Consider the following 288358-nt stretch of genomic DNA (forward strand, 5'->3'; position numbering starts at 1 on the left):
TGGACTACTTAAAATTTCTACTTATAATTTTAAAATAAAAATTCAGATTACAAAGAAAACTTTTTTTCTTCAGTTGTGTTTGACTCTGTGACACCATTTGAGATTTTCTTGGCAAACATACTGCCATTTCTTTCTCCAGCTCATTTTATGAGAAGAACCCTAGGCAAACAGGGGCAAGTGACTTGCCCAACATCACACAACTAGTTTAAATTCAAGGTTGAGTTCTGACTCCAGGCCCAGTGCTCTATCTGTTTCACCACCTACTCTACAAAGGAAGCTAATTACATTCAAAAAAGTTACCAAAATAACAAAACAAGTTCACTGGTCCCAGGGAATTCCTTGAGATAAGGGGCTTTTCCATTGCCTGGCACACAATAGACACTTAACTAAATGCCAGATGATTTATCTTTAAGGTCCTTTCTTCATTTAAGCATGTGAGAGATAGGTGTGGGAAAAGAAACCCAGTTTCTCTTGCTCTCAAGAGGGTGCCAGCCCGGGGGCAATCCTATACTCTCCAGCAAGAGCCTAGATTAACGGGCTCCCATCGTAGGCTAGTCCATGGTCTCATTCAGGGCCGCAAACAACTCCCCTTCTGCTCCAACCTCGCGCCCTTCGGTCTAGCCACTCTTCGGGTTAACTTTTCATTTCCCCGGTCTGGGCCAATCGCAGACTCGCTCTCTGAAGGACAAGGAGGGGGTGACTGCGTGAGTGTGGAGGGAAGTCAGGGGGGCTGTGAGTGGCTGTAGAGTAAGGGAGGGGAGCAAGGAGAGAAGTGGGAGGTGTGGGGAGTGGTGGTGGTGGTGGTAGTAGCCGCGAGTCAGTGGTATTCTCAGAGCCTTCTTGCGCCGCTGTCGCAGGTCGAGCGCTGGGAGCTGCAGGAAGTCGGGTGCAACCGCTGCGCTGTCTCCGCAAGTGCGGCGGGGAGGGGCGGCGGCGGCGGCGGCGGTGGCGGCGGCCGGAGGCTGATCCAGGCCCAGGTGAATGGAGTAACCTGACAGCCGGGGGAAGAGGCGGCGGCGGCGACTAGTGAGGGAGCGAGTGAGAGCAAATGGCGGCGGCAGCAGTGGCGGTGGCGGCGTCGGCGGGCAGCGGCACAATGAGGCTCGGGCTGTAGCGGCCCACGGGAGGGGGGGAGTCAGGAAATCGGGGTCCGATGCTTCCCGGAGCTCTTCTGCGCCCCATCCTGCAGGTAAGGCCGGCTCCGGATGAGCCGCGATGGCGGGGCGAGAGCGCCGCGCTGCTGGGCCTGCCTGCCAGCGTAGAAGCAGCCTATCCTCCCGCTCCCTCGGCTGCCCGCCGCCGGCTGGACCAGACCAGGCCAGGTCGGGTCGGGCCGCGCCAGGCCGCGAGAGGCCGCTGCCCGCGGGCTCTCTGCCTACGGCGCCAGGGGCCCGCTCCAGGCCTCCCACGGGCTGGCCACGACCTCGCGGGCCGGCTTGAGCTGGTTTTCGTTTCTTGGGCTACCCTTTTCTCTGGGCTTGTCCTTCCCGCTTCATCCCATCCCCACCCCACCCCCTGGAAGTGAAGGGAAACAAAAACCCACCGGGGATGGAGCCTACGGCCTTCTTGCAAAATGTCTGTGCATTTTATGTGGGGGGAGGGGGGAAAACCAAAAAACAAACAAACACTCAAACCACGCTTCCAGCTTTCTTTGAAATCTTCCCCTTCTTCTCCTCCCTGATAGATACTGTTAAAGCATTTAAAACCATAAAGGCAGCTATAAATAATAGGAAAAAAAATTTAGGGTGGAAGGAGCTAAACATTGCCCCGAACCCTGTACCCTGTCGCCTGCTGCTGTGAGTTCCAGTCCCCCCCCCCCCTCCCCGCCATTATTATCCCCCTATTATTCGTCTCAATTTTATGCCTTTTTCCTCAACTTGGGCTGGAGTAATCTTGAGAAATGGCAGGACTGGAAGGAAAGCTTAAGGCTATGATATCATTTAGAGTGAAAAGCTTTCTTGTATTTGTTGGCAGATGACCAGAGGAGAGTCCTGAGTGGCAGGTGGGAAGAGGCCATCTTTTTGCCCCTCCTCCTATCGGTTTTTATGCATTGCTTGTTCTGCCCTGGATCTGAAATGCTTTGAATCCCAGAGGGCCTTTTTTGGGAGTTGGGATGTGTGTGTGTGTGAGTGAAGGCTAGTGGGAAATGGATGCTTTTAAGTAATGAAGAGACTTAAATTTTGGTTTGTATTTTTTTCAGAAAAGCTGGTTTCCACTATTGATCGGTTTATTCATGTTGCCGGGCCAATTAGTGCAACTTTAATGTTCTGGAAATTTAAAAAATACCGTGCTGTGTACGTACTAGGTTCTCAATAAATACTTCACTGAATAAGTTCCAGTATATTGTATTTGAGAACATTCATTTAATTAGTTGAATCAGTGTGCTAATAGATAATTAACCTTTATGGAAAAGCCATGCCTTGAGGAAATATGTAGACATGTTATATGTATAATTCCTTATGTTGGTAATAGAACTCATATCTACCTAGCCCTTTAGTTTTACAAATTACTTCCTTGGAACAACTCTATGAAGAGGTATTTCCATTTTACAGATGATGAAACTGAGGTTCTGGGAGGAAAATTAAGTGACTTAACCAGTCATTTAGCAAGTACTAGGCAGAGCTAGACTCAAACCTAGGTTTTACACTTTCCATTGAACATCAATGAATGACACTGAAAAAATTTATACTTAGTTGATTAACCAGATATTTATTACCTTTAGAACCAATACATTAAACATTTAGGACATACTTTGTACAATGCCTTATTCTCTAATTTTAGTCACCTTGGCTTTTAAATTTTAATTGGATTTTCTTAGCATTTAAAATTGCTCCTTTACAGTATTAGTCTTTATTTTTGAATAGATTACAGAGGAAATAAAAGTTCCTAAATAGACTGGAACTAAGTAAGTTCAAAAGAGAAAAAGAATATATGTTGACAGTGCTGTAGTAAACATTACTTGTTAACTAATTTTTAAAAGGAACTAAGCTCTGACTACTTATTAAAAGAATTTTAATAATCTGAAGAATGAACTCATTTATGGTGAAGGGATTATTAATATTTGTGGAGCTTGATATCAAAACTGAAATCATCTGTTTTGCAGTATGAGTTTTTTATGCTAGTAAACTTTTTTATGGTATACAGTTAATGATCTTTATCACATGATTGTATTGTGAAGATCAATAATAATAAAACATTTTAGTTTAAAAGATGAAATCATAAAAATTATAGTCTTACAAAATATTAGATTATTTTATTAATTATAGCAGAGTTTACCTTGCCCTTAAAACCAAATCATTCTTTAATCATTCAGAGTTTGGGAAAAAATGAAACAGTTAAGAGAGAAGAATCTTTTTCATTCCTTTTTTTTACAAATGTCTTGTACAGATTAGGGTTTTTTTTCTTCATACTAATAGCATCTGCAAATTCAAGAAGTAGTGGTTCTTTGGTACCCTCCAAGATATTAAAAAAAAAAAGTTCTCCAGTGAGTTGGGGTAGATCCTCTGCTGGAGTATCTATGGAAAGACATGGATAAGAATCATAGGATGAAAAGGAATGGAGGGTTTTGATCTGCTTTGGTGGAGGGAAGACTGATGAATGTCACAGATCCATCAAAGTAAGAAAGATACTTTTAAAAATTGCTCTAATTCTGAAATTCTAAGAGTATAATATACATCGTTGAAAATTAACTTGATTGACTGGAGTACTATGTTGATAAAGGTGATTATTAGTATAGTGCATACATTCTTTAGTTGCATTATTTTTGGTAACAGTTGAGCCTCATTGGTTTTGGTTGTAGAAGACATTTTTATTTTTGAATCCTTCGGAGTAGTTCTATAGCAAGTTTAAGAGATTGATAGTTTTTATGTTGTAGTGTTTGGTTCAATTCAGTAAGCATTTAAATGTCTCCCATGTGATAGGCACTGTGCTAGCCATTGCATATACAAAGATTGAAAAAGTGAATCACATTGCTTGCTCTCAAGGCACTCCCAAGATGAATGACTGTACTTCTATAATTATAGATAGTAATTTCTTGTTGCTTTTTTATGCTTAAAATTAAGCTCCCCCCCATGTAATCTTCCATCTATGACTATTTCCATTTATTTGTAGTAAAGAAAGTGTTTTTTAGGAGTGAATCTTGTCTTACAGTTCAGACAGGCAAGTTATGACCCCAAATACTGTTTGATCCCTAGTGCTTTGAAACCTTTGGATCACTTAATTGAAGTAAGTCTTACCTTGATTCTTGTCTGTGCTGACTGACCTTGACCAAGTCATTTCAGCTCCTAGAGCTCTGCTTCTTCATCTGTTAAGTGAAGGGCTTAGACTATGTGATACCCTATGTGATGTCCAAGGGCTTTTTCAATTGGAATATATGATTTATAATCGAATTTTTCTTGGACTTTCCTACAAAATACATGACAGTGGAGTTTCATAACTTCACAATAGAGTTTGGTTATAATGTTTAATGGGTTTCTTATAAACTAATATTGGCAAGGGTCAGTGGTTCTATATTGCAGCATTGTTTATCACTGGGCTAAATGTGGCAATGGATTAATTTGATTTCAACTGCTAATACTAATAAACTTATTAAAAGAAAACTTTAACTATCTGAAATGCTTTGGAAATCTACTTTTTCTGTTTAGCTGATAGTTGATCAATTTAAGCAGCAGTGTTTTTGTTTTATGGTAATACTTCACTGCATCCTTAAAAAGTATATTAAATATTTGACTCAAGTCAAGATCATTATGGATAGCTGTTGTTTCTTATTGTATGTCTCGTTCTTTGCTTATATTGTTTCTTGAATCTTTCCGTTTTGTCCGTGTGTATATCCCACTTCCATATTTCCTTGTAATTTGTTTTTTTGTTCTTTAGTCAGCATGTTTCAAGAAGCAGTCACATGTGGGAAAGAACCGGAACCAGAGGGACCCAGACTTAATTCTCAAGTCTTTCCTAGCCACAGCACCATGGGCAGATCACTTCCTTTCTTTGAACCCAGCTTTCTGAACTGTAAAGAGGGGATGCTAATACCTGTACTGGAGGATTAGGAAGGTTTACCAATATCATATATACTGGCTCTAGGATATCTTTGATGGTATTGTATGTATGTTGAAACAAAATTCTTTACATATACTTGTTTCCTTTTGATTTCTTTTTTCTAGAAACCTTGGACTGGGACTGGGGGTATAAGGGAGATTAGATGAAGATTTAGATAGTTTAATTGAGGTGTATTTTAGTCAAGATTCTGTTTAGGTAGTATGTTTCGAGATAGTTTATCCAGAAAACGTTCCTAGAATCTAAGATGAAATCTATTTTTCTCTATAAGATTAATGCTCTAATTGTTCAATCCTGTCTGACTCTTCATGACTCTTTTTGGGGTTTTCTTGGCAAAGATACTGGTGGAGTCTGCTGATTCCTTTTCCAACTCATTTTACAGATGAGGAAACTGAGGCAAAGAGTGTTAAGCAATTTGCCCAGGGTCACACAATTAGTAAGTATCTGAGGCTAGATTTGAACTCAGGGAGATGAGTTTTCCTGATTTCCAAGCACAGAGTTATAATCAGTGCATCATTTTACTCCTCAGTATTCTAGCCTTTAATGCAATTAAAAGGTGCTGGGATTTCAAACAGAGTGAATGTCAATTAACTAATTAAACTTAAGCTTTAGGAATAAATAATTTCCAAAATATAAAGTTTGTTACCGAAATGCTATTTTGGATTTAAAACCAGGTTTCTTAGGGTTTTTTGGAAACTGATGCTTATTTTTTTTAAAAAATAAAACCAGGAGTAATATGGAAAAGTCACTTTAACTACTGCAGAGTGGCACAGTAGATAGAATGCTGGCCCTGTGTAACCTTGGGCAAATCACTTGCCCCTATTTGCCTTAGTTTCTTCATCTGTAAAATGAGCTAGAGAAAGAAATGGCAAACCACTCCAGTATCTTTGCAAAGAAAACCCCAAATGGAGTCATGAACAGTTGGACTGAACAGCAACAAAAGATTAATTGCATGGATTTTTCTTCTTCAGTTTTTAATAGATAGACTTGGAATTAACAGGTAGATAGTAATTTTCTCTATCAAAACAATCAGATAAAACTTTTCCATTTAAAAAATGTTCATTTTAAAGGTGGTTAAAGATAAAGTTTTTTTTGTTGTTGTTGTTACATAATATGTGTAATAAGTAGTAAATGGAATTTTGTACCTTTAAACTTTTGGTGTAAGAATGATTAATACAGTTAAAATTAATTTATAAAACCAAGGAAACTGAAACAATAATGTAATTTTATTTGGATTTGAAATAGTACTACTTTGGTTAGAATAAATTATCCTTTGAAACAAATTAATCCCAAAAAGTAACACTGATGTTTCTTTTGAAGGATGAAATGTTTCTTTTGAGAGGACTTATTTTCAATGTGTCTTACTGTGAATCATCTTTTTTTTTTTAAACCCTTACCTTCCATTTTCGAATTAATACTGTGCAAGGCAGAAGATCGGTAAGGGCTAGGCAATGGGGGGTTATGTGACTTGCCCAGGGTCACACAGCTGGGAAGTGTCTGAGGCCAGATTTGGACCTAGGACCTCCCATCTCTAGGCCTGGCTCTCAATCCACTGAGCCACCCAACTGCCCCCTGTGAATCATCTTATTGAAAATCTTATTCATATTCACTTTTTTGGGATAGTCTTTTTCTGGTCCATGTCAGAATAGACTTTTCAGACTAATCTCTTAGCACTGATGACTTTTTTCCAGGGCAGGCAGATAATGCTGAAACTAGTGTTAAGTCAGCATAGGCTATTTATTTTTAATACTGAGAGTTAACTAGACCCTTAGCCTCCATTTGGACTCTGTCGTTGCTTTGGCCCTTGATTTCTTCAGGGCTAATGCTTACTATTGGTTCTTTGCAGGGAAAGCTGGTTTATATCTCATATCCAATGGCATATATTTACTTAGAACCCCTTATATTAACATTCTTTATAACCAGGAATGATTATTACATGTTCTACTCACTTCTGAACCACTTGTTATCTAGTTTCCCTCCTTACCATTCAACATAAACTGGTCTCTTAAAGGTCAGCAATGACCTTTTTATTGCTAACTCCAGTGGTTTTTTCCAAGTCCTCAAACTTCATCACTTCTCTTCAGCATTTGATACTGTTGATCACCTTTCCTTCACCTGGGTACTCTCTTCCCTAGACTTTCTTGTCCCTTCTGGGTTGTGGTTCCCTTCCTGCCCATTGTAATGATCCTTCTGGGTCTCCTTTGCAGGAGCATCATCCATGTTTTATTTCCTGTAGATACCTCAGGGTTTTCCCCTAAGTTTTCTTATCTCTGCATACTGTGTTGCCACTGTCATGGATCCAGATACCATCTCTATGTCCATAATTCCCAAATTTACATATCTAGAGCACACATCTCTCTTCTAAGGTCCAGGCCTGTGTCTCCAACCGCCATCCAAACATCTCTTTTTGATTGTACCATAGGCAACTCAAAACTTGACACTTCTAAAATTATCTTTCTGCCTAAATATAATCCTATCTTTTGGTTAACATCTTTCTTATATGCTCCCTTCTGTCCTTTGACAGTGCCTTCTCCCTTCCCCTCCCCCTTACAGACTTTTATCATCTTACTCCTGGACTTTTGCAGTGGTCTTCTGGTTGGGCTCCCTTCCACAATGCTTTCTCCACTACAGTCCATTCTCAACTCAGCTGTCAAAATGAGCTTCCTAAAGTGCAGGGCTAATTTTATCATTTTCTTCCCCCAAACTCCAATTAAAAAACCTCTAGTAACTTCCTTTTACATCCAGGATCAAAAATAAAATCCTTTCTTTAGCTTTTAAAGCCCTTCATAGCCAGCTCCCTTCCTACCTTTCCCCTGTCCAGGTACTCAGTAATCTAAGGATACTGACCTCTTGACTATTCTTCTGACAAGACATTCTCCTGACCTTGGGCCTTTTGATGACTCCTTTATTTAGAGAATTCTGTTCCTCCTTATCCCTATCTCTCCTTTAAGCCTCAACTAAAATCCTATCTTTGGCAAGAAGCCTTTCCTGGGCTCTTTATTGCTATTACTTTCCTTCTGTGATTATCTCCAGTGTATTCTAGTGTGTATCTTACTGTACATATATAATTGTTTAGGTGTTGTCTTCTCTATTAGATTGTGAGCCTTGCAAGGACTGGCACTTAGGACAGTGCTTAATACATCATAGATGTTTAATATATGCTCCATGACTTGACTTGAAGAGCACCAGCATTCTTCCAATCACCCATGTTCACAACTAGTAGTCATCCTGCATTTTTTTCTTTTCTCTTCCCTCCCCCACCCTGTATTGAATCAGTTGTGCCAAATGTTATAGATTTCACTATTTTATATCTGTCTAATTCCCTATTCTAACATCACAACCACCGTTAGTTCAAATTCTAATGACTCTTGATCAGACTGTTGCAATGGTTTTTATGCATCCAGCCCTATCCTCCCTCTGAGTTGTACTTTATCAGGCTGCCAAATTGAGTTTTAAAGAACATATCTTGCTCAACTTTAGCAAAAGCAACTTTAGGGGCTCCCTTCTGTGATCTTGGGAATAAGAGATCCCTGTTTTGTATTTGAAGCCTTTCACAATCTGATTCCATCCCATTTTTCCAGCCTTATTATACATTATTCTCTGGTACACATTCTGGTCCATTCAAAATGATTTACTTTCTGTTCCCTATAATATACCATCTCTTCTTCTTGACTTTTGCATGGACTATCCTCATTACTAGAATGCTGTCCTTCCTCATCTCTGTCTCTTGGATCGATCTCCTGGCTGCCTTCAAGTGGGAGAACCACTTTCAAGAACCCCTCTTAACTCTTCCCTCCTCTTTAAGGTGCTCCCCCTCCCCAATCACTATGTATTTATCTTATATTTACTTGACTGTGAACAGGTTTACTACCAGGAGAATGTAAGCTTTTTGGGGAGAGGAAGTCTTACTTTTTCTTTTGTGTCCAGTGCCTAGGACATAGTAATTGATTTGGTTTTCAATACAAAATCCACTAGATTGCCTTTGTCTGTCCCTGTAGTTCTCCCACTTCCCATGGAGGTACATATCCTGCAGTAGGTGCTTGATTAGTATTCATTGAATGTATGAAATCTGCATAGCCCCTAGAGTGTCCTATTGAAAACAAACAAAAGAAAAAGACCAACCCTTTGCCAGGAAGGCAGCTGCTGAAGTAGAAAGTTCTTAAATGGTTTTAACTGCCATTTCAGGAACCAGGTCCTTTTTCCTGTCTGTTGGATTCAGATTAGTGCTATAGAGGAAATTAACATATATACTTATACATTTTATATAAAAGCTTTTTATATATTTTTATCATAAAAGCTTACAAAATACTGTAACTGCCAATTTTTGCTTCTCAGTTTATTGTAGTGGTTTTTTTCTTTCATTTCCTTAGGTTGGTAGCAAAAGTAGAGGCAAGGTAGATGGATAGATCAGAGCCTGTCAGCTTTGTCTTGAGATAGTAATCCTTATTCTTATGAACTTTTTACTTTTTACCTTAATACTCTATAGTTCTTTCACTAGTTCCCTAGACTATCCTCCATACCTCAAATTAAACTTAAAGCTGAGATGTTTTCTAGTCATGTGATTGTTGGTAATTCATTTAACTTTTAAGCCTCAGCTTTCCTCATCTGTAAAGTGGTAGTGGTAATACCTACTTTATGGAATTGATATTTAGATCTTAAAATGCTGTATGTGTTGACTATGATTATTCCTTTATTTTAAACAATGTTGATCTGATAGGAAAAAGAGAAAGAGAATATACCCATGTATATTTTTGAGATTTTTTTTCTCTGTAGGCAGGAATATTGTGTAATAAGAACTTGATTTCCATTACAGGGAAACTCCATATGTCCTTTAAGAATTATAAATCCTAAAAGCCTGGTGACCACAGAAATTATTTTTACTTTAATCTCTACTACCCTGCCTTCTAAATATAGAGACATCTAAATATTGAGACATAAATATAGAAGGGATTTTAGAGATCAAATACCATATCTGGAATGAATCCCCTCTATAGTATATTTGACAAGAGTTTTCCTAAAAGACTGGTAATATAGAACTTACTTCCTGTTAAGTGAAAATCAGCTTCCCTCTAACTTTGATCCATTGGCCCTAGTTCTACACACCATGTAGATATATTTTAGATATATTCCATTACTATAGTTTGTAAAAATTTTTTAATATTATGTTCTTTCACATATTTAACAACAATCTGTATACAAATCAAAGAGATACAAAATACCATTACCTCTGTCCCTTTCCCAGTATTCCCAAGTCTGGTTGAAGATGTAAAACAAACACATGAAAAGTTAATGAACAATATAAGAAAGTATATGATTGTGTTGAGTGAATGGTAAGCTTACTAATAAGTGCTTTGGTAGTTCAAAGGAGGAGAGGGATCAAAGGAGCTAGAGTGGTTATGGAAGGGTGTGTATATATGTGTGTGTATGTGTGTGGGATGGGAGGTGTGTTGAAGCCTGGCTTTACTAGTCCTCACTGATTGTTGCATTTATACCTCAGAAATGGGCAAACACCCCAAAGCAGGGCTTGATTTATTGTTTTTGTTCATTGTCTAGATTGAGGAAAGTAATGGAGAAAAAGTTAATAATGCATAGTAACTTAAAAGTTTGTCATGGATACCTCCTCCCTCCCTTCTTCCAAACAGCTGTTAAGCATGTATTGGCATAGCCTTGGATAGGATAAAGGAGGAGTGAGGAATTTTGGTGGATTTTGAAGAATGATTAGGCTTTTATGGGGGAAAAGATGAAGATTATTACAGTTGGGAAGGTATGTCAATTTGAGCCAAAGGCATGCTAGTGAAATTTAAGTAGGCCTGTATCTGAGACAATGTACATAGAGAGAGTATAATGAAACTAGGATTTAGAAAGATTAGTCTGCTAGTTGTTTATAGGTTGGATTTAAAAGGGAAAAAGACGAGACAAGTTGTAAGTGGATGGAAGTAGGCAAGAGACTTTTTATAAGTAGAAGAAATAGAATAGCTTGAAGAGATGACCAGGATAAACAAAGGGTTTATAAAAAACAAGAGAAATAGGCAGGTTTCTTTTATATGATCTGAGTGATGTCCCCTAACCATTTTGATTTGTCCAGTAAATGTTTTAAGTGCTTAATTCTTGGCAAACTACTTTACCTGAGTACAGAGTAATTTGGAGCAATGACAAAAGCTGAGATCAGAGAAGTCTTCACAGAGGAGGTAGCAGCATTTTAGCTGAGACTTGAAGAAAGGTCTTATGTTTTGGAGGAAATGCATTTCAGCCATGGGGATGGCTGGTGAATATAACACATGGAAAAAGGAGGTAGAATGTCAAGTTTGGAGAAGGGTTAGTAGTTCTATCTGGGGTGGAATACTTAAGTATAAAGTGAAATAAAGCTAGAAAGGTAGATTTGTATTATATTGTCAAAGACCTTTCTAGCAGACTGGAGTTTGTAGTTTATCTTGTAGGCAGAAAGGAGCTATTGAAACCTATTTGGGTAAGGGAATGAAATGGTCAGAGATAGGAAGAGATTATTAAAATACTATTTAGCGCATCAATGGGGAGAAGAGGAGACAAAATATAAAGACTAATTAGAAGGCTGTTAAGGGTCTGAGAAATAGTGATTGAGAACTTGAGAGAAATACTGTGGAATTAAGATTGAGAAAATTTAGCAAATTGGGTGTGGGAGATGAGAGAGTGAAAGAAATCAAGGATTCTCAGAAGTTACAAACTGGGTAATGGAGTGTTTGGGAGTTCTTTTAACAAGCAGGAAAATTTAGAAGAAGGACCTAGTTTAGTGGAGAGGTGATGAGTTGTGTTTTGGACATTTTGAATTTGAAGTAAACCTGCTTAGTGATATAGGATTTTTATATCAAGAGAGATTAGGATTATATGTGAGCAAAATAGATCACCAGGTGAGAAGGGAGAGTATGAATTGATAAGATTCAGTACTGAGGCTCTGGGATCAGATACTCTTAAATGGGACGAGGTGGATAAATGGGCAAAGGATACTGAGAAAAGGAAGTCAGCAAAGAACTCTTATGGAGTACATTCTTAATTCTTTCAGTTTTTGGTCTTTTGTTCACCCCCTCAATCACTGTGTATTTTGTTTATATTATATATCTTATATCAACTTATCTGTGACCATATTATGACACCTTAGTAGACTATAAACTCCTTGAGAACAAGAATGGTCTCACTTTTGTATTTGTATCTTCATAGTACAATTTTTAGTATGATGCCTAGCATATAGTAAGCAAATTAAATGGTTGTTGAATGTTTGAAAGGAGCAGAGAGTGTCCAGGGGATTTATGTGATCCTTCGTGTGAGAAGTTATAGAGAAGTTTGGGGGGATAAAGACTGGAAAGGATGTTGTATTTAGCAGTTAAGAGATCATTGGAAATATTATGTTCAGTAGAGTAGGATTGCCAACTAGATTGCAAGGGATTGAGAAATGAATGGTAAGGAAATATAGGCAATTGGTATGGATCAGGGGTTAACTTTAATTGTGTCATGGACTCTGTGGGCAGTCTGTAAAAGCCTGTGGATCTCTTTTCAGAAAAATGTTTCTAAATGCATAAAAAATACATAGGATTACAAAGGAATCCACTTATTTTGGAATGTAGTTAAAATAGAAATTTTTTCAAAATTGCTGGGTCCCAAGTTAAGAATTATGATTGATGATTGATTCTTTTAGCAACTTAGTGGTAAAAGGAAGCAGAGCTATAGAATCATCATTTCAGGGGATATCAGAGTCAAATAAAACATTTTCTTAATGCAGTAGAGACTTGAGCATGTATTTAGCTGGTGAGGAAGGAGCCACTAGGTAATTTTGAAGTATATGTAGAGGCTTTGGAAAGAAGAATTACCTTTCCTTAAAAGACTAGAACAAAGGAAGAGAGAGGTGATGATGTATAGGTATTTTGAAGTGCAGAATAGAATGTCTGGAGAACTCAGAAAGGATGATGACCTCCATTTCCTCAGTGATATAGGAGGAAAGTTTATCTGCTGAAAAGGGAGTGTGAGACTAAGCAGTAAGTTTTATTTTTTTCCAGATTTCATGTTAGTACAATTTTCAGTAATCGTTTTCTGACATTTTCCTTTCTATCTTCTTTCCCTCCCTCCCACCTCTCCCCCTTCCCAAGGTAAAATGATATAGACTGCACATGAGTCATTTATACAATACACATTTTCATATTCATCATGTTGTGAAAGAAGATGTATGTTGCTTACACTAGAGAAAATTTTATGGAGGAAATAAAGTGAAAAATAGCATGCTTCAGTCTTTATTCAGACCTCCCAAGTTCCTTCTATAACAGTAGATAGTCTTTTTAATCACAGGTCCCTTGGAGTTGTCTTGGATCCTTGCATTGTTGATAATAGTTGTCTTTGTACTTTATTGTTGTTACTAGGTACACCTTCCTCCTGGATCTGTTCCTTTCACTTTGTATTACTTCATATAAGTCTTTCCAGGTTTTTTTGTGATTATCTTGTTTGTCATTTCTTTTGATGCAGTTATATTTCATTGCAATTAGTCTGAGATTCTAATTGCTACTCTTGCTTTTTTAACTTTGACTGAAGTATATATACTCTGTTCCAGCCTTTTATACTTTATTATGTCTCCCTGCTTTTAAGTGTGTTTATTGTACACAGCATATTGTAGGATTCTAGCTTCTAATCTACTCTGCCGTCCTCTTCTGTTTTATGGGTGAATCCATCCTGTTCACATCGACAGTCATGATTACTGTGTTTCCCTCCATCTTATTTTCCCTATTTTTTTCTTCCTCCCTTTTCAGCCTTTCCCTGTTCACAAATATTTTTGTTTTTGACTATTGCCTCCTTGAATTCACCCTCCTTTTTATCTATTCCTTCCCCCCTCCCTGCTTTTTCCCCTCCCCTCCTAACTTCTCTATAAAGTAAGTTAGGTTTCTATAGCTAACTTCATAGAGACATAAATTCCTGCTTTGTACTAGTTTTGGTGAGAGTAAGGTTCAAGGATTGCCTTTCCCCTCTGACTCTGCCATCTTCCCCTTTACTGTAGTAATTCTTACTATCCTCATCACATGAGATAATTTTGCCCCAATTTTCTCTCCTTCTCTGTTTATCTCAGTATATTCCTTTTATCCTTGATTTTGTTTTGCTTTTTTTTTGGTTGTCATCCCATCATATTCAACTTACTCTCTGCTCTCTGTTTATGCTCCATTTCACTACTCTAATAGTGATAAAATTCTTAAGTATCTTACATACTTTAAGTATATCCTAAATAATTTAGGTACTTCAAGTATCACAGCTATCTTATCTTAGTTATCAACTTATATAATAATGCAATCAGTTAAACTATTGTTTCCTGAAATTATCTAAAGAACCTTAAGTATCTCCTATATCAGAGACTTCTTAAATATCCATGTAGGAATTTGATGAGTTTAATCCCATTGAGACCCTTGAATTTTTTGTTTTTTACTTTTTTATGCTTCTCTTGAGTGTTAAATTTGATCATTAGATTTTTTTTCCAGGTCAGTTGTTTTCCCATAAGCTATTTCAAATTTTCAATTTTTTTTGTACTTTTGAATTTGTTTTATTGTATCCTATTATTTAACTTCCATTTGTCCAGTTTTAATTTTTAGGGAGCCATTTTCTTTTTTAAGGTTTTGTACTTTGTTTTTTAGAGAGCTATTTTCCTGTGTGAGATCTTGTATTTCCTTTTTTAGGAATCTATTTTCTTTAGTGAATTTTTTCCCTAAGCTTATTACTTTTTCTATTTTTTCTTTTCTAAATTTTCTTCTGAGTCTCTTATTTTTTTTTTATCCTGTTTTTCTTCAAGGATTTCATTTTGGGCCTGACATCCTTTCTCATTTGTCTTTGAGAGTTCACACACTTCCATTTTGGCATTGGTGTCTTTTTTTTTTTACCTTGCATTTTGGTCTCCCTATTTGCTGAAATAGCTTTCCAGGGTCAGACCTTTTCTTTGTCTTTTATTTATTTTGGGGATCTTTTCCCATGGTCTTGCTTTTGTGTTGAGACTCGGTTACCTTCTGGGGAGGAGAGAATGCTGTCCATGGGTTCCTTTGGGTGCCACAAGCAGTGGATTTAGCTGTATCCTGCTTCTCAGTTGTCAGCTCCCCCTGGGGTTGTGAGTGCCAATGTTGTTTCTTGTGCTGAATGTTCCTCTGAGGGTATTTGCACTGGATCAGTCCTCAAACTCCTCCTCATGTGCTTACCCTGGGCTGTTCTTCATATTGCTGATTCCATTGCTCTCACCTCTTACCCCAGGGAGATGGGTCCTTCCTGCTTCCTCTCTATATTTATTTTGTCTGAAACCCTGCTTAACTCTATCTTCTGTTAACTCTGTCCCTCCAAAATTTGTTTTGAGGCTTTTTTTTCCTTTTGTGGTTGTTTTAGTTGTTGTTCAGTTGTGTCTGATTCTTTGTGACCCCATTTGGAGTTTTTGGTAATGATAGTGGAGTGGTTTATCATTTCCTCCTCCATCTCATTTTACAGATAAGCCAAACAGGGTTAAGTGAAATGCCCAATATAACACAGCTAGTAAATATCTGAGGTAGGATTGGAACTCATGAAGATGAGCCTTCCTGGTTCTTAGCCCAATGCTCTCTCCACTGCACCACCAAGCTGCATTTATTAAGTACTTACTGTGTCCCACATGAAGCTCGGGGATATAAAGTTCAAAATAGGCCTTGTCCTCTGGGAACTTTCATTCTAATGGGGAGACATAAAAATAAATAAGGAGGTACATATTAGATATAGGCAAGTATATGGAAGGTAAGTAATTTCAGATGGGAAGGTACTAGCAGTTAAGGAAGTTAGGAAAATGCAACCTGTAGTAGATGAGAGTTGATCTGAGTCTTAAGGAAGTCATGGAAGCTAAGGGGCAGAGTCAGGCATTTAGCAGAGATATGAAATGGATTGTAGTGCTTGAGGTTTAGAAAATAGGCCAGTGTTGCTGGATTTTATGGGGACAAGTAAAGGATAAGAAGGGACCAGGTTATGAAGAGCTTTACATGTCAAACAGAAGACTTTATAGTCCTGGAGGTAATAGGGAGCCATTGCAGCTACTGAGTGGGTAAGTTACTTGGTCCCATTACTTTGGCAGCTAATTGGAGGGTAGATTCCAATGGAGGGAGATTTGAGCTAGAGAGACAAGTTATTAAGATGTAATAAGGGCCTGAAATAGTGTTAGGGGTAAAATTAGGGTTGTTGACGGAATATATTATTTTAGTGGTCGCCAGGGATTTTTAAATTTAATCCCAATAAAATACTCAAGTCAGTTTGGGATTTTTATGGTGGCTTAATTACAATAGAAGGAAGAAATTAAGAAGAAGAGAAAGAGGAAAGGGTATAAGATTTCTCTGGCCTAGACTAAGCCAAGGGAAGTTCAGAGGCCTCAGCCAAGGGGCCTTCTCAGAAGATTAATTCTAGCTCGGCTTCCAGCCACGAGGTCTCCTCCAAGATGAGGGGCTTCCTCAGAGGATAGTGCTTTTTTAGGAGGTCAAGGAAAGGAGGAATCAGCCTAACCACTCACCAAGGTTGCTCAGGGAAGACACCTCACCTAAACCACGCTACAGAACCAAACTCCTCAAGCATACCAAAATGCCACCCAAAGCTCCCAAGGCTGAAAGAGCGCCCAACCTCATTGAGCAAGAGCCAGAGGACATGACGCGAATTATATAGACAGTTCTTTACATCACTTCCTGTGTCTCACATGTACCAATGGTAGCTTAAGCTTGGCTTAGGACAGCTCAGGGAGTCAGTCAGTTGTTTCTGATTTGTCACTTGCTGGCACATGTTGGTCATAGGCCTTCCTCCCCAATACTTAATTCTTAAGTGGGCGTGTATACATTCCTGGTTGCTAAAATTCTAAAGACTAAGCAGTGTGGAGTAAATCTAAAATTCACAATAGGGATAGTAGCAGTGTGAGTCGTGTGATGAGGAGGCAAATAGATGTTGTGAAGGTAGAAATGATAACATATGGCAATTATTTACATGTTTGAGGCAAATAAGAGGGAGAACTCAGTGGGCAGCGAGGTTGAAAGTTTGGGTGGCTGAGAGGATAGTGATGCTTTTTAGGAAATTTTGAAAGAGGGTTTGTGGGGAAAGATAATGAATTTGTTTTAGACATATTGAGTTTAACATACTTATGGAATATCCTGTTCAAATTGTCCAAAAGTCAGTTGATGGACCTAGCCAAGATTGTAGAGTAGGGGGAAGCAGTATTGTTAAACTTTTCTCACAACTACTTTAGCAATAATATGAGAGTACCACTAGGTTTAGTATTGAATGAGAAATTAAAGGAAAAAGTATAATGATTCATATTTCTAGACTAAGCTTATAAATTTAGTGGTGACTAGGATAGTAATTGTGAAATGGCCTGAAATGATGGAGTTAGACTCAAACTCAGATCTCTGGTAGCAGTGTGGGGACAACACCAATAGCTGATCACTGACCCAAGTCCAACCAACAACAAGGGATTTCCCAAAGGGGTTGCCTGGTCTCTGAGTTGGGACAGCCTAAAGTATTTAGTGGATTTAGTACACTATTCCTCCTGAGCCAACAGCTAGCTTCTCAGTGTTCAGAGTTCTGACCCAAACCTTGTAGCTCTTGACTGGAGCTTGGACTCAATACAAACTCAGTACCCAGTGGCTTCCAGCACAAAATCACCTTGAACAGGCCATAGATTTAATCCATTGTAGAAGGGTCTCCCAGAGTTGTAAAAGAATGCTGTTCACATTGAGAGAACCATGGGAATAGAAATGCAGAAGCAAAACTTATGACATCATTTATCACATGTATATATGAGTGTATGATTTGGGGGTTGGGCTTTAAAAATTGCTCTATAGCAAAAAGGAATAATATGGAAATAGGTATCAAGTGATAACATTTGTACAACCCAGAGTAATTGCTTGACAGCTCTGGGAGCAGTGAGGGAAGCAAGGAGGGAAAGAAAATTAATCATGTAAACATAAAGAAATAATTCTAGGAAAAAAAACAATTGGACTCCGTGAAAGTTATAATTACAAAAAAAAGAGCTTGAATGCCATATTTCAAGAATAAAAGTTACCACAATCTTTTAGAACCAGAGGGAAATTTTTATTAATATTTATCTTTTTTTGGTTTTTCCTTATTACCATGTTTGTATTCAGGGGTTCCACTAAGCTCTGGTCTAAACATTAAGAATGCTTAGAACTTTTTTTCATTAAAAATCCATTCCTTCTTCTCCTCACCCCATCCTAACTTCTTTCAGGAAAATACTCAACTTTGCTAGATAAGTTATTCTTGGTTTTAAGCCTGTATCATTTATCTTCTGAAATACCATAGTCTATCTACTTCTTTTTTTTTTTTTAGAATTTTAAGCATATGATGTTATTTTTTTTTTTTTTAAGTTTTAATATTATTTTATTTGGTCGTTTTCATACATTATTCACTGGAAACAAAGATCGTTTTCTTTTCCTCCCCCCCCCCCCCCCCCCGCCTTTCCCTCTCCCATAGCCGACGCATGATTCCACTGGTTATCACATGTGTTCTTGACTCGAACCCTTTTCCCTGTTGTTGGAGTTTGCATTATAGTGTTCATTTAGAGTCTCTCCTCAGTCTTATCTCCTCCAACCCTGTGGTCGAGCAGTTGCTTTTCAGCGGTGTTTTTACTCCCACAGTTTATCCTCTGCTTGTGGGTAGTATTTTTTTTTTTAGATCCCTGCAGATTGTTCAGGGAAATTGCATTGATACTTATGGAGAAGTCCATCACCTTCGATTGTACCACAATGTATCAGTCTCTGTGTATAATGTTTTCCTGGTTCTGCTCCTTTTGCTCTGCATCACTTCCTGGAGGTTGTTCCAGTCTCCATGGAATTCCTCCACTTTATTATTCCTTTTAGCACAATAATATTCCATCACCAACATATACCACAATTTGTTTAGCCATTCCCCAATTGAGGGGCATCCCCTCATTTTCCACTTTTTGGCCACCACAAAGAGCGCAGCTATGAATATTTTTGTACAAGTCTTTTTGTCCATTATCTCTTTGGGGTACAAGCCCAGCAGTGCTATGGCTGGATCAAAGGGCAGACAGTCTTTTATCGCCCTTTGGGCATAGTTCCAAATTGCCCTCCAGAATGGTTGGATCAATTCACAACTCCACCAGCAATGAATTAATGTCCCCACTTTGCCACATCCCCTCCAGCATTCATTACTTTGCATAGCTGTCATGTTAGCCAATCTGCTAGGTGTGAGATGATACCTCAGAGTTGTTTTGATTTGCATCTCTCTGATTATAAGAGATGTAGAGCACTTTTTCATGTGCTTGTTAATAGTTTTGATTTCTTTGGCTGAGAATTGCCTGTTCATGTCCCTTGCCCATTTGTCAATTGGAGAATGGCTTGATTTTTTGTACAATTGATTTAGTTCTTTATAAATTTTAGTAATTAAACCCTTGTCAGAGGTTTTTATGAAGATTGTTTCCCAATTTGTTGCTACCCTTCTGATTTTGGTTACATTGGTTTTGTTTGTACAAAAACTTTTTAATTTGATGTAATTCAGATTATTTATTTTGCATTTTGTAATTCTTTCTAATTCTTGCTTGGTTTTGAAGTATTTCCCTTCCCAAAGGTCTGACATGTATACTATTCTGTGTTCGCCTAATTTTCTTATAGTTTCTTTCTTTATGTTCAAGTCATTCATCCATTTTGAATTTATCTTGGTGTAGGGTGTGAGGTGTTGATCTAAGCCTAATCTTTCCCACACTGTCCTCCAATTTTCCCAACAGTTTTTATGAAATAGTGGGTTTTTGTCCCAAAAGCTGGGATCTTTGGGTTTGTCATATACTGTCTTGCTGAGGTTGCTTGCCCCCAGTCTATTCCACTGATCCTCCTTTCTGTCTCTTAGCCAGTACCAAATTGTTTTGATGACCGCTGCTTTATAATATAGTCTGAGATCTGGGACTGCAAGACCCCCTTCCTTTGTATTTTTTTTCATTAATTCCCTGGGTATCCTTGATCTTTTGTTTTTCCAAATGAACTTTGTTATGTTTTTTTCTAAATCAGTAAAAAAAATTTTTGGGAGTTCCATGGGTATGGCACTAAATAGATAGATGAGTTTGGGTAGGATGGTCATTTTTATTATATTGGCTCGTCCTACCCATGAGCAGTTAATGTTCTTCCAATTGTTCAAGTCTAGTTTTAGTTGTGTGGAAAGTGTTTTGTAGTTGTGTTCATATAGATCCTGTGTTTGTCTCGGGAGATAGATTCCTAAGTATTTTATTTTGTCTTGGGTAATTTTGAATGGGATTTCTCTTTCTAGTTCTTGCTGCTGAGCTGTGTTGGAATTATATAGAAATGCTGATGACTTATGTGGGTTTATTTTGTATCCTGCAACTTTGCTAAAGTTGTTGATTATTTCAATTAGCTTTTTGGTTGAATCTCTAGGATTCTTTAAGTAGACCATCATGTCATCTGCAAAGAGTGATAATTTGGTCTCCTCCTTGCCCATTTTGATGCCTTCAATTTCTTTTTCTTCTCTAATTGCTACTGCTAGTGTTTCTAATACAATGTCAAATAATAGAGGTGATAATGGGCATCCTTGTTTCACTCCTGATCTTAATGGGAATGGATTTAGTTTATCCCCATTGCAGATGATATTAGCTGATGGTTTTAGATATATACTGTTTATTATTTTTAGGAATGACCCTTCTATTCCTATGCTTTCTAGTGTTTTTAGTAGGAATGGGTGTTGTATTTTATCAAAGGCTTTTTCTGCATCTATTGAGATAATCATGTGATTCTTGTTGGTTTGCTTGTTGATGTGGTCAATTATGTGGATAGTTTTCCTAATGTTGAACCAGCCCTGCATCCCTGGTATGAATCCTACTTGATCATGGTGGATGACCCTTCTAATCACTTGCTGGAGTCTTTTTGCTAGTATCCTATTTAAGATTTTTGCATCTATATTCATTAGGGAGATTGGCCTATAGTTTTCTTTCTCTGTTTTTGGCCTGCCTGGCTTTGGAATTAGTACCATGCTTGTGTCATAAAAGGAGTTTGGTAGGACTCCCTCTTTGCTTATTATGTCGAATAGTTTGTGTAATATTGGGGTTAACTGTTCTCTGAATGTTTGATAGAATTCACTGGTGAATCCATCAGGCCCTGGGGATTTTTTCTTAGGCAGTTCTTTGATGGCTTGATGGATTTCAATTTCTGATATGGGATTATTTAAGAAAACTATTTCTTCTTCTGTTAGTCTAGGCAATTTATATTTTTGTAAATATTCATCCATATCACCTAGATTGGTAAATTTATTGCCATGTAGTTGGGCAAAGTAGTTTTTAATGATTGCCTTAATTTCCTCTTCATTTGAGGTGAGATCCCCCTTTTCATCCTTGATGCTATTAATTTGCCTTTCTTCTTTCCTTTTTTTAATTAAATTAACCAGTACTTTGTCTATTTTGTCTGTTTTTTCAAAGTACCAGCTTCTAGTCTTGTTTATTAGCTCAATAGTTCTGTCACTTTCTATTTTATTAATTTCTCCCTTAATTTTTAGGATCTCTAGTATGGTTTTCTTCTGGGGGTTTTTAATTTGTTCATTCTCAAGTTTTTTGATTTGCATTTCCAATTCCTTGGTCTCTGTCCTCCCTAATTTGTTAATATATGCACTCAGGGATATGAATTTTCCTCTAAGTACTGCCTTGGCTGCATCCCATAAGGTTTGAAAGGATGTTTCGCCGTTGTCATTTTCTTCAACGAAATTGTTAATTGTTTCTATGATTTCTTCTCTAACTAAATGATTTTGGAGTATCATGTTATTTAATTTCCAATTAATTTTTGATTTGGGTCTCCATGTACCCTTGCCGATCAATATTTTAATTGCCTTGTGATCTGAAAAGGCTGCAGTTAATATTTCTGCTTTTCTGCATTTAAGTGCCATGTTTCTATGACCTAGTGTATGATCTATTTTTGTGAATGTGCCATGTGGTGCTGAAAAGAAGGTGTATTCTTTTTTGTCCCTATTTATTTTTCTCCATATGTCTATTAATTCTAATTTTTCTAAGATTTCATTCACCTCTTTTACCTCTTTCTTATTTATTTTTTGATTTGATTTATCTAAATTTGATAGTGGTTGGTTCAAGTCTCCCACTAATATGGTTTTACTGTCTAATTCCTCCTTCAATTCTCCTAGTTTCTCTATTAAAAATTTGGATGCTATACCATTTGGTGCATACATGTTGATTAGTGATATTTCCTCATTGTCTATACTTCCTTTTAGCAGAATATATTTACCTTCCCTGTCCCTTTTGATCAGGTCTATTTGTACTTTGGCTTTGTCAGATATCATGATTGCAACTCCTGCCTTCTTTCTATCGGTTGAGGCCCAAAAGGTCTTACTCCAACCTTTAATTCTAACCTTGTGAGTGTCAACCCGTCTCATATGTGTTTCTTGAAGACAACATATGGTAGGGTTTTGTGTTCTAATCCAGTCTGCTATTTGTCTGCGTTTTATGGGTGAGTTCATCCCATTCACGTTCAAAGTTATGATTGTTATTTGTGGATTCGCTGGCATTTTGATGTCTTCCCCTAGTTCTGACCTTTCTTCTTTAGCTTTCTCCTTTTGAACCAGTGATTTACTTTAGGTCGGTCCCCCTAGTCCCCTCCCTTGAGATGCTTCCCTTTCTAGCCCGTCCCTTTTTATGCTCCCTTCCCCTCCCCCCTCTCCTTCCCTCCCTTTTTGTGCTCCCTCCCCCCTCCCCCTCCTTAATTTTCCTTTCTTTCTTGCCCTAATGGATAAGATAGAAATCAGGATCCCACTGGATCTAGATGTTCTTCCCTCTCAGATTTGATTTCACTGAGAGTAAGGTTTAAGTACTTCCACTTCACGCTCTCTTCCTCTCCTTCTCATATGAGAGTTCTTCCCCTCCCCTTCCCATGTGTATCTTTATATGGGAAAGTTTATTCTATTGATTCCCCCCCTATTTCTTGAAGTTAATCTTAGTATTATCACGGTTCCCCCCTCCCTTTTCCTTTTTTTGCCCCAACTTTCCCCAAATCTTCTTGATTCCCCAATCTTTCCCTATGCATGTTTCTTCTAACTACTCTTATGATGATACAATTTATGAGAGTTACACAAAACATTTTCCCCACATATTAATATATATAATTAGATGTAAATGTAGTCCTTATAGAAGAGAGTTTGACTTAAAGAGAAAGATAAGATTTATCTCCTTTTCCCTTTCTTTCATATTTACCTTTTCATGTTTCTCTTGCTTTCTGTGCTTGGATATCGAACTTTCCACAGAGCTCTGGTCTTTTCTTAGCAAATGCTTGGAAATCTTCTATTTTGTTGAATGCCCATACTTTCCCCTGGAAGTATATAGTCAGTTTTGCTGGGTAGTTGATTCTTGGTTGGAGACCCAGCTCTCTTGCCTTTCTAAATATCGTGTTCCATGCTTTGCGGTCTCTTAGTGTGTTAGCCGCTAAGTTATGTGTGATCCTTATGGGAGCCCCCTTATATCTGAAGCTCTTCTTCTTGGCTTCTTGTAGGATTTTCTCCTTTACTTGGAAACTCTTGAATTTGGCAATTACATTCCTAGGCGTTGTCTTTTGGGGATTTAGTATAGAAGGTGTTCTATGAATCCTTTCTATTTCTATTTTGCCCCCTTGCTCCAGAACGTGGGGGCAATTTTCTTTTATAATCTCCTCTAGAATAAAATCCAATTTGTTGTTTACCTCTGGTTTTTCTGGGAGACCGATGATACGGAGATTTTCTCGTCTTCCTCTGTTCTCCAGGTCCGTGACCTTCTCAGTGAGATATTTTCTGTTTTCTTCCAATTCATTAATTGTTTGGGTTTGCTTTATTGATTCTTGCTGTTTTATCATCTCACTTTCTTCGAGGTCCTTAATTCTGGTCATTAGGGACTGGATTTGCTTTTCAGCCTTGTCTGCCCTTGTATTGGCTGCTTCGAGTTCTTTTTCCAATTGAGCAGTCTTATCTGTCAGACAGCTGATCTCTTTCTCCCATTTTTCTTTCCAGAAGGTTTCCATCTTTTGGATAAGTTCCAGTTTGAGATCTTCCAGAGCTTGTTGATAGTTTCCATTTTGGGAGGCGTGTTCTGAATTTTTTTGGATTTCCTCTTCATTCTCCTCTTTCCCTTGGGTACTTCCACCATAAAAGTTTTCAATAGTCACTTTTTTCCCTTTCTTCCTGGAGGCTTGATTTTGGGCCATGTGAGCCATCCCTTTGGTGGTTTTATTTCCCTTTCCTTTTTGGTCTGGGGTCTGGGTTATAAGAGTGGTTTTTCTGTGAATTTAGGTTGCTTCAGACTAGTTCTTCCCAGCCTCCGAGCCCAGGTATTCAGCTCCGCCCAGATAATCCGTGCGCCTTGTTCAGCGCAGCCCGCCCCAAGTCCAGGTCCGCTGGATTCTCCAGTGAAAGCGCCCTGAGACGTTTTTTCCTGGCAGTCCCCAGATCCCAAGGACCCTGGAGTGCCCCCCCAGACAGAGACGCTCCCCACTCACTCGCTGTCCCGGTGAGCGCTCAGGTAGCTCACTCTGGTTTAGTGGGGGAGGTGGGGTGGGGGAAGGGCGGCTCAGTTCACTTTTCTGTGCAAGCTTTTCCTTCTTATTTTAGTGTGGAAATGTTCAAGCCCCACGTACCTTTGCCTCTGTGGGGTACTGGGGAGTCCTTCTGTTCCTCCAAAGGTGATTTTATGCTCCTTTGATGTAGTCTATTTCGTTCGGTGCTGGGGAGAGGAAACGTGCCGCGTCTAGATTGCAGCCATGATTACCCGGAAGTCGTCTATCTACTTCTTTAGGGTGGTGTTTGCTAAATCTTGACTATAGATCTATGCTACAGACTTCTTTCCTTCTAGCTGCTAGTGATATTCTTTCTTTGACTTCTTAAGTTCTCAGTTTTGGCTATAACATTTCTAGGTTTTCATTTTGTGGTTTCTCTTAGGCATTGACCGGTAGACCAGAGCTTAGTGGAAACCCCTGAACTACAAACATTGGAATAAGGAGAAATTGAAAAAAAGATAAATACTGCTGAGTGGTTAGAAGAGACTTATAAGGAAAAAGTGTTTTAATTCTAATGAAGATTGATAAAAGTGTTCTGTAAAAACTGTCAGCTGTACTTTCAGGGGTCATAGAGGACATCAAATAAGATGGAAGACCTGGAGGTATCTCTTAGGTTTTGATAACCTCAAAGGAAAAATGAAAATGAGAGGGAAATGGATACAGTAGTGAAGAAAAGGAGTGGAGGAATCAGGGAGGGAGCTTTTCTTACATAATAGCAAGAATGCAAATAAAAGTATATACAAATAAGGAAGAGAGAAAAAAAGTGGCACACAATGCTTGAACATCACTTTGCACTAATGCACAGTGAAATGAGAGCCAGAAAAATGGGGATACATTACAATTTTGAAACACTTGAGAACTGATAAATGCAATGTTCAATCCTAGCTTCAGAGGACCTATGCTATAAATGATCACCCCTTCCTCACAGAAAGATGGAACACTAGATATACATATATTGAGACACAAAATTTTAGACATGGCCAGTGTGGGAATACATTTTTGCTTGACTCTGTATTTGTGGCAGGAGTTTTTTTCTTTTTTCCTGGGGGAAGGGAAGAGGTAGAAAGTACAGAAAGCTAATGCTTGTCAAATGAAAAATAGAATTTAAATTAAAAAAGATAATTTTGAAGCATTTAAAAAGCAGTCTATAGCTCAGGAGAGAGTCTGGTGCTGAATTATAGATTTGTAATAAAAGAGTTTGAGGAGCATAGAAGTTTGGATCAAAGATTTGTTAGAAATAAAAGTATTTTTGTTTTATCAGTGAGGACTCATTTGAGATTAGATAGTTCATGTAGACCCTAGACCAGTAATAAGCAAGTAAAATAGATCCTGTCCTTAAACAGCTACTATCTTAAGAGGGTGGATAGCGCATATAGGAGAATGGTAGCTAGGGGATAGTATTTTGGTGAGGGAAGTCAGAGAAGGGTGATACAAATAAAACAAATGATTGAATTGCCTTTGTCATTAATGACAGTTTTGACAATGGTTTCTTTTCTTAGAGCCAGAGTTGGAAAAGAGGAAGGCAAGAAAGTATATTCAAGATGGTATGGCATGGACAGCAAGAAGCTGACTTGGTAGAAGTCATGACAGTCTTGAGACTGGGCAAGATTACATGAAATAGGTGAAATAAAATTCAAAGGGTAAGAAGTTACAAAGTGTGGTATAAGCAGAGAAAGGTCTAGAAGTGACAGGAAGTGGGCAGATTCTCTGCTTGGAAGTGTGTGTGTTTCTGATGCATATAGATTGGAAGTGGAGGCAGGGCAGGAGATGAGAAGACTGTGCCAGAAGCTAGAAAGGATAAGAGGTACTACGTAGGGAAATTTATGTTTTTATGAGACCCACAAACTAGAAAGAGAAAGGGAGTTTGTAGATTTTTACTTTGTTTCAGTATAAGTCTAGGATAGAGGAAAATGAAGAAAGGAGGTGGAATTTTGGTAGCTATAAGACAGTGAAAGAAGCAGGTGATTAGGTATTTAAGGGACCTGTGGGTCTGGATTAAGATAGTCAGGAAGGTAATCTGTGAACAGATGACACTAATGCCAAGAAGCATGTGACAGGGTAGATTTGTCTGAGAGTACCTAAGGATAGGTATGGACACAATGACAGGCAGCAGGGAGTAACCATAGATTGTCACTAGCATAGGGAAGAGTGGAATATATATGAATGTTTTTGGTAATGGAACTATTATTGACACTGGGAAATATCCTGAAATCTTTGGGTCTTGTTTATTGATTTTCTAACTGATATTCCCTTTTTCAAAGTAAAATCTTCTGATGTACTGTGACCATTGTCCTTGCAAACAGGATATTGTATAAATCTCTCAAATGTAACCTGAATTCTTTATGGTCTAATGCAATGATGGCAAACCATTTAGAGGGATGGGTAATGTAGGAAATGTCCTCAGGCATGCATGGAGAGGGGGAGGGGTGCAGTCTGGCCCCCTTGGTGAACTCTGTGTTGGAGTGACAGTGTGTGTGCCCACAGAGAGGGCTCTGAGTGCCCCCCTCTGGCATGCATGCCATAGGTTTGCTACCATGGCTCTTGTGGAATTGTTATGCTTGTATCTTGTCACAAAATGAGTAATTCAAATATTTCCTTGTTTATTATGATTTTCCAAACAACAAATGCCCTTTGGGAGTCATTGATTATTGGTTTTGAATGGTTACTAGAGGTTTTAAAGGGAAAGGGTCTTGGACTGGCATTATAAGACCTGGGTTTGAATTCTGGATCTGCCACTGGTTGTGAACCAGAAGAGGCCATTCAACTGGACCTCAATTCTTATCTGAAAAGTGAGGGAATTGATCTAGGTGACCTCTGAAATCTCATGTCTAAATCTAGGATTGCATGAAAGTATCTAAAATGATGAATAGGTTTTGGGGTCTTATTAGGCATAGTCATTTGTGTGACAATATACTATTTTTTTCTTCAATAAAAATTGATATTTAATTTTTTTCTAATTACAAGTAAAACATTTTAAAATATTCTTTCTTAAAATAATGAACTCCATATTCTTTCTCTTCCTCCTCTACCTACTCCTTGAGAAGGCAAGCAATTTAATACAGATTATCCATGTGCAGTCATGCAAAACATTTCCATATTAAGCATGTTTTCAAAAGAAACGAGAACAAAAAAATTCAAGAAAATAAAGTTGAAAAAAGTATGCTTTGATCTGCAAGATTTTTCTTTTTCTAAAAAGTTTTATTGAGTTATTAGAAACAAGACTAAATATAATTGTGTATACATATATATTTACTTGGAGTTGGCGCAGTTGTAAATTTCAGGGTTAATGAAAAGTAATTTGTATAGCCAGATATTGCTTGAAATGTGAGAGTGAATGAGATGGCTAGAGATGGCAAGTTGTAAAAACAGAACCTGGGAGATGTCTTTCCAAAGTTAGGAGGAGGATAAAGATTCACCAAAATAGAAGAGTTGAGAGACATGGAGATTCAGGCTGTTTCTTGGATGTTAGGAGAGGGGAATATATCTATGACTGGGGGACGGTCAGTCATGTTAAGATGACTATAGTCGCTGGACACAGCTATACTGTGTTATACAGCCAGTGTACATTTTGATTTTCATCCCATTCTTTCTTATTTTTTTCCCATTTGAATAAGTTTATTTAGTCAATTTAGAATATTATTCCTTGGATATAATAATCACATTATTTCCCTCCTTCCTCTCCACCCACTCTTCCTGCAGCCAACACGCAATTTCATTGGGTATTACATATGTTCTTGATCAGAACCCATTTCCATGTTGTTGTTTACACTAGGATGTTCATTGAGAGTCTACATCCCCAACAATATGCCTTTAACCCATGTATTCAAGCAGTTGTTTTTCTTTGGTGTTTTTACTCCCACACGGTTTCCTCTGGATGTGGATAGTGGTTTTTCTCGTAGGTTCCTCAGAGTTGTTCAGGGTCATTGCATTGCCACTAATGGAGAAGTCCGTAACATTCTATTGTACCACAGTGTATCAGTCTCTGTGTACAATGTTTTCCTGGTTCTGCTCTCACTCTGCATCAATTCCTGGAGGTTGTTCCAGTTCCCATGGAATTCCTCCACTTTATTATTCCTTTGAGCAAAATAGTAATCCATCACCAATATATACTACAATTTATTCAGCCATTCCCCAATTGAAGGGCATCCCCTCATTTTCCAATTTTTGGCCACCACAAAGAGCGCAGCTATGAATATTTTTGTACATGTCTTTTTCCTTATTATCTCTTTGGGGTACAAACTCAGCAGTGCTATGGCTGGATTAAAGGGCAGTCTTTTAGTTCCCTGTGGGCATAGTTCCAAATTTCTCTCCAGAATGGTTGGATCAATTCACAACTCCACCAGCAATGCATTAATGTCCAGACTTTGCCACATCCCTCCAACATTCATTACTTACCTTTGCTGTCATGTTAGCCAATCTGCTAGGTGTGAGGTGATACCTCAGAGTTGTTTTGATTTGCATTTCTCTGATTATAAGAGATTTAGAGCACTTTTTCATGTGCTTATTAATAGTTTTGATTTCTTTAACTGAAAATTGCCTATTCATGTCCCTTGCCCATTTTTCTATTGGAGAATGGCTTGATTTTTTGTACAACTGGTTTAGCTCTATAAATTTGAGTGATTAGACCTTTGTCAGAGGTTTTTGTAATGAAGATTGTTTCACAATTTGCTGCTTCCATTCTAATTTTGGATGCATTCTTTTTGTTTGTACAAAACCTTTTTAATTTGATGTAATCAAAATTGTTGATTTTACATTTTGTGATTTTTTTCTAGCTCTTGCTTGGTTTTAAAATTTTTCCTTTCCCAAATATCTGAAAAGTATACTATTCTGTGTTTGCCTGATTTGCTTATAGTTTCCTTCTTTATATTCAGGTCATTCACCCATTCTGAAGTTATCTTGGTGTAGGGTGTGAGATGTTGATCCAAACCTAATCTCTCACATACTGTCTTCCAATTTTCCCAGCACTTTTTATCCAAAAGTGGTTTTGGTCCCCAAAACTGGGGTCTTTGGGGTTATCATAAACTGTCTTGCTGAAGTCATTTACCCCAAGTCTATTCTACTGATCCTCTTTTCTGTCTTTTAGCCAGTACCAAATTGTTTTGGTAACTACTGCTTTATAGTATAGTTTGAGATATGGGACTGCAAGTCCTCCTTCCTTCGCATTTTTTTCCCTGATTTCCCTGGATATCCTTGATCTTTTGTTCTTCCAAATGAACTTTATGTTTTTTTTTTCTAATTCCGTAAAGAAGTTTTTTGGTAGTTCAATGGGTATGGCACTAAATAAGTAAATTAATTTGGGTAGGATTGTCATTTTTATTATGTTAGCTCGTCCTACCCATGAGCAATTAATGTTTTTCCAATTGTTTAGATCTAGTTTTAATTGTGTGGAGAGTGTTTTGTAGTTGTGTTCATATAGTTCCTGGGTTTGTCTCGGTAGATCGATTCCTAAGTATTTTATATTGTCTATGGTGATTTTAAATGGAGTATCTCTTTCTAATTCTTGCTGCTGAGATGTATTGGAGATATATAGAAATGCTGATTACTTATACGGGTTTATTTTGTATCCTGCAACTATAATAAAGTTGTTGATTATTTTGACTAGCTTTTTGGTTGATTCTCTAGGATTCTTCAAGTATACCATCATATCATCCGCAAAGAGTGATAGCTTGGTTTCCTCATTGCCAATTTTAATACCTTCAATTTCTTTTCCTTCTCTAATTGCTACTGCTAGTGTTTCTAGTACAATGTTAAATAATAGGGGTGATAATGGGCATCTTTGTTTCACTCCTGATCTTATAGGGAAGGCTTCAAGTTTATCCCCATTGCAGATGATGTTTGCTGATGGTTTCAGATATATATTGTTTATTATTTTTGGGAAATATACTTTCTAGTGTTTTCAATAGGAATGGGTGTTGTATTTTATCAAAGGCTTTTTCTGCATCTATTGAGATAATCATGTGGGTTTTGTTGGTTTGCTTGTTAATATGGTCAATTATTCGGATAGTTTTCCTAATGTTGAACCATCCTTGCATTCCTGGTATGAATCCTACCTGCTCATAGTGAATAACCCTTGTGATCACTTGCTGGAGTCTTTTTGCTACTATCCTATTTAAGATTTTCCCATCTATATTCATTAGGGAGATTGGTCTATAGTTTTCTTTCTCTGTTTTTTGATATGCCTGGCTTTGGGATCAGTACCATATTTGTGTTGTAAAATGAATTTGGTAGAACTCCTTCTTTGCTTATTCTGTCAAATAGTTTGTATAATATTGGGATTAGTTGTTCTTTGAATGTTTGATAGAATTTATTTTTGAGTCCATCTGGACCTGGGGATTTTTTCTTAGGGAGTTCTTTGATGGCTTGTTCAATTTCTTTTTCTGATATGGGGTTGTTTAGGTCATTTATTTCTTCCCCTGCTAGTCTAGGCAATTTATATTTTTGAAAGTATTCATCCATTTCACCTAGATTGCCGTATTTGTTGCCATATAATTAGTCATGGTAGTTTTAATGATTGCCTTAATTTCTCTTCATTAGAGGTGAGGTCTCCCTTTTCATCTTGGATACTGTCAATTTGTTTTTTTTTCTTTCCTTTTTAAAATTAGACTGACTAGTACTTTGTCTATTTTATTTGTTTTTTCAAAGTACCAGCTTCTAGTCTTATTTATTAAATCAATAGTTCTTTGACTTTCAATTTTATTGATTTCTCCTTTGATTTTTAGGATCTCTAATTTAGTCATCATTTGAGGATTTTTAATTTGTTCTAGTTTTTTAATTTGCATGCCCAATTCATGGACCTCTGCCCTTCTTAATTTGTTAATATATGAAGTTAAGGATATAAATTTGTCCCTGAGTACTGCTTTGGCTGCATCCCATAGGTTTTGAAAGAATGTCTCATCATTATCATTTTCTTCAATGAAGTTATTGTATCTATAATTTGTTCTTTAACCGGTTTTGGAGAATCGTATTGTTAAATTTCCAATTGATTTTTGATTTACCTCTCAATGTACCCTTACTAATTATTATTTTCATTGCATTGTGATCTGAGAAGGTTGCATTTATTATTTCTACCCTTTTGCCCTTGTTTGCAATGTTTTTATGCCCTAATACAAGGTCAATTTTTGTGACTCTAATTTTTCTAAGCTTTCATTCACTTCTCTTACCTCTTTCTTATTTATTTTTTGGTGTGATTTATCTAGTTTAGATAGAGGAAGGTTCAGGTCTCCCACTAGTATAGTTTTTCTGTCTGTTTTATCCTTGAGCTCAACTAGTTTCTCCTTTAGAAATCTGGATGCTATGCCATTTGGTACATATATATTGAGTACAGATATTTCCTCATTGTCTATACTGCCTTTTATCAGGATGTAATTACCTTCCCTATCTCTTTTAACTAGTTTTATTTTTACTTTGGCTTTGTCAGATATCATGATTGCGTCTCTTGCTTTCTTTTTATCAGTTTATGCCCAATTGATTTGGCTCCATCCTCTTACTTTCACCCTATGCGTATCTATCTTCCTCATGTGTGTTTCTTGTAAACAGCATATGGTAGGGTTTTGGATTCTAATCCACTCTGCTATTCGCTTGTATTTTATGTGGGAGTTCATTCCATTCACATTCGGAGTTATGATTTCTAGCTGTGTATGTCCCAGCATTTTGATTTCTTCTCCTGGTCCTGCCTTTTCTTCTTTCACTATTTCCTTCTACACCAATGTTTGTTTATTTATTAGGCGCCGTAGTTCCCACCCTTATTTTACTTCCCTTTCTATCCCCTTCACTTCCCCCTCCCCCATTTATTTTCCCTGTAGTCTTTCTAAAATTGCCCCTCCATCTTTTCCCTCCCTTGTACTGCTTCCCTCCCACCCGTCTGTTTGTTACTCTTCTACTCCTCTATATTGTGCAAATCTATTCTCTGCCCCAATGGATTGGATTTTCCTTCCCTCTTTAGGTCAATTTCAAAGCACATAAAAGTTGAGTATTTCCTATCTCCATCCTCTACCATCCCAGTGTATTGATGTTCTCCCCCCTCCCGCCATGAGCTTCTTTGTGACATTTGTTTCTTTCCCATTTTTAGTATTCACCTCTTTTTTTAGCTTTAGTTGCATGTATATGTATTTATGCATGCATATATCTATATACCTATTTATGTCTTCTCCTTTCATCCTATACAATTTGTCATTGTTCCCTCTAAATGTAATTCTTCTAGCTGCCCAGGTGATAGCAACAATTTTTAAGAGTTACCAATGACCTCTTTTCTTATAGGGATACATATCATTTTAACTTATTGAGTCTCTTAAAATTTTTTTTTGTTGTTTTGTTTTTTTCCCTCTTTTTTAATTACCTTTTGATGATTCTCTTGAGTTCTGTGCTTGGGCACCAAATTTTCTGTTCAGGTCTGGTCTTTTCTTTACAAATGCTTGGAATTCTTCTATTTTGTTGAATGACCATACTTTCCCCTTTAAGAATATAGTCAGTTTTGCTGGGTAGTTGATTCTTGAGTGTAGATCTAGTTCCCTTGCTTTCCGGAATATCATATTCCATGCCTTTCAGTCCTTCAGTGTGGATACAGTCAGATCCTGCATTATCCTCACTGTGGTTCCATGGTTTCTGAATGACTTCTTCTTGGCAGCTTGTAGTATGTTTTCTTTGGTCTGATAGCTCTTGAATTTGGCTATAACATTCCTGGGTGTTGTCAGTTGGGGATTAAGTACAGGAGGTGATCTGTGATTCTTTCAATCTCCACTTTTCCCTCTTGTTCTAGGACATCAGGGCAGTTTTCCTGAATAATTTCCTGTAGTATTATGTCCAGGATTTTTCTTTTGTCATGGTCTTCTGGTAGACCAATGATTCTTAAATTGTCTCTTTTCGAACTACTTTCTAAAAGTCTGTTTTGTGAATGAGATGCTTCATATTTTCCTCAATTTTTTAATTCTTTTCATTTTGTTTTATAGTGTCCTGCTGCCTTGTGAGGTCACTTAGTTCCAGTTGTTGTATTCTGGTTCTTAAAGCCTGAATTTCTTCTCTGGCTTTTTGGTCATCCTTTTCATTCTGGTCTGATTTTCTTTGAAGGTCATCTTTCATCCTCTTTACCTCATCTTTCATCTCCTTTGCCTCATTTTCCAGCTGGCTGATTTTGACTTTCAAGACACTATTTTCTCGCTTTTATTCTTCAAGTGCCTCTGTTTCCAGATGACTCATCTTAATTTTGAAGTTCTTTCCCCAATTGTGTTCAGCCTCTCTTAATTGTGTTTTGAGTTCTTCCACAGCCTGTATCCAATTCACTGGGATTTCTGATTTATCGTTTGCTGATCTCTCCCCCTCTGTTCCGTTTGCTGAATAGAAGCTGTCTATTTTAATGTCTTTCTTCTTTTTCTGTTGTTTGCTCATATTCACCCCTTCTTTACTCTCCGTATTTGTCTGTGCTCTTGATCTTTTCCATTTTTTTTTTGGTTTTGGGAGCTTCTGTCAGTCTCCCCTCTTGGTGCTTTAACAGAAGATCTCTTGGTGTAGTCTCTGGGGGAGGGTTGTTGGGGCTTTGAACTTCCCTGTCATCTGGATGCTTTTGATTGGATTAAAGTTCAGCAGTCAATGAGGATGGGTGGGGAGCCTGGGTTTCCCTCAGTTTTGGAGACTTTTGATGGGATTCAGTTCAGCTCAGTTAGGCTGGGTGTGTTTTGAGTTCAAAACCTCCTGGAAGGCTGGAGCAAATATGGAGCAAATATCCACAGCTCTGGCTTGGCTGCCAGGTCTTTGCTCCCTCTCTAGCTCCTTCACCACCCTCTGTGTTGGAAGCTCTGAACTTGGCACAGCCCTGCCCGCAAGGTACACCCTCCAGACCAGCACCTTTGCCCTCCCAGAAGTTCCCGCTGCCGCTGGAGTCTCAGCCTTCTAGGTGGGAGGAGGAATGGGTCCTGGTACCTTAAACCCAAGTGTTGTTGGATTCTGGCTTTTTGGGGTGTGTACCTTTTGAATTAAGTCCAGCAGGAGGGTTCCTTGGCTCTGTCTTGTTGTTCAGTCTGATTTTCAGTCCCCCAGGAGCGTTCAGTTTGTGATCAGTAAGGAAGGGTATTCAGAGGTCTGTACTTCTGCTCCTTCTAGGCTGCCATCTTGACTCCTCCTCCTCACATGAATTTTCTGAGAAAATGATGAACTATTTTTGAAAACTATAGATTTATTCTGAAAATAGAACAAAAAGTATGTTTATAAAAGGTATGCTTCATATGGAAAATCTCATAAATTTTGTCCCCTGGTAAAAGAGTAAAGAAAAAAGGGAACATCATTTGATCATCTTTGTTCAAATGTGTCTGCTTTTATCTAATGCAGTATTAGTAAGCAAAATGTTTCCTCATATGACTTTTCATTGGCAGTTCACCTTTATTTCATTACTTCAATAGATTTTATTTCAATAGATTCATTAATGTGGTATAGATGTCGACCATGCCTTAATTTTTTTAATGAAGAACTTTCCAATTAAGAAGACATTATTTTCTTAACCTCCTATTTCTTTCATCCCTCAATAATTGAGCAACATCAATAAAGAAAAAAATCTTTCTGACATATGCATAATCAAGTAATGCTAATTCTCTTTGCCTTAAGTGTCTTAAAATGTATTTATCATTCTGCATTTTATTTTATTTTTTTTTACTGAGATGCTTATTCTGTCTTTATTAATGATCAGTAGTCCTTTTATTTAGTTGTACATATGTGGCTTGTTTGTGTATTGCAGATTTACAAAAATAGATCCAAGTATTGTGTTAGTGCTAGAGTATTTGGTATTCACATGGAAAGCTCTTCTCTAAAACATGCCACTGACACAATACTATGAATGGACCAATATAAAACATGCTATTTTTTTAGGGGGATCATTTAAGTCTGTTATGGACTGTCCATCCTTGAATCCATTGAGATCTGTACTAAGAACTAAAAATCACCTTCAAGTTAAAAGGGAGTTAAACCAAAACATCTTATTACTTACTTGACGTCAGTGAATGATACCAAGCTATATGGTTTTACCAAAAAGCATGTTAACACATCTTTCAGTATGTATAATGCTCCAGTGAGATAGCAACATGACTATTGGTTGACCTCAATAAGTGTACAATTATTTTTAGTTTATCATGGCATTCTTATTTGTTTTTGAGGAAGTTCAGATAGAGACAGTCTGGAACAAGTTGGTATCCTGCTATTTTTCTTTTCTATTTGCTGTTTTACAGACTACTTCACAGATATACAAAATAACTTCTAATTACAGTTGAATAAAAGTATTAGGAGGTAGGCTCATCTTCTATAGGGTCTCTGAAAGCATCCTTGGTAGAACTCTTATAGCACATGGAGATGGCCTCAGATCATTTGTTTCTCATCCTGTCCCTGCATTATTTTAATCTCCTTTGCTATAGGCTTTTATGTTGTGAAAAGTTTTATTTCATGGAGTTTGGAGATTATGAACATTTGGGGTAGCTAACACTAAAAATACTGTTCTTAAATGATTGTTAAGTCTAGTGTAATACCTAGACAATTGTGGGCAACAGATTTGTTCATAATGATTTATTTCTAATATGTTTTATTAGTTGAGTTTTCCAATATATTTGAAGTCTGTAATAGTGGAATGGACTAGTATCTAGGCATGTGTATTATTGCTATTATTATTGTTGTTCCATAACATATTAGTGTAAAAAAAACTAGTTATCAATATTCTACTCATAAATTGTGTCCACTTGTCTTCACTGCAGAAGTGCTAGAGAGGACTTTGGTCCAGATCTTCCTCTGGATTGGTTGTTGTCATTTTTTCCTAATTTAAATCTTTATTCTTTCTCCTTTTTGGGCTTTTCTAGGCTTGAAAACCTTCTTTGACAATCATTTCTCTGATGAAAACTCCATTTCAAATAGGTCAGTGTATAATAATGCCTTCCAACTCTAGCCCAGGGCAGATAGCACCACAGCTTCTGAAGACCTCCAGTGAACCTCACATTCTTTCCTTTCCCAGAACTCTAATTTGTTGAAGACACGATATAGGCTATAGTAATGTACTTCTTGCCATTTCCATAGGCCACCTTGTTCCAGGTATAGATTTGGATAGCCAGGGGGTACCCACCTAGGCTCAAATGACACACACCACCAGGCCTGCTGATGAAGCACAAGGAATAGAGAGCAAACTCAAACTCCGGACTATTGCCAGTGAAAGCCAATCCCACTTCTTTGAAGTAGCCATTCCACTTGAATTGCATTCCTAGCAGATCAGGATACGAGTCCCACGGCCCGTCATAGTTGTGGCTATAATAGTCAATCAGACCCTCCTTCTCCTGTAGAAACAGATCCAGTTATGGAATCCTGACACTTTTGCCTTTTTTACTTCACCGGAGAAAACATGTTCAAAGCCATTGGAGTCACCCTCATCATGGCCCTGGGAATACAACTCAAACCACATCTTCTTCAGGTCACTGACAAATTCTTGCTCTGAGCTGTATCTTTTTTGATGGAGGAAGCCATAGAGTTCCTTCATGACAGCTGTCTTCATTATCTCTCGAAGAAAAGTGTCCTGTTCCTGAAGTTCCTGAGAATTGAAGTGTTCTCCCTGACCTGTTACCTGGTGGTAGTTATTGAGTAGACTGATGAATGCAGCGTAGGTTGGTTTGGAGAAGAGTTCTTCATTAAATAGCTGTAGAGCGGCTCAGGGCATCCATCCTCTTGGTCATTTGTTTCAGAGGGGGAGACACAGTTCTGGCTATTGAGAATAATATCTTCCTTTCTGATTTTGTTGGTGTCTGCCTTGTAGATCTTTTCTGAGATCTCATTCTGCATTTTAAATGTGTAACCTCACAGAAAATATGTGGTGTGTTTCTTCCTCATTAGTTCTCTGGAATTGTGGTTTGTCTATAGTCTTTGAAAGTTTTCTTTTTAATGTTGCTATCATTGTATAAATTGTTCTCCTGGTTATACTCACTTCATTTTGCATCAGTTCAACCTTTTTTTTTAGTCCTTTTTTTCTTGGCACAATAATATTTCATTTCATTTATATACCATAATTTGTTTAGCTATTCCTTCTAGGTGGGTATTCATTCCCTTAGTTTCTAGTTATTTTGCTACTGCAAAATGTGGAACTATAAATATTTTTGTTCATATGGATATTTTACTCCTTTCTTTGGTCTCTGTGTTACAGGCTTTGTCTGGGTCAAAGGACCATGATTTATTGACTTTTGGAGCCTAGTTTCAAAATACTTTCTAGAATGGCCAAATTCACAGCTCCATGAACATTATGTTCATGTTTTTGTTTTCCAGAAGTTCCTTCAGCAGCTGTAATTTTTCTCTTTTGTCATTGCCAGTATGATCAGTGCAAGGTGATTTAATTTTTATTTCTCTAATTAGTAGTTCTGAGTTATATCCATTTGATGTATGATTAATTTACCTCCATTTATAGTCACTTTGGAGCCCAAGCAATGGTGACACTGGCTCAGCTCTTGTTTGTGGGTTGGTTGGTGACTCTGCATAGGTCACTTAACTTTTTAGTGCCTCAGGCAGTTTTTTTTTTAACCTTTACCTTCTGTCTTAGAACCAATGCAGAAGAGTGATAAGGGCTAGGCAGTAGGGGTTAAGTGACTTGTCCAGGGTCACACAGCTAGGAAGTATCTGAGGCCAGATTTGAACCTAGGACCTCTCATCTCTAGGCCTGGCTCTCAACCCACTGACCCACCTAGCTTCCCCCTAGGCAGTTATTTAAAACTAGAAGTAGGGAATAAATACTTCTTATGTACTTATTATTCTTATGCCAGGCACTATGCTAAGCATTTTATAAGCATTCTTTTATTTGATCCTCATCACATCCCTACTGGGTAGGTGATATTAATATCTCTAATTTACAGTTGAGAAAACTGAGGCAAACAGAGGTTAAATGACTTGCCCAGAGTCACAGCTAGTAAGAGTCTTGAGACTGAATTTGAGTTCAGATCTTCCTGATGCCAGGCCCAATGTTATGGCACTATTATGGAAGCAGATAGCTAGGTTAAGATTTTTAAAAACCACAGTCAATGGAGGCATCTCCTTTACTGTTCATCTTAAAAAGAGCTTAATAAAATTTCTTCTTAAAATTTAAAAAAAAAAGGGGGGGGGCAGCTGGGTAGCTCAGTGGATTGAGAGCCAGTCCTAGAGACGGGAGGTCCTAGGTTCAAATTTGGCCTCAGACACTTTCCAGCTGTGTGACCCTGAGCAAGTCACTTGACCCCCATTGCCTAGCCCTTACCACTCTTCTGCCTTGGAGCCAATATACAGTATTGACTCCAAGACGGAAGGTAAGGGTTTAAAAAAAAAAATATATATATATATATATATATATATATATATATATATGACAGGCCCACCAGGTGCTTGATGTTCATTGATAAAGGGAATTTCTAAATAGATAAAATGTAGGCCATACCCCCCCCCCAAAAAAAAAGAGTTGAACTTAATGTGCTACAAACTATTTATGACCCTTATGTGCCTTTCTGTGATATTTAAGTCACTTTGGGAGGTTGTATCTTTGTTTGAAGGTATATAGTATGATTTGCTGACAGGCTGTTTTTTTAAAAAATGGATTTGTTGCAGGCACTTGAAAGTGCTTCACAGTCTTCCTAATAAAATCTACCTCGCCCTTTTTCTTTTATTCAATTTTGGACCTAGCTCTTTATCTATCTTAATTGCCTAACTAAGATACCCTTGCTGATGGAAAACCCCAAAGTGTCTCCATCAGACTTATCCTTTAAATTCTAATCTAAATGTTCATAATTATAATATCTCCCAGATAATTACACCTTGGAAAATGAGAATGGGGCCTAGTACATGCAAAGTTATGTAATTTTGAATAACTTCTGATGTGTAAGCATTCCAGATGCAATTTGTGTACTCTATAACTATATAAAAAGTATTTTCGATAAAAACAAAAAAATTCTAACTTCAATATCACCTACAAATTATTTTTTTAATTTTTATTGTAAATTTAGACATCCGCCATTATGATCATTTTAGTAAATAAGCAAAAGGGATGAAATATGAAATAATTTGTATTCCATACAGTTTGGTTTTTAAAATTCAGCAAGACAGTATTAAAAATGTCTTACTTCTCTGTCACCTTCTGAACTGTTCTATGCATTAAAAACAGTTTCATTGATGTTCTTTTTTCTTCTTTTTTCATTACCCATCTGTTCTATCTCCTTGTCCCCTCAGAAAACCCTTCCTATTCAAACAAAACATATTCACATGTTAGCCACACATGAAAATGTATGTCTTATCCATCACATCTTAATTAAAAGATGGGAAACATGCTTCGTCATCACTCATCTGGAGTCCTCAGATGGTGATTGCATTGATTTGAATTATGTCTTTTGAATTTTTTTCCCTTTACATTTTTTTCATTCATCATATCAGTTATTCTTAGTTCTGTTTACCTGGCCAGTTCATGCAAATCTTCCAGATTTTGGAATATAATGTTTCTTATGATACAATATTACCCATAATTATTTAGTTATTTTTTAATTAATGGGCATTAACTTCCTTTTTTACTGCAACAAAAAGTGCTCCCATAAATTCTTTTGTTTGTATGAGTTCTTTTCCTTTTCTTTGACCTACTGAAGAATATCATAGTAACTTTTGGGATTTAGGTCCAAATTGTTTTCCAGTTTGGTTGGACCAATTCACAACTCCACCAACAGTGTATTAATAGTGCCCATTCTCTCATAGCTCCATATGGCAGTTGTCATTTTCTTTTTATAAATTTTTATCCTATATTTCCCTCATTTTTTTTCATGTGATTGTAAATAGCTTGTAAATTACTTCTTTCAAAAACTGTTCATAATATTTGACTATAGGGGAATGGCTCTTTTAGGAATAATTTCTCTATTGCTTTATGGTTTATGTAGCATTTTGCTTATAAAAATCCTTTTTGGTAGTGTTAAATATTTTATCCCTGTTTTATAGCCAAGGAAACAATTTCAGAGAAGTGAGATTATTTGCCCAAGGACACACAGCTGAAGAGTAGGAAATTTGAAATTTGAACCCCAGGCTCCTGGATTCAAGTCCAGTACTCTTTTTTACTACATTTCCCACTTCTTCACTCAGTGTGATTTGATAGTTATTTTAAAATATCTCTGATGTTTAAGTATCAAGAAATATTATAATCTAGACTTCAACTTTAGTTGAGAATCAAATTGTCAGATGTCAATTATGAACTTTCCAGGACTTTTTTCACCCTAATCATCAGGCTCTTTTCTTCCCCTTCATTAACTCCTTTCCCCTTCCCCATTTCTTATTAGGGATAGGGACTGTACTTGTCATTTTGGAATGAGCATTGCACCCCCAAATTATAGAAATGTTTCAGGCAAACTGTAAGCAGGGAAATTTCTTTGCTCCCTTCTATCTTTGTGACTCCCAACCCAAAACATCTGATAACTCCTATAAGACCCTGAGAGAATTATCCTTCTTGGATTGTCCTTTATATTTGAGATAGACAGAGAGATGCACCTCCATGATACCATTATGTTGTATCTCAGACATCCATCTGTCCTCTAAACTATGAGGGTCACCCCCATGACTTCAGGCAACCCTCCCCACCTCCTCATTGCATACCACTCTGGAGTAGTGTCTTTGCTGTTGTAAAAGGTGTAAAGGACCCCAGACCTGATGTCGACTGAAGGACAGCTTTCCATCTATGCTGTCCCCCTAGGAGACAGTTTTCCACTTATGCTGTCCTCTTGGTCAGATTCAACATTACCTTATAAATTAAAAATTTATCTTTTCTATTTTTAAGCTAAGTTTCTGAGTCTTGCATCCTTGCAAAAGGTACCCTTCCCTAACCTGGGAATTCACCTCAAGTCCCACCACAGTAATTTCATATTGCCCTCTATAACTTAATAGTTTTAGAGATTTGTCTAACATACTGAAAGATTGTGCCTTGCCCAATGTCACATTGCCCATAGATGTCAGAGGTCTACCTGGTCATTTCTCTAGACACTAAGCCATTACTACTTTTCTTGTAATAATAACTGTAATCATAGCCACACTATCACTGTTTCTGGAAAGAACACTGACAATCAACTGCCTTTTTGTTCTACTTATCATCATATTCTGCTCCTATTATTTGAATGTAAGCTTCTTGAAGGCAGGGGCAGTCCTGCTTTTTTTATATCTATATATATTTGTATTCCAAGTGTTTAGTTAATACTGTTGCTGGTACATGGTAAGTGTTTTTAATAAATGCTTTTACATTTATCAAAACCTTCCTTTCTAAACCTTAGCTATAAATTTCTCCAAGGTAATTAGTTGTCTCGAATTTAAAATGAAAACTTAAATCTCTGCAGCATTTTCTGCTTTAGAAGTCAAAAGAGCTTGAAAATTCTTTTAGTTTCCTTAAATTATTAGGCAGAAATAATTCTTATGGTCTTTTAACAGTCATGATCCTAATATTGTGTTTGTCTCCTTGTGCACTGTTGGGATTGTGTGTGAGTTTGCCATTTTTTTTGCTTTTAGGAGAGAGGGAAAGAAATCTTGACACTTGTTTGTGAAGTTAATGGTATTTGAATGTGACATTGATAAAATGGATGAATTAGAAGTTTGTTGGAGCCATTCACTATTGACTTATTGTTCAGAAAATCTCATTGGGAAGCTTCAGATACCTTTAGCTTTCTATTAGGAGGGGTTGACTGCTACAAGTCTTTGTCTGGAAAATTGCAACAAAGCTACAGTATTTAAATGCTAATGTAGGTTAAGCATGCTGGTTTGTACTAGAACTTGACTGAGTCCCTGGTACATCAGGAGTTAGGGTTATCTTCAGCTTTTTAAAAGGGTCTATTTGGCAGAAATGGGCTGATTTTAATTTTATCTATACTAATCAATTAAAATTAGAATTTTGGGTCTATTGCTTTGTCACATCAAAACAAAAGAGACTATCAATAGATTGTACTTGCTGTCTTTTTGTCACCATTAGAATTAGAGAATTATTAAGACCAACTGTTTTATTTTTTAATTTGATATAATAGCACTGTGACTTTTTTTAATAGGTTGTTTGTAGATTGGTGATTAATTTTAACTAGGAAAGCAAAATGTAAACATCAGGCAGTGTTGTCTTTGAAACTTAAATGGTATGCTTTAGAAATTAAATACTTAGTACATTTTAAGGCCCAGTTTTTTCTTGATTTTTTAAGTACTCTTTTTAAATACATAAAATATGATCATATATGTTAAGTGCTTTAAAACTTGCCATATTAAATTTGGTGCCATAAAAAGTCATTTAAATACAGTTGGTCTGTTAACTACTTTTTAAGGTATACCAGGAAATATTAGCTTCTCAGAGGCCTTTAAAAAAAAACAAAACAGCCCTTCTAGAAGTGTCCTTTTTATTGGTGGGAAAAGTGCAACTTTTTAAAGACCTCTTCATTGATTCCTACTGATATAAAATTTAAAATTCAATCAAACATGTTGCCACATTAGAAAAAATGTTCTTTCTTTTTATATTACCTTTTAGGTTACCTAGGGTGAAACAAATTTACAAATTTTGGAACTCTGGAAGCGCTCAATCAGCATTTCGAGGTAAACATAGATATCAAAAGTATATTTACATGTAATTTTAACATCTGAAATTATAACTGTTAATAACATCAATTATAAAGGTATGGCATGAGCAGTGAATAAGGGAGAATTAAAAAGTAAATGTGTAGGGATTGGTATCCACACTTTATGTTCTTTTTATTTTAACATATCTTTTTACCTTTCACTGACTGACCTTATCTATGCTTTTTTTTAAAGTGGTTATACTTTTTTACCTAAACTTAGATACCTTTAAAAGAACTCATTCCTGAAAGTTGTAACAATTGTTTTTACACATTATATGAAGTAAAATGTAAACTCCAATCTTTAAAACTGAGACTCTTTCCCTATAACTTGCCACCCACCAATTTTTTTGGAATTTTATATTGAATGTTCTCATTTTTTCAAGTTTCTGTTAATTAGCTTTTTATTATAACTAGCCTTTTAAAGAACCCTGAAATGGAGTTAAAAACAATAGATTGTTTTGTTTGGTTTTTGATGCATAGAATGTTCTTTTATTAATTCTTTTTTCTCCTCTTTCTGATTTGTTTGTTTTTCATATTCATGGAAGTCTCAAACACCACTATTTCTTTATTTTTAGAGCAGAAGCTTGGGCATGGTGTGACTTTTCCTTAGAAACTACTATCAGTGTCAAAATGCAGTTCATCCGACAGCAACACAGAGTTCTCAGAAATTAAAACGGTAAATCTAAAATTCACAAAAATAAACCACTGTATGAAGTAGGTAGTGTAAGTTTTGCCCCTCATTTTGTAGACACATTGTGATATAGTGGGGAAAAACACTGACTCTTGAATCAAAGGATATGATTTCAGTTCAGATATGAGATCACTGTTTTTCTACCTTTTAAGACTGTGCAAGTAATAATGTCCTTCAGTTTCTTAATATGACATGATGGAGCAGGCCTAGCTGACCTCTAGGGTCCCTTCCAGCTTGAGTTCCATGATCTATGGCCAAGGTGAGCAAACAGATGAAGACATGAGAGATTGTGATTTGTCCACAATCTCCCATGGCTTATAAAATGAAGAAAGAGAATGAAGCCAGAAGAGTGTGGAGCTAATATTTTTAGCTAAATAATTTTCACTTAAGCCTCAGAATTTAACTTCAGGTATACTACATATTACCATTGTTGTGTTCTCATATTAAATTTTTTAATAAGAAGTTAAAATTTTGTTGGGGAAACAGCAAAATAACATGATAACATCTGCTGTCTCTGCCAAAACAATGCCATTTACATTCAGTTCAACTTTACACTTTAATGATTATGTATACTATTAATTTGTTTTATATTTTTAAAGATTCATGAAATTAAAAATTAATATTTTTAAGCATATTCTAATTTGTATTTTTGAGAATTCATGCAGTTAGGTTCAGTTTCACCATTCATCTCTGTCAAATTAAAGCTATAGTTTGGGAATAAATTCTCTCTTAACCCACAAGAATGCTAAAACTCTATCCCTTTCTCTAAATATACATATATAAAGTATGTGTTGTCATTTGAGATGTGCATGTCACATGGAGAGAGCATAGGTTGTCCAAATTCAGCTGATGTGTGGGCATGGATAGATATCTCCCCTTCCAAAGTGAGACTTTGATTCCTACCTGGAAGGAAGCAAGAAAAGAGACCATGGAATTGGCCATTCAATTCTCCTCTTAAACAGGGTACTGGACTGGATTTTTATTTCTTTGTACCTGAGGCCTCACTCAATCTCTCTCCTGAAATATTTCTGGTCTGAGAATATGCTTTTTTTAAGGTTCAAAAATAGCAAAGTCACTCACTTCCCTAGGTTATCTCTTAAAGGAGAAAGGTAACCTAAGCTTACACCAACAAACTTGACTCCTTCTTACCATATGCTAGTTGCTCAAAAGATTATCTCAAACAGTAAATCAGTGTATCATTGAAATTGGAGTTTTACAGATTAGTATTCAAGAAAATATGAGAAAAAGATGAACTCATGATCAACCAAAAGAGAAGGTACCTAAAGAGAAATTCCCCTAAAATCTTTATGGAGACAAATAAAAATCAGGAGATGGAATTATAAGGACACCCAGCTTTCCCTTCCCTTAAATGTCTTTAAAGGGAATGTTTCTCTTTTTTTTTCCCCTTGGACTTGGTTCCTTGAAAATCCGGAGTCACATATTAATCTTTTAAAGTTGGAATGAAGAATAATATATTTTTTAGAATCTAAAGTTCTCATGGCTACTCTGTATCATATGTAGACATATAGTCTTCATTCTCTCTAGCATTTAGGGAGAATTTTAAGCATAACATAATTTCCTGAAAGTTATCACATCAGAGATTATTTCCTGAGATTTAAAAAATTTAAAGCTTGTATCTTTGTGTCAAAAAAACATGCTCCTAGGCCCAACCATTATGTGCTAGAATGTGAATTAATATGAATATTATTAGTCTTAAGAAAAATTATATAGGCAGAACAAAACTATTGCCTCTAATCTCTCCCTTCTTCCCCTAGAAAAATCCCCCCCCAAATTAAAATATTTTTAGATAATATATGCTTTATAGTCCTTTACTTTAGTGTAGATGATCATGAGTTTCTAATCATATTAAAAATAAGAAATTCAAATGAATTATCAGACTAGGAATCCTTCTAAAATTATAAAAAAATACTTTTTCTAATGTTGGTATTGAGTGGGTAGAATTTACAGACTTATGAGAAAGCAACATAATACTAAAATATAATTTTTTGTTGTTACACTTGAAGATATTGATTGACCCATGGCCTGACATTAATATATTTAACATGGCTGGTTGCAGTGTAGCTCTAAAAATTTGTCTTTGTAATGCAATCTTATCTTCTAAAGACAGAAAGAATGCTAGGTTGTTTTTTTTTTTGCTAGTCTTCAATTTTGTACAGAGGTGACCATAGCTTTTAATTTTGTTTTAATGTTTTATTTATACCTTTTGTTTTTACTTCATAGTCATTTATGGTTTTTGTTGTTGCTTAGAGTTTGGCTTTCTTTTTAGTATCTTTTTTTTTTAAAACCCTTACCTTTCGTCTTGGAGTCAATACCATGTATTGGCTCCAAGGCAGAAGAGTGGTAAGGGTAGGCAGTGGGGGTCAAGTGACTTGCCCAGGGTCACACAGCTGAGAAGTGTCTGAGGCCAGATTTGAACCTAGGACCTCACGTCTCTAGGCCTGGCTCTCAATCCACTGAGCTACACAGCTGCCCCCTCTTTTTAGTATCTTTTTATTAAAAAACAAAAATTCTTTTGGATTTGCTTATTTCACTCTGGATCTGTTCATACTAAAGTTCTCATGTTTCTCTAAATTCTTCCTACATAGTGGTCATTTCTTATGCACAATAATATTTCATGACATTTAAATACCACATTTTTTCATCTATTACCCAATCAGTGAGCACTTTCTTTGTTTTCAGTCCTTTGGTGCCACAAAAAACAAGTGCTATGAATGTTTTGTTCTTTTTTGAACTTCTCTTTAAAATAACAAAACTCCTTATAGAATATATTCACAAATGGAGGTTTTTGAGTCAAAGAGAATGAAGTTACTCACTTTTCTTACATAATTCCAAACTGAAATAAAAAATGGTTGTATGAGTCCCAGTAAGTATTAATTTGCTTTTTTATTTTTATTTTTTAATTTATTTTTTAAATTAAATTAATTTAATCAATTTAGAACATTATTCCTTGGTTACAATAATCACATTATTTCCCTCCCTCCTCTATTAACCATCCGTCCTGCAGCTGATGCGCAATTTCATTGGGTATTACATGTGTCCTTGATCAGAATTTACTTCCATGTTGTTGGTGTTTGCATTAGGATGTTCATTTAGAGTCTACCTTCCCAGTCATATCCCCCCGACCCATGTATTCAAGCAGTTGTTTTTCTTCTGTGTTTCTACTCCCACAATTTTTCCTCTGAATGTGGATAGTGGTTTTTCTCATAGATTCCTCCAAGTTGTTCAGGATCACTGCATTGCCACTAATGGAGAGAAGTCCATTACATTCGATTGTACTACAGTGTATCAGACTCTGTGTACAATGTTCTCCTGCTTCTGCTCCTCTCACTCTGCATCGATTCCTGGAGGTTGTTCCAGTTCCTATGGAATCCCTCCAGTTCATTATTCCTTTGAGCGCAATGGTAATCCATCACCAACAGATACCACAATTTATTCAGCATTTCCCATTCAAAGGGCATTCCCTCATTTTCCAATATTTTGCCACCACAAAGAAAGCAGCTATGAATATTTTTGTACATGAATTTTTCCTTATTATCTCTTTGGGGTACAAACCCAGCAAGTGCTATGGCTGGATCAAAGGGCAGACAGTCTTTTAGTGCCCTTTGGGCATAGTTCTAAATTGCCCTCCGGAACGGTTGGATCAATTCACAACTCCATCAGCAATGCATTAATGTCCCAACTTTGCCACATCCCCTCCCAGCATTCATTACTTTCCTTTGCTGTCATGTTAGGCAATCTGCTAGGTGTGGTGTGATACCTCAGAGTTGTTTTGAATTGCACCTCTCTGATTATAAGAGATTTAGAACATTTTTTCATGTGCTTATTCATAGTTTTGATTTCTTTAGCTGAAAATTGCCTATTCATGTCCCTTGCCCATTTTTCAATTGGAGAATGGCTTGAATTTTTTGTACAATAGGTTTAGCTCTTTATAAATTTGAGTAGTTAGACTTTTGTCAGAGGTTTTTGTTCTGAAGATTGTTTTCCAATCTGTTACTTCCCTTCTAATTTTGGTTGCATTGGTTTTGTTTGTACAAACTTTTTTTAATTTGATGTAATCAAAATTATTGATTTTATATTTTGTGATTTTTTTCTAGCTCTTGCTTGCTTTTAAAGTCTTTCCTTTTCCAAAGATCTGACATGTATACTATTCTGTATTCACCTAATTTACTTATATTTTCCTTCTTTATATTCAAGTCATTCATCCATTCTGAGTTCATCTTGGTGTAGGGTGTGAGATGTTGATCCAAACCTAATCTCTCCCATTCTGTCTTCTAATTTTCCCAGCAGTTTTTATAAGATAATGGATTTTGGTCCCAAAAGCTGGGATCTTTGGGCTTATCACAGACTGTCTTGCTCTGAGGTCACTTACCCCTAGTCTATTCGACTGATCCTCCTTTCTGTCTTTTGGCCAGTATCAAATTATTTTGATGACCACTGCTTTATAGTATAGTTTGAGATCTGGGACTGCAAGGCTTCCTTCCTTTGCATTTTTTAAAATGATTTCCCTGGATATACTTGATCTTTTGTTTTTCCAAATAACCTTTGTTATTTTTTTTCTAATTCATTAAAAAATTTTTTTGGTAGTTCAATGGGTATGGCACTAAATAAGTAAATTAATTTGTGTAGGATTGTCATTTTTATTATGTTAGCTCATCCTACCCATGAGCAATCGATGTTTTTCTAATTGTTTAGATCTAGTTTTAATTGTGTGGAGAGTGTTTTGTAGTTGTGTTCATATAGTTCCTGTGTTTGTCTTGGCAGATAGATTCCTAAGTATTTTATATTGTCTTAGGGTGATTTTTCAATGGAATTTCTCTTTCCAAATCTTGCTGCTGAGATGTGTTGGAAATATATGGAAATGTTGATGGCTTATGTGAGTTTATTTGGTATACTGCAACTTTGCTAAAGTTGTTGATTGTTTTGACTAGCTTTTTAGTTGATTCTCTAGGATTTTTTGTCTCATTGCCTGTTTTAATACCTTCAATTTCTTTTTCTTCTCTAATTGCTACTGCTATTGTTTCTAGTAAGATGTTCAATAATAGAGGTAATAATGGGCATCCTTGTTTCACTCCTGATCTTATTGGGAAGGCTTCTAGTTTGTCCCCATTGCAGATGATGTTTGCTGATGGTTTTGGATATATACTATTTATTCTTTTTAGGAAAGGCCCTTCTATTCCTATACTTTCTAGTGTTTTCATTAGGAATGAGTGTTGTCTCTTGTCAAAGACTTTTTGTGCATCTGTTGAGATAATCATGTGATTTTTGTTGATTTGGTTGTTAATATAGTCAATTATGGGGATGGTTTTCCTAATATTGAATCATCCTTGCACTCCTGGTATAAATCCTACCTGGTCATAGTGAATAACCCTTGTTATCACTTGCTGGATTTTTTTTGCTAATATCCTGTTTAAAATTTATGCATCTATATTCATTAAGGTGAGTGGTCTATCGTTTTCTTTCTCTTGTTTTTGATCTGCCTGGCTTTAGAATCAGTACCACATTTTTGTCATAAAATGAATTTGGTAGAACTCCTTCTTGGCTTATTCTGTCAAATAGTTTGTATAATATTGGGATTAGTTGTTCTTTAAATGTTTGATAGAATTCATTTGTGAATCCATCTGGACCTGGGGATTTTTTCTTAGGGAGTTCTTTGATAGCTTGTTCAATTTCTTTTTCTAATATGGGTTGTTTAGGTAGTCTATTTCTTCTTCTGTTAGTCTAGGCAATTTATTTTTTTGTAAACATTCATCCATATCACCTAGATTGCCATATTTATTGCCATATAATTGAGCATAATAATTTTTAATGATTGCCTTAATTTCTTCTTCATTAGATGTGAGGTTTCCCTTTTCATCTTGGATACTGTCAATTTGGTTTTCTTCTTTCCTTTTTAAAATTAGATTGACCAGGACTTTGACTATTTTATTTGTTTTTTCAAAGTACCAGCTTCTAGTCTTATTTATTAAATCAATAGTTCTTTGACTTTCAATTTTATTAATTTCTCCTTTGATTTTTAGAATCTCTAATTTAATCTTCTTAATTTGCTTTTTTAACAAACCCTTTCAATATTGCCTGATTTCTGTTTTTTGTCATTTTCGTCAATGTCTTTGGTGGTAGGTGAAACTACATGGTTATTCTAATTAATAATTCTCATATTATTGGTGTAGATTGAGAGAGAACCTCATATTCTGGAAGCTGTTGTTTCAGGTCCTGACTGATTCATGTGGACTGTTTGATAATTGGAGCAAGTTCAAGTTCCTTTTAATACTTCTAGATAGTTCTTTAAGATTATTAAATTCAGAAATAAGTGCTGAAATTCTTGCCATTGTTTTCATAATGAGTGAATGAAATTTCCCAAAATGGAATCTAAGGTCTAGATCAGCCAATTTTTAAAGTATTAATTATTTGAAACATTCTTTCATATGATCATTGATTATAATTCATTGGAAGATTATTTACTCAATATCCTTTGACCATTTGCCTGTTGGGGAATGATTCTTTTCCTCTGGCTTTTTGAGTGGAATACAACCTGGACGAGGCCCTGTGAAGTTAGCATGGCTTTAGACTCTAACCCAGCAACAAATCTGATCAATACATTTGTTGTTCAAGGATAAGCATAGCAATATGTGCACTGAATTTTTTTTTTTTTAGAATATTTTTCCTTGGTTACAAGTCATGTTCTTTCCCTCCCTTCCTCCTAACCCCTCCCGTAGCTGACGCGCAGTTCCACAGGGTTTTACATGTTGGACTGAATTTTTTTAGTCATATCAAGAATACTTAATAGTGGACAAGTTCTAGTTTATGTATTTGGAGAATATGATAACACCAGTAAAACCATGAATTACTGAATATGCAGGTTGGCAAATTCTTAATATAAATGACTAACAAAAACATTTAGAGAGAGAGAGAGAGAGAGAGAGAGAGAGAGAGAGAGAGAGAGAGAGTGTGTGTGTGTGTGTGTGTGTGTGTGTGTGTGTGTGTGTGTGTGTGTGTACACAGATGTACCCACACAGATTTACACACACTACAGTGTGGTAGTGACCCTTGATTCTTTTTTTTTTTTAAACCCTTACCTTCTGTCTTGGAGTCAATACTGTGTATTGGATCCAAGGCAGAAGAGTGGTAAGGGCTAGGCAATGGGGGTTAAGTGACTTGCCCAGGGTCACACAGCTGGGAAGTGTCTGAGGCGAGATTTGAACTTAGGACCTCTCATCTCTAGGCCTGGCTCTCAATTAAGCTACCCAGCTGCCCCCGTGACCTTTGATTCTTAAAGGCTATGATAGTGAACTACAAACTCTATCAGAACTTGGTCATATGATTTTTACTTTTTAATCAACATTTTATTTATTATATTAAAAAAAAACAACATTCTTAGCTCCTGACTCTAGAGGCAGGTCAATTTTGCTTTTGATTGTAGTTTGCTGGCCTCTTGCTTTAGAAGATACTATCTATATAACAAATTAAATGGAAATAAATAATAATTTATATGTTAACTGTGAAATTCTAGTCAAAATTACCTGTAACCGTCATTGCTGCTCTTCTGGAATACAATACTACTATCAGTCTTTAAAATATTTTCTTTGTAGTGTTCCTGTCAAAGAACACTATAAACAATTCTTTCAGTAAAGAAATTCTCTTTATCATTCTCTTGGTACCTCAGTCTTTCCTCAGCCATGCATGTAACAAGTCATTTCATAGATGAGATTTAAAACTGTCCATTTTGCAAATAATTAAAACTCTGTCTCTTCACAAATGGTGATTAGAAGTCTCCACATCCTTATAGGTTAAAGTTGAAGTATTCACACAGACCCTTGATTTCTCCCAGAGTGGTAGTTTAAACTGTCAGAGTGCAGATTTTTAAGTAGACAATATTGAAAAGGCAGTTGAAACTGGTGTTACATAAAAAAAAAAAGAATCTGGCCACATCTTTGTGAAATAATGCAAAATGAAAACAACTAAAATAATAGAGTAAATACATAAAAGAATATGGGGGAGCTTGGCTTCGGGATAGCATGCTTGGCCAGAAGTCAGAAAGTTCCAAGTTCATTTTCTGACACTTCTTAGATGTATGACCATGGGCAATTCACTTAAACTTTTCTTAGCCTCCTTTTCCTTATCTCTAAAATGGGCATAAATATAGCATGTACCTTACTGAATCTGATAAGGAGTTGTTTGTAAGCCTTTCACAAAACCTTAAAGTACAATATAAATGTTGGTTATTACTTTCTAAGCACAAATCCTCCAACAACGACTTTTCCCATATTTTGTCATCTTTGCAAATTTTTACTCTTAATAGTAATAATAAATATTAGCTATTATTATTAGCTTCTAGAGCATATATACTCATTACAGGCATATGAAAGAGAAAATGAATGAGAATGAAAGAACAAATCCTGATTAGAACTTTGGAATGAGTCACTGCAAAGTTATACTTAAAAAAATATTGGAACTATGATTTCATTGTTATTGGTAATTTCTTGGCAAAGGAAATTAACACCTATCATTACAGGTTGGTGTCTATTCTGCAGGAGTTTTTGATAGGTTTCTGGGGCATAATAATACTTATTCTGCCTACTTCACACCGTTATTTTAAGGAAAGCACTTTTATGTCTTTTTAACTGTAAGCCTGTGATTAGATTTGATTAATCATGATGCTAGCCATAGAAATATAGAAATAAAAGAAGTTCCTATGCCATTCTTTCTACTTCTGCTCCCATTCTTTATATGGAAGTTTCCTTATTATTTGAATTTAAGATTTCTGTATGACATCCATTTAGAAAGGCCTAATAGGTGTAATGGGTAATCTGAAGTTTGGAGGAAAGAATATGGTTAGAAATATAGCTCTGGGATTCATCTGCCTGGAGATAATAGTTAAATTATAGTATCTGATCAATTTTCCAAGAGACAGAGTATGGAGGGAGATTGAAGAGGGCCCGGAACAGAACTTTGGTGTACAGCCATAGTTAGGGAGCATAATATGGGTAATAAGACAGCAAAGAAGATAGAGAAAAGCATCCACATGGTAGGAGATGACTCAGAAGAAAGTAGTATCACCAAAACCAAACAAAAAAGTGTATTATCAAAACTGTATCCAGGAGGAAAAGTTGGCCATTAGTTTCAAATGTACAGTGAAGTCACGAAGGAGTAGGATTGAGAAAAAACTCCGTTAGGTTTGTCAATAAAGAAATCATTGGTAACTTAAAAGAGAGGAACTTTGGTTAGGTGATCAGGTTAAAAGCTATATTGCAAAGGATCAAGGTGTGAAAGAGAGGAGAAGATGGGAAGTTAGGGAGTTCAGGCAAAATTTTCAAGGCATTTGGCTGAGAAATGGAGGAGGGAAAAAAACAGGCTCTTTTTTTTTTAAAGGGTTTCATTTCCCAAAATGAAGCTAAGCTGGGTTTTTAATCAAAGAGAGGCTGAGGGTTCTGAGGTAAAAAGAAAATATAAAGGAAGAAAGAAGAGATGGCATGAGGATTGAGGGTATGGGAAGGAAATTCTTCAGGGTTTTACTTTCCTTTTTTTTCATTGCTTCCCATCACAGCTACTTTTTCTGCTTTGAGGATCTGAGGTACTCTTATTATTGGGGCACATTGAAGACCAGGAGGAAAACCTCCAGGTTGTGAACAGAAAGAATTGAAATTTTTGAGCATTATCTGTCTTAGATTGCTCTTTTTGTACAAGAAATGTATCAAAGTCTGTATAGTGTTATTGAACTATTGTTTGGGCACTCTTGAGATGATGATTATGGGGCATACTTTATGCCCAAGTGACATAAATAATAAAATCTAGGCCTGAGGGAAGCTAAAGATCATTTGGATTGTATCTCAGGGAATAATGGACAGATTATGTTTCATGTAGGACACTTGTTTATTCTTATAGAGACAAAAGAAGTACTTGGTCATTTTCAAGAACATAGAACAGATGCCCTTTGTAAAGCTTTGCTATTTTACCACAGTCTGAAAAATGTTCTAGAATAAACATACTGAAGTAATCATGACCCACAGTTCTAATCACTTTGGACATCCATTCAACTCCCCATGATGATGCTTTTATATCATCTACCTTCAGAAGAATGATTTAGAGGCTAGATAAACTAAATTTTCTTCCCTTTTTGAATCTGTTTCTGAACACATTGGGTTATGCATCTATGGATTATTGTAAAGGGACCCTTTATAAAAAGATGATGTTATAATATTTGGATTATAGGTCAAATTAAGTAGAAAAAATCAAGTCAATATACTAAACTAATATTATAGATTTAACATCAGGATATGTAACAGTTGCCATATTGTCATGGAACAAAGACATTATTTTGTCTTTCTAAGTTTTAGGGGAGGTTTAACAATAGTGAAATTGAGAAAAGTTTTCTTCTGACCTCTCATTATGAAGAATGATGGAAGAGATGAATTCTCCCACATTTAATAGACAGCTTCTTTGTGTGTCTATAAAGGAAATGGTACTTAGTTCCTGTCCTTGGGTTGGAAAATCAGAATGAATAACTTATTCATATTGAATGATTTTAAGTAGTCAAGCTCATGGAAAAGAATATGTGGACTATAAAGTAGTTCATGAGTACCAGCATGTTTATTACTGGTAACTAGGTTTCTAGACTCACTGAAGTATAATTTGTCAGTCTAGTTTTGTTATGCAGTTAAAAATGTTTTTTATTCATGTATTTTTTCATCACCTTTTTATATCATTTCAATTTGGAAATGATTGCTCACTGCCTTTCTACATAATTAAATTCTGCTTGTATTGGAATAAAAAAGAAAGTGGGAAAAGTTCACTAAAATCAACCAAACTTGGTCATCTATCTAGTGATTCACACCCAGTTTGCAAAGAAGAGGGAGATGTTTTTTTCTCATCTCTTCAGGGATCAAACTTTGTTACTGTAATTATACACAGTTCACTTCCTTTTCTTTAAAAAAAATTATATTGATGTATATTATATTGTATGATATAAATATTGTATATGTTATTCTGGTTCTGCTCTGCATTAGTTCATAAGTTTTTCCATTTCTTTTTGTTTCTAAAAGATGTAAAAACATAGATATGTGTATATGTACATATATTTTATATGTATATATGTGTATTGTAAGGGGGAAAGGGATTATTTTTAAAAGGGTTGGACTGTATTATTTAAGAGTATGGTCACTAGAAATTTATATTTATTCCAAAGAGATTTATTTACAGTTTGTTTATAAAATGTAGAAAGAGTGAAGTAAGAAAATCAGAAAGGGGTAGGCTAAGATATCTAGCTTAAGTACTAAGTAATTTACTCAGGGCCCTGGCTCAACCTGGGCAGGGAGAGTTAGTCCTTAGACCTTGGCAAAGCCAAGGACTTAGGGAAGTCTCTCTCAAGAGGTAAGTCTCTCTTGAGTTTGTTTTTTTTTCCCCAGAAAATCCAGCAGTTAAGAGTCAGCTTTTCACTCACCATTTGTCAGTTCAAAGGAAGAAATTTTAGAACAGCCTCACCAGTAATAGGGTTTTGGGTCCAGTCAGCAGATGCTCTTCAGCCTCCACTCCAAGTAGAACTCCTTCAGGAAGTTGTAACTCCCTTTTAAAGACACTTTCTCTTCCGTCACTCCCTGTGCCTTCCCCTAATTCTACGTTTACCAATCACAGTTGAAGTCCTGCTTTAGACTGCCGGGGGCAGTCAGTTTAATTCTGATTCATCACCCACTTTTGCAAACGTGGGTCACAGACCTCCCCCACTCAAGTGTGAATGTGTTGTTTACACTACTTTGGTGATTAAATCTAAAAATGGACAGATCTCCTTATATACACATACATGTATGTAGGCATTCATCCATTTTATTGAAATAAATGGTTAATCAGCTTGAAGGCTCCCTCCCAACAAGGTGAAATGGTAATCTGTTTTGGTTTGAGGATGATCTGGCACTTAAAAAAGATTTTTTTCTAGTGTATTGATAGGAGTATTAGCAATACTTTAGATATTTAGAAATTTAGATAGACTATTGTACTTGACTTTGGATATGTTTATGGAATATGAATATGGAAAAAAATGCTACATTGATTAAAGAGTGAAAATGATCCTTAGATAAGCTATTCTGAAATTCTCTTTATTTCTCTGCCTTTTTTATGTTTTATAACAATGCATGGTTCTATAATGGTATTTTTTTCTTCTTTATAGTAAGCTGTGCTAGAACAAAAATGCAATGAAAGAAACACTGGATGAATGAAAAGCCCTGCTTTGCAATCCCTCAGCATGGCAGGACTGCAGCTCATGACCCCTGCTTCCTCACCAATGGGTCCTTTTTTTGGACTACCATGGCAACAAGAAGCAATTCACGATAACATTTACACCCCAAGAAAATATCAGGTACTAATGCTAACACTAATAATTCAGCATTTTTCACTAACATGGAGTAAACTAATTTGTAAATGACATAAGTTACATACATCTAGTTTTAATGGTATCAAGCAATCTGATTCATTCTTATTCAAAATCCTTCTTTTCAGAATTCCATTTTACGATAACATTTGTGTTTATTTTTGATTTGATATTATTTCCCAAGTTCTTCATTTTTCGTTAGTCAGTTTAAAGATCTCACTGTACCTGGACATCCATTTCTTAGGCAGTTTGGCTGGGCTCCTTACTTTTGTCCTAATGGCCCAGGAATCTTTAAAATTACTTGCATTAAAGTGGCAGAACAAAGTTTCCCATAAACTTTAGATGTCCTTCTCTACAAGTGAGTGTTTTTAGTATTAGAGTAAAATTTCTTAAAGAAATTTTGGTAAACTATAGATTTTACATGAAATATAAAAATATCTTATCAGATAATTCTTGAAAGCATCCTAGCAAGTCTAGCTGTCATTCTTTTAAACCATTCCAGAATCTGTTTTTGTGAATTTATTTCGTGAATTCTTTAGGAAACAATTATAAATTTCTTTCATTCTTTACTGTTGTTGCATTTTACGTTTAGCAGGTAAAAAGTTTTATTTTTTTTCCCAATATATTTCTAGGTTGAACTGCTTGAAGCAGCTCTGGATCATAATACAATAGTCTGTTTAAACACTGGCTCAGGGAAGACATTTATTGCAGTACTACTCACTAAAGAGCTGTCCTATCAGATCAGGGGAAATTTCAACAGAAATGGAAAAAGGACGGTGTTCTTGGTCAACTCTGGTAATTTTTAAAGATATTGTTTTGTCCCAAAAAGTGTTGTGATTAAAGCCATTTTTTATTGTGTTTATTTTTAAAAGGAGTTTGGTTAATGATAGGCTTCAATTCTTAAAAATGGTCATATTACTTTTTGCTTTCCTCTCGAGTTTACTTGTATTTTATTTGAAATTTTTTGTTTTGCAAGTTGAAATGATTGGGTTTGGTGATTTTGATTTATGTAATTTTTTCCTGATAAAAAATTTACAAAAAGGAAAAAAGTAAAATAATCCCTAAGATTTTGAACTTGGATAATGTAGGTGACATTTGTTTTAACATTTAACAGTCAATTAATGCATTTTAAAAGTTTTTCAAACAAAATTCTTCATTTGACCTTTTCAAATTCTACCACATACTTGACTGACTCTTTGAGTCTAACAAGTAAATATGCAATGTTTAAAGTGCTTAAAAGTTTAAATCTTTGATGAATGATCAAATGATCTGAAAATAGGTCTAGTAGCTATTTAATAACTGTCATTTCTGCCCAGGATAATTTCCCTTTCCCTTAGCCTAGAACATGTTAATCTTTGGTAACTTGTAATTATGGGAAGTAGAATTTGTAGAAGTTGACAAGAAAAGATTTCTCCAGAGGCTTCGACCAAGTGAACGAGGATGGGTAGAAGAGTGACACTAGTTAGTACTTTGGAAGAGTTCATTAAAACTCTTGTTTGATTGATTATATATCCTTCTTTAAACTTAGCATGTGGATGGCAAATAGGAATAGTATTAGAGTCATGAGAACCTCACTGGAAACTTCCATTGTTAATAAAATCACATAGTTCCAGTCCAGAAAATAAATATCATCAAGAAGCCACTTGATGTAGTGGATAAGAGGATTGGTCTTGCAACCAGGAAGACCTGAATTTCAAGTCCTGTTTGTAAAACATTAGCTATAGGGCCATGGACAAGTCACTTACCCCCATCTGTGCCTCTAACCAACTCTCTAAGACTCTTAAATGATAGGCTAGTTGGTTGTCTGCGTGGGTGAATAGAGCTTTGGCTTTGGGAGGTTCCTCATTCGGATAAAATGATAGTTATGGGCCCTGAAGTACAAATACACACACATATACACATGTATATGTGTATATATTTTATTAGGTAATAGGATCTGGTAGGAAGTTTTTAGTTTATATCACATGAAATTGTATGTTTGTATTCAGCAAACCAAGTTGCTCAGCAAGCATCAGCTGTCAGAACACATTCAGATCTCAAGGTTGGAGAATATTCAAGCTTAGAAATAAGTGCATCCTGGACAAAGGAGAAATGGAACCAAGAGTTTATTAAACATCAGGTGAGATGTAGAGAGATTTTTATAATAATATGAATCATTAAATATTTTTCAAATTTGATTTATACAAGAAACTGAGCCTTAATTATCTGTTAGAAATGAAAAGAATAAATCTATAGGTAAAAGTTATTCTGTTTTGATCAGAATAGTAAATCAATATTTTGATGAGATAATGAATTATATTAGTGCAGGAATGATATTTAACTGAAATATTTTTTATCCTACACACAATAGGAACTTAATGATTGTTGAATTAAAATATCTGTCCTGAAGTCAAATGTCACTAGTTATTTAGAGTGGTAATATGATTTTAGTCTATAAAGTATTAGATTTTGAGTCAGGAAAGCTTAGGTTCCAATCTTGCCTCTGATCCTTAATAGCTTAATGCAAATCTTTAAGCCTCAAATAACTTATTTCTAAAATAAGGAGAATATTACCTATAGTACCTAATTCACAGGTTGTTGAGTCTAAAATGGGATACATAATGTAAAACTCTTTGAAAACCTTGATGTAGTATTTAAATGCCAGTTGTCTTGAGAGAAAAATTAGAGTTTAAACTTATAGGGTGACACCTATCTACTTGACTCTTAACTGCTGGATTCTTAGCTAGTAATTCTAGGCATTTTGGGACCACTTGGAGAAATATGAATTATTACCGTACCTCTTCTCCGTAGCTTACAAATGACAACTAATTTTGTGTGACAAAAAGTGAAACTACTTTCAAAATACTACTTGAATGTCTGTAATCCAGGAAATACTGGATAGCGCACTGGACCCAGAGTCAGGAAAACCTGAGTTCAAATCTAGCCTTAGATACTAACTGGGCAAGTTACTTTACCTTTATGTGCCTTAATTTCCTCATATGTAAGTAAAATGAGGATAATAATAGCATCTGTCTCAGGACTGTTATGAGGATAAAATGAAATAATATTTACAAAGTACCTTGCAAATCTTAAAGAACTATAAAAATGCTATTTTATTATTGTTGTTTGTTTACTTAAAACCTTTACTTTCCATTTTAGAGTCAATATTCTATATTAGTTTCAAGGCAGAAGAGTTGTAAGGGCTAGGCAATGGGAGTTAAGTGACTTGCCCAGGATCACACAGCTAGAAAGAGTGTGGGTTCAGATTTGAACCCAGGACCTTCTGTCTCTAGGTCTGGCTCCACTGAGTTTTAATTTTAATCCACTGAGTTAACTGGCTCTGTCCTGTTGTTGTCATTAATAACTTTTCTGAGTTGGAAGAAAGTCTATGTAATAGTATTCATTAAAATTTGGCATAGATCCTCATTATTTTCTACTGAAGTATCAAATGAATGTTATAATCTGGGTAAACAACTCACTCGGTGCATTGATACCAAAACAATTTGTTTGTTTATTTAAAAAAAAAAGTCAGTCTAGGGGGGTTGAATTGATTGGTGTTTTATCTGTTTGACAGGTCAGTTCAGTGAAAAAACCTAATAACCCTAATCTGGATGTAATCACATAGGCAGAACCCCCATCATTGGGATCTTTGGTCTTTACTTACAGTTTTACTTCTCTATAAGACTTAATTATACTTTTCCTGCAAAATATGTGCATGAATTAATTTTATTCAGAATTTTTTATTTAATTTGAAGCATTAAATTTTGAAATGTCTTTATTAAAATACCCACTTGCTATTTTGTATAATTTCTTTTGTTTAGTGGACTTATAGATTTTGCATGTCTCTATTTTATTTTAGGTTCTGGTTATGACCTGCCAAGTCGCCTTGAATGTTTTAAAAAATGATTACTTATCTCTGTCCAACATTAACTTGTTGGTATTTGATGAGTGTCATCTTGCAATCCTGGACCATCCCTATCGAGAAATTATGAAGGTATGGCTATAAAAGATGCTCAGTAATCAATGTTTTTAAATTATTAACATCAGTGATTCTTGAAATTAAATTGTATGCCTAATTAATTACATACAGTGATAGATTATTATTCAAATAACTATAGCTGTAAACTAATGGGTGGTTCCTTTTCTGTTTTCAAAAATAATAATTTAGGCCTTTGGATTTTAGACTTAATGCTATTTATTACTCACTAAAACTGGTTAAGTGTCCTAGGGCAAATTATCTCACCTCTCTCTGCGAGCAATAGTTTTCTTATTTGTAAAATGATGTGTTTGGATTAGTTTTGGATTAAAGTTCCTTTCCAGCTCTAATTATATGGGTATCTAAATAATTTGCAATGAGTTATTAAACATAATTCAGATAACCTGTATTATCAATGATTATTTATTGAACCTCTAAGTAAACATTTGGCAAACATAAATCACTTAAATATGATACAAGTAGGAATTATTATATGATACTCCTATAGTAAATTTGCATTGGAATCGTCATTGGAATTTCTGCTACATGAATCTTTGTTTTTATTTTACGGAGCAGACTTAAATCTTTATTTGTAAATTTAAGATCAGTTGTGATAGTGCTATTAGGACAAAATGAAATTCCTAATACGTTTTTTGTTATATTAGATCTGTGAAGATTGTCCATCATGTCCGCGAATTTTGGGATTAACTGCTTCTATTTTGAATGGGAAGTGTGATCCTGCAGAATTGGAGGAGAAGATACAAAAACTGGAGAAAATCCTTAAGAGTAATGCTGAAACTGCAACTGATTTGGTAGTCTTAGACAGGTAGGCTATGATAATACACTTTGTGTTATAGGGGCAAGCTCCTTATTTTTGTTAACATTTAAACCTATGCTTCGGACTAATTGAATATTTATTGAATAAATGGAGGTCCCTTTGGTTGGCACAGAAGTCCTCTGTGAATTAACTGGGTATAAGAGAAAGGTTTTTTTGCCTCTTGAAAGTTTTTTCCCCCTTCCTTTATGTGGTGTGATTGGATATAATATTGCTTATTTTCCATTGTCTGTTCCTCTTGCTCTGGAATGCTCTTAGGATCACTTATTTCCTTTAGAATATAAGCTCACATGCTATTTTCTACACAAAACCTTTGCTGGTTTCCCATAGCTACTAGTACCTGCTTATGTACTTGAATTTATTTGTATATATTCATATGTACATTGTTAAATTTATTTGTTGTTGGACTCTCTCTCTCTCTCTCTCTCTCTATATATATATATATATATATATATATATATATATATGTATATATTAGGTGGTCGCCAGGGATTTAATTTTTAAAATCCCAAAATGAATTACTAAAGTAAATGGAATTCATGGTAGTTTATTTACAAATATTTATAATAGAAGGAATATACTAAGAAATGAGAGAAAGAGAAAACTCTGCATTCTTCTGATTCCAGTTAGAATTTCTAAGCTCCAGCCAGGGGAAGAGAGTCTCAAGAAGTTGGGCCTTTCCTAGAGGCTTCATGCTTCCAGAAAGGCGGGGTCACTAAGTCAGCTTTTCACTCACCAAGGGTAACAGTCTAAAAGAAGTCTGGGTGTCTGTATTCTGGTTGCTTCTCCAAGTCAGTGCCCAAATGTCAGAATGAACCTCTGAATTTCCAAAGCTCCAAATGTCTGTGTTCCCTTCAGCTCCAAGGGACTGATCCTTCACTCCAAACCTGGTGACTGACTGTTCTCTTCAGTCTTTTTTTTCTCTATTTAAAGACCTTTTTCTCTTGTGTCACCTTCTCTAAATTTTCACATCTACCAATCACAGCAGACACTTTTCTCCAGGACTGCCCATTCTTTACTTCTCAACTTCTTTGGTTAGATTTTCTCCAGGACTGTCCATTCTTTAGTTGTCACCTTCTTTAGTTAGGCTATCTCTTTTTGGGTTACTTAAACACCTCTTTTCTTAAGTTCACCTTTTGTAGTTATTTAAGACCTTTTTGTGATTAGTTCATCTTTTGTAGTTACTTAACACCTTTTTGTAGTTAAAATCTAAAAATAGATCGTAGCTTACAATTATAGCTTCACTATAAAGGAAGAGCTAAGTACCTTCATTGTTACAATCAGATGATTACAATTTTATCTTTACAATAAAGAAAGAGCTAAGTATCTTTATTGTTACAGTCAGGAGATAGCTAAATCCAATCTTCACAACATGTTATTTCTATTGATGGAACTAAGGTTCTTGAGGGCAGGGACTATTTCATTTTGTCTTTGTTACCCCTAACACAATCCCTAGCACATAGTAGACATTTTAAAAAATGCTTATTTTTTGATCCCAGACATGGAGAATGCATGCTTGCAAAGGCATAAAAAAATGTAATTTTCCCTAGAGGAGAAAAACTGGTGAAATAAGAGTTTTATAGTTCTTTTTCTCTATCCATATTTGGCATAATTTTGTCCACCATCAGCTGCAATACTAATTCTTTGCACTTTGTCTTACCCCAAATGCCTTTAAAAATCCTTTTTTTTGTCCTTCCATTTGACAAAACACTCATTTAGTTCTAAAATTTAGCCTACCTAACATTATTCTTACAGAACAATATCATGCTTTTGTATTAATCTTTTTTTTTCTGCTTTTGCTTCCAAATTTAAAAAACCCATGTTTCTTTTTTTTCTATTGTAAGTTATTTATTTAGTCAATTTAGAACATTATTCCTTGGTTACAGGAATCATATTCTTTCCCTCCCTTCTCTCCCCCCACCCTTTCTGTAGCTGACTCACAATTCCATTGGGTATTATATATGTCCTTGATCAAAACCTATTTCCATGCTGTTTATGTTTGCACTAGTATGTTCATTTAGAGTCTACATCCCCAACAATATTCCCCTCGACCCATGTATTCAAGCAGTTGTTTTACTTCTGTGTTTCTTCTCCCACAGTTTTTCCTCTGAATGTGGATAGTGTTCTTTCTCATAGATCCCTCTGGGTTTTTCAGGATCACTGCATTGCCACTAATGGAGAAGTCCATTACATTTGATTGTACCGCAGTGTATCAGTCTCTGTGTACAATGTTCTCTTGGTTCTCCTACTTTCACTCTGCATCAGTTCCTGGAGGTCATTCCAGTTCACATGGAATTTTTCCACTATATTATTTTTTGAGCACAATAGTATTCCATCACCAACAGATACCACAATTTGTTGAGCCATTCTCCAATTGAAGGGCATCCCTTCATTTTCCAATTTTTTACCACCACAAAGAGTGTAGCTATGAATATTTTTGTACATGCCTTTTTCCTTGTTATCTCTTTGGGGTACAAACCGAGCAGTGCTATGGCTGGATCAAAGGGCAGACAGTCTTTTAGCGCCCTTTGGGCATAGTTCCAAATTGCCCTCCAGAATGGTTGGATTAATCCACAACTCCACCAGAAATGCATTAATGTCCTGACTTTGCCACATCCCCTCCAGCATTCATTACTTTCTATTGCTGTCATGTTTGATACCTCAGTTGTTTTGATTGCATATCTCTGATTATAAGAGATTTAGAACATTTTTTCATGTGCTTATTAATAGTTTTAGTTTCTTTAACTGAAAATTGCGTATTCATGTCCCTTGCCCATTTATCAATTGGAGAATGGCTTGATTTTTTGGTACAGTAGGTTTGGCTCTATAAATTTAAATAATTAGACTTTTGTCAGAGGTTTTTGTTAGGAAGATTGTTTCCCAATTTGTTGCTTACCTTCTAATTTTGTTTACATTGGTTTTGTTTGTACAAAACCTTTTTAATTTGATGTAATCAAAATTATTGATTTTACAGTTTGTGGTTTTTTTCTAGCTCTTGCTTGCTTTTAAAGTCTTTCCTTTTCCAAAGATCTGACATGTATAGTATTCTGTGTTCATCTAATTTACTTATAGTTTCCTTCTTTATATTCAAGTCATTCACCCATTCTGAGGTTATCTTGGTTTAGGGTGTGGGGTGTTGATCCAAACCTAATCTCTCCCATACTGTCTTCCAATTTTTTCAGCAGTTTTTATCAAATAGTGAATTTGGTGCCCAAATCTGGGATATTTTGGCTTATCACAGACTGTCTTGTTGAGGTCACTTACCCCTAGTCTATTCCACTGATCCTCCTTTCTGTCTCTTAGCCAGTATCAAATTATTTTGATGACCACTGCTTTATAGTATAGTTTGAGATCTGGGACTGCAAAGCCTCCTTCCTTCACATTTTTTTTTTCATGATTTCCCTGGATATCCTTGATCTTTTGTTCTTCCAAATGAACTTTGTTAGTTTTTTTTGTAATTTAGTAAAAAAGTTTTTTGGTAGTTCAATGGGTATGGCACTAAATAAGTAAATTAATTTGGGTAGGATTGTCATTTTTATTATGTTAGCTCGTCCTACCCATGAGCAACCGATGTTTTTCCAATTGTTAGATCTAGTTTTAATTGTGTGGAGAGTGTTTTGTAGTTGTGTTCATATAGTTCCTGGGTTTGTCTTGGTAGATCGATTCCTAAGTATTTTATATTGTCTAGGGTGATTTTAAATGGAATTTCTCTTTCTAATTCTTGCTGCTGATATGTATTAGAAATATATAGAAATACTAATGGCTTATGTGAGTTTATTTTGTATCCTGCAACTTTGCTAAAGTTGTTGATTTTTTCAACTAGGTTTTTGGTTGATTCTCTAGTACTTTTTAAGTAGACCATCATATCTTCTGCAAAGAGTGATAGCTTGGTCTCCTCATTGCCTATATTAATACCTTCAGTTTCTTTTTCTTCTCTAATTGTTACAGCTAGTGTTTCTAGTACAATGTTTTTGACCTGCCTGGCTTTGGAATCAGTAACCATGTTTGTGTTGTAAAAGGAATTTGGTAGAACTCCTTTGCTTATTCTGTCAAAAAGTTTGTATAATATTGGGATTAGTTGTTCTTTAAATGTTTGATAGAATTCATTTGTGAATCCATATGGATTTTTTCTTAGGAAGTTCTTTGATAGCTTGTTCAATTTCTTTTTCTAATATGGGTTGTTTAGGTAGTCTATTTCTTCCTCTGTTAGTCTAGGCAATTTATTTTTTTGTAAACATTCATCCATATCACCTAGATTGCCATATTTATTGCCATATAATTGAGCATAATAATTTTTAATGATTGCCTTAATTTCTTCTTCATTAGATGTGAGGCCTCCCTTTTCATCTTGGATACTGTCAATTTGGTTTTCTTCTTTCCTTTTTAAAATTAGATTGACCAGTACTTCATCTATTTTATTTGTTTTTTCAAAGTGCCAGCTTCTAGTCATATTTATTAAATAAATAATTCTTTGACTTTCAATTTTATTGATTTCTCCTTAGATTTTTAGGATCTCTAATTTAGTCTTCATCTGAGGATTTTTAATTTGTTCACTTTCTAGTTTTTTAATTTGCATGCCCAATTCATTGACTTCTGCCCTTCCTAATTTGTTAATATATGGACTCAAGGATCTAAATTTCCTCCTGAGTACTGCTTTGGCTGCATCCCATAGATTTTGTAAGGATGTCTCATCATAAAACCCACATTTCTTAATACTTCCCCTGTGTAGTCAATGACATCCATTTCTTTAGACAATTTTCCTGTTGATCCATGTTGGAATTGTTTCTCTTAGGGTTTTCAAAATTTCATATGTAAAAGCTTCTCATTTCATTCTTCCTGAACTGAGTCCTCTGTAGGATTTTAGGTCATGAATTCCTGCTTGTCCTTCTCTAAAGCTCTTGATAATCTGCTTTATCAAAATTTAGGATATATTCATTTTAGAATATGCCTGTTTACTCTTTTGCATATTCTGAAAGTGAATGGTTCTCATGATTCAGCTATTCATTAGTCTTTGGTAAGTATTTGAGTAGTTTGCATTTGATTCCTCTTTTTTAATGGATATAATTATTAAGGCTAATCAAGAATTTTTTTGCTATTCTACTTGGGCAGAGATAAATCTTTAGAAGATGCTCAGGTAATTCATGTATTTCCCATTAACTGTATCCCTGAGGGCCAGACTTCCATTATGTTTTGTCTTTTTGTACAAGTGTTCTACAATATACTTATTCACCCAAATTTTTTTTACCTTGATTTTTCCGAATTTTGTCACGTGTAGCTCTTATGTGATATACATCTAATAATATAAAATCCTAAACTCTTTGGCTTATCACCCCTATTCTGCATTTTTGCAAAGATTATGTGAAACCATCGGTTTTATTGCTTGCTCTTGATCTTTTTCATTATTTTTTTGGGGGGGAATTTCTACTCCTTTACAATCTTTTTTCTACCTATATTATATTTTCTTCTTATAGTATCTCTTTTCATAGATTTTAGCTGATTTTTCTCCCTCCATCCTCCTTTTCAGCTTAAAAACCTTTTGATGTGATTTGCAGATTGTAGACATATAAGATTTAACTAATCCTGCCAGATACAGTTCATCCCTGGTAAAGAACCCACTATAATTTAATCTGTGGGACTGAAATCCACATTCTTTTATGTATGGCATGTATTTTGAAAATAAGTGTGTGGAAATTGTTTCTTTATGAAGAAAAACAAAAATGTTACACGATGTAAGAAGGCAAGGAATTGTTGAAGTCTGTTACAAGGGAATCACTTTAAAAGACTGATATATATTAATTTAAGGTCGCCAAGGAATCAGCTATGTAATTCCTAAATGAAAAACTCAAGTCAGCCGTCAGCCTTTTTTGGAGTTTAATTACAATAGGAGCAAGAAAGGAATTAGAGATATATATAGAGAGAGAAAGGGGAGAGAAGGGAATAGGGCTTAAATACCCCTTCGGTTTAGGCTGGGCCAAAAGGCCCAAGCCCTTAGATAGCTGGGGCAAAGAAAGGAGATCAGTCCCTTTCACTCACGTGTCCAAAATGGAGAAACAGTCTCAGAGGCCCCCACCTTCAGCTTCCTTCAGAGCAAGCTTCCTCAGAGCCCAGGAACCACACCGACCAAAAACTCAATCCTCTCTCTCCTGAGTCTCCAGACCCTCCTATCTTTAAGGACACCATCCAAGTTGCCTCCCCTCAGCCCTCACATCTACCAATCACTCTTCATCAATTTCCCTGTCAATGGAGGCTCTCGCTTAACCCAGGACTGCCCAGAGGTTTCTGGCTTTTGCACATGTCTGTTGAAGGTCATATTTTTCAAATGATTAAATCTTTACTCCTTTGTTCCAGCCCTTTCTAAATCCTGTTAACTTGAGTATGGTAGAGATTGGAATAATTAAATTTTGATCTAGGCTGCAGCCCTTACTCAATCCTATTAGGACTGAATAGGGTGGAGTATCTCCATTGTATCAATTCTAAAATCAATCAAGACTCAAAGAAATTCCTGTTCTATGCTCAAGCATAGGTCAAAGTCCTTTCCATTGTTCAGCAAAGGGTTTCTGTCCTAAAGTAATCTTAAGAAGGGAAGAGAAGGAACCTCCCATGCCAATGGAGTTCCCATTCCAATAGACTATCAGTAAGAAATTTTCCAAGTATGAAATATCCCAATGGTGAAATTTCCAACATTTATAAGTCTAAGGAAATTTGAGGTTTACAATCCCCCCTGATGATCATTGGGAGACTAGTCTCCCCATTGATCATTTAACATAATCATTTTGTAGTTCTAAATTCACTTCTAACTAAAGATATACACAATATTCAATTTCTAAGAGAAATTAGAATAGTGAGAGAGGAAATAGAAAAGAAAAGAAAGCAAAATCAATGTTTGCTAGGCTCATTGACAGAAAGCCAAATTAGGGGCAGTCCCTTTTGGCATAAATGTTACAATAAATGTTCAATCAAAAGTTCAGTCCAATCAATCACATCCAAAGTTCATTCTTGATCTTCTTGATGAAGTGTAGGTTTTCGGCATCTTTATGCAACAGTTCATTCTCTGGATATAAAAGTTTCAAGCTTCTTTCTTGAAGATCTTTTCTCAAACAAAATCAAAGTCTTTGAATTTTTTATAACAGTAAAATCTTAAACAAAAGTCTTGGATTTTTATAAAAATAAAATCTCAAACAAAAAAAAAATTCAAAAATTCTTAGATTTTAAATTAAAATACAAGTCTTAATGAATGGATGTTCTAGAAGTACACACACAGCCTTAGTACTTAACTTGGCTTACACAGGTTTCTACAACTCAGCTAGAAGAACTCTTTTGGATATTAGCTTCCTTTTATCTCGTTTCTTAGATTAGTTCAACTATTTAGATGAAAATTTTTATTAATTTTATTAAATATAAATATATTTTTATTATAATGATAATATATTATTATAGTAATAATATATTATTAATTATAAAAATATAAAATTTTATTAAACTTAACTCAGTCATATACCTTTCTTTTCATATTTAAATGTTTCACTTGATTTCTTATCAAATTGTGGGACTAAATTCAATTCAAGTATTTATTATCTACAAAGTACAAAGTGTTGAGCTAAGTACTAGAGATATAAAAGGGGATCCAGGAGTCCTTCAGTAAAGTTTTCATTCACATCAGAGATGGTAACTATGTGAGCTTTAAAGGACAGTCTGGATACTAAGAGTGGATGTAAAGAGGAGTATAGTTCAGTTTTGCTTTGTGTGTAGTTCAGCTGGTTAACCTTTTTGGAAGTGGCTATTACAGGAATCACAGTAATCCTGTCACCTTCATTTATTTATATATACCTGTAATGTTATCATAAAGACTGACAGCCTTTTAGTATCTCTTTGTATATCCTGTTGGCATCTTAGATTCAGTATGTCTGTAATGGGACTCTTTAGCTTCCTCTCTAAACTCATGCCTCATCCAAATTTACCAGTTTTTTTTTTTTCCTGTTGAGGCCACTGCTATCATTCTTATCATATTTGATACTTCTTTCTCCCTGACTCCCTCCCACCCCCATCCTCCCAAATCCAATCAGTTGTTAACTCTTGTTGATTATTCATCAACCCTATTTCTTGCATTTTTCTCTTTCTTTCTTCTCACATAGCTACTGATCTGGTTCAGCCTCTCATCACATCTCTTATCTAGATTATTGTAGTTATTGCTAAATTGGGTTCTATGATTCAGCTTCTCCCCTTTCTAATCTGTACTCTGCATTTTTGTTGAAATAATTTTCTAATACACAAATTTGATCTTGTCCTTTCCTTGTTTAAAAACTTCAGATGGTTCTCTATTACTTCTTAGAATAAAATATTAGCTTCTTTGTTTTGAATCTAAAATATAATGTGCCCCCCAATCTACCTTTCCAGACATTTCATATATTACTTAACTGCCCTTTATTTACTTGTTTCTGAATTGTACTTCTCTTTACCTCCACCTTTAGAATCTTGACCATTGTTTAAGGTTCACCTAGCTAACATCTCTTATGAGGAACATTTCCTGAAGACTTACACTCCCAATCTCACCCAGTGTTCCTAGCTCTTAACTCAGCACCTTGTACTTTTGCATATGCTCAATAAATGTTTGAATTGATTTTAGTCCCATTGTTTATCTTTTATACCATTGCTGACTTCAAAACTGTAACATAAGATCCTTTTATTTTTTTGTTCCTCCTTTCAGAGATAAGTTATAGAAAGCTACATTAGAGCTCAAGACTTCATGAAAAGGGACAAAGGAATTGTTGAGAGTTTTAAAAAAATTATAATAGAGCTAGAGAAAATAGAGGATAGCTCATATTAGCAAGACATATGAATAGTTTTTTAAAAATGAATAAATATTAGTTAAAGAAATAATATTACATTTAATAAAACAGTGGCTAAGAATGGATTCGATTGAAGCCTAAAATCATAAGTCTAATCTGTGAACTGAGCTTTTCTGCTGAGGCCAGGTCTGGTTCTGCCCTTAATATACTTTACCATTGCCCTTCTGCAGTTTTCAATCATGTGGATGGTTCTTTGGCACTCCCCGCATCCCCCCATCTATTGTATAATCAGATTTGTATTACCAGGTTTGTCATTTGCTTTCTCCATTTATTTTCTGATGACTTAACTTGGATGCTGGCTTTAGCCCTGTCCCTATCCACTTCCTTGCATAGTCATCAGTTGGGAGTTGGCTTTGTCTGCTGCTGAAGCATGGCTAGACTCCCACTAAATATTGAGATTTTATTGATGTTCAAATCTCTTGGAGAGTTCCTCAGAAGAGGCTGTCTGAGGATCACACTTTACTGTTTCCTTGGGTAGTGAACTAATCTTCAGGCTCATGAAGGACCCTTAGACATGTACTTGCTGCCTAGGGTGGAGCCATCTCAGTTTCCTTTCCTAGTGACTTACTGGGGACTGGCTATTATTCCTACAGTTGCTCCATCAGGTTGAGGCTGAAATCCTATTGACTGAGCCTATTTGTTGAATTTAGTCTGGCTTTCTTGGTACTTCCTTGTTTTCTGGTGCTTTAAGTTGTATTGAGGCCATTAGCTGAGAATTCCTTCTTCTTTCTTTATCTCATGTCATTCAGATGCCTTTTGCCACTATCTCCTCATTTGCCTTTGTCTCATATGGCAAACTCTTCTACATGCATAAGTGATCCCATTTAATCCCATCTTCTCTAATATATTGTCCCTCTATCATCCTCATTCTCTCACTTAAATCTCTTATCAACTGGATGTTATTTCCTTAACTATTTATAAACATATCTATATCTCCCCCATCCTCAAAAAACATTCACTTAATCTAGTCATCACTGCCAGCTGTCTTCTCATATCTCTTTTTGTGGCTAAAATCCTTGAGTAGGTCATCAATACTGGTGGCTTTTCTTTCATATTCTCTCATTCTCAGCTCTACAGTTTGGCTCCTGTTATCATTCAATCAAAACTGCTCTTTCCAAATTTAGTGAGAATTCCTCAATTGACAAATCTAATTGCCTTTTCTCAATCTTTAGCCTTCTTGACCTCTCCACAGTTTGACACTATCAACCATGTCTCCATAATACTCTCTAAGATTTTTGAGACATTACTTTCTCCTTTTGGTTCTTCTATCTGTCATTGCTTCTTCTCAGTCTCCTTTGCTTGATTTTTATCTAAGTCCTGCTTGCTAACTAACTATTGATAGCCCCCAGGGATCTATTCTGGACCACTTTCCCTTCTCTGTATAATTTCCTGGATGAGTTCAACAGCTCTAATGGATTCAGTTAAAGTCACTGTTGATGATTCTCAAATCTACTTATCTAGCCCTAACTCTGCTGATCTTTAGACTTAAATCTTCAATTGCTTATTAGACATCTCAAACTGGATTTCCTCTGGATATCTTCAACTCAATATGTCCAAACTGAATTATTTATCTTTTTCCTGAAATCTTCCCCTCTTCCTAAATTTTCTATGTAATCTTTTGTTAAGATATGTTACTTTTATTTTCTTAACATTTCTCAAATATATCACCTTCTCTTCTCTGACATGCCCTCTGTCTGGTACAGGTCCTCATTACCTCATTCCTGGACTATTGCAATAGCCTATTTGTTTTTTACCCTGCCACAAATCTCTGCCCCACTCCAGTCTATCTTCTCTTCAGCGGTTAAAGTGATCTTTCTAAGTGCAAGTCTAACATGCTCCCCCTCCCCCCAGCCCATTTTACTCACCTCCATTTGCTACTCCCTGTCAACTCCAACATCAAATATAAATTTCTCTATTTGGTATTCAAAGCTCTTCATAACCTGCTCTCTCCCCTCCCCTTCCAGTTTTTTTATACTTTATAGCCTGCTTGTGCTCTTCCTATCTAATTCAGCTGCTCTTTATGTCACTCACAACTTTGATTCTTTGGAGATTACAGTATCCCAAGAGTCCCTAAACTAACAGATTATTTAGTGAGAGATTGTGTGCTTGTTATTAAAAGCCACACACAGTTTACCAAATGAGAAAAATTTCCAAATGGAACCTAGTATACTCTCTTTTTACTTTTAATTTCTGGGACCAATTTTGTAGAAAAGTTTTTTTGGGGGACAAAGAAAAAAGAATGTCCTGCATTACACAAAAAGTAGTAAGCCTAGAGAACTTACTATCCCAAGGAAGTGTGATATTTTTTGAAAGTATAAATGGTTTCAAGAAGTTTTCAGGTAAGTTTATGTTTGAAAGCTCCCTGATGAGTTATTAAGAGAAGCTTAAGATGTTTTGGGTAAATGCCCAGCCTTTTGAAGTTGACACTAATGGAGAGCAGGCATGCTCCCTTACATTATGCCCCTTAAAGTTACTGTCAGATAAAGTCTGTGTTGGGTGAACAATGGGCCTGGCTTATGATAGTTCTTACATTTTTAAAACTATGTCAAGAAAAAAATTGTATTTTCAGCAGTACTTTCTTTCCTACTGAAAACTTGTGTTTCCTTTCCACCTAAAGATATACTTCTCAGCCATGTGAGATTGTGGTAGATTGTGGACCATATACTGATACTAGTGGGCTCTATGAAAGGCTGCTAAAGGAATTGGATGAAGCACTTAATTTTCTAAATGACTGCAACATATCTGTGCATTCAAAAGAAAAGGATTCTATATTAATTTCTAAACAGGTAAGAACATAAATATTTGGTAATAGGAAAGTACTGCTTTAATTGTTACCTATTTGCTCCTTGCCAGTTGTTTTGCAATAAGCGGATTATAACCTTGTGACTTAAAACATTTCAATTTATAGTTAAGAAGTTAGGCAAAGAAATATTTAATGATACTCTGGTAGTGGAAGATATAAAGCCAGAACATAACTTTTTCATAATGAAAAAAATTCTTAGCAGCTTTTTTTCTCTTCAAATTAAAATGTATGCCTACTTCTCTCTTTTATACTTTTTTTTTTCATGTTCATACTGTATTTGAATGGGATTCTGAATCCCTGAATTCATACCTTTTTGTAAATCAAGGTAGTGGCACTCTTAGGCCATGTAAATTTACTTTTGAGAAATGGTTGCATACCAGCTTTGGTCTTTTGTCAGCTACAAAATTTTGTAGTAAATTTTTCCAGCTGTTCATGTCCTCACTGAGCACTTAATTTTGAGCTTTGAGACGGAATTAATTTGTGTTTGCCTTATATATGTATTCATATACACGTTCAAGATTAAAAGAGGACTCTAGCATTTTTGTTAAGATGGTTCTTTCATTTGTACCTGCTTATAGTAGGATCATAGGGATTCATACTTGAAAGTAACCCTTAGAGTTACAAGAATATTGCTAGCTTATTTTATATATAGGGAAACTAAGGCCCAAAGAGAAGAAGTGATTTACCTGGGTAACATAGTAAGAAGTAGAAAAGACAGGATTCAAATTCAGGTCAATGAGCTCTAAATCCAATGTGATATCTGCTACACAACACTGCCTTGCTCTTAAGTATGTTTTTTAAAAAGTAAAAAGGCCAACCCGCCAAAAACTCAAGGAACCACTTTCTGGAAGTTACTTCCTAAAGATGGCTCAGCTAAAGTTGGGTTTAACTGACAAATGTGATTGAAAGCTGTATTTATACTTAAAAATTGAGGAAATTAAGACCTTTATGTCAGCCTCTGCAAACAATTCCTTTTTATTTCAGTAATTATTCCACTAAATAAGAGGACTTTTTTTTTTTAATTTCATGAGCTTTATTGGTAGACTTGTAAAGCCTGTGAACCTTTTCTCAGGATACTTTTTTCTTTTAAAATTAATAATTGAAGGGGATGCTAAATTTCATTTAAGGTTAGCAAAAATTAAGTTGTAATTGTTTTCTGAGTCTCCACAAAATTCTTGGGGGAAATTAGGTCCATGGACTCCAGGTTAAGAACCCCTGCTCTAGTTCAGAAAAGTTCAAACACTCACAAATCGTATTATTGTATAAGATCCTGACTAGAAATGCCCTTGATGGATCTTATTGAAGCCGCTTGTAGTAAAAGACTCTCCTTTATGCATAGATTTAACTTGAAATTACCCTTCAGTGTTGTTTTTCTTATTTATATTTTATATCTACTCTGTTTTGCTTTACACTCTACTCTACACTACTTTACTCTACTCTACTACACTATACTCTACACATGCCAAATGTGGGCTTACAAACCTGAGCTTCTTTGGGAATTGTGTGACAGGTGGAAAACTTTTCCCTACTTCCTCTTTCAAATTAATCCTTCTCTTTGTGGGGCACCCATTGTCCTAAGACACTCTCAAGGATTCAGAACTACCATCTAGTCACTTTACACAGTTTGATCCCATCTTGCCCCCTCTCTTCTCTGAGGGATGACTTAATAACCCCTCTGAGCCTTAGTTTCTTTATATGTCCAATAAAGATATCAGTTGTATGACCTAACACACAAAGTTGTAAGTAAAATGATTTGTAGACTTTAAAGTATATAGAGTTATCAGCAATTTTCCCATCAGCATCATTAGTTACATGAGTAATTATATTATGTCTGCAATAGAGTTGTCCTAAAATTAAGGGAAAACATTTTCCCTTTGCTTCTTAAACTAATTAACCCTTCCTTATTACTTCTTGTATTATTTATTTAGAAGTGAGTTAATAGGATTGCAATTCTAATTGCATAAACTTACAAAGCTTATGCTTTGAATTTTTGACTTTTAATGTTTTTGCATTTTATAGTCTAATAAAGTCAGATGAGTTGTAATAGACTCATCTGTAGGTTGTAATAGAATCATGAAATACTTGTCTGGAAGGGAGCCTTAATCCTTAAGTAATGAATCTTTATTTTTGGGTCAGTGAAATAAATTTGTTAGTGCAGCTTGAGAAGTGAAGGCTTAACATTGTGAATTGTTGGATCATTATTTTTTTACTTTTTTCTTTTTTCATTAAAAAATATTTTTATAGATTCTTTCAGACTGCCGAGCAGTATTGGTGGTTCTGGGACCCTGGTGTACAGATAAGGTAGCTGGAATGATGGTAAGAGAACTTCAGAAATATATCAAACATGAGCAAGAGGAGCTGCACAGGAAATTTTTATTGTTTACAGACACTTTTCTAAGGAAAATACATGCACTCTGTGAAGAGCACTTCTCACCTGCCTCACTTGACCTGAAATTTGTAACCCCGAAAGTAATAAAACTGCTTGAAATTTTACGTAAATATAAACCATATGAACGGCAGCAATTTGAGAGCGTTGAATGGTATAATAATAGGAATCAAGATAATTATGTGTCTTGGAGTGATTCTGAAGATGATGATGAGGATGAAGAAATTGAAGAAAAAGAGAAGCCAGAGACAAATTTTCCCTCTCCATTTACCAATATCTTATGTGGAATTATTTTTGTGGAGAGAAGATATACAGCAGTTGTTTTAAACAGGTAAAACTCTTATGGGTAATAGTTTTTCTATAGAAGAAAACAGAAGCATCTTACATTTTTAAAGTGATGCACAGAAGTACCTTTGAGAGCAAACATGAAGAATATATGAATGTTATAGCATTACAATTTTTATATAATTATTGAAACAGCTGAATAAGGTGAAAAGTACATTTTGGGAAGTCTGAAATGAGTATAAGAAGTACAACTTAAGCTAGTTTAAAATGATATGTTGCTTATACTAGATTATGTTTATATTGTTAATGATTCTTAAGTTCAAAATAGATGGAAACTATCAAGAACTCTGCCACAAACTTAGTGTTGGTAGGCTTTTTCTATTTAACCAAATTGCATTAAACTAGATAGATTTGAGTATTTGTAATTGAATATTTAAAAATTATTTATGTATGTTGAAAATAATTGTTTCTGGTGGATATACTACTAAAAACATATTTAGTATGTTAACTTCCTTTAGTTTTTAGGTGATAGGATCTTTAAGCATCCTAATTGGTGCATTGGATAGAGTTCTGGGCTTGGAGTCGTCAGGAAGACATCTTCCCGAGTTCAAATCTGGCCTCAGACACCTGTGACCTCTGTGCTTGTAGGCAGGTCACAAAGGCAAAGCACTTTGAATCATTTATCTCATTTAATTTCATTTGCTGTGACCACCGCAAGAAAAGAGAGTGCTTGACGTAGGCCTTAGAGAAATCACTTGTTATCTCTTAGTTTAATCTCTCCATTTTATAGGTAAGGGAAAACCAAGTTCAGAGAGCTGATAGGTGACATAGCTAATTAGTGGCTGAGTTAATATTCATTTAGTTTTCTTCTGGATATTTAGGCAATATTATGGGTACTTTTAGTAAAAATGTGTCTCATTTCTGCTTTTTTTTCATGTTGAATCACAACCTGCATTATAAAATGATTTTAGGACATTTCATTATGGTCTCGTCCAGAAATTATGCTATTCTTATAGTACTCATGGGAATTAGGAAGATAATATCCATGTTTGAATGATAGGTGTTTTTGTTTTTCAGATATAATAGAACTGATTAAATAACAGGCCCTTGAAAGTATTGAAATAAGTAATAGAGTAAAATTACTTTTTTATAGAAGTAATGTAAGCTATGGTTAAAGGAAATAAAATACCCAAAATTTTAAAAAAGAATTAGTGGCTCTAGAAAACCTGAAAGTAGTTTGTCCTTCAGGTATTAATGCCTTTATTGTTACCCCTTACAACCCAATTAGGCCTATATAGGGAAGTTGTAATTCTTCTTGTTGGAAATGTCACTCTCCTACTCAAATATTTTCAGTGGTTCCCTATTTTCTCTAGGATAAAATGAAAACTTCTTGCTCATATTTAAAGATCTCCACAGTTAGGTTCCCACCTACTCATTTAGCCATTTCACATTACTTCTGCTTTATACATTTTGTTTTAATCCAGCTGACTCTTGGCTATTCTCTGTAGCCGACATTCTATTTGCTTTTGTGCCTTAGTATAAATTATCATTCTTCCATATCTGCCCTGTACTCTGTACTCACTGTTGCCATGTGAAATCCTTGTACCTTCTTTTAAAGAACATCTCAGAGGTCACTACTTATATGAAGCTTTTCCTGATCTCTCCCCAGCTTCCCACTCTCCATTGTGAGCCACTTGCTTCTTGTCAAAATTACTTTGTGTTTGTGTATATGTTGTTTCTCCAGTAGAACATAATCCCTTTGATGGTAGGCACTGTTTTGTTTTTCTCAATATTTAGCATAATACATAATAGGCACATAATACATTTTTGTCGAATGAATGAATACTCTTTAGGCAACTTGGCCAACCTGCCATTTTGAAAATAACATTTTTCATATTATGTAAAAACTCTGTATGTCCACCGTAGGGTTACACAGATTATTTCCTCATTTTCCTAGTGTCTGTAAACAAAGCAGTTAGGAAGAGGAAGAACAGAATACCATAGCCATTTAATATATGTTAGGAGAGGATGGAGATTGACACCGATTTATATTTTTTTCATATAAACTTTATAAGCAGATTTTTAAAAAAAAGTGAATTATGTTTAACTTCCAAAATAAATGTGTAATTATCTTAGATTGATAAAGGAAGCTGGCAAGCAAGATCCAGAACTGGCTTATATTAGCAGCAACTTTATAACTGGACATGGCATTGGAAAGAATCAACCTCGTAATAAACAGATGGAAGTGGAGTTCAGAAAACAGGAAGAGGTAATTTAAACAAAAATAATTTTATAGTAACAATTTATACAGATAATCTGTTCTAGATCTTTAGCATTTGTTTGAAATATAGATGGTTTACTTATACAAAAGGCATCTATCATTTAATAGCTCCATATTGAATCATACTCTGAACTTGAAAAATTATTCAAAAAATTAGTCTAGTTTTAATTGATCTGTCATTATCAATTTCATTTTCCTTCAGATAGTTGATGACAATTTTAACTCTACCTCAAAGGGAAAAATATTAACTTCTTAGTTCTTGTTTAGACTACAAAAATGTCATTAAAGACTTGTGTAGCAAGTTATTCCAAGAGCAATTTGTGGTTTGATTAACTTGAAAGACCTCTAGACCTTTGAGTGTTTTTTAAGAGATATTACACTTTTAGATTTTGGGAACTTAATTCTTATTACCATCTTTAATGCCCGAATTTCATGTATATTCTCATAAAAGAAACTCAAACTGGGGGCAGCTGAGGGGCTCAGGGGATTGAGATCCAGGCCTGGAGATGGGAGGTCCTGGGTTCAAATCTGGCCCCAGACACATCCTGCCTGAGTGACCTTGGGCAAGTCACTTGATCCTCATTGCCTAGCCCTTACCACTCTTCTGCCTTGGAACCAATACACAATATTGATTTTAAGACAGAAAGGAAGGGTTAAAAATGAAACTTAAATTACAGGCTAATTTGAGACTTTATAACCCTATTCAGAACTAGTCCTATTATTTCACTTTTTAGAGACTCAGCTGAATGTTTAATTGTTCAAATAGAGAGAAATAAAGGAACTGTTGAACCTGGTATACTGGAAAATTTTATACAAAAATGGAATGTATATTTTTGCTTAAAAAGCTACATACCATGGTTGCTGATCATAATTGCTGGTGATTGATGAGCCTCCAAACAATAAAATTAAGTGATTGCCTGCAATATGTAATTGTGAGGGATTTGACAGATTTAGATTATTGAGATTAGCATATTTGAATATCTATGTGTAAAGCAAATTATTCAGGGTTCTTATATTAATAATACTTCAAAAGTTATAGTACATTTGTCTCTTAGTTGGATGGACCCATATTACAGGAATTTAACATTTTATGGCCACATTAGGGTATTAATTTAGAATTTACTTTTTGTATTTAGATTGTTTTTCTTTCCTTTATTGTGCTCTTGTCAGTTTAGCCTTAATTCTCAGTCTAGTATGGGCATGGAAATAGTGGCCATCAGTTTGCTCACCAATTTTTAGGTTTAATTGCTTTAACTACCTACTTTCCCATGGTGTTTTAACTTCTATAATGCTGATGGCTATGCAATTTAAGAACTATTTTTATCTTGGTCCTTTTTTCTCTTTACTTATAGGTACTTAGAAAATTTAGGGCACATGAGACCAACCTACTTATTGCAACTAGTATTGTAGAAGAGGGTGTTGACATACCAAAATGCAACCTGGTGGTTCGTTTTGATTTGCCTATGGAATATCGATCTTATGTACAGTCCAAGGGAAGAGCAAGGGCACCCATCTCTAATTATATCATGTTAGCTGATTCAGACAAAATAAAAAGTTTTGAAGATGATCTTAAAACTTACAAAGCTATTGAAAAGGTAAGTTTTGTAAATAAATGTAATCTTCAGCAGTAGCATTTTTAGAGAGCTCAATGTGAATGACAAGTTTTTCTGTATGTGATCTCTTAAGCATTGTAGTCAGCACTGTCACAGTATATAACAGAGGAATAGGAGAAACAAAAAACTTGTAGTCTAATGAAGGGCTAAATCTTCCACATTAGAATGGATCTCAAGTTGTTTGAAACAGCATAACAGATAATATACAACAGTAGTATAAATTGGAAGTTCTGAGACAGCCAGAATAAAGGAGCGATTATTTAGAAATTGTTTGAATGACAATGGCTTCCTGGGAGAGATGAAATTTTGAGTTGTTGTGAAGGGTTCACTGAGTATGATTGGATTAGTGTAGGGAAATGTGATAAATTGACAGTAACTGATTTTATATAGCAATTTAATGTTTATGTAACTATGTACATTATCTTATTTTGATTTTACAAGGTTTGGTGGAGGAAGCATCCTACTTCTCCCACATATTCATTCACTCAGTGACCTTGAATAAAAGAATTTAATCTTTCTGAATATATTTTATTATTTCTTTTTTGAAGGGATTAGACTGGATCAGGGGTGCTTAATCTTTTTTTGCGTTATGGATTCCTATGGCAGTCTTGTGAAGAATATGTACTTCCTAGAATGATATTTTTAAATACTTAAAATAAAATACTTAATATTTTAAAGGAAACAAATATATTAAAATGTAATTATCAATTTTTGTAAAAAATTAAGTTCATGAACTTCAAATTAAGAGGCTTAGGACTACATGATCTCTAAAATCCCTCCAGCTCTGCATGGTTCTGAGACTCTGTAAAGTAGATGGTACAGCTATTCTCCTTTTGTTACAAATAGCCTTGTATCAAATGATTTGTCCAAGATCACACAATTAATGTCACAAAATCAAAGTTTAAATGCAGACCTGATTCCAAGGGTTTTGCCTCATAGGAGACTGTCTTGGAGAAACCTATCACATGATGGAAAAAGTTCAACAAATACATTCATTTGTTAAAAAAATGAACATTTGTAGAGACAGATAGAGGGATGTACAAATATAGTAGAGACTTTGTATTTTGTTGAGGGAATATGGTATGGGAGTCATTGGGAAAAACCTTTTTGAAGAGTATAAGTTTAGAGTTTGAAATGAGAAAGGGACATGGGTAAAGAACCAAATTCTTTCTATTAAGGATTGGTATATATAAAGGCAAAAAAATTCTACCAAAAGAGATTATGTTTTCATTAAATGTTCTATATTTAAAACATTCAGATCTTAAGAAACAAATGTTCCAAATCAGTTGATACTGGTGAGACTGAAACTGAACCTATTGTGGATGATGATGATATTTTCCCACCCTATGTTTTGAGGCCAGATGATGGAAGTCCAAGAGTTACAATTAATACAGCCATTGGACACATCAATAGGTACGGTACTACATCATTTGTGTTCATTTCAAGACTAAAAACTTATGACTGTTACAAGATTTATATTTTTTAAGTTGAGCAATATCATTTTAGATCTACACAAATAATTTTGAAATATCCTGTTCCATAAGGGCGATGTATCTCTACACATACTCATCAGTTTTTACCAATATAAACAATAATTCATACAGAAAGTATGTTTTTAAAATAAATATTTTTTTTTACAAATAAGTCTTTTCTCCTTTTTTTAGAATCTCTTTGGGATATAGACCTAGTAATGGTATTGATCAAATTGATCAAATGAATCAAAGAGTATGCACAGTTTTAGAGTCCTTTGAGCATAGTTCAAAATTCTTCTCTAAAATAGTTGGATCAGATCACAACTGTATATTGTTTTCCAGTTTTTCTGTATCTCTTTCAACATTTATCATTTTCCTTTTCTGTGATAGTAGCCAATCTAATAACTGTGAGATGGTACCACAGAATTATTTCAACCAGGTTATATTTTTGACATGGTATTAATTTATTTGAATCTAAGTGAGTAGTTTTCTCATTATGACCAGAAAAAGGTTCGACTATTGTAAAGGATATCACAGAATTTGCAGGTTTGGATTGATAATTAGATTTCTGGAGAGGGGCAAATGTCATTGGTTGAGTATCATGCCCACTTTCTGTTTTAGCCATCTTTTAAACTTCTCAATTCTTTATTTCCTCTATGAAATCATTATTTTCTTCCGCCTTTGTTTCCCTTTGAAACATATAGAACTATTTTCCACAGTTCTTCAAGGTCCATCTCTGGCCATTTTGGGCAGTGTGTTCTAAAATAATCCCTAATCACTTTGCAAGAATTATTGACAAAGTGCCTTCTAACTTGTCTTATGCAATTTTCTTTAGATAGGTCAAAATCCAGGTATCTACCTCCAAACTTGATTATTCTGTCCATGAAACTGGAGGGTGTCTCTTCCTCATTTTGCTTAATTTTTTCAAATTCTGTCCACTTATCTGTACTGTCTGCACACTCTCTCATTGCTGTTAAGATGGCTTCTCTACAATGGTATAGTTATAAAAGATCCTCAGAGTCGTTATAGTCCCATTCGGGATCCTGAGATGGTCAATGTCCTACCCTGTGCCCCTAGGTTTTGTTGACATGAGCAATTATTTTATTTTTCTCATGTTTAGTTAAAAAAGCCTGTAGCAAGTTTTCAATGTCCTTGTAAGATGGATTATACTGAAAAAATATGTCTGTGATCTTTTTTGTTACTAGAAAGGGATCTTGTTCATATGTGGGGATATTTTGTGTAAATTCATTTATTTCTTGGGGAGTAAACGGTATATTGTGCCTTAAAGTCACCACATCCCTGTTCCGTCCTATTTCAGGTACTTCTCTTAGAGGAAACAGGCCTCTAATTGAATTTGGTACCTGTGGGTCAGTTTGACTAAGACGAGTTTCTTTAGAAGGACAAGATTTCCTTTGGGCTGGAATTTGGCTTTGTGTAGGAGAAGGAACATGAGAAACTGGGATTGCAGGGGAAGAGTCTTGGGGATTAAGTTCAGCCAAGATTTGCAGACCATGAGAGAACAAGTCTGTTAACTGAGCTATAGGGAAGGTGTTTTCCATCTCTATTTCGGGGAAGGAGATTTCCTTATTTAGAGGTTCAGAAACAGGTCTGTCATGCCCAGACCTGTTTCTGGTAGGATGGATGTTTGCCATTTGATCCTCTAAGAAACATTTTAGATTATCCAGTTGGACTTGTATGTTCTCCTGCCTTTTAGCCTCAAATTTTTAAATATTTTCCTGTGTTTTATCTTGCATGTTTTTTATAATGTTCTGAATTTTAGCTTCAGATTCTTGCATAATTTCTTGTACTTTAGCTTCAGAATTTTGCGTGTTTTTCTGAATTTCAGCTTTAAATAATTTTTTTATGTTAGCATGTCTAAACCAGTACTGAGGTGTACAAAAATGACATTACCTAATAATATAAAAAAATGGAGGTATACTGAATTCCTCAATGTCCCCAATTTTTCAACTGCCATATATAAATGTCGAAGAATTTAGTATTCATTTTATATATGTATATATGTTTTGTAATTATTTTCCTATTGGGCTTCACAAAACATGTGGGGAGCAGGGCAAGGCCAAAACTCTTTAGGTTCCCTTCACTCCTAATTAAGAGTAATCTAGGCAGTTGTTCCCTGAGGGAAAGGGAATTCATAGCTAAACAGCTTTCCCAGTCCTGCAGCTTTGGATTTAATAAAAAGAAAAAAAACACAGCTGATTCTATCTAATTTAAGGAGAGAGGGGGAAAAAAATCCAAATTTACTTACCTCTACAGCTGATCAAAATAAGGTATTAAAAGCTGAAGTTAGGAATAGTCATTGTAGAGAAAAGGGTTTTAGGAAAGTTAAGAAGATTGAGAGTATTTCGTTACAACTGATGTGGTCAGCCAAAACTTACCCACATCGGTTGTGACGATATAATTTTAGCAACGTGACCTAAACTATATTAATTATTTGGTCGTCATGGATATCTCAAATAGAAAAAAAATACCCAAGTCAGCTGGAAATTTATGGTGATTTAATTAACATAGTGGAAAGAAATTAAGAAGAAGGAAGAAGGAAAGGGTGTAGGATTTCTCCCTCCTGGCTTGTGCCAGCAGGAAGACCAGAGGCTCTAGGAAGGTAAGGTTTTGTGGAGTAAAGGAGGAAGGAATCAGCCTGAACTCCAAGAGGGCTCAGCCAAGATGTCTGAACCTGAATCAGCTCAAGGGCAAACTCATCGCCAAAACCCAGACAAATAGCTGCCACCACGCCAAGTTGTCAGAATGCTTAGCATGCTGCCAGCCAGAACCGCCTCTCTGGGGAAAGAGGGTGAAGAGAGGAAGTGACGTACCCTATATAGACGGTTTTACGTCACTTTCCTGCGTCTCATCTGTACCAATGATAGCTTAACTTGACTTAGGACAGCCCAGGGATCTGTCATGTGTTTCTGCACATGTATGTTGAAGGTCATCTTCTTAGATACTTAATCCTTGAGTATGGGTGCAGACATTCCTGACCTTGTTAAACCTAGTAGGGTGGAGCAATGTAGAGTTCCCAAGACCTGATTCGTTTAGACCAAGTATCTCCATTGTTACAAATCAGGAAATAGCTAAATAAAATCTTCTAAAGTAAGGTCTGAGTAGGGTGGAGTAGTTTTAAAATTCACAGACTATATATACACCTGGCTTTTGTATTATGGTGTGATCTATCTGAGCACATAGCAAAGTGATTATATTAGAATAAAATACTAATATCCTGTGTGCAAGAATTATGAATCAAACTCAATCCTTATAGTAGTTTTTTTAAACCATTTTATTATTTAAAAAAATTTTTTTGCAAGCCAACTTCATAGTCAAGGTAATGAAAATAAACACCATTATTGTTCTACCTGACTATTTTCCAACTTTTGAATTTCTTTTTATCTTTATCTTCATCTTCACAGATACTGTGCAAGATTACCAAGTGATCCGTTTACTCATCTAGCTCCTAAATGTAAGACCCGAGAATTGCCAGACGGTACATTTTACTCAACTCTCTATCTGCCAATTAACTCGCCTCTCCGTGCTGCCATTGTTGTAAGTTTGGAAAAATTATGTGTGCCTTTGTGTATAGAATCTCTAGAGTATTGTTTCTTTGCATTGTAGAGTAAGCTATGCAAGTACATTTCATTTTTTTCCTCCCCTCCTCCCAAGAATTCTGTTTTGTGATTAAATCTTATGTTTTTAAGATCTACTAATTTGGTTTATATGGGTAGAAATAAGATTTAGGATGCTACCTATATACATAAAATCCAGACAGTCACATCCTTGTGGAGGAGGAGAAATACATAAGTATTATTTTTGTATTGCTCATGTAATTTTATGGTTGGAAAGGACCTTAAAGGCTAGTTAGTCTAAATTCCTACCCATTTCAGAGGTCCCTTCTTTAGTAATGTGTTATAATTATATATCAGTCTTAAAATATATAAGTGCTTATAGTTTACAGTTGAAATATAGATTTTCTTCTTACTGTGTACAAAAGCTATTTTATTTTTATTAAAATTAATTGATTCATAATTTAAAATTAATAATCTCTTGTTCTTCCATAAGAATTTATAAATGCATCTTCTCTTAAATGGAGGTCAAAAGTTCTACAGACATTCCAGTATTTCTCAAAATACAAAATTTTCTAATGTTAGATAAACTGAACTTAAAAAAATTGTTTTGAGATTAAAAAATATATTGCCTTTTAAAAAATAAATGGAGTCAATAACTTAGTGATGCTCATGTGCAAATTTAAAGTTCTCATTATTTTCAGGGTCCACAAATGAATTGTGCAAGACTGGCTGAAAGAGTTGTAGCTCTTATTTGCTGTGAAAAACTGCACAAAATTGGTAAGGATATTTGAAATGCAGTGTCTATATAGAAAATGCATGAAAAAATTTTTTTTGAATGAAATTTATTTATGGACACCCAAATTTGTACTTTGTAGGGAGTACTACTGCTGATGTTATATTTTTAGTTAAAGGATATTTTAGCCATATTCTTAACAAATAAGACTTAAGTAATATACAGATATTTTATTTTATGTGTGAAAAAATACCCATCTTAGATTTGCATCATTCTAGAAACAGCATAATTAGAAACACATTCCAGATGTCTCATTTGTTGTCATTGCCATGACCCGAGCAGATGATGTCTTTCCCTTAGATAACTGTGGAAAATTTGTTCTTGACAACCATCCACTTAGATAATTTCAACCTAGTCCATTCTTATAGAACGGAAAGCAAAATTTAATGTTGGAATTTGCAGTTTTTAAGGAAATAAGATGATTTTTTTTTTCAAATCCCATCTTGGATATTTGTTAGCTTTTTGCCTCACTTTCCTTATCTGTAAAACGAGGAGTTGAATTTATTGACCCTAAGGTTCCTTCTTGTAATTCACAACTGCAAATTCATGTTAAGTACTTCTCGAGTTTCAATATTGAATGCACTCAGTAAAAGTACAAAATTTAGTACTTGACTTCTAGAATACAATTTTAACTTTTAAATAAGTAATATTTAGGTTATTTATGCCAAATTTCTTTTCCTTTTTTGTTAATGAACAGGTGAACTAGATGATCATTTGATGCCAGTTGGAAAAGAGACTGTTAAATATGAGGAAGAGCTTGATTTACATGATGAAGAAGAAACCAGCGTTCCAGGCCGACCAGGCTCCACAAAACGAAGGCAGTGTTATCCAAAAGCAGTTAGTATTGATTATAACTGAATACAGATAAAGCATCTTCTGGGATCTTCTTTCTTACAATGTCAAATCTAAACCATTTTGTTTCACTCTTCTGGTGATAATTCATATTTATATTATAATAGCTTCATTTGTGTCATGCATTTAGGGTTTGAAAAGTGCTTCACCTTATAATGTATATACTATGTGTTAAAGGTAAGGAAACTAAGGTTCTAAGAGTTGAAGTGATTTGTACAAGACCATATAGCAACATAAGTTGCACAGTTAGGATTCTGACTACATGCCACTATTGCCCAACATCTATCTTCTGCTTCAGCAGGGCTAGTCTCCTCACTGTCCCTGAGACAGCCAACATTCCTTCCTACCTCTGTTTTTTTGTAAATGTTATTCCTACATCTAGATGTCTTGCCTTATCTATATAAAATGAAATAGTAATGTTCTTCAGCTACTCACAAGATTGCTGTGAGAACCATATAAGATAAGATTATGTGTGTGTGTCTGGCATATATATATATCAGCCACACAATAAACATTGAAGCACTTATTACATACTAGGCACTGTGTTAAGCTCTAGAGATACAAAGGAAGATAGTTCCTGCTCCAAGGAATACAGAGTCTAGGGAGACAACATGCAAACAGCAATGTATGTACAAATGAGTTATATACAGGATAAATTGGAGATAATGGAGGGAAGGCCATAGCATTAGGAAGGGATCAGGAAAGAGTTTCTATATAAGTTAGGATTATAACTGAGACTTGAAGAAAACCAGGTGGTAGGGATGAGGAAGGAGAAAATTCTAGACATGGGCAACAGCCAGAGAAAATGCTCAAAGTAGGGAAATATGGAATATTATGTTTGAGGAACAGCAAGAAGGCCAGGGTCTCTGGATTATAGAGTGCAAGGGAACAAGTATTTCACAATGTTCTACTATTCTTGTTACTTTGTGGTATTTGTGATAATATCAGTGTATGCAGTTCCTACAATAATTAAAGATTGCAACCTATTCACAACTTCTCATCCTCTACTATTCTAGTCCTTCTCTAACTCATAAAGAGGATTTACTATCCTACCTTTTTGGTTATTCATAATTTTGCTATTTCTGAAATTGTGGTGTTCTATGATTTATAAACAGTATCACTAGATGACTCTTGGTGATAAAAGGTTGGGCCTCCCAGGATCCAAATAAAAGTTATTATTCAATCATATCCAAATCCAAATATCCAAAACCCCCCATTTGGGGTTTTCTCCCTAAAGATAATAGAGTGGTTTGCCATTGCCTTCTCTAGCTCATTTTGTAGATGAAGAAACTAAGGCAAACAAGGTTAACTGGCCTACACACAGGGTCATATAGCTAGTAAATATTTTTCTTTTTAAATTTTAAGAATATTTTTCCATGGTTACAAGATTCATGTTTTTCCCTGCCCTCCCCCAAACCCCTTCCTGTAGCCAACACACAATTCCTCTGGGTTTTACATGTGTCATTGATCAAGCCCCATTTCCATAACCATTAATATTTGCATTAGGGTGATCATTTAGAGTCTACATCCCCAATCACATACCCATCTACCCTTGTGATCAAGGAGTTGTTTTTCTTCTGTGTTTCTATTACCACAGTTCTTCCTCAGAATGTAGATAGCATTCTTTCTCATAAGTTCCTCAGATTTGTCCTTGATCATTGATCATTGTCATTGATCATGCTAGTAGAGAAGTCCATTACATTCGTTTGTACCACAGTGTATCAGTCTCCGTGTACAATGTTCTCCTGGTTCTACTCCTTTTACTCTGCATCAATACCTGGAGGTTATTCCAGTTCACATATAATTTCTCCAGTTCATTATTCCTTTGAGCATAATAGTATTCCATCACCAATAGATACCATAATTTGTTCAGCCATTCCCCAATTGAAGGACACCCCCTCATTTTCCAATATTTTGCCACCACAAAGAGCACAGCTATGAAAATTTAGGTACAAGTCTTTTTCCTTATGATCTCTTTAAGGATACAAATCCAGCAGTGCTATGGCTGGATCAAAGGGTAGGCAATCTTTTAGCGCCCTTTGGGCGTAGTTCCAAATTGCCATCTGGAATGGTAATTCACAACTCCACCAGCAATGTATTAATGTCCCAATTTTGCCACATCCCCCCTAACATTTATTACATTGCTGTCATGTTAGCCAATCTGCTACGTGTGAGGTGATACCTCAGAGTTGTTTTGATTTGCATTTCTGTGGTTATAAGAGATTTAGAACACTTTTTTCATGTATTTATTGATAGTTTTGATTTCTTTATCTGAAAATTGCCTATTCATGTCCCTTGCCTATTTATCGATTGGGGAATGGCTTGTTTTTTGTATAATTGATTTAGCTATTTATAAATTTGAGTAATTAGACCTTTGTTGGAGTTTTTTGTTATGAAGATTCCCCCCCCCCCCATTTGTTGCTTTCCTTCTAGTTTTGGTTGCATTGGTTTTGTTTGTACAAAACTTTTTTAATTTAATGTAATCAAATTTATTTATTTAACATTTTGTGATTTATTCTAACTCTTGCTTGGTCTTAAAATCTTTCCTTTTCCAAAGATCTGACAAGTATACTATTCTGTATTTACCTAATTTACTTATAGTTTCCTTCTTTATATTCAAGTCATTTACCCATTCTGAGTTTATCTTGGTGTAGGGTGTGAGATGTTGATTTAAACTGAATCTCTCCCATATTGTCTTCTAATTTTCCCAGCAGTTTTTGTCAAATAGTGGATTTTTTCCCCCAAAGCTGGGATCTTTGAGTTTATCATAGACTGTCTTGCTGAGGTCACTTACCCCAGGCTATTCCACTGATTCTCCCTTCTGTCTCTTAGCCACTACCATATTGTTTTGGTGACCACTGCTTTATAGTAAGTGTCTTGAGGTCAGATTTGAACTCAGGTCCTGACTCCAGACCCAACACTGTCTACCTAGCTATCCCCTCTAAATGGAAGATTCCTTATAGTTGGTCAGGTTTCTTTGAGTACAATAATGCTCCCATCCCAATAATAAAACAATTCAATTCAACAGACATGTATTAATAGCTTACTATTGTCCTGGATAATAGAAATACACATGCAAAAATGAAAAAAGTACCCCTGTTTTTAAGGAGTTTATATTTTCTTTGAAAGTTTTTATTTTCTTCTATATAAACAGATAGGTAAATACAAGGTAATTTGAAGATAGAAAAGGCATTGGCAACCAGCAGACACCTGAGAAATTTTTTACAGCAAATAGGATTTGAGCTGAGCCTTGAAGAAATCTGAAGATGACAAGGGGGACAGACAATCTGGACTTCTTCAGTGAGGTCCTTGACCACTCAAGGAGAAAAGCCTAACATTTTACACAGGAAGAAATCAAGTAAAATCAAGTCAATAAGTATTTATTAAGCATTTACTGTGTGTCAGACATTCTGTGTCAAGTGCTGGAAATACAGATACAAGCAACAAGACAGCCATTAGCCCTTGTCATAAAGGACCTGAACATTCTTCTTCTTCTTCTTCTTTTTTAAAATAATCCTTACCTTCTATCTAACTAAGCAATGGGATTAAGTGACTTGCAGGGTCACAGAGCTAGGAAGTGTCTTGAGGCCAAATTTGAATCCAGGGCCTCTCAATTCTGGGCCTGGTGCTCTTTGTATTATGCTATCTAGCTACCCTAAGGAACTTACATTCTAATGAGAGAAGACAATATATAAAAGGGAGCTGAAAGGGGATATATATCAGAATGAAAGTGTCCTACTCAATGGGTGTGGTAGAGAAAGTCTGGTAGAGACGAGCCAGATGGTGCAGCCTGGAGAAAAAAGATGGAGCTTGTAGGAGCTAGTCAGTGCTCTGTGTCTGGGTGCTTCTTATTGGTTGACCTGTCTGCCTCAATTCTCTTCCTACCCTAGGCTATTCTCAACTCAGCTATCCAATTGGTCTTCCTAAAGGGTGTTTCTCTTCTCCTTTATGTTTCCCTGCCCCCCCCCCCCCATTCAGTAAACTCTATGGCTCCCTTATACCGCCATAATCAGATATAAAATACTCAGGGCATTCAAAATTATCCATAATCCAGCCTCCTCCTACCTTTCCATGCATCTTACACTTTACTTCTCCCTTTGTACTTTGAAATCCAGTAATATTGGCCTCCTTATCCATACATTTTTATTGCCTGTCTTCCATGTCTGGAATTTTCTCCTTCCTCATCTCTGCCTTCTGGATTCCTTAAAGTCTGAGCTTCAAGTTTGTTTTCTGCAACAAGCCCTTTTTTATCCCTTTAATGCTAGTATTTTCCATCTCTTGATAATCCAGTTTATCCTTTATATCTAGTTTATACATAATTTTTTGCATTTTATCTCTCCCATTAGATTGTGAGCTCCTTGAGAACAGGGTTTTCTTCATTCGTTTGTTTTTAACTGTCCCCCCCCCCCCCTTTTTTTGTATTTTCAGCACTTAGAACAGTGCTTGGCACATAAGCAAATGCTTAATTGACTTGTACTTGTCAACTTGACTTATTGACTATATTCTTTTTCATGAAATGTAAGAACTTGTAAATTCAGGTTTTTTCAAAACGATGAACAAATCATATTTTAAAAGCTATATATTAAGATAAGCTGCAAAACTAATTTATATTCTGCAGCCGTCATAAACTTTACTTAATTGTCTCTTGGATCCTGAAAATGGTGATATACATTTTGCAGATCAATAAACCTAGGATATTTTGAAGATGCTCTCATGTTTCTCTGACATAGCTTCACCACTATGTTTACTTTTAAAAGTACCAAGTAGGTGCTTAAGAAGAGATATTCATTCCTGAGTTGAAGGAGAGAGATTTGTTGGATTATTAAACAGTAACATTAGTGATTCCAGCAACAACATTCTCCTTCAATGTAGGTAGGGATGACCTCCTGGCTAGACTTGGTATTCTATCCACTTCACCACTAGCTGCCTCATAGCACAGAACAAATGTTTACTGATTGATTGATTGTTACAATTTTTATGCCATGTATTTATTTCTTAAACATTTTCTTAGAGGCTTTTAACTAAACTGAGAAAAATTACCTAATTGCAATGAAATCATTTTATGTGAACTTGTTTTAATGTTTCTGATTTTTTTCTCCCCAACTATAGATTCCAGAATGTTTGAGGAATAGTTATCCTAAACCTGATCAGCCCTGTTACTTATATGTAATCGGCATGGTATTAACTACTCCTTTACCTGATGAACTTAACTTTAGGAGACGAAAGCTTTATCCTCCAGAGGATACTACAAGATGCTTTGGAATACTGACAGCCAAACCTATACCTCAGGTAGCAATTTTCTGTTACTTCTTTTCCACATTGCCTTCTACTTCCTTTTCTTATCCTTTATTTTTCTCCAGAGTAGGAATAGGATTTATAAAGAATTTTTTATTAGCCCAAAATTAAATCCAGTGTTTGAAAAGTGATATTTCCTCTTCTTAAAAAAATATTTCACATCTGTATTTTCTGTGTGTTTATAGGTGATGTAACTCTATATTCACCATTCGATCATTAACTTTTGACTGGGGGCTTTTTTGTGTTGGTGCTTAGATTCCTCACTTTCCTGTGTATACACGCTCTGGAGAGGTTACTATATCTATTGAGTTGAAGAAGTCTGGTTTCACTTTGTCCTTACAAATGCTTGAGCTGATCACAAGACTTCACCAGTACATTTTCTCACATATTCTTCGGCTTGAAAAACCTGCACTAGAATTCAAACCCACAGAAGCTGATTCAGCCTACTGTGTTCTACCTCTTAATGTTGGTAAGGCTTCAGTCTTGACATAGAGCAGAAATTCCAACTTTAAATACCCTATGCATTATCTCACAAAATCACTAATTCTTTTTGATGGCTAATTATAAGGTATAAGTATGGGCCAAATAATAGACTGTATTTCTGTGGTCTGAGCATCATGCTGTGTGAATTCTGAGATGGCCATCACCAGGTGGGTAACAGGTGAATTTCTCACCTGTAGCAACTTTTACAAAGTATCTTCTAAGCCATGGAGGAATGGCTAATGTGCAATGGTTGGAAAGTGGACTGCATCACTGTAATCACAGGTCCGTGAAGTATTGAAGCAACTTAAATCTAGGATATCAGAATTTATTATTCTATTCATAAATTAGAGAGCCATCTGGTATTGTATGGTCAGAAATGGAAATCTCTTGTCTTTGTCCTTTTTATTTCATCAAAGTAAAGATTTTTTATCCTTCCTCTAAGTTAATGACTCCAGCACTTTGGACATTGACTTTAAGTTCATGGATGATATTGAAAAATCTGAAGCTCGTATAGGCATTCCCAGTACTCAGTATACAAAAGAAACACCTTTTATTTTCAAACTAGAAGATTACCAGGATGCAGTTATCATTCCAAGGTAGGTATCTAATTTTTGCCATTTTTAAATGGCTTTAGTATTCTTGTGCAAATATGCTTACCGGCTCAAAAGTTTATATGTTGATTTTGACAAATGAGTAGAGAAAGATGCTTATTCTTATTTCCAAATGTCCATTGTCCTCAAATCTTATTATGTTTGTAAGCAGCTATTTCATGGTAGAAAGATCTCAATATAAGATTACTATCTGTAGAACTTTTTAGATTAATTTTCTTTTGCCTCCCTCCATTTATCTATAATCTCAGATCCTACTATGGAATGCAAATAGTTCTCAGTACAGTTCCTAAGAATTCTGTCCAAGAAAATACATTAAAAGAATAATTTACAGTGATAGAATGTTTTTGTTTTGTTTTGAGGAGAGGGCAACAGATACAAATATAATAGTGTTATATAACTCTTCCAGGGAATAGCAGCGATTATATAGTTTACCATGTAGATTAAACAAGTTAACAATTTTCACAGAATTAGAATCCTAAAAATGTTAAGTATATTTTAATCTTTCTATCAAAAGACACTACAGTATTTTGCTAAGCTTTATTATTATTATGGAGTTATGTAGATAAACGGAAATGAGATAAACCAACTTTGTTACTTTTTTTTTATTATTTTTTAATAAATAGATTGGTTATACCTAAAGTATTTACCTGTTAACTTTTCTGGTTTTAGAAAGTTTTTATTCTGGCCAACTCGGTGAAACAAAGTAGAAATAATATTCTTAAAAGACACAGAGGCATCTTTTTACCAAACACAAATATTTACCATTAATGATAATAATGGGAGAGAGAAAAGTCAAATGCTATAGAAGTGATTTTTTTTTTTGTAGAGTGGCATATATTTTGTGTTTCCACTAAATGTTGAAATAATGCCATTATTACATTTTAGCCAGACCTTACCATGATGCCTTGAAATCTTGCTATAATGCTAGTAAGCCAACCTCCCATTTATAACATTCTTCTTGTAGAACCATCTGTTCCCTATCATATAGTTTACATAGGGTCAAGTTTTACATAGCTACAGTAGGCACTTAATGTTTATCAAATGAATAGAGTTAAATATTCATCAGAATATGAGTGTCTTTGTACTTGAAGTCATGTATTTTATTTCTGTAATTATATCATTCCCTTACCTCAAAATAGGGATATATGAGGATTTTTTAAAGTCTGTGTAAGCTTGAAAAGTATAGGAAATAATAGAATTAATGAAAGGGGCTTTATAGTAAAAATTAGGTGTGAAATTTCAAGGTTTTAAAAAACAAGAATGTAAAAGATGTGACATCGAATTCTTAATTTTTTTTTTTTAATTTAGGTGCAGATCTTGCTTTTAGGTTCTATTTGAAATGAACCATTTAAGATATATTATTACACCTTTAGAGTTTTCTTAAATGTCATCCAATTTTTCATCTTTAGAGTTATTACCTCAAACTAATAAATATTTAAATACATTTTCTATTATGATTACCTAAACTTAAAGTAAGTTGATCAGTCTTAACCTCCTACACCCATACCTTTTTTTATTTAGGTATCGGAACTTTGATCAGCCTCATCGATTTTATGTTGCTGATGTATATACTGATCTTACACCACTCAGTAAATTCCCATCCCCTGAATATGAAACTTTTGCAGAATATTATAAAACAAAGTACAATCTTGACCTGACCAATCTAAACCAGCCACTGCTGGATGTGGACCATACATCTTCAAGGTAAGAAGTCATTGAAATGTAGGAAAGTAGCAGCAAGCACTGTTTGTGGAATCAGAGGAATTAGGTTTTTATTTCCCTAATGCTACCTTTTTACCTTTATGACTATAATATGAGGGAGTTGGATTTATGGTTTCTTAGGTCCCTTATAGCTGTGATTGTATGAAAGTCAGTTTAAATTGAAGACTATTTTTATTGGTGATGACACATGTGTTTATTTTTTTGTCATCTAAATTTTGTGTTGGTTTTGACTATTTGTTAAAGTAAGGAAAATGTTATTTCTAATTTTAGACTTAATCTATTGACTCCTCGACATTTAAATCAGAAGGGGAAAGCCCTTCCACTAAGTAGTGCTGAAAAAAGGAAAGCCAAATGGGAAAGTCTACAAAATAAACAGGTACTGCTTTTGCAATTGATATAACTAGTTAAATTTTTTTATATTATCAAAATGAGTAAATAATTTTTAAGGTTATCAGAAATTATCTGATTTACTCTTTTTCAAAGATATTGGTTCCAGAGCTCTGTGCAATTCATCCAATTCCAGCATCATTATGGAGAAAAGCAGTTTGTCTCCCTAGCATACTTTATCGCCTGCACTGCCTTTTGACAGCAGAGGAACTAAGAGCCCAGACAGCCACTGATGCTGGTGTAGGGGTCAAATCACTCCCTGCTGATTTCAGGTATTTGCCTTATTTTAAAAAATTTTACTTGCTGCGTTTGAAATTCTAGTCATAGAGGGAATTGAATAAATGAAGTTTCTAATTTGGAGTTCATATTTTTATATCCTTAAAAAGCTATTCTGAGAACATTAAAAAAATAACATGTTTCAGTGTATGAAATAGATTCATTCTTTGCTTGTAACTGAAATCCTTTTTTTTCCCTTGTACTTTTTCATTATGTAAAGAAAGATATATTCCTATAAGAGGATTAATTCTTGATCAGCAATGGAAGAATTCTATAGATCTGATAGGAGACTGAGATCAAAGCCTGGCTAGGATCTAAAAAATTCATTAAAAAAATCCATATCATCTTTAGCTCTTTACTCCTCTCTCCTTTTGTGACCCTTTGCACTCTCTACTTTAGTTGCAATGGGAGGAACACCTCTTTGTCTCTTAATGTATTTATTTTTCATTGTCCTGATAGAGATGAACCAAAATTATGAGGGGGACCCAAAATTTTCTTCAGTGCAATTATTAAAGTAGTAAAAGTTCATTCAGGCTTACAAAATTACTTTCTTCACAACAATGTAAAAGCTTAGGGAGGCTTTGTGAAGTTGGTTGATTTTGCCCATAGCCATATAATTAATAAGTGTCAGAGCCATAATGCAGTCAGCCCTTCCGATTCTCAAGACCAGTGAGTGCTCTTTTCACTCTGCTTTTTACCACCTTCATTTGCCCTAGATTTAGTCCTTTCTTAGTTATGGAATAGCAGATGTTTGTAAACTGTCTTCTTATGATGAGGACTATCTGGATAGGAAGAAGGTTTCTCTTTTGAGCTAAGAGAAAATGTGTAGGCTTATGTTTACATATTTCAGTTAGTATATTTTGCACTTAACATTTTGGAATAATGACTCTGAAATTCAACAGTCATATTGTCTTTACAGATATCCTAACTTGGACTTTGGATGGAAAAAATCTATTGACAGTAAATCTTTCATCTCAATTCCTAACTCCTCTTTAGCTGAAAGTGAAAATTATTGTAAGCACAGCACAATTGTAGTCCCTGAAAATGCTGCACATCAAGGCGCTAATAGAACCTCCTCTGTAGAAAATCATGACCAGATGTCTGTGACCTGCAGATCATTATTCAGTGAGTCACCCAGTAAGATCCAAATTGAAGTTTCCACAGAACTCACAGCAATTAATGGTATTTCATACAATAAAAATCTTGCCAATGGCAGTTATGATTTAGTCAATAGAGACTTTTGCCAAGGAAATCAGCTAAATTACTATAGGCAGGAAATACCTGTACAACCAACTACCTCATATCCCATTCAGAATTTATACAATAGTGAGAACCAGCCCAAACCCAACAATGAATGTACTCTGCTGAGTAATAAATATCTTGATGGAAATGCTAACAAATCTACCTCAGATGGATGCCCCACAAAGGCAGTGACAGCGACCACCAGTACTTCAGAAATTTCTATTGCTTCAAAAGGGAGAATTGATTCTGAACAAAACCCTTCCAATGGATACTCCTCGAAAACCCTTGGCCCAAATCCCGGACTCATTCTTCAGGCTCTGACCCTTTCTAATGCTAGTGATGGATTTAACTTGGAACGACTTGAAATGCTTGGGGACTCCTTTTTAAAGCATGCAATCACCACATATCTGTTTTGCACTTATCCTGATGCTCATGAGGGCCGCCTTTCTTATATGAGAAGTAAAAAGGTAAGCAGTAACATACCTTAAAGTTAAAAATCATCCTTAAACATAATTATCAAGCTCCAATCTTTACATGGTAAAATAGTTTTCATTAGTGTTGTTAATCATAATACCATTTTTGAAAATACTATTTGACTGTTCTATGTACCTGGCATCATTGACTCAAAATCACTTTGTTCTAGTATTCATTCCCTTCTTTTTACACTGTCCCATAGAGCTCTAAGCAAGAATGGCATAATTTTTGACATGAAACTTCTCTTCAGCAATGAAATTTAAAAATTTCTTTGAGTATCTGATTTTCTTAAGTACATGGCTTTGCTAGTTGCTTGAATTCAAATTCAGATGCAACATATTTTTTGATTATCAACTAAACAGGTGCAAAGCTCTATTCTAGGCCCTGGTGTTGTGTTGGGGTAGAGGTGATAAGGTTTAGTGGGAATATAAAATAGAGCATACCTTCCTTGTCCTAAGGAGTTTGCAGTCTGGTTAAGGAGATAAGTTATAAATTGGGGGTGGGGGGTAAAATATCACTAATATATTTAAGCATCAGTACCAAATTGCAAAATAAGAATTGTCACAAGATAGTAGATGCCTAATTACTAAGGGAATTTAATGAGTCATTATTGTTATAATTCAGAATAGAGAGGGAACTTCAAGATAGTGGTCAGAAAAAGCCTTACTGTGGAGATGAATTTTGATCTAAGTCTTGAAGGTTTGACAAGAAAGGAAAAAAAAAAAAGATGTTCCAGGCAGGTGTAATGTAGTGAGCTAAAGCTTAGGGCATTCTTTGAATAGCATTTCAAGGAAATCATCAATTTCCTGGCAAATAATAATAAACTTGACAATTTGAAACACACATTTCTTGATTAATGTCATTATATAAATAAGGGAGAAATTGAGATAGTAAGAAAAAGAGACCAATAGGGAGGACTAAAATTATCATATGGATACAAATATAGTATATTAAACAGAATCTTTTTGTGGAATTATAAGATGATATGCTATGTAAGATCAAAGAATAATACTTGAGCTGTACTCAAAAATGTACAAATATTTAAGTGAATCCATATTTTTATTCATCTAAATGTTGAGACCATTTAAGTTTGTCTACCTTGTATGATTTGAACTACATTAAAGTCAGAATTATATCAGTTAGAGTTCAAAGAAATTAAATTTTCTTATTGTTTGATATCAAGTTTCATTTTAGACAAAGAAATTTTGATAGTCTGTTGTGCATTTAATTGGGTATATTATGACATTACTGACTTCTAATACGGATTCATTTTTAAAAATTTCTTAATCTGATCATCAAAAGCACTTATTTAATACTTAAGCCACTAAGTTGTGAATATGAAAAGGTAGTTTTAAAAATTTGCTGATGCCTTTGTATACAAAAGTATATTTGTTTAATTTTCCATGTTCTGTATTTTTAGTTGAAAAATAGTTACTTTTCAGGTTAGTGTTCATATATACTAATATGTCAAATATGTGCAATATTAGTTGTATTTTATAATACTTTTCCATCTTGTATTCCAGTTGTGTGCTTTACTGAATATGGAAAATCACTAGAAGGTTTGCTAATGTTTTGCTGTTACTTCAAAGATCTATAGTTTCATAATTATGGGGTATTTCTGTTAATAGATTATAGCAGATTTTAATTTAGAAGGTAATTTTCAAAAATTTCAGTAACTGGAAGAACTTTTTATTGTGGGATCATTCTATTGAAGAGCTTCTCTAAATTTCATTAACCGTGTCCTTGGACAACAGACATAGTTTGTGTCGTGACTTGTACTCTGAAGCTCTTTTAGCCTAGTGGGAGCTGCTAGAGAGCTTGTACTTCCCTGAAATAACTTTTAAGAATACTTATGTTCCATAATGAGACATTAGTAAAAGTTAATAATGAAGGAAGTTATTGTTAAATACATTAACTGTCTATATAGTACTAATAAGAAAATGGAGGGAAACAAAGAGAAAGTATTCAAAGTGACCATAAAATACATAAACCATTTTGACATCAATCTGTCAAGATCCACTTGGACTTTTCTAAATATAACTAGAATATTCTTTCTGGAAAAAGAGAAGAATTAAATAATTAGGGATATAGTTATTATTCATTGTTTGGTTGAGCCAATATAATAACAATTATAATGGCAGCAAAATTAATTTACAGATAAATCACCAACGAGTTAAAACAGAACTTAAAAAAAGTTTAAGAATTCATTTAGAGGAAGAAAAGATTTAGAAGCTCAAGAAAAGTAGTGAATCAAGGAATGAAAAGAGAACATAGAATTTATTGAATCTCAAATTATATTATAAAGTGTTATAATTATCAAATCTATTTGGTAACAGTTAATTAAACATTAGAAAAACAGATTTGTGGACCTTGAGAATCAAAATTCTTAAGTAACGGAAAACAATCCAGTGTTTTATAAATCTTAAGAAGACACAGCTGGGGAATGCCTATTTGACAAGAATGTATGGAAAAACTCAAAAGTATTTTGGCAGGAAACAGGTGTAGATCAGTATATTCCATAATCCACCATAAAGTCCAAATGGATACAAAACCTCAATATAAAAAGGTGATTCCATCATTATAAAAAATGACAAGGGGGTGCAGCTGGATAGTTCAGTAGATTGAGAGCCAGGTCTAGAGACAGGAGGTCTTGGGTTAAAATCTGACCCCAGACACTTCCTCTCTGAGTAAGCCTGGGAAATTCACTTGACCCCCATTGCCTAGCCCTTACCACTCTTCTGCCTTAGATCCAATACCCCGTATTGATTCCAAGTAAGGGTTTAAAAAAAATGACAAGGATGGAAAGAGGTAACTCTTTTTAATATCACCTATATTTGCCAATGTATCTTTACTCCCACTCTTCACTCAAAGATCATCCCTAAAGACCAAAAAATAACCCAAACCAAAAATAAAAGGGGGGGGGGGGAGAAATTCAGTCAAACTAATTAGCATATCAAACTATTAACATATGAAATGTTCCATGTTCCATGTCCTTGATCTCCCATCTCTGCAAACACATTATGGAAGATATGTTGTCATATATCTTCTTTGGGGTCAAACTTTAGTTATTATAATTTTATGAAATTTAATTGAGATCTATTCATTATTTACATTTTATATTATGATTGTATATCTTGATTTACTGACTTAATTTTGCATCTATTCATATAAGTCTTTCCATACTTTTTGGTATTCATTATTTCTCACAGCATAGCATTATTTTATTATATTTATGTACCACAGTTTGTTTAGCCATTCCCCAATAAATGGGCTTGTATTTGTTTTCAGTTCTTTGCTATCACACACACACACAAATGCTACTGTAAATACTTTGGTGTTTATGGGAATTTCTTTTTGTCATCTACTTTTTTGGGATATATTCCTAATAATGGAATTTCTGATTCAAATAGACATTTTAGTCACTTTTACCACATAATTCTGGTTGCTAAAAGAGGAGATTGCTTAACCATCAAAGAAATTGAGGGTGGTGGTGGTGTGTTCATAAAAGACAAAATAGTTTGTTAGTAAAATTTAAAAACATTTGCATAAATAAGTTCAGCTAAGGCAGCGGTTCTCAACCTCTCAATTTGTAGCAATGAGAATACATAATGCATATCAGGTATTTAATTCTGAATCATAACTGTAGCAAAATTACAGTTTTGAAGTAACCATGAAAATAATTTTTTGGTTTGGGGTCACCACAACATGAGGAACTGTATTGCAGGGTCACGGCATTAGAAAGGTTGAGAACCACTGAGCTAAGGGATGACACTTAATCATCTAGGTGAGATGTAGCACCAGTATCCAAAAGATGAGAAGAAAAAAAGTCCTCAAAAGAAGAAATGCATGCTCATAATTATATGAAAGAATTTTATAAATTACAGTCACTAATGAGAATTAAAGAATTCTGAGGTTCACTTCAGCTTCCAAATTAGTATCAAAGATGACAAGAGATAGTAACAGTAAATGTTAGTGGACATATAGTCACAGGTGATACTGTCAGTTGAGCCATTACCAACCATATTGTAAAAACAATTTGGTATTACAAAACAAAATCTAATAAACTATTAGTATTCTTTGACCTAACAACTCTTTTCTATCCATGAGTGTACCCAAGAAAGTGTTACAAAAGTAAAAGCCTCATTATTTAGCAAAATATTCATAGCAGTGCTCTTTGTAGCAGGAAGATAGTGGAACTGAGGATTATTGATTGGAGAGTGAGAATGATTTGAGGTATAGGAATTTAATGGAATATTATTATGGTGCAAAGAAATGAATGTGAAAAATTCAGAGAACTGTGGGATAACTGTTTTGAACTGGTATAAAATGAAGATTAAAACTTAAAATATACCTTATATAAAGACTATAATGTCAATGAAAAAATATTAAAAGATTGCTTTAAATTGGTTGCATTGACTAATCTTTGCTTTTGAGAAAAGAATAGGAAATATTCTTCCCCTTTCTTCTTAGAAAGGCAGGAGCCAGAGGGAGCAAATAGGTGGCTCAGTGGATAAAGAGTTAGAACTAAAAAGGGGAGGTCCTGGGTTCAAATATGGCCTTAGTAACTTCCTAGCTTTGTGACCTTAGGTAAGTCACTTAACCCCCATTACACAGCTCTGTCTGCTTTTTTGCCTTAGGCAGAAGTTAAGGTTTTAAAAAAGAAAGAAAGGCAGGAGCCTGCCAATGTGGAATAATATAGAATTTCTTTAATTTAATTTCTTTAATATAGAATTCTTTAATTTGCTTAGAATTTCTTATAGGGGAGGATGGGAGAAGTTAAACAATTGAGAAATCAATTTTTAAAAATATATAAATAAAAGTTATTGGGGAAAATATGTGGATGGAAGAGGTTAATGTGGAAGAGAAAAGAAATATAGTGTTTATTATAGACAGATCTTGATCTGAGTTTGGTAAAAAAATCAAACAAAAAACATAAAACAATTTTACCTTATTTGAGGTCCATTATACTTTTCTGAGTATTGGTGTTTTATGAACATTTCTATTGAAGGTCAGCAACTGTAATCTCTATCGCCTTGGGAAAAAGAAAGGTCTGCCCAGTCGCATGGTAGTGTCAATTTTTGATCCCCCTGTAAATTGGCTTCCTCCTGGTTACATAGTAAATCAAGACAAAAGTAACACAGATAAATGGGAAAAAGATGAAATGGTAAGTTTTTATTAACCTCTTATTTGTGTAAAATAAATTAGTTTGATTTTTATATTGCTAGCTTTGTAATTCTCTTTGTCATTAGCTTTTTCCTGTACATTGGGAATATATGAAGGTTTTGGGTCCTATCCATGTAAATAAAGCTTTCTTTAAAAAAATTATAAATAAAATTGATTAACTAATTGACTATCCTTGTTAGGATGAAATTTTATCAAAATTTGCTGACAACTAAATTCTTAGCCACATTCTAAATGAAAATAAACATTTGAATACAGTCCAGTGATAACAGAAGCAACACCAGAACTAGTTTTTAGAAGCTCAATAGAAATGAGTTATATTGGAGATTTTCTGCATGTTCTTTTCATTATTCTATTATTCCTAATGTATTTTGCCTTTCTGGTGTTGACTGCAACACTTTTCGGCCTATTATTCCTTGGTTAAAACTAAGTAAATTGTTTTCATTGAAGCTTGGATCTTTCTCTTTTTTGACTATGATTCTCTTTCAGAGAGTATTCTTTTTCACTGCAAAACATCCTTTCTATTTTCTCAAAATGATTGTTTCATTTAACATGCAATCTTAACTGTTTAAATGTTGTCTCTAACCATAATTACTCTAAAATAAATACAATTTTCAACAAAATATTTTTGCTAGCAGAATTCAGAAATTACTAGTCCTACTAAAATGTAATTTTCCAGTGTACATTTTAGTTAGAAAAGAATGTTTTTTATATTGCAAACTTTTAAAAATTAAGCAGTTTATTGTAAACTTGATATTAAAAATTCGGTACAGCCAGTTAAACTTGCTTTGTAGCTATTTACATGTGAATAAATTTCATTGCATAAAGGGTCATGCATAGCTTTTTCATCATTTCTGCTTGTTCCCATTTACATCTGTCCATTTTTCCTCTTAAGTAGTCATAGTTTGTACTTTCTTTGCCTGTTTCACCACCCCCCCCAACCCATTTTGCATTATTTCAATTAAGGTCTTTTGATATTTCTTTGCTCCTTACACTTGTCACTTTGAATTACTTGATGATAATGTTCCATTACACTTATATGTGGTTTTTCCTTGTGATTATTTTTTGTTGTTATATAAAAATTAAAAATATATTCTCCATCACCTCTTATTGTCCTTAATATATTTATATTTAATTAAAAAAACTCCCCACCATAGTTCTGATGATATTCCATTTTCGTTTGCCTTTTTATATTTCATTTCTTCAACTTGTTAACTTTAATTAAAAACAGTCAAACAAGCAGAAATTCACAACAAGGAAATTGTAGATTTCTCAAAAAATAAAATTCAGTTTTGGCAATGAAAAGTGTTAGTTCATTTCTGATGCTTAGACTTAGCTTCGAGGCCACCAGAGGGCACCTAGCAGGATTGCTAAAGTGAACTAAATGTTGATTAAAAAGAGCTTACTGAATTTTCAGAATTGGTCTTTTGGGCAATTTCATCTCAGAGATTTATATTGCATTGCTAAGAAAATGCTAGCCTATATATACCCATACTAATTATTGTTAATGGTTGATTTTTCATTTCAGGCCAGCAGGTCCTTTTACAGTTTCATAGACAACCATGTCTGTAAAGAAATATATTCCATGAATGAGTTTTTATAGTCTGGCCATGCATGTTAAATATTACCAAATAGCATAATTTCTGTTTTGAAAATTGTAGTGAGTGAGTAGAGTTGTCCTCAAATTCTGTAAAAGTTGTTTCAGGTCTAGGCATTTCACATATACTGGCTGAGTGATCTTGGGAAGTATAACCTTTCTGTGTCCCTCAAAGCTCTGTAAGATTTTGAATTACTCAATACTTGCTGATGAAATAATGGGTCTAGACTAATAAAAATAAATTGAAATTTATTTATTGAAATATTATTTGGGGAGACAGATATTATATAGCATTTGACTTATTTGTTTTTTAAATGTTTTATATGGTGCTGAAATTCTAGGTCACAGTATACAAGAAAAAAATTGAGTTACTTATACAGTAGATCAGGTACAATCATTTATGGAAAATAATGGAGGGAAAATTTAAATTCATTTGCTTGTTGATGTGAAATTTAAAAGTTGTACCCAAAATATAATTTGAATTAGGATGAATATTAGAGGAAAAGAAAGGTTTTAATTGGATAATTTTCAGCAAAATGTTAGCTTCCTAATAAAAACACATACAGGTTATTCTACTTTGTAAAAATCTATAGTGAATATGGTTACTACATTATTGTTTTGGGGGATAACTTCAATTTTAAATCACTTTTAATTTTATATTTTCAACATAAAATATTCTTTTGGGTTTGACCAAGTTGCTTCCCACTTTGTGTGCCATTTGTTTGTTTATTTTTTTAAATCCTTACTTTCTATCTTAGAATCAATACTAAGTAGAGATTCTAAGACAGAATAGCAGTAAGGGAAGGGCTAGGCCATTGGGATTAAGAGACTTGCCCAGGGTCACAAGCTAGGAAATGTCTAAGGTCATATTTGAACCCCAATCTTCCTGTCTCCATGCCTGGCTCTCTATTCAGTGAGCCAACTAACTGTACCCCAAATTCCTATTTTTTTTAGGCAGCAGGGTTAATTGGCTTGCTCAGAGTCACATAGCTAGAAAGCATCTGAGGTCAGATTTGAACTCAGATTTGAACATGAGCCTTCCTAAAGCTTCTTAGCTACCCCATACTTAGTTTTAATCATTGACAGTTCTACCCAGTTTTTGTTGTCAGAAAAAAAATACAAGTATTTTTATTTGAAGAAACCAATATACAATTTCTACATTAATGCTCTGAAATAACCAATTTAATAGAACTTTGAAGTGATTTAGGCATTTTTTTCACCAGATTGCAATTTATATAATTTAGAATTATGTTTATAATTGACAATAGGCACCATGCCTTATTCAAACCAGAGGAAAATTCCCAAGGCCTAGCGCAGTGCTCTGAACATGTAGTAGGCACTTATTAAAGGCTTATTGAATTGAATTGAATAACACACCTATATTGGCCACCTACTGTTTGCAATGCACTATTTTTTTCCTCTTGAGTTATGTGACTGCCCTTGCTCTCAGAGATCTTCTGGGAAATATTTGAAATGTGTACATCAAATAGAAACTTTAGTTCAATTGGAACTAAGGAATCTGTATTGCTGGTAAATGTTTAACAACTAGGTTTCCTTAAAAATATGATGCACTTCTGTATTTAAAGTCTGTATTATTAACATTTCCTCTATCACTTTCTCAAATTTGGTGATAATCAACAAAACAGTATACAAAACCCCAATTTGTAGTTTGCCAATTTCCAAGTTATAAATGCTCACACTGAAAATTTAGCAATTGCTTAACACTGTTTTAAACTAAAATATATCAAATCTAATAGTTTTATTCCCTACAATTTGGTCATTCAAAACTATACTATGAGGGCCAAAGACTGGCCTATTCATTAGATACACTTCTAACCTTATATTTGATATAGAGATTGTGGTTTGGAAAACAGCAGTTCTTGGTATAGAATATTTAATTTAGTTTTTTTTTCAGTATCGTAATAGAGGCTAGTTTCTCTTGCATATAATTTTGTGGCAGAGGTAAGGGCAACTATATAGTCCATTTCATTTTATTAAAATGAGAAGTTCTTACAGTTCTGGGAAAATTTCTATTATAGCCATAATTTGATACCATTCCCAATACAAATACCTTTATAAACTTTATAAAAATAACTAAAATTTAAATATATGTGTTTGCAACTATTTGGGCTAGTTGACCACTTTTTCAAAGAAATATTGTATAATTTCTCAGCAGTCCAATAAAATATTTGTAAATTTCTGAAATTCTTGAGTACCAAAGTAAAAACAGTTCAACAAAATCATTTTAAAGGTTGCCACTGTTACGACCAAAATGCAATTTAAAAATAACTTGGAGGCAGGTACTGTTTGACATTTTTCAAGAGTTACATCACCATTGAATCTTAGCATTTTCCAAATAAGCTTTGCCAAAGAAATTAGAATTAGTATAGTTTTCCTAACAAAATAGGTTATCTCCTTTTAGTCTAAACTTCTCATTGATTTTACTAGTTATAAACTGTGGTATCCTAATAATAATTGTAGCATTTTCAAAGATAAAATACATTTATATTATTGCCTACTATGTAAACATGTAAAAGATTACCATGTTTTTCCTTTTTAAGCAAAGGAATTTTTAAAAATGTGTTTTTATCCACATTCATAAACATGCCAGGAACTTCAAAAAATACTAGCTCTAGATTTTTCATGAAAACTTTAGCTATCTTTTCTCCTTTAGTAATATAACTTTCTTAAATGTTATAGGAAGCTCATTTTGGTACATCAAGAATTTACTAATAGGAAAATCCCTTGTTTTAATTCTGCTACCATAATTAAAAGAATATTGGGGATCTTTTATGTAAGGTGTAAGACCACCATCTGTGAAAGGATTCTTTTTTTTTTTCTGTAAAAGTTAGAATGCTCAGCTTATGTTCTGCATAATGAACATTACAAATTTATGCTCTTTTGTACACAATCTTAGTTCTTAGTGGATAAAGGTCACTGTGTAACTTCAAAAATAAACAGTAAAATGAACATGTCTGTTTATATGATTAAATAACTTATTTTATGTTAATTGAAAACAAATGGCTGATTTTTAAGTTGACTTTTAGTATTTGAGGTTGTCATTTGAAATTATCCATAACCCATTGCTTTTATTGAATATCAAATTGCTTTTTTAAAGGGGCAGTTATATTTCTCTTTCATTCCTCCTTCGTTTTCTCCTTTTAGACAAAAGACAATATGTTGGCAAATGGTAAACTGGATGAAGATTATGATGAGGAAGAAGATGAAGACCTTATGTGGAGGGTTCCAAAGGAGGAAGTGGATTATGAAGATGATTTTTTGGAGTATGATCAGGAACATATTAAATTTATAGATAACATGTTAATGGGATCAGGGGCTTTTGTGAAGAAAATTTCTCTTTCTCCGTTTTCAACCAATGATTCAAATTATGAATGGAAAATGCCCAAAAAATCGTCCCTAGGTAATATGCCATTTTCATCTGATATTGATGATTTTGATTATAGCTCTTGGGATGCAATGTGTTATTTGGATCCTAGCAAAGCTGTTGAAGAGGATGATTTTGTAGTAGGGTTCTGGAATCCATCAGAAGAAAATTGTGGCATCGACACAGGGAAACAGTCAATTTCTTATGACTTGCATACAGAGCAGTGTATTGCTGATAAAAGCATTGCAGACTGTGTGGAAGCTCTACTAGGCTGCTATTTAACCAGCTGTGGTGAGAGAGCTGCTCAACTTTTCCTCTGTTCTTTGGGGCTCAAGGTGCTCCCAGTAATTAAAAGGAGTGATTGGGAGACCACGTTATACCCCAGCAAGGATAATTTCAACAGTCAGCAAAAGAATCTTTCGGTGAACTATGCTTCTATCTCTGTAGCCAATTTACAGTCTTCTTTATATAAAGACTTAGAATATGGCTGTTTGAAGATTCCACCAAGGTGCATGTTTGATCATCCAGATGCTGAAAAAACACTGAACCACCTTATATCAGGCTTTGAAAATTTTGAAAAGAAAATTAACTACAACTTCAAGAATAAAGCTTACCTTCTACAGGCATTTACTCATGCCTCCTACCACTACAATACCATCACTGGTAAGGTTTCCTAAAATACAACTTTATTCCTTTAAAAATGGAACTTTGTATTGATTACTTTTTGTTTTTTATAGAGTCATACTTTTATGTTCATACCAAGTGCTTACTTTGTGTGAGGGCGAAGCTCTTTGGAAACCATGAAAGCATTTATCCTTGAATGTACTAGCATTCTCAATACTCATATTTACTAACTTCTTTTTTTAAATTATAGTCATGTTTGGACATACCTATTTTTCACCTCCTTTCTCCAAATTAAAACCTATGTTCTAACAAAAAAAAAATAGTTAAGCATCCCCATGACTGTCTGCCAATTTATATTTTCGCTTGGTTAATCACCTCTCAGCAGAGTAGATGGAAGGAATATTTCATTTATCTATTCTTCAGTACGTTGATTGCTTTTTTAGTTGCTCAGGGCTTTGCTTCCTTTTACTGTTCTTTTCATTCATATTATTGTTATCATTGTGTATATTGTTTTCTTAGTTCTGTTTATTTTGATCTGCATTAATTGATAAAATTGTGTCATGTTTCTTTCAATTCCCCATGTTTGTAATTTCTTAATATAGAGCAATCTATTATGTTCATATTCTACATTCTATTCAGCCATTCCCCCAGTAGATTGACAGCTGCTTTGTTTCTAGTTTTTTCTACCTTTGAATCAGAGAAGGCTGCTTTTTAGTCTTTTCCTAAGATGAACACTGGTATCAGTAAACTTGATAGGCAGCCCAGGAATTACAGTATATCATTGCATGTAATAGTTATTTTTAATTTTTAACGACTATATAAATTATATATCAGTTCTTTTTAGAACAGAATTAAAGCTATCTCTACCTCCCCTTCCTCTGTAAACACAATTCTGTGTTATTTTAGTTTAATCTTTTTAAGGTGAGTCTAGAACCATGAGCTTTCTTTACCCTCCAGCCTACCCTCTCTTGCTATTTGTTACCTTTTCCTGTAGTTTTGGAGTTTTATTTAACTTGTTCCCTTTTTTTGTTGTTGTTGTTCTAGTTATTTCTTCTCTTTGTTTTCCTCTGAGTTAAATGATCTAGCAAAATCCTTCTTCCTCTCCTCCCTTTTAGCTAGTTTATTAGTTAAAAAAATAATTTTCTGTGCTCTCTCTGAAAAAAGCATTTTTTCCTCTGTTCTCTATTATATGCCTTCATTTCCTGTCTACTCTAGACTTTTATTCATAGATACATGACCTTTATACTTATCTCATCCTTTGTTGGTGTCTATATTCCTCACAATAGAAGCTATTTGGGGGTTTCTTCTAAATAGATTTTATATTATTGCCTTATATTTTTGGTCTCCCAATTCCTTTTGTAAGTACTAGTTCCTGTAGGAAATAGAGAAGATTATCCCTGATTGCACAGTTCAGTATTGAACCTTACACTTCCCTTGGTAATTTTTCTCCCATTTGCTTTAAAATCTGTTCTCTGGGTCTATGTTTTTCCATTTTTCTGTTGTCAGTTGCTCCCAGGGGCTCAGATTCCTTTTCTCCCAAGGCAGGATGAATATTTTCTCTAAGCATCAAATTCTTGCAGCTCATACTCACATTTTCCTTTATAATCTGTTTCCTCTCATAGAAGCATTTATTAGTGGTACTCTCACTGCTGAAACAAGATTTCTCCATTTCTTTCTCCCTTTCTCAGTTTCTTCCTTTGTCTGATTACTCATTCTCCCATAGGCTCCCTTTTCCCTGAGAGACTTCAGTAGTTATTTTCCCTTCATAGTTATTAGTCTTTGGTTTTCTTCCCTTTCCCCTTCTTGTGCACCTTCCGCATTGGTCTACCTGTAGGCAGGGTGTTGTGAAGTTTTTTCGTCACTTCTATTTGTCTTCTGCTTTCTTTCTTTCCCCCGTGCATTTAGAAAGAAAACTCCTAATGGTTTTTCTGTTGTTATTCTTGGTTGCCATATTTGTTTAACTTTCTTTTATTTCTGTTGTATGGAGTTTTTGAGAAGCAATTAACTATAATGTATTTTGGAATTTGCAAAGAAGGTTTATTTTTTTTTTCCTGGAAGCAATCTGGATTCTTTTGATCCTTGCTTTCTGTGTTCAGGAATTATAGGCAGATTTCTTGTGTTATTTCTTGTCTCTTGGTATTCAAATTGTTGGAATTATGTTCTTTTGGGAGCCCTAGAATTCTTAAGTAGTCCATATACACATACTGGCTTCAAGGCCAATATATATATATATATATATATATATATATATATCTATCTTGTATAGAGACCATGTTTTCTTTTGATGTTAATATTAATTGCTTCTCTTCCATTTTTATGCTTTACTTTTGTGTATTTGCATTCCCAATTAAGTCATTCTCTCTTTTGTGTTTCCTTGATGAGCCTTGGTATAATGATTCAAGTTTTTCTATTCTGCCAATTATTTCTGCTTTACAGGCCACAAATTCTACTTTCACAATTCTTATTTTTCTCTTAAACTATTCAGGAACATCCTGCTGTGGTTCTGTGCTCTCTTTGGAATCCATGGGGTCCTCTGCTTCACCAGGTGCTGAATCATTTTCCTTTTTCTTGCAGTATTTATTCATTGCTGTCTGCGCTCTTTTTGTTTATCTAGTGGCTGTATTTCCTTCTGTTACTCTCTCCTGCTGCTTTGTCTGATTTATGCTCAAGTTTTTAAACTGAATTTTCTTCCTCCTGAGATCTTTGGTAATTTTATCTCCTCCCCCTCCCCCATTAGAATTGCTTATCATTCACTTTCTGACTCCTTCCCCTAGGGAAAGTAGTGCTGTATCCTTGGAGCTGAACATCAAAGCTCCACATGTTGTGTAGTACACAGTCACAGACAACTTAAATTGCTTTATCTCATGCACAGTTCCTGTTTTAGAGAGGTTTAAGAGGTACTGAGTATCAGAGAAAATATCTAGTCCTCCATATTGTTGGTCATATGACCCAAAAGTCTTATGCTTCTCAATAATGTGTATTCAAAATGACTTTTTATCCTTAAATTGGTTCCTTTACTTTGGAATAGGCTTCATACCCGTTTGTTCTTTCTGGTCTTGAGGAAAAAAGGCCAAATTCTTTTCAAAGCCCATTTGAAATATTACATTCTACATGAGGCCTTTCTGGTCTCCTAATCTGCTAGTTCCACTTCCCAATCCTCCTCACTTTCTACTTTATATATATTTTTGTTCACTATAATAAAAACTATAATAACAATTGTTTATATAGTGCCACTATGTGTCACGCACTGTACTAATAAATGCTTTATAAATGTTATTTCATTTGATCCTCACTACAACCCTGGGCAGTAGTTATTATTGTTATTCCCATTTTACAGATAAGGAAACTGAGACAAACAGAACTAAATGACTTGCCTATGAACTCAGGTCATCCTTATATTAGAACCAGTGCTCTATCCACTGTGACACCTATTTGCCCATGTTCATATGTTGTACTCCCTTCTTTAAAGAATATCCTTTTGTTGAGAGCCACAGCTATTTCATTTTTATCTTTATCTCCCTAACTCCTGGCACAGATTTGTTGCTTAATAAATGCCTTTTGGTTAATGGTATCAATGATTCTTACATCAACATACATAGGTAGAGACTGTCCTCAAAACATTTCAATTAGCAAGCTCTTTATTGCTTATCTAGCCAAGAAATTAAAAAAAATCACCATAAGATTGAATTGTACATATAACACAATTGGAATTTAAGAGTCCTGACTTCATACTTATGATGTTGGGTGATTCCATTCAGAGAAACCAAAAGTGAAGTTGAATTTTCAAACTAACAATTGTTTAAATTATTTCAGTGAGTTCTAGAAAAAGTTGTTGATAATCCACTTCCGCTTCTCTCAATTCTTTACAGTATATCTTCCAACTTCAGTTATCAAATAAAATTGCTCCTCTAAAGTTATTGCATATTTCCCAATTGTAGAATCTGTTGCTCTTCCTTCAGTCTCTTTTCTTCTCTCCACACTGTTTCTTAGTTACCCTATCAGCCTCTCACTGGTTTGAACATGATTTCTATTCATATATCACACTCTCTTCTGAGCTTCAGGCTTACAATAGCAATTGCCTATTGGTTATTTCAAATTGTATCTCAAATTCACCATGTCCAAAAAAACTTAACCATCCCCATCACTCTTTTTCTGTTCAAGGCATTTCACTTCTAGTTTCCTAACTTCATAAACTTGGCATTATCCTGAATTTTTCACTCTTCCTCATCTGGTATATCCAGTCAGTTGCCATATATTGCTGTTGCACCTCTACAAGATTTATTGTATCCTCTTTTGAGTAACAGCCCTTTATGAACCCTAAGCTTTTAAAGCCCTGCATCATCTGGTCCTGAGTGGTATTTTTCCACATCCCCATTGGCTATCACTCCCCCTACTACATTCTTTGATCTAGCTTAACTGGAATTCTCTCTGTTCCTCACCCATGACACTCCCATCTCCCTCTCTCCTTGATTTTGTTCTGACTGCTTCCTACTCTAACCCTCAGTTCTGCCTCATAGAATCCCTCTAATTCTTATAGTCTCAGATAAAGTACTCAGATTGAGAACCACCATCTACATAAAGGCTTCCTGATCCCCCCAACTATTAGTGTTCTCTCTTTGAAACTTACAGTATATTTAACTACTTTCTGTTTATTTCCTTTATTTATTCAGTAGGTCCATAATTTTATTGCCTTTCCCATTAGAGTTGTAAACTCCTTATGAGTTGTGATACTTCATTTTATCCATTTATGTCCCTAGTGCCTAACACATGGTAAGTGTTTAATAAATATTGGTAAATAGATTAGTGATTTATAGTTAAGGCTACTGGAAAAAATAGCTTTATCTTGTATAGACCTATTTTTTTTTCATTATTGAGCCTAAAAAAGTTCAAGGGACTCAATAAATGAGTCTTAATAATTTTATAGATAGTAAAAATGATGATTTGTTATGAGTTTTGAAAATCTGTTGATGAATTAAGTATATCTTAAATTTTAACTCATCCGACGACTCTTTAATCTCCAAATACATAAGTAGGTGTCAGAACTCAACCCTGCTAGTTCACATCTAGAAAAAGACCTTCTAGTTCCCAAAAATCATGTTGAGTAACATAATACTTATTATGTTACAGTAATGATATATGACTGAAAATATTGTAATAATTCCCCCATTGGCCACTTGGTCAAATCAGTGCCTGAATAAAAGCCTTTATTTGGTAAATATTATCCTTTAATGAGGAGTCATTCAGGTTTTTATAACTTATGAAATAAGTGACTTTTTGTAGTATGAATTTTAGTGTATGAATATTAATTCTCCATGTCTTTTATAATATAATACCTCAAATTAATGTATCTTTCTAAAACAGGTTCATGCCCCTTCCACAATCAGTGATAACAAGTCTAAATTGCTGTGTGATTTAGTTCAGTTCAGCTTCTCTGGCCCAAATTCCTCATAAATAAAATGAGAAGTTTGGATTAGATGTTTTGAGTTCCACATCAGATCACTTATCCTATGAGTTTATGAAAGTACCTTTTAAATTTTTTTTATCTTTTCAGTAAGACATGGATTACTTAAAATTGTGTTCAGAGGGTCAGATTTCTTGCTCATCACAGTAATATTCCATTATATTCATATGTTCTATGTTTTAACTATTCTACCAAAAGATGAACAGTTATTTCCAGTTTTTTGTTTTTTTTTGCTGCCATCAAACATTTTAAGTAGGTAATGTTTTAAGAATTATGACAACTGCTTTAAAAAAATTCCTCCTCCCTCACAGATTGTTATCAGCGCTTGGAATTCCTGGGAGATGCAATTTTGGACTACCTCATAACTAAGCACCTTTATGAAGACCCACGGCAGCACTCCCCAGGAGTTCTAACTGACCTACGATCTGCTCTTGTCAATAATACCATCTTTGCATCATTAGCTGTTAAGTATGACTACCACAAGTACTTCAAAGCTGTTTCTCCCGAACTATTCCATGTTATTGATGATTTTGTGCAGTTTCAACTTGAGAAGAATGAAATGCAAGGAATGGATTCTGAGGTTAGTGGTTTCCTCTGCTACAGTATATTTGTAACTTTATATTTTGATATTTTTATAGCAGCAGTGTAAAGAACAGGTGAGTGCTGATGGGAAGTTAGTGGTAATGCACATTGATTATCTTTAGTGATAATTTTTTAACTTGTCTCAAGTCCTCAAATAGACCTCTACAGGTGTGGCAATCAGTGCAAGTGGCCTGACAGAAGAATTAGCTCAAATTCTATTTTGATCTTGAGAGCATAGTGCTATGTTTGTCCTTCATACCAAAGGACTTCTACTTCCCATTCTTATTAGACTCAAGTATTCTAGCTCCTTTTCTATTCATTGTGGAAAAAATAGTAGCAACCAAAAAGTTAATCAGTCAGTCAGTAAATGTTTAAGTACCTGTTATGTATCGTGCACGGCATAAACTCAGAAATAATATAATTTACTTTTGCATATTCCTGTATTTTATTCTTCAAATAGGTAGATATCTCCACGACATAATTCTGATTCTGTTTGGAAAGGCAAAGTATTCTTTTTGAAAAAAAGAAATGATTGTAGTTTGTTTTTCACAAATTGACATTTGAGAGGCTTTTCAATAACTTTGAAAGATTCTTTCACAGGGGAGCTAATTCCTATATCTTTGAGATATGGCTGCTGTTTTGGATTTTTAATAGGAAATGATACTAAATCTAATGCCTTTCATATTTCTGTATCCATTCCAATCTTTTAGCAAGTCAACCTCAAACTTTATAATAATAGAAATAATCTGTGAATAATTCCCATTAATAAATCTAGTAGCAATCTCTCTTCTGGACTTTAGTCCATTGATAGCAATTGCCTATTGGATATTTCAAATTGTACATCAAACTTAATATGTCCAAAATATAATCCATTCTCTTTCTTCTTGGCTTTATATTTATTTAATGATTTTCTTTTGAAGTTAAGAAAATTTCATTTACTTCCTAAATAACCTACAACCTAATCACTCTTATTCCTGGTTTTCCCAGCTATATTGATAGAATCATTGCCACAGCTTGTGGCCTTTGTATACAAGAGCTAGTGTTAGGAAGAGTAGATATTATCTTGAATGGATCCTTTCCATATCCTTGACTTCTTGGCCTTTGTCCAAGCACAAGTGGTGTCCTCCAGTTCAGTTACATCAGGATCAGCCATTGGTTATGTAGCATTATAGTGAATGAAAATTAAAATTCATACTCTCTTAATATTTAAAACTTTATGATGTTAATATAACTACGTAAGTATAGCGCCAGTTTTAATTAGAATGAAACTGTTTTCACATAATATTTGTCCAAGAATTCTTCTGTTAGTAAAAGAATTTATCTCGGTTTTCTTTAGAGAAATTTAAGAATATAATTACATGAGTTACTTGATGTTCCTTCTCCTTTGATGTTAAGTGTATGAGGCAGTTTTTGTAATCTTAAGACCATTTTTCTGTTAAAAGTTAAAGAAATATTAAAATCAATAGTATCTTTTATACTGGTGGTATGTCCTTTTTGAATGGTTCTTGTGTTTTTTAGTAGCTATCTTTTTAGCTACATGTAGCTTGCTACAACATATAGCTGAAGAAGATGTGCAGGTTAAAAATGGAATAGGATGCTTTGGCAAAGTTTCTGGTATTAGGGATATTAAGAAGGATGCTATGGAAGGGATTTGTGATTTGGGTAGGGGTTAAATTAGATGATGTCCCTTATAGGGTAATGATATGTCTGCTAGGAATCAAATGAAAATGAACTTGTTAGTCACTCAATAAATGTTTAATTTATTATATTTTATATATGTATAATAATAAATAGTATTGCTCTTGCAGAGTTAATTTGAGAGGATCAAATGAGATCATGCAGGCAAAGTACTTTGTGAACCTGAAAGCACTATATGACTGTGAGCTAGAGTTATTAATTTGATAGGATCTCCTTTGTTGGCACAGGTAAACAGAGTTGACTCCGTTCCTGGATGAGATATCAGAAGAGGGTTAATTTATTAATTCCCAAATGTCAATAAACAATTAAAATAACACTCCAATTTCTGAACACTGCCTTCACAATAAAATTTTGACAAAATGACATTTACCATTGAAAGTGAGGCTTAGGGTCACACCCACTAAGAGCCATCTTAGATAAGTCTGGCAAGGTTCATCACCAAAATTTGGCCATCAGATGATGAATCTTTGGGCCCCACTTTTTTCTGAAATCATGTAAAAAGGTCTAATTTGCTTATTAGAATGATCTAATAATGATCTTACCAGCTTTTTAAAGTCAGGTAGATCTGGGTGACCTCTAAAGTCCCTTTCAATTTCAGATACATACTCTTATGACCTATTTGAATGGCTATAAAGTTGGTTTTCTTTTGGTTCTCAGCAGTGCCTCTCATAGAGGTAAATGTAATTTTAATTCATTACTTTAATGCTAATATCAAATCAAGAAAAGAAAGCATGATGTCAATTTTGAAGTGAATAGTCAAGCAAATCCAATGCAGCTGAGGAAGTCTCCAGGTGTAACAACTTTTCGTGCCACTGGACCCAGGCTTCCACCGCCAAGAGATTGGGACTGTCTCTGTGCGTCGACTTTTCCACTTAAATCTCCTTCACACACAAGTGTCTTTGTGCACACTCATCTACATCACAGATGAAAACGCACAAAGACAATTGTCATCCTTGGTTACCGAGAGACTACTATATACATACATATATATATATATATATATATATATATATATATATATACACACACATGTACATATAATAATATATTAAATGCCTATGATGTATCAGGCACTGGGGATAAAAAGAAAGTTAAAAGACAATCCCTGCTGTAGGAGTTCACAGTCAAATGGGGGAGACAACAGTCAAACATCTCTGTACAAACAAGCTAAATACAGAATAAATAGGAAATAATCAGTAGAGAGAAGGCACTACCATTAAGGGGGATCAAGAGAGGCTTATTATACAAGGTGGGATTTTAACTGGGGCTTGAGGGAAGCCAGGGCAAAGATGAGGAGGAAGAAAATTCCAGAAATGGGAGAATGCCCTCAAAATGTCCACAGCCTAGAGATAGAATGTCTTGTTCAAGGTGCAGCAGGGAGGCCAGTGTTATAGGATCACAGAGTTTGGAGGGGAAAGAGGGAGTGTAAGGTATAAGACAACAGAAAAAAGTGGGGATCACAGGTTCATGAAGGGCTTTCAATGCTTAATAGAGGATATTACATTTAACCTTGGAGATAAAAGGGTGTCATTGGGGTTTATTAAGTGGGTGGTTTGATGGGGAGGGGATTTGTATCATGATCAGGCCTGTGCTTCAGGAAGAGCATTTTAAGAAGATAGCAGAGTGGAGAATGGAGCAGTAATGGGGAGAAATTTGTGGTAGGGTAACAAACCTGCAAACTATTGCGAGATAGTCCAAGCATGAGGTGATAAGGGTCTGTACCAACGTGGTGGCAGTGTCATAAGAGAGGAGGAGGCATATTCAAGAGAAGTTGCAAAGGTCAATTGGACAGGCCTTGGCAGCAAATTGGATAGAGAGGTCAAGGATGATACCTACATTGTGATCTTAGGGGATTGGGAGGGTGCTAGTGCCTTTAACAGTAATAGAGAAGTTAGAAAGAAGAATTTTGGAGAGTTATCAGGCGTGGAAGGGTCAAGTGGTAGGTGGGAGACATAGACAATAGACAAGGAGAAATCAAAGATAGTGGGGATGATAGATGGACAGTCTTTTTGAGAAGAAGGATTAAAATAGGACCACTTGATGCATGTAGATGGGTTTGCCTTGGCACAGAGAAGAGTCACCTCTTTATGTGAGACAGGTGAAGGAAGAAATAGTACCAGAAGGCGCCTGAGGGGTGTGTTGGCCTTGATTATTTCAGTAAAATGTAAGGCAAGCTTCTCATCTAAGAAGATGAGGGATGGAAAGCAATGGGAGGTTGAAGAAGAATAAAAAAGAAGAGTTACTGTGATGAGTGGTATAGTGAGTTAATTTTGAAGATGTGAAAGGATTGCCTTGCCAAAGTGAAGGCCTAGTTGAGGTTATGTAACATAAATATATAGTAAACCCAGTTAACAATTTCTTGATTTTTCTCCAGCTTTATTTAGTCACACCTGTGTAGGAGTAAAGGTAGGAGTGATCTAAAACTAAGGTTTGGTGGGGAAAGATCTGTAATAAGATAAAGGGCCAGGGAAACAAGAGAAAAAGTATAGAGTTGAACTGGTTCACCAAAGGGTCAAGATGGTGAGAGGCGAGAAGAGAGTAGCTTGTGCAGGGATGTTGACCTGGAAAAGAACTGAGGAAACTTGGGACTAAATGTCATGGTGGGGACAAAGAATAGGGTTTAGAGTTGCAAAGGAGAATTGGTATCATAATAGATTATGAGCAGATAAGAGAATTGATTTCAGAGTTCATAAACATGTAAATGGTGTATTTTTGGGTGATGGCAAGACCAAGGGTATGACCCTCTTTATGTCTGTATGTATCGCTGAAATGGGGTAGAGAAGTAGGTCAGTTGAAATGAGTAAATTGAGGAATGTGAAGTTAAATTGAAGGAATGTTGTGTGTGTGTGCGCATGCACACATGAAATCGATCTCATTGAGGAAAGAAGGGGCTAATCTGAGACTATAAGAATAGACAGTAGCTACCAGAATTTTGTTTGGATGATAGATATGGGTTGAATGATCTTCAAAGGACAGGTTTCTGAGTGATGGTGATAGAGGGAAAACCTGGAAGTAGCAATGGGGAACAAGAAGTATTCCAATTCTAGGAGTTCAGAATCACCGGAGTGGGGAAGAGTATGACCAAGGTCATTTGTTAATTCCACAAGCATAAGTTTTAGGTATGCTTTCATTGTCTTATAGGGGTTTGCTCTCAAGGTGCATTTTGCCATAGGCAATTCAGATGTAGAGACAGGTACTTAGAAATGAAGGAATATTGTTACTCCTTTTCATCTAATCCCCATAATGTCTATTGAGCTTATGCAGCAAGCATTTGCTAATACAGAATCTTTCAAGCTACCCGGTCCCATTAAACTCCATGGATAGCCTTGTGTCCCCAACCCCATGATTTGGAAAACTTCTCGGGGTGACATCTGTCATAGCACGATTATTGTTTTGGTTGATATCGGACTTACATGTCTAGATCTAATTTAGTTAAGCTCCTTAATGTGTAACTTGTATTCAGTTTTTTTTTTTTAAATCAGAACTCAAACACTGCCCAAAATGAGAATTTCCTTTTTTAAAGTAGAACAAAAATGAGGATTGTACATGAAACTGTGAATCGTGTTTCTTTAGCATATAATAAATTCAAACTTTAAATACTATCCATGCTTTCTTTTGAACTTCCTCATATATCTATATGCCTAAAAAATATTTCCTTGGCTTTCTTCTCTTTAACTTTTCTTCTTTTTGGGAACACCATCATTGATAGTCTCTTCTATTCACCCTCCTCCTTCCAGTCCTCCATCCTCTCTCTAATTAAAAACAAAGGAGAGGAAAGAGTTCTTTTAACAAATAATCATTTTTATTATTGTTCAGTTGTGTCTGACTCTTCATGAGTCCATGGACCATAGCTATCCCTGGGATTTTCTTGGCAAGTGACTTTCCTGGCATTACACAGCTAGCAAATGTCTGAGGCTAAATTTGAGCTTAGGTCTTCCTGACTTCTGGCCTTGTGCTCTTAACCACTGAGCACAGCTACCTCAACAAATAATCATAGTCAGGTAAAACAAATCCAGATAGTGGCCATGTCCAAAAATATATGTCACCTTCTGCACCTTTACTGCATCATCTCGGTCAGGAAGTTAAAATGCTTCATCTTGAAGACTTGGTTGGTCAAGAGTTGTTTTTCTTTACATTGTTGTTGTCATTATATAAATTGTTTCCTGATTCTGCTCACTTCATTCTGCACCAGTTCTATTTCCCTGGATTCTCTGAATTTGTCTCTTGTCATTTCTTACAGTGCAATGATATTTTATTATACATGTATTTTCTCATTTGTTCATCCATTCCAATTGATAGGCATCTGCTTAGTTTCTAGTTCTTTGGTTGTTTTTTTTTCCTTTTAATCTTCCTTTCAGGACCTAAAAATGTTTTGTTTGTGATCACTTTCTCTGTAACATTATCTTTCCTTTTAACCCTACCTTTCTCTTTCCCAATCTGTTTGCCTGTTGATTTTGACATATTTCTATACTCAGCTTCTGTGTTTGTTCATTCATCCTTCCTTTGTAAAGTTTAGATGAATGAGATCATTTCATGCCTTCTTTCTCCAAACCCCCTCATTGATTATGAGGAATAGAAAGGTCTTTCTCCCTCTTCTTCCTTTCTACACTAGTATGTTTCTCTTAACTTCTCTTCCACTTCTGAAATGAACTGCAGTATAGAAAGATAGAGAATTAATCCTAAAAAATGACATTGACACATAGGAGTGGCAGTTATGGGAAGGGATGCCAACAGAAAACAGCAAAGGTTTGTGGCCTCCCTTGTCCCTAGTTCCACAGGGAGCATATGAGATGGTTGGTTCAGTTTCATAGTGGAATGCATCCTGATCAAAGGTCCCTGAAGGCAGAAAGCCATACAAGGTTCAAACTTATATGAAGTTTTGAAACAAAGAGCTGAGTAAGGCAGTGGGGGATTAACTTAATGAGGAATGAGGAACAAAGAACAAGGAGCCAAAAAAATTAACTGCATCATAGGGTAAAAGTGATGGTGGTAGAGAGGGGTGAGGAGGAGGCATTCTAGGTTACTGAAGCCTTAGGGTATCTTCATCCAGTGGGACTGAGACTGAACCAGACAGACTAGGTTTCCAAGACTGATAGTTGGATTTTGGAAATTTCTGGATCTGTTCTGATTCCTTATAGTAGAGTGTATCTGCCTGTGTTTTACTCATCTTTCAGGTCTTAGTTTCAGACCATAACATTATGCTGCCCATACTGATCACTGTTACTTACCTTTTCTGACCATCTGGTATTTTCTCTTGGGAACATTTTTGTTTTCATTGACTGGATACAGACTTGGAGACTACACATATCTAGCACATTTCGGTTGTACTAGGAAGCTACATTCTTCATGCTTATTCTGCTGTTGCCTTTTTCTAGCGACTCCCTTTACTATCGTCTATGGACTTTTGACTGATATACTATGTAGTTTTCAGATTGAAGAAGTCAATTAATGTAATTTCTCATTTCATTTCATTTCATTTCTTTCCTTTTTTTTTTTAAACCCTTACCTTCTGCCTTGGAAAATTCCAAGACAGAAGAATGGTAAGGTCTAGGCAATGGGAGTTAATCAGGGTCACACAGCTAGGAATCTCATTGCAATTCTTTTTTTTTTTTTGTAATTTTTTTTGTAAAAATGTTTTTTATTTGTAAAATTTTATTTAATCATAATATTCTTTCCCTCCCCTCCTCCCACCCCCTCCTGTAGCCAATGAGCAAATCTACTGGGTTTTATATGTGTCATTGATCAAGACCTATTTCCATATTATTAATATTTGCATTAGGGTGATCGCTTAGAGTCTACATCCCCAATCATATCTCTTTTGACCCATTTGATCAGGCAGTTGTTTTTCTTCTGTTTCTACTCCCACAGTTCTTCCTCTGGATTTGGATAGCTTTCTTTCTCATAAGTCCCTCAGAATTATCCTGGATCATTGCATTGCTGCTAGTAGAGAAGTTCATTATATTCAGTTGTACCAGTGTATCAGTCTCTGTGTATAATGTTTTCTTGGTTCTGCTCCTTTCGCTCTGCATCAATTCTTGGAGGTTGTTCCAGTTCACATGGAATTTGACCAGTTCATTATTCCTTTCAGCTCAATAGTATTCCATCACCAACATATACCACAATTTGTTCAGCCATTTCCTAATGGAAGGGCATCCTGTCACTTTCCAATTTTTTGCCATCACAAAGAGCACGGCTAAAGATTTTTTTGTACAGGTCTTTTTTCCTCATTATCTCTGGGATATAAACCCAGCAGTGGTATGGCTCTCATTGTACTTCTTGATCATTTTTCAATTCAGTATGATTTTTAGGTTTTTTTCTAGAATAGACAAATAGAAGCTGAATGTGTGTACCCTTTCAGGCATCCATCTTGACTAGAAGTACCTCTGAAATTGATGTATTAAACAAAATAGTCTTCTTACAGTGGGAGTGCTTTTGCTTAATTATTTTAATTGAGTTTAGTTTACTTTTTAGTTACATTGTCAGCTCAGATTTTTTTATATTGTAGCATTATGATTTATATTTTGTTTGGGATATTGAAAAAGTTGCTGACCTTTATAAAAATGAAATTTTAAAGAAAATGATGTTCTCTGAAGATGAATTTTTAAAAATATGCTGTCTTTCTCCCAAAGCTCCATGAAATAAATATTCTTTCTTTTAACAGCTTAGACGATCTGAGGAGGATGAAGAAAAAGAAGAAGATATAGAAGTACCGAAGGCCATGGGAGATATATTTGAATCACTTGCTGGTGCCATTTATATGGATAGTGGAATGTCATTGGAAATGGTTTGGCAAGTCTACTATCCGATGATGCGACCATTAATAGGTATTCTTTACTTTTAAGAAATTATGAATCATAAATTAATTTCTCTCAGGGAGAATTGTTCATATTATGTTTCCATTTTGATTATAGAAAAATTTTCTGCAAATGTGCCCCGTTCTCCTGTTCGAGAATTGCTTGAAATGGAACCAGAAACTGCCAAATTTAGGTAAGAACAACTTCATGGGGAGGCTCAGATCAATTTAGCAGTCTTTAAGTTTCTACTACACACATATGGTCCTCCTAGGTGATGGGCCACTAAATGATACCATTAACAATTACTAATGATTCCTAAAGAGGAAATGATGCTTTTTCATGCAAAGACTCAACGGTAGGGTGTAATGGTCACCAGGCAAGAGAATTAGAAGCCCCAGGTGCTTGTCTTGGCTCTACTGATGCTTACATTACTATGAGCAAGTTACTCCTTCTCTTTGAGCCTGAGTGTTTCCATTTATATAGCTAGGATAATTATATGGTACCACAGATCTGGTTATAAGATGTAAAGTTGGAAGGAACTTTAGGTGATCATCTAGCCCAATCTCTGTACATTATATATGAGGAAACTGAGACCTAGAGTTGTTAAATAGATTGCCTGAAATCCCACATATATAGTAAAGAAAAGAGTTAAGATGGTTTTTAACTTGTAATTTGTTAGGATTTCTCTGAGGAAAATGCTTTGTTAAACCATACCTGTTAACTTACAGATAAAAAGGGATAGATGTACTCATATAAGTGGATATATCTATATTTGTGTCATTAATATTTACCCTGTGTTATGGGTTGTTAGGCCTGGGAGGAGAGAGAAAGATTCTGGGAAATTAAGCATATTCATTGAATATAAAAGCATACAACTTAAATTGAGGTTTTAATTTTAATAATTTTTAGAAATAAATTGGTTTTAAGGGAAATTATCTTAGTGTGCTTAAGTATTAATTACGTAGTGGGTTAAAACAAAGTCGATCTTGATTTGTATTACTATAACCTTTTATAAACACTAAAAAATTAGAATCAGTTTTTTAAAAAAATTTCTGTCATTTTTTATTTTCTGTCATTTCAGCAGTCCCTTTTCTGGTCGTTTATGTCTTTTAGCTTATTTGCTTGTAACCCTTTTTACTTTTGCTATTTTGTGCTGATTAAAGGACAAAGGAAAACATTAAATCTTCTTTTTAGGCAATCTCCACAGTGTCCCACACAAGAGAATATGATCAGGCCTCTCATTAGGAATGTTGACTTTCTTTCAGCCCTGCAGAGAGAACCTATGATGGGAAGGTCCGAGTAACTGTGGAAGTGGTAGGGAAGGGAAAGTTTAAAGGCGTTGGCCGAAGCTACAGGATTGCCAAATCTGCAGCTGCAAGGAGAGCACTACGAAGCCTCAAAGCAAATCAACCTCAGGTTCCCAACAGCTGAGACCCCGACTTGGAAACAAAGAGCAAAACTGAGAGTAAAACATTTTTTAAAGAATTTTAAAGTTGATGTTGAGAGGAACAAATCGAAGACAGAATTTAAAGTTTGTTTGAAAACAGAGTAGTAGCAGAGTCAAACATTTAACATGTATAAAAAATGTTGGAACTAATGGTAGTTTTAGTCTTTTGCGCAAACACAATCTTGTCTTCTTTCCTCACTTCTGCTTTGCTTAATCACAAGAGTGCTTTAATGATGACATTGAGCAAGTCTCCAAAACCATTGTTGTCAGGTCTTTTGTCAGTGCAGCTTTGCTTAGTGTTAGAAGGCCAGGGAGCATACAACTAAAGCAGTTGCTAGATTTCTATAGTGTGATCTTGAAATTCCTCCATCTGTGCACTAGTGCCAGTCATGAACAGTTTATAAACCGTACTGAATGATATGGGATGAGAGAAAATAAGTGTGCCAGTCAGTATTGTCCTCTATTTCCATGTTATCTTTAGTGTCAGATGATGTTCCCAATCATTATTGCACTTATTAGTTAGGGATGGATTTATAATTGAAATGGCTGGGCTGGCATACTGTTAGAATAAAATTTCAGTTTTCTGATGCCACATGATCTTGCATAGAAAAGGTTCTTGCCTTAAAAAGTAAAACCTCATGGATGTGCTTTTTTATTTCCAATATTTTTAGAACAAATTTATTTTACATTCCCTGCATTTTATCATGTGTCATATGATGAAACAGCTCAATATTTAAAATTCATTAACATAGCTGGATTATAACACTTTACCTTTATAGTGAACATATTATTTGAAGAGAAAACACAGAATATTTGGTTAATCTATGGAATTTTTCAATGCCATAAATACAAGTGGTCTTTGGCTAAATCTTTAATTTTACTGAAAAATGCCAGCTAGATAGTTCTAATTAAGGGAATGTTTAGGGGGAAAAATTTTGCCATGAAAGCCAAGCCGTTGCTCTAACAAAATAACCTTAGACATATCACACCTAAAATATGCTGCAGATTTTATAATTGATTGGTTACTTATTTAAAAAAAAAAACAGAGCACCTTTACACTTAGACTTCTCATAGGAATTTCTTACTGTGCTTTTCACAATGTTGCATGCGTGTGTCACCTACCAAAGCTCTGCTGTTAAATGCCAGGAAAGTTTAATGTTAGAGATAAACTGCCGTACTTGGGACGCCTGTGATTTAGGTCATTGATTTAGAGAAACTAGCTCATTGTTGTTTCAGTCTATTTGAGAAAAAAAAAACACAAGGAAAAAAGTCGCATTTGTAGGCTTTGGGCCTAAATTTCTTTGATTAGATTTGGTAGGCACTCTTCACTTAAATACCTCAGTTCTTTTATTTTTCTTTTGCATGCATTTTTTTTTCTGTTTGGTGCTATGTTTATGTATTATGCTTGAAATTTTAATTTTTTTTGCACTGTAACTATAATACCTCTTAATTTACTTTTTAAGAAGCTGTGGGTCAATTTTGTACTCCCACCAATATACCAGTAGAGGTTTGCTGCAATTTTGCTCCATTAATTATGCTTGAAGTTTGAGAAAGCTGAGCAGAGGTATTTGATGTTTTCTAGCACATCAGTCTGAACTTGATGCTTCATGTAATGCTGTTTTTTGATGTGTTAACTCACAAGTGAATACTGTACTCCTTGCTTTTAACTGCTCCAGAGAACAACCCCTTTGTGCGTGCACATGAAGAAAAAACTGTCAACTCCAGCTTTCAAAGAAGCCCGAGTGACAGGGGAGATTAAGCTTCTGGGAAATTAAGCTTATTTATTCAACTCAGATGTCTTAACATTTAAATTGAGATTCTAAATTATTTAATGAATTTTAAGAAAATAATTTTAAGGAAAGTCATTTTAATGTGGTGATACTAAAAAAAAAATCTCAACCTAAGATATCATAGCATGCTAAAACCAAGTCAGTCTTGATCTATATTACCATAAATTTTTACAGCTGCTAAAAATAAGGATTGATATTAATTTTATTTCCATTGGTTATGTGTGGCAGTCATTTCAGCAATCCCTTGGTAATTTGTCAATTACCTGATGCCAAAAATTGAGGTTTTAGGAAATTTTAAAGAAATTAATAGAAAGGTTCATTTTTAAATAAATTAATAGAAATTCCATTATCTCCTGGCACTAAGATCAAATTTTTTTCAAAGTGACACGACATTGGAGAGAAGATGCCTCAGTATCTTTTGTAACTTTAAAAAAATTAGTAATCTCAGTTGATATTTTAACAAAATTAGGTCATAGGATTCTCAGGGGTTCAAATTTCCTGTTGCCATCAGAATGTTTTATCAACAACTATTCCATTTTTTTGTTGGGGGAAAAAGAGCTTAATTTAATTTGTATCTTAGCCTTTCTGAAGCATTCAATGATCCCCTTGTTTCTAAGTGAGACTATGACTTAGGTATCTGAAATGGGTATCTTGTGACTGCTAAACTATAGTTCCTGCTGCTGATACATTTTTGATCCTGTAAATTTCTTCCCAGTGTAACCTCATTGAAATGTTTTGCATCCAATAAGACAGATCACCCTATGTTGCCATGTCATAAACTTTGTATTCCCTTCTGTTCACGTGTTTGCAGTGTTGAGCAGAAAATACTGTTAAATATCTGATAGTTTGAGTCACGGGAGATCGTTGCAACCAATCTAAAGAAAGGATCTAGACAGAATTCTTCTGAGGATTGTGTGGGGCTTAGTTGGCATGAACCTCCAGACATTAAATTTTTTTTCTTATTTCTATTATACTGTACTTTCAACAGTTCTAACTATGCTGCGTTTTTAATAGCTTTTTTTGCGCTGTTCTGTTCATGTAGCACAATTAAGCATTGCACTTGGTACCATGCTTTACCTCATTTCAAGGAAAATATGCTTAACAGAGAGGAAAAAATGTGGTTTGGCCTTGCTGCTGTTTTGATTTACTGAATTTGAAAAAGATAATTATAATGCCTGCAATGTGTCATTTACTTGCACAACTTAAATAGGTCATTTGTAATGTCTGTGGCATTTTTACTGTTTGTGAAAATACAACAAAGATATGTTAACAAAATTCTTAATTATGTTTTTAAATTGTTGGTTATATTTTTTATTGTTATGTGAAGTGATTAAAATTAGAATGACCTCTGACACTCCTGTAATTATCTCTGAACAAACCAATATTTCACATACCTAGTGTACTAGATTGGCCTCCGAAAGAGTCAAGCGCCTGTAATAATACACTCTGTCTCAATATCAAGAAACTCTGGTTCTGTTTGTTCAGTTCATAACTGCTATTATTCACATAACAGCCTGTTCTTTCAGCATTGTTACTGGAAATTATGCTGTGACTTCAGAGTACAGAATATAATAGAAATTTAAGCCAACCACAGTACAGTCTCAGAACTCATTGAAAGGCCCAGTTGACTTAAGACTATGAATGCTGAAATAAGGCTTCAGCTCCTTTACATATAGACGGTGCCACCCAGCTGAGATCCTGAGACCTCTATTTACAGTATACATAAAATCCATCCCTCATGGGGCTTTCATATCTACAGAACAGAAACTCACTTGTCATGTTTGTTACCTTATAAAGTGATTTTAAGTATGTTCAAATGTGTATATTTTTCAACCACTGATTAATTTTCAGGAATTTGTTTCCAAATGAATTCCTTTATTTTATACTGTACATTAAGTGTTTTTAAGTAAGATATGCCATTTTAAGACCAAGACTATTATTAAAAATGAATATCAAAATTGTGGTTATACCATTAGCAATATGTTGGGAAATTTCCATTGAGGTAGGTCATTATATACTCCACTAGCAGTTTAAATGAAATTTTCAAAGGTAACTTGTAAATACATTTCAATCATTCGTTGTGTCGATTTTTCCCCCAGCCCACTTCTGTGGGCAAGCAACCACAGACAATTTTAAATTGCTTTGTCAGTGCACTCAATATCACTGCAGCAGCAGGTTGTGTAGCAAAAAGCGCAAATGTTTTGTGAACAGGAATGGAAAATTGCAGGCTTTTTAAAATTGTAAATAGTTTTGATGTAAAAGATGGTTAAAATCAAGTAGAATTAATAACAAATATAATTTGATGGACAATAAAATATTTACCATCACATGCTGCAGCTGTCTCTAAGGGACATAAAATGTAATTCATTCATACTGTAATCATGCTGCAGAAATTTGCAGTCTGCACCTTATGGATCACAATTACCTTTAATAGTTTTTTTAATGTAATAATTGTAGCTGAGTATATCTCCAATAAAGTTATGGTCTGTTCATTTTGAGTCCTTTTATTTGTTTTTGTTGTAAGCTCAAAGATTTTCAAAATTGAAATAAGGTAGATTTTTCTCCTTATTTCAAGTGCTCACATGTCAGAAATTTTTTTTTTAATGCAGATTTCACTAAATGGGTAATTTTATGTCTAAAACTTAGATAAAGATAGGGTAAGAGAAAGAACATTTATTCAGAATGTACTGTGTGCCAAGCATTGTGCTAAGCACTTTTACAAATATTAGCTCATTTCATCCTCATTACAATCCTGTGAGGTAAGTACTATTATTATTCTCATTTTACAATTGAGGGAACCAACATAGATATTGAATGACTACTCAGGCTCACACAGCTTATTAGTGTAAGAAGCTAGATTTTATCTTAGGTTTCCCTGATTCCAGGCCTAGTGTTCTATCCGGTGTGCCATCTAATTACTAAATTTTCCATAGCATTAATTTGTTACATTAGATTATATTACATTACATAAATTTTCTTTCCATGCACCCTTGGAAGATGAAATAATTTCAAATTACTTGAGAATATCAGCATAGTATATAAGTTCAGGAGTTAGAAGATCTATCTGGTCTCTGCTCTTAATTTTGCCATCAACTGGCCATATGATCTTCATGAGCATTTTTGTTAAACACCTACTATATTCTGGGTGTTGTGCTCAGTCCTGGAAGTATAAGGAGAGACAAGACAATTCCTGCCATCAAGGAGCTCATAGTTTGATGGGGAGATGACATAGAAACAGTTGTGTGCAAACAAGATATATTTAGGATAAACTGGAGATTATGCCTGAGGGAATGAAAGCACATACATTGAGACCCAAGAAAGGTTTCTTGCAGGAAGTGAGATTTTAACTGAGACTTGAAGCCAAGAGATGGAAGTTAAGAGAACATTCCAGGAGGTGGAACTGCCAGTGAAAATGACCTGAGGCAGGAGATGAAGTGTCTTTGTTCAAGGAGTGTCAAGGACATCAAAGCAGCTGAACAAAAGAGTACATGAAGGACAGTGAGGTTAAAGAAGATGGGAAAGGCAGACAAGTGTCAAATTAGGAAATGCCTTAAAAACCAAAGAGAAGGTTTTATATTTGCCCCTGGGGGTATTAGGGAGCTTCTGGAGTTTTATTGAATAAGGTAGTAATGTATTCAGACCTACACTTAAGGAATATCACTTTGATAGGTGAATAAAGGGTGAACTTCACTAGATAAAGACTTGAAGCATAGAAGGCTATTGTAGTAGTACATATATGGACAGATTACTTAACTGTGTGCTCCCTGGTTTCTTCTTTAAAAACAGGTACTTCAAATTAATGAACTCTTAACATCTCTAATCCTAAACTACAATTCAATTTTCAATTTAAAAGAAACTTGAGCTTTTTTTTCTGATGCTTTTTTTTGTTCATTGGCTTATTACAACACATAATTTTTCTGAGATTTCTTTTTTTTATCAGTGAGTAAGTTATCAAAGTCTTCATTCTACATTTAGATTTTTTCAATGTATCCTTTAGCATAAAGAAGATAAAAAAGGAATTATGTATTTGTCTTGGCTTTTGAAAAGGGAAGAAGGAAGAGTCTGCAAGCTCTAAAACCCCATTGAGATTTTCCTCAATTCCTGGTAAAATTCTAGAATATGTGATGAAAATGGATAAAGCTTTGTAATTGAAAGGAGTTAGAATGGCTAGGTGGCTCAGTGAATAGAGAGCCAGGTCTAGAGATGAGAAACCTTGGGTTCAGAAGCAACCTCAGATACTTCCTATCTGTGACTCTGGGCAAGTCACTTAAATCCTAATTACTTAGCCCTTATTGCTTTTCTGCCTTGGAACTAATAGTATCAATTCTAAGACAGAGGGTGAGGATTTAAAAAAAAAACCAAGAAGGTCATATAACAGATGATTAGTTTCATTTTATCTTTCTCACAGAATTATAACTACTACTTTTCCCCAGGAGTACTGCTCAAGAAAATGTTGATGACAGTGTTCCATAGATTTCAGCAAAATGTTTGACAAAGGGACAATGCAGAGAAATATTGGCTCTGTGATAATATAGTTAGGTGGATTCAGGCATGGTTAAATGATTGGAGCCAGTAAATCAGGAATGGTTCGATACAAGTGTGAATTTCTTATGGATCGGTTGCCCTGCAGATCTGGTTCTTGGCCAAGGATTTGTTAGTATTTTGATCAGTTCAACAGTGAAGAATTTAGATGGTGCCTATCAAATTTATATTTGACATAAAGCTAGGAGGGGTGTCTAACAATAGATACAGAGGATTCCAAAAGGCTTCTGACTAGACCACTGGGCCATTTCTAGTTGGAATGAAATGTAGTAAGGAAGAGTGTTTCACACTTGGGTTCAAAACATTTGCTCCACAAGTACAAGATCAAGAAGGCATCCTACATTCATTGAAAAAAGGTTAGGGTTTTAGTAGACTCTAAATAAATGGGTATGGCAGACAAAGGTAAAAAAGTCAACATCCTCCTACTTGGACTGTGTGTTGTGTAGTGCCCAGGATAAGAGAAATGATAGTTGTATTATCTTTTATCTGTTATTATCTATTATCTGAAGTTCAGACTTCATCTCATTTAAATTCAGTAAACAAGGGCTTGTATATGGCATACTGAGCCAAAAGGAAAACTATTCCCAGCCCCCATGGAAAGCTTACATTCATTTGCAGAATTGTGTCCCATTCTAGGTATTTGTTAGTTTGGAGGAAGATGACCATGATGAAGGACTTGGATCAGTACGTAAAAATTGAAGAAAATAAGATGTTTTGCTTAAGAGAAGAATTAGGACAGTCTTAGTTGTCTTTTGAAGCCTGTAATTGAGTAGTCATTGGCTTTAATCTCTTTGGTTTGAGGGAGAACCAGAAAAAAATGGGTAGACATTTTAGATATAAGTATCTGATAAAAGAGAAAAAAAAAACTCCCTTTAAATTAGAGCTGTCTAGAAATAGGATAAGCTTCAGAAGGCAATAAGCTTCCCTTCACTAGGGGTTTTAAAGCAATGAATGGCTAGATGACCAATTGTCAAAGTATTGAAAAGGCCTTCTTGGAGAGCTGTAACTTGGACTGTATGATCTCTCAGGTCCCTTCCAGCTGAGATCATGCTTAAATCTAGTGTAGATGATAATTATTTGGCTTACAGAAAAAAAAAGTGACAAGTATTGGTATCCAGAGAAAGTAATAATACTCCCCCCCCCTTCTAAAACTCTTACCACCTGTCTAATATTAATTATAAGAGAAGAATAGCAATTGGGTTGTTAGTGACTTGAACTAGGCCTATACGTGAAGGGCTTTAGAGGCTAACCAGAGGAGTATATTTATTGTAGGCATCAATAAGAGCAGGGTATCTGAGTAGGAAGTATCTGAGATCAAATATGAACTCGGGTCTTCCCAACTCTATGTCTCGTGCTTTATCTGTCCACAACCGAGCTCTGCTACCTAGCTGCCCCAAGAGGACCCATTCAATATTTTAAATTTCTTAAAATTCTCAAATTTGAAATTATTTCAGTCTCATGAGGTGGGTAGGGAAGATTATTATTGTCCTCATCTTACAGATGGAGCTGAGGCTTAGGGAAGTTAAAACAAGGTTTGAAACTTAGATCTCCTGACTCTAAGCAAGCCTGCTTTCCAAGTTAGTGTGGGAAAACTTAGCAATCTGTTCTAAATCACAAACATCGCTGATTGGCTTTGCTTGCCTCATTAGGTATTTCATCAGGTAAGCTGACGTTTTAAAATCACTGTAGGCTAAAGGGTCAGCACCAGATTTATGATGTTGTGTCTGATGCCTCAGAAGGTCTGTAGCCTCAGAAGAGCTTTCAAATTGTCATGCTGCTGCTTAATTAAACTGCACAACCTTAGACCTGTCACCTCACTTATGGACTTGTGTTTCCTTCTCTATAAAGTGAGGATGTTGGACTTTAATACAGTTTCTAAGGTCTCTTTAAGATCTATATTTTCCAATCTATTGTACAGTAAGATAAACCTTGAACATTACTAAACACATCAAAAACTGGTACTGTAGGTAGGAATGGGGAGCAGGGCACCTGAGTTAGAAGCCCCTCCCTCTACTGTGCCTGTGGTTCTCAGGGCCAAGAGAGCTAAGAAATGAGCAAATGTCCCAGCTTATCATTATTCAGTTGCAAGTAGAGTTGCTTTATGTAGATGTAGAAAGTTTTCCAAGTGACTTGATATTTACTCCACTCCAGCATTCCTGGGATAAAAAATTAAGACTGATAATGTTCCTAGTGTACTGTTGTTGGGCCTTAGAGCACATTTCCCCATAGAAATGCTATTCTAAATGATGGTTAAGTGTAAATTAAAAGTATAAATAATATAAAGCAATCAAAATCAAATGTAAAATTATGGAGACCAAGCTTGGTCTAAAGGAAGAGCTATGAAAAGACACCCTTCTATTTCCCTTGCCCTCTTTCCTTTTAGATTTTTCCAAAATGTGTTGATTAGATTTGCTGATTAAAAAAAAAAAATCTTATAAAGGGATAGCTTTTCTGGAGGGGAAGAAGAAGGGATATCCAGAGGAATGTAGGTGATGTAAAAACAAAGAGATACCCATAAAGATGTATATTTTTAAAAAGTATAGTAAAAAAAAAATGAGGATTGGATTAAGTCACTAAAATCCCTTCTACTCATGAATCTTATGAGATTATATGTATGAATCTTGGCCATCACATTAATTTCATGACCATGGGCAGGTCATACAACATCCCTGAGCCTGTTTCCTCTGTGTTTTGGGACCATAAAATCTAGTGTTTAAATAGATCTTAGAGATCTCGGTAAAACTGTTGCCCCCCCCCCTCACCTTTATTTTTTTTTAAACAGACTAAGAAACTGAGATTCAGGTGAGATGAACTGCCCATAATCGCTCATAGTTATTAGCAAAGTCAGGATTTACTCCAGATTAACTGCCTTTTTAAAGCTGTCACAGCACTCTGATTTGTATTTCCTCATCAACTTGTGAAGAAAGCAACATGTAAACCTTTAAGGGCTATAGAGTTGTAAGTTGTTAAGTGGGTTACTGTTTAGATCAATTTTGGCCATGCCCTATTACTAAGCAAGTCAGTCTAATATCCTATGACAAAAAATGCTAAAATGAATGTGATAAATTTAGTTATCCCTTGTTGGCATACTGTCTTGTGAAGATTAAGACAAGTCCTCTCTATGCAGTCACAATACATTTTCCTCTTTCACAAATTGTTTTTTTGTTACTGTTCAATCATTCAGTCATGCCCAACTCTGTAACCTCATGGACCATATTGTCCATGGGATTTTCTTGGCAAAGATACTGGAGAGGTTTGCCATTTCCTTCTCTATTGGTATCTTTTTTTTTACCAAGAGAAATAATATATTCCACAGATATCTCCAGCTCAACACGCCCCAAAGAGAATTCATTATCTTTCCGTCTTGAATTCAAACCACATCCAAACTTCCCTTTTTCTGTTGAAGACAACTTGGTTCTTTTCATTTACCAAGCTTATAACCTCAGCCTTATTCTTCCCTTCTCATTCTTCTTCACCCAATATAGCTAACCAGTTGCTAAATCTTGTTATTTCTGCCACTCCAATAGATCTTGCATCTGGCCACTTTTCTCTGTTTAGAGAGCCACTCCCCTCACCTCTGACCCAAAACGATTACAATGGCCTCCTGATTGGTCTCCCAGACTCAAATATCTTCCCACTCTCACTCATCTTCCATATAGCTACCCAAATGATCTTCCTTAAAGTACCCATCTGATCATCCAAACTTGCCTAGTTAATCAACTCCAGTGGCTCTCATTGGCCCCTAGAATAAAACATAAACTCCTGTGTTGAGCCTATAAAGCCCTTCATGAACTGGCCCTAACCCATCTTATCAACTTAATTATACATTTACTTACTTTGCCACACTCTCCAATCCAGTCATATTGGCCTTCTTCTCTTTACCTCTCATAAGGCAACTGCTCTTGTCTCTAAACCTTTGTAGTGGTCATTCCTCCAAGCCTGGAATACATTCCCTTTTTACCTCCATGTCATAAAATCCTTCTCTTCAAAATCTTGTTCAAATACCACTTTCTCCATGTAAGAATTAAATATCAGGGGACCCCCAATCCTGGAAGACTCATCTAATAGGGTGACACAATATGCCATCATGACAGATAAATTCCTGATCTGGAGTAGTCAAGGGATGTGATGTGTAGGGACTGAAGTGAAACCCTGATCAATTAGAGAATCTTAGGGAAAAGGTTTTAGACTCAGCTTAAAGAGCCAGTATGTGAAGTGGGCTGGGTTTCAGCTTGTGAAAGAAGCTCTGGGCCATCTCCATGCATATCTGTGTAAGCCATCTCTAGCCCAGCAGGGACTATTCTGGGTGGAAATCTGGGAACTTGGTGTCTTGGCTCCAGTCCCTTCCTGAACTCAAGCCCACTCCTTGGATGACCTTAAATTATCTGGCCTTGTATTATAACAATTAAAAGTTCTGAGAGACTAGCTTCTTGGTAAGAAAATCAATAAATTAATTATCAGGCTAGCATTAAGCAATAAATTAATTGGTCTGTGATGCCTCCTCATGATCAAAGGCCAGGAAGTCCCCTCCCACAGATCCTTAGACAATTATGGGAGCTCATTATTCAGTCCTCTTGGACATCCCAAGACATCTCTAATTGGTGAATAGCCAATAAGGAGGTGAGCCATCAAAACTCTCAACTCTTCCTCATAACCTGGTGGATAGCAGTTGCATGATCAGTTCTATGCCCCCAATATGGGGGTGGAGTGGGGGGTAGGGTGAATCTAGTTCTGCCTAGTCATAAGTATCTTCTAATGTTCTTAATGAAGGAATCAAGGACGCAGTTGTGCTACATGGAAGTGCATCTGGTATAAGCTGGTTCTATTTACTGAAATAGAAAAAACCCTCCTAATCTCTCTTTCATCCACCCACAATGGAAGATTGTCTGAGATGGGGCATTCTCTGAAATTCTTAGAAACAAAGGAATGGATACAGAGGTCAAGGAAATGATTTTGATCCTTTACAAACCAGGCATAGAAATAATTCAAAATATTAAAAATAAATCTCAGTATCCCTGATGCTTAGCATACAGTACCAGGAATTCAGCAAATATTTAATATTTATTGACTAAGTGCAGTAGAAGACCAGAGCATGAAGCCTGAGGAGGAATGGAAAGGAGAAAGGGCTTGTTATGTATTGGATTAGAGAGGGAGATGAGGAAAACTATGGAGGAGGTGATACTTCAACACATTTGTTATAGCAATGACAATAAATGGCAAAGTGTGAATCAATAGGTGAATTTTAGAGCAACTTCTAGAGCTGGAAAGATTCATTCCAACCTCAGAAATAGGCTGAGATGGGTTAAAAAATGTCTCCAATTTGAGGACAGTGATTGATTATGAAGCACTGTTAGGATGAAACCTCCCTCTCTTTTTTCCATCTCAGGAGGGAGGAATTGTTTTTTATAGCATTTGATTGTGCTGTTTCCTTACACCATTGTAGGCATGTGTTAGGCAGTGAATAGTAGCATACCCATTTTACAGGTCAGGAAACCTACCTGGAAAGGTTAAGTAGGAATCAGTTAAGTGTCAGAAAGGGAGCCCACAACCATATTAGATCATCCACTGTTTTGACAGCTTCCATAATACCACAGAAAAAAATTCCTTCTTGGCAAGACATGGATTGACTTTACATTATACCCGTTTTCTGTTTCCCAGTGTCAACATGGAATCTAGAAACCCCAAACTTGTATCCTAGTAAGATCTGATGAACCCCAAGTTTTAGGACTAGCTTGTAAATTGGAGATCCCAAACCTTGTACTTGTTCCCTGTTCCTGTAAGAATCCACTCTGAAGGGAATCTCAGGCTAGCAGTTTCAGACTGAATAATGGACTCTAAGATAAATGACAATCCCAGTTAGGTGAGGCTAGGAAAAAGTCAAGTGAGTCTTTAGCACAGTAGGCAGCAAGTTGGTCTGGTAAGATGAAGATCTTGAGTTCGATCCCCAAAAGGGAGATGTGGTGTAATGGGGATCTCCAACTTAAAAGCTAGTCCTAAAACTTGGGGTTCACCAGATCTTACTAGGCTACAAGTTTTGGGTTTTTAGATTCCATGTTGACACAAGGAATGGAAATAAGGTGCAGTTATTCCCTTAAAATCTGCATTTCTGGGTGTGGGATCTTGAGTTGTGAAAGCTTCTTCTCTGAGAAGTCTTGCACTCACTCATACTCTCTCTGCTGGTTGGGCATTCCCTACTTTTAAACCCTTTAGGTAAAAGGTATCTCATGACTCCAGTCACCTGCAGCCTAGTGAACTTGCTGCATAGAAAAACATTTCAAAGTAGATATATCCAATAATATTTTGGTGAGATTTGCTACCTTTAGGGTAGTAACTTCTTTGCTTTCTTCTATAGGGGAAGATATATGATTAGGTCCCAATGAGTGAGAATAATGAATTCCCTGGAGTTTTGACATTAGATATTTAGATTTAGACTACCTATTTCCATTGGTCTGGAACCATATTTTGTATAATTTTAATTTCAAATAATGCAAATTCAAAAAACATGACCACTTCAAGGAATTCATTATTCTCACTCATTGAAATCTAACAGTAATGGCAAATGTTAGATTTGAGGTCAGAGGATCTAAATTTGAAATTAAACATCCTTCTTATTATTTATATCACTTTGGACAAGTCAGTTGGCTGCTCTGGGCCTTAATTTCCTCATTTGTAAAATTCAAGAATTGCATTAGATGATCTCAAGATCCCTTTCAGCTCTAAATGCTATAACTGGAATTTTTGTTTTTTGATGTGACACTGAGCTGAGTGTATGTCTTTAGTTTCCCAGGCTGTATAGAGTTTTAAAGGTAAATGAGACCAACAGGATGAGGGCAGATTTCCAAGTGACTGAGGTTAGTTAAAGAATAATAATAATAACAACAACAATAGCTAGCATTTACACAGTGTTTTAAAATTTGCAGAGCACTTTGCAAATACAAGTATCCCTTCCACATCACAACCTTCCCAGTGGCAGTTTATTATAGGTTGCCATAAGAAATTAAATGGGAATTTTTTGAGTTTTATAGAACCTGCAGATGACACACGAAGGCCAGTAGACAACACAGAAAAAGTTTAGAAACTCATTTTTATTTAACATTGACCTATATTTAGCCTATGAGCAAATACTTAACCCTGGGCAAGTCATTTACTCCTGTTTGCCTCAGTTCCTCCTCTGTAAAATGAGCTGGAGAAGGAAATGGCAAACCATTCCATATCCTTGCCAAGAAATCCCAAATGAGGTCACAAAGACTCAGACATGACTGAAAAAACAACTGAACAATAGCATGTATTCTAAGGCAGAGGTGTCAAAAATGGTGGCCCCAAACCAAATTAAAATGTAATTGGGGAGATATTTAACAAATTAAATAAAAAATGCAATAGAATACAGATGATGTTAATAAGTGGCTTTCTGGTACACTATGGCCTGCAGGGATCCCTGTGAAGATTAAATCTCCCTTTCCCTAAACTCCCTTTTTCTTTGAGTTTGGTACCATAGTTCTACCTATCAATTCGTAACTCTATTTAGTCATAAGGTTAAATGGCCATAGACTTAGAGCTCTAAGGGACCTTCGAGATCATCTGAGAGTCCAAATCTCTCATTTTACAAATGAAGAACTATGGCCCAGAGAAGTGAAGCAACTTAACTTGTATAAGGTCCCACAGGTAAGGGACAGAGCTGGGGTATGACCTGGGGTCTCTTTTTTCTGCCTGTAGTGTGGCTACATTTCAGCATTGTTCCCGGCTCTCAAGTTCTGTGCTCCTTTCCTGCACTGAATTTTTGGATGTTTCTCCACTGTTCTTTAACAGCTGTTGCCAGATAGTTCTGAGGTAACTCTTTTCACTGATGGGGGAATGAAGTCCAAAATATCGAAGTGTGTAATGGCTTCCTTTACATCTATGTTTTGAATGATGGGGTAGGTAGCGCTATGGTGACGTGTACAAGGCACTTGAGATCCTTTGGGATCAAGTGCAAGATATTACTAAAACAAGCCTCCGTTTAATAGGTGATAAATCTTGATATTGTAAATTTAATATAGTTTGATGGTTGTAAATCCAGTGAATCTACTGGAGGCATTTGCTGTTTGTACCATTTATGAAATATTTAGTCAGGTGCTTTGGGAAGTCCAGTTTTTCTCATAAGGTACTAATTTTGCTGGGCTTAACAAGAAGATTTCATATGGGTGTCAAGTATGCTGCTGCATTTGACCTTTCCAATGGGAAAAAAAATGCTTCATTTTAGTCAATTTCCCACCCCCAAAATGGTAAAATAAACTGGCTATTCATACATAGGCTCAGACAATGCTAAAGCTGAAAGGGGACTTAGAGATAACCCATTCTAACATGGTTGTTTTACAGAAGAGAACATTTAGACTCATGGAGAGGGACGGCTGGTCCAGAGTCATGCAGCTAATTAATGGCATTGTTTGTGAGAATTGATTTTTCATATGCTATATTAATTTTTATTTAAGGGTCATGGAATAGAGAGAACTTTTGTATATTCTTGTGCCTGGGTTCTTGATCCAGAGACTACTTTTTATATTTCTTTTGTCCTTAGGAATCCTAATGAGTGCCTTCCTTTGAATAAAATTGGTTCATAGAAAAGTGAGACAAGGATTCTCTTCCTGACTATGGGATGAGGAGGGATGGGTAGTCTGCTGGACCACCTCCTAAGAAGCCATTTACCAATTAGAGATGTCTTGGGATATTCAAGGAAGGGGCCAAATAATGACCTCTCTAAATGTAAGTACCTGAGTCAGGAGAAGGGGTCTTTTGGTTGTTGAAAGAATCAGTTGACCAGATTAGGATGTTTTGATCAATCAATTAATATATTATCTTAAAATTAGGAAATACGTGCCTCTCAGGAATTTCAGTTTGCACAGAATGAACACAATTAGAATCTAGGTCTTCAGCCATACACAACATTATGGTAATGGATAAGACAGATATGTGGTATACTTTCAAATTCAATCGTGGCTACTTCCTAGTCTGTGGGTCTCTGAGCAAATCCCTTGACTTCTCACTCAGTCTGCTCATCTGTAAAATGAAAATAATAATAGTATCTACCTCCTAGGGTTGTTAAAAAGATAAGCCTACCAAGGACTTTGCAACCTAAAAGTGATACGTAAGTGCTAGCTATTAAATATTCTATATTAATTATATTATTATATATTCTAATACCATATATATAATTATGTCTAATTATATATATATATATTATATATAGCAGAATAGAAAAATGGATTTATAGTAAATAATAGAATTGATTTAAGGTATAGCCTTGGAAATATGTACAGGCAATGTTTTTAAGTAAGCAATGTGACAGAGAGGAAGGAACCCTGGTATGCAAAGACAAAGGTCCTCAGCTCTGCCTCTAACTCATTGTATGACCTTAGATCATTCATTTCCCCCTCTTTAGTCCATAGTTTCTTCATCTATGAATTAAAGAAAGGAGTTGAACTAGATTTTCTCTAAGGTAAATTCCAAATTTGATGTTCTGTTCCATGTTTCCAAGGCCCTTTCCAGCTCTCATTCTGTAGAATTCATGTAGTTAAATGAATTTTATTTAGCTTCATCATCTTGATTAAGATATTAAATTGTAATAATATATTTCTGTTTCAAATCCTGACTTTTTATTTTTAATTGGCTTGCTCTGTGATGCTGGATATACATATATATTATTTAGCCTCTCTGGGCCTTTGTAAAATGAAGGAGTTGGACTAGTTGATCTCTAAGGCCCTGCCAGCCCTAATGGTCTCTGCTTCTCTGATATCAGAACTGTCTCTCACACAGGCTTATTGAGATGAAGAAATGAAGCAAACATGGAGCAAACCTGAATATGGCTTTCATTTGATCAGAGTTCTGAATGAGGACTAAATTGCTTACTGTTCATTTTTTGAAAGTTTCTCCAACTGCCCCAAATTTTACTATTGGCCAAGAACATATTTTTCAGATTATGAAAGAATGAAATAGTTAATATTTTAATATTCATTGAGCTTCTCCTCAACATTTCAGGCTCAGAGGATACCAGGACCATCAATTTTTATAATTTCCAAAATAAGCTAATTTGAGTGAAGGGTATAATAGTTTATTCTCTGGTGACTTTCCTGAATTGATGATTGTGCATGTTGTTGTTGTTGTTTTTCCCTTTTAACTTGGTAGCTGTGAAATCTAACATAAAGTAGAAAGAGCAGTGGCTTTGAATTTAGACGACCTGGGTTCCAGACCCAGATGCAACTTTTATCGGGACCTTAGATAAGTCACTAAGCTTCCCTGAAAAGAAATCATCGTTTCTTCCCCCCATAAAATGAGACCGTTGACCTAGGTAATCTCCAAGGTCCCCTTCCCACTTACAATGCTGACCCAACTCTCACACTAGTTCTACAATCTGAAGTCACTATTCTAGTTCTGATATTCTATGTTTTGTGATTTCATGGCCCATTCTGTGCCTGAAATTACACAGTTCTGATCCTAAGGTTCTTTGGCTTTGATATTCCACGGTGTAATTCTATGACTCTTCTAGCGCTAACCATTTTGTGCTTCTAGTTTTTTTTGTCTTTTCCTCCTCTCCCTACCCCTTCTTCTCTGTAACCCTGGAATGTCCCCTAGTTCATTGGTTTCCATTTCATAATTAATACTAAATACAATTGGTAGTTGATAGGAACAGACAATTTTTTAAACAGATGGACCGGGTCACTTATAAGTTATTTGCTAAATATTCCTTACAACCCAGATACACTGCTTTTGCCATTGTAACCAAAGGGCTAATGGCCCTCTGCTATAATTACAAAGCCAGGGTGATGACGGGAAAATCCATCTTATTTGAAAGTGTTTTCATGTCAGCAAACAGATTGCGAGGCCATTAGGAAAGTTTTTGTTCAAGATGTGTCCAGCCTGAGGTTTTTAATTTGTTTGAAGTGTTCACTAGAACAGAATTATGCGGGAGTTTACATAAAATGAGAGAACGACATGAAAGTTTTAACTTAAGCAGCAAAATATAAAAGCTAATCTTATTTAAAAGTAATATGTATGTCTTGATTGAGTGCCCAGATACACTCAACTGGGACTTTTTAGTGGAATCGGTTCTAAGCTGTTACACTGAGTTATACAGAAGAGGGTTTCCTGAGCTTATATTGCCAGACCTGAAATACTCTTGTGGCTGCATTTAATAAAGAAACGAAAGTCTTGGGTAAGGGGATATGATTTTTTATGACAGAAGGAATGCAAATAACTTTTAGTCTCATTGCCTCAACCGGGCTTGGTCTGATTTGATGGCATTTAATAATGACTTATAACCTGTGCTGACAATGTGCAGGCCCGCACAACGTCATTTAACTCATTTATTCTGCTTGCTGTAAAAACAAAGAGATGGCAAATAAATATATGGAAAGTTCATTGTTTGTCAGAGGGCCCAAGCCAAAAGTTTTCAGTGACCTTTTAAAATATGGTCCCAGGCTAGCACTAAAATGTCTGTCACTCAGCACACACACTTGCACAGTTTGGCCTTTTGACCCACGCATCTTGTTCTTCTCTCTTTCAACTGGCTGTATGAATTTCGAATCAGCTGCAGCTCTTTTAGTTTTTGCATCGGAGGATTACTGTAAATTGCAGTCTGACAATTACAATGCACAGCGCACCAGAGAGTTATTAATGGATAGGCCTACTGACCGCCTTTCAGTGCTACCCCCAGACCTGGTATTCCTCAGGCCTAATGAGATCCAGGGGTAGAGGTCCCCCCCTACTCCCAGGAGATGAGGGGGGGGCCATGGTTGGGGACTGACTGTGGGGGAGGTGTCCTGGGATACCTGCCCCTAGCAGAGGAAGATATCAATTGATTATGGATGGCTCCTATCGGTGGAATCTCTAATTCACCTCTTGCTTAATGACTTGTATTGGCTTAAAGAGCTCAAAGTTATTTGACAGCATTAAGCTCAGCTGACAAAGGCCAGCAGGTGGTTTTAATTGAGGCTTTCTACTTTCTATTGCAAGAGATTTTACTCAAGACAGAGCAACAGTTCAACAGACACAAAAGAGGCCCGTAAAAAAAAAAAAAAGTCTGCTACATTACTCAGACCGGGCCTGGGCCTGGGCCTGGAGCTGGAGTTCACTCCTTGGCTTTCATTTACTTGATGGTGGGATGGGGAAAGGAGACAATTTCCCCTGTTAGAAATTCTGCGGCAGCCTCTCCTCTCTTGGGTTTCAGTATTTATTTTAAGGGATGAATTATGTATGGGCATAAATTGTGTTTGACACATCCCAATGTGGAAAAAAAAATTAAGTTTTTCCTTGCTATGAAAAACATTCTCCAGAACATATCACACTCAGTGAGTAAAAAAAAAAAAAAGAAATTAAAAAAACCCTCAAAATCAACAACCTACCACACATGGATGCTGCCGCTTAGTTTTAAGAAATTAAAGGGATCCCTTGTCTGAAACTTCAGGAAGGTTGGTAATGATTAGTGAGAGAATGAATTCATATTTTAAAATTTGGGCTGATAGGCTCAGCATTTGTAACTGAAGTCCAAAGAAGGAAAAATCTAAATTGAACTAGATCTAAGATAAACACCTTGATGTTCTAAACTGATTTTATGATCATATCATCCTAGAAATCCAAAGTGGACAAGGCAGAAGGATATAGAATGTTATTGAACAGGATCTTAAGAGTATAGAATAGTAGGGTTACAAGGAACCTTAGGACCTGAAATGTTAGAATTGCAAAGAATCTTAGATTATGGTATATAAGAAATTAAGCATATTAGGAACTGTGAGGAATCTTAAAGATTTCCTAGATTAAACATTTTTTAAAATAAAAGAGAGAACCAGAGAGGTTGACTCCCCCATGACCACCCAACTAGGTAATGGCAAAGTTGTGACTAGGTCAGGTGTCCTCTGTCCTAAGCCAGTGTTGGTTGAAATGTACCATGCTACATCATTTCCCCTGGCAAATGCCAAAGTTTACTGGAAAATTTAATTTAGCTGGATGCATCCTCTGGGAATGTGTTGAGGGGCACCAATGGCTTAGAAGGTGGTCAATTGTGACCCCTAATTTGTGGGGATGATGTATTTTGCAAGCTCCAAGGTCAAATTGTTCCAACAGCTAAGCATGCTCTATAAGTTGTCAGCAGGTTGGCAGACACTCCAATTCCCAAAGAGAGTGAATTCATTTTAAAGTTGGAGAGCCTGGGAAATGAGAGAGTTTTTCATTCTAAAAATTAATTTGGGGAAATTGGCTTCAATTGAGTTGGGCTTTTAAAAAAATTGGTTTTAAAAAATAAATATGTGGCAACACCCATCATATGTTTTTCTGACTCTTCAGTTGAGTAATAGCACAGGAATAAACTTCCTTGTTCTATCCTTGCTTCTCAATGCTTGTCTTTCCACATTGCCTTCTCTGGCCATCTTTTTTACTCTCCCAAATTTAATACTGGACTGCATATATGTGGATGTATTTGTCTCGTCAGTTCCAGACTCCAATCTCCATCTGCCTACAGAATGTCTTGACCATGATGAATTACCAGCTTCTCAAACTCAGCATATCTAAAATTAAGTATATCATCTTTCCCACTAAACTTGCTTCTGGTTCAGATTTCATTATCTTTATCAGAGGCACCAACATACTTCCAGTCTCTGATGTTCAAAACCATGGAATTTCCATGCCTTCTCTACTTCTTCACCTTTCCTAATCAATCAGCCACTAAGTTCTATTGATTTTACCTCTATGATCTCTTGAATATCTATTCCCCACTCTCTCCGTTCTCTCTAGCATCATTCTGGTGCACTCCCTCATGGCTGTCTGCCCAAACAGGTCATTATAACCTCCTGAGGTATCTTTCAGTCTTCTTTCTATCCCCCTCCAATCCAGCCTCAGACTTTTGTCAGGACAGAACTTGTCACAGCATTCTACTGCTCAAAATACTTCAGCTCTCTGGACAATCTTGTTTAATTGGGTGTCGTATGCAATTTTCTGCAAATTTGTTTTTCTACCTTTTTATGAGGTGATACTGTTAATTCTCTTTTGAAGTGGCAGGAATTGAAGAGTTTATTGAGCAGTTTGATCACTGGCAAACTTGGAGATGCTTGTCTCTATCCCCTGAATCCGGCACAGGACCAAGCACACTGGGTATTTGATATTTCACTGTATCCATCATCTCATTCATGTATACATCTCAATCTGACCATCCTTCCTATAAATGAAAGCAGAGATTCAAAGAAACTGCATCTAAATGAAACAATAGCTAAGCACCGGGGGTTACAAAGCAGAGGGAAACAGTTATTTCCTCCATTTTAATAGGGAAACAAGACTTAGATATGTAAGTATAGATGAGTCCTCACCAATGTGTTTATCATTTATGGGCAACAAGATGACACATTTAAATCAAAACAAAGTAACTAATGAAATGGAATAGTAAGAAAAGTAGCAAAACGTCTCCTTATAAAGCAGATGCACATTTGCCCACAAATATTAGTTAGTGGGAAGAGTGAACACATATAATGAATATATGTCAAGGACTATACACATAGGGAACATAGGGAGCTGGGGCGCACTGATAGGGAATATATTCAGCCAGAGCACATTTATGGGAGGGTGCACATGTGGCTAGGACTCATTCCTCGAGGGATACCCATGCCTCCAAAATTTATAGGATTGCTTATATCTTGGAGTGAAGACATCTCACTGTTCCTCACTGGTCGCATGAGCTCACCTGGAGTCTAGTTTGCTAGATTCTGCTCTTCTGGGCTCATGGACTACTTCTCTCCTTAGGACATATTTCTGTTACTTCGCCCAAGATGTTACTCTACTGGACATATGCTTAGCAGATAGTCTCAAATTTCTGCCCTCACTAAAGTCCTTGGCTATATTTTAAGAGCTATATGGGTACTTTGTGCTCTTTTAGATTCCTACCCTTACATGGGCTTTTTCTGATTCTTTTTAAAAAAGCCCTTACCTTGAGACCAGCCTGGTCTTATTTTCTTAGTTTGGGGAAGGGAACGAGCATTTATATAATGCCTACTATGTACTCTGTGCTAAGCAGTTTACAAATATTATCTTATTTGATCCTTACAATAACCCTTAGAGGTAAATGCCATTGTTATTCCCATTTTGTATATAAGGAAATGGAGTCAAAAGTTAAGTGATTTGCCCAAGGTCATATAGCTAGTAAGTATCTAAGGCTGGATTTAAACTTAGATCTTCCTGTCTCAGGTCCAGCACTTTATCTATGGTACCACCTAGTTGTCACCTTGGCATCTTTACTATTTTTTACTTCCCCAGTAAGAGATTCTTAGCCCTAGTTGCAAAGCATTAGAACAAAGAAGTCGTGTCAACTGTCTTATACTTTAGACTTAGTATTTTCTTTGGACTCCTCTTTTTGGTCAAAGGCTTGGAGCCCTCTTACAGAAACCATCTTCCCTTACTGCTGGCATTCCATAAATCTCCCCAATTTTTAACTCTTTCAGGGTGAGACTGTGAGCCAAGTAATGATTATTTACCCCCAAACTCAGGAATCAATCTTATTAATTGATTGATAATTTTATTGATTAATTCATCAATTGATCATTTTAGCTCCAGAGCTTAGAGTTCCTTCCATTCTATCATGTAGATGATGGGAAGAAAGGAAAAATTTCAAGAAGACCATTAGCTCTGCCACCTGCCTAACGACATTCCTGGCCTTTTTGAATACAAATGCCACCCACTAAAGCTAGAACCTTATGCCCTTAGAATTCTTCATTTAGTACTTTGGGGATTGAGAAGTTAGAATCCAAGTGTGCTTGTTTCACTGTCATTGATGGAAAAAATATGGAAATACTGACATATCTGTTCCATTCAAAAATTTTTTCCAGTTTTGTCTTTATGATGGCTATTAATTGATATTACTTAAGTGAGAATCACACCAAGCTTTCTGTGAACCCGTGCCCTCCACCAACTCTCATTGTTTTTATAAGTTAATACTACTAATAATCCTCCACCATGCTCCTAAGTAAGATTTTGGATATCATAACATTCTCATCTGCAGTCTCAGGAATCTTCCTACTTTGGGATTCAAAACTACTCAAAATAATATGCCAAGCCCCAGTCAAATGAATATTTCCTCTGTTAGAATTATATACCAGTTGGAATTATTCATTATTATTCATAACCCTATATGAACTATTTGCTTAAATCCAAAAAGCATTGTGATATCAAGAAAGAATTAATAGACAAATGTCTAGAAAACTTGAAAAGCAATTGCCTTCCTAAGCCATTGTTGGTCACTATTTTTTGTGATCTTTGAAATATTATGAAGGGGGAAGCTAGGTGGCAGAGTGGATAGAGTGCCAGGCCTGGAGTAGGGATGACCTGGGTTCCAATCTGATCATATACATTTCCTAGTTGTGAGACTGCAGCAAGTTACGTAATCCCCTCATTGCCTACTCAGCCCTTGCCCTTCTGGCAGAGTTGTTACCAAGACAGAAAGAAAGCATTAAAATTTTTTTTATTACAAAGAACTGGAAAGATTGTAGAGATTTAGAAGAGGGTAAATATTTTCTGAGGTTCCAAACAAAGGGGAAGTGAGTGCAGTCTGTAATTTATAGTCCAGTAGTATGGACTTCTAGAACATATGATAAAAAAGGATATTTCACTACCATCTAGAAAAGGAAATAAACATTACGAAGATTTCATCAAGAAGGGGCCGTGTCTTTCTTTTGTTTTTCCCCCCATCAAATATTAGATTAGTAGATTTTGGGAATGCTATAATTATAGTTTAATTACCAGCATCCCTTCCACATTGTGACTTTCCCCAGGGCAGTTTCAATATATTGCAGGTTGGCATAAAAAATGAAATGATAATTCTCGGGGAGTTTTGCAGAAGTAACAGACACATGAAAGCCCACAGACAACACAAGAAAGGTTTAGAAACTCAGCAATGCATAAAATACATGTATAGAATTATATAATAGCAACATATTTTATCTTTTAATACCATATATATATATATATAACTTCTTTTTTAAAAGTTAAAATAAGTAAAAAGGTAAAGTTTTTGAAAATTATACAAAAGTCAGCAGATGACACACAAAGGTTAGAAATGTAAAGATATCTTAACATTGCCCTTACATATGGCCTAAATACTTAACCCCGATTTTCCAATAAGGAATTGTAAATACTCCATGAACAAAAAAGAAAAAATTCAGACTTCTAAGCAATAAAATGGTCCAAGATAATTCTGAAGGAGTTCTGATGAAAAATGCCATCTACCTCTAGAGAAAGAACTGATGGAGGCTGAACCCAGATCAAAGTGTACCATTTTGCACTTTATTTTCTTCATAGTTTTTTTTTTAGTTATGTGTCTTTTCCCATAACATGACCAATATGGAATTGTGTTTTACATGCTATGATATGCACAACTTATATTAAATTGTTTACTATCTCTGGGATTGGGAGGAGAGGGAGAGAAAGAGAGAATTTAGAACCCAAAATTTTAGGAAACATGTTAAAAATTATTTTTACATGTAATTGGGAAAAATAAGATATTGAAAGATTTAAAAAGGTCAACATCTTTTTGTGTTTATTGAATAAACAGTTCCTATAATCAAATTTTTTGCAGATTATTTTCCATGATATTTGGAAAGAAATCTGGGGAATTATTAGAGATATAATGAAGTAGTGAACCCTGGAGGCAAAGTGTTTGAAACCATTGCCCATTGCTGTAGCATTCCAAGCATATTCACATCTATGAAATATGAATGATTGTATGGTTACGGTGTCTTCAGACACAAGGTTATACCCCTGATATTTGTGGTGGTCTCTTGACCTGGCCATGAGGCCGGTGCCTAGGACAAGCTCATTAACATTTGGCTCAGAGTCCTCTGAGAAAGCAAGGGTTGAAATATACACGCCCAAAAGGTATCACCTTCACCTTGTCATCCAATCTGAATTATCTATGCTTTGTTACATGGTCATTGGTCCTGGCAATCCCCAATAAAGTCTGGGGTAAAGGTGTGATTCCTTCTCTCTCTCTCTTGCTCCAGCAATCTTAAAGCTTCCTGACTGTCTCTTTACTAAGGCCTCTCTGGGCCACATGCTTTCTATCTCAGAATCTTTACTTCCATGTGTCTGCAAACTTCTCACATTCTCCTACCTAGGAGAATGTCATAGGGATCACGCCTGCCCTGTCAATTACTTTGACTTGTCTGTGTCTCTCATTCTTCACTCATATTCTCAGACTCCTCGCTTCTTCTCAAGTCCCAACCCACAAAGGAAAAATCCCTTTTTGTAACCACCATTAGCAGGTTACAATTGCTTATATCACTTTAAAGAAATAGTTGGGGACAGCTAGGTAACACAATGGACAGAGAGCCAGGCCTGGAGTTGGAATGACCTGTGTCCAGTGTGTTCTTAGACACTTCCTAGCTGAATGACTCTGGTTAAGTCACTTAACTCTGATTGTCTAGCCCTTGCTGCTCTTCTGAGTTAGAATGGATGCTAAGACAGAAGGTAGGAGTTTAAAAAAAGCAATGGCTGACATTTAGTATAGTGATTTACTTGTTATTTCATGTGACCTTCATCTCTTCCTAGCTAATACAGCTACATTTTACACCCGAGGGAATTGAGTCTCAAAGAAGTTAAATGACCTGCCATGGTCACACAATATGTGTGACAATGTCAGAGGTTAGATTCCACCTTAGTTCCAGCATTCTATGCTGGAATAGAATAATGGACTTGGACCAAATAACCTCTAAGTTTTTTTCCTGCTCTAAATTAACTTTCTCCAAATTGGTTGAAATGCTAAAGTCAAAGAGTAGGCATTAATGGTTTGATGTCAGCTTGAAGGAACGCCTCTAGTTGAGGGCCCCCTGAAATCTGTGCTTTTTACCATTTTTGTCAGTGTTTTAGAAAATGGAATAGATGGTAATACTTAAATAAATTTCCAGATGATACAGAGCTAGGAGGAATAGGTAATATGTTGGATGACAGAGTCAAGATTCAAAAAAGCTCAATGGATTAGAATGTTGGGTGCAATCTAACTAAACAATATTTAATAGGGATTAATGTAACCCTAACCCTCTCTCTGGGAACTAATACTTAGTATTGATTCTAAGAAGAAGGTAAGGGTTTTAATTACCAAAAAAAGGAGAATGTGACCACACTAATAAAGTGACTTGAAATCACCACAGAAGAGAATAAATTGAAGGAAATGAGTATGTATAATATGGAAAAGAAAAGATTTAGGAGGGAAATGAAAGTTGTCTACCAGTATCTGAATGGTTATCACATGTAAAAGCGATCAGGCATTCCATGTAAATTTAGAGGTTCAAAAAGCAATGACTAGAAGTTTCAGAAAAGCATATGTAGGTATTACATAAGGAAATATTTCCTTTTAATTTGAGCTATCCAAAAATAGAATGGGATACCTTGGAAAGTTATAGTTTCATTCTATTGAAGGTCTTGATGACCATTCATTCATTAGACTTTTGAGGGGATTTTGGTCCATTGTGAATTAGGTTCTCTGAAACTATAAATTGTAGAGAATACAGCATCTATAATAAAGTTTCTCTCTGGGAGATCCTTATATCAACATAATCACAAATTTGACCCCAAGAAGATTAGACTACATTGTCATTGGGTTAGTCACTGTTCCTTTCAACTCTGAGATTCTGTGAGTGGACTGTGTGGTCTGCTGGTGATACTAATGATGCTCACCTATATTTTAAAAAGTATATTGTCTAAGTGTTGTGAGATGATAATTCCCCCAAGACTCCACTCTTGTCAGTTCATATCTAGTTTGTTCAGTAACACAAAACACTGTGCCTAAATTCCATTACTTTATTTTGGTAAGGATAATGATAAACTTGAGGGTATCTAGAGGAAAAAACTGGAAGTTATGCCAGTTAAGAATAGATTGAAGGAATTTAGCTTGGAGAACAAAAGATAGGTACATGATAATTATTCTGAAGTATTTAAATATTATATAGAGAAAGACTAAGATTTATTCAATTTGATCTCAATGGGTAGAACTATCAGATAGAATGGATGAAATATCATATGTAAATTATTTTGCTAATTTTAAGATACTTAATAATGATAGTTATTTTTCTCTTCCATTGGTAATCATCATTACCCTACAATGGGTAGATGTTTTACAACGGACAGATTTCAGTTTGACACAAGAATAAAATTCCTAATCATTTTAACTGTTTCTCTTTCAGAAATTCTTAACTGGGGTTCATAGAGACCCAAGGATTTTAAAGGGTCCATGTACTTAAATGGGAAAACAATACATCTTTATTTTTATTTATTTTGAACTGAAGAAGTATTTCCATTTTATGAATATGAATACATAAATGAATTATATGACTGTTTGAATATGAATATAGGCAACAAACTATTATTCTGAGAAGGAGTCAATGGACATGATCAGTTTGCCAAAGGACCTTGTTAACTTGGAAAAAACACAGAACTACTTAAGTAGTCAGAAAAACCAAATCTTTAATCAGGAAAAGGATAGGTCCGATATTTGGCCGCTACACAGAGCCCAGTGCCAAGAACTTTACAGGGCCTATGCCCTGGGACTCTGGAAAATGTATCCTTGGGAGAAGACACCATACTAGATGCTTTCTTTGAAGAGTGACAGAGCTTGGGTGTCTTTTATACCCTCTGGAGAACTTGGTACAGCAAGCATGCATAGGCCAACTGCAAGCAGGCTGCAAAGATGTTTGCTGCTAAGAGCTGGGGTATCAGGGAGAGGTCAACTATATAACAAATACCAAGGAAAGGGTCAAGCCACTAGTTCGGCTTCCTGAGAGAGGACTTGAATACAATGGGAGAAGCTTCTAAAACAAATAAAGACACTCAACATTTTATTATGTCCACTAATCCCACCCATACTAGGGTCCCCCAAACACTCTATGGTCTATAGTTCAGCCCCAAACTGGGGTTTCTCAAAGGGCAGGGATAAACTTGGTGTGTCCAGATTTCAAATTGACAACCCTGACACAAAAAAATTCAAGAACTTTTCTTCTAAAGGAATGGTTTGTTTTAGATGGTAGACAGGTTCCTAGCAATGGAGACTTTTAAGAAGATAGTATATGATCAGTCCTGAGATATTAGGGAATAGATTCTTGTTTTAGGCATGGTGCTCATGCTAAAAAATTCTTTAATAGTTTGTTAAGCAACAAATAAAGGCTCAATGGTGTTATAATTATCTTTTTCCTCTGTGTTAACAAGCAGATGCATGTTTGAATCATTATAGGTTTATTATACAGTGATTCAAAACGGCCACTATCATGTGCATGATCCAGGTGTTCATGTAGTAATGAAATCAAACTCTAACCACTTATGACTAAGTACAACACGTTCTTGCAACTTTTCAACCTGTGATCAAATTGTTTCCAAATAGTATGAGACTTCAACCTTCAAGCAAAACCACTTCTTGAAGGGTGGTCAGATACATGCATATGCCCTTGTGTTCTGTGTTCTGCATTATAGTAACTCCCTCATTCCCCTTGTTACCCTGTAATCAGACGCAAAAATGTTATCATGTGAGCAAGCTGCTTTGAATGCCTATGTTCCTGCAGTGCAAATGTCAAGCTACTTGAAAACTATGATCACTGGGCATGCATAATACAAACCATCTTAAAACCATCAAAGATCATCACAAATATTCTACAGAAAAAACAAACAAACAACAACCTCGTATTTCCTCTCATTGCAATACTGAAGCTCTTTCCCCATCAAAACTCATGCTCCATTTATATCATTTTTCTTCAATCTGGTATTATTGTTATTACTTCCAAACTTTTGGCAAAACTGGCCAGTCATTTAGTAAAGTTTCTTTGAGAGTTTTTCTATTGTACAAGAGAAAAATGTTGTCTAACGAGATTTTTTTTTTACAAAGAGTAGTTTACATGTAAACATTGTTAAAACAAAAGCAAAGCAATATATGTAATTGACCTTTAAGTATATTTATCATTTTATACAATGCTTGTCTTTAGCTAGTAAAGAAGTAAATATTTTATTTTGTAACTATCTATTCATTTTTGTTGATTGCTTTGTTGATTGGTTAGGAGGCTAAAAATTATAAATGAATTTCCATCTCTCAGCAGAAGAGCTTGTAAAATTCTTCTACCATTTTCAGCCATTTGATATGAATAAATATTTTCCTTTCATTCTTGTTTTAATTTAAAATAAAGAAATTAATTTTAGGTTTAACTAGATTTAAGGCTTCATTTGTCTGACGTTGAGCCAAATACTGGACCAAAGTTATCATTTTTGTTATTGCAACCAATGAATTATTCTAAAAGAATATAATGAGTAGTATATTAAATTACCCCAGGGTTCCCATCTTTGTTGTTGGAAGGGATTTGTGGAACAAAAAAACATTGGAAACCATTTCCCTAAAACACTGAAAGATTAAATGTCTTGTCCATAGTCAAATAGTCAGTATATACTAGAGGCAGGTCTTAAAACCAGTTTTTCCTGGTTTCAAGGAAAATTTTCTATCTACTACACCATGGTGGCTTTATACAATTTATATTATGTTTGCCCATGTATGCATATACATGTACATGTACATGTACATAAATGTGTGTAAAACAGAGATAATAATAGCAATTGTTGTTAATTGCTAATAATAGCAGGGTTTTTGTGATGATCAAATGAGATAACATTTGACACAACACAGTGCCTGGTAGAGAGTAAGAAATAGCAGTAGTCTCGGTAACCGAGGATGACGATTGTCTTTGTGCGTTTTCATCTATGATAGATGAGTGTGCACAAAGACACTTGTGCGTGAAGGAGAGTAAGAAATATGTAAATGTAAATGTAACAGTTAATTAGAATATATGTGACATATGTTTATATGTTATATACATATGTAAACAGCACCTATATAAAACATATACCTTTCCCCAGCCACATGTATCAATATATATTATATTCATATATGTGTACAAATAGACACATAAGGGGAGATAGGTGGTACAGTAAAGTGACTGATCTTGAGCCAGCTTCATATTCCTCAGTTAAAATCTAGTTTCAGACACTTATTAGCTATGTGACCCTAGGCAAGTCACTTAACCTATTTGCTGCAGTTTTATCATCTGTAAAATGAGCAGGAGAAGGAAATGGAAAATCACTCTAATATATCTTCCAAGAAAACCCAAAATGTGGTCACAAAGAGTCAAACACGATTGAAAAATGACTCAACAATAACACCAACAACAATAACACACATATATGCATAATCATACATATTTGAGGAAAGATTTTTTCCTTTCTTTCGACATATATCTTAAGGGAGTTGCTTTATGAATTCTAATGTGCTTTGGTTATAGATTTTATTTGTGTGTTATCTTCTAGAACTAGTTAATTTTTGTGTTGGATTCAGGCTGAGGAAAGTTTTTTTGAACTTTGGAATCTTAGAACCTTGGACTCAGAGGAAATCAAAGTTAGGAGAAAATTTTATTTAACCATTTGTCTGAAGTGTGAGTATCTTCTACAACTTTTCTTCATATACCAAATAAAGATACCGAGCTAGATATTTTTTAAGATCCCAAACTCTAACATTCTATGATTCTTGACTGGAATCCCTGAAGTTCATTGTTACATGAAAGGATTTGGGATAGCAATCAACACTGGAAAATAAAGTAGTTGAAGGACACTTATATTCAGATTGTGACATGCAGTTGGATAGATTAAGATATTGTAAGATCAAGTTTTAAGCAGTGAATTGTTATTTTTATTCAAAAATATATTTTCCCAATTTCATGTAATAACAATTTTCAACATATACTTTCAAATTATAAGATCCAAAATTATCTCCCTTCTCCCTTCTGCCCTCTCCTCTCTTGGAGATGGTAGGCAATTTGATCTGGATTATACATGTATTATCACAGAAAATATACTTCCATGCTGGCCATTGTTATAAGAGAATACTTATATACAACCCAAACCTCAAATTAAAACAATAAATAGACTAACGTGAAAGATAGTATGCTTTTTAAGATCTAGATTTAGATATGGAAGAGACTTTAGAAGAAATCAGCTAGCATGTTCCTCTTGATTTCTCTCTTTTGGGATGGGAGGAGTAGAAGAAGAAACTGAGTCCCAGGTTGATTAATTACTTGTCACTAGGTTACACAACTAGTAAGAACCAGAATTTTAGTCCATATATTTTAATACCACATCCAGTGTCTTTTCCATTGAATTATTCTCAAAATACATATATTTGGGAAAAATGCTAATGATGGACAGACTGTCACTTGAACTGAGAATTAAATATGAAAAGAAGTTTCAGTTGGATTGCATTTTAAGAAGTGCACAGTACTTTTAATAAATCTAAACTAAACTACTCACTTCTTAAAGAGGCCACCATTTAAATACTTTTTAAAAAGCTCTCTTGGTGATGCCATTTGTCTCAGAATAATGGAACATCACAATCTTAAAAGAGGCAAAATTATGGCTGACCAAAGGGGCGATGTAAATGCATATCTTGGATCTAAGTACTCTTTAGTATATTACATATGATATCTTGAAAATCCTAACCATTGAAACTATCTAGAAATTACCTGGACTACATTATGCCGCAAAGCTTAATCACTATTATTTAACAATCATATATCTTTCAGAGATTGGCTATATGGAAACATATGAGTAATAGTTGCACAGGACATCATTTGGATGATTTTACATTTTTAGCAGTAATGGAAGTATCTTTCAGAGAAGTTAAGGACATGAACAGAGCTTTAGAAAAATTAAATACATGAGATTTTTTGTGATCACTGAATGGTAATAGAAAGGAGTATGTACACATATGTATGTGTGTTTATATAAGCATCTATATATATGTGTATGTATACACATATCAAATGTTTATGATACCTTTACAAAAGTTCATCATGGAGGGCACAAAAAACCTATTAAACAAGTTCAGGAAAGCATAAATGTTACCGACCATAGCATGATAAAATATAATAACAAGATTTAAAAAAACAATTTAAACTTAATTTGAGACTTATTCTATTAAAGGAATAGATACAATGGATAATTTCATAAATAAAATGAAGCTCTAGCAAAATATTTTGGAATGTAGTTAAAGCACTCCTAGAGGCATTGAAAAAAAATCAAAACACTTTCATCAGCAAAAGAGAAAAAGAACAGCTCAATGACTTATATGCCAAAAAATAAAACCCCGAGAAGGTGAGATGTATGAATATGTACAGAAATATAAAATACCCTGATTAACAAAAGAGGAAATAGAGAATTTAGATAATCCAATGTCAACCAAAGAAATTGAACACACCTTAAATGAACTCCCAAAGGAGGAAAAGATACCCAACAATTAGATGGATTTACAAGTTGAATATGTCAAATATTTTTAAAAAATGATTCATTTGCAATAAATTGTTTACCAAATAGGGAAAGAAGAGGATCCTACTAAATTTCCTCTATAATTCAAATATGATCTTAATGTCTTAAAAAAGAGAAATAAACCAGAAAAAGCAAGCAATAGATTAATATTTTTAAGGAATAGTAACCTCAAAATATTAAATAAAATAATAGCAAAGAGACAGTTAATGTATTAAAAACTATGCATTATGACTATAATTCAGAATACAGAATTGATTCAATATTAAAATATAATCATAATAAATCACATTAATAACAATATTCTTTTTAAACACATGATTAATGAGATATAGAAAAGCTAGAGGTAGGCTAGGTAGAACAGTGGGTAGAGCACCTATCTTGAATCCAGGAGACCTAAATTAGAATCATGCCTCATATTCTTCTTAGCTATTTGATTCAACTCTATCAGGTTAATAAATATATATACTTCACAAAATTGTTATGAGAATTAAATAAAATAAAAGTTAGGTGCTTTACAAACTTACAAGTTTTATATAAATGCTGCTATTTAAAAGTTTTGGACAAAACTTAGCACTGTTAACTTGGAAATAACACAGAACTATCAAATAGTCAGAAAAACCAAGTCTTTAATTAGGATAGGGATAAGTCCAGTATTTAATTATTTACTCAGAGTCTGGTGTCACAACTTTTACAGGGTATATACCCTGGACTCTGGGAATATTATCCCTGGGAGTGCCACCAAGCTAGATGACTTGACTCTGAGGAGCCATTATAGTTGGGGAGCTTAAATACCTTTCTAGGTGAAACATGGGGGCTAAGGATGAGATGGATAGTTGATTGACTTTACAATGGTAAAAAAGGAAAATGAGTTCCAGACAGGAATAGCAGTGAGAAGCTGATACTTTACAATGGACACAAAAGGGAAAGATCCAGTCAAGGGCTGGGCCACCTTGGTAAAGGACTTTGGCTTAAGGGGGGAAACCTTTGGAACAAAAGAGATACTCAACATCTTAAAGTCTTGTTAGTCTGAGAGGCAGTGAAGTAAGACTTTCCCTTGGGGAGGAACTCCCCTGAAACAAGGTCAAACCAGGAGCCTTCACCCTTAAGCTAAGTAAACTGGGCTTCATTTAATATTTCTAGGCTACAAGTTTGGAGGTTTCTAGATTCCATCTTGACAGCACCTATCACTATTAAAAACATTAGAAAGCATAGGCATCAATGGAATCTTTTTAAAAATAATGAATAGCATCTATCTAAAACCAATAGCAAACATTATTTATAAGGGGGATATACTTGAAGTCTTTCCAACAAAAGAGGAGTGAATAAAGGATATCTATGTTCACAACTATTATTCAGTATTGTACTAGAAATACTAACTATAGCGATAAGAAAAGAAAAAGAAGTTGGAGGAACAAAAATAGGCAATGAGGAAACAAAACTATCATTCTTTGCAGATGATATAACTGTATACTTAGAGAACTCTAGAGAATCAACTAAAAACTTGTGTAAACAATTAGCAACTTTAACAAAGTTAAACTATATAAAGCAAATCCACATAACTCATCAGCATTTCTATATGCTATCAGTAAAACCCAGCAGGAAGAAAGAGGAAAAGAAATTCCATTGAAAGTAGCTGCAGTTCCAGGTAAACATGGCAGCAGTCTAGACTCAGTACTCTTCCTCTCCTCAGCTCCTACTGATATAGACTACCTCAAAAGACCAAAAAAAACCAAATTCATATGAATGAAGGAACTCTAGAGTAGGGCGCAGCACTGAAGGTACATGGAATTTGGGCATTTCCACACTATAAGGGGGGTGAAAAAGCTCTCACCAAAACGTGAGCTGATTTACCCTCCCCCACCCACCTATGGAGCCAGAGTCAGAGCCAGCATATGCTAGAATCAGTGAGTGAGGGGCACCTCTAGTGTGAGTGAGGGGTACTTCTAGGTCCTTGGTAGCTGACTAAGACCACCAAAGACCTACCCCTGAGAGCAGCTAGACCTGAAGCCCCAGCAGGCTGAAGAGCTCAGACTATAGATGCTCTCAGAAAAATAGCGCAGAGAAGGGCAGCAAATAGCAGAAGCTACAGAGATTCAAGAGCTGGCTTCAGGCAAAATCCTTGCTCCTTACCTCCATACACAGAAATCCTTCCCAATTCACTCAGATTTCTGACTGGAAAGTGAAGGAAAAACCACCAGAGTGATGGGAAACAGTGCCCAGGAACAACAACTACCCAACAAAGAAAAACAAGAAAAACCAAGCCAAAAACAAAAACCAAAAACAAACCCAACAAAGAAAAACAAGAAGGGGTTGACCCTGGAAAAAATTTACAGAGGAAAAACCCAGGCTATGGAGGAAATACAGGAGGAAATTCAAATAAATCCAAAACCTTCCAAAAAAAAAGAAAAAGGAAATTGCCCACAAGCTTTTGAAGAATTTAAATTGGAGCTCATCAAAAAGATGGACGACTTCTGGCAAGAAAAGTGGGAAATAATTCAAAGAGAAAATAACAGTTTAAAGGACAAGAACTCCCAATTGGAGAAACAGCTGGAAGCCACAAAAAGCAGGATAGACCAAATTGAAAAGGAAAACCAGTCTTTAAAGACCAAAATTAGGCAACTGGGAGACAATGATCTTGCAAAACAGCAAGAATTAATAAAGCAAAGTCAAGAGACTGACAAAATAGAAGAAAACATGAAATACCTCATTGAGAAGATGATAGATAAGGAAAACAGAGTAAGGAGAGACAATGTGAGAATCATTGGTCTACCTGAAAACCCAGAAATAAATGGAAATCTTGACATCATACTACAAGAAATCACCCAGGAAAACTGTCCTGATGTTCTTGAACAAGGGGGAAAAATAGACATTGAAAGAGTTCATAGAACACCCTCTACACTAAATCCTCAAAAGACAACTCCCAGGAATGTAATTGCCAAATTCAAGAGCTTCCAAGCTAAGGAGAAAATTCTACAAGAAACCAAAAAGAGACAATTCAGATATCAAGGAGCACCAATCAGGATTACACAAGACCTGGCAGCTCTCACCCTAAAGGACCACAAGGCTTGGAATATGATATTCAGAAAAGCAAGAGAATTGGGTCTTCAACCAGGATCACCTATCCATTAAACCTGACTATATACTTCCAGGGGAAAGTATGGGCATTCAACAAAATAGAAGATTTCCAAGTATTTGTAAGGAAAAGACCAGAACTAAGTGGAAAGTTTGATATCCAAACACAAAGATCAAGAGAAACATGAAAAAGTAAATAGGAAAGAGGGGGGAAAGGGGAAAATGTTTTTTTAATTCAAACTTTCTTTTTTAAAGGCTTCAATAGGATCAAGTTATTTATATTACTATAGGGGGAAATGTTATTTGTAACTCTCAAAAATTATATTCACTATTATAGTAATGAGAAGAATCATTCACAGGAAGATATTGGGGTTCTAAGATGATATGCAAAAAAAGAAAAAGGGAGTGGGGGAATTGAAGATGGTACCAAGAGATACTTGAAGAAATAAAAGAAATAGGATAATCACACAAAGATACACATGGGAAGGGAGGAGAAGAATATTCTCATAAGAAAGAGAGGAAGAGAGTGCTAATAGGTAATACTTAAACCTTACTCTCAGTGAAATAAATTCTGATAGAGAAGAGCATCTAGATCCATTTGGGTATTGAATTCTATCTTACCATTCAGGGAAAGTGAGAAGGGAAAACTAAGGAGGGTAGAGGGGCAGGGAGTAAAAAAAGGGAGGAAAAGAGAGGGGGGGGGGAAATTTAAATAAGATGGGAACAGAAAGGGGATAAAAAGGGAAGCATATTAAGAGTGGGGTTTAAGGGGAGTGATTAAAAAGCAAACTACTAGTTTAAAAGGATATATCAAAAGAAGAAAGGACAGAACTAGGAGAGGATATTAAAATGCTGGGGAACACACAAGTGGCAATCATAACTTTGAATGTAAATGGGATGAACTCACCCATAAAATGAAAACAAATAGGAGAGTGGATTAGAAACCAAAATCCTACTCTATAAGAAACACACCTGAGGCAGATAAACACTCACAAGGTTAGAATTAAAGGTTGGAGCAAAACCTATTGGGCCTAAACTGATAGAAAAAAGGCAGGAGTTGCAATCATGATATCTGACAAAGTCAAAGTAAAAATAGATCTGTTTAAAAGGGATAAGGAAGGTAATTACCTCCTGATAAAAAGCAGCATAGACAATGAGGAAATATCAGTAATCAACATATATGCACCAAATGGTATAGCATCCAGATTTCTGAAGGAGAAACTAGTGGAGTTGAAGGAGGAAGTAGAAAGTAAAACTATACTAGTGGGAGAACTGAACTTACCACTATCAAATTTAGATAAATTAAACAAAAAATAAATAAGAAAGAGGTAAGAGATGTGAATGAAATCTTAGAAAAATTAGAGTTAATAGATATATGGAGAAAAATAATTAGGGACAAAAAGGAATACACCTTCTTTTCAGCAGTACATGGTCCATTCACAAAGATTAACCATATACTAGGGCATAAAAACATGGAAAGCAAATGCAGAAAAGCAGAAATAATACATGCAACCTTTTCAGATTATAATGCAATAAAAATAATAATCAGTAAGGGTACATGGAGAGGCAAATCAAAAATTAATTGGAAATTAAATGATATGATTCTCCAAAATTGGTTAGTTAGAGAACAAATCATAGAAACAATTAATAATTTCATTGAAGAAAATGACAATGATAAGACATCCTTTCAAAATCTATGGGATGCAGCCAAAGCACTGCTCAGGGGGAAATGTATATCCTTAAGTTCATATATTAACAAATTAGGGAGGGTAGAGGTCAATGAATTGGACATGCAAATCAAAAAACTTGAAAATGAACAAATTAAATAAATCAAAAATCCCCAGATGAAAGCTAAATTAGAGATCCTAAAAATTAAGGGAGAAATTAATAAAATCAAAAGTGAAAGAACTATTGAACTAATAAATAAGACTAGAAACTGGTATTTTGAAAAAACAAACAAAATAGACAAAGTACTGGTCAATTTAATAAAAAAAAGGAAAGAAGAAAACCAATTTGACAGTATCATAGATGAAAAGGGAGACCTCACCAACAATGAAGAGGAAAGTAAGACAATCATTAAAAACTATTTTGCTCAATTATATGGCAATAAATATGGCAATCTAGGTGATACAGATGAATACTTACAAAACTATAAATTGCCTAGATTAACAGAAGAAAAATAGAATTCTTAAATAATCCCATATCAGAAAAAGAAATTGAACAAGCCATCAAAGAACTACCTTAGAAAAAAATCCCCAGGTCCAGATGGATTCACAAGTGAATTCTATTAAACATTCAAAGAACAGCTAACTCCAATACTATACAAAGTATTTGACATAATAAGCAAAGAGGGAGGTCTGCCAAATTCCTTTTATGACATAAATATGGTACTGATTCCAAAGCCAGGTAGGTCAAAAACAGAGAAAGAAAACTATAGACCAATCTCCTTAATGAGCATAGACGCAAAAATCTTAAATAGAATACTAGCAAAAAGACTCCAGCAAGTGATCATGAGGGTTATTCATTATGATCAGGTGGGATTTATACCAGGAATGCAAGGATGGTCCAATATTAGGAAAACCATCCATATAATTGACTGTATCAACAAGCAAACCAACAAAAATCACATGATTATCTTAACAGATGCAGAAAAAGCCTTTCACAAATTACAACACTAATTCCTATTGAAAGCACTAGAAAGTCTAGGAATAGAAGGGCCTTTCCTAAAATTAATAAACAGTATTTATTTAAAACCATGAGCAAACATTATCTGCAATGGGGATAAACTAGATGCATTCCCAATAAGAACAGGAGTGAAACAAGGATGCCCATTATCACCGCTATTACTTAACATTGTACTGGAAACACTAGTAGTAGCAATACGAGAAGGAAAAGAAATTGAAGGTATTAAAATTGACAATGAGGAGCCTAAGCTATCACTCTTTGCAGTTGATGTGAATCTTTATTAAAGAATCTTAGAGAATCAACTAAAAAGTCAGTGGAAATAATCAACAACTTTAGCAAAGTTGCAGGATACAAAATAAACCCATAACAGTCTTTAGCATTTCTATATATCTCCAACACATCTCAGCAGTAAGAATTGGAAAGAAAAATTCCATTTAAAATCACCCTAGACAACATAAAATAATTAGGAATCTATCTCCTGAGACAAACACAGGAACTATATGAACACAACTACAAAACACTTTCCACACAATTAAAACTAGATCTAAACAATTGGAAAAACATTAACTGCTCATGGGTAGGATGAGACAACATAATAAAAATGACAATCCTACCCAAATTAATTTACTTATTTAGTGCCATACCCATTCAACTACCAAAAAACTTTTTTTACTGAATTAGAAAAAACCCATAACAATTCATTTGGAAGAACAAAAGATCAAGGATATCCAGGGAAATCATGAAAAATAATGTGAAGGAATGTGACCTTGCAGTCCCAGATCTTAAACTATACTATAAAGCAGTGGTCATCAAAACAATATGGTACTGGTTAAGAGACAGAAAGGAGGATCAGTGGACTATATTTGGGATAAGTGACCTCAGCAAAACAGTCTATGATAAGCGTAAAGATCCCAGCTTTGGGGACCAAAATCTACTATTTGATAAAAACTGTTAGGAAAATTGGAAGACAGTATGGGAGAGATTAGGTTTGGATCAACATCTAACACCCTACACCAGTGGTTCTCAACCTCTCAATTTGAGGCAATGAGAATACATAATGCATATCAGGTATTTACATCCGAATTATAACTGTAGCAAAATTACAGTTTCGAAGTAGCCACCAAAATAATTTTTTGGTTTGGGGTCTGCAACTGCAACATGAGGAACTGTATTGTGGGGTCATGGCATTAGAAAGGTTGAGAACCACTGCCCTACACCAAGATAAACTCAGAATGGGTGAATGGCTTGAACATAAAGAAGGAAGCTATAAGTAAATTAGGTGAACACAAAATAGTATACATATCAGATCTTTGGGAAAGGAAAGAGTTTAAAACCAAGCAAGAATTAGAAAAAAAAATCACAACATGTAAAATCAATAAATTTGATTCCATCCAATTAAAAAGTTTTTATACAAACAAAACCAATGCAACCAAAATTAGAAGGGAAGTAACAGATTGGAAAACAATCTTCATAACAAAAACTTCTGACAAAGGTCTAATTACTCAAATTTATAAAGCGCTAAATCAATTGTACAAAAAGCAAGCCCTTCTCCAATTGATAAATGGGCAAGGGACATGAAGAGGCAATTTTCAGATAAAGAAATCAAAATTATTAATAAGCACATGAAAAAATGTTCCAAATCTCTTATAATCAGAGAGATGCAAATCAAAACAACTCTGAGGTATCACCTCACACCTAGGAGATTGGCTAACATGACAGCAACAGGTAAGTAATGAATGCTGGAGGGGATGTGGCAAAGTTGGGACATTAATAATGCATTGTTGGTGGAGTTGTGAATTGATCGAACCATTCTGGAGTGCAATTTGGAACTATGCCCAAAGGGCACTAAAAGACTGTTTGTCCTTTGATCCAGCCATAGCACTGCTATGTTTGTACCCCAAAGAAATAATAAGGAAAAAGACATGTACAAGAATATTCATAGCTGTGCTCTTTGTGGTGGCAAAACATTGGAAAATGAGGGGATGCCCTTCAATTGGGGAATGGCTGAAAAAATTGTGGTATCTGTTGGTGATGGAATACTATTGTTCTCAAAGAAATAATAAAGTGAAGGAATTCATGTGAACTGGAATGACTTCTAGGCATTGATGCAGAGTGAAAGGAGCAGAACCAGGAGAACATTGTACACAGAGACTGATACACTGTGGTACAATCGCATGTAATGGACGTCTCCACTGGTGACAATTCAGTGATCCTGAATAACCTGGAGGGATCTATGAGAAAGAACACTATCCACATTCAGAGGAAAAACTGTGGGAATAGAAACACAGAAGAAAAACAACTGCTTGATTACATGGGTTGAGGGGGATATGATTGGGGATATAGACTCTAAATGAAAATCCTAGTTCAAACATCAACAATATAGAAATAGGTTCTGATTAAGGACACATGTAATGCCCAGTGGAATTGCATGTTGGCTACAGGAATGGTGGGAGTAGGAGAGGGAGGGATAGAATATGATTTTTGTAACCAAGGAATAATGTTCTAAATAAACTAAATAAAAAAAATAAAAGAAAATGAAATAAGAAAAAAAGAAAAATATATATAATTGGGAAATGTTTAACAAAAGAAATAAAAGTAAAATAAAACATAAAAAATTAAAATTAAATAGCTGCAGACAATGTAAAATACTTGGAGTCTACTAACGAAGACAAATCCAACAACTATGTGAACACAAACAAAACACTTCACAGAAATACAGATCTAAACAACTGGAGAAATATTGGCTCACGGATCAATAGATCAAATGTAATAAAATTTAGAATCCTACTTGAGTTTATTCAGTGGATGCGAATCAGACTATCAAAATATTATTTCAGAGTTATAAAAAAATAAGAGAAGTCATCTGTAAGGAAAAAAGGTAAGGAATATCAATGTAATCAATGAAAATAAGAAAGGCAGCCTAGCAGCACCATCTTGTAATTTTAAAAAATTTATTCAGTTGTTTCACTCATTTGTGACACCATTTAATGTTTTCTTGGTAAAAATACTGGAGTGGTTTGTCATTTCTTTCCCCAGCTCATTTATTTTTTAAAGATGAGAAAATGGGTACAAACAAAAAGGGTTAAATGATCTGCCCAAAGTCATATAACTAGTAAGTGTATGAGGCCAGATTTGAACTCAGAAAGAGAAGAGTCTTCCTGATTCCAAGCCTGGCACTCTATCAACAATATCAAAGAATGTTACTTTGTAGTAATTATGAAAACAATCTGGTACTGGCTAAGAAATAGAGTGGTGGATCAGTGGAATAGATTAGGCACAGGGCAATAATAGTCATTTAGTGTCTGATAAACCTAAAGATCTTAGCTTTTGGGATGAGAATGCATCATCAAACAAAAATTGCTGGGAAAACTCAGAAGTAGTTTGACAGAAACTAGACATAGACTAACATATCATACCATGTACGAAGATAAGGTCAAAATGAATAAATGATTTAGACACCAAGAGTGGTAGCATAAATAAATTACAGAAGTTTGGAAAAGTATCCCTGTCAGATCTATGAATAAGAGAAGAATTTATGACCAACCAAGAAATAGGGAATATCCTAAGAAGTAAAATGGATAATTTTGATTACATGAAATTAAAAATTAAAATTAAAAATAAAAAAATTAAAAAATTATATAGCCAAAATTGGAAAGAAAACAAGAAATGGGGAAAACTTTTATAGCAAGTTTTTTTTTTTTTTATAAAGGCTTCATTTCTGAAATGTACAGAGAATGGAACCAAAATTATTTTTTAAAAATTTAATTGATAAATTTAAAAAATTTTATTTTATTGACATGCAAAACACTTCCATATTGGTCATTGTTATAAGAGCAAACTCACACCAAAACCTATAATGAAACAATAAATACACTGATGTGAAAGATGATTTCAACAGTTCTTTTTCGGGCGGTAGATATCATTCCCCCTTCATAAGTATTTCAGGATTTTCGTGAGAGTAGCCAAATTTTCATAGATGTTCATTGTACAATATTGCTGTTAATATGTAGAATATTCACCTGGTTCTGCTTATTTCACTCCATCGGTTCCTGCAGATCTATCCAGTTTTTTCTTAAATCATCTTGCTTATCATTTCTTAGAGCACAATAGTATTCCATCACCAACATGCATCACAATTTTAACACATGTACCACCTTTGGTTCAGTTATTCTGGAGGACAACTTGTAATTATGTACAAAAGACTATAAAACAGGTACTTAGTGTCTACTGACTCTAAAAGTTCAGGGACACATTTCTTTTATCAGATGGTGATCTTTGTACCCTAAATTTGGGACAGTGAATCTCAGCCATGGAAACACAGGCCTTGGGCACTCTCTTGAATGCCTTTCTCTCAAGGAAGACCTGCCAGCAAAATATATATTGACATACAGAGGTCAATGAGCTCCTGAAATCACTATAGCTTAGCTTCCTCATTTTAAAGAGATTCCTACCTTATCCCCCCCCCATTTTATAATTGATTGCTTTGTATGCACAATAATGAGGAGAGAGTTTCAAATAACATCGGAAATAACCATATTGCTAATTCCTTAGATATTTGGGCTAAAAACAGATTAAATATGGATAGACAAGCTAGAGAAGACACCTACCTGGAGAAATGTCTCTACTTGCTTCCTTCCACCAACTGCTCTTCCTTCCCTTAGGGCTAATGATCAGCATAGCAGCTAGGATACATATAAACTTGTTGAAGAACGTAAGAAATACAGTAGCCACTGAGAGTTATTCTCTGAATGGTTGATTCTGGTCCTTAAGAAAACATTTCCCCCTGCTAGAGGGTTTGTCTATGGTGCTTTTTCACTTTTTCTGCTGAAACTCCTTCCTTCCTTCCTGGAGAAACTTCTAATTCCCAGAAGGTACTTCCCCTATCATTCTCACTTCATCATCCCCATCCCTCATCAGGGAACCAGGACCACATTTTAGAGAAGTCACTGACATGAAATCCTGTGACCTGTGAGGTTAACTAAATGCAAGTATTACTTCTGCATTTTATTAAGAGAAAATGAGGCTAGGTAAGGTTAAATGACTTGCTAAGGTCATCCAACTACTATAGTAAATGTCTGGGCCAGAATTTAAATTTAGGTGACCAGTCCATTGCTTCTTTCATAACACCACCCTGCCTTAGACACATTGACCTATATAGTGCTTTGGTCACTAACCCCCAGCTAAGAAAACAGGTTTATATAAGGACTTATTTTATTATCTCTGATAATCTCCTTACATTTTAAAAGTGAGGATGCTGAGGTCTTGAGAAGTGAAGGGTCTTATACAAAGCCATACAGTTAATGATTGACAGAGTCAGAACTCAAATCCAGGTCGTTGGATCTGGTCTGTTCTTTTCCTACTTTAGCAGGTCATGTCTCGGAGTTCATAATCCCTGTATTTGAGTGTTTCCTCTTCCCAGAGGGAAAGACAGAGCCTCAGTCCTTTAGAAGCCTGGAATCTATAGGGCTGGTAAGCAAGATAAAGTCAAGAACCAGTATGAGTAGGAGCTAAGGCAAAGTATGATGGGAGTCATCCCAGGCTAAGGTTAGACAGGGCAAGATCTTGAACAAGATAAGAGGATAAGGAGGAGAGATTCAGAACTGGAGTTTGGTGCCAGGTCAAGAAGTGAAATACAGGGAGTACCAAGGAGGTGACTGGCTCAATCTTTAGCCACTAATCTTTCAGCAGCCTTTTTTTTTATTGTGTTTGCTTGCATGTTATGAAAACTCATACTCCTAACCTCTTCCCTGACATGCTGTTATGGGCAAGACAGAGTTTGTCCTCTGCTTAACTGGTCCCATTTTTCCTGTCAGAACATGGACTTACAGAATTATGCCAATAATTGATGATGGAAACTGATTAGGTCCAGCCCAATGCTGCTGAATAGAATTAGGTCAAGTCAAGACCACAAGCACTAATAAGAGTTTGCTATATTTCAGGCACAGTACTAGGTGCTGAGAATACATGTATGAGCAAAAAGAGCAAAAAAAAGTTCCTACATTTAAGAAGCTGATAGCCTGAAAGAGAGAGCAGGAGGCAAACACGGGGGCAGGTGCTGGAGGGGAGGGGAAAGAACCTGGGACATGGAGGAGAAAAAAAATCCTCCAGTCAGGAGTGGAGGCTGGAGAGCAATAGAGTGAACATGGCTAGCCTGGACATTAAAATGAAGGTTCTACAAAGAACTGACTAATCAGAGGAAGCAGCAGTAGGAGCAGGGAGATCTTTTAGGGTGAGAAGGCTGCTGAGAAATTATCACCATCTTCTGCAGCGTTAACAACCATAATCAGAGCTAAATTTATAAAGTACTTTAAGATTTATACGATATTTTACTTATGCTAAGTCATTTGATCCTCACAACCACCATATGAGGTAGGTATTTTTAATCTCCATTTTTACAGATGAGATAAACTGAAGAACAGAGAGGTCAAGTGACTCATCCATGGTCACACAACTATCAAATGTCTGAGGCATGGTGGAGAAAAAAGTCCACAGAAACAGCCTTGGAGCCCAGAGAGCCACAAAATCAATTTGATCCTGTTTTCTTACCTTTAGAGAAAGGTGGTGATAGTGGCAAAATTGAGTATTCATCATAAGTACATATTTCAATGTACCATTTATTTAAGTATGAAAATATGCTTAATTTTTCCCATTTTGTTCCAATATTTTCCTGACTCCTTGTTGTATTCATGGGTATATCCCAGGCCATGGAATCATTGAATCATAAACTTTCAGAATTAGAAGGAAACTTGGCAGCCATTTAGTCCAACCCACTTCTGAAAAAAGCATCCTTACTCCAAAGTACTTGACAAGTAAGAATCCAGTCATTGCATAAATCAGTACTAAGATGTGCAATCTTTTTCTGTACCCACAATACTCTGAGGGCCAAACTAAGATGGAGAAGATTATTCAAGTGACTTGGATGCCCTGTAGCTGTCAGCCTGAGAGCCACTAAGAAGTTAGTTGCTCTTGCTTCATGATGGAGCAGCCTGTATTCAAAGAGGCCGTCTCTAGGTTTTCACTTGGCTGTTCATTCCACTCTTCCTGATCTGGGAAGCTGTGACAGCATCAATCTTGCCAAGACGGAGTTGCCTAACCAAGGCACATTTGTATTTTTTCTTTCATTATTGCATCAATTGTTGGACACAACCTTACTGTATATGCTCATTGCTGGAGCAATCTTTGCCTTGGACCTTTCCCTGGGAAGAAACTCATTAGGGAAGGTGAGCAGTGGGGCTCTTTGAGAAGGAAGCCTGAGGAGCCCTGGCAAAGCCAGTTCCTTCAATTTGCCATTGGCACTGCATGGAGAAGCTTAAATTAAAGTCTGTTTCCCTATACAGTCTTGTCGGGGAGATTTCTCTCCTGTAAGTAGTTCCTGGAATTCTTCTTATTTTTTTTTATAATAACCCGAGAACTCCTTGGAGAAAAATGTTGAAGGATGGATACTTTCTCACTAAACTGGAGCTGAAGTTGGAATTTGGACATCAGAATGTTAGGCTGCAAAAGAAAGAAAATGGCAGTGAAGAGGAGGAGGGGAGAAGAACCATAGGGATTTATAGGCTGAGCAGATCTCAGCGTCTTTAGGGACTTTCCTAGTAGACTTCATGATTTTAAAATGTCACAGTTCATGTATCTGTCACGGCACACATTAAGAAAGCTGGCACCTGCCATGTGTGAGCAAGTCTGGGCCCTGCTCTAATGAGGCTCAAATGAAAAAAGGCATCCAAGAAAAAGGAATAACTTGTCCAGACACCTGACAGGGTGTGAAACTCTAATCCAGTGCTTGAGTTTTGAGAAGCAGCCTGGGCTCCATTTAGCTACAGTGAGATCCTTCAAGAGCCTGGTTCTTGGATGGGTGTTTCCTTCTCTTGTTTTGGGAAGGAGCTAAGCCTGAACATTGAGAATAGAAGCAAATCCTTATGAATTGATTGTTCTCATCCTTCTCTATGGTTTCCTAATCTTCCAGTGTCTCATTCTATTCTCCTCTTCCTGTTTCCTCATTCTTCTTTTCTTATGCTCTCCTTATCCTTTATCTTTCCCCCTTTTGTTCTCTTTTGTTCATCTTTTTCACCTTTTTGTTTCTCCTTGTTCTTTGAGCTTCATGAGAACAGGGACTGTTTAATCATCTTTGTATCCCCAGTGTCCAGCACAGTGCCAGAGAGCAGGCAGTCTTTAACAGATGTTTGTTGATTGAAATGAATATATATGAAGTGCCTTATATAAAAGACCCTGCTTTAAAGGAGCAGCCTGGAGGCAGCTTTGTGACTGGGAATTATATAGAGCTCTGGGCTTGAAGTCAAGAAATCTGAGTTCAAATCTGACCTCAGACCTCAGACATTTAGCTACTGTATGACCCTAAACAAATCATCTATTTTTGTCTGCCTCGGTTTCTTCAACTGTAAAATGAGGAAGAATAATAGTGTGGAACCTCTCTGGGTTCTTGTAAGATCAAATGACAGGGTTGGCTAGATGGCTCAATAGATAGAGGTTCTAGATTCAAATCTGACCTCAGATGCTTCCAAGCTATGTAACCTTGAGCAATTCAGTCATTTAACTCCAATTGCCCAGCCCTTACCACTCTTTTGCTTTGGAACTGGTGACTCTTAGAAGGCAAGTGTTTTTTTTAAAAATGGTCAAATGACATAATAGTAATAAAGTACTTAGTACAATGCCTGGCAAACAATAGGTGCTTAAAAATGCACATTTCTTTCCTTCTATGAGTCTGTGATAAAGATGAAAAACCCTATGACCTTTGTCCTTCAAAAGTTTACAGTCAATAGTCTTCTTGCTACTTGTTCTCATCTCTGTTATTTTTATTCCTTTCCTTCTTGAAGTATTCCCTCATTTGTATCATTTCTTTGTTACCATCTCCTTTTCTCCTCTTCATTCTTATAGTCACACTTTCATTTCCTCCTTGTTTTTCTTATTCTCCATCCATTACTCTTTCTTTTGCTCCTTATCTCCTTCTTAGATTTATTGTCCTTTTTTTTTTCCAGGCCCAGTTTCCATCTCTTCATCAAGAAAAGGAAGAAGTCGGGATGGTCATTTTGGGGGAAAAAATCCGTGCCTATCTATATCTATATGTACATGTAAAGTGACTGTGAGAATGGGGAGCTAAAGCAGGAGGACTGGAAGATTAGGGAGGATAAAATGGTGGACAAATGATTTAAGGGTTGTAAAACCTGACTGCAAATATAGGGAGAAGGGAGTAAGTGGTTGGGATTAAGAGGGTTAGTTCATAGAATTAAATACAAAAAGGAAGAGGAGAATAAGCAGGGCAGTGTAATGGAAAGAACTTGGGAGATCTGACTTCTAGTTTCCATTTTCTCACTCCCAGGCTGTATGATTGAACCGATTATTCTCCTTCTTAAGAAATGGGTCTAATATGTTACCCTGATTAATAATAGTCAGTGGCTCCCTATGGCCATAAGAATAAAATAAAAACTCTGCAGACTGACTTTTAAAGCCCTCTGCAGAATGGTCCCCTCTTATCTTCCCAGACATTTCACATCATTCCCCATCCCACACACCGCATTCCAGACAAACTGGCCTCCTCCCAGCTCTTTTCTGAACTTGACAAGCCACATCCCAGCTCTTCTAGAAGCTGGCCCCTAAGTCTGAAATGTACTTCTTTTTTACCTTTCCATCTTGAGGGTTTCCTTGAGGCTCAGATTAGGGAGCACCTCCTGTCCTGATTTACATAGCTGTCATTACTTTCTTCTACTTCAAATGACTCGACTATTTACTTATCTGGGTACATAGTATATCTCTCTACTGAAATACAAGGTCCTTGTTTAATTTTTGTATTATACTCCCAGCACTTAACACAATGTCTGGCATGGATGGTAAGCACTTAACAAATAGTTGTTGAATCAATTGGTTTTTTGAAAACTTTCTCAGAATCTCAAAGCACTGTCATAATACAACAAAAATACCTTTTATTGGGAGCGGAGGAGGTGGAGGAGGTGAGAATGGTTGGGGTCTGAGTGGGGATGGGGAACCTGAACCCGGGGGGTCTGGATCCCTGTGGGCAGGATCAACAGTCAATTTCTAGCTACCTATCAGACTGTATTCGAAATACCACATGGTTTCTGAAAGCGTGTTAAAGATTAGATTGCTCCATACAATAAGAAGATCATATGCCAAAAATCCATCCCATTATATGAAGTGTGAATTTCTTCCGTGGTATCTCTGATGGAGTATATATCTGAGGCAACTCCAGTGGCAGGGAACTCCCTCCCTCTCAAGATGACAAATTCCCTTGATGGAGAGCTCGCAGTGTTCAGAAGCCCTTACACACACATATTTTTTAAAAATCCTTATCTTCATTCTTAGAATCAATTCTGTGTGTTGGTTTCAAGGCAGAAGAATGGTAAAGGCTGGGCAATGGGGGTTAAGTGACTTGCTCAGGGTTACATAGTTGCAAAGTATCTGAGGTCAGACTTGAACCCTGGACCTCCCATCTCAAGACCTGGTTCTCAATCCACTGAGCCACCCATCTGCCCCCCTCCACCCCCACCCCCACCATTTGAAGATTTAGGTGTGACAATTATAGCTACACAAAAATAGAATGGGCTGCTTTGGAGAGATTTGATTTCTCTTTACCAGAAGCCTTTAAGCAAAATCTGGAGTACCATGCATCTAGACCATTGAACAGCGGCATTCCTCTTCTGATAAGGGATAGACCCAAAAGTCTATATGAAAAGCTAAGGATGGTTTTCCCAGAAGTGATGTATGACTGTGAAAGTTGTATTATAAGGAAATTGAGCATCTCAGAATTGATGCTTTTGAATTGTGGTGCTGGAGGAGACTTTTGAGAGTCCCTTGGACAACAAGGAGATCAAATCAGTCAATACATAAATGAATTCAGACTATCCATTGGAAGGTGGAATACTGAAGCTGAAGCTTAAACACTTTGGCCATACAATGAGAAGTCCAGATTCACTGGAAAAGACCCTGATATTGGGAAAGATTGAAGGCAAAAGGAGAAGGGAAGGAGGGCAAAGGATGAGATGGATAGATGGGACCATGGAAGCAACAATCAAGAACTTGGACCAATTCCAGGAGATTGTGAAGGCTAGAAGGGCCTGGTGTGTTTTGGTCAATGGAGTCATGAGGAGCTGGACATGACTGAATGAATAACAACAAAAAAATGGCCTTTGAGTTTCCTTTCATCTTAGATGTTCTGTGATTTTGTAGACTCTTCAGTTTATCAATACTTAAACTTTTGCACCTAGAAATGAACCCAGTACTCCAAGGGAGTCCTAGGATAGAGATTTGGATGGTGACTTAACCTATGACTTCATTTATATAGGGAATCACAGGGTGAGGACACTCCCTCTACTAACACAGGTTGGCATTTTTCTGCAACTTAGTGTCTTAGAAAGTTAGAGAATTGAGAACTTAAGTGACTTGCCCAGTGTCATGCAGCCAATATGTGTCTGAGCCAGAATTTGAATACAGTTCTTGGTTTTGAGGCCAGCCCTCTATCCATTACACACCTTATTCCATAAGGAACAACAAATAGGAAGAATTTAAGAAAATATGAGATTTGTACAAAATTATATAAAGTGAAGAAAGCAGAACTACAAGAACAATGAATAAATGAATGAAGAACAAAAATTATTTAAGTACTTACCATACACAAAGCCCTATGTACACAGTGATTATACACCTATGAATGAAGAATCCTTTAAACAACAACAAAACCCAGATCAAAAATTATTGACAAGGATAGAGGGTAGTGGCTCAATGCAGCCAGGCCTGGGATACTTCCTAACTGGGGGGCTACGGGCAAGTCACTTAACCCCAATTGCCTAATCCTTGCTGCCTTAGCATAGATTCTAAGGCAAAAGGTGAAGATTTTTTTTTAATGATGAATAATTGAATGAAAGAAAAATGAATAGTTGCTACTAATTTACCTAAATTTAGGCACATGCTCTTTCTTTTCTACTTTTTTCTTTTTTAACAGAAGTGTAAACTATTAAGGGTTACGTCACATATATGATCAGTTAGTTGCATGTCTTTTTTTTTCCATTTTGATGAATTATTTTCAGAGATTACATAATGTATGGAATTGACTTATGAGTTCATTAGGGTCTGTATGAAATATTAAAAAAATATCAATAACAAATAAAAAAGTTATTGTGAAAATTAAAAAAAAAAGAATTAAAGAAAGCACTTCTATCCATTGACCAGGATTCTGCCCTTCAGGTACTTGAAGACAACAATTATGACCCTCCTTATATCCAAGATGTTTATTTTTTAAAATTTCCTCTGCCCAGGAATGTCGTCTTGACAGATCTTACAAGGCTGGGCTACTGACTCCAAAGACCATGAACTTGGTCCAAGATGTCACTTTGGACCAACAGCTTCACATCTCTGACTCCTCTATAAAATGAGGAGTTGGACTAAGTACTCTTTAAAGTTTTCGATTAATTCTCAATGCATGAGGACTATTCCCCAGGTTTTGTAGCTGGAAATATTGGACAAAGGAGGCTGTGCAGCTGACCTGGCCTGATATGTTTTTGACAAATCCAGTTTGGCTGATACTTAGCACCTACTTATCCTCCAGGGGCTGGGAACCTGATCTCTTAATGATTTGCTCCAGATATTTTCCAGGGAAGGCCTGGAGGTTGCTGGGTCAGGACCTTGTTGATATCATTAGCAGGTGAGGATTCACTGAGTTGGGAAATAAAGTGTTGTCAACACAGAACATGGTCCATGACTGTAACTCATGTCAACACTGACACCTATAATGTTTTTCCAGGACCATTTTTGCTGTTTAAAAGCTCACCCATTTGCATGTGGTTCCATCTTATTAGAGCAGGCATAGGAGGTTTCAGGCAATGTTCCTTCCTGTTGAGGCATAAAGAAGATATTTTTAGAAAATGTTTCTGGTTTTTTCTCCTTCAAAGATTTGTTGTTTTGCCCAATGGAAATTGAGCTCCTTGAGAGCAGGGACTGTCTCTGTTTTTCTATTTATATCCCTAGCACTTAGCACAGTGCTTTGCACCTAGTAAAGATTTAATAAATCCCTTCATTCATTCTTCATGCACCCATTCATTCATTCTTTATTCTAGAGGTTGCTTTGATTTCTATTTCTCAATGGAAGAAAATATTTTAAGCCTTTCTAATTTTCCTGGATCCTTTTGCTTTCTTAGAGTCATTGCATGTATGATCCAGAGGAAACCTTAGAGAACAATCTTGCCAAACTTGTCATTTTACAGAAAATGAAACTGAGGCCCACAGAAAAGATGTGACTTGCCTGAGGGCACACAGCAAATGATTAACAGAACAAGATTTAGAATATGAATTTTCTGACTTCCAGTACAAGGTTTCACACTAATCCTTTCTCTTTTTCTCTCTACCTCTTCTTATCTACTCCTCCCTCCCTTTTTCTCTCCTCTTTTCTCTCCTATGTTCCTCTTTCCCTTCCTCCTTTCCCCACATTTGTCCTTTCCTTACCCATCCTCTACTCTCTTCCCCTCCTTTAATTCTTTGCACACGCAATTTTCCTCTCCTCTCTTTACACCAAGAATTATTTTATTATCCTTGAGTCCATGAACTTAAAAAAAATATATATATATATACATATATATATATATTTGATATCTATTTTAAATGAATTGGTTTACTTTGTGATCTTATGCATTTTATTTTATATACTAAAAATAATTATTCTAAAAATAATAGGCCTCATGAACCTGTCAAAGGGCTCCATGTCACAAAAATGGCTAAGAACCCTTACTTTTGGCCCATTGCTTTCTCCCACTATTCCATCTGTCTGGTCTGTGCTCTCCTTTATTAGTGGGGCCTGAGTCTGCCACCAGGTGTAGTTATATTTGGGGGCAGAGTGGATGGGGGTGGCTCATGAATCTGAGTAAGTGTGTGTTTTCAAGATTTAGTGCCATGGAATATAGTTACAACAACCTAAAAAAAACCTAAAAAAACAACAACAACAACAACCTAAAAGCTCTGCAAACTGTTTATACTCAATGAATTCTAGATGAAAGGAATAGGGTATATTTCCTTGACCATTCCAATCAGGTCAGAAAGACAAACTCTATTTGGTATTATAAAGCTTCTCATTGTGCAGAAAGGATATAAGGTAGTGGTTTCTTTCCTAACATGACTTAAATCATTTAATTAAGTTGTTCAAGCCCATGAAAGATGAAATGCCATTGCTCACTTGAATGCTGCTTGAGAAAGGAAGAAATTCACAAATAGAGGGGCATCTTTTTTTGAGAACTTTATTAATTTATTTGTTTGTTGATTACATGAAAATCTCCAGATTTCTCTCTCTCCTCTCCCTGCCATAAAGAAGGCATCATTTAACAAAAAAGTATGTGTATAAATGAACCATGACTTTTGTGCTTCTATTTATCAGTTCTTTCTCTGGAAATAGACATTCACAGGTCATTTCACATATTAATTCTGTAGCTATATACAACATTCTCTTGGTTCAATAGAGGGATATCCCAATGATTATAGTGTTGATATTATAGGAGTCCATGATCATTGTTCACCCCATTAATACCTGGTACTGATAGGCCTATCTCTCTATGGAGCCAACTAATCTATCATTAAGCAGAAGCTGCCTTGTAGTACAGAATTTGTAGACATTCATTGACTCCTGGAGTTTGAAAAGACTTTAGATGAAATTTATAATTCATATCTATCAAATTGGCAAAAATGTCATCAGATGAAAATGGCAATTGTTGGAGATTCTGTGGGGGCAGATACATTGCTGAATGACCTGGAAATTGGTTTAGTCATTATGGAAAACGAAAAAAAGTGCCCATTACTAGAAATATACTACAAAGAAGTCAAAGACAAAGGAAAAAATCAATGAATATAAAAAAAAACATTATAACAACAACTTTTGTAGTTACAGATAAACAAAAGTAGGTGCCTAAATTTTCAGAAGAAATTAAAGTTCTCAATAATCATATGAAAAAATGTTTTAAATTTCCCTTAATCCAAGAAATGCAATTTAAAACAACTCTGAGGTACCACCTCCACCTATCAGATTGGCCAATATGACAATAAAGGAAAATGATAAGTGTTAGAGGAAATGTGGCAAAATCGGGACACTAATGTATTGCTGGTGGAGTTGTGAACAAAACCAACCATTCTGGAGGGCAATTTGGAATTATGCCCAAAGGGCTATAAAAGAATTTTGATCCAGTAATACCACTACTAGGTCTGTATCCCAAAGAGGTAAAAAAATGGGAAAGGACATGTTTGTACAAAAATATTTATAGTTGTTTTTTTGTGGTGGCAAAGAATTGGAAACTAAAGGGGTATCTCACATTTGGGAAATGGCTGAACAAATTTTGGTATATGATGGTGATAGAATACTACTATGCTGTAAGGAATGATAAACATGATGATTTCAGAAAGAGCTCAAAAAAGACCTACTTGAACTGACACAATATGAAATGAGCAGAACCAGGAGATCATTATACATAGTAACAACAATATTTTGGGATGGTCAAATGTGATAGACTTAGCTACTAACAGCAATATAATGATCCAGGACAATTCTGAGGACTTAGGAAGAAGTCCACCTCCAGAGGAAGAACTGTTGGAGTAGGAATGCACATGAAAGCATATGATTTATCACTTGTTTATTAGGGCATATGTTTGGGGGCTTTGGTTTTATAAGATTGTAGGCTTATAAAAATGAATAATATGGAAATATATTTTGTATGTAATACATGTATAAACCATACTGAATTGCTTGTCAGGTCCAGGAAGAAGGAGGAAAGAAGGGAAGGAGAAAATAAGGATCATATAACTTCAGAAAACTTATGTGGAAATTTGTTAAAATAAAAAATCCATATTAAAAAAAAAAACAGAAAAAGTGCCCTGATCCAGGCATCTCCCTTTAAAAAAGTGGGTGCTTATTAACTGGGTAATACCTAAACACATTATATTATGAAAATGCAATAGAATATTATGGTACTATAATTGAAGCAACGAGGAGACATAGTGGATATATTGGTGGGGGAGTCAGAAAGACTGGAGTTCAAATTTGGCTTTAGATATTTACTACTTATATGACTGGGTTATGTGGGATACTCAAGAAGGACTAGCATCTTTGGCATGCTGGCTTGCCAAGCCCTTGTTAGGGTTGCACATCCACCTTTCGTGTCCACCTGTCATCCAACTCACTTGTGGTTCCAAGAAACCATCCCCTGGTAAAACCAACTAGGTAGATGGGTTAAACCAGTTTGAAAGTGGCTGATAGTCTTAAAACATGCTAGTGATTTAGGGGGATGTTTACACCAAGCATGTGAAGACTTCTTCCAGTCAGATAAGCAGAGGAGAACAATTTGTTCCAATGTCCTTGAAGTTGGCAGAAGCAAGCATTATGTTGCTCATCAATGATGCCAAGGTCATTCATTGCATCCTGGACCATTGCCAATTGTTGTGACTTTTATCTTGCCACCAGACTTTAATGACTGGAAGACAGAGTGAGGTGGATGATTTTATAAAACCATGCCTCACTAAAATCCAATTACAACAACTCTATAACTCCAGGCAAGTCATTTAACCTTTATTGGCCTAATTTTCCTTAACTGTAACAGCACCTCCATCATAGAGTTGTTAGGATCAAATAAGATAATATTTGTAAAGCACTTAGCAAGGCTAATACCTGGCATATTTTGTTGTGGTTCAGTTTTTCCATTGTGTCCAATTCTTTGTGACCCAATGGACCATAGCTATCCATGTTGCTTTCTTGGCAAGGATACTGGAGTGCTTTAACATTTCCATCTCCAGTAGATCCATTTGTCAAACAATCAGAGTTTAAGTTATTTTTCCAGGGTCACACAGCTAGGAAGTTGTCTGAAGCCGCATTTGAACTCAGGTCTTTTATTTTTCTTTTAAAATTTTTCTTTTAAAAATATTTTTCTACGTTTACATGATTTATTTTCTTTCCCTCCCCTTTTCCTTCCCCACTACCAGAGCCAACAAGCAATTCCATTGGGTTATACAAATGCTATCACTTGATATCTATTTCCATATTATTCATTTTTGCAATAGAGCATTTTTTTCAAACCAAAGCCCCAAATCCTATACCCATTTAAACAAGGAATGTCATATGTTTTTCTTCTGCATTTCTATTCCCACAGTTCTTTCTCTTGAGGTAGAGAGCACTCTTTCTCATAAGTCTTGTATTTCATTTGTCTTGGCTCATTGCATTGCTATTAGTGGTAAAGTCCATTACATTTGATCTGAACTTGGATCTTTTTGACTCCAGGCCCAGTGCTCTTAATCACTGAGCCACAGTTGCCTCATAGTAGGCACTATATAAATACATAATCTCTTCTCCTTAGCTGTTCTGTCCTCATCCCCCCAAGAAATAACAAATATGAAGGATTTAGAGAAACTTGGGAAGACTTGTGTGAACTGATGCAGAATGAAATTAATAGAATCAGGAGAGCAATATACATAATATGCAAAATAATGTAAATTAATCAACTTTGAAAGACTTCAAGACTGATGATAAAAGCATACTTTTCACCTCTTAGCAGAGAGATGATGGACTAGAGATTCAGAATAAGACAAATATTCCTTAATATAACATATATGTTGATTTATTTTGTTTACTTTGTGTTTATTTCAAAGAAGGACTTTTGGGAGGAATGAATTAGTGAATAGTAAGAGAAGTGAAAAAAGTAATGATCAAGAAAACACTAAAACAATCAGAACAAAACAAACTGAAATTCAGAAGGGAACACAAGAAAGGACCATTTTGTTAATGTCTCGTTAAATTTAGTGTACCCTTTAAAAACAAATTGTACATAACAAAAGTTCACAGTGTTTTCCACAGTCCTTTTTTGTTCTTGATATGTTGAAATATTTGTGTTTGTGAATGATGATTAAGTACATAACCAAAAGGAAAATTGAAAAAAAGAGAGACTTTAGAGTCAGAACCATAAAAGGTATACATGTTTGAGAGGCAGTGCTAGAGATGCCACCAAAGGAAAGGGCACCCTCTAGTTCCAGCTCAGCAAGTATCTGGGGGGTCTCATTCTTGTTCTATTCCTTCATCTACAGATTGCTCTTTATGCCTTAGGAACTATCCTCACAACCACTTTTCTACTGGTTAAAAAGTTTCGCTTACTTTGAACTGAGTACAATTTACCTCTCTGTAATTTTCATTTTTCCTAATGTGCTATGCATGGCAAAAGAGCTCACTTTTCATAACTATCCTGAAATCTTGCATCAGAATTATTTCTTTCCCTTCTGTGTACTTCATTTCCTATTAAAAATTACTTAAAAATCCAAACAAACCTCTTTTTCTTGTCCTTTTCATACATCACCAACCACACTCAGGAAAGCATTTCTATAGGAACAAAGTACTCTTTTGTATGTCCTCTGTTACCTAACTGTATTCCTATTTTCTGTACTTAAAAAAAAAAACAAATTTAAGTGAATCAAGGAGTTCCCTGTGCATCCACATTAGCTAATGCTTTTCTTAGATAGAATTTTTGCATATTTATTTTTAGAATTTCATATTTGAGAGCATACTTCCCTTTTGGGATGATTTCTCTTGCAGAATTTTAGGAGCTATTCATTCTCAACTTTGAAATTTTCTTTTCTAAAATCCATGATGCACATCAGATTATGCTCCTTCTTTTCCTCCTTATCTATACAAAATCTAAGCCATAAATGTGAATGATCTAATTTACTACTTTAATAATGATCATTATTATTCACCTCCATTTCATTTTCTTACTCATTTCTGGCATTCTGGTTCCCTTTTCCATACTACGAACAGCTGTCAACAACTTTCCAGAACAACCATTTCAGATTTGACTGTTCCTCCTAGGATTAACTCTCGAATTCCTATTTTAACTACAAGGAGGAACCACTATTATCCAATGGAGTAATAAGTCCAAGTTCAGTCAGATAAAAAGCTCATCTTCTATATTTGTGCATTCTGTCCAACACTACAAAATACTCTGGGGGTAACGTTCCAAAATCTCTCTGGCTATCAGAGATCTAGCTTGCTTTCTTATTTATCTCTACCTTTCCTCCTTTTAAGGTAAGAAAGCTCATTTTGCCAGTATAATTGCTTAACATGTATGGACTTATCCAATCATATTTTCCCCTCAATGTTTCTTCTACCCCCAAAGAACTGTCTTTCTCTCCATTCTTATAGCACTTCAGTGGATTTCATTCATTAGAACATAGCATAACTATACAATTTTTTAATTATAACAGTGGGGAAAAAAAAGCATTAAGAACCCATAGAATCATAGTTTTGGATCTGTAAAGGACTTCAGAGGTTATCTAGTCTAATTCCCTTACCCCCTATCTTTTTTTCTTTTTAAATTTTTTAACTTTTAAATTTTTACAATTGAGGAATCTGAGATCCCTGGAGGTTAAGAGACGTGACCAACGTTATATAGGTATTGAGTGTCAGGTGCAAAACCCAGTTCCTCTGATTTCCCACTTGGTTAGGGCTGGACACCTCAGACTCCTGACTGGATCAGGCCACCCACACTCTTTGTCTGAAGGCAAGCCAAACACAGAAGCTTAAAGAAACACTGTTCAGGAACTCAAATTGACTTTCCTTTAAAGGTTGAACTCAATCCCTCTCCCAACGACTCCCACAGAAAACTAGCTGGCATCTACCCCAAGGTTATTCTCTTCATGGCTAACCCTGCCATGACTTGAGTGAGTTGAAGTGACTCAGGAACTCGAGGTGCCCAAGCTGACCATAGTATCCCCCTCCAGGACAGCCTCTTTGGAGTGATCTTGTCTTTATCAGTTGCAATACATTTTCAGTTGGCTTGCTTTTTTCCATTTTCCTTTACTTCTGCCATATATCAATTCATTGCATGGTTCTGGGTGTGATTCATACTCAGGACTCATTAATAAGGCGCTATCATTGAAAACTGTCTGCAGGTAAAGAAAAAACATCCTCCTTGTATATGGCCATTTTGTCCCTCTCTCTTCAGTGGGCTTTACCTTGAAAAATTTGCATATCCTACTTTCCCCATCTTAGCTCATGCCACCCCTGACACTCCACCAGCAACTCCAGTTGCTCCTTGAATGCTATCTTACACACGTTCTAGTATGGATAAGCCATTCAACCTATCTGAGTCTCATCTGCAAAATGGGTGTAATAATGGCAAATGTTGTTCAGTTGTTTGAGGGTCTGACTTTTCATGACCTATTTGGGTTTTCTTGTCAAAGATACTGGAGTGATTAACCATTTCCTTCTCCAGCTCATTTGACAGATGAGGAAACTGAGGCAAACAAGGTTAAGTGACTTGCCCAGGGGCAGACAAATGAGGAGAGATTTAAAATTAGAGAGATGAGTCTTCCTGACTCCAGACTCAGCACTTTATCGACTGTACTGCTTAAGTTGCACAATAATATTAGCTACTACTTACAGCATTTTTAAGGATCAAATGATATAATATATTTAATGTGCTTTATAAATTCCAAAGTATGATATAATGGTAATTATTATTGTCTAACGAGATCAATGTTTCATCAGTCAACTTAGATTAGGGCTTCAGACCTCTGCCTCTAGTCTTAGACATCTGAGAATTTTGTTTAGAAATGAGACCACAAACACCAAACTCGGGATGTTTTTTCTTTACCTGCAGAGAGTTTTCAATGATAGCGCCTTATTAATGAGTCCTGAGTATGAATCACACCCCAGAGGTATTTTGGAATTAGGCTACTAGAACTGACTCTGCTTATAAGTGTAGTCAGGAGAATGACTAGGTAGCTCAGTGGATTGAGAGACAGCTTAGAGCTATGGGAGGTCCTAGGTTCAAATCTGGTCTCAGACACTTCCTAGCTGTGTGACCCTGGGCAAGTCCCCCATTGCTTAGCCCTTACTGCTCTTATGCCTTGGAACCAAAGCACAGTATTGATTCTAAGGCCGAAGGTAAGAGTTTTTAAAAAAGATAAGTTTAGTTAGGCTTCTGGGGACCTGATCTTCAGATTTTTACTCAGATGTGGGGTTCCATGATGTTTGGGAAAAGAACATGACCTTGATGCTGCTGCTGTCGACGCCACACCAGTATACTTTAGCACAGACTTAGAGAGGGGCTTCAGAATCCAACTCATATCCAACTCTATCATAGAACCTTTGCTTGAAGGAGAAATCACTATTTTCCCAAAGCAGCTCATTCTCTTGTTCATAGTTCTGCTCTCTAAGGGCAGGCAGAACATGACTTATCTTTCTTTCCTATGACAGGCCTTCAAATGACTGAAGAAAGCTATTATGTTGGTTCTACTTCTCTCAGTTCCTTTAGTTAATCTCTCTCTAACATGATCTCATGGCCCTGCACCATCATAGTTGCCCTTTTCTGGTCACTGCCAGGCTTATAAATGTCCTTTCTAAAATGAAGCCCTCAGTACACTATCACCCAGTTGTTCTAAGTAAACTTGTGGTTGCTTTATAATTTAAGGGAATACTGACGGATGAATTTCTTCCTGTCAATGGACCAAGTTTCTGCACAGGATTGGATTCAGTTATTACTTTTTCTATATGTAAGCAGATGATGCAAACCTCATTTTTGAAGCTTCCTTTGCTTAGTGGAAGAAATGTTTTATTTATTTATACTAAGTATAGTTAATCATAATTTTTTCTTTGCATGTTTAAACTTGAATTTTCTTTGAAGTATAACTATTGTATAACTTCATTTTTTGCTAATAGTTGTTTTTTTCTCCCACCTTATAACTTTTGCAAGAAGTCTTATTGACCTTGTCGAGTGCTCCCTTGCCCCAAGTATAGATACCTAAACTAAAAGCTATTCTCAAAGTAATTATTAGCACCTGGACAGGGCAGACTTCTCACCCTGAGATAGCAGCTGCCTTCCCAGGTCATTAAGTCTGTGACATTCTTAGGCTAATTTCTAGATATTTTATAGTTCCCTGTCTTAATAATAGCCTTCTGAGTTTGTATTGATTCTATGACAGAAGGTAAAGGTTTTAAAAAAATGTCCCCAAGTACAAGATTTTACATTTATCTATATTAGAGTTTACCCTGTTCCTTTAAGCTCAGTGTTCTATCTTGTGAAAGTCTCATTGGTGTGGGAACTATTCATTTATGGTTCTGCTTTCCATTTTCTCATTGGATTCTTAGGTATGTACACAATTCAGAGATTAAGTGGCTTGCTCAGGGTCACACAGCTAGTAGTGTTTAAAGTGAGCTTTGAACTCAAGTCTTGTTGACTCTGGCATTGGTATTATACCCATTGTGCCATTTGGCTTCCCCATGAATAAATTAAATTTAATTGATTCTATTTTTTCATCTGTTACTAAAAAAAAATGTTAAATAGCACAAGCCTTAGCTCAGAGCTCTGAGATACACTACTAGAGTTTGTTGTTCACTCATTTTTCAGTTTTGTCTGACTCTTTGTAACCCCATTTAGGGTATTCTTGGCAGAGATACTGATTTTCCTTCTCCAGATTATTTTACTAATGAGGAAACTGAGGCAAACGGGGTTAAGCAACTTGCCCACAGTCACACAGCTAGAAAGTGTCGGAGGCCAGAAGTGAACTCAGAAAGTCTTCCCTGATTCCAGGTCTGGTACTTTGTCTACTATCTCATTCTTCTAGAAATTATCTTGCAAATTTGCTATTAAAACAGTAATAGATTAAGTTTATCCATTCAAATAGCTCTGAATCCAAGTAATTGTGTGATCATCTAATCCATACTGCTCCATCATTTCTATGAGAACAATTAGAAAGACTTTGTCAAATGCTTGGTCGAAATCAAGGTAAATGATATTTTTTTACATTCCTCTACTGGACTAGCAACTTTGTCAAGAAAGGAAATTAAGTAAGTCATGATATGTCCTTGATATGTTATGGTGATTTGTTGTGATCAATACATTCTTATTATCTCTATGATCAAAAAGAAAGTTCTCTTTGGGCATTTAAAATTCTTCATAACCTGACCTTTGTATTTCCAATCTTCTTTTACTTTTCACTGGCTTCCTTGTTGTTCCTTGAATAGGACACTCCATGTTCTGTCTCTGGGTCTTTGCATTGGCCACCCCGCATGCCCGGAATGTTGTCCCTCCTTACCTACATCTCTTTGTTCCCCTGATTTCCTTTAAGACTGCTCAAACAGAAGGGAGGATCAGTGGAATTGACTTGGGATAAATAACCTCAGCAAGACAGTCTATGATAAACTCAAAGGCCCAGATTTTGGGACAAAACCCCCCTATTTGATAATATCTGCTGGGAAAATTGGAAGACAGTATGAGAGAGATTAGGTTTGGATCAACATCTCACACCCTACACCAAGATAAACTCAGAATGGGTGAATGACTTGAACATAAAGAAGGAAACTATAAGCAAATTAGGTAAACATAGAATAGTTTCCCTGTCAGATCTATGGGGAAGGAAAGATTTTAAGACCAAGCAAGAATTAGAGAAAATATTACAAAATGTAAAATAAATAATTTGATTACATTAAATTACATTAAATTAAACTAAACTAAAAAGTTTCTGTACAAACAAAACCAATGCAATTAAAATTAGAAGGGAAGTAACAAATTGGGAACCTTTATACACAAATCTCTGACAAAAGTCTAATTACTAAAGTTTATAGGGAGCTAAATAAATCAGTTATACAAAAAATTAAGCCATTTGATAATTGGGCAATTGATAAATGGGCAAGGGACATGAATAGGCAATTTTCAGATAAAGAAATCAAAACTATTAATAAGCACCTGAAAAATTATTCTAAATCCTTATAATCAGAGAGATGCAAATCAAAACAACTCTGAGGTACCACCTCACATCTAGTAGATTGGCCAAAATGACTGCAAAGGAAAGTAATAAATGTTGGAGGGGATGTGGCAATGTTGGGACGTTAATGCATTGCTGATGGAATTGTGAATTGATCCAACCATTCTGGGGGGCAATTTGGAACTAAGTCCAAAGGGCTTTAAAAGACTGTCTGCTTTTTGATCCAGCAATACCACTACTGGCTTTATACCCCAAAGAGAAAATAAGGAAAAAGACTTGTATAAGAATATTCATGGCTGCACTCTTTGTGGTGGCAAAAAATTGGAAAATGAGGCGATGCCCTTCTTTTGGGGAATGACTGAACAAATTGTGGTATCTGTTGGTGATGCTCAAAGGAATAAAAAAGTGGAGGAATTCCATGGGGACTGGAACAACCTCCAAGAATTGATGCAGAGTGAAAGAACCAAGAGATCATTATACACAGAGACTGATACACTGTGGTATAATTGAATGTAATGGACTTCTCTACTAGCAGCAATGCAATGATCCAGGATAATTCTGAGCAACTTATGAGAAAGAACATTATTTACATCCAGAGAAAGAACTGTGGGAGTAGAAACACAGAAGAAAAACAACTGCCTGATCACATGGGTCAATGGGGACATAATTAAGGATGTAGACTCTAAGAGATCACTCTAATGCAAATATTAATAATATGGAAGTAGGTCTTGATCAGTGACACATGTAAAGCCAAGTGGAATTGTTTGTTGGCTACTGGAGGGGGGTGGGAGGAGGGGAAAGAAAGAACATGAACCATGCAACCATGGAAAAATATTCTAAATTAACTAATTAAATAAAAAATTTCAAATAAAAAATAAAAAGAGCAATGGAACCCAAGATGCAGAGTGACCTTCCTTAAAACTAAATTTAATCACACATGAAAAAAGAAAAATAAAAAAGATGGACATTCAATAATAGAGGAATTGAAAGAAAACAAAACAAAACAAACAAACAAACAAAAAGACTCTGCTCAAGTCCTATCTTCTGCAGGAAGATCTTCTCTCTGTCTACTTTCCCACTGCTATTGTTTTTCCCTTGGATATTTCCTTCTTTTTTACTCTATATTTCTTCTATATACCTAGTATAAGGGGTAAAAATTATGGTTGGACTGAAAATTTAAGAGCCAGGAATTTAATTACTAAATTCCAATGAGTTACTCAAGTCAGAATGGCTTTTTATGGTACTTTTATTTACAATTAGAAAGAAAGAAAGAAAGAAAGAAAGAAAGAAAGAAAGAAAGAAAGAAAGGAAGGAAGGAAGGAAGAAAGAAAGAAAGAAAGAAAGAAAGAAAGAAAGAAAGAAAGAAAGAAAGAAAGAAAGAAAGAAAGAAAGAAAGAAAGAAAGAAAGAAAGAAAGAAAGAAAGAAAGAAAGGAAAGTGAGAGACAGAGACAGAAACAGAGACAGAGACAGAGAGACAGAGAGAGAGATATGCTCTAGTCTGGTCTGAACCAGGCAGGTATTCAGAGGCCCCAGCAAGGGGGAACCCAGAATGTAACAAGTCTTCTAGCTACAAGGCGTCTTCTAAGATGAGGGGCCTCTTCAGAGGTTAGTGTCTCCAGAAAAGCCAAGGAAAGGGAGTCCCAAGATGAGGGACCTCTTCAGAGGCTAGTGTCTCCAGAGAAGCTAAGGAAAGGGAGTCAGCCCTTTTTACTCACCACGTGTCAGTCCCAAAGGGAAGCAATCTGAGGTCTCATGCCAGAGCTCCTCCAAGGCCAAGTTCAAAGGTGAAGACCCCTCACAGGAAGTGACCATCAAATTTAAAGGCAGTTCTTTGTGTCACTTCCTGTGCCTGTGGTCTACCTTTACGTGTACCAATGGCAGCTTAAACTTGGCTTCAGACTGCCCAGGGTGCAGTCAGTTGTTTCTGATTTGTTACTCGCTATACCTTCTCCCCCAACCCCACCCCCACTTAATTCTTAAATTGAGGTGTGTACATTTCCGGTGGCTAAACATCTAAAGAATAAGTTGGGTGAAGTTAATCCCATCTTCACACTAGTTATTTAGGGCAGTTATGTAGCACCTTGTCTAGAATTCCAGGCCTGGAGTCAGGAAGATCTGAATTCAAATTTGACCTCTAATACTTACTAGCTGCATGACCATTTAGCCCTGTTTACCTCAGTTTCCTTATCTATAAAATGAATTGGCAAACCACACCAATATCTTTGCCAAGAAAACTCCAAATGGGGTCATGAAGAGTCAGATACAAATAAAATGTCTCAACAACAACAACTGAGTTCTTTACATGCTGTCTTCTCAATTACAATGTGAGCTTCCCTAGGGCAGGTACAGTTTTTGCCTTTTTTTTTTTTAAATCTCCAGGATTTAGCACAGTTCCTGGAACATAAAACTCATCTGGGCACTGGGAACTCTTCCTCTGTTGCCTGTTTCTTGCTCTGAGACCATCCAGAAGAGTCCTAGACTGCTTAACTTCTGAAGAAATGTGATTAACCAACTCTATTTCTTCCATAGTTATGGAAGACTACCAGATTCTACTGTCTTCCTTCTTCCAGACCCCTAGTCCTATCACCTGACTACTGGGCAATGAAGTCTGCTTCACCTCTGCCCCCTTAGGAATTCTAGGCCTTTCTGTCCTTTATAGCTGAACTTCTTTTTATGTGTTATCTTCACCATTAGAATGTGAACTCTGAAAGCAGAGGATGGTTTGTCTTTTCTCTTTTAACCTCCAGTGTATCTCTATTTTTCTTGGTTTTAATTCCCTATTAGCCATTTTTCTTGTGCACTTTTTAATCCAAAGATGATTTTCTTTGACAAAGAAAGCAAAGAAATTAGAGCATTTCTATATTCTTTTCATTGTCTGATTTCATTGCCCCATCTACACAGAACTCTCCTTTCCAAACCTCCTTTATTCCTGCATAAAGCTAAAATATTTTTTGTTGAATTTTTTCATTCCTTTCCAACAAAAGGTCATTCTGATCTTTATCCTGACATTCTTTTTACAGGGCTGTGCCACTCTTATATTCATCTTTAGTTACCTGCCCTTCCTTCCATCTTCTGGGTCTGACATTTTGAAATTTAAGTTGGTTAAAGATTTCCCTGTATATCCACACTGATCTTTTTTGAACAATGTCTTCTTTTTTGAATGACCAGCATTGTTTCTCTTCTTTACTTTAGAATTCTACTCAAATACTTTTCATCCCTTTCAGACTGATTTTCTCAAGGAATTTTAGACCACAATATCCTTCTATTCCTTTCTTTGAAGTTGTTGAAATTAGTTTTCCCTAAGGTAGTTTTATTTTCCTTCTCTACTTCAAATTCTAAGATGGAGTTGATGCTTCCACTCAAAATTCTCATCATTTTTATTTTGGCAACTTATTCCTCCTTATTAGAATTTGACTATGAGTAGCACATTCCCTTGCCACTTCTATCTTTGAAGGATGAAATTATCATTAGAGGAGTCTGAGATCGAAATTATTATTAATTGCTCAGATTGGGGGAGGGGGAAAGGAGGGGGGGGAAAGAGAAAGAGAGAGAGAGAGAGAGAGAGAGAGAGAGAGAGAGAGAGAGAGAGAGAGAGAGAGAGAGAGAGAGAGAGAGAGAATACTAAAGCAGATGTCCAGATAACTGAAGTCCCTTATCCCCACTATATCATGTGCTAAGCTTGTGGTCTATTTCCTGAACTCCTCATCTATTTCCTCCTTTTTGTCCAGATGGTTTGCAGTATGTTCTGATGACAATATCACTTGTTTCTCTCTCTATTGATCTTCTACCAAATGTTTTCTCCAAATGCTTCCCCTCATTAGTTCCTGAATTTCCTCACATAATTACATATTCTTGATATACAATAATTCTCCATAGCCTTCCTCTCTTTTATTTATTTTGTTCTTTTTGTATGATACAGACTTAAAGTTATATTTTAGTCATGCAGTGGCCTACACAGCCAAGTTTACCATTCTATGTTAGTATCTCTTGTTCATGTTGTTACTCATATTTTTTGTACTTAAGTCTGTAAGTTTTATTAGTAGTCCTTTCAATTTTGTTTACTGTGAATCAATGGAGATATTTATGGCTATTCTTATTTATACAATATAGCTATTTTCTATCTTATTTAGCTTTAAAAAAAAGTTATTCTCTCTCCTTTTATATTTTTGGTACAAGACTCTTTCAGTTAGGTTTGAAAGATTCCAGATAATCAGAAGACACCTAGTCAATTGTAGTACTTACCCATTCTATGTTTTTAATCTTTGGAAATTTCTGTGATTTGAAATTAATGTCTACTGTAATGGAATACTTGTTAGTTAATTAAGAATTGATTTGGAAATTGGGCTAATTAGTAAGATCTCTTATAAAAAGATCTCCAACTAGGGGGAGAGAGGATTTGAAGATTTTACCTTATGAAACTAACTGGAATCCTCATGAAGTTCCTTAAGGAATATTTTCAGAGATGTTTTGCTGGAAATATTGAAGGTTAACTGCCACTTTTGGGTTATCCTCTCTGGGAATATTCCTTAAGGGACTTCATGAAGATTCCAGTTAGTTTCTTAAGGTAAAATCTTCAAATCCTCTCTCCCCCTAGTTGGAAATCTTCTTATAAGAGATCTTACTAATTATAGCCCAATTTCCAAATCAATTCTTAATTAACTAATGGATATTCCATTATACTACTGACTCCTGTTACTTCTCCCCAGTCTCTCATTTCCATTCATTTCAATCTTTCTCTTTCCATTCCTTATTCTTTTCAACTTATCCCTTCCACCATATTTACTTGAATCCTTGATTTTGTGAATATAGCTTCAGTCCTCTCTTCCTTGTCCTTACTAATGGGGTAAAAATATTCCTGGAGCTGGCAATCAGGAGGAAGAAAGGTAAGGGTGAAGATGAAAGGTGCAACTATGGGCCAATTTTGGGACAGTTTAGCTTTTAAAGACTTCCCAATATGGACAGCATCATATGAAAAGATCTAAATGGACAGCATCATATGAAAAGATCTAAAGAGCAAGGAAGGGTATCAGCTGAGAATCAAATGTCATCTATGATGTAACTGACCTAGGGAATCTAGAAAAAGAGAGAGTAAAATGGCATTGTGAAAGGTCATAGAAAATCCCAACTCTGACGTATACTCCAGAAAAGTTCTATAAGGGGCACCAGATTACATAATTATCAAGAAATCCATAGATTACCAATAGTAAATCATTTTCATACATTCCAGGACTTAAAAAAGGACAGAATCTTATAATCACTTAAAGAGGTAACTAACAAAGGAATCTGGCACACATTTAGATAAACTGGTCTGAAACAAGGCAGAGCTCTGAGGTGCCCCAAGTTCACTGACTAAGGTGCCCTAAATCCATTGACTTACTCTATGAGGCCAAGAAGACCCTAGTACTCTGACTGGAGATGCTTTGTGGGATCTGGAAGTTTACATCACTCTGTCCAGAGAAGCTATAGGATGACCAAAAGCCCAGAATGCTCCAGTTGGTGATATTCCAGAGGGCCCTGAGGCTCTTAATCAGGGATATTGGGCCATGTTATTGTGAAGAAGGTCTAAGCCTAGGTCTGTTGCCATCACAACTGATGATTTGCTGCTGCTTAGTTATGATTTGGGATTAGAAGAGAAAATGTCAATGCATTGTCACATGACTGTATGAGGAGTAGAGTTGGAAAAAAGAACTCTGGAGAGGAGAGATTAAAGTATTTCTTTTTAAGAGGGGACACATGTGGTTCCAGTCTCTCTTTGGGACTGACTTCAGACATGTGGCACAAGAGTGAGACAGACGTTGGAAGCTATGGATATATAGTGGAAACTGGCTCCTTGTCATGCCCCTGATTATCAGCTTATCTCCCTAGAGATTTGGGGAGATTCTCCTTGGATGAGATCAAGGCCTCTCTCTTGGTTGAGTTGAGATCTCAGCTTGCTCTGACCTAAAGTGTTCATTGCTCTTGTTCTAATCTGTAATAGATAATGTTTGCCATTTGCTTGCATAAATGAGTATACTAGTTATTCACTATTTGTCCTAGTCTTTTCTATAACTAGTGTTTAGCAGGAAAGGACCAGGTTGATGGGTATAAGCTTGGAACAACCCTTCCTCTGGACCCATGAGCAATTAGGAAAGTGGTTTTTGTTTAATTCTGAACCAAAATCATGTCTCTAAACCACCAACATTTAGGAGAGCAAATAGCTATAATCTTACTCCTCTTTTGGAGACCAGAAAGATTAGACTGGCTAATCTCATTATCCTTTCTCTTTTTATCCTCAAGGCAGGAAATACAATTTCCTTTGAAGAGGGATGGGCAATATTACAGGGATATTTATTAATATTTCCTGTGAATGGCATTGGACAATCCACGGGGACATATATAACCTATAAAGGCAGCACACATCTTACATGTCGAAAGGTGGAATGTGGGTCGAATGCTTCAAGCCTAGCCTGTATCTTTGGCAAGAAAACCCCCAAAGGGGTCACAAAGCTCCTCACCTTTGAAGTTAAAGGTAGGGAGCTACCAATTAGTCAAATTTCTAGTATGGAAGAAAAGGAGGGAGTACCAGGTAGTAGGAGGTGGCATACATATCTTTTGCATAATACTTTCAGAGAGGCCTCAGATGCAAAAACTGCCATTCATTTAAATGTCATGATGTCTAGGAAAAAATGGAAAGTGGGGGTGTTTAGACTGTGTGAAAGGTGACGACTGGGGATACATATTTGGAAGTTGTGATGATAGAAGGAAGTTGCATGAGTAAATGAGATTGCCTAGAGAAAGTATAGAGAGAGAGAGGAAAAGGAAAGAGCAAGCATGTGGTGATAAAATTACAAAAAGAGTACTGGAACTAGGAGGCTGTACATACAATTCACAACAGCCACTATTAACTAAGTACCCATGTCTCTGACCTTGGGCCAGGCATTTCCTTCTGGTCTTGAATTTTTCATGGTCAAATCTAGGAGCAAGCATTTACTTGTAAGAGTTCTCTTCCTGCTCTAAAATTCTGTGATTTTGTGATTTGCAGGGAATAAAGGACAGAATCTTAGGAATTCCTATATTACTGGAATAGAAGAAGAAAAATGGAATATGAAAGAGAGAGGAGCAGTAAACATAGTAGCAGGGTGAAATCAACTATTCTATTATAGGAGGCTAGGCAACTTCCCTGAGGAGAATGATTTACACAAGAGGAAAATACACCCCTCCTGGCTTCAATCTGCCCTATATTCCACCCTTCACTAGGATTATCCAATTGCTCAGTCAGACAACTTGATTATAAAGCAATTAGTGCTATGGTTTGACTGTGGAAAAATGCAACCCAAGGGCTGTTGAGTATCACATTTGTTTGAGTTTACCCATCCCCCAGTACTCACATATTCACCTTTGTTTATTTTCCAGGGAAGCTAAACAAACCATTGACATTACACAGTCTGTTGCCAGTCATACGTTTCACTATAAAAATATTTTTTGCGGGTCAGAAAACTGCACAAAAATATTTTCACAGCCAAAAGGCTGCTGGATATTGTTTACAAGAAAGGAATTTGGAAATGTTGCATTGAAAAGAACTAATCAAATGATAGTAATGATCAAATATTGCTAAAACTATATATCAAATGGTACAAATGAGAGTGGATTGGATTTGAGTCAGAGGTCTTGAGTTTGAATCCTGACCACTTTCTTCTTTCTCCATCTATAAAATGAAGGAGTTGGGTACATGTCTCCTGAACTTCACTGTAACAAAGATATGATTGTACTCCATGCTTGTGTGATTTTAATATCCTTGTCAGTTGTGAACAACTTTTCAGAAAACAAAAAACATATGAACATCTTTATAGGGATTGTTTGAAATAGTTTTCTTTGTGTTTATATACAGTTTCCAGTTGCCCTTGAAAAAGAATTTTAGTATTATAGAATGTTAGTGGTGGAAAAGAAAAAATTCAATCCAAAAAACGTTTGTGAAGAACCTACAGGGTGCTAGGAATTGTGCTAGGTACTGAGGATACAATTAATAGAAAGACAGTCTTATCCCCAAGGGCCTTTACAATCTAAAGAGGGAGAACAACACATAGAAAGAGGTGCCTGGGTTCTGGGGGCATCTTGTTCCATGGAGAGCAGCAGATGCAAAGTGGGAGAAACTAAGAATCTCTGCCCTTCTCTCTATAAAATGAGGCATTTGGAGGATCTTCTAGCTTTCCAACCAGAGTGGAGAAGAATGTGGGGAAGTGGTGTGGATCAGGGCTTGAGTTAGCTTCATGGTGAGGAGACTAATGGTAATGAACTTACCTTGGGAGGGACATCTTCTTTGGTAGAATTGAAACCAGTCAGAGTAGTAAACACTGAAATGAGAGCCTGGCAAAGTTGAGGGACCAGGGGAGTCAAAGATTAGATTGAGCTCTTCCATGTATCAACATGAGATTATATATCATCTTCCAAGAACAAGTAAGGATTATCTCTTGGAATGTCAGCACAATGTCTACCTCAATTAGGGTTCAGATATTGGGTCTGCCTTCTGATGATTGGCTAAGAATCAGCTCCCTATCCTTGTGGCCTATAAAGGTGAGCTGTTGGCTCTCTCTCTTGCACTCTTACACATGACAGTGGTAGATATGGCGTTACATGCTGCAGCTAGCACCTCTGTGGAATCTGGAAATTATTAGCTGCTGCCAGTAATGTTAATGAGGGCTTCAGCTTCTCTTCCACATTGAGGTGGCCTATACAATACAATACAATAAACATTTATTAAAGACTGATTATGTGCTGAATCTGGACTAGGTTGATCACATGTATTTACTGTCTTAAAAGACTGTAATAAGACACTAATTTTGTTGTCTCAATTGTGTCCAATTCTGTGACCCCATTTAAGATTCATCTTGGTCAAGATCTTGAATGTTTTGCCATTTCCTTCTCCAGCTCATTTTATAAATGGGGAAATTGAGGCACACAGGGCTCCATGGATTTCCCAGGGTCACACAACTAATAAATGTTAGAAGTCAGATTTGAACTCAGAGATGAGTCTTCCTGATTCCAAGTCTGGCACTTTATCCACTGCACCATCTAGCTGTCTTGTCCCACCAAGATTATAATAGAGATGTCTATTATATAATAGTATGTAATAACTGAGGAATACAGAAAAGCTAATGAACAGAGAGCTTTGGAAGGTCCAAGGGAGAGAGATGACTGGAGACATCAGGAAAGGAATACTGGAGAAGGATATTCCCTGGGGTAGTCTGGGGATCTAGGGAGGACAAGAGATACTTTGAAGATAGGGGGTTCAGGAAAGGCCTCATGTGAGTGGCATTTGAACTGAAATCTCAAAGAAAATAGGGATTCTAAGAGATGGAGATGAGGCAGGAATGCATTCTAGTTGTGTTGGATAGCCTGTGCAAAGGCATAAAGATGTAACAGCAAGATCAGTTGAGCCTATCTATAGAGTAAGTGCAAGGAAGTAAAGTATAATTTTGAAGGGATTTCTTATTCCTAATATATCACATGAAGAAAAGAGATTATTTAGCAAAATATTAATTTATAGCAAATAGATTTCAGTTCAATATTGAGAACCTTCTAACAATTTTTGTCATTTAATCATGCAATGGAATGTCTTAAATGTATTCACCAAAGGTTTCCATCAATCAGGATTCTATTGGAAGAGTTCTATGTAATTTGGGAGATTGAACTAGCTGATCCTCGAGGCCCATCCTATGATTCTAAAATTACTTATTATCTGCTTCCAGATATTTTTTTATTGTTCACTTGTTTCAATTGTGTCTGACTCTTTATCACTCCATTTAGGGTTTTCTTGGCAAAGATACTGGAGTGATTTGCTACTTCCTTTTTCAATTCATTATAAAGATGAAGAAATGGAGGTAAAAAGGATTAAGTTACTTGCCCAGAGTTACACAGTTGCTCTGGATTTGTACCCAGGTCTTCCTGATCCCAAGCCTTGTGCTCTATCCACTGTGACATCTAGCTATTCTTTAATTCACATTCTCCCCAAAGTGCTTACTATTGCCATGGAAAACCCATGGTTCTAACCAAAGAAGGTGAGGTCTTCCATGAACTTCCATTTGTGGCTTCCTCAAGACTGGAATATCATAGAGCTTTCTTAATGACATCTATGACCACCTAATGGACATTAACCTAGGAAGTCAGATAGGAAAACATGGATGAAGAATTTATGTTGCTTGGATGTCCATTGAGTATTCAAACACTATGTCACAATCGCAAGAGAAGTATGGTGGCAAAAGAGCTGTTATGCTGTCAAAGATGAGTTATGCACCAGAAGAGGTTTAAAAGATATCATCAAGGACCTGCAGGAATGGAAAAAGGGACTGGTTGATCCTGTAGCAAGAGTAAAGCATGGCCAGCCTTGGTGCCTCAATGGTAACCATGAAACACTAAGAGATCTATGTCATGTACAAAGGCCTCCAGTGCACCAGACAGATTCTCTGTGGAAGATTAATGACAGGACAAGGATGAGGATTCTATCAAATGAGAATGTAATAGATTGTGTGCAATCTGCACACATATGAATATCATGGATCAGCTAAACTTAACTTATAAATCACTTATAAATAAAAAATTTCCATAGTGTTTGTCTTTTCATAAAACACTTTGCTCACACCAGCTTGTGAGGCAACTGATTTGTAAGTAACATTCAACTACTCAAATGGATCTGGGATCTTATTAGTTTGAGAGTTTTGCCCAAAGATAAAGATGAAATCCATCTATGTCACCCCATTTTGGGTAACTCTTGTTCATGTCTTCCCATAAGTTCATCAAAAAGTTTCCATCCAATGTTCTGGTAGAGTCAGGAGATCTGGCTTCTAATCAAGATTCTATGTGACCCTTGAAAAGTATCAAAATAAATAAAAATTCCATAAAACCTAAAAAAAGAAAAGTTATAATCTCAATGAGCTACAGTTTCCAATCCTATAATGTAGGGAATTAGCCTGGGAATTAGTCTTTGTTATTTTCCTGATTTCATGAGGATACAAATGGACTACAAACAGCCTACTTTTATTCTTGCCTCACTCCATATTTTCTTCCTATGATATAATTTCTTGATGACATCTTTTACTCTTATTCTTTTTGTATGTTCCTCTGATTATATGTTGTAGCCTATTCATACCGACCATGGTTTTTAAAAAATTAATTTTAATGAACAAAAATGATTTTCTGTCTTCCCTTTTACTTCTTCCGCTAGAAAAAAAGAATGGGTAATCCTATAATTAATATGCTTAGTCAAGTAAGACAAATTCTCATATAATCATGAGTTTTTCCACTGCCCTCAGTGTAATATTCATTTTCAATTCTTTGGAAACTATCATTTTGCTGCCATAGAGAAACTTTGGTAATTATAATTCCTGTGAGATATATGTCTATTTTAGAGGAGAGGAAATTGTAGCTCACCAGGATTGTGACTATTCTAAGGTCACAGAGCTAGTAAATGTCAGAACTGTGATTAGAATTCAGATCTCCTTGCTTCTTTCTATGCTTACTTTACCATAGCCTGCACATGGGTCACTTGCTCAGGGGATGCATGTCCCCAATTTTTTTTTTCAATTGTTGATTTTTAGTCTGGATCTGTGATCCCATGAGTGTAGGGAGCTCCCTACATAGACACTTCTTTTGTAAACTTATAACTTGTTTTTTAGAATTTTAGCATATGTAATATATATTTTTGTAATTTTATTTTAGAATTTGATAAAGTTGCTGGAGCATGTATTGCCCATTGCTACACATCCAGAGTGTGACAAAAGTAGGATTTGAATTCGCATCTTCCTATTTCCAAGGACAATTCTCTATGTAATATTAAAAATTGCTTATTGTGCATGCTTGAGTGGCACAAAAAAAAATAGGATTTTATTTCAATGCCGCTGTTTTCTATCCTTTCTGACACACATCATCAGCGAGAAAGGCAACTCCACAAAAAGAGTAACACACCACATTTTCATTCATCACACCAAATCATTTCTCTAGCTCATTCTGCATATTACCATCATGTAATCATACACCCCTGACTCATACATCATGGAATTAGCAATCCTACATATGGGATAAATGGAGACTAAATAAAATGCCAGAAAGAGGATATTGCCTTTTAAATAAGGCATGACAGCTGTGGAAAATATTATGTCCAAATAGAATTCTTACAATGTGATGTACATTAATTTTTTGAGAATCCTGAATGGGTTATTTGGTATACTTCATAAGATTTTATTTTATGAACTGAATGTATTGAAATAAGACTATAATCTTATTGTGTTCTGACCTCTGTTTTTATAGCTTTGTATAAATAGCAGTTACCATATTAGATGGAGAAATGTTTACAGAAAGAAGAAATAAAAACAAATGGATTTACTGTGTTGTAAGAAACTTGAAACTGGCCCAAAGGCAAAGCCTGGGTTTTGTATTTTAGAGGTCTTTCCTTGATGGAATTAGACAGTTTGGACATGACAGAAACAAAGAGGTTGGGCCACATGATTCTGCTTCATTGGGAGAGGTTTCCATTGGGAAAGGTAGAGAGAAAACTTTTCCTATCCCAGTACCTCTGAGGAGCCTCAAATCTCTGGACAAACCTATCTCTGATATATTATCCAGGTCTTATTTTGTTTTCCAAATTAAAGTTCCTCCTTTCCTTCCTTCCGTCTTTCTTCCCTCCCTCCCTCTCTTCTCCTTTCTTCCTGCCTTCTATTATCTCCTTCCTAGATATTATAAAAGGGGCTTGATAGTATGCCTAATTTTTCAAAATTTACACATGGTTTATGTAGAATTGGGGTTGTTATTTGAATGTCTGATAGAATAAGTTATAAATTATTTTCATCTGTTTTTTTTAATCCCCTAGAGCGTTCATTATGTCTTGCTCAGTTTCCTTTTCTGAGATTACATCAGGATTATCTATTTCTAATTTTGATAATCTGTATAATTTAAATATTTATAAAAAGTAATATATTAAAAAAATTTGTTTACATGATAGTATATAACCATACTGATATTTATTTTTTCTGTGGTTATTTTTTATTTTGTTAAATTATTTCTCTATCTTGCTGTGCCTTTCTCTTAAGCTAACTTAGTTAATGCTACACCTAGATTAATGTTCTTTTAAAAACTACTTTCAGTTTTATTTATCAAATGGTTTTTTCAAATTTATTTTTCTTTCATGTTAAAGATTTCTGATTTATGCTTGTTATTAACTTTTTGTTTTTTTTAACTTTCATGCCCAGTTTATTAACTGATCTTGAGCAAGCCATTTATCATAGTGCTCTTTATTCTAAAAGACAGGAACAGCGATTGATTTAGTTCTACACCCTCATTTAGAGTGGAGAGAATTGAGGCTCAGAGAGGGAAAGGTCACACAGCTAATTAGTGGCAGAACCAAGACTATACCCAAAGTCTACTGACTGCTGGTCCTATGATCCTTCCACTCTAATACTTCTCTGGTCTTCATTCTTTCTATTAAAAGAGGTGTTTGGTGTTTGGCTAAGTGCTCTATGTTCTTTGATTCTAAAGTCACATCCAAATCCAAAATTATATATATATATATATATATATATATATATATATATATATATATATATATATAGTTCTAGGATCCTCACTAGCACTGACATCCTATGAGATACCTGTATCTCTACTTCCATTAACACATGCACTCTGAGGTGCCAATTGGTCCCTGTCTCATTTTCCTTTTGTGCCTCACCAGGACCTGCTCTCCCAGGGTCTTGGTTTTTCCTCTTTACTTGAGACAGCTGGGTGCAACAGTGGTCAGCGTGCTGGTCTCAGAGTCTAGAAGACTTGGGTCCAAACCTGTTATACACCAGCTGCATGACCATATGCAAATTACTTAATCTCTCCCAGCCTCAATTTTTCCCCTCTGTGAAATGAGGGTAATAGCATCTATTCCTTAGGATAATTGTGAACATCAAATGAGATAACACAAAGTGGCAAACCATAATGTGTTAATATTGTTCAATTCCATCTTGTCCGACTATATGTGATTCCTTGAATTTTGTCCATGGGCTTTTTTGGGGGCAAAGATACAGGAGTAAAGAACTATTTTAACTGTAAATAGCTTAAAACTGCACTAAGACTTTTGGGAATATTTTGACCTATCATTATTATTCTTTAAAAGTTCCTCTAAAAACTGCCTATTCTATGATCTGCCCATCTTCCCCTTGCTAATAGAATAATAGATGCTAATAACAATGTATTAATGGAATCATCATCATCATGATCATTTTGCAAAAACCTGAATCCTATCTGGAGCTTTCTTCTTCCCTTAAGATTGGGATTCTTAATTTGAAGTATGTATTTTAAAAAATTGTGAAATTCTACTGTGCGGTAAGAAATGATGGGCAGGTTGGTTTTAGAAAAAATATAGAAAGGCTTGCATGAAATTATATGGAGTGAAAGGAACAGAACCAAGAGAATAATAACTTTTTGAAGAGTAATTGTGAGAATGACTAAGCTATTCTGAGTAATAGGATCATTTGTATCAGCTACAAGGGGTTTATGTAGGAAAATGCAATCCACTTCTAGAGAAGGTGCTGATATATGGAAATAAGTATGGTCACGCACACATAATGCTGGTCTTCTCTAAAGTGGGATTGGGAGGGAAGGAGACAACTTGGAATTCAAAATGTAACAAATAAATTGTAACAATTTTTATAACTTCTAATATACTTGGTTTCCTTTGCAAACCAATGCACTTTTGTCTTTAAAAACATTATTTTGAGGTGTCCATAGACTGTCAAAGGGGTCCATGGCACAAAAAATGGTTAAGATTCTCTGCCTTAAGAGTCTTATGAAAGCAAAGGAAACCCTAAAGAGAGTAGCCTGAGGATTCACTTTTCTTACTGTTGCTGTTGTGATTCACCAAATTCTGAACTTCTTTCACAGAGTTAGAAAAAAATCTCTATAGATTGGCCAATCTCTCCCAGAACAGCTGTTGTCTCTATTATGTTACATCTCTAAATGCTCTCCTCCAGGGATGGGAATTCATAATTCCAGGAGACTATTTACTTTAAGAAAGTTTTCGTTGTTAGGAAATTTTCCTCCTATGAGGTCTAACCCTTCTATCTGTAACTTCTACCCACTACTCCTAATTTGTCTTCTTGGGCCATGCAGAAGTCTTGTTCCTTTTTTTATGAGACCATACTTTAAATACTTCCAGAGATTGATTGTTTCCCTCTTAGGCTGAATCTTCTCCAGGTTAAACATTCTTACTTCTTTCAATAGGGCTTTGTACAACAAGGTCTGCAATTCCCTTGCAATCGATTCTGTTCACTATCCTTTAGACATACTACCTTGTTAATGACCCTCCTAAAATGTGCCCAGAACAAAACTAAACAGGATACTCCAGATAAATGCTGACTAGGGCAAAGGACATGACAGTTTCCACCTTCCACAGGCTGGACACTGTACTACTCAATGTAACCTAAGCATGCATTTGTTTGCAGACCTGATTCATACTCAGCTTGTGATTGGCCAAAGTTTTGAACAGAAGTGCTAAAATTTCCTGGGACTTTCTCACTTTGAACCAGTGGAAGCAGGAGAAATGATAAGCTATGTCTTCCAACTCTCCTTTGTCTTTTGTTACTAGATGGCTAATTCATCACTCAACATCCAGCTAGTAAGCAACAGAATACTTTAACTGCAAAAATCTCACTTTCACTGATGCTTGGTTATCTATGTCAGGGGAAGACAGTGTTCTCCCACCTATTAATTCTTGATGTATGGTTAATATTAGCAGAGCAGACTGTGGTTTGGAAAAAAGCATGACTGTGTAGAAAACAAAGTCACGCTCTGCTTCATCAGGGAAGGGAGAGAAGTAATGGTTCTCATTGGAAATCACAATCATTTCAGAGACACTTTGCAATATAGATTCTTAAGGGTGACAGAGCCAGAGAAACAGAGAGAGACAGAGAGATAAACAGAGACAGAGTCACAGAGCACAGAGATAGAAAGAGTAAGACAAAGTGATAGAGAAAAAAGACAGAAAGAGAGGTAGACAGACAAGAAGATAGAGACAAAGAGATTGCAAAACGACCTAAAAGCATCTAGATTTAGAAGAAAAAATGTGCAAGCCAGTCCATACTTGAAATAAGGGGCACATAATTGCATGTTACCTGGGTCTCCTTTTCTGGACCCTTCCCTGGTTTTTAACATGAAATTCTCCCCATTTTCTAATATATCCATTCCTTGTTGTTTCCCATCCTTTATCATTATTACAGGCTGTAGTAATAGACATGAGAGGACAATTACCATTACCAATGCTTCTAACTTAACAATGGGTAAGGATTTATATGAAAAGGCACCCCACATTACTTGTTTAGAGGATACCTTTCTGCTTGCTCAACAGAGTGATCTTTAAATCTTGCTGATGGTACTTCTATGACCTCTGTAGTACCCCTTGCCCACTTTCAAATTTCTGTAGAAGTATTTTGAGGGTACCAGTGCATCACCTGAGGTACTCATCTATCATTCTTCTTGCTCTATGATGTACATAGTTTCTTTTCTGATCCCAGGTGTCTTTGGATGATGTTTTAAAAAAATAAAACAACATTTATTTAGTGTCTCCTTTGCACAAATGGAAAACATCTCGAAAATCTAAAAGCACTATATAAATATTAATTTCCCTTGCAAGTCATCTTTGCTAATGTGCAGCAGATTGCTTATACCCATCAAGAATGTCTCTAATAGCTAATCTAATACTCAGTGTAGACTGCCTGGGACTGAACAGAAGGTAAGCCTGTCAATAACCCTAGTGAAAAAACGAGTTTATGATCTCCTCTACAGCAAATGTTAGAGCTATAACTACTATAAAATCTCTGCATATGCCCCAGTTTATTTCTCTTCCAGGATAACATTCATTTTTTTTTAACAGGGGGCCCTTGAAAAAATATTCTTTTGCCTAAAGGAATGACTTTAATAGCGGGAATTTCAAATACCATAACAAGTCAATAGAGGAGTTATTTAGGGTCAGTGCCCCTCACATCACAGCATCAGGCTGGCCTTAAGGAATGTGACCATGATTTTCAGTTTAACTTAGGGTTTGATTTTTTAGTCATACCTCCCAATATTGTTATAGAATCATAGAATGTTAGAGTAGATATAGGCCTTATAACATTGATCTTTCCAACCCTAAAACACATGATTTTTCTATGCCAATAGAGCATAAATTTTTAGATCTGGGAGGAGTTTTACAGATCATCTAATCCAAGGGCCTCATTTTATAGGGGGAAAGTAAAGCAGAGAGAGAGCATATGAATTTAAGCAAAATCTTACAGTAATTTAATGATAGAGCTGGGACTAGAACTCAGACTCCTAATTTTTGGGCTAGTGTTCTCTTCTTTCCTTCCTTCCTTCCTTCCTTCCTTCCTTCCTTCCTTCCTTCCTTCCTTCCTTCCTTCCTTCCTTCCTTCCTTCCTTCCTTCCTTCCTTCCTTCCTTCCTTCCTTCCTTCCTTCCTTCCTTCTCCTTCCTTCCTTCCTTATCCTTCCTTCCTTCCTTCCTTCCTTCCTTCCTTCCTTCCTTCCTTCCTTCCTTCCTTCCTTCCTTCCTTCCTTCCTTCCTTCCTTCCTTCCTTCCTTCCTTCCTTCCTTCCTTCCTTCCTTCCTTCCTTCCTTCCTTCCTTCCTTCCTTTCTCCTGTCTTATTCTTCCTTTTCTTGCCAGAATCTAGACTGAACTCAAACATACTACCCAGTAGGGAAAGACAGTATATTTTCATTGAGTTATAGAACCAAGTAGGTCTTTACTTTGCATCTATTTTGGGGTTTAATAATCACTAGTAAAATTGCTACCCTTAACTGAAACCAGTGGTAAACTCCCAGCACCTCTGCCTTGAGGTTCTTGCTCATCCTCTTCTAGTTTCAAGATCCTGATGGAGTCAGAGACAAAGATTTCATGTCATTTCTGCTAAGCCTTTCAAGTGTGGGATGGTTTTAATTAAAAAGATCTCATCCCTAAATTACTGGGAAAGAGATTATAAGAAGCCGTTTCCAACCTGGGGCAGGCATATGGTAGCAGCTACGGAAGCTGTCTTGTGATTTGGGAGGCAGCAAATGAGGCCTCATGTGTAACATTTGATCAAGTTATTATTTTCTCTTATTACACTTCAGATTACATTGGAAATATACAGGATGCCCATTTGGAAGCTGGACCAAAAATAGAGGTAATGAGGAAATGTCTGGCATATGTGCACATGCAGTGTTCACCACAGAGTGCGGGGAGTATGTGCAGTGAGACCAGCCCCTTTTGGCTTTGGTGACTAAGAGGCCCAGACGCAGATGTTGTTTATTGTGGTTTCTACAGGTTTGGGCCTCATTGGCAGCCATTTCAAAGAAGCCCTGACTGGGATCCAATGGTGGGGAAGAGGAGGAAGAAAAGGAAGAAGGAAGGAGAGAAGAAGACAAGGAAGGAGGGAAAAAGTGGAAAAAAATGGAAGGTAGAAAAGTAGCACGAAAGGATATGAGTGTTTGCTGCCATGACAAAGTTAAAAGCTGGGTCTCTCAGTTTTTTTCCTTTCCATTCTGGTGTTTTTAGGGCTGGCTTCTCCAAGTCCCTAGTGTGAAGACAGGTGTTAGGGAGGAAAGAAAGACAGTGAACAAAATGATAATCTCCCTGAGAAAGGAGGGAGTATAACCCAAGGGCTGTTAGACAATAGCTACCATGATTTATTTAGGGTGAAAATTTTTCAGAGTGTATTTAAAGGAAAAATTTTCAATAGAGCATTTTAAGGAAAAGTTTGCAAATATTGCATTGAAAGGGAAAAATTAATATAATGCATTTAAAGGAAACTTTTCCATGTAGTGCATTTAAAGAAAAAAATTTCATATAGTGCCTTGAAAGGTTGCTGAGTGGTGGAGATAAAGGGAAGGACTGGAAATGGCAGTGAGGAGCAAGAAAGATTTCATCTTTGTTTCTAGTATCAATATGTAAACAGAGTGTTGTAGGTGGAGTGGAGTGTTTGGGTGCTAATCCTGGAGAAAGTGTCCAGGGATGCAATACTGTCTGGGAGAAACAGATCTTCAGTGAAGGTAATAAATGGGGGAGGAAGAGATCAGGATAAATGGAATGGAAATTCTAGGGGGCATGGTGGAAGAAGTTAGTAGAGTTGGAGCAGACCTGAGTAGGGTAGGGTCACAAAGGATGGGGATGAGCTAGTGAGTTTTATCATTTTATTGACTATCACTTTCCCAAATAAGAGAAACACATGTAAGCCACAGTAACAGTTGCATAAAAGAGCCACAAAGCCTTGATAGAAGTATGAAACCAGATGCCCCCAATCTTCATGTCAGAAAGAGAGACCCATATGGACCTGGAGGTAGTGCCAGTGGAAGGGTAGAGAAATACTGAATGAAGTAAGGAAGGTGATGGAATCTTCCTTGATCTACCCTGCTGTTTCTAGATCCTCCCTTTATTTCCATCACTCAACAACCTCACCTCCTTTAGATGCACCATATGAAACATTTTCATCTTCTATCAACCATGGTGGCTGTTGTCTACCAGCTCTTGGGTTATGCTCCCTCCTTCCCCAGGGAGTTCATCTCTTGGTTCACTGTCTTCCTATCTTCCTTAATAGTTGCCCTTATATTGGGGATTTGGAGGAAGCTAGCACTAAAAACATCAAAGTAGGGAGGAAAGTGGAATTGATGGAGGAGTTCTTGGCTGAAGTCAAGATGAAGTTTAAGAAATATAAGCATTGGTAGGGAAACAATAGAGGAGTTTCTAGACCAAGCTGTTTTGTTTTATGTTCAAGTTAGGAGCTCTGGAAGCTGGGGGAAATGAGGTACAGAGACAACCTGAACATTGCTTTTTGCTGGTCTTATAAGTCATGCAGACAGTGCTGGAGAGTTTTGGGTGGGGAGAAAGGTTAATTCTCCCACAATGTCAAGTTCCTTTTCTGTTTGGGGGAGCTTGGGTGTCATCACAATACTATCTAGAGAAACAGTATAGAATTTCCAGGGAAGGTAGGGGTCACTGAAATAAGTAGGTTGTTTGACTCTTTAGCACCTCCACAAAGAGGGATCCCTGAACTCTAGGGAGTTCCAAAGAATTGATTCTGGAGCAGATTATGTAGGTCCTTAGGTGCTTGTGAGAGGAGTTTTCTTTGCTAGATATGGGTTTTATTATGAACTTTTTCTGTAGTTTTGTTTGTTTGTAACACATTTGTTCTATAGTTTACATTTTGTTAGTTCAGCACTCTAAGAAAACTGAGGGCAACAGAAACTGGCCAAATTTAGAATTTCCTAGGGGCAAATTTGAATTGGGGTATGAGTCAAAGATGTAATTATTGAGAACTCTCAAAGAGAAGAACTTGGGTCTTTATGAGGCCAGAATTTTGTGGCAATACAGACTGTGGTTTTAAAAAGGAAAGGAAAGAAAGAAGAAATGAGGGAAGGAAAGAAATAAGGAAGAAAATATGGAAGAATGAAGGGGAAAAGGAAAGAAGGAAGGAAGAGAAGAAAGAAATTGGGAGTTAGAATAGGTTGAAAAAAGAGGAAAAGGAGAAATAACTTCTGTTTATCTACACTTTAAGGCTTACGGCATTTTCTTAACAAGGTAAGGATTAGGTTTGATAGGTAATTCAAATATTATCCCATTTTTATAGACAAAGAAAGAAAGGTAACATGATGTGCTCAAGGTTGCATGGGTACTGTTGGAGCTGAGCTTTGAGTTGGGGGAAGGGCAGGGAGAGGAAGAAGCTTTTAATTAAGTTTAGGAATGTTGGCCTGAATTCAGAATGAGAAAATTTTTTTTGATGGATTTAAGGCATTGAATTTGTTCAACTGAAATGTCATCATGACCTCAATTTACAATGGTTACAGTGGAGATTTTAGCCAGTTTTTACTTAAACTGACATCTCAGGGCTGATAATTAGACAAATTACTTAGTGTTGTATATGGACAAACCACTGGACTAGGAATCAGTAAATTGAAATTAATGACAAAATTCATAGCTTACAAAATATTTTCACTGTCATTATATCATTTGAGTCTCACAATAATTCTGTGAGGCAGACAGGGCAGGGATTATTATCCCCATTTTATAGACATAAGTAATTAATTTAGAGAAGCTATGTGTGACTCAGGGTCACACTGTTGGTAAATGATATGAGTCCAGACTAGAATGTGTTTTCGGAATCCTAATCTAGTCTTTTGTTACTAACTACATGTGTGAACTTAGGCAAGCCTGTCATTTCTCTAGAACTTAATTTTCACATCTGTAAAATGAGGAAGTTGGATTACATGATATCTAAGGTCCTTTCAAGCTGCAAAATCCTGTGATTCCATATTGCAACTCAATGTGGGTGGAGTGGGGGATGAGAATTCTGTGGAGTCCTGATGTAGTTGTGTATCTAAAGATTTCTTTAGTGGTGTAGGAGGTCCTTTAGAGATTATTTCCTCTCCCTCCCACCCCGACTCCTTTCTCTCTCTCTCTCTCTCTCTCTCTCTCTCTCTCTCTCTCTCTCTCTCTCTCTCTATATATATATATATATATATATATATATATATACACATATATATATGTATGTATATATAACCAAGTGAATTCCCTAAGATTGCAAAGCTAGGACTATAAATATAAGTATACATATATATATATATATATATATATATATATATATAACCTTTTCTTCTTGTCTTTTTGGTATTGTAGGTCTCATAGTTTTATCAATGGGTCAAAGGGCACACACAATTTAGTAACTTTTGGGAAATAGTTCCAAATTATATTCCAAAATGGCTGGACTAATCCACAACTCTAGGAAAATACACAATCTTTCTGTTTTCCCTCAGCCCTTCTAATTAGATTTGTCGTTTTCCTGTTTGGTCAGCTTTGGAGTCAAGAAGATATAGATTTAGAACCAGACTCTGACACATATGTGACCATGGGCAGTTCACTTAACCTTTGGTTGCCCTTGGACAGCTCTTTAAGATGATAATTTGTTCATCTGTATCAATAGAAGGTTTTTCCATAGCTTCATAGATGGAGTTGTCCACACTGACAAAATTATATGTGGAGAGAGAGAGAGAGGCAGGGAGAGACAGAGAGAGATAGAGACAGAGAGATACAGAGACAGAGACAAAGTCAGAGAGAATGAAAGAGAGAGAAATCATATGTGAAATAGAGCCAGAGGACTTGGTTTGTTTTCCATTTCTGTTGTTTACTAGCTAAGTTACATTGATAAAATAATTTGCATAGCTGGAACTCAGTTTCCTCATCTATAAGATGTAGGGATTAGACAGGATAACATATAAGATTACTTCTAGCTCTAAATACTATGTTTACATAATCCTTGGATGAATAGAAACATTTCAGTGCTTCCAGGATTCTATGATTCTCTAGATGTAGATCTTCTCCCTAGCTCTTGCATTAGATTTTCACATGTGTCTCATCTGGTTAATGGTCATTCTCCAATAGTCCTTGAGAGACAGACACATATTCTATTTCTGAGTCTAGACTTGAAGCCTTTCCAACTTGGTAGGATCTGTAAAATCTTTTATTCCACTGGAAAAGCCTTAGAGAAGTAGTTACCTGCACACCATTGATGGTGAGTCAGAGAAGGTCTCATGTAGGGTTTGAATGAAAGTCGTTACCATTTTAAAAAAAGAGATGAATCATAGTTGGTAAAATATATTCCTTATAACATCCTTGTGGGGGTATTTAGTATTAAGAAGTATTGTACCATTTCAATAAATACTCAGGTTATTTTCCCAGGCTTACTTTGTAACACTTAAATGACCCTGGACAAGTTGCTTAAACTCACAGTGCTCATGACTACTTTCTAAGACTAAAAGTTGGAAAGAAGATTCTGAACCGCATCGGTAGAGGGAATTTTGGCATCCCAGAGCTCCTTCTCTCAATTAAATCATAGCCCCTATCCCCATTTTTCAAAGAGGAAAACTGATAGTTAGAAAGGTAAAACAAATTATCTAATGTCACATTGGGAGTAGGCAAGCAACCATGACTCAAATCCAGATGTGAACTACCATGCATGGAAAAACCTTGAAGAAGCCAAGTCTCTGATACATAGGGAGATTGCTAGCTAGCTAAGTGTTGGGTGATAGGTGAATAAATGATAGATGGTTAGATGAATAGATAGATAGATAGCAACCAAATAAATAATTTATAAAGCTGTTGTTCTAAGCAATATTGTGCTAAGCCTTTAAAAACCTTATACTTTAATAGAAGAAGTGGAACTGGAAGGCAGGTATTGGTATTGGTATTGGTAATATGGATAAAAATTCAAAGCCCAGAGTGGTTCCAAGAGTAGCATCCCATCCACATATGGGAAGGGAGTGTCAATGATGGATTGAATAAAGTGTAGACAGTGGGGACATAGTTTTCAGGAAGTGCAAACTAATCCAGGCATTTCCCAGTAAAAGCTGAAATCTCCAAAATAGAATTGTTTGAGTTTAGAAGAATAGTTGCTATAATTAATGGGGAGAAACCAAGAGAAAACCCCAGAGATACCTTTCTGGGGAAACAGGAACACTGAGGTGACCATTCTCTCTCTGACCTGAACATTTCATCTCAAATATTTCAAGTTTCTTCCTGGTAAATTCATTTTCTGTGACTGTCTTTCTAAATAGAAGAGAACTTGCCTGATATAGTAAAGACCCTCCAAGGGCTCTTATTTTAAGACAATATGATGCTAACTTCTATCATCCTAGTATCACTAGAGGGCCTCTTCACTGAAATCCAAAAGCATTGTACAGATTCTGCCATTCATTTGTTCAGGCGATCAGAGTGTGTATCTTGGTCAGGGTCTATGGGTAGACAATGAGCTGGGTCCAGAGTTGAATAAGAGGAGGAGGAGAATGGGCTGGATGCCATTTTGGAAATGGTCCTGTGCTTTCACTGACCCCAAGCTATTCATTGACATCTAATCCCAACATTTCAGCAGTAATATTTTCCTCATGTGGCTGCATGGCTGCATGTCTTGGAATTCTCAGTATTGTTGTGCACTATACCTTAGGGAAGACCAATAAGGAGCATGTGGGGCATTTTTATTCCCTATATATTTTACCTTGGCTCATGCCTGGACCTTCCAAGGCTTCAGAACCAGGGCATAGAGTACCTTCACTCCTGAACTCAATAACCTATATCTAGGGAATGTTGCTCAGTTTGGGGTATATTCACATCAGCACCTTGAAGGTCATTTTGTTCAAAATTTTTCTTTTACAGATGAGAAAACTGAGAAACAAAGAGAGGAAGTAACTTGTCCAGAGTCACACAGTGGCAACTGAGTACCAAAAGCAACACCAACTCAGGTGTCCTGACTCCCCAGACAGTGCTGTGTCCACTACACCAAATGCTGGAGGTCCAGTATGATGTTTCTTTTGATGTGCTTTTATAAGACATCTGTGGGATAAATGAATATGTAAGTTGTGAAAAAACAAGAAAATTATGGAGGAGCTGAGTACTGACTTGGACTACTCAAGGCTTCCTCAATAAGTTGGTGTTTGGCATCAAGTGGATCATTTCTTCTGCTATGTTAGGGGAATGGTTTGGGAGAATTAAGGACTCCTTTTCCCTACTCTTGTCCTGTTCCTTTCTCCCTCCTAGAAAGCACCTCCATAAGAACTCACAATTGCAGACCACAAAGGCAATATAGTATAATAGAAAAGAGAAAGAGTCCTTCAGTCAAAAAACATAATTTCAGGTTCCACTTAAGATAGTTATTGGGCTCAGTGGACAAGTAACTTATCCCTCTGAGTCTCAGAGCACTTGTCTTGGAGAGACAGAACCTGGATTTGAACTCCAATTCTGATAATGACTAACTGTGCAATCTTGGGCTGATTATTTGATATCTCTAGATGTCAGTTCATTCATTAATAAAATGGGAGAACTGGATGAGATGACTTCTGAGAACCCTTCTAATTCTAAATCTATGCTTCTATGATCCCCCTATTAAATGGGGTTAATAATATTTATATCATTTACCATATTGTGAGGAAAATGTGATTATTTTCAGTCACAAACCAGACATCAGGAAAACTAAAACTGGATGATAGTTCTCCTCCTGTTGGATTTTTTCCTGCCTTTGAAATGGGAGCTAGGACGTCAAACATCTCCCCTGATGTTAGCCTACAGAGAGTCCTCTCAGACCTGTAATACTGAGAATCTTCTCTAGCTGGGGGTCGGATCCCTAGCGTCCCAGGGATTTGCATTTGCAGATGGGCCTTATTTTCCTGAGTGAGGAGCCCAGATGGCAAAGCCAGACTCCATCTCTGGAAACTGCCACATTGCAATAAGGTCCTCTCTGAAATAAGTTGCAAGTGTCACACACTGCCCCTCCCCCCAAGAGTCCAGTGATTAAAGAACATATTCAAAGCATGTTCAAAGTTGGAACAAATCAAAGGCAAAAAGAAAAATGCATAAAACCCCAGCAGTTTAAGTTTCATATTGGAATATCAAAGGAATATTGAAATATAGGAATATCAAATACCAATACTTTATTTTTTAATGTTTTGCATTTACAGACTCAATTTCAACAGGATGAAGTTCTCTCCCTTCACACAGCTATAATAAAAACTATATTGGTTTTAAAGGAAACAGATTGGCAACCTGGGCCATGGGTGTATTTACCCTGTGCTTAGCTTGGAATAATATAGTCTCAGAGAAAGATGTATATATTTATGGAGAGAAAAGCTTGATTAAACACCTACTGCAAGAAGGAGGAGGAAGAGGAGAGTATTGTTCACTTCTCCACGGTGTTTTGTTTTAGAAAGCACTTTAGTTGAAATAATCTTGGCTTTGGGATAGGGAAAACTGGGTTCAAAATTCAACATTGCCACTACTCAATTTTTAATCTTGGGCAAGTACTCTTCTATCCCAAGTCACTGAATTGATCTGATAAAAACAACCCCTTGGTCTATTATTAACTAGGATATCTCTAACACCAAATGCCCCAGCATCTACTTCTCTCTTGGCTAACATCAAGTCTTTATTGAAAGATGGGACTCTAACTCTTTTTTCTCCCTGAGCTTTCGTGGAAGATCTTGCCCTGATGGCTATTATAATATGTGGTGATACTACCTATTCTATACTATTTATTTAAACTATTTGAAAAAAATAACTTAATACTGTGTAAAACGTTTAAAAGAAGACCCCTTGTCCTCTTTCCAGCAAACCCGTCACAGTCACAGAGTCACAGAATTGAGTGTTAGAAGGGACCACGGATGCCATGTGATTCAACTGATTTCCAAATTAATATTTAGTCTTTTCAGTTGTGTCCTATCCTCTCTGACTCTATTTGGAGTTTTCTTGGCAAAGGCACTGGAGTGGTTTGCCATTTCCTTTTCTAGCTCATTTTCCAGATGAGGAAACTGGGGCAAATAGGGTTAAGTGACTCGCTCAGAGTCACATAGCTATAGTAAATGTCTGAAACTGGATTTCAGCTCAAGTTTTTCTGACTCCAGGCTCATCACTCTTCATTGTGCCACCTAGATGTCTCTCCCCAAAAGGAATAACCACTATATTACTACTTGATTATCTTTTGTTTGAAAGCCTTCAAAGAGGGGGAACCCACCATCTTTCGAAGAAGCCTATTTTAGTCTGGGATAGGCCTAAGTGTGAGGAAGTTTTTCCTGATAATGAGCCAACATTTGCCTTGTTATTTCCCCACCATTGTTCGTGGTTCTACTCTTGGGGCCAAACAGAACAAGTCTAATGTCTTGTTTCTTCCAATTGACAATTCTTCAGATATCTAACAATAGCTATCATGTCTCCCCACTTCCTACCAGGCTTCTCTTATCCAGGTTAAACACCCCCAGTTCCTTCAAATGATCCTTTTTTGATATGAATTCAAGGTCCTCCATCATTCTTGTTGCCCTTGTCTGGATGTTTTTGAGCAACAGTATTAAGACCTCAGAAACCAAGCCTAACCAGGAACCAAGTGAGGACTCCCCTTGAAGGATGTGAGGGGCAAAAGAATGGACACCAAATGAGTTCATTCAGGTCTCTGGGCACTTAATCCCCAGATTTTTTTACCCTAAAATCTGACTGGATATCACTATTGACTCTACAATTTTTTTGCTGATATTCAAAAAGAGAACAGACTGATGTTACTCTCCATCATCACAAAACTCTGGAAGCTCAAAGTCAATTGATGTTTTCCCCCATCTTGTGGCTATCAAATAAATTGTTTGCTGAAGTTAAAATTTTCTTCCCTTTTTATCATTCACCATTCTCTCATTCCTATCTACCTCATATATATCTCTTCCTAGAGATTGTGCCTCCTGGCACCTCTTTCTAAATGCTAATATACCTTCCTTCATTATAAACCTTTTCCTCTACCCATTTTTCATTTTCCTAGACTCCTATCAGCTCCTTCCAGGAGACACAGCATCCTTGGCTACTCCCTCCAGTATTTACCTTGGCAGCAAGAATATTAAAAGTCTATGCCACTCATTTGTCATAGAGGCATTATGGGTATGGCAGAAAGGGAATTGGATTTCTTTTACTGCTTAGTTCTGCCACTTGTTAACCTTGTAAGTCTGGACTAATTGATGCCAGTGTCTGAATTTCCATTTCATCTTCTATTAAATGGGAAGAATAATATTTATGCTACCTAATTCACACGGTTCTTAAAAGTATCACCTGTGCTGATACTTATAAAGTAGTTTGGATCATCTCAATCATTAAGAGGTAAGTATGGCATAGAGAGACAGCCAGGTGGCAGAGTCCCAAGACTGGAGTCAGGAAGACTCACTTTCCTCAGTTCAAATATGGTATCAGAAATTTACTAGCTGTGTGACCCTAGGCAAGCCACTTAACTCTTTTCTAATCTGTAAATTGACTTGGACAAGAAGGAAATGACAAGCCACTCCAACATATCTCTCAAGAAAACCTCAGGAGTCACAGAGTTAGACACTATTGAAATAATGGAAGAAGTGGCATAGAGAATAGGCAGCTGGTCTTGAAGGCAAGAAGACTTCAGTTTAAGCCTTGTTTCTGATACATCCTGACCACATGACTTGGGGCAAAGTCACTTAACTGTTCCATGCTTTAGGCAACTTAGTAAGAAATTGAGATTCAAGGGAAATTGGTGCCCTATTGTGGTTAAGGGACTTTCTTTACCTTGGATTTCCCTATCCTAATGCAATCAGAGGTTCAGACCATATCCCAATATTTGTTACTATTGATCAATCTTGTGACAGTTCCTTTATTGTTGTTTTCTGTTGTTATTTAATACTTGTATCAATATTGAACTTTTCATATGTGTCTATGATCTCCTCAACCTGAATGGAAGCTTCTTTTTAAAAAAATTAATTATTTAAAAATATTTTTCCATGGTTACATAATTTATGTTGTCTCCCTCCCCTCTTCCTTCTTGCCTCCCTGAGCTGACAAGAAATTCTACTGGGTTGTACATGTATTATCACTCGATACATATTTTAATATTATTCATTTTTGTAATAGAATAAACTTTGAAAACCCAAATCCCAAATTGTATGCCCATATAAGCAAGTGATAAGTCATATGTTTTTCTTCTGCATTTCTATTCTCTGGGTGTGGATAGCATCTTTCTCATACTCATAGCAAAGTTGATTACATTTCACTGTTCCACAATATTTAGGTTTCTGTGTACAATGTTCTCTGGTTCTGCTCATTTCACTCTGCATCAGTTCATTGAGGTTCTTCCAGTTCATATAGAAATCTTCCAGTTCACCATTCCTAACAGTCCAGTAGTTTGAATGGTAGCTTCTTGAGAAGGGCAATGCCTTATATTTATTTCATTGTAGTGATCTTTCTCCACCCCTCTCACATCTATACAACATATACAGTGACATACTATATGACAATGCAGTGTGATATAATAGGGAAAAGGCTGTGATTGTCAGTAATAATAATAATGATAAAAGCTAACATCGATTTTACACTTGCTATGTTTTATGTGTCAGTCATTGTGCTAAACATTTAAAAAATATTATAACATTTGATCCTCACAATAATCCTGGGAAGCAGGTGCTATTATTATTCAGATTTTACAGATGAGGAAATTGAAGTAGACAGAGGCTCATTGACTTGTTCAGGGTCACCCAGGCAATAAGCAGCTGAGGCTGGATTTGAACTTAGGTCTTCCTGGCTCCACATCCAAAACTTTATCCAGTACATCACCCAGTTACCAAGAACCTGCATCCCTTAAAATTACTAGGAGTGCACCATCTAGTTGTTTAGGTCAGATTTCTGACTCCATAATTGGGAGACCATGGGCATCACCTCTTTGAGCTTTAGCTTTCTTATCTGTAAAATGGAGATAATAATGCCTATGATATATATCACATGTTTTAAGGAAAGCATATTGAAAATAATAAGGTAATAAACGAATGTGATCTATATATTCCTGCTCTTCCAAGTTGTTAGTCTCTCCCTACAGAAATTATATTGTATTTACAATATATATATTTTGAATGTAGAGGAAGCTTCCCGAATGGGCTGAGAACTGGCAGCAGAACTAGGAAGGACTAGAATGGAATCCTGCCATGACACATACTGTAAGTGTGTTCATGGGCAAGTCACTGAAGCTTTTACTGGTTAAATACTTGAAAACTACTGTCATCCTCTATCAACTAATTTTCCTCAAGAAAAACAACCTAAATTCTTTCAGCTCATCCTTGTATGTCATAGAATAAAGTCTTTACTCTTCTGGTCACTCTCTTTTTGATACTTTTCAGTTTGTATATTCCATTTTTAGAATGTGGTGCCCAGAATTGAACCCAGTATTCTAGATGGAGTTGAAAGAGGGCTAAGTACATGTAGACTATATCCTTCCTCATTCTGGACATTATACCTCTTATAATGGAGTTAAATAGATCTAATTTAACTTTTTGACTGCCATAACATATTAAATTTACAATCCACCAATATTCGTGTATATTTTTAGAAAAAAATTGCAGATGAATTTTGTTTTATATGACCCTAACCCAACAAATATCTAACCAACTGTAAAGTATATTTATCCAAAATATTTAAGAGAAACTTCCTTATGGTATGACTGCAACTGATAATACCTATCACTTTCCACTTTTGTAGCTTACAAGTTGTTAGAAGAAAGGGAAGATATACATTTTGACTTGAATAGAATGATCATGATAATAGTAGTGGGTACTTCATCCAAGTTTTGTTGCCTTCTGGTGTTCACTTTATATTTTGCTGGCATCATGCATGTTGTTCATATATCTCTGGTTTCTTCAACCTATATCATTTCATACAAATTTCCCAATGTTTTATCTGAGTTCATCATTTTAATCTCATATTTGTTAATCCTTATAATCTGGATTATTCTATTACATCCACATACCATAGTTTGTTTAGTTTTTTCCTAGTTATTGGGCAGGTATTTTGTTTCCAGATTTTTGTTATCATGAATAATGCTGCTAAGAATATTACTTATTGTCAAGTGGAGTTGGTATAGCAATGAGGGACACAGAAAAGAAAGGGGATATGTTTGTACACAAAGATAGGTCTTATCTTATGCTTAAAAGCCTCTTGGAGTATAGCCCTTGTGGTTGAAACTCAAGTTAAAAGTCATGAACAATTTACTTGCTTTTCTTGTGTAATTGTAAATTGTTAATTAGAATTAGTGAATTAATTTAATATCTACCAGCAGCGAACAAGTATCCTTTCTTACCATAGCTCCTTTAATAATGATTTTTTTCTAATTTTTTCTCTTTTTACTTTTTAATTTGTTGGTTTTAAGATAATACTTAAAGATTGCTTTAATTTACTTTTCTTTTTTATTTGGGATCTTGAACAATTTTTTAGAACATAGAATGATTATTCATTATTTACTTTATTTTGAAACCCATTCATATCTTTTAATCATTTATTTATTTGGGAGTTTACTAGATTATTTATATGATATTTATTTTATTTTATAAATTAATATTTACATATATTTTAAATTAAAATTCTTACCTGCCATATTAAAATAAAATTAAAATTAATACTACATATTGGTTCCAAGGGAGGTGAATGGTAAGGGCTAGGCAATATGGTTAAGTAACTTGCCCAGGATAGCACAGGTAGGAAGTGTCTGAGGCTAAATTTGAACTCAGGATCTTGCTTCTAGGTCTGGATCTTATATATTTGAGTACCTTGGAATTTTTAGATGCCAGACTTATACTCTAATCTATATATTTTCTTGCTATTCTAGCTCCATTGATTTTATATGTACAGAAGCATTTTGATTTTGTATAATTGATTCTTTTATCTTATAATTTCTTATATCCCATGCTTGGTTGTGGATTCTTCCTTTATCTGTAGTTATGAAAGACAGAATCCTCTATTTTTTAATTTTTGGGAGGTATAATTTTTTAAAATTTAGATCACTTATCCATTTCAAATTTATTATGGTATGTATTATAAGGGGAAGGCTAAGTTGTAACTGGAGGAGTTCAGTCTTTCAAAGTAGAGAGGGGGAAGAGTGGAGACCCCCCTTCTCAAAGCAGGGTACAGGGGAGACAGCTGATGCTTAGGGTTGGCTCGGAGAGAGGAGAGGTAGTTTGAAGATTTTCTCCTTCTGCCTTCCCTCCTTAGCTAAAGCTGCTCTCCCCAATTCACTCTTGTCCCTCTTGTCCTTCTTGTCCCCCCCCCAAGGGTCTCCCCTTGATCTGTTCATTCACACTCAGCTTGGGGAACAGATAACTTTTAATGTCAACTCAATCAGGTAATACAAAAGGAATAATGGGCAGAGAAGAATGGGAAAGGAATGTGGGGAAAAGGGGTCCTTGTCTCTAAACCCTTTCCCCTCCCTCCTCGATTTTTGGGGAAACTTAGGCCTTGGCAGCCTGAACCCCCTGAGAGAAAGTCAGTTTGACTCACCCCTGGGCAACAGGAGCTGAGGTAAAGTCTTGTCAGGTTTCTCTTCAGAAAATCCCTTCAGCTGGGAAATGTTGGGGGGAAGGATTTCCAGTCATCAGCAGGAAAAGTGGGTAACCCTCAGAAGAAAGTCTTTTTTTTTCACCCTCTCCCTTTGGCTTCTCAAGACTGAGAGACTGAGAGAGCAACTCCTCTACCAGCCAGAGTCTTCTTCTCCTCAAAATTCCCCTTTCCTGGGGTCCCTCCCCCATTGAGGTGATCAGTTTCACATACTCTTCAGCCTGGCACTTTTCTTATGTGCCAGCCTCTGTCACAGGTATATGGTATAAGATACTGGTATAAATCTATTTTTCTCTCCGAATGTTTTCCTTTTCCACTAGCAATTCTTATGGAATGTAAAATCCTTTCTATTCAAATCAGTATATTTACAGTTTTATTTTGGGTTTTTGGTTTTCTATGAGTGTGCTCTTAAAACAATGACTAATATGGAAGTGTGTTTTGCATGATAATAAAAATAAAATTTTTAAAAGAAGAAAAAAGAAAAATCCTTTCCATGTTGTTTGTATTTTTTGTTATATAAAACATCAGACTGCTATGACATATTTGTTTCTAGTTCTTGCTTATCTGATCTGTTTTACTAATGTACTATTCTCTTTTTAAAAATCAGGACCATATAATAATGTAATTATGATAATAATGATAATTATTTTTATACCATTGTTTCAATTCTGGTGCTACTAAGTCCTCTTTTAAGAAAAATCAATACTTGACTTTATTTCTCCAAATCAATTTTGCTATTATTTGAAAAAATTCTGTAAAGATAATTTGATTGTTAGTATTAAATCTGTATAGTACATGGGGTATTATTATTATTTCTTCAATAATGGAACAGCCCAGAAATGAATTTTTATTTTCCTTCAAATATTTGTGGATTTTCTTTATTTCTGTAAAAATGACATATATGTACATATATAATACATATTTACACACTGATATGCATTCATTAGTAGATTTTCCAAGTCTTTTTCATATGGGCTTTTGTCTGACTAAATGTCATCTCATCTTATGCTGTTGCAATTGATTTTTTTGAACACAAGTTAATTTTTCATTGATTCTTATTTTGTTTTTTTCTTGTTAGGCCCATTGTTCTAGGCTATGAGAATATTTTTGACCTGATTGTGTCATCAATTACATTAACAATAACTCCTAGTTTCATGTGTAATAAACATATCATCTACACTCTTACATTAGTCATTAATAAAAATATTGAACAGAACAGGACTAAGCATGGAACCCTAGGAGATTCCACTGAAACACTTCTTTTTAGGTTGAAATTTATCCATGAATTAACATTCTTTGGGTAGCATCATTTAGCCAGTTCCAAATATACCTGACCATTATATCATACAACCCACATCTATCCTTCTTGGCCACAAATATTCTAGTGACTTTTTTCAAATGTCATAGTCATAATCAATGAACATTTTAAACACTTATTAAATGCCTACTATGTGCCAGGCATATCTACAAATATGAAAAATGACCGTCCTTTCATTCAAATTGCTTATAATATAATGGTGGAAGACACCACACAAAAGGAAGCCAAGAAGGGATGGGGACTGTCAAATGTCAAATGTACTTTCAGCCACATTCATACCTACCTGTATGGTGAAGAGGTCAGAGAAGTTCAAGGGTTGTGCAGTCAGTTAAGAAACGAGATCTTTTGAGCTGGTCTCCCTCCTTAAATAGAGGTTTTGAAGTTGATGGTTCTACTATTCATCAGAGGGGTAGAGGGTAGTGATGAGGTGGAGTACCAAGGGTGATAGGATCTTACAGGATGATGTTTTTCCAATCATGAGTTTCCTGGGAAATGGTAGAAAAGTCAGGAGGCAATTAGATGGCTCAATTGATAGAGCACTGTGTCCAGAGCCAGAAGAGCTGAGTTGAAATCTGACCTCAGACACTTAAGAGCTGCATGACCCTGGTCAAGTCACAACTTCTGTTTGTCTTAATCCACTGGAGAGGGTAATGGCAAACTACGCCAGTATCTTTGTCAAGAGAACTCCATGGTATCTCATGGTCCACAGGATCATGAAGAGTTGGACACAGATGAATGACTAAACAACAAAGAGAAGTCTCAGAGACCAGAAGATCTCTATAGTCACTACCAGTTCTATCATTATATGATTCAGTGAGTTTAGTAGTATACATGTCATATCCCACCCCCAGGATCTAATTATTTTTCATGATGTGTTTTGGTTCCAGATCTGCAACTTTAGCCATTGGGTACCTAGAAATTACAAGAAGTCATTTTTCTAACCCTCAAGGTTTGCTATTGAAAGTATGAGAGCACTGGATTTGGAGTCAAGGGACCTGGATACAAATTCCAGATTTGCTACTTATTACCTATGTGATCAAGGTAATTACTTTAATTTTCTAGGTTTCATTTTTCTAATCTGTAGAATAAAGATGGGGTATTGAACTAGATGATCTTTAAGCCCTTTTTCCACTCTATCAATGCAGCATCCATTGGTCTCAGGGTAGCCTGACTGAACACACTGTAGTGGGTTGAACTGAACTGGTTCTGTTTTCCCTTCAACCCCCAGAAGCAGAAAGGGTACACTGAGGCTTAGAAGTAGACTCACCACTGTGGACACTTATTGGTAAAATCTGGCTTCTGACCTCAGTAAATCTTGGCAGAATTCAATTGTCCCTAATTATTTTTATTGAGTTTTCCAGTAAGGAATCCTTTTCTTGGGAAGATAAATTTTTACATCATTGGAGATCAGGTAAAAAGGTTTATTTATATGGGCATTAGGCAATAGAATCCTGCTCTGAAAATCCATATACCTGAAAAAGCCAAGGACCAAATCCATCAGTCATTACCTAGAGAGGTCTCACATGTGTTAGGTCTTTCCATAGTTTTGGGCTGGTGACTTTTAAATGTTTCAAAATATTTGTTACAAATTGTGTCTTTAACAGGATGATTATTCTCAGATTCCAAATGGCTATAGAGAAATTGTATACTACCAAGGAACACATATCATACATAGTTTCTTATTCTCTTACTGGATTCCTCCAACCTTCTCCTCTGGTAGGGTTGCAAATTCAGAAGTCCTTTGGGTAATAGTTGCTCACCAGTTGTTTCTTTTTTCATTGCAATTCCAAGTCCTCAAATACTTGGTGTTGTATTTTTCACAGGTGTAACTACTGTGTCATCAAAGAGAGGTCTTTTTGAAGAGGGGAAAAAAAGCTCAATTTGACCAAAGCCATAATTATTTTGAAGATTAATCAAATGAATTTAATTAAAAGATGCTTGACTGAACTTAAGCACTTGCCTGTCCTATAGATTAAATAATCCACTAATCAATAAATGCTTATTTTTATTTTTAATTAATTTTTAAAAATTATATACCACCCTTTATTTCCTCCATAAATTTTTCTGTGGCATAAATAACATGTGTCTGGTTTCACAATATGACAATATGGAAATATATATTATAATATATCTACAACCTATATGATATTATCTGCCATCTTCAGGAGGTGAGATGGGTGGGAAGGAGAAAGAGAACATGGATTTTAGAATATAATAAAATGAATATTAAAAATTGTATTGACATAATCTGAAAAATATAATTTTTAAAAAGTTTGTAATATGCACATACTATATGCTATCTATTCTGCATAGTTATTTATTTAAAATGACAAAAAACAAGGTAGCCCCCACCCTCAATATGCTTATATTCTTTTTAAAAATTAAGTTTATTTATTTAATTTACTAATTTAGAATATTTTTCCATGGTTACATGATTCATGTTCTTTTCCTCCCCTCCTCCCATCTCTCCTCCCATAGTCAACTAGCAATTCCAATGGTTTTTACATATGTCATTGATCAAGAACTATTTCCATATTATTAATATTTGCACTAGAGTGATTGTTTAGAGTTTATATCCTCAATCATATTCCCATTGAACCATGTGATCAAACATTTGTTTTTCTTTTGTGTTTCTACTCCCATAGATCTTTCTCTGGATGTAATTAATTAATTTAGAATATTTTTCCATGGTTACATGATTCATGCTCTTTTCCTCCCCTCTTCCCTCCCCATTACCTGAGCTGATGAGTAATTCCATTGGGTTTTACATGTATCATTGTTCAAAACCTATTTCCATATTATTAATATTTGCAATAGAGTGATCATTTAAAGTAAAAATTTCCAACCATATACCCATCAAACCACATGATCGATCATATGTTTTTCTTCTGCATTTCTACTCCCATAGTTCTTTCTCATGAGTCCCTCAGAAATGTCCTGGATCATTGAATTGCTGCTAGTAGAGAAGTCTATTACATTCAATTGTTCCACAGTGTATCAGTTTCTGTGTACAATGTTCTCCTGGTTCTGCTCCTTTCTCTTTGCATCACTTCCTGGAGGTCATTCCAGTTCACATGGAATTCCTCCAGTTCATATTCCTTTCAGCACAATAGTATTCCATCACCATCAGACACCACAATTTGTTCAGTCATTCCTCAATTGATGGACACCTCAATAAATACTTATTAAGTACCTTGTTTCTCAGTCATGTTCATTCTTTGTGACCCTGTGGACCATAGCATTGAAATACTGTTCATAGAGTTTTCTTAGCAAAGATACTAGAGTGGTTTGTCATTTCTTTCTCAAGTTGATTAAGGCAAATAGAGGTTAAGTAATTTGCCCAGGGTCATACAGCTAGTGACTGTCTCAGACTGGATTTGAATTCAGGTCTTCCTGACTCCAAGATCTCTATTCACTGAGCCAACTAGCTGCTTCTAATTAAGTACCTATCATGTGCCAAAAACTTTACTAAGTGTTCAGGATTCAAAGAGAGCAGTAAACTGTTCCTACCTTCAAGGGACTTATAATAAGGACAATATGTACTTATATTAGAACAAATATAATTTACATAAAATGATTAAAGGTAGTTTTAAGAGGGAGGGCACTAGCATTGAGTGAGAGTACAAGAATAGGCTTCATGTAGAAGATGACACTTAAGCTGAGTTTTGAAGGCAGGTGAAGACTTCCCCAAGAAAGAAGTTAATGAAAACAAATTATCCCAACCCCATGAAGGCAGTTGAAGCAAGAACTGCAAAGCACTTAGAACTTGGTCAGACGTTGAAAATGCCGGGATCACCCTCTGCATTCTGAACCATTACTAGTCATCTTGACTTTTGTCTTACCACTAGACTTTTGATGACTCTGAAAGAGTGAGACTAACTGTATGAATCAAATTTATAGAAAAGTCAAATGACAATTGGTGATGCCATTTTGGTCTTCTTTGAGTATGAAAGACAACAGGAAATTTTGGAAGAGGGATAGGTTTGTGGGAAAATGTGAGTTCTGTTTTGGACATGTTGGACTTTGAGAGAACTATGGAGGATCATTTGAAATGTCATACAAATAAGTTGTAATGTGTAAACTTCCACTAGAAGCTCTGCTTGGTTCAGATAATCTGCCCAGGATAAGCTATCATCTGATATCTCATCATGCTGACCAACTCAACTTGGGATACTTAGAGCTTTCTCAACTCTCTTAGCCTTCTCTTCCCTCTGACTAGAGGGCTAGAGATCTCAGCACTATAATTCTTTAAAAGCTTTCATTTATAGAGGTCTGGGATATAAACTTTATAGCTAATTATCCACTTTTATCAGCCACTCTACTTGTTTTGGACTCTGTGGTAGATGATGTCCTTGGTACAGAGTAACCCCTGCACCTCATCCTCCCAGCTTTAGAGCTTCTTTTTGTGTGTCATCTTCCACTATTAGATTGCAAGCTCCTGAAGTGCAGGTATCAACTTTTTTATTTTCTTATTTGTATCCTCAGCACTTAGCATAGGAAATACTGAAAAATACTTACTGGATTGAATTTACTAAATCCCAGCTGTAGTTCTAAGGCTTCAAAGATGTTACAAGAGCAATTTCTTCATGTTTATTATAGTAGATCATCTTTAAGAGCCTTTCTAATTCTGAAATTCCATGTTCAATGGTTTTCAGATCATTTCCAGCACTAACATTTCATTTTCTATGTTTTAAAGTCCTTTTCAGCTTGAAAACAAACAAAAACCCCTGGTTTTAGTGTATGTCTTGACAATCATGTTCTAAAACATTTCCAGTTCTAATATTCAGTATTATAGGACCCTTCAAGGTGCTATTTCAAAGAGGTAGAACGAAGAGGAAAATGATTCTGTAGCAGAGGCTAGTATCCCACACAGGCTTAACCAATTAGCTCATTTTGTCCAATGTGGAAAAACTGATGATGTAGCTTGGAAGAGGTGGCTGTAATTCCAGCAATTCTCTACATAAACAGATGTGTGTGGCTGGGGAAGAAAAAGACAATTTTGCCTCAAAGAAATTCTTTTTCAGTTCTAATAAGCACTTAAATAGCTATACTACAAAACAGATTATTCTAAAGGTATACTCCATGCTCATAAAATGATTAGAGTTAGATATCTTTTAAGTTGATGGGCAATTTATATTTTGGTAGGTTAAGACTATCTATAAATTATATATATATACATATATATATATACATATATATATGTATATATATATAATATGTGTGTGTCTTTGCAGGGACATTTCATATTTGTTTTGTGCAAATGGAGAAAATAACATGTTGGTTGTAATTTCATAAGCCTGGGAGATCAGCCTTTAGATTCACATCTTGAGATAAAATGGTACAATTACCATCACAGGCCATCTTCTGGAAGTTCTTCAGAGGAAGAACCGTCAGCCCTAATTATAGACTTCGATGTAATATAGCTGTAACAGAAATGTTCCTGACCACCATGATTACATCAGCCTTGGTTCGGCAATACCACACTTTGTTTCACTCCCAAGCCCAGAGAAACCACAGACAGTGGTGCCTGCTTTAGGGAGCAGTGATATTGAACAGATGGGCAAAAAGTAGGCCTTTTAGGGATTTGAGAGTCATACCAATATCTCACCTCTGTCTACACCTCCCACCAACTGCCAATTCAAATCATATTTCCTCCAAAGAGAGGGAAATGTTTTGCTCATTAAAAACTTACTGAAGGAAAAGAAAGATGATTAGGCTCTTGAACTGCAGAGAATTGTGTTTTTTCTTGGGGATTGGAAAGAACTTTTGACATAATGCAATGTCTCTCTTGAGGTTTATTCACCCAACTTACACTACCCCTGGGTCCTCAGTTATGGTTACTCCACAGGTTCTAAGGGTTACTTTATAGGTGACTATATACCTAAAATGCTAGTTCATGAGTCCCTATTGGTATGCTTTGCCTTAATCAGCCAATAGATTCACTTCTTTAGTGACCATATTTACTTTTGTGGCAGAGCAGAAATTATAGTTACAAAGCAATTTTCTCAAACAAATATACCTGGAGTCCAGCAGAGAGGAAGAGCTTGAAGTACACCAACACTGATTTATGAGTCTGGAACGGCAAGACTTCAACATTTTCTTTCTCCAAGGGTCCTCATGAAGTTCACAATGTTCAGCTGGGCTAACTCGTCAAAGAACTGACTGTAGTTACTTTTTTCCCACCTTCAGACACTTGTTGGGCTAGAAGATATTGTGTTTTCAGTTGGACTGTTATCTAGCACTTTCATGTAGAGTGACAAACCTTAGCTTTAAAAAAATTGTTTTAAATTAAAAAAAATTCCTCCCTTCAAAGTCCCTTTCCTTCATAAGTTATTTCATGTAGCTGTAGGAAATTAGTCATTTTCATCTTCCCTATTCTTTTCAGACTCATATATAGAAGAGTTGTTGTTTAGTCATTTTTCAGTTGTGTCTGACTCTTCATGACTACATTTTGGTTTTTTTTGCTTTATCACTTCCCTCTCCAGCTCATTTTACAGATAAGGAAACTGAGACAAACAGAGTTGATTTACTTGGGTCACTTCCTAACTCTAGGTCCAGCATTCTCTCCACACTATGTAGAAGAATAGCAAAAGACAAAGCTATTCATCTTTTTACATTGAAAATGAAGCCTATGTGACTTTGTTTGACATGGACATTCCTGATTCTGAATTCACCTAATTGTTGCTCTATTGTCTAACACACAGACCTCTATCTTGGTTCAATAATTATATGAGAGTGGACAGCTAGGTGACTCAGTGGATTTAAAGCCAGGCTTGAAGATGGGAAGTACTGGGTTCAAATTTGACCACATATACTTTCTAACTGCATGACCCTGGGCAAGTCACTTTATCCCCACTGCCTAGTCCTTACTGCTTTTCTGACTTGGAATCAATACACAGTATTTATTCTAAGACAGAAGGTAAGGGTTAAAAAAAAATTAAATGAGACACTCTTTTAAGTGATTTCCTAAAGTCTCGATAAAGTATCTTTTCTAGCATTCTACTGTTCTAATAGACTAGTAAATCTGTAAAAGAAGAAAATTAAGTTAATCTGGTATATTGTGGTCTTGATGAAGCCATGCTGGATCTTTTGGATTATTACTTCCTAATATTAACTATCTTCTTGTGTAAAGAGAAGGAGTTGGTGATTTAATTTTAACATTCTTAAAAATTAAAAAAGTTTTTTGTTTGAACCTGTGATTTAAAAAAATTTAATTTTTGTTTAAAAGTTAAAGTTATGCTTATATACATTTATAATCTGTACCTTCCATTGCTGAACAAAAAAAATAAAAGAGAACACTAATAATAAACATGCATAGTCCAGCAAAACAGATTTCCAGATTGACCATACTAGAAAGTATCTTCTCTGCACTTAAAAGTCATCATCAATCTAGCTGGAGTGACACATTTTATCTTCTGTCTTCTGAATTTCTTCTCTGTCATTACATCAACCAGAATTTTAAGTCTTACAAAATTATTTTTCTCTATAATGTTTTTTATCACCATATAAATTGTTCTTCTAGTTCTGTTCGCTTCATTCTGCATTAGTTCATAGAGGTCTTCCCAATTTCCTCAGAAACTGTCCACTTCATCATTTCTTATGGCATAATAGTATCTCATTACAGTGTCATTTTCCCAAATAAGGGCACCCTTTCAGTTTCCAGCTTTAAGGTAATACAAAAAATGGTGCTACTAGTATTCTTTCATCTTTTTCTCTCTTTGAGGTATGAGCCTACAGATGGTATCCCTAGACTTAATGACAGATATATTTTAATAACTTTTGGGGCATAGATGAGTATTATTTTCCAGAAATTAATAAGACAAATACAGTGAATGAGCTTCCCTGTTTTCCTAAAGCACATCCCACATTTATCATTTATCACATTTATCATTTTCTTCTTCACAATGTGTATGAGATGAAACATGAAAGTTTATTTAATTTGTATTTCTGTTACTATTAGTGATTTAGAGCATCTTTTCATATGGTTGTTGAAAAATATTTTTAATGATTTTGCTGGGAATCAAAATCAAGCTCATTGGCCTTTAGTTTGTAGACTCTATTCTCTTCTCTTTTTGGAATTCTAAGTCAATATTTGCCCTCACATTTAAAGATCTATGACCAATTTAACCATCATGTTGCCTGTTCTTTCAGTACTCTGGAATATTATTCATTTGGACCAGGTGACTTGAGCTCCTAAAGAGTCTCTAAGTATTCTCTTAATATTTTCCTATCAAACTCAGGCAGCAATTGACTGTTAGCTTTTTTTTTTGCTTCTCTTTTTTTCATTCCAAAGATCATTCTCCTTAGAGAGAAAGAAGAAAAATAAAAGTTGAGCAACTCTGTCTTTTTATCTCTCATGTGGTTAAGTTTGGTTTTATTTATTGTCATGCTTGTCTTTGGAATTTTAGCAGTATCAGAGTTTTTTTTGAAAAGTGCTAGAATTTGAGAGGTGACGTGATGACATGATCCCACAAATTTGTAGTGGGCTCAGTAAAAGTAGTTGCATGATTTCCTTCAGCTATGTTTGGTGGCATGTGAACAGGAATGGAAGAAGTAGGTGGAGGGAGTAAGCTAGGGTTGGGATGTGACAGGAGGTAAGTGGTGACCAGATAAATAGGCAAAGGATTTTAGAACAGAGGACAACATAGAATTGAACTGGTTACCTATGGGATTAAGTTTTGAGAGGAGGAAAGAGCACCTAGAATAATGCTCTTATGTTTAGAAAAAAATACTGAAGAGTAGAGACCTTGTAAGTTATGGTGAGGATGAAGAATATTTAGGAGATAGAGGGAGAGATAGAAGGTTGATAGAATGTTGAGTTAATGAATTCACAGCATAAATGGAACAAAAGATATAAATATATAACAGAAAACTGTGGTGACAATTTATAGGATTTCCACAGAGAAATGAAAAAAAATTGTAGTTGCACTCTTTACTGAAAGATAGCAAAAAACAATTTCATCATGTATTTAGTTGCCTGACTTTATAGTGCTCATAATATGAGGAAGCAGAAAGATCATTATGAAGATGATTGTAACTTAACACCCACATTTATTGAAATATAGAGAAAAATAGAGAAAAAGAAAATTCTAATGAGAATATGACTTTCCTATGGAAGTCCACATATATCATGATGCTCAACGACTTAATTGCAAAGATAAGCATAGGAGAAGATAGTGAAAATTATGTTGGAAAAATACAGTTTGGCTTAAAAGTATAAAACAAATCAAGTGTGTAGATTTTTCACAAGCACCATAACTTGGAACATTTACTTTTTTGCAGAAAAGGGTAGGAAAACACTGGGTGTTACTGAACATCACAATACATGAAATTGTCTGTGTCTTAACAGAAAACAACTGGTTTATTTATTTGGGAGTCAGCTAACTAGTTATAACAAAGGTCTAGTCCAGAACCAAAATTTAAAAGAATGCAAGATACACTGTATGAAATTACAACTCTAATGCAACTTATTTAAACAATCATTATAGTTTAGTTGTGTCTCTTTGTAACCACATTTGAGATTTTTCTTGACAAAGATCCTGGAATAGTTTGCCATTTCCTTCTCTAGCTCATTTTACCAATGAGGAAACTCAGGCACACAAGGTTAAATTATCCAAGGTCACATAGTTATGAATTTTCTAGGGCCGGATTTGAACTCAGAAAGAGGAGTTTTCCTGACTCCAGGCTTGTTATTCTATCCACTGTGCCACCTAGCTGTCAGCTTAAAAAAAAATGAGAACTAGAGTATAAAAGTAAAGTAAAGTAAAGTAAAGACATTGACTTTGATTAGCTACATATTACAGATAAATTTAATATGTGTAAAACAGTTGCCTTGTGAGGAAACTAAAACTGAGGAATCACTAAATATTTTATTTATAAGCCAAACAGAGCCATGAAAGTCAAAACTAACATGATGAGTAAAGAGTATAAAATGAGAAAGCATGGTGGAATATTGTGAGCATCATTGCCTTGCAAAACCATAAAAAAGAAAGGGAGGGGAAAAGAGGCATACATAAAATTTGGTCAATTAAGCCAAATCAACTCAGTAGTATTTAGAAACAAAACTGTAAGGAACAGAGCAAATAGATGGAAAATAAGACAGATCTGCAAGCATTTTTATAGTAATACATTCCCATACTCATGACAGAGGAACCTCCACATTTTTATTTGAACACCTTGGCACTCAGTGAGGAAATGAATGGGGGACATCAGTAAAAACCTCGGACTTCACAAAGTACACATAAAGAAAAACTATGCCAAAGGTAATAGCATTTTGAAGGTAGTCAAAGAAGAATTTTTAAGATATCTGAATGAGGAGGGGCAGATACCAAAAGTTTAGAAAAAAATCAAGTTTTCCCTACACACATAAACACACACACACTCACACACAGAGAAGGAACTAAGAAGATACAGTAATCATTGACCCTTGTGCTTGTTTTCTAATTTCTATAAAAATTTTATTAAGAATAATATGTATAGTACCAAAAGCCATCTTTAATGAAAATATGACAAAAGAATAGTCAGTTTAATAGATCATTTTCTCTGTGACACCATTTTCACTGTAACACAGTTGACTGAAGATTTAGAAAGTAAATCTTGATGTGTTTTCTTTGTTTATTAGAAAACAGCTTTTGATTCATTTGAACAAAATGCAGTGTTAAAGGGTGACTAACTATTAATATCATACAGAGATAACTGATTACCACTATCTTACTAAGCAAAAAATTGCTTCATGGTTTTTCCTTCTTTGTTGGAGAAGAAGGGGAAGACACAAATTGCTTCACAAACTTTTGATTACCAGAGATTCTTGCCCACATGGAAAGCTTGATGGCCTTATAGGAGGAAGCAGGTTCTTGTGTTCTAAGAAAAAATGATGGGACTCCACAAATGACTTTAGATAAGAGATAATTCAGAAATGATCAAAATAAGAGGAGAAAAGTAGTGAATAGTTATTGTAGTGAATATAAGTAGTGAATAGTTTTTGGAAACTGATTGGAGACTCCTTGCTCAATGGTATTGCCAGTTATTAAGCATCAGATTATTAAGCATGACTTAAGCATCAGATGTCCATTGTCTTCCTGGCATATGTCTGAGTAATATGATGAAGAGCTTCCTGAGGACTGTCAAATATGGTCATTACTGCCTACCTCCTGCTGGTAAATCATGTGAGGTCAAATGATGGTACCAGGTGGTTCATTACCAAAAAGCATTGCTCAGGATTATGAAAAACAGGACAAAAAATGAAGACTTTGGAGGAACAAATTGCTTTATCAATACTCCCTATATTGAAGATAGGAGATCCAAAAGAGAAAGGGAAATTTTGAAAAGGAATATATAGCCATGGTTTCTTTCTGAGGGTAGGATTTGGATTTCTAGAACAGGACTCATCATAGCGGAAATATGGTGTCTTGGCCAGTGATGGAATATGGTCCTAATAAGGACCAAAAAGAACATGCTTATTACATTCTTCTGAATGTAAGGAGCAGTTCTTTAATCTGGAAAAAAGATAATGGAAGAAAAATTACCTAAAAAATGACACTACAAAGAATAGCACATATAATATAAGAGGAAACCTAGGAGGAGAGTAGATTTTTCCTGATGTGATTTTCCCAAAGCCCAAGTCAGACCATGTCACGTCCTCTCCCTTATTGCCACCCCCCACGTAGCTTTTGTTTTTGTATCCATCATATCTAGCACAGTTCTTGACATATAGTAGTTTTTGTCTGTGGATTGATGAGATCATATCCAATAAGAGAGACAGCAATAAAATCTATGGTCTCATGCCTAATTGTGCAGGCACAAATTATGGGTGATAAAAAGGGTGAAATGGAAATTGTTATATAAGGAAGCAAATGTTATTTAATAAGTATCATGCCAATTCTTGATGAGATGAGACTCAAGATTGAAATTCTGCATTGAAAGGGTATATACTTTATTATAAAAGAACAGAATACATAAAAATATGGGGAGAATACCACTATATGAAGGTGATATACTTTTATGAGGAAATACAGAGAGCTTAGGATGGGAAATATTGGGAAGAACTTTGTATAAGAACCAACCCGAAACAAAACAAGATCACCTGAATAAAAGGAGGAATTCTATGAAGAGGCTCAGAAATAGATCCTAAACCTAACATATAATGATGTTGGACATCAGCTGTGCTAGACATATGCTAAATGTTCATCCAGATGCAGAGCAGATGCTAAAATTGTGAGAACTTGATCTTTCAAAAGGTAGAACATTTGATGAAGGAAGCAACTATTCTGGACCAGTTTCTGACAGATACAGAGGAACAGGTTGTAGAAGTGGAAATGACAGGAAACTTTGGTAGTTGGGGAGACTACATCATAGGGTACATACAGAGGAGAGGGAAGTCAATTCCAATCTCATATGAAGCTTATACTTTGGAGAACTGGATCACAAGGAGTTAAGAGAAAGGACAGGCGGGATCTAATAGTCTAATATTTTGAAAGATAAATTCACTTGAGAGGAAAGAGATACTCTTGAGAATGAAATTCTGAAAACACTAAAAATAATTCTAATGAAGTGGAAATTCCATTGCAGATAATGATTAGAGTGCATAAGAAACTTATAGACAAATTCAGATAAAAAAAGACATGTATGGAAGTTACTTGGAAGGGCAAGTAACTAGGGATGAATAATAATAATAATAATAATACATAGCATTCTGATAGTGCTGTAATATTTCACATTTATAAATGTGATCTAAATTTATAGATTTCTCCTTTTATTCTCATAACTATTCTGGGAGTTGGTGTGATTATCTCCATTTTACAAGTGAGTGAACTGAAGCAGATAGAAGTTAACTGACTTGCCTAGAGTCACATAGCTAGTAAGTGTCTTAGGCTGGATTTGAATTCATATCTTTCTGACTCTAGGTTAGTATTCTGTGCTGCATCTATGTTTTAAAAAGACAATTATTAAAGAGTAGCACTGTCATCTAAGAAGTGTTAACACCAAAGTCTGAAAGTCCAGAGACTTGTGAGATATGCTAAAGTCAAATTAGTATTCAAATTGAATGTGATCTCATTGAAGTGAGTATACTTTCCAGTGTTGATAGCAACTCTTCCATGCCTACCTGACTTATATGATTTACTTAAGTCTGCCACTGTGTATTTACCTAGAATGCCAAAAGACTTCAAATAATCTTGATGTTTCAAGGACATGCAAAAGATTGACTGTGTATTATCCCTTTTTCTCTGTGTAATTAGGTAATCATTTTTGCTCATTCATTTCTTTGATGACATCCTTTGCCTTGAACATCCTTTCTAATTCCTCATTTGTGGTGTGTTGCAGATTCCTTATACCCACTATGGTCCTCTCCATTGTCCCCCGAGTCAAAATGATTTTAAATTATTCAGAAACTATAGCATTTCTTGACTCAAAGCCAAATAACAACACCAGGCAAAAGTTGATATTTAGAGGATGAGTCTTCTGCAGGATGGTGACAAGCTAATGGAAAAAGGGGGCAGAGGGCACTAAGAATTATAGTTGTTAGACCATTTATAAATTTCTTTTAAAAATTAAAAAACTTTTACTTGTAACATTCATTTTTTAGTTCTGAATTCTCTTCTAATCTCAACCACTTAGAAGTAAAAAATGTGATCAATTATACATAATATATATATATTGAAATAAAAGAAAACATATTTACATATTAACCATGTTGCCAAAAAAAAACAAGAAAAAGAAAGGGAAAAAATTATGCTTCACTCAGACTCTGTCAGTATTTTTCTTTTGGAGGTAGATAATATTTTCCATTTTAAATCCTTTGGAATTTTCTTGGATTATTGCAATGATCAGAGTTATTAAGTTAATCATGGTTGATCATGATACAATATTGCTATTACTGTGTTCAATGTCCTACTGATTCTGCTCACTTCACTATGCATCCATTCATGTAAGACTTTCCAGGTTTTTCTGAAATCATCCTGTTCATCATTTCTTATTCATACAGTAATATTTCATCACAATCATGTATCACAACTTATTTAGCCATTCCCAATTTTATGGGCATTTCCTCAACTTCCAATTCTTTCAGACCACAAAAAGAGTTTTTATAAACATGAAGGTTCTTTTCCTTTTCTTTTGATCTCTTTGGAATACAGATCTAGTAGTGGCACTGCTGGGTCAGAGGGTCAGTTTCATGGCTCTTTGGGCATAATTCTCCAGTGTGATTGGAATAGTTCATGACTCTACCAGTGGTGCATTAGTGTCCCAATTTTTCTACAACCCTTCCATCATTTGTCATTTTCCTTTTCTGTCAGGTTAGTTAATTTGATAATTGTGAGATGGTACATCAGAGTTGTTTTATTCTGAATTGCTCTCATTAGTAGTGATTTAGGGAATTTTTTTTGTATAACTATAAATAGCTTTAATTTCTTCTTTTGAAAATTGTCCTTTAGTTTTCTTTAACCATTTATCAACTGGGAAATGTCTCATATTTTTATAAAATTGGTTTATTCTCTATATATTTGAGAAATGAGGATTTTGTCAGAGAAACTTGCTATAAATTCCATTCTCCCTCCACCATTTTATCATTTTTTTCTAATCTTGGCTGCATTGGTATTGTTTGTGCAAAACCTTTTAAATTAACATAGTCACTTATAAATTTCAAATTTGTTGCTAAATGTGAGATCATTTTCTAATAAAAGACAATGAAAAGGTATTAAAATTAAAAAAATTATATTGAATACAAAAGGATTGCTGTCTGGGCAGGATGATAATAGATGGTGGTGAGAAATTTTCATTCCTTAACTCTTATTTTTAAAATCCTTATCTTTTATCTTAGAATTAATACTGTGTATTGATTCCAAGGCAGAAGAGTAGAAAAGAGCAAGATAATGAGGGTCAAGTGACTTGTTCAAGGTCACACAGGAATTGTTTCAGGTAAAATTTGAACCCAGGACCTCCTGTCTCTAGGTCTGACTATCTAATAAGCCAGCTACCTGCCCCCATTTCTTAATTTTACTTCTATTTTCTAAAGGGATTGATCTTTGATATGGGGAAGATAGAACAAGAATGATTAGGAAGGACTGGAAACCCTAAAATATATGAGCATCTAACCTCTTTCAATAATTTAACATCACTAGACCAGGTCAGATTATCCATTAGAATACCAAAAGACTTGGAGATGTTGATTGCTGAGCTATAATGACTTTTGACATTTCTCAGAGAATGGGAGATATACTATATTAGATATACTAAATGGTCCTGCTTCCCCCTGAAAAGTAAGAGGTGCTTTCTAGAGTTTTTTACTTTTCTTCCTGAAAAAATTCTGGAACATACTAAATTTTTAGAGCACTTAGAAATGAGTAGCAGGAGTCATTAGAAGTCATTACAAGCCCATTAAGAATAGGTGATAGCAATTCAGTCTCATTTTCTTTTCTTTTTTTTTGACATTGCTAGAATTGGAAAACAGGAAAATGCTATAACCATATCATTCTTAGATTTGAGCAAAACATTTGACAAAATCTCTTATTCTATGCTTTTGGATAAAGTGCAAAAAATGTGGACTAGACAATGGTAAGAGTAGGTAGTTCTGGAACCAGTTCAATAAATGACTGGAGTCAAAGTATAGTTATCCAAAGTTTTGATATACATCTACTGGAATATCCCTGAGCTTAATCATTAGCTTCATGTTGTTAACATATTTAGCTTTGATTGCATGGCTGTCAAATATCCAGATGACACAACACTTGGAGAGGATGACAAGTTCAATGACAGAGGCTAAATCTCTAAAAGGTTGTGAAAGGCTAGAATGTTGGGCTGAATCTAATAAGGTAAAATATGACAAGATTAAATGTAAAATTGGTTATTTGGGTTTTAAAAAAATCAGTATCCCAAATAAAGGATAGTGGAATCATGACATTCTAGTAAAAAAAAAATGAAAGTTTTCATGAACTTCAAACTCAATATGAGCCAACAGTGTGATATGTCAACCAAACTAAAGTTAATGTGGCTATAAAAGAATTGCCTTCACAACAATGGAAATGATAATTCTGATGTACTCTGCTTTTGTCAGGCCACATTTACAGTACTCTGTATAGTTCAGGGAATCATATTTTAGAAAATGTATAGGCAAGCTGATGTATGGCAAAAACAAGACAATGAAACTGGTGACAATTCTAAATAATATAATATAGAATTGACTGAAGGAATCAGAGGTGATTAGTTTGGAGAAGATGAGACTTAAGAGGAGATATATGATCAATTTTTCCCAGATATTTGAAGGGCCATCGTATGGAAGAGAGATTAAACCTCTTTGTTCTAGAGAGTAGAAACTAGTGGCAGGAATGGATAGAACTTGAAGATAGAAAGTTTGGACTTGAGTTGAGGAAACACACACATATCAACAATCACAACTAAACAAAAATGGAACAGGCTACCCAAGGAGATAATGTACTTCCTCGGTGAGATCATTTGTTGGAGAAATTGTAGAAGGGGTTTTCACTTAGGAACTAGAAGGTTCCTGAATTGCCTTTGAGCTCTTAGAATCTGTAAATTGAATTGTGATCCTGACAGGGCAGGTGAAACTATAAAGTAAGGCGAAGGGGGAAAAAAGTGTGGAATAAGGTTAACCAATTCCTTCTCCATTTCCCTTTCCGTCTTCTGCTCTTCAAAGTGACAGCATTTATCTCTCTATCCCCCAAGGGCAATGTAAAATCTCTGATCCCACTTCAGCAGACATGAAAGAACTCTTGCAGTTTTATGTGTCCCCTAAGATCTTGGGTGGGGAGGGGGTGTTTCTTCTGCACGGAGAGTGCAGGCTAACCCCAACCATCTCCCCAACAGCTTATGAAAGTTATAATGATCACGATTTCAGATCCTCTCCCTCCCTCCTCCATTTGAGGCCTAATAGCTTTAAAATCTTACAAGTTGTAAAAACAATTAAAGCAATAATCTTAAAAAGAAGCAGAATGGAGCCTTCAAAGGAATGTGAACCTTTAACACTTCGTGGTTAAATAGGGCCTTGTAGTACAGTCACTAGCAGGGCGACTCTGAGAAAGTGCAGGAGCACCCTGTGAATTTGTTGATGCCAGTTTGGACAGACTGTTTATTTTCATGATTTCATGGAAGAATTTTAATTTAATGAGTGTTTTATACACTAATGTAAAGCATCATTCCAGCCCTATAATTATTGTGTCAAAAGAGTCCCGCTTAAAGGGCAGCAGCTGAACTCCAGAAATGTGATTTGCATCTGAATTATATCAGGACAACACTGCTAAAAGTCCTTGACTTCTTAATTGAATACAAAAATCAACAGAGAGAAAGGGGTGCATATTTAAGCTACTTCCTGGTACCTTTAAGGGTTTAAATATGGAGCTTGCTGAGCCTGGGACATTTCCTTCTTCAATATTTGTCTTCCCAAAGTTAAACCATGAATCGGGTTCATAATAGTCTAGGCTGTTTACACTTGCTGGGCAAGTCAGTAGGTAGGTTCAGACACATACTTAATCAGTTTCAGCTTGGAGCTTCCAGTGTTTTTTTAATTTTTTTTTAAAGGAGAATATTTCACTTTCTGCTAGAAACTTGTTTAACATCAACTTTGGAGATATTTTTCTCCCAACATGTTTTCCTGGGGCCCAGATGGAGAAGGGAGCTGGTCCATTTCCCCAAGGCCTAGATTTAAAGGATAGAACTGGTCTTAAATGGTTTGTTGCCAAGGCTCCTGTGGAATTTGTGACCACTTCTTTCTCTCTCTGGCTCCTTCATATTTCCCCTCTCTTCTGCCTCCAATGGGGCAAACATTTCTTTTCGGCTCCTGAGGAGTTTTCCTTTATGAAATTCAAAATGTCCCTTCCAGATGGGGCCCGAGAACCTGCTCTTTCATCACACTCCCAGTTGCTTCTGGACAGGAGATCTCCTGGACGGGCCACTGGAATGTCTCTTGGAGGTATTTTTAAGCTAAGCCCTATAAATTTATGCTCACCATCGGGAGGCCAACAAGCATGCTTTACTATCTGATAACCTGTTATTTCCATTACAGCAAATAAATACACATGGAATAGAGAACCTTATTAGGAGAGGCACTTTGCATACCTTCCTGGGACAGGAGAAGCTCCATTTGCTTTTTTTCTTATCCAAATTCCATGCAATCCCATTGTAATCTGCATTTCATCCTTAAATTAGAAACTTCCAAACACAAAAGGGCCCTGCAAAAGGGGCTGCAAAGAACTGCCAGGCTCATGCTGTTGCAAGCTTTTCCCCATGGTTTGATGAGGTACATTAGTGAGGTCTAGTTGCCATCACCCTGGTGTGGGAATCAGGAGACTCCGATTCTACTCTGAGCTGCCACCGCCTGTAACTTTGGGCCTTCCGTTTCTTTGCCATAGCTCCAAGTTCCCTCATCTATCAAAGGAATTGGACTTCGTGATCGTCAGGTCCTGAAGCTCAAACGTTTTCTTACTCAGGGGTTAGAACTGGGAATGGAGGCCTCTGTTTCTCATAGTTCCTATTCCTGAATCAGATATTCTGGCTGGGTGCAGTCCTTTCTCCATCCCCTCACAGCCAGCTGTTTTTACTCCTTTCTCCAGAAGAACTTCAAGACAAAACCCCAGTGGGTTTGCAAATGTTTGGGCTACTTTAAATATTTAAATATGGAGACAATCCTGGGCTATTTCTTTTGTTAGAACCCAGCTTGTTGGGAGAAAGCCTTCTTATTTTGTACTTATGATGCCACAAAATTGTCTCCTGGATTTATTTCAAAGCCAAAAGGAGAAGCAAAGATTGCAATCCTGCTCCTTTTGCTGCTCTTTTTAACTCAATTATATTTTGACAATTCTGCATGAAGCTGGGGAGTATGTCTTTGTTTAAGCTGTGTACCCTCCATAGGAACAGTCAGCTCATGGATATGGCTAGTGTCAAACATAACAAGCTTTGACAAGGGCATTTAGCGGTTGTAATTCAAATCTAATTCAGAACATCTTAGCACCAGACCTGTCAGGCCCTTAAAATGCACTGTAACTAGAAAACCGAGGGCTAGGGTCCCAAGCCTGGCTCTGTGTGGCATCAAGTTGATGTGTCAACAAGAGCAGTTACAATTATGGCTTCTTTCAAGCATACTAAACTAATTTACAGTACTCTGGAAAAGTGGGGAAAGGACTCTTTGGTTTAAAAGCCCGGGACTTCTAGATTTCAAATCCATTGTGAATAAAAATACAATTAGAGTTAGAACCAACATTTTACCAACCTAGTGCAAGATAACTCTTTCTTTCTTTCTTTCTTTCTTTCTTTCTTTCTTTCTTTCTTTCTTTCTTTCTTTCTTTCTTTCTTTCTTTCTTTCTTTCTTTCTTTCTTTCTTTCTTTCTTTCTTTCTTTCTTTCTTTCTTTCTTTCTTTCTTTCTTTCTTTCTTTCTTTCTTTCTTTCTTTCTTTCTTTCTTCCTTTCTTTCTTTCTTCCTTTCTTCCTTTCTTTCTTTCTTTCTTTCTTTCTTTCTTTCTTTCTTTCTTTCTTTCTTTCTTTCTTTCTTTCTTTCTTTCTTTCTTTCTTTCTTTCTTTCTTTCTTTCTTTCTTTCTTTCTTTCTTTCTTTCTTTCTTTCTTTCTTTCTTTCTTTCTTTCTTTCTTTCTTTCTTTCTTTCTTTCTTTCTTTCTTTCTTTCTTTCTTTCTTTCTTTCTTTCTTTCTTTCTTTCTTTCTTTCTTTCTTTCTTTCTTTCTTTCTTTCTTTCTTTCTTTCTTTCTTTCTCTTCATCTTTCCCTCCCTTCCCATCTTCTTTCCTTTCTTCCTTCCATCCCTCCCTCTCTTTCTTTAATTTCTCTCTCTTTCTCTTTCTTCCATTCTCCTTTCCTCCACCCATAACTCATATTCTTGTAATCAATGAGAATTCAGCAGTAGTCATAACATACTGTTGGTCAATGTTGAGTGTCAGTCACCCTCAGAGGCCATCAGGAGAGTGTCAGTGGGAAGAAATCCGACCCATCCACTTATGTCCCACTGAATATGAGACAGGATTACAATAACCAACATGTAATTTTGCCATCAAGATATTAAAAAAGCTTCGATTGAAAAATGCTCATGTGATTTTAGGCAGCCATCTGTGCTTAGGAAGCACTGCCTTAATGCATAGATAAAAGCTAATAGGGGCTTTCATGATTTAAAAAAAATAATTTATCTGCTTTTTATGCACAGCAATTTAGGTGCTCTCCTCTGGAGACTCATAAATATGATTTTTTACTTCCCAAATTACAAAGCTAGTCAATTATTTGGGAATGAGTCATTCATTGAAGAGTGTCTGTAACATGATGTGTTAACCATCAGGAAATTTTACACCAATTGGAATTATAAACACCAGAATAAAAAAAAAAATCTTAGCCAGCGGTGCACTCTGTTTATTAAAGCTGTCATACATTAGGCCAAGCATTCTGAAGGATGAGAAGATGGAGAACTTGTCAGGGAGCCTTTTTTTTTTGACCTTTGAAAATGACAATTCTTTCTTTCTTTTCTTTAAATATAAATAGAGTTTTTGGTTCTCTCAGGGGAGAGAGAGCAAGTGAACAGAAATATTAAATAAAATAAATGACTGTGAACCGTAGCAAAGTGACAGCAAAAATTCTCACAATTCAGTAATGGGAGTATGGGTTGAACTACATCTAGCCAAGGTGTATACTATCATTACTTTTTTCCTTTGGTTTCTTCATGGTTAGCTCTATGCTTTATTTCAAGAGAAAGGTAGCTCATTCTTCTTGGAAATCACCTCCTGGGTGACTGCTGAGCCCTTTGGCTTACATTTGATTTTAATGTGATAAACATTTACTTTGGGGCAAGTCTTTAGGAAAATTGTAGTTTGGAAGAAGCAGGGGAGTTTGATTAAAACAATTTAATTGAAAAACATTATTAGAGTAGAAAACTGAAACAGAGATCTTGGGGTCCACCAAGTTAAATAGCCTTGAAGAAGTATCAAAATAGAATGTTATGGTTGAAGGAAATTCTTGATAAGAAATCATCTCATCAGTCAAAAGAATTCTTCAAATATTCTTTAATACCTGAGTGGGACTTAGGACTCAAGGACCTTTGCGTTTCACAGTTATCTTCATTGAATCATGGAACATATAACCATGGATAAGTTGCTTAATCCTTCTGAGTTCCAATTTGCCTTTCTGTAAAATAAGAAAAATAGTATTTCACTAAGATGTTGTAGAAAAAATGCTTTGTAAATATTAAAACATTATAGGAATGTAAATTATTACTAATGGTAATAATATTAATAAAATGATATGAAAGAATATTGAGGGGAAACAATATTTAATTCTATATTTTAGGAGGTTAAAAACATTATTTGAATGGATTTTTGTAACAAACCCTTTGAAGTGAAGAAGGGTAGGCTCTCTTTGACATTTATATTAATGATTTGAATAAAGGCACATTTGCTTGTTTATCAAATTTATAAATGATCCAAAGCTAGGAAATATAGTTAAAACATTGGATTACAAAGTCAGGATACAATGGAATAACAATCAAATAGGGATAAGATAAATTAAATTTAAAAGTTTGCAAAACAAACAAACAACTTCAATATAGGCTGGAGAAGGTATGCTAGATCATATTTAATTTAAAAAAAATGGCTAGTATGGTTAAAAATAGGCAACAATGTGTGAAGCAGTGACCCAAAAAGCTAATTCAATCTTAGGTTATAATTAGGAAAAGTTTAGTGTCCAGAATGAAGGACAAAGTGCTCTGGTACTCTGCCTTATGTAAGTTTCATCACAAATCTTCTGGTTCCCCCATTTTACCTAGGATGCAGATTTCCTGGAGCCTATTCAGAAGAAGGAAAGCAGGAGACTAGTCATCATGCTATTTGAAGATCATAAAGACTGATTACTCTAGTGAAGCCTCCAGGGTGGTAAGAATGATGACTGTCTTCAAATCTGTGAGCTGAGGAAGTATTATAGTTGTTCTGGCCAAATGCCTTGAAAAATGTAACCAAACCTTGCCACTTCACTTCCTCTTCTCTCACTCGTTCACTCATCCACTCACTTCTCTGCACCTCACTTAGCCAGTCAGGTGCCAACCCTTGCCATTTCAAGCTTTATAATATCATTCATATTTGACCTTTTATCTCCATTTATTTCTCACCAGATTATTTCCACAACATCCTAATTGGTCTCTCTGTCTCAAGTCTCACCCTACTCTAGTCTATCCTGTACATTGAACCTGAAACGATTTTCCTTAAGCCTAGATCTGAGTATGTGACCTATCTATATTCAACCAACTCCAATGGCTTCCAATTGCCTCTTGAATAAAATAGAAACCCCTCTATTTAGCTTTGAAAGTCCTAGACCCAATCAATCATTCCATCCTTATTAGATATTACTAGCCTTCTTGAATTTTGATCCAAATGAAATGGTCTTCTCTCTATGTCTTTCTCTTTTGTGCCTGAAATGTACTTTCTTCTTGTCTGTCTCCTAGAATCCCTCTATTCCTTTAGGACAACTCAAGGATGATTTCATGAATGAATCTTTCCCAGATTTCCACAACTGAGAGTGCCCTCCATCTCAAGCTACTTTATATTTACTTTGCATATAAGTATATTTATTAGCTATATACTAATGCTTGTACTCTTTTATAATCATATACTTTTATCTATATAATTTTTATGCATTTGTGTCCCTCACTAGAATATAAACTTATTAAAAGCAGAAATTATTTTATTCTTTGAACTTGCATCCTTATTACTTAGTATGGTATCTGATATAAATATTTTGTTGACTAAATGATTAGTTCCTTCAAGAGAACCCGAAGCATTAGTCAAAATTAAAGTAAGAACCTTAGCAAAGTAACAGAATCTATTATAAACTCACATCGATCATAAAATTTCCTGTATACTATCAACAAAACCAAGCATGAAAGAGAAGAAAAAATTTTACTCAAAATAACCATAAAATATTGTATAAAATATTACATAAAATATTTGATATTCAAAGGAAGTATTCATATAAATATAACTATAAAACTACTTATAGAAATAAATATAGATCTAAGTAATTGGTGAAATGTTAAATACTCATAGATAGATCATGTAATTATAATAAAAGTGACAATATAGCTTTATTATTTTGAGTGCCATGCCACTCAAACCACCAAAAGGATATTTTTATAGAGGTACAAAAAAATAATACAATTCTACTAGAAGAACAAAGTTCAAGAATCTCAAAGGAAATATTGAAAAAAAAAGGGAAAACTTGGGGCTAACCTGCATCAGATCTCAAACTCTGCTATGTAGTAGCAATCATCAAAACTATTTGGGTCTGAACATAGCATCATAGTGTTAACCTGGGGATAAAATGAGATAACATTTTTAAAGCATTTAGCAGAGTGACTGGCACATAGTAGGTACCTAATAAATTCCTGATACTTTTCCTTATCTACTTGGGGTAGGACTAACTATTTGACAATACTTGTGAGAAAACTGAAAAGTAGTTTGGCAGAAATTAGATTTAAACTAACATCTCATATTAGATGTTGTTATAAAGTCCAAATTAATATATGACGATGCTGCCATCTCCAAGCCCCAGTCAGAGACTTGTTAGTTTCCGACTTCTCTTCCCACCATCCTCAGAGCTTCTCCATCAAATCAGTTTGGGCTTCCTGCTCTCTGGTAACAGAATGCTGGAAGTTTTTAGTTGCTCTAGCAGCATCTTTGATCAAAGCCCTGGTGAGCTTCTGGCTTTCTTACCTATGTTTACATGAACTTCCCTGGCAGAACAGTCCTGAGATTTGGTCCTTGGATCGCTTTGGACTTCATAATTGTTGATACTTTGGTCTTTTTAGGACTTTGTTGGAGTATATGTGAGAGAACTGGGTTTCTAAACAATCTTTCATGCTGTTGTCTTAACTATAAAGTCTTTCAGCCTGGATTCTTAAAATTACTTACTTTTTTAACATTTAAAAATTAATTTGTCTTTTATTCTAGTAATTTTGGTAAAAGTGGTAAAAAACCACTCACATTGCTACTCTGTGTATATGATTAAGAATGCAGTTGAGATGAGGTTATTGGGATACTATATCCAAGGAGTGGGGGAAATGTGGATACAAATATAGTGTTATGCCACAGCTTGATCTCTGGCTTGGAGGATAAATAGATGAGTAATTGGTTTATTTTATAGCTTCACAGAGCAGAGATAATGCTTTTACTGAGGGGCCTCTAATCAATAAGTTGACTGAGTGTGACTGAGGCTGGTAGGTTTGTGTTGAGGCTTGTTTTTGTTTGAGAGTAAGAGTTCTTCCAGAAGGGAGATGTCTAGAGAATGGTTAGAGAGGAAGCTATACCCAAGTAGAAAAGTATTTCTGCCCCCCCCAAAGGATGGGAGGGAGTAAGAGTGACTGGCCACCCTTCTTCCTCCCAATTCTCCTTGCAAACCTCCACATATTATTGCCAGACATTTATATTAAAGGAAAGAAAGTGATAATAATGAAAGCAGTTAGCAGTTGGGGGAAGTGTGCAGTTCATTTGGAAAAATTTATGATTATGCTACTCTCTACAGATTCAGAATTAAATTTGTCTTCTTTAACCAGCTTTTCTTGCTCCCAAAATAGGAGAGACAAAAGTCAACTGAGTTGAAAAAAGAAACAAATGGTTTACTGTTTTACCTGGAAAGCTGGGAGTGAGGAAGGGATGTATGAGAGGCACCAGCCCACATTTTCAGATCTTCGGAAGTCTCTGGCTCACATTCCAGCTTGTTCTTGTCCTGCAACAGAGTCTGGTAATGTTTTAGTGTATGAATGGCTTCAGAGAAGAGAAAAAAGTGGGCTGGAACCAAGGCAGGATCCTCTTACATCCCAACCTGGCTTCATCCTTCTGTGGCGATTGAGATAGAAGTTCTACCTTGATCTTTTCCCCACAGTGCTCAATGCCACATTCAAGATGTTACTGCTTTTGTGACCTTTTGGTAAAAAGTCCAGTATAATCTCTACATGGACTCACTATGACCTCAGTGCCTATGGCCACACTCAGCTAATTGATCAACTAGGAGATGAAATTATTGCATACTCCCTATATGTCAACTCTTTGAGTCTCAGTTTCCTCATCTATAAAATGGAGAGAATACCTGTAGTACTTACCTCACAGAATCATAAATGCTTGTTATCTGGACTCATAGCATTAAAATGAGATTGTATTTTATTTATATATTAGCTAAAAATTCTTTTTTGTCTAGAAAGTTACTGAATTATACAAGTAGAAAGAACAGTGGCTATTGGAATAAGTGAACTGAGATTTGAGTCTTCAATTCATTGCTTTCTAGATATACCAACTTAAAGGCAATTCACTTCTCTAACCTGTTCCCTCATTTATAAGATGGAGACAATAATGATTGGACACTCATTGGGTGATTGATTAGGAACTTCGATTGAATTGTATAAAATGCATCTCTCAACCCTCTGCTAGGCTTTCCAGACTTCCAATCTATGTCTCATAGCTGTCTCATCTTGGAACTTCCTTCACATCTTGAGTCTCTTTGTCCTGGAATATCCAATTATCCCTTTGGCCATTTTACCCTGCAATATCCTTTTTGCAAGGCCTTCACTTTTCCATTGGTGAATTTCTCCTAAGGCTTCCATTTTGTGTATGTTTCCAGGATGACTAGCATTCATTCCCCTCTTGGCCTCATTCCTGGCTTTTGAACATCAAAACCAAATCCCCAAACCAGGTACCTTCAATTTATTTCTTCCTTTCCCCTCCAATCTCTTATTTCAGAGTCCTTTTCTTTGTTGTCTTCTCCCATTAGAATATAAGCTCCTTGAGGGTAGGGACTGTTTTTCTTTTTGCTTGTATTTATATTTCCATGCTTAGTATAGTATCTGGTACATTGTAAACATTTAGTAAATGTTACCTTCTTTCCTTAAGTGAAAATTAATATATTATCTTTCTTATTATCATAATCAGAATTCTTAACTTTGTCCACAAGTATACTGCATAGGACTTTTATCAAATGTTTTGCTAAAATCTGGATATTCTGTACTTTGGCATTTTGTTTATCCATCATTCTTACAAACTGCCAAAAAAGAAACCAAGGATTAGTATAAAGTGATTTATTCTTCACAATGCTAAACTGCACCTTGATGACCATATTGATTTCTTGAGTTCTTATAGAACATCTGTTTATTAATGTTTTTTAATTTTGCCAGGAATATATTTCAAAATTCTTCTTCTGTGATTTCCATAAACTACTCTTTTTGTCCCTTTGGAAAACTGGAATACTGAATCCATTTAACAAATATTTATATGATTATCTACTAGATGCATACAAGATATTGACTTATTTCTGTGGTGAAAACAGATCTGAATAAGAGCAATTTCTTATTGTCAGTCTCCTGGTGCCTCTCCTTTTCTATATGATTTTTAAAAGTTTTTTGTATATGTTTTGTGTTTTGGTTATGAACATTCACATATCCTCCCCGATTTGTAAAAGGTCTCTTGCAACAAAGTAAAAACAGTTAAGTAAAATTAATACTAATAATATAACTGAGACTTCATGCATATAACATTTCATATTTGTAACACCCCTCCCATTTCTCTATTAAAAAAAAAGGATAGAAATCCAGGACTTTTCAAAGTTTGCTAATAGTAGCTTTGAGGTCATACCTGAAAGTTTTTTTGTTTTCTTTTTTCTTTTCTTTTCACTGTCTCTCTCTGTGTCTCTCAGTCTGTCTGTCTCTGTCTCTCTCTCTCATCTGTCTCTCTGTGTGTCTTTCTCCCTTTCCTTCCATCTTAAAATCAATACTATGTATTGGTTCCAAGACAGAAGAGCAGTCGAGGCTGTAAATCTTGAAATTTCTCAGACTTGTGAGTGTTAAAAATTTCTACATTGAGGAATCCTCCATTGGAACAAATTCCCTACTGGAAACATTCCCCATTTTGATGTGAGAACTCGCCAGGATCAGAAATGGGAGGACCTCTACTCCACCCGTACTTAAGACTGCTTTAGGGGAGAAAACTCCTTGCTAAACAATCAAAGTACTTGGATCCATGCTTATGATGAGGCAGGGAGTTCTTTGAGCCATGCCTGTTTTTAGAATTGATACAATGGGATGCTAGGTACCTAAAAAGGTCGGGCAGGTTTTCTCTTAATGAGATTAGTTGACTCAGCTGTGTTTTCTCTGGTTCAGACTTACTGAGGGGATTAGTCGACACAGCAGCATTTTCTCTGGTTCAGACTTACTGAGGAGATCAGTCAACTTAGCTGGAATTCAGATGGGCTGTCTTTTAGAAAACATCTACGGTGATTGGTAGATGTAAGGACTTAGGGGAGGTGACATAGGAGAAAAACCCCTATATAAGAAAAAGCAGAATCTCTTGAGGAGGGAATCCTTTTGGAGAAAGCTCTTATGAGGATCGCTTGGGAAGAATCTCTTGAGAGAGGCTCTGGAGAAGGTAAACTCTTGGAGGACAATCTCTAAGGAGGTCTCGCTGGAGCTCCTCTGAGGGGACTCTGTCCCTCTGGAGGCTCTGGAGAGAGGTCCTTTGAAACAGTCTTTGGCTCGATCTCTCTTTGAGGAGGACTCTGGCTGGAACTCTCTCTGGTGAAATCAGCTGAGATGGAGCTGGCCTGTTGTCCCTAGAATCCTTGCTTAGACAGACCTTGTGGTGAGTGATAAAAGACTAACTGACTGATCTCTCTCTTAAGACTCAGGTCTAGGCCATGTTGGCTTAAGGCCCTTCATACTTATTTCCTTTTTTTCTCTCTCTCTCTTTCTTTGATTACTCATTGTATTATTAATTCAATTCTCCATAAAACCCAGTTGACTTGGGCATATTGAATAATTGGAAATATTTCCCTGGTGACCACCTTATATTTGATTTAAAAACCAAGACACTGTAGTGAAACATATTTTCTGTGGTCACAATTTACTCACCCTCTCTTATATCTATCACAATTTATATCTTCCACCATTTTAACTCACTATAGTTTACAATATCAACCATTTTAATTATAACAGTTTATGACAATCAACTCTTTTAACTGCCACAATTTATGGAAGACAACCATTTTAAATATTACAGTTTATGGCTGATCATGAAGTTGGTGATAAAACCCTCAAAAGACTTCTGTGAAATCTCTTTCCTTTATCTTTTTGCTTTATCACTTGCCTTTTGTTTTCTGTTTTAACTTGGCTTCAAAAATACAGCTGCAAGAACGGGTGAGTAAAAAACCTTTTTGATTCTCCTTAATTTAAGCTGTTTTAGATCTTAGCAACAGGGCCCTCAAGTCCTGGCTGGGAGAACTATTTCTAAATCCTTTCCTTTAGGGAACAACTGCCTAAATTAAGATTAAGACAAACCTGAGGAAAGTTCTGGCCTTGTCCTTCTCCCCACATGTTTACTTTAGAAATATGTGGTTACAGCCAGTTCACAACATACTTAACAACTGGCTATTCAGCTACATGACCAATCTTGCAAAATTTGCATTCTTTTTCTCTCTAAAATTTCTCATACCATGGGATTTATGGCAAAATATAATCAACACAGTACTCCCCCTTGGGATTTTGATTGTTATAGCTGTAATATGGTATTTCTTTACAAAACCCACTTCTTAGTCAAACCAACCGAGTGTTCCTTCTACTACTCAACAATATGCAGAACTAAATACTCCGCTTGAGTTTATAGAGGAAAGTCAGGGAGAGATTGTAGCTTTTATGAGAAGCATTAAAAGAGAATTAAGAACATTATCAGAAACTCTGGACACAGCTCCTCCTGCCAACTTGACCTTAGAACCCCCTCCTTCTAACGAACCCACCCCTCCCCTGCCCCCTCAGCCTCAGAAAACCCACTCACTCCTCCCACTGCTCATGTTTCCAATCCCACACAATCAACTCTAAGTTCACACCCCACCCAGGCTTCTGACCCAACACAATCAACTCTAAGTTCACACCCTACCCATACTTCTGATCTTAATCCCTCTACTTCACACTTTACTATTTCCTCCAATCCAAACACCTCTGTATCCTTTCACACTTCTTCCTTGGTTCCTCCTTCTCATCCTACACAATCCACTTTAAGTTCACATTCCAACCTAAATTCACACCCTACCTCTGAATTTTCTGGCACCATGGGACAACAACAAACCCTTCCTTTTAATGTGCCCAACTCTTCTATTTCTCAGACTTACCCAATTGAAAATGGAGCAAGAAGCCTAGAAACAGGAGTACCAAATAACTTAGATAGCTTATTTCCTTTAAGGGAAGTACCCACTTTTAAGAAAAATGGAAACTTGGTATCTGTAACACATCATACACCTTTTACCCCTGAGGATTTAAAAAAATTGAAGGAAGATATGCCATCATTTGAGGACGAACCAATATTAATTATAAAACAATTAGAGAACATATTCAGAACTTTTGACCCCACTTGTTTGGATGTTGAGAATATATTAGAAGAATTATTAACAAAGAGAGAGAAAAATAATATCGTCTCTCTGGCTAATCAAAAACGAGGTAGAAGAGGACATTATTGGCCAACTGAAGATTCACATTGGAACCCCAATGTTGAACTAGATTACACAAAACTAAACCAGGCCAGAGAAGCATTATTGACAGCCATGAGAGCTTTCTCTGATAGACCTGAAAAATGGTCAAAATTTGAAAAAACCTGACAACATATTGATGAAACACCCTCCCAGTTTATGGACAGACTTATTGACGTAGGGAATACATATAGGGACCTTGATTTATCCAGAGAAAGAGACATTAGACAAATACGTAGGCAATTTGCTAAGAATTTTTGTTCAGTGGTAAAAGACTAGCTTTAGAACTAGCTGTCCTAAGTGGGACTCTATGGACCTTGATGAACTAAGGAGAGTAGCAACCTATGTTTATAAAGGTTGTGTAAAAAGACCTGAGGAAGACGATACATCAGTGGAAGATTTAAAGAAAGAAATTGAAATGTTAAAGAGACAATTGAAAAATAAGGGAGAGACTATAGCCCCTTTGCAGGAATTCACAAATAAATCAGTAACTTGCCACTTCTGTGAGAAGAAGGGCCACAAAATGATGGGATGTAGAACCTTTCTTAAGATGATTGGAAGGAATATGCAGTTTAATAATAGCTTTAGAAATAATAACTATAGAAATGATGATAATGGTCATAGAAACCAGAATTTTAGAAACTCTAGAAATTATAATAACGATTATGGAAATAACTATAATGAATATAGAAATAAGAACTTTAGAAACCAGAATTATAGAAATAGGAACTGGGAAAATAATGACAATGCTCCAAATGAAGAAAATGATAATTCCCAACAACAAAATATAAGAAATGGAGCCGTCCAAAAAATAGTAGCGGTGCCCTTCAGGGGGGTGCCCAAGGAATATCCCAAACACAATGATGGCGTCTGGGGGGGGGGGGCTGGGGCACAGGAATCAGAGGATACAACCTTTGATTTTCTGGACCCTGATGTCTTACTACCCATTGTCCCTATCCACTGCCCTCCCCATACTAATGAACCCCATGTTATCTTAAAGGTGGGTAACACTTATTATGATTGTCTATTAGACACTGGAGCTACCAGGTCTGTATTGAAGAAGGTACCAGATTTAAATTGTTATTCTGTTGATTCACAAAGTGTAGTGGGAGTATCAGGAATACCCCAAAGAGTTGAAAAACTTGCCCCTAGAATGGTGTCTGTAGGACCCCTAGAGGTACAACATTCCTTTCTTTTAATGCCTGACTCCCCTTTAAATTTGCTGGGGAGAGACCTTCTATGCAAACTCAGAGCCACAATAACTTGTTTACCAGATGGTTCTTTATCATTGGAAGTACCAGAGGAATCTTTAAATTTACTCCCTGTACTTCTCTCGGAAAACCAGGAGGCAAAAGAGCCTTCCACTTTTGAAATACCTAAGGATATACCAGAGTCTCTTTGGGCCACATCTTCTTCCGATGTAGGCTTACTTAAATCTGCTGTTCCTGTGCAGATAAAAACTAAATCTAGCACACCTCCTTCCATCCCTCAGTATCCCCTCTCAAAGGAGGCAATTGAGAGTATTACACCAGTTATTAACTCATTGATAGAACAGGGAATAATAATCCCTTGCAAATCTGAATACAACACTCCCATCCTGCCAGTTAAAAAACCAAAAAGAGGGCCTGATGGCAAGCACCTCTATAGATTCGTACAGGATCTGAGGGCAGTGTATAATTACATTATAAAGAGACACTCTGTAGTTTCTAACATAAATACTATTATTTCCTCTATTCCTAGCACAGCTACATACTTTACAGTAGTAGACTTGTGTTCAGCTTTCTTTTTCTATACCTATACATGAGAACTCCAGGCATATTTTTACTTTCACCTGGAAGGGCTCACAATATTCATGGAGTCGGCTGCCACAGGGTTATGTGGAAAGTCCGAGTTTATTTGAGCAAATTTTGAGCCAAGACACAGACAATATAACATTTAAAAATAGCAAATTAATCAAATATGTAGATGATCTACTCTTGGCTTCAACAGACAAAAAAACATGTCAAGAAGATAGAAAACACCTTTTTTTTGGAATTGCACAAAAGAGGACATAAAGTTCATTGGTGTCTCCCAAAAGTAGAATATTTGGGATTCATCTTGACTGTGGGTGCTCGTTATATTTCTCCAAAACAAATTGAGAATATTCAAAATTTAAGAGCTCCTACTACTAAGAAACAGTTGAGAGCAATTTTAGGAGCAACAGGGTTTTGCAGACAATGGATTCCTTGCTATGGGGAAATTATTAAACCCCTTATAGCATTAACAAAGGATTCGGTTCCTGAACCCCTCAAATTAGAGCCTGAACACTTGTCAGCTCTATCAGATCTAAAAAAGGCTATCATGTCTGCCCCTGCTCTAGGCATCCCAGATTACAACAAGCCATTTACTTTGTATGTACATGAGTGAAGAGGAGGGTGTTATAAGACTTGCCCAAGGTGACACAGTTAGGAAGTGTCTTAGACAAGATTTGAACCTAGAACCTCCCATTGCTAGGCTTGACTCTCTATCCACTGAGCCACCTTGGTGCCCCTAAAGTTCCTTTTTAAATGATATTAAATTCAATTTGACTCAACAAGACATTTGTCACATGTTATGAGTACTACAGAGAATAAAAAGGCAAGTCAGACCAATTCCTAACCACATGTGTGAAATGTAGGGAGGTGCAATCCTTACCGAGGAAACTATACCTAAAATAGGACATTCTAAGTGAACCAGTAATTTGCAAAAAGAAAAAGTGTTATTCAAGGTTCTAATTAGAAAAAAATCACTTCCCATTAGGAGTATTTGAGAAGACTTTATGAAGAGAGTGGCATATTGAGCCAAATCTTCAATTCACCTTGTCTCAGAACTGGAACTTCACTTCTTCCTGTCATCTTCTTCTCAATACTTTTGCCCTTGAGACCCTTAGTTTGAGCCATTTCTCTCTACTGCTACTTCTCATGAAGTGTAACATCCTTTCTCTCTTGTTCCTCACTGGCTCTTTGGACTTATTGATGGATATAACCTGAAACTAAGAGCTGTGGTCTTTAGAAGTGCCTGGATAATGAATCCCTGCATTGCAAGTAACCTTTAAAAATGTGGATTCTATAATGATAACCCCTACTTCCATTTATGCACCCCATTTCCCCCCTGAGCTTCAAGCCCTTCCTAAATCTATTGAACATCTCAAACTGGATGTACTGTAGGCTTCTCAAAGTCAGCATGTTCAAAAAAAAATTCATTATATGTCCCTCTCACCACTTTCTTCTAAGGAAGGGAATTTCTTCTAGGGAAGGATATTTTCCTATATCTGTTGAATGCACCATCATCCTTATAGTTTCCAATGCTTATAACTTTGTTATTAATCTTGACTTTTCACTCTTCCTCATGTCCAATCCACATATCTAATCAATTGTTGAATCTTGCCATTTCTATTTCTACAACATTTCTCACATCCCAGTTCTCTCTACTCACATAGCTGCCATGTTTTCAAGTCTAATTACCTACCTCACTCAAGCCTCTCCCCTCCCAGTCTAATATTCACACAGAAAAACAAGATGAATTGATTGTGTGACCAAGGACAGGGGATGACATATGGAGAAGTTGGATGCTATATTTGTGAAGTCAAGAGAAAATGAGTTAGGTCTCTGATGTGTTGGGTGCATCACTTATGGCAAACTTATGAGAGGACAAGGAAAAGGGTTATTTGGTTAGATAGTTATGAAGGTATTTATTTTGTATGATTGGAGAGAAAGACACAAATCAGTAAGATTCCACATGTCCATTTGAGTCAACTAGTTAATTCTGGGTGAGAGTGGCATAGATGGACTATGAGTGAATAACTAAAAATAGCTAGCATTTATATGAAGCTGTAATCCTTGCAAAGCACTTTACAAATATTATCTCATTTGATCCTTACAACAACCCTGAGAGGTACGTGTTATTATTATATTTTATTGAGAAGAAATTGAGGCATAGAGTATTTAAGTGATTTACTGAGGATTATATAGCTTGTAAGTGTCTAAGGCCAGATCCAAGTTTTCCTAACTCCAGGTCTAGCACTCTAACCACTGGTATAGGAGGTAGTCCTATCAACAAGATCACAAATTCAATGCAGTATCAAGGAGTAGGAGATTAGGGCTTCAGCTAATATAGTAGGAAAGAGGATGGAAAGGAGGAAATGGATTAAAGAGACAAAATCTAATGAATATGTCACAGTTATAGTGAAATACTTGACAAGATTTCTTTTTGTTCTTGTTCTTCTTCTATTCTCATTCCTCTTCCTCTTCCTTTTTCTTGAGGTCCAAATGCTTTCCCTCCCTGCTTTGTGATCTTCCCCTCTAAAAACTAGATGGGAGAAATTCTTTTTGCTCAAAACAATTTCATAATTGACCTCTGGTGAAATATTTGAGAAGTAGATGAAAGGAATCCCTTTTCTGGTTGGAAAAAAAAATTCAAGAGGCAACTACTCTACTTCCAAAGGAGATTTTGGCAATGGGTTTTGAGATGTGTGGAGGGTGGAGTTTGTGTGGGGATGGGGTAGGGTGGAATTGAGTGCTTAAGGATCACCACTCTGAAAACTTGGTGCTTGGTTCCTTGGTTGTTTACAGTTCAGGACTGTAGCATACACAGTAGAACTGTAAAAGATAATTGTACTTGAAACTGAGGATCTCTATTAGATGTATCTCATTTTTCTTTTTAATTCACACATTTTATACATTAATTCATACATCAATGCACTTTAGCATAATGCATTCAACATATAATGCAGCTTTTCAACTTATTTGTGATTCCTTCTTGTATTTTCTTCAGGTATATTTTCATGCACTCAAAAATGTTTCAATCATTTCCTTCCTTCCTTCCTTCCTTCCTTCCTTCCTTCCTTCCTTCCTTCCTTCCTTCCTTCCTTCCTTCCTTCCTTCCTTCCTTCCTTCCTTCCTTCCTTCCTTCCTTCCTTCCTTCCTTCCTTCCTTCCTTCCTTCCTTCTTTCCTTCCTTTTCTTTCCTCCCTTTGTTTCTTCCCTCCCTACCCCATCTTAGTCCCACTTTCCCTCCTACCTCCAATGATTTTGTCTTATTTTATGATAATGTATGTCTTACTCTATTTTGAGTCTATTTCTCAACAGGGTAGGTAATATGCTTTATCATTGGTCCTCTTTTCAAGTCAGCTTTTTGAGAGGGAGAGAGCCTAGGCAATGGCCTGTTGCCAAGGGAGTTAGGGGGAGAGAGAGACAGAGAGAGTAAGAGATAGAAACAGATAGGTAGAGAGACAGAGACACAAAGAAAGAGAAAACAGAACATTACCCTCACCATTTCCATTCTCCTTTCTCTACCCCAAGAAGAGACACTTGAGGTAGGCAGAAATACAATGAGGCTTTCTCTTTCAGAAACTTTTTTAGAGTTACCAGAAGCAGAAGGTGTGCCCTCTAGTATCTCTCTATTTTAATTAATTATTCTTGCTAACTAGATGTTCAGTTTAGTTTTTTTTTTGTTGTTTTAAACTGTTGAAGAATTGATATATTCTAAATTTCAGTGCCCTGGGATAAAGAGCCTGTCTCCCAACCCAAGCTACAATTCCTTGGGTTCACTGCCTTCTGAAACCTTTGAGCTTTTATTGTTACATATGAAACTCTGCTTACCCTAGAAAAAGTTCCTGTAAACCTCGGAGAGTCAAATTTTCTAGCATTCAACTTAATTGTTAAAAAAAAAAATAAGCCCTCATTGTTCCTACCCCAGTCCCTTCATGTTTTTTCCTGTCCTGTCCACCAAGGCAGAGTATGGGGGGCAAAAGCAGAGTGGTCAGGAATGAAAGAAGATAGCTCATTTTCAAACTTCCCATTGGTCATAGGAGGCTTATATTGTGCAAATACTCAGACCTTCAAATTTGACCTCCACCTACTTACCTTCTTAGCCTCACCCAGTTGAACAAATTGCAGGCCAACCAAATCAGTCCACTCAAATACATGTTCATTTCCTGGCAGCCTATTTTCTATGCTTCTAAATGCTTCTTCCACCTCATCAGCATCTATTTAACATGTGCTCCTTTTTTTCTAAACCAAACCGAATTTTTCCCATTCCCTATAAAGCCTTTCCCTAAAAAAATGAATAGAATTCATAGGATTTCAGTTGTAAAGGAGAAAAATATTTGTGTAGTCCAACCCTATCTGAATAGGAGTTTTTTCAGTAACGTCCATGAGAAATAGGAAGAGAACTTCCGTTGGAAGGTCTCCAATGATGAAGAACCTATTACTTCCCAACACAGCCCTTTTTACTTTGGGATAGCTCTATAGTCAGTGTGGTACCATGGGTATCCCCTCATTCAGATGAGCTGCCAGAATAGCAAATCCAAGTTCAAACTACTATGAATCACAATGTATGTTTTAAAGTTGTTTTCCTTTTTTCTAGCTAGAAGTCACATTTAGTTAAGAACACAGATATTTAATGAAATAGCATAGTAAGAAAAGTTGCAATACAATTCCCCCCCAATACACTCTCTCACAAACACATATATTATCAGTGAAAAGAGTAGACGCATATAGTAGACTCATGAAAGGCACACATCGGGAACCAATGGGGCTAGAACAGACATATATCTGGAGAGGTGATTCATATCTCTGATGCTGTAGGATCATCAATGTCTTCTGGTGATGTTGTTATGGTGTTCGCGTTGGGTCTGTTCTCTGTCAAGTGAGATGTTTTCTCTGTGTGCAATGTTTCATTGATACCAGCTTGATAATTTCTCTTGATAGCTGGGTGATACTCCACTGACAATGGTCATTTGTGATTGGTAGGGGCTGGATGAATTTTTTCTGAGTGGGCATTAATTGCTGCTATCAGCGTCTGAGGAGAGGCTAGTGACTTTAACTTGCCTTAACCTGGTGAGTTATGGTGGCTAGAATCACCCAATGCTAAGGACAAACTGACAACCATAGTTGGTATAGCCAGCTAACAAAAGTTAGACAATATACACCCAGGCTAAATTTAAGTATGTGAGGGAAGGATGGAAATCATAACTCTCTGCTGCAGATATAGCTATTATCTAGGGTTAACTTTTCCCAGTGTTTTCTCTGACTGAGCTGTGATATGAATTTAAGCAAGAATTAAAGATAAGCAAAAAAGGCATTGAGTTTGCTCTAGGATTTTAGGACGGAAAGAAGAGGAACTCGGTTATATTTGCAATAATTTTTCCCATTTATTTTAGTAACTTTTTAAGTATAAGAAGGTTTTATGACTTAGTGGATAATGAGATAGCTTTGGATTCAGGAAAACTTAGATCCATTGCTTCTGAAATATATTGGCTATGTGAATTTAGGCAAGTCTTCTCAGTGGCCCAGGCAACTCAAAAGCAACCCCAAGTTCATGGAACTCTATAGATCTATATCTATTTAAAACCATAATGCAACAGTTCAGATGAATTTACTTTTTTTGCCAGCCAGACATTTTGAATACAATTAGTTCAAGACAAAGACATTAAATGAAATGAAACAGTAAAGAAATTGGAAATAAAACATGTCACTATGCACATAGGGCACATTGGCCCACAAATGCGCACAACTTTCAGTGGGGACAATAGACATGCATAGAGTACCCTCCCCCCCCCCCGACTAAGGTTAAGTTTGAATTTTTATTTTATGTCTGAGGCTGAGATTATAATCCTTTCTCCCAGACAATTCTCTGACTTGAGGTTACAAATTCCCAATATCCTCTATGACTCTATGTAAAAATTTAACTTGAGTCAGAACAAAAGGTTTGTGAAAGAGGCAAAGTTTTCCACCCACTTAGCACATATTCTGGCCTTTATTATGTATAACTGTCAGCAGCAAAATCCTCCCTAGAGCTTGGCCTGAACATATTTAGAGTTATGATAATGAGTACAATGATATTATAATGACAGTAAAGAACAACAGATGCCAGACATCTGGGACTGATGTTTGAATCATATGTGGGGAGGAGTGAGGGAAGAGTGGCTCAAGGTATAGGTTAAGCATAAATTTTCTGAATTAAAAATTCAGATTTTGATCTAGTTACATTCTTTTTCTGGGCTTTTTTATTTTTGTCAATGATACTATCATTTCCCCCCTGGGTTATAAACCTTTTAGTCATCCATTATTCTCTCCTTGACTTTTGGCAAGATGGCCTAGTTCCTTTTCATCACCTCAAAATGGCAACAAATGTGCCAAGTAAATCAAATTTAAAAAAATGAAAAATCAGGGAAAAGAAAAATCCCATAGGAAAAAACTTACCAAAAATGAATATAAACAGTAGAGAAATTGAAGAAATAACTAAGAATTTTTTAAAAGCTTCCATACAGTGAATGACTATCATGAGAATAAAAGCAAATAGGAAAAATTCTTAATATAAGATCAAGAAGCTGACTCCTTGAAGATAGAAGAGTCCATTATGATTGTGATGACTATTTCCTGGTAAATAATTTTTATATTTTATCTGTGAACTTGAAGTATTTTTATTTAAGATTGTTTTTTGTTGGGGTCCTGTAGATATTTCTATTTATATCCCACCTTTTGCTTTTATACCATAAGCATTTCCCAATACTTATTATCAAAACTGCCATTTATGATAGCATGAATGACTCTCCACAATTATAATAATAGGGGAAAAGTGTATTTCTTTATCTCTTTTCCTTGAGATTTTAATTAGCCTAAATATAACCATATAACCAAATAAACATGCCCTTAATACTATTTTATACATTGTTGTAGTCATTGTATATTTACAATTTATGTTTTTATCATTGTCCTGTATCAATTCACACAATCTGATGCTCTCTGAATTCTTTATACTCATTATTTCTAAAAGTGTAAAAAAATTCCAGTATATTGATATCCCACAATTTGTTCAGTCATTTCCAATCAGTGGGCATATACTATACCTTCAATTCTTTTCTTTCAGAAGAAGTATTTGTATAAATGGAGATTTTTGAGCCTTTGGACTTCATCCCCCAGAAGTCTTTTAGTTTTTCCCAGGGTTCCATTTTCCTGTGTCCCCACATTTTTGTGTGATTGTATTTAAGTGGCTGTAACCCCTCCCTTGTCCTCTCTCTTGGACCTGTGACCAGGCTGAAGTCAGGTAGTTTTTTTGTTTTAGTTATTATTAATAAAACTTTATAAAATATAATAATTAGTTATTGATTATTAATTAAAAAACCCACAGTTTGGCTTGCCATGAAGGGACTATGAATTCTCAAAAAAAATTTTTGAGCAGATAGCCTTACAGTAAAGATAGTAAATTTGACTGGTTTCTGTCCACCAGGAGGATCTCTGGAGGTGTGCTTGTGCTCCAGCCCCACCCTGCCACCTGCTGATGCTTGCTATTTCTCCTGTCCATCTGCTTGACCAGCAATTCCTCAATACTCTCCACCCAGCTTGGAACCTCCTCTTGTCAAGACCAGACCTGCCACAAGAACCTGCCAATCCTAGCCATTATTTTTCCACAGAGGGTGATGTATAATAATCTTTCCACACCAATCCCTTACCATACTTCATATGTATGTTTCTAGCCTGCCATAGCCATTTTTCAGTGTGGAGAAAAGAACCCCACATCTTCTAATTTTCAAGCATATTTTTTTAAGCTGATCCTGGACTCCTAGTTTAGAAGGCTGTTACTAAAGGTTTTTCACAGGGAGGGCAGTTAGTTCCAAATCTGTAGATTTAAAGTCAGTTTTGGGGAATGTCTGATTCTCTTCCCCTTCTTTCTCTTGACCCACTCATATGCAAATTATGCTATTGTTTTCCTTCAGAGTTTTGCTTCTTTATGTTTACTCTTTAAACAAACCCCATGCTTACTTGAAACTACAGTTTGGGTTGGTAGATATAAAAAGTGCAGTTTGCATCTGCCTAATTCTTTTCCTGGGACTTTTAATTTTTATTGGAGATTTCCCACTTTATTTCCTTCTCCTCAAGAATATGCCACAACCTAGGCTGCTTATGCTACAAACCAACCTGAAATATTTTGAGAAAGTTCTAAAAGTCTTAATTGCTCTCACCATGCAGAGGGGAGATTCTTCCCTGTGCTTCTATGAGGAAATTCAGAACTCTGACAAACAAAATCTAAATGGGGGAGGAAGGAAACTTTAAAAGTGATCTGGAAGTTTCTTGCCAACTATTTTGAGTTTATTCTCCTCCTATAATAGCAAACAAGTCTATTGGAGTTGATGAAAAGGATTTTGACTGCACGGCCTGTCTATACCTCCTCATTGGTTTGCATTATTGTATTTATTGATTGCTTTAAGGTTTAAACATTTTTAAGTTCATCTGTTTTAATTTAATCAATATATTTCTGTTATACTGAATCATTTTAAGCTACTATGTTTTGCCTATATTGAACTTTACTTTGTACCTTTACCTCTGCTGAAGAACAAAATATCACTGTATAAGCCCATGAACATCTTGCCTAAAACCCTTGTCTTTAGATCCATTGAAGATTACAGGTTGCCTTTGTTAATCGCCACATAGATGATGATGGATGGATTTCAACAAAACTGGTTAAATTATATACAACCTTTAGAGAATTTAATAAGCTAAGAATTTAATTGTAATTTTCAGGGGTCTTCAGAAATAATTTTACATAATGAGTGATTTTTGAATAGATGATATTTTATACTTATATTATAAAGAATGTTGTATTGAAGGTAAAAGAGCAAAGAAATATTCCTACCAAGGTGTTTTATATGTATCAGGAAGCTGGAAAAAAAAGAGCTCCTGAAAAACTCTTCATTTTTATTTACTTCCACCAGAACAACCTAGATTTCTTGGTGATGTTCTAGACCCAAATAAGTTTTACTTTGTTTAAAAAATATGTTTGCCAAGGTTGAAATATTTGCTACATCTGTAAAAAATTGTGACAAATATCCATCAGCTCATAAGGTTTTTATGTAATACAGTAACTTATGTGAAATATGATAGTGGGTTTGTTTGCTATTGTAATTAACTATTTGCTATTTGAATGTTTGCTATTGTGAATTTTGAGGATTTTGGCACTTCTTTAAATGTTCATTATCTACTGTGCTACTGTTTTATTCTGAAAATCATTTTGTACTCACACATGGCTGACATAGTGTGTCACTGATTTTAAGCTATATATTTTAATTTTTTAAAACTTTTTAAAAAAAACTTTGATTTTTTATTACATGTGCAATATAGTATCTGAGTTTTATTTTTTCTCTCCTTTTTCTATTTGAAGCATGTCAACAGTATTGAGAAGATTTTTCATTAATTTTGTTTTATTTTGCAGTAATATAAGTTTTAAATACATTTGTTCTAATATTAATGCATACCCAAAAAGTTTTAGACTATAAAAATGATGCCATGGATTGTTTAAAAAAATGTATGGGACTTTGCTTAATGATTCTGTCTGATTCCAGGACAAGAGAATACAAAAAGAGCCATTGCACAGTGTCAAAGAAGCACAAAGCTAAACTGCATAGTGCCAATCGAGCCCAAGGTCAAAGAGACCGACCAATCCTGATGGGATTGATGTAAATTTTGAGCCAAGACAAGAGGACTTGTACTTGTTTGGGGTTTGAGGTTGCGGCTATTTAACAAGTGTTAAAGGAAGGTCTTCCTTGTCCCACATTCTACCAAGTATCTCAAATTTGGTTCCTACCTGGCTCCTAAAATCTAGTCCCTTTTCTGTCTTTCATAGTATGGCAAACTTTCTATAGTCCTGGCTACTGATTGGGTAAATACATAATTACTTAAATCATTTTAATTGAGTCTTGATTCAAGGATCTGTTATAGATTTGTTTTTCCTTTACTTAGATTTTTTTAGACATGACTTTAACATTTTGTATTGCATCCACAAGTTATTTTTTCTCTTTTATTTGGATTTTTTCATGTTTTTTTTAAATTTCTTTTGCCTGTTTGTTATTATTCACCTCAGGGGGGCAAGTTATTGTTGTGAACTTTGATTTAAATTTGAGCAATTTTAGGATAAGAAACTTGCTACCTCCCAGAATCCAGAATGCTACATGAAGATAGATGCCCACAGAGATTACATGCTGTACCAGAGGATCCAGAGTGAACTTTAGGATGTGAATTGAACTATGTGGGGTTGAAATGCTTTTGTTTTGAATGTATACTATTATGGCAAAGGAGACTTCCCCAAATCGGCTTTTTGTCAACCTAGTAATCATTGGTTTTGTTTTCTTTTCCTCTTATCCTCAAATTATTGCAATTTTAAAGTTGATTATTTTTCCATGTTCCTTTTGGGGAAAAGGGTTTCCCAATAGGATCACAGGAGGGGATATGTATAAATGGAGATTTTGAGCCTTGGGACTTCATTCCCCAGAAGTCTCTTAGTTTTCCTCAGGATTCCATTTTCTTGCATCCCCATGTTTTGCGTGATTATATTTAAGTGGCTGTAACCCCTCCCTTGTCCTCTATCTTGGACCTGTGACTGGGCTGAAATCATGTAGTTCTTTTGTTTTAATTATTATTAATAAAACTTTATAAAATATAATATTTAGTTATTTATTATTAATTTAAAACCCCAAATATTGCTATGAATGTGTTGCTAACTTTCATTCTATCTTCAAATTCTTTGGAGTATTTGCCAAGCTATGGGATCATCAAGTAAGAGGGAATGAATAATTTAGTCATCTTTGTCAAATAATTTAAATTTATTTTTCCAGAACAACTGGATCATTTCATTATCTTATCATATAATTTTACCAATAGTGAATTAATAGGGCTGTCTTTCCATAGTCCCTTCAACAGTGACTGTGTTCTTCCTCATAGTTGCCAATTTGATTAGTGGGGGATTAAAGCACAAAACCATTTCAATCTGTTTTATCTTTATTAACTTGGAACATTTTCGCACTGGATCATAGCATCATAGAAATAAGCTGAAAGAAACATAGAAGTCATATAGTTCAACCTGATATAATTAATATAAAGATGTTTTTTTCATTCAGCAAGTCCTTTTCTCACTCCAGACCTACTGATTTTGTTTATGCAAAAGATTTTCAACTTCATAGTTTAAAATTTTATTTAAAATATTTTGTTGGGGGGAGGAGTCAAGATGGCGGCATAGAGGCAGCAAATGTTCAGACCTCTGAAAACCCTTCCTTGATGATTACAAACTAAATTCTCCTAGGGGACTGAAAATAAAACCTAACAACAAGACAGAGCCAAGGAACCCTCCTGCATTATTCAACTTAAAAGGTATGCCCCCCAAAGCCAGAGTTCAAGAACATTCTCGTTTAATGGGAAGGAAGAAGGAAGGTCCTGGAATCCCTCCCTGACCTAGAGTGCTAAGCCTCCAGTGTCAGCTGGAACCTTTGGGTGGACAAAGGTGCTAGTCAGGAGGGAGTACCCTGCAGGCAAAGCTGTGCCAGGTTCAGACTGTCCAACATAGGCCGTGGGGAAGCAAATAGAGAAGAAATGCAGAGCACAGAGCAGGCAGCAGTTGTAGCAGTGGAGACACTCCATATTGCCCGCCCCTTCTCCCATTCCTGAGGTTTTGGCCTCAGGGCACATCCAGCAACCCAGCTAGACTTAATCCCATCAAAGCCTTCAGAGGGCAGGGAAGCTCAAACTCCAAAATCCCTCCCCCACAGACTGCTGGACTTAATCCCATCAAAGTCTTCAGAGGACAGGGAAGCTCAAGCTCCAACACCCCTCCCACATAGATTGCACCGAGAGATTTACTGACAAAACTGCAAGGGTGAAGGTGGAAACAAAAGTCCAAAACCACAAAAGAGATGAGAGGAGCAAGAACTCAGGCAACTTCAGGGAGTAAAAAAGGGGATAAATATGAGCAAACAACAGAAAAAAAATAATTTGCAATCAACAGTTTCTATATAGGCAATGAACAGAGAGCACACAGAACATAGAAGGAGGAGGGAACACCAAGTAAAAAAATACAAAACCCAGTGAATTGGATATAGACTCTTCAAGAACTCAAAATACAATTCAAAACACAATTAAGAGAGGCTGAAGACAACTTGAGAAAGAACTTAAAAACTAAGATAAGTCATCTGGAAACAGAGGCAATTGAACTAAAATAAGAAAATAGTGTCTTGAAAGCCAAAATCAACCAGCTTGAAAATGAGGCAAAGGAGATGAAAGATGACCTCCAAAGAAAATCAGACCAGAAGGAGAAGGATGACCATAAAGCCAGGGATGAAATGCAGTCTTTAAGAACCAGAAAACAACAACTAGAATCAAGTGACTTCACAAGGCAGCAGGACAGTATAAAACAAAAGAATGAAAAAATTTGAGGAAAATATGAAGCACTTCATTCACAAAACAGAAGATTTAGAAAAATTGTTCCAGGAGAGACAACTTAAGAATCACTCACTGGTCTACTAGAAGACCATAAAAGAAAAAACTTGGACATCATACTACAGGAAATTATCCAAGAAAACTGCCCTGATATTCTAGAACAAGAGGGAAAAGTGGAGATTGAAGAAATGCATAGATCACCTCTTATACTTAATCTCCAACTGACAATACCCAGGAATGTTATAGTGAAATTCAAGAACTATTAGACTGAGGAAAAAATATTACAAGCTGCCAAGAAGAAGTCATTCATGTACCAAGGAACTACAGTGAGGATAACACAGGATCTGGCTGCATCTACACTAAAGGGCCGAAAGGCATGGAATATGATATTCTGGAAAGAAAGGAAAATATACTATTAAAGGGGGAAGTTTGGTCATTTAACAAAATAGAAGAATTCCAAGCATTTGTAAAGAAAAGACCAGACCTAGGGGGACTGCTTAAAAACAAAACATTGATGTAGAAGCAAATAGTGAAAGAAGAAAATGCACGATTAGGAGTAGAAATCAAAATGCTGGGAAATACACAGCTAGTAATCATAACTCTGAATGTGAATGGAATGAACTCACCCATAAAATGCAAGTGAATAGTAGAATGGATTAGAATCCAAAACCCTACCATATGCTGTCTACAAGAAACACACATAAGGAAGGTAGATACACATAGGGTGAAAGTAAGAGGGTGGAGCCAAATCTATTGGGCATCAACTGATAAAAAAAAAAGGCAGGAGTCACAATCGCAATATCTGACAAAGCTAAAGTAAAACTAGATCTAGTTAAAAGAGATAGGGAAGGTAATTACATCCTGATAAAAGGCAGTATGGACAATGAGAAAATATCAGTACACAACATGTATGCACCAAATGGCTTAGCATCCAGATTTCTAAAGGAGAAACTAGTGGAGCTCAAGGATGAAATAGATAGAAAAACTATTCTAGTGGGAGACCTGAACCGTCCTCTATCCGAACTAGTTAAATCAAACCAAAAAATAAATAAGAAGGAGGTAAGAGAAGTGAATTAAATCTTAGAAAAATTAGATTTAGTAGATATGTGGATAAAATATATATAGGGACAAAAAGGAATACACCTTCTTTTCAGAAACACATGGTACATTCACAAAGATTGACCATATACCAGGACATAAAAACATGGCAAACAAATGCAGAAAAGCAGAAATAATAAATGCAACCTTTTCAGATCATAATGCAATTAAAAATAAAAGTCAGTAAGGGTACATGGAGAGCCAAATCAAAAATTAATTGGAAGTTAAATAATATGATTCTCCAAAATTGGTTAGAGAACAAATCATAGAAACAATAACTTCATTGAAGAAAATGACAATGAGACAGCCTTTAAAATATATGGGATGCAGTCAAAGCAGTACTCAGGGGGAAATTCATATCCTTGAGTTCATATATTAACAAATTAAGGAGGTAAGAGGTCAATGAATTGGGCATGCAACTAAACAACTAAAAAGTGAACAAATTAAAAATCCTCATATGAAGACTAAATTGTAAATCCTAAAAATCAAAGGAGAAATTAATAAAATTGAAAGTCAAAGAACTATTGATTTAATAAATAAGACTAGAAGCTGGCATTTTGAAGGAAAAATAAAACAAATAAAATAGACAAAGTACTGGTCAATGTAATTTTAAAAAGGAAAGAAGAAAACCAAATTGACAGTATCCAAAGATGAAAAGGAAGACCTCACCTCTAATGAAGAGAAAAGTAAGGTAATTATTAAAAATTATTATACCCAATTATATGAAAATAAATATGGCAATCTAGGTGTTATGGATGAATATTTACAAAAATATAAATTGCCTAGGTTAACAGAGGAAGAAATAGATCACCTAAACAATCCAATATCAGAAAAACAAATTGAACAAGCCATCAAAGGACTCCCTAAGAAAAAATTCCGAGGTCCAGATGAATTCACAAAAGAATTCTATCAAACATTTAAAAAACAACTAATCCCAATATTATATAAACTATTTGACAGAATAAGCAAAGAGTTCTGCAAAATTCCTTTTATAACACAAATATGGTACTGATTCCAAAGCCAGGCAGCTCAAAAACAGAGAAAAAAAAACTATAGACCAATCTCCCTAATGAATATAGATGCAAAAATCTTAATCACAAGGGTTATTCATTATGACTACATAGGATTCATACCAAGACTGCAAGGATGGTTCAATATTAGGAAAAACATCCACATAATTGACCATATTAACAAGCAAACCAACAAAAATTACATGATTATCTCAATAGATGCAGAAAAAGCCTTTGATAAAATAAAACGCCCATTCCTATTAAAAACACTGGAAAGCATAGGAATAGAAGGGTCCTTCCTAAAAATAATAAACAGTATATATCTAAAACCATTAGCAACCATTATCTGCAATGGGGACAAACTAGAAGCCTTCCTAATAAGATCAGGAGTGAAATAAGGATGTCCATTATCACCTCTATTATTTAACATTGGACTAGAAACACTAGCAGTAGCAATTAGAGAAGAAAAAGAAATTGAAAGCATTAAAATAGGCAAGGAGGAGACCAAGTTATCACTCTTTGCAGACAATATGATGGTCTACTTAAAGAATCCTAGAGAATCAACCAAAAAGCTAGTTGAAATAATTAAAAGCTTTAGCAAAGTTGCAGGATACAAAATAAATCCTCACAAGTCATTAGCATTTCTATGTATTTCCAACATATCTCAGCAGCAAGAATTAGAAAGAGAAATTCCATTCAAAATCACCTTAGACAATATAAAATACTTAGGAATCTATCTGCCGAGGCAAACAAAGGAACTATATAAACACAACTACAAAACACTCTCCACACAACTAAAACTAGATCTAAACAATTGGAAAAAAAAATCGACTACTCATGGGTAGGATGAGCTAACATAATAAAAATGACAATCCTACTTAAATTAATTTACTTATGTAGTGCCATACTCATTGAAGTACCAAAAACCTTTTTTTACTGAATTAGGAAAAAAAAAACACCACATAACAAAGTTCATTTGGAAGAACAAAAGATCAAGGATATCCAGAGAAATCATGAAAAAAAAAATCCAAAGGAAGGAGGAAACTTACAAACCACAAATATACAAAACCAACTTCATTCGTGGCAAGGGATAAAAAGATATAATTACCAGTGTTAATTCAGATGAAGTGTCTATATCTATGTATCTACTTACCATGGCAACTAGCTACACAAGATCAAGAAGGCATTACATACAAGGAGTTCTAATACAGCTCTGACATTTCAAGTGGCAAAGATGCCAAACAAATCATAATTCCAAGAAAATTCCTTTATTGGGAAATCAACCCAGGCTATAAAAATAGGTGTTTTACCATATCCTCTCTTTTGGCTGCAAGGTCCCAAGGACTTTCAATAAGTTCAAGGAGAACTTATACCACTATAATAATCATAAAATGATCCTAGTAGCACTAGGGGAAGCTTATTACCAATATAAAAACATTAAAACAAAACAATATAATCTTTTTACAAATATAAGCTATATTATGGCAGTATTGTTAGGAATAGTTTCATAGTATGTCTACTAAAATAAAAAGAACCATGATGGCAAAAAGCAGCCCTAGGAATATTAAGTCCAGAGTGCAAATGGCAATATTTCTAATACCATCACTGTTTCACATTACAGTTCTTGGTCATTTATATTGGTAACTAAAAGGTAAAGAGACTCTTGCAAGCAAGCTGTTCTAGGATCAATGCTATGTTATACATTGTACCAACATCCACTTAGTGTTTCCTGTCTCATTGGCCAAAATCTCTTCCTCCATAGAATCTCCTTCAAAGGGACAATACCAAATTTTTGCACCTTTAGAGGTCTTTTATTGAGGGTTTACAGGTCAACTTCACCTTCATCCAGAAATTCAAGGTTATCACTGTTAGATAGAGGATTTCCTTTCTTTCAAATGAATTCTTGTTCACCATGATTATAAAAAGGTAATTTGAAAAATGAAGCACCTTCTAATAATTTCACTCTTTATTCTTCAAAATCCTTCTTGGAAGACATTATCTGAACCATCTCAAGGCAAGGGGAACCAGTCAATTAAAGGGAACTTGACTTATTTTCCTAGATTATATTTCCCTATATTCTTGATGAGCATAAACCTCAAGGCACAATGCCATGCATAAATAATGTTATATGAAGGGTACTTGAGATGATGATCTAAAGTCGTTCATTCAGAGCAGTTAGAATAGCCTAAGCCCTAAAAGAACCTAGGTTCTCTCTACAGGGTCTCATCACAATAATCTCTCTGTTTTTTTTTTTGTGTGTGTGTGTGGAGTTTTACTCCACCATCTTGGCTCTGCCTCTGGAACTTGCCAACACAATAGTCTCCCAGTGAGAGAATGAGGTAAGGACTTTCAGGGATGTATTAAAATTGTGCAAAGACAGAAGGACCTTTTTAGGTCCTAATTAAATTTTGCTGACACCCTTATAGACTAGCCATCAGTCATCTTCTTGTCTATTCAATGTTTCAGAAACTATACCCAAAACTCCTTATGGGAAAGATTTTTGTCACTCTCCCCTGGATTAATATGGTGGGAGGCACCATGTCTCTTTATATTTTTTCCAGAAGTCCTATTGGTAGAGAAATTTCCATTTGCCAAAAGCTCATATAGCTACACAAATCACCTCAAGCTCTACCTATTGATATACCCAAAAGTATATTGTATTCTGGCAGGAAAGGCCCTTAGCTGAAGCCTAATATCAATCACAATGGACCATAGAAAAAAGGCAGAATCTAATTTCACTCAAAGAAGGTTGGCTATAACGAGAGATGGGGGAAAGGCCAGGCATCAGCAAAAAATCTAAACCAGTAAACCCAACTCTTAAAAAAATTTTTTTTTGCCTCCTTTCTTCTTTCCTTACTGGGGAACCAAGTTTAGAGTGAATTTATCTTTGTGGGGAAAAGTATTCAGAACTCCTCATTATATCCAACTGAAAGGGGGACAAAGGGTAAAATTCTTCTCAGTCCTTTAATTGAATCAGCCAACTTTACCAATGCAGATAAGTTTCATTAGTCCCTTCAACTGAGATTCTCCCATTATATCACACCTTTTAAAGCTGTTGTTCTAATGATTCATCAGCTTGCTATTTAAAATTCTCCAATCTGTGGTCAAAATCCTTGTTAGTGAATGCCTACCCACTCATTGACACCCCCTTTTACCCCAATAAGGCAATTTATTCCTCAGAATGTGGGGGACAGTAATGAGATAACTCTGAAGATTTGTTATTATCTTCTTTGGTTCCTATGCCACTTCTATTGTCATCTCTTCCCTTAGACTTCTAATTTCAGAATGGTCTAACACAGAGGTATCAAATAGAAATAAAATCACATATAAGATCCATGAAGGCTGAATATTAATTTGGAAAACCACAAATGGACATTATGTTCTATTGTATTTGTTTATTTTGTAGATTGTACAGGGTGTTCAGGTAAGACTAACACCTCTGGCATGAGGGTTTGCTGAATGCTTTTCAGGATTGCTTTCTTCCTCTGGTGTCCACCTGCCATCAAGCTCTCACCCATGGTTCTAAAAAGCTGTAGCATGCATAGCAGCCACATACCAGTAAATTGTCTTGGTGGGCAGGCTAAAATAGGCTGAAGTAACCAACTTTACTCAAACCCATCAGCAAGTTGGTGTGGGTGTCTACCCCATGTGAAAGTGTAAAAATGGAGACTTGAATCCAGGACTTCAATCCCCAGAAGTCCTTGCTCCACTTCCCCAGAATGCTTTGTAATCTCACTGAATTCTCACCTGGGCCAAGAGCAAATTATTATTTAAAGGGTCTCCGCTTACAGCAGGGTCTCTTCTCTTCCTGTCTCAGCTGGGAAGCAGACATCTCCCATGATGTGAGTGAAATTGAATTGGGCCTCTCAGCCCACCTAGCACGTGCCTTTCTTTCTTGTATTTTCCTAAATTCCTTATCTTAATTAAACCTCTAAAAATATAATACTCCTTGCAAAGAGAAACTAATTTCTACCTGCCTCAGCTTCCACCAAAATTTTAACTCTTACAAAAGACTTCCTCTAACAGAAGGGGCAATTAAGAACAATTTATTTCCAATAGCCATGAAGGTAGTGGAAACAGGTGTGGTTGGAAGACTTAGAGCTTAGTTAGACATTGAAGAAGCCAAGCCACCAACAGTTGTTTTGACTTTTGTCTTGTCACTGGATTTTGACAATTCTGGAAGAAAGAATGAGGTTGACAACTTTTGCAACTCTGCTTCACTTAAATCCAATTTTCTAAGAATCAAAAGACTCTTAGAAAAGACAGAGTATCTACCAACCTATCAATCAGTCTTCTATGCTAGGGATTATTGCCAGCCACAGCCTGTAGGCTGTTTGACACTTCTGTATTAATAAATTCTTCAGGAAAAAACTTCTGACCAGAGATCATACTTTTCATTTGTAGCCTTTAAGTCTTTGCCATCGTTATTCCATTAATATTTTTCCTGTTGCCTGTGATTAGTACTAAATTCATAAGTCATTTCTCTGCTTTCTAAAAATTAATAGAATTTATTTCCAGCTATTTCAGCCCCTGATCACATGTTAAATGATGTCATCCCTCAAAAAGTCATGTATATGTAGATTATATCTTTTGTGTTTCTACTTCTCAGTTCATTCTTTGGAGATGAACATTCATATGTTATTTTTCAAATATTAAATCAATAGCTGTATATAATGTTTTCTTGTTTCTACTTGTTTCATTCTTCATTATTTCATAGAATTCTTTCCAAATTAAAAAAAAATTAATCTGCTCATATGCATTATGGGAAGATGATGCAGTAGGGTGTGAAGTTTCTTCACCCTCCTAATACCCTCCACAAACAACCAAAAATGACCAGAGATTGTTAAAAAAAATTCTAAAAATCATGTCTAAAGACCCCTTAAAATCAATTTGAGATATTTAGCTCATTAAATTTTCCAAAGGTGGTTATACAATTGTAACCAGTTCTGATGAAGTCCATCTATCCACTTTGTGCCAATTTACAAATTCAAAACAGAAAAAGGTTGTTTTTATATAAGGACTTATTCAATAATATTTATTCAGTGTAGTTATAGGGGAAAAACAACAGAATATAACAGTAGTTAAAACCCAGTACATTAAAATGATTCAGTGTAACAGAATAGTATTAAATACATTAATATATGAACTTAAAACCAACAAAATTAAATCTTAAACAAAACAATCAGCAAAATGCAATAGAATACAGAGATTTTTATAGAACATTGGAGTCTGAAATGCCTTAAAAATATAACCTCCAGTATCTTTAAAGTTTGTTGGTTTTTTAAAATCCATTTAGATGCCTATTGTCAGAAGGCAGAAGATTGGTAAGGGACAGGCAATGGAGGTCAAGTGGCTTGCCCAGAAGTGTCTGAGGCTAGATTAGAATCTAGGACCTCCCATCTCTACGCCTGGCTCTCAATCCACTGAGCCAATGAGCCACTTAGATGCTCCCCCATAGTGAGGGTGGGTTTTTAGAATCTCAAATTGGGCCAAAGAATTTTAGGGAGTTGAAATTCTCTCCTGAATCTCAGTTGAGATAAATAAAAGGACCAGTGCACTCAAAAGATACCCTTTGAAATAAGCCTTGCTTGTAACTTCCTGTTTGGAAAAGTCCCTTCCTTCTCCTTGTTGTCCCCACCCTGTGATCCCCAGTCACTATGTGGAGGCTAATTGTAGCCTAAGGAAAAATCACCCCCATTTTTACCAGCTGGTGTTTGATTCTGAAGACAGACACAAAGGGCAGCTACCAGCAGCCTGGGGCGATGAGAGATCTGGGTCGAAGGCCAGAGTTGCTGGGGCTGGGGATCAGCTGGGCCAGGTGAGCGAGAGAGAGGCCAGGAATAGGAGCCAAGGTGGGCAGGGATGGGACCAGGTGAACTATCTTGGTCAAGAAGGTGTGGAGAGGCAATCTGGGATAGCAGGAAGCAAGAGCAGGCAGCAGGAGCAGAGCTGATCAAGAGGCTTTTCTAAAAATCCTTGGAGGAATGTGGCTTAAAAAAAATCTAAGCAGTAGCTATTAAAAGCTGAACTTAGTCACATTAGAGAAAAGATTTAGGAAAGTTAAGAAGATTGAGGGTATTTCGTCACAACTGATGTGGTCTTCCAAACTGTAAAAATTAAATTAGTCTCTACTGATAAAAATATTATATTTTAGGACTTCCGGTAAAGATGGTGGCTTAGAGGCAGTGAAAGTTCAGATCTCTGAAAACCCTTCCTTACCAATCACAAACTGAATGCTCCCAGGACACTGAAATTCAAACTAAACAACAGGACAGACCCGGGGAACCCTCCTCCTGGACCTGGATCAAAAGGTATCGCCCCGCAAAAGCCAGAACCTGAGATCACTCGGATCTAAGGGGTAGGCAGAAGGAAGGTCCCAGGACCCATCCTCCCCAACCCAGAGTGCTGAGACCATGGCAGCAACAGGAACCTCAGGGCCAGCAAAAGGGACTCAGGGCTGGCTATTCTGAAAGACTCGCCTTGAAAACAACCTGAGCCAGTCTCCCCAACACAGACGGCAGGGAAACATAGAGAGAAGGGGGAAGCCTGTAGCCCCCTGGCTGGGTCCTTCCATCTGAGTCTCAAGGAAGGTTCCAGCTTTAGGGCACCAGCTGAACCCAATCCCATCAGGAGCCCTCAGAGCTTCAGAAAGGACAGAAACCTCAGGGCCGGCAAAGGGGTTATTCCAAAGAGCTTACCTTGAAAGCAACTTGGGCCAGTCTCCGGGCAGTCAACACAGATTGGGGAGTAGGAGGTTTTTTGGTTCGGGGATCATTCAGCTCAAACCAGCTGAACCTAATCACATCAGGAGCCCTCAGAGCCCAGGGAGGCCACGACCCCTCCCCCCTTAGAGAACAGGGTCTTATGAAAGAACAGAAACCTAGAGGTGGAGTCAAGACAATTTCATCCTAAAGAATTTTGTGGAGAATTAGAAGGAACATAGACCTGGCAGCCTGGCCAGAGCTTTGGAGATCCTCCATATTTGCTCCAGCCGTCCAGGAAGTTTAGAACTCAGAGCAAACTCAGCCCAACCAAGCTGAACTTAATCCCATCAAAAGTCTCCAAAACTCAGGGAAGCCCAGGCTCCCCACCCATCCTCATTGACTGCTGGACTTTAAGCCAATCAAAAGCCACCAGAGGACAGGGAAGCTCAAATCCCCAACAACCCTTCCCCAGAGACTACACCAAGAGAGCCTCTGTTAAAGCTCCAAGAGGGGAGACTGATAGAAGTCCCCCTCCCGCAAAAATGAGAGGAACACAAGCACAGACAAATACAGGGAGTAAAGAAGGGGTGAATTTGAGCAAACAACAGAAAAAGAGAAAGAAACTACAATAGACAGCTACTACTCAGCAAATGGAACAGAAGGGGAGAGATCAGCAAACGATAAACCAGAAATCCCAGCGAATTGGATACAGGCTGTGGAAGAACTCAAAACACAACTAAGAGAGGCTGAAGACAATTAGGAAAAGAACTTAAAAATTAAGCTAAGTCATCTGGAAACAGAGACACTTGAACTAAAACGAGAAAATAGTGTCTTGAAAGCCAAAATCAACCAGCTGGAAAATGAGGCAAAGGAGATGAAAGATGAGGCAAAGGAGATGAAAGACGAGGTAAAGAGGATGAAAGACAATCTTCAAAGAAAATCAGACCAGAAGGAAAAGGACGACCAAAAAGCAAGAGATGAAATCCAATCTCTAAGAACCAAAATACAACAACTGGAATTAAGTGACCTCACAAGGCAGCAGGACACTATAAAACAAAACAAAAAGAATGAAAAAATTGAGGAAAATGTGAAGCATCTCATTCACAAAGCAGACGATTTAGAAAATTGTTCAAGAAGAGACAATTTAATAATAATTGGACTACCAGAAGACCACGACAAAAGAAAAAGCCTGGACATAATACTAGAGGAAATTATCCAGGAAAACTGTCCCAAGATCCTAGAACAAGAGGGGAAAGTGGAGATTGAAAGAATCCACAGATCACCCCCTGTATTTAATCCCCAACTGACAACACCAAGAATGTTATAGCCAAATTAAAAAACAATCAGATGAAAGAAAAGATATTATAAGCTGCCAAGAAGAAGCCATTCAGATACCATGGAAACATGGTGAGGTTAACACAGGATTTGGCTGCATCCACACTGAAGGACCAAAAGGCATGGAATATGATATTCCAGAAAGCAAGGGAACTAGGCCTACAACCAAGAATAAAATACCCATCAAAACTGACTATATTCTTACAGGGGAAAGTATGGTCATTCAACAAAACAGAAGAGTTCCAAGCATTTATAAAGAAAAGACCAGACCTGAACAGAAAATTTGATGTCCAACCACAGAACTCAAGAAAATCATCAAAAGGTAATTTAAAAAGGGGAAAAACAAACAAACAAAACAACAACAAAAATTTTATAACAGACTCAATAAGTTAAAATAATATGTATCCCTATAAGAAAAAAGGTCATTGGTAACTCTTAAAAACTGTTGCTATCATCTGAGCAGATAGAAGAATTACACTCAGAGGGAACAGTGACAAACTGTATAGTATGAAAGGACAAGACATAAATAGGTATATAGATATATGCATGCACAAATACATACACATGTGTATGTATATATATATGTACATATATATATATATATACATGACTAGAGATGAAGAGGTTATGACTAAAAGAAATGGGAAAAGAAACAAATGGGGATAAATTTATACGTCACAAAGAAGCTCATGGTGGGAGGAGGGAGAACATCCATACACTGGAAGGGTAAAGAGGTTGGAGATAGGAAATACTCAACTCTTATGTACTTTGAAACTGATCCAAAGAGGGAAGAACAATCCAATCCATTGGGAAAGAGAATAGATTTGTGCCCTATAGGGGAGTAGAAGGGTAAAAAAATGGACTGTTGGGGAGGGAAGCAGTACAAGGGAGGGAGAGGTTGGAGGGTGAATTTTAAAAAGACTACAGGGGAAAATAAGGGAGGGAATAAGAAGGGAGGGGGTAGAAAGGGAAGTAAAATAAGGGGGGGAACTAGGAGGACTGACTATAAACAAACATTGGTGTAGAAGGAAATAGTGAAAGAAGAAAAGCCAGGACCAAGAGTAGAAATCAAAATGCTGGGAAATACACAGCTAGTAATCATAACTCTGAATGTGAATGGAATGAACTCACCCATAAAATGCAAGCAAATAGCAGAGGTGATTAGAATCCAAAACCCTACCATATGCTGTCTGCAAAAAACACACATGAGGAAGTTAGATATGCATAGGGTGAAAGTAAGAGGATGGAGCCAAACCTATTGGGCATCAAATGATAAAAAGAAGGCAGGAGTAGCAATCATGATATCTGGCAAAGCCAAAGTAAAACTAGATCTAGTTAAAAGAGATAGGGAAGGTAATTACATCCTGATAAAAGGCAGTATAGACAATATCTGTCTATACTGGGGAAATATCTGTACTCAATATGTATGCACCAAATGGCAGAGCATCCAAATTTTTAAAGGAGAATCTAGAGGAGCTCAAGGATGAAATAGATAGAAAAACTATACTAGTGGGAGATCTGAACCTTCCCCTATCTGAACTAGATAAATCAAATAATAAAAAATAAACAAGAAAGAGGTGAGAGAAGCAAATGAAATCTTAGAAAAATTAGAGTTAGTAGACATATGGAGAAAAATAAATAGGGACAAAAAGGAATACACCTTCTTTTCAGCAGTACATGGTACATTCACAAAAATTGACCATGTACTAGGGCACAAAATCATTGCAAACAAGTGCACAAGGGTAGAAATAATAAATGCAACCTTCTCAGACCACAATGCAATAAAATAATATTTAGTAAGGCTACATGGAGAGATAAATCAAAAATTAATTAGAAATTAAACAATATGATTCTCCAAAACCAGCTAGTTAAAGAACAAATCATACAAACAATTAATAACTTCATTGAAGAAAATTACAATGGTGAGACATCCTTTCAAAACCTATGGGATGCAGCCAAAGCAGTACTCAGGGGGAAATTTATATCCTTGAGTTCGTATATAAACAAATTAAGAAGAGCAGAGGTCAATGAATTGGACATGCAAATTAAAAAACTAGAAAGTGAACAAATTAAAAATCCTCAGATAAGGACTAAATTAGAAATCCTAAAAATCAAAGGAGAAATTAATAAAATTGAAAGTCAAAGAACTATTGATTTAATGAATAAGACTAGAAGCTGGTACTTTGAAAAAACAAATAAAATTGACAAAGTACTAGTCAGTCTAATTTAAAAAAGGAAAGAAAAAAAACCAAATTGACAGTATCCAAGATGAAAAGGGAGACCTCACCTCTAATGAAGAGGAAATCAAGGCAATCATTAAAAACTACTTTGCCCAACTATATGGCAATAAATATGCCAACCTAGGTGATATGGATGAATATTTACAAAAATATAAACTGCCCAGACTAACAGAAGAAGAAATAGATTTCTTAAATAATCATATATCAGAAAAAGAAATCCAACAGGCCATCAAAGAACTTCCTAAGAAAAAATCCCCAGGGCCTGATGGATTCACCAGTGAATTCTATCAAACATTCAAAGAACAGCTAACCCCAATACTATACAAACTATTTGACATAATAAGCAAAGAGGGAGTTCTACCAAATTCCTTTTATGACACAAACATAGTACTGATCCCAAAGCCAGGCAGGCCAAAAACAGAGAAAAAAATCATAGACCAATCTCCCTAATGAATATAGATGCAAAAAGACTCCAGAAAGTGATCAGAAGAGTCATTCACCATGATCAAGTACGATTTATACCAGGGATGCAGGGCTGGTTCAATATTAGGAAAACCATCCACATAATTGACCACATCAACAAGCAAACCAACAAAAATCACATGAATATTTCAATAGACGCAGAAAAAGCCTTTTATAAAATACAACACCCATTCCTATTAAAAACACTAGAAAGCATAGGAATAGAAGGGCCTTTCCTAAAAATAATAAACAGTATATATCTAAAACCATCAACTAATATCATCTGCAATGGGGATAAATTAGATGCATTCCCAAAAAGATCAGGAGTGAAACAAGGATGCCCATTATCACCTCTATTATTTGACATTGTACTAGAAACACTAGCAGTAGCAATTAGAGAAGAAAAAGAAATTGAAAGCATTAAAATAGGCAAGGAGGAGACCAAGTTATTACTCTTTGCGGATGACATGATGGTCTACTTAAAGAATCCTAGAGATTCAACCAAAAAGCTAATCGAAATAATCAACAACTTTAGCAAAGTTGCAGGATACAAAATAAACCCACATAAGTCATCAGCATTCCTATATATTTCCGACACGTCTCAGCAGCAAGAACTAGAAAGAGAAATCCCATTCGAATCACCTTAGACAAAATAAAATACTTAGGAATCTATCTCCCGAAACAAACACAGGAACTATATGAACTCAACTACAAAACACTCTCCACACAACTAAAACTAGATTTGAACAATTGGAAGAACATTAACTGCTCATGGGTAGGACGAGCCAATATAATAAAAATGACCATCCTACCCAAACTCATTTATCTATTTAGTGCCATACCCATTGAACTTCCAAAAACTTTTTTTACTGATTTAGAAAAAAACCATAACAAAGTTCATTCGGAAGAACAAAGGATCAAGATATCCAGGGAAACAATGAAAAAAAAATACAAAAGAAGGGGGCCTTGCAGTCCTAGATCTCACACTATATTATAAAGCAGCGGTCATCAAAACAATTTGGTACTGGCTAAGAGACAGAAAGGAGGATCAGTGGAACAGACTCTGGGTAAATGACCTCAACAGGACAGTACACGACAAACCCACAGAACCCAGCTTTTGGGACAAAAATACACTATTTCATAAAAACTGCTGGGAAAATTGGAGGACAGTGGGTTTAGATCAACACTTCACACCCTACACCAAGATAAATTCAAAATGGGTGAATGACTTAAACATAAAGAAGGAAACTATAAGAAATTTAGGTGAACACAGAATAGTATACATGTCAGACCTTTGGGAAGGGAAAGATTTTAAAACCAAGCAAGACATAGAAAGAGTCACAAAATGCAAAATAAATAATTTGGAATACATCAAATTAAAAAGTTTTTGTACAAACAAAACCAATGTAACTAAAATCAGAAGGAAAGCAACAAATTGGGAAGCAATCTTCATTAAAAATCTCTGACAAAGGTTTAATTACTCAAATTTACAAAGAGCTATATCAATTGGACAAAAAATCAAGCCTTTCTCCAATTGATAAATGGGCAAGGGACATGAACAAGCAGTTCTCAGCCAAAGAAATCAAAACTATTAATAAGCACATGAAAAAGTGTGGGTTCGCTCCTAATGAACTACCCTGACCAGCAGGGTCCCACAAAGGAAAGGGGCTCACCTTTGTGATGGGACCCGAGGAGAGGTAGGGACCGAGAACCAGGGTGGAAATGAAAGACACCGACAAATCAGTGATGGGATAGGGCAGGCAACCCCTATGATTTTCCTTAAGGAGGAAAATGAGGATAATGGAATACAATGTGGTTAAGGAGATTAAGATAGAGAATGCAGGCCGAGATGGTTACAGCCTCGGGGAAGGAAAGAACTTGGAGGAGAAAGAGAGAGAGAAAGGGTAATCCTATCTAGTGAAAGAACCTACCTAAAAAGAGAAAATTCCAGGGGTTGCCTTGCTTTTATTGATGAGGAGGCGGAGGGATGTCTCTAATCACGTAGTCAATTACATCACATATCTTAGACAATCATGATTGGGTGGTACAATGGATGGAACACCTTTTTGGGCGTGTAGGACGTAACTGCGTTTTCCCGCGTTTTCCCGGGCAAGTCTCCGAACATGTTAATGGACTTGTGTTGGGCAATAGGTCTCGTGATCAGGTCAAGGTTACCTTCACAAGCCTTATCGGTAAAGCCTCATGCTTGGAGACACAGTAGTAATACAGTCCTCTATATTTCATAGATGTGAATATGCTTGGGATGCTACATATCCCCCCCTTTTTTTTTTTTTATAAAAGGTGATTAATATAGAAATGTGATCAAAATCAAAAATATAAAAATCATGTAGCATCATCAATTGATGCTTGAGGTGATTAAAAATAGATTTTCAAAATATTTTGCCAAAGCCTTGGCTGAAAAAGGGTGATTGTGATTATCAACAATAATAAAATCTTCCTCTTTGCTCATAAAGATTATTGCAAAGATAAAATGTGTTCTTAATACTAAACAATCAAAATCAAAGATAAAAATTTTCATAAACGATTAAAAATAATGACAAAAGTATTAAAAAAAAGTTTTCACTCTGATTCTCCTGAATTACTGAGGTAGTAGTCCCTTAGGACATAGGATAGGTGCATTAGATTATCACCCACACACAGTTAGGATTACAAGAAGTTGCCAGTGCTTTTGTGGCAAGATAAAAGATGACTGCATCTGGATATGAATGGGAATTTCCTTTTTCTCCCTTGTACTGATTATGCATTTTAGGGATATACCCGCCTAGATGCCTGCCACATGGCAATATGGTTGGACTTTGGTATCTGAGCCACCTGTGAATGAGGGTGTCAAGCACCGTGTCCCAGTACCTCCAACCTCAGCAGCCCACATATATCCATCTTTTATGGAATATATGCGTGTGTGTGTGGCTTTGGCTATCCGGCCCATTGAGGTGTCCTCTGCATTCCCTTTTTATGCAATCAGTGATGGTTTCCCAGGATAGTCACCTGCAACTTTAACAATTGCTGCCAGATTCTTGTAATCTGATTCTGTTGGGTACATATTAAGAGAAATACTTGCACCTTCATTGCTCAGGATTAGAGTGTTAAAAGTACTTGAAATATTTTTCAAAATATAAGAGAAAAATGAAAACAACATGGTATAATCAAAATATTCAGAGAAAATAGTGAGCATCAAATCAAAATTGCTCAAAAGGATTAAAATGATATAAAATGGTGTAAAAATGTTCTTAAAATACTTTCTGTCTTATTCCCCCTCTTTTTTTTTTTTTTTGAATAGCATTCCAAATATATTTGCATCTTTTACATTTTTCCAATAGTAGTGAAACCATAAATGCAATTAGCAAGAACATTATCCCTTTTGTCCACTACTTATTGATTGGTTGTAGTTCAATATCAACATTGGACACAGTGTGAGGATGACGCGATAGGGCCACATCTGGTTGCATATTTCTGATAAAAGCCCTATTTATGTAACCTTTTCTCCAAAGTATTACTAAACCAATGATTATCAGTATGAACGTTATTATAGAGCCAATGCTCGTCAAGTTAATTCTACCGAACCAATTTCTGGGATCCAAGGAAGTTAGAGTTGCTTCCCATTGGGATGCAATTTTTTTAGCTTCCTGTTCGTATACAATTTGGTCTAACTTGTTAATTTCTTGTTGAAGTTTTATAATATCCAATGTGTTGTTATGACGTCCCCAGGCACCTCTTATGTGTTCAACTACAGTGTGCCAACTATAGGACACATTGTCATATGGTAGAGGTGTAATACAATAACCTGTTTGGTTAAAATGACAAGGAAAAGTGATTCTGGTATGTAAAGCTTCAACCTCTTTTCCTAGCCAAAATACAGCATCCTTTAATGTTTCTAATTCATCTTTAAATGCTAAGTCAATACTTTGCTGCGTATGCCATAATTCAGATGAATTAGACACAATTTCCTGTATAAATCCTTGGTTTTGTATAGAGGTAGTTAGTGCAACAGTTGCTGTGGTTAGTGATGTTATCATAGCGACAATGGACACTACCGCACCTATGAATGCCAATACCATTCTTTTGGATCGATGTAAAATGGTATTAAATGCTTTTTGTACAATGTGTATGGTGGGGGTAGATGCCCATGTTTCTGTGAGATTCACCGGTAACCACATCAAAGGTGGCTGGAACATTATGGCTATGTATGAGTTGTTATGTGTGGAATCAATGCATTGATGTAAGTGACAGTTAATGCATTTGATCTCATACAAACCTTGTTCGTTTTGAACAATATGAAGACTATCTCCTGTTAACATCACATATGGAGCAAATACACATGCAGTAACATTGGTGTGACTGTCATAATCTAAATGAATTTCTGAGTTTCTCACATTGACTTTGAACTTGTATATTGGTTGTGTGGCTGCTGCTATTTTCCATTGCGTGTCCTGCATGGGACCTGCCTCAATGGCAAGTCGAGGACTAGCCATATCAAGTTCTGATAAGTTGTCAATGTTTTGGAATGTAGGGCAAGGTATGTGCCACTTTTCATACTTGCTGTGTTTATCTATGCGAATTGGTTCTTCAGAATTTCCACATCGTAATCTGGGTCCCCAATTATAAACCTTAAAGCTTACTGCTGCTGGCATTTTTACTCTTCTAGGAGGGAGTACATAACAATCTGTCCAAGGTACCTTGCTGTAGAACTTTGCTATCTGGTTATTACACAAGTTCTTATAATTGGGGTTGTTAGGTTTGAGGGATTTGCGTGGTTTTTTATATCCCTTTCCTATCATGCCCATACCAATTCCTATGTAAGTATTGTCAGTGGCATTTTTTGCTATCCAAGCTTGAGCTCTGCGTATAACACAGAAGGAATTTCCTGTGAAGGAATGTCTAAAGGATATACAAAATGGAGGATACACAGTAGAACCTGAATAGTTATACAATGCTCCTTCAGATTCCAGAGGTATGTTTTTGGCTAAAACAGGGTGTGGTAGCCATTGGGTATTGTTCACAAAGACAAGTGGAGGTTTGTCCATCCAGGTTAACATTCTAAGCATTGGAGGTTTAGGTAGGATGGACCAATAAATTTCTGCATGACACGCGTGTATCATGTAGATGATAGTGAAAGTCATTAATAGTAGTGTAACATGAGTCTCTGGTGTAGTTGTATTCACCATTGGCGTCTTCCAGCTTCTGTGCAGCGTGCTGGATCTGTCATCAGCTGGTGACGTTTGTGTTGTTCGTCTGCTTCTCTTCCTGGTCTGGAGCTGCGTGTGGCGTGGTGCTCTGCTCTGCTCGCCTATCAGCTCCCTCTGGATCTGGATCTGGTCCTTTCCAGGGTTTGAGATGCTTAGTGGGAATCCAGCATTCTCCATTATCTGTGGATATACAAGCGAAACCTCGACCCATTGTTATTACCCTGTTCGGTCCCTTGTAATCTTTTTCTCCTGGTAGTCTCCACAAAACCCAGGGCTGATGCTTTGTGCCGTTTTTATCATGGCACTCAAAATGCGTTTGCATTGGAGTGGCAGTCAGGCCTTCTGGGATGGAGAAATGATTTAGTGTTAAAAGTACCATCCTTAACAATTTGTTAGGAATGATAGGTTTGGGTTTTGAGATATCACCTTCATAAATTGTTTGGTACTCTCCTTTTTGTTTTTGTATCTGGTTTTTGAGAGTCCTGTTAGCCCTCTCCACAATAGCTTGTCCTGTGGAGTTTCCTGGTATTCCAGTTTTATGGGCTATGTTCCATAATTTGCAGAATTTTGCAAATCTTTTACTGGTATATGCACTTCCATTGTCAGTTTTTATTTGCTTGGGAATGCCCAAGTGTGCAAATGCTTCCAGCAAATGTGCAATGACATGAGAAACCTTTTCTCCAGTTTGGGCTGTGGCCCATATAACATGTGAGTGTGTATCAATAACCACATGTACATATTTCCATCTTCCAAAGGGAGCATACTGAGTTACATCCATTTGCCAAAGCTGGTTAGCTTTCAGGCCTCTTGGATTGACTCCCTGCGGGAGAGGATTTGAAGCAAAAGGAGCACATGTACTGCATTGCTGAATTATCTCTCTGGCCTGTTTTTTGGTTATGCCATATTGCCCTTTGAGAGATTTGGCATTTTGGTGCAATAGTGAATGAGAAGTAACTGCCTGTTGAAAGGCCGAGGCAACTAATGTGTCTACATTTGAATTTCCCTCAGATAGAGGTCCTGGAAGGTTAGTATGTGATCTGATGTGCGTTATGAAAAATTTGTTTTGCCTTTTTAGAATTACTGTCTGAGTGGTACGAAATAGAAGAAATAATTCTTCATCTGAGATGGGTTTGATTTTAGCTGTCTCCAGCGAGTTGACCAAATTCACCACATACAGTGAATCACATATGATGTTGCAAGGTTCTGTTATGTCTTTAAGTACTGCTCTGACTGCTGCTAATTCAGCCTTCTGTGGGGATGTGTATATGGTGTCTAGCAGCATAACGTTGTCCTGGACTATTGCTCCTGCCTTGCCTGATTTTGATGCATCTGTGAATGCATTTACAGCACCGATAAGAGGGTGCATGGATGTTATTTTTGGAAAGATGATGGGGGTTAATTTTACGAACTGTAAGATTTTATTCTTGGGAGTGCTATTATCAATCCTCCCTGTAAAGTCTGCAAGAGCAATTTGCCAAGGTAGTGACTGTGCAAATAAATTCTGAACCTGTTCTCTTGTGATCGGGACATGAATAATCTCCGGATCACTGCCTACTAATTGTTGCGATCTTTTCCTAATTTGGGTTATGATTAGGATCATGAGCTCTAGGTAACTGGTGAGGGATTTAGTTTGCTGATTGGCTAAATGAATCCATTCTATTATATGCTCCCCTTGATGAATAGCACCTGTTGGTGTGTATTTGGTTTGTAAGACCGATGCTGTTAAGGGTATGGAAGGATCAATTCTGTATAGCCTAGCTGCAGATAAGGCTGCTTCCACAGTTCTTAGTTCTTCCTCAGCTTTGGGTGACAGAGTTCTAGGTGAAGAGAGAGCAGGGTCTCCCTTCAGAGTGGCAAATAAATTTTCCAATTGACCTGTGGTAATTTTTAGATAGGGTCTGAGCCAATTAATGTCACCTAGTAATTTTTGGAAATCATTTAAAGTGTTTAGATTGTCTCTACGAATTTCTATTTTCTGAGGTCTAATCTCCTGATCGTATACGATCGTTCCTAGGTATTTATAAGGAGCTGTGGTTTGAATTTTCTCCTCAGAGATAACCAGTTGTGCCTTTTTGAGAGCTTTAGTAGTCTCGATTAGCATTTCCTCTACCTTGTCATTAGACGGCGCTGCTAATAAAATGTCGTCTAAATACTGGCAAATGTATGAAGATTTGTATTTTGTTCTCACTGTTTCCAAAGCCTGTGCTACAAATTTCTGACATAGACACGAGCTGACTTTTAGGCCCTGAGGCAAGGAGGTCCACTCAAAGCGTTTGAATGGGGTGTTAAAGTTAATTGAGGGGACTGAAAAAGCGAATCTGTGACAATCCTGTGGTGAAAGTTTTATGTTGAAAAAACAGTCTTTCAAGTCTATTACTGTTAATTTCCAATTTATTGGGATGGGGCTGGGGGAGGGTAGGCCTGGTTGGCGTGTCCCCATGTCCATTATTTGCTCATTGACCTTCCTTAAATCATGGACTAGTCTCCATTTCCCTGATTTCTTGGGCACTAAGAATATTGGGGTGTTCCAAGGGCTGTTTGACTCCCTTATGTGACCTAATTGTAGCTGTTCTTGTATTATTTCCTCTAAATGTACTAGCTTTTCTTTAGAAATAGGCCATTGGTTAATCCAGACCGGCTTGGAGTCTAACCATTTGATTGGGTCAGCGCACCTTGGTGTGTTGTTTACAACACCTACAAGTGTTGGTTGTGCCTGATCGGATGTGGTTAGTGTTATATTCATGTCGGCCATGACCTCTCTACCCCAAAGGGATAGGTCTATGTCTAATACAAAGGGTTTCATTATTCCCTTATGGCCTTCACTGTCGGACCATGCTAAGTTTCTGGCGGATTGTAATACCTTTTCAGGTGTGCCAATGCCTATTAACCTGTGGTGAGGTGTAATTACTGGCCAAGACTCAGGCCAATCACAAGCTGCAATTACCGATACATCTGCTCCTGAGTCTAAAATGCCTTTGATGATTCTGTCCTCTACATAAAGGGACATGACAAGCCTATCTTTGGTGATTCTTTGAGTCCAATACAAACTCTGTGTCTGTGATTCAAACTGGCTTTCTTTCTTGGCATCTTTTCCAAAGCTAGGTGCCTTAGATTCTGCTTTGATTGGTATACTCAGGGGTTGAGAATCTGTGTATGGATTCGAGGCTGATTCTAAGCTGTTGTACTTCTGTGCGTCCTCGATTCCCCGCCTTTTTCCTGGGCTGGGGGGGGGCCCGTTTACATGTTTTTTGACTCATGTGCCGGGCGTTTATGGCTACTATTCTGTGAGGCGCTGTATCTGCATTTGGAAGCCCAATGTCTGCTTCTTTTGCATCTGGGACAAAGACCTGGTACCCTCTTAGTTTTTGCCTGTGGGCAAGCATTTCGAAAGGAATCTGTTTGTCCGCAGGAAGGACATTGACCTGTGTGCTCTTTGACCTGTGTAGCTAGAACAGATTGGTGCTCTAAGGTACCTATGTCTTGGCATGCTCTTAAAAAATCTGTGATCGTGCCCGTGGCTTTAATTGGTGCTAACGCCTTCCTAGAATCTGCATTCGAGTTCCTATAGGCTAAGTCTCTCAATAAGACTGCAGCTGCACCTTCGTGTGGAATTTGCCTTCTTATTGCTAGCGATAATCTATCGAGAAAATCGGCGAATGATTCGTTCTGCTTTTGAATTACTTCCGTATAGGAGTTTGCTGCCTCTTTTTTGTTTGGGAGAGCTTGCCATGCTCTCTTTGCCGCTAAGGCTATCTGGCCATAGACTTGCTCAGTGCATGCAATCTGCCTTTCAGTGGTTTCAAACTCTCCTTGACCTGCTAGCTGGTCGTATGTAATGTCTAGTCCTGCCCTTCTGTTATTGGAAGCCTGTTCCTGACAGAAATCTTGGAATTTTAGTTTCCAAGTTAAAAAATCTCCCCCGTTGAGAGCAGATTCAGCAATTACTCTCCAATCATCAGGGGTGAGGAACTGCTGGCTCATGTTCTTAATGAGGGCGATAGTGAATGGAGCTGTGTTTCCGTTCTGCACTACGCTGTCTCTTAAGGCTTTCAAGGTTTTGTAGTCCAGAGGTGTATGTTCTGCTATCTGCTCGTTGGGATTGTCCGGGTTATTTCTTAGCACTACGGGACATGCTAGCATTTCTGTTGCTTGTCCTGATGTCTGTCTCTCCTTATCTCTCTTTCCTGATACCATTTTAGAGATTCCTGGTGATTGAGGTGTGTGTGGAGGAGTAGGACAGTTATGAAAGCTCAAATTAAAGGGTGGAGGAGGGAGCGGCGAGCCAAAAGCGCTGGAAGTTAAGGCTTCCGCTCCTTTTACTGTATAGGGTGATAAGCCTATTGGCTGCGCTCTTTCTGCCGTCTGCCCTGAGGGGTAAGCTGGGGCAGAGGCTATCTCCTCAAAGGGTGGAGGCGAAGTTGGAGGCTCAGATGGCTCCGTTTTTGAATGGTTTTTGGCCTTCTGAGACTTGTGGCTAGAGTGAGATAGTTTACTGTCCTGTGCCTGTGCGGATTTTTCCTGCCTAGCACCTGAGTGCTGTAACGGCTGTGCATTTAAGGTCATTCTTATGATCTCCCAAGTATTCCAACTGACTTGTGATATTTTTTGTCCTTCTTTCTGATATTGCCTCATTTTGTCACCGATTAGCTCCCAATCCTGTATATTGCTCACTCCTGCTGCTGGAAAGTCGGGATATGCTCTGATTATTATCTTAATTAAGGCTTTTATCTTAGCTTCTGATATTTTAATGCCTTTCTTTTCTATAAGTGACTTTAGTAGTCTGATATAACATGAATGGGAGGAGGCTGATTGACCCATGGTTCTAAATGATTCTTTAAATAAGAAATTGAAATAAAAGACGTTTCTTACCGTCAGAGGCCACCTGTCCGGTCACGCCTTTGTGGTTCCGTACCTCAGTGATTGCTCCTCAGGTTGTGCGCACTCGAAGCCTGTGACAAAGGAATTTCGCTCCCAAATCCGGGGTGCCACTTGTGGGTTCGCTCCTAATGAACTACCCTGACCAGCAGGGTCCCACAAAGGAAAGGGGCTCACCTTTGTGATGGGACCCGAGGAGAGGTAGGGACCGAGAACCAGGGTGGAAATGAAAGACACCGACAAATCAGTGATGGGATAGGGCAGGCAATCCCTATGATTTTCCTTAAGGAGGAAAATGAGGATAATGGAATACAATGTGGTTAAGGAGATTAAGATAGAGAATGCAGGCCGAGATGGTTACAGCCTCGGGGAAGGAAAGAACTTGGAGGAGAAAGAGAGAGAGAAAGGGTAATCCTATCTAGTGAAAGAACCTACCTAAAAAGAGAAAATTCCAGGGGTTGCCTTGCTTTTATTGATGAGGAGGCGGAGGGATGTCTCTAATCACGTAGTCAATTACATCACATATCTTAGACAATCATGATTGGGTGGTACAATGGATGGAACACCTTTTTGGGCGTGTAGGACGTAACTGCGTTTTCCCGCGTTTTCCCGGGCAAGTCTCCGAACATGTTAATGGACTTGTGTTGGGCAATAGGTCTCGTGATCAGGTCAAGGTTACCTTCACAAGCCTTATCGGTAAAGCCTCATGCTTGGAGACACAGTAGTAATACAGTCCTCTATATTTCATAGATGTGAATATGCTTGGGATGCTACAAAAAGTGCTCTAAATCTCTTATAATCAGAGAGATGCAAATCAAAACAACTCTGAGGTATCACCTCACACCTAGCAGATTGACTAACATGACAGCTATGAAAAGTAATGAATGCTGAAGGGGATGCGGCAAGGTAGGGACACTAATCCATTGTTGGTGGAGTTGTGAATTGATCCAACCATTCTGGAGGTTAATTTGGAACTATGCCAAAAGGGTGATAAAAGACTCTCTGCCCTTTGATCCAGTTATAGCACTGCTGGGTTTATACCCCAAAGAGATAATAAGGAAAAAAACTTGTACAAGAATATTCATAGCTGCACTCTTTGTGGTGGCCAAAAATTGGAAAATGAGGGGATGCCCTTCAATTGGGGAATGGCTGAACAAATTGTGGTATATGTTGGTGATGGAATACTATTGTGCTAAAAGGAATAATAAAGTGGAGGAATTCCATGGAGTCTGGAACAATCTCCAGGAAGTGATGCAGAGCGAAAGGAGCAGAACCAGGAAATCATTATACACAGAGACTGATACACTGTGGTACAATTGAAGGTAATGGACTTCTCCATTAGGAACAATTCAATGTCCCTGAACAATCTGCAGGGATCTAAAAAACACTATCCACAAGCAGAGGATAAACTGTGGGAGCAAAAATACCGAGGAAAAGCAACTGTTTGACTACAGGGGTGGAGGGGATATGACTGAGGAGAGACTCTAAATGAACATCCTAATGCAAATACCAACAACATGGAAATGGGTTTGAGTCAAGAACACATGTGATACCCAATGGAATCATGCGTCAGCTATGGGAGAGGTGGGGGGGGAGGGGAGGAAAAGAAAATGATTTTTATTTCCAATGAATAATGATTGGAAATGATCAAATAAAATAATGAAAAATAAATAAATAAATAAATGTTAAATATATAAAAAATAAAAAATATATTATATTTTATTTGGTTTTAAAAAAGATTATTAGAAATCAAGGATAAAGAAATACAAAATAAGAAAAGCATATGCCTAGGGCTGATTAGCCCATTCACATTTCACTTTCTACATATTGCATGTCTAATAGATAAATGCGTGTGCTTAGAAGTGGAAGAAGAGCCCGCTTGGGAGGCAGAGAGCCCTTTAAATACTAAATTGTGTTCTCACACTCAGGTGAGGACTCAGATGAGATCATAGGAAATTCTGGGAAGTAGCAAGGACTTCTGGGGATTGAAGTCCAGGGTTCAAATCTCCACTGTACACCACAGAATCAGTGCTAAATGCAGCAAAAACTTACAGGAGTGGAGAGTGAAGCTGGACAGTTAGGGCTCATTGGGGAGGAATTATCTTCCCTGACTTCCCTGGCCTCAGTCTCTTTATTGTAGACTTTTGGGGCAGGAACAGAATAAACCGAGTGAAATCAATGACCCTCAACCTCACCTTGTTTGCTGAGCCCTAGAGCTTGTTTCCTTAAGGATACCACTGGAATCAGCAGGTGGAGGATCCTGGGAGTAGCTGTGTCTGTTGTAGAGTCAACTCCAGAGACTCCCACTGACCCAAAAGCAGGGATTGAAAGAATGGATACTATAGACACTACAGGTGCCAGGTCCTAAGGGTAGGAAACTCAAACCTCATGGCTAAAAAAAGGAATGACTTTGAAAGTCCAAGGAATTTGGGCTAGATACCAGCTCTATCCCAGACTGTGACAGTAAGAGAGGAGTGAGGAAGAAGCACACCCACTGTTGAGTATAGTTGATGAGGGACTGGGGCTTATCAGCTGTGATCATTCCTAGGAGAGGAACGGAGTCTCCGGCTGCCTCCACAGGGGAAGATCATCTGGCTACTTGCAGTTGTAGTGGAAAAGTTTTTGATGGGACAACAATAGTTTATAGAGCATAGATATTCTGAAAAAGGCTTACTTTAGCATCCATCATAGAATGGAGATAATCCTGCATTTCTGAGATATGTGGCATTGGAACAAAGATTCAACTGGATATGATCAAGCTGGGAGGTCTTGGTTTTGGAAAGAGTATGATCCTGGCAATAGATTGTGTCTGCTGCCCAAGGGCCAATCTAGTTAAATATGGTCCTGGTAATGTATGTTAACTGAGAACCACCAGATGGGCTAAGTTCATCAAATTAAATGCTGATAAGAACATGGAGAAACAGGCCTAATATTACATTGCTAGAGAAATTGAATTGTTTTTTTGAAAAAAAGATAGAAATATATATTAAGAACTATAAAGCTGTTCATGTTTGTTGACCTAGTGGTCCCAATACTAGGATTAGGCCCTAAGTGCATTATTGACAGGGTAAAAAGTTGTGTGTGTGTGTGTGTGTGTATGTACATATATATATACACATATATATATGAAAATATTCATGGAAGTTTTGCTTGTAAAAACAAAATAATATAAATACAATGATTGGGATAAATAGCTGAATAGGTTGTGATATTTGGATGTAATGGATTATAGTTTGTTATTAGAAATTACAAATATTGAAAAAAAGAAAATAAAAGAAATATATGAAGAGATGAAAAGAGAAGAGAATAAGAAAAATACATATTATGATTATATTTGAAAAAATAACTACAAATTGGGAGGGGAAAAGTATCAAAATAAAACAAATCCAAAAGAAACTAAAAAAATAGAGGATGTTCAAGTTAGCAAGCATATAATTTATATATTTTTAACAAATTATAAACAACATGCAGTTTGTAGTTTTGCACATTATTTTTATGCATTTTTGGTGGTAGTTACTAAGCATATACTTTTAAAAAATTATAAAATATTTTATCTGCTCATTGTTTCTTATGACACAGTTGAATTCCATCACAATCATATAACCACAATTTGTTTAGCTATTCCTGAATTGATGGATATCCTCTCATTTTCTAGTTCATTTCCCCATGGTATTGCTGGGTCATGGTTTTATAGCTCCCTGGAAATAATTCCACATTGCTCTCTAAAAGGCTGGATTAGTTCACAGTTCCACCAACAGTGTATTAGTGTCCTCACTTTTCTGTATCCCCTCCCACATTCATCATTTTGCCTTTTTTTCATTTTAGTCAATTTGATGGGTGTGAGATGATACCTTAGAACTGTGGTTTGCAGTTTCTTAATCAGTAGTGATTTAGAGCATTTTTTAATGTACTTATACATGGCTTTGATTTCTCCATCCAAAAAACTGTCTATTCATATCTTTTGCCCATTTATCATTTGGGAGATGGCTCTTATTCCCATAAATTTGACAAAGTTCTCTCTATATTATAGATATGAGACCTCTATCCAAGAGACTATGAAATTCACTCCCCCCCCCCATCCAATTTTGGCTTTCCTTCTCATCTTGGCAACATTTGTTTTATTTGTACAAAACGTTTTCAATTTAATGTACTCAAATTATCCTTTTTGCA

At 36.0% G+C, this 288358-nt stretch overlaps 1 protein-coding gene and 1 pseudogene across 7 annotated transcripts; one reads left to right on the top strand and one right to left on the bottom strand.

Annotated features, from left to right (window-relative positions):
• The first annotated feature begins 861 nt into the window (after positions 1–861).
• On the top strand, positions 862–127463 carry DICER1 (dicer 1, ribonuclease III). 7 transcript variants are annotated; one of them, XM_056811317.1, is made up of 30 exons: positions 862–977; positions 43072–43136; positions 43735–43835; positions 56026–56214; positions 56859–57021; positions 58215–58345; positions 60065–60199; positions 60847–61007; positions 72480–72648; positions 74910–75382; positions 77473–77605; positions 78970–79212; positions 80489–80643; positions 84125–84257; positions 84979–85054; positions 85768–85907; positions 91032–91211; positions 91473–91686; positions 92143–92296; positions 93833–94015; positions 94304–94409; positions 94517–94692; positions 95616–96405; positions 101421–101576; positions 106356–107238; positions 109685–109744; positions 112972–113240; positions 121602–121764; positions 121852–121927; positions 123000–127463. In XM_056811317.1, exons 4-30 carry the CDS (start codon positions 56071–56073, stop codon positions 123163–123165), a joined length of 5832 nt encoding a protein of 1943 aa, XP_056667295.1. In that variant the 5' UTR covers positions 862–977; positions 43072–43136; positions 43735–43835; positions 56026–56070; the 3' UTR covers positions 123166–127463. The 7 variants fall into 7 exon arrangements, with proteins under 7 accessions (XP_056667295.1, XP_016281008.1, XP_016281007.1 ...); XM_016425522.2 differs by lacking the exon at positions 862–977 and adding an exon at positions 1052–1189 and having other exon boundaries at positions 122929–127463; XM_016425521.2 differs by lacking the exon at positions 862–977 and adding an exon at positions 1052–1189.
• LOC130456363 (uridylate-specific endoribonuclease-like) lies at positions 36572–37498 on the bottom strand (annotated as a pseudogene).
• Positions 127464–288358: the final 160895 nt, after the last annotated feature.

The sequence above is a fragment of the Monodelphis domestica genome, chromosome 1 (assembly GCF_027887165.1).
Source record: "Monodelphis domestica isolate mMonDom1 chromosome 1, mMonDom1.pri, whole genome shotgun sequence".
Lineage (NCBI taxonomy): Eukaryota > Metazoa > Chordata > Mammalia > Didelphimorphia > Didelphidae > Monodelphis > Monodelphis domestica.

Coding starts and splice junctions, on each gene's coding strand:
- DICER1 (XM_056811317.1), top strand. CDS start 56,071: ATGAAAAGCCCTGCTTTGCAATCCCTCAGCATGGCAGGACTGCAGCTC. Junction 84,258..84,978: donor CTCTCCGTGCTGCCATTGTT/GTAAGTTTGGAA, acceptor CATTATTTTCAG/GGTCCACAAATGAATTGTGC. Junction 94,016..94,303: donor GTGGACCATACATCTTCAAG/GTAAGAAGTCAT, acceptor TTCTAATTTTAG/ACTTAATCTATTGACTCCTC.